This window comes from Catharus ustulatus, chromosome 5 (genome assembly GCF_009819885.2).
Source record: "Catharus ustulatus isolate bCatUst1 chromosome 5, bCatUst1.pri.v2, whole genome shotgun sequence".
Taxonomy (NCBI): Eukaryota; Metazoa; Chordata; class Aves; order Passeriformes; family Turdidae; genus Catharus; species Catharus ustulatus.
The window spans coordinates 477,554-758,664 of NC_046225.1; the positions used below are offsets into that span (position 1 = coordinate 477,554).

A 281,111-nucleotide genomic window follows, 5' to 3' on the forward strand; every position below is an offset into this window, starting at 1 on the left:
CTCCTGCCTCATCCTCTGCCTTCCCTCATCAAGGGAGAATCACATCATGCAAATGACAATAGAGAAGTTGGTAACACCAGCCCAGGTGCCCCAGGATGGCTGGCACCAGGGTTCATTCCCTCCTCTGGCAGATGGAACATAAACCCAGGTGTTGTGGGATTTAAATGGCAAAGCCCAGCTTTGCCACTTGCTGTTCCACTCCCTCCCATGTTTGCAGAGCAGGAATATTGCTGGGTTCTGCATTACATCCCAAAGCAGCCCTGGGAGTACTGCTGGAAGCCAGAACACCCTCCCCTTCTCAGACACCACCTGACTAGCCAGCCTCGCACTCCTCCAAGGCAGGTTAAATCAGAATGAGGTGACTTGGTGCCAGCATTAGAGATGGGACAGCAGGAGACTCACCAGGCAATATTCCCTGCAGACACTCCATTCCCAGCATTCCAGACGCAGTATTCTCATTTCTCATGGACTCTCAGCTCTGTTTCCAGGACTCCCATCAGGAAAATAATGTCTGTTTCCAGATGCAAATCCCCAGTGTATCATTGATCACAACCACTACTCCTTTGCCCACCTCTGCTCCATCCTTTACCCCTTTTACAGCCACGGCCCCACTCAGCACACAAAAGGAGGCTCCCAGGTGCCTCCTGAGACCCAAATCATTCCAGCTGGGTCAGGAAATAAATATAAATGAACTCGTCCCTTTTGGGGTAACAACCTGTCTTTGTCCCCATTCCCTCTTCTGTCTCCTGTTCCTGTTTCCTAAGGTAAAACACACAGGTGGGCTCAGGGAAAAAATGTTAAAAAAACCAAAAGCAAAACCAAAAAAATTCTGGGAAAGTCCAAAATCAAACAAAATATGGTTTTCCATCATACTCCATCGCGACTGTTCAGTTTCCCCACTGAGCCTCGGCCGCAGCCACAGCAGCAGCTTCTCTCTGCGACCCACAGGGGTGGCACAGGGACACCCGTCCCGCTGCTTCCCGGAAAACGGGGCTCGGCTCATCCCACAAACGTTCTCATGGCAGCTGGGAACGCGCCATGAGCTTTGTTCCGTGAAACGCGGTCCCAGAGAGCCTCTAGTCCGGGGCCAAGCCCGTCCCCCGCAGCAGCTGGGCCCCAGAACCAGCGCTCCAAGCGCGCACATCCCTGTGGATCCCGGCCCAGCTGGGCCCCAGAACCAGCGCTCCAAGCGCGCACATCCCTGCGGATCCCGGCCCAGCCGGGCCCCAGAACCAGCGCTCCAAGCGCGCACATCCCTGCGGATCCCGCTCGGCCCAGCCGGGCCCTGCGCAGCCCGCTCTGCCCTCCGGCCACTCACCTGCAGCCGCCGCTCGCTGGTTCCGGGCGTCGCCGCCCGAGCCAAGGGGATTTCGCCCATGCCATGCTCAGGACAGCTGCTCCTGGCGGCGGCAGAACAGTGAGCGCCGCGTTCTGCGCTGCGGGGCGCGCTCGGGCGGACACGGGCGAGGGCAGAGCCGGAACCGCAAGGCCGGAACAGCGGGGCCGGAACCGCAGCCGGGCCGGACCCCGCCCCTGCGGCACCGCGCGCGCTCCCGCCGTGCCCGCACTTCCGGGAGAGCCGCCGGGCTCGGCTGTCCCCGCTGATTCCAGGGAGGAAAATCCACCTTGGGAATTCCCTTCTGAGAACTGGAGTCCCTTTTCTGATGGGAGTCCTCGGAATAGAACTCAGTGTCTGTGACAAATGAGGATGCTACACATGGAAGGATAGCGGAGGACATCTCGTTCCTGCCAGTTACCCATGAGAAGAAAGCAATTCCCAGCTGTCTTGTGCTTGAAAAACAGGGAAAGGGAATTCTGTGTCCTCTCCTGCTTAGGATGTACATTTTCACTGTCCTAAAAAGGGACCATTAATCTTCCCTTCCAGAAATCCCCTTCAAATCTGTAAAAAAACCATAAGACAGAAACAGATGGGAAACAGCTCTAAACTAATCAGAATTCTCTATTCCAACACTCACAACCCGTATAAACACCTCAGAATAAAACAAAACAACTTGTTATTTGTTAAAATGGATTCCTGTCCACATTTTGTCTGCTGATAACAATTGACACGTTGGGATTTTAACCCTGATTCCCAAGAGTCTCTCTGCAGCTCTGCCCTGTTTATTTCTTCAAGGAGTTCCTGGGTTTAGAAAGGTTTTACATCCTGCAATATGTCTCTGTAACTCAATAAAAAAGAATCAAACTGTATCAGTGGGGTGTTAATTACTTTGAGTTGTTTAATTAAAGCAAATCATTGATGAGTGGTTTGAGCATCCCTTGTTTGCATCTGGCAGCTCTTAGCTAATTTCTCTTCATTCCTTTGATTTCTTTCTTAAGCAATTACTGCACTTTGGATATACAATAAGGACAGCAGCATTTCTGCCCTACTGGGCTGGGAAATCCAAGCCCAATTCCTTAGAGATCGAGGGGATGGGGAGCTGAGCCTCAGCATGGGTTTTGGCAGTGGATTTGGCAAGGAAGAAAGAGGAGAGATCCTCCAAGAAGTTGTTAAGGCCAGTTCTGCTGGCTTCGGGTGCTCCTAGCCAGGAAATTATCCCGGTTAAAGGGGACTGGAAGGAGCAGTGGGATGTGCCAGGGGCTCTGTGCTGGGACCCCCAAGCCCTGGTCAGGGATGCTGGGAAGTGTCAGCTCCAGAGGAACAAACAGAGGGGCTGTGCTGGGACCCCTGGAATTCCCTCCAGAGATGCTGGGCACTGCTGGGCCTGTGGGACACTACTGAGAGGCTCCCCTGCCTGAGCCAGAATTTTCCCATTATTTTCTGCCGCACTTAGCACCCGGCAGGTGCTTCCAGCCCCACAGCCCCTCGGAGCAGTTGGGATCACAGGCGGCTGAGGTAAGTCACAGATTCCAGGTAAAAACCACCAACTACTGCAGGAGCACAATGAACTGCGCACAGATTTATTGTATTTACACGTCTATAACCTAACACGGAACACAACTCGGCCAGAAAGGACCTGGCACTTGGCTGCTGTGCCCTGGTGGGGCTGGGCTGGACCCAAACTGCATCCCTGGGGAGGCCATGAGCCTGACCCTGCAGCCTCTCACCGAGCACTTCTCAGTTCCCTGTCAAACAGAAAACACGGGAAAACGCACAATCATTTCTTCCAACTACAAAAACCACTGCGATGCCTTTCAGGAGCCAGAATGTTTGGTCGGTTCTTATTTACAGTTCTCGAGGTATTTCACTGATAAATTCCCTGACATTGCTAAGAGCTGAGCAGCTCCTAAGTGGGAGGGTTTCCAGTTATATTTTCCTAACAGTAGCTCAGAGCTTAAGCAGTTTCAGCATCCACCAGCCTGCAGCCAGTGGATTTCAGGCATCTTGCATGGATACTTTATAACTTAAGTGAAAATTCCACCTGCAATCTTAAATACATAAATATCTTCTGCCACTTGGCTCTACTGAAAAGCTTTCTGCTTTACAATACAACATTTTTCTAACAGAGCATAACTCCTAATTTGCACATTATCTATCAGCACATAGGATATTGCAGTGTTTTTCTGCGCCAGCCTCTCGGTACCAGGTCGTACATCAGCAGGATTTCAAGCCTCGGGCTTTTCAGGGGATTTTTTTGCCCAAGTTCCAAGTCAGATGCGGCATGCGCTGTTCTGGTGAGGCAGTGCATCTCCTCAGGGGATTGCAGCCCGTGCCCCAGCGCTGCAGGAGCGGGGGCGGTTGAAGCTGCTCCTTCCCCACCGTGCCCTCTGCGAGGCTGAAGCACTGCTCAGTCCTGGCCCCCGGGAAGCACAGCAAGGATGCCCTTCGGCAGCCCGGGCCTTCCCGAGGGGCCGTTCCCGGGGGGATCCAAGGGGCCATCCCATCAGACCGTAGTCTCTGTTTTTTTAGCACTTCGACTGCGAAGCTGTTGCCGTATCAGGTTCTTCTCTCTTAGGTACCTGAGAGGGAGAATGCATTGAAATTACCTCTGCAAACTTTCAACCCACATTGCAACCAGCTGGGCAAATGGCAATGAAAACTTTCCCAAGGCAGGCAAGTTTAATATCTTCTAAACATTTCCTGGACACTTTGATTCAACGTGATTATCAGCCCATCATCCAGTAACAAATCGATGGCTGCTGCAGCCTCTTAGTGCTCTTGGACTCAGAGGCTCACAAATATGGGAGCCCCTCTGGCTTGTACCTGTGGGGCATTCTGAGCTACTGCCAGGGGATCTATCCTGTCATTGACCTCAAGTTCAACGGGGACATCTGGCACTGATGTGGCTTAAATGCTACAGAACAGAAATAGTACCATGTGTGCACTGCATTTATCCTTTCCAAGGGAAAACACAGCAGCAAGTACAAACTGAGGCAGTTGAAGGCTCAGAAAGCAAACAGGAAGCAAAATAAAGAGAAGTTACTTCAGAAGTTTTCTGAAGACCCCACTCTGTGTGTAATCAGTATTAACTCTGGAAGCTTTAAGAGCTGGAGCTTTAAGACAGGGAAAGGATTGTAAACCCTCCCAATCCCTTCAGCCTTCCATCACGGTGCTCTACCCGCACTCTGCACATCTGTATGTTCTCCTCATGAGCCTGGCTGCAGTTGTGCAGATTGCCCTGGACTCTGGGACACCTCATTTTGTGTCTGTTTACCTTGACTTTGTCTGTTGAATCTCCTGCTTCTCCTCTTCATTTATTCTGTGCAGAATCGACTCCAAAAAGGGAAGATGAAATGAAATGTACTGAGCAACCTAACAAGGAGGAGACAAGAAAGGCACTACCACCTCTGGGCATTGAGAAAAGTTCCATGAACTCTAAGAAGTGAGGATATACGTACATCACTGCTGATCTCCTCCACGACCCCATCCATGAGAAAGAACTTGGCAATCCTCTCAGAGGGCCCCTCCAGCAGCCTGTGCAGCAAGGGAACATCTCCATCCCTCAGCTGCTTCTTTTCTGCAATTTATAAGCAGTGTCACAGGACATGGAACACCCCACAGGGGCTCTGTCTACCTCCTGCAGTCCTGAGCCTTTTCTCCTGACACACATCCCACGCTGACTCAAGTGTGATCACCAGATACCTTACAGGTCCCTAATATTGTGCCATTTCAAGCACCTTCTCCTCAGTTCCCTCCTATTCTCTCAGATGTCCCCATTAAGGGAGACCAAATCTCCCTTTTCCTGAAAAAGGAAGAGTAAACTGCTATGGAAGTAAACTTCTTCCACTGAACAATGAGTACTTGGAACTCAGCATATGCAATCCAAAGCTGTCAGCTGAAAGGCCCACAAAACAATTGTTCAGCTTTTCCTCTCCAGAGGAGACATCTCTGAAGGGTCCCTTACAGGGCCAAATGCCACACCCCACACCCAGTGCACAAACGAGAGAGAGGTCTGGGACGAGTCCTGTTACTCCAAGGGACACATTCCACACCCCCACACACAGAATGATCAGAGATTAAGTGATCAGGCAGCAGTGACTGGCTTACCTCCAGATGCACGGATAACATAAAGTGCAAATTCATGGGGGCTGTTTTCTATCTGTGAGAAAAAAAAGAAAATCCATTTAGACTCACACCACTTCCCTCTCAGCACATTTTCCCCGCGTGTCTCAGCTCAGAGATTTGGATCCAAGTTGGAGACAGGGATCCTGTCTGTAAAAGAGTTAAAAGATACTGGATCTGGATAAGACAGAAAGCTGGGCTGCCCTGTAACACACTGTAACCCCAGATCTTTCCTGCCTGGTTTCCTTGCAGCATTCTTAACTACTTCACAGAGCTCACTTCTCCCATCACACGTAGGTCTGCTATTTGTGTTGCCATCAGGGTAAACCCCTGTGACCCAGCCTTGTGCCTGACAGGCACATTCAGAAAACAGCAGAGCTTTTGAACACTTACTTTGGAATTTATTCCCTACAGCTTTACACCCTGCTCTGAAATTCCCTTCTGTATTACTCCTAGAATCTAAGTTTTCCTTCCAAGACACTCCCAAGTGTTACCAATCACATGAAGTAATTCTGTTATAGTGAAGTCTTTAGACAAGTTAAATAGGAAGTTAAAACCACTGAAATAGAAATTAAACACCAAGCAGCCATACAAAATCAAGGTATTTGAGAAATATGCAGCAATAAGGGCAAAGCTACTTCTGGCCACATATGACATTGGTGGTGGGAGATGGTTCCAAGGAAATTCCAAGAATTAAAAAGAAGTAGTTTCAGGCATTATGGCACTGCATTTGAACAGTACTTTTACCTCTGCCCTTCTGCACCTTTCCAGGTGCCCAGCTCTAAGGGAAAGCCCTCCTGGACACTGCGCTGCTCGGCAGCTGTTGGGCAGCAGTGTGCTGGAGTGCACATTGGAATGAACGTTTCCACACTTCCTGCCAGCAGACTTACCTTAAACTTACGAAGCAACTGCTCTATCACTTGTCTGGTTCTCATCTGGCTGTTGATTCTTATTTTGGTTTCTGATCCAAAAGCCGGAGTGAAAATTGATGTCTGGGAAGAGGAACAGTCACGGCATGAGCTAAGGCAAAACTCACTGGACAGGGTTCCCTGTCTCTCAGGTGACAGAGCCAAGCCTAAAATCTCCTACCTCGTAGTTGTAGAAGTGGCCATTGATTGAGAACCTGTGAGTTTCTACTTCTGCCCTGGATATCGTGGGGAGCTTGACCCTCTTGCGCACGACCGCGGCATCGCTGCTGGTCCGGGGCAGGGTGGCACAGTCGAGCTCCTGCTCCCTCCTGGACTTCAGTGTGTGACTTTCATAGCATGGATAACCTGGACAGAATTAAACCACACACCGTGTGCAGCTGCACTCCACTTCCTGCCAGCACCCCCAGAGGAAGGAGGCTCTCGGTGAAATGATTTATTTACTATTTATTACTTTTTGGGTAGGGGAGCATGGAGCAGGAAAGGAACAAGGCATAGGCGTACGATGAAGAACAGGCTGACTGCAGTGGTTGCAGTTTGCTGTTCTGTTCCCTTGGCAGTGATTTCTTGGATAAAAGCACAGCTCATTCCCACTGGCTGTTCACCAAGCCACCTGCACAGCGCTGTTGGCCCTACCAAGCCTCAGGTCGGTGTTTCCCCAGCCGGTAGTACATGTTACACAGAGCAAAGAGATTTCCCCTGGCTGGCAAGGAAGGCCTGATGTGTGAGATTGCTTTTGCACTGACACAGAACACAGTTTTTTGTTAGCATGAGAGCACCAACACTAACTTTGCTCGAGGTCTGGCTGTTCCTCAGTGGACTTCAGTGTATCCCCGCTAATGTGATGGAGGTCATCAAATTCTCCCCAGCGAGTCATCCCCCTGAAAGACCAAACATGCAGTTATCACTGACTGCTCCTCATTAACTCTGCTACTTCAGTTTATCCTGTGGCCAGGGTTCACGTAGAACACTCCTATCCCTGCTCAGCTTACAGACTTCAGCACAGTAATTTTTGTTTAAGTCATAATAAAATCAGGTATTAAAACCTGGTATGACCAGGAATCCCAAATGTAACACATCCAATTCAGAACCTGTTGAAGATCAACCAGGACATAACAACTTGCAGTAATTCCTGATCTGTTTTACAGCAACAAACCCTGGATGAATCACACTCAGAGTACCAAGCAGGCACACAAAACACATATATTGATGTTTAATAGTTACAGAACACAGGTCTGTTACACAGGTTAAATTACACACAGCCCCTTGTGCTGTCCAAACCAGCTGTGTATGAGAGCAGGAAGCTCCATCCAGCCTTCCAGAAAAACTATATTCATGTCAATATTTCCATAAATCACTGTCTAAACTCTTCAGCATAAAGTCTTCAGCCAGATATTACTCTGATTGAGAATAAACCAATTTGTAGAACAACATTAAAAATTAATTTCGCATGTGTGTATATATATATATATTCTTTTTCCCAACAATATTCAGACACCCCCAATTTACACACCAAACAAGATCTTGGTTGTATTCCACGCATTTACCAAGTTCACTTAAGATCAGACAGCCAAGCTGCTCTGCATACCTTAAAGCATGTTGGGGCAGCCCCACGTTTCTGAGATCACGAGTTAATGTTTACTTTGGGATACAGATTTCCACCAGTCAGAAGTTTTTTAAGAACTGCCTTGCAGGCCACGTGCACCCCACACCAGCAGACCTGGTCAAGGTAAACTGGGAGCCAGATTTGCCTAAAACTCAGGCTCTTTCCTAGTTACTCCTGTCAAAATTCATCCCTGAATTTCAACAGACAGAGATGGGAAGAAGACTTTACTGGAACACCAGAGCTGCCAAGGTGGCAGAATTAAATCCCCAGTTCCAACATGTCCCACACGCAATCCAAGACAATATGCAGCTAGAAAAACAAACTCTGCAATACACACTTTATCAGGGAGTCATTCAGGGTGAACATTGGCTCTGCCTCTGTATTACAAGGTTCAGATTCAGCTCATCAAATTCACCAACCAAGGGTGGGGAAAGTGTTCAAAACAAAGCAAAAGTACACTGGGTACCTGTATCTGCTGAGCACAACACACTGGGATATAAAATGTCATCGGCAGCAGCTGGAACAGCTGGTCTGTGGGCATTTTAAGGGTTTTTTGCACTAAATTTTACACAGACAAAGCCAGTATTCATTCCCTGACTTGAACTTCACCTGAGCAGCAATGGTTCCACACCTGACATACCTGGGAATTTAAGTTGGCACAGACAAACCCTGAGCACTTACCTGCCAGATTTTGGCTTTGTGCTCTAGTGTGTGTACCAACATGAGCCCTTTCAGGGACAGGTGTACATGGAAACACGTGGGGTTTGTTTGAGTCTTTCCCCATATTTTTCTATACATCAATTTCCTAGTCCTTGTATAGGAATAGTCAGTTCCCATGAAAGAGAGAAGCCTCCTCCAGCTCCTCAGCCTGAGGGCCAAACACAGATGCTGCAAACACAAACCTTTCTGCGCAGCAGAGGCTGCTGAAAGGCTCTGCTGTCCAGCAAGCACCACGGCCTTCGGGAAATCTGGGATATCCAGTGCAGCCACAACATGAGCTATCTTGCAATGCTAGCCTCCTTAGGGAAATTCACACGTTACCTTTTACTAGGGAAAAAATCCACATTTTCTGTTGACTTCAGGGTCACAAAAGAGGGTATCTGCTTCTCATCCTGAATTTTCAATCGGATGGGATGTCGCACTCCCCAGAATATTGAGAGGATCCCTTCAATGAATGGTGTGCTTCCTTCTCGCTGGAGAAAAACAGTGAAACAGTTAGTGCTGCATAATAACAGAGTAAAAATAATCAACTAGCAACAATCTATCCTCCCTCAAAGTAACAGGAAGACAATTAAATCGCTGAGGCTGACACAGCCCTGGAATAGATTAATTACTTGGAGAATGTCTAACATCAGTTTTGAGCAATTTCCAAAACAGCCAAAGCTGCAGGATGGCCTGATCCGTTGAGGAGACCAGTTCTGGTTTATTCTGTTAGATGGAACAATGAAAGCACCACAGCAAGTGCTGGCGTCCATTGCTGTGAGGAGGAGAGAGCACTAATTTGTGATGTCCAGATTAGTGGAGTTTCTCACCCCTAAATCCTTACCTGACTATATGTCAGTTGCAGATTCTCTTGATCTGAATAGTAAGAGTTGTAATTCTTCAGAAGAAAACTGAGCTGCTCTCTAGAATAAAGATCACAATGAAAAAATATTTTTAACATCTCTGTAAAATGCCGGCGGTATGTGGCAAGGTAACTGTGTTACCCACTGCATCCTTGTATCAGTTTATTAATGAGCCATACCTCCTTTTCGGAGGGTCAAGCTTTGCCAAGTTACTGGGTTGCTCAGAAATTGCTTCTTTAAAGACGCAGAGGAAATTAATGAGTCAGTCCCACATGACCTCAGTAACACTGCCCCAGAACAGCTCTTGTACTTTGCACCTCTGTAGCAGCCGTGAGGAGGAAGCGAACAGAACGACATCCCCATGCACCCATGTTGCAGGTTACTTGAACTAGGCTACACTTGGTTTTCCCTGCATGATGGCTTCCATTCAGTTTTGATACTGCTTCAGATACTTCTCTCATCTCCAAACACTTACAGGATGTCCAACATTTCTACTTCCCTCTGCTTGAAACCAAGCAGCTTTGCACCATGTCTTTGCTGAGAGGAGAAAGCAAGGAGATGAGGAGAACCTCTGCAAGGAGCCATGGAGACAAAAAGCCAGCTGCAGCTCAGGCCATGGAGGGCTGAACAATGACAGAATTAATTGAAATCTATTTCAAGGCCACCCAGACTGAAACACTCTTCCCCACACTGTTTAAAGATGACTCAGACTGTAATTCAAGCAAGCAATTCTCACCAGCAGAGGTGGTTAACCATGGGGAACAACTGCATGGAAGTGTACAAATTCTTCCTCATGGACTGACGATTACAATGGCTTCATGTCCTGCCTCGCAGTGATGTGTGAAGACACCAAGTTTGTTTCCAAATAGTGCCTCTTATTTCCACATTTGTGTGAGCTGTTGGGACAGCAGATGGAACGCACAGCACCTGCAAACTCTGCCCCACACGTTCCTCAGAGAGCTGCTGAAGCTATCCAGAGCTCAGGTACCATCAGAAACACTATTACAACTCCTCCACCAGTTTTAAATAAAGAAGTGTTCCCAGAGGAACTGACAGCCCAACATGGGGAGAGGACCCAGGAGCGTGGCCTTCCGCTGGGCCCAGCTGCCCACACACCAGAGAGGAACCAGGGACAGCCAGGAGGGCAGGCAACATGTCCAGGCTGGGCTTGGGGCTTGCAAAGCCTGAACACTGAAAGCTTTCCCTGGCATACCTGTGCCTCCCCTCTGCACTTAATAAACAGGACAGTGGCCTCTTGCTTTAAAGAGCTTTTTCCCGTGTTGAGAAGGGAAAAGATCAACTGGGCTTTTACCTAAAGAGTAACATGAGGACAAGGGCTGCACCATTAAACTCAAGGTTCATTGCATTCCCTGCTAATTCTGTGGATGTAAATTATTTACTTTACATTACTGCAATTCCACACACAAAAATATTTTTAACTAGTTTTGTCAACTGGATTCTAAACAAGGATTTTCAAAATTTACTTCAACTGACTTTGGTCTTAATTCCTCAGAATACTAGTGGCAAAACCCCTACTTTGCATTGGGTTGAAATGGCTCATTAGTGTCTTGTGAGCTGTGAGGGACCACATGCAGGTGATGCCACCAAAAGGGAATGCAAATAGAGTTGGGTATGAATCAGATACAAGCCCGGTTCTGATCACGCTGGCTACAGGTAAACAAGATTAAGCATGTCTTAGCCTCGTACACAGGCAAGTTCCAGATGCAATTCAGGATTACCAGGCAAGTAGGAGATAGGCAGTTCTGCCTGACAGATGTTGTGACAGACCTGCCGATCCTTCTCAAGGGGTGCTTCAAACTCAAGTCTCCTTGTACTTCACAGCACTTGGCAATCATTCTATTGACAGCTGTTATTGCATAAGTATTTTCCAAGCAGGGAGTTGGGAAGGTGAAGATGTATCAGAAATACATAAGGACTTGGGTCCCACTCTGAAGCCCACCCATTAGCCTTAGTCCACGTTGACTGCAAAGGCAAATAAAATCACAGACTAACAGCAGTAAGTGGTCTGGTAAGGGCCATCTCTGAAGCACATTCTGTCTCTCAGAGCAAGCTCTCAAGATTTTCTCTCAGTTTCTTGCCTTGTCTAGAAAAACTTGCCATTACCTTACTCAGAAGTTTGCATAAGTAAATCTTTCAGGTTTCAGCCTTGCATTAGTGCAACCAACAGTGACAAACCACACAAGCAATTAGAAAAGCCCTGAGGGAAAGATTAACAGCGGCTCACTCTGACTTGTTTGTCCCTTCGTAGTAGAAACAAAAGAGAAAAAAACAATTTTCCTTCTTTTTGCCCCAGAAGGGACTGTGTGCACCAGCCTAGTTCCAGGAGTAGTCTTACTGTAACACATCTTCCTACTGCCCTAACCTAGAGATGGATGCCATCTCTGCTGAGTTTGGCATCTGGAAAATCAGCAGCTGTTGTGTTGCAAGCAGCCTTGTGACAACAGCCAAACACAGCCATTAACAGAAACCAAAGCCAAGTAACTGGCAGAACAACTCACCCCCAAAACATAACACGCACTGCAGATCCACCACTTTCTTCAGCAGCAAAAGCAGGACACAAAGGAGCTGCAAGATCAGGTGCCCCAGGGGTAAACCACAACAGAGCCCAGGCTGCTCTCTGGAAACACTAACCCAGGACAGCTCACCTGTGCCCTCCCCTGCCCAAGCCCTACACACAGTCTGTGAATATTTATGGAAGTTATGCTGGAGACGCAGCAGTTCCGCCAGCCAAATCATCCCACAAGCTTTGGTCAGCCTTTTGATCCAGCCCTTGTGCAATTCCCAAACAGCAAGCTTGCCCCATCAGCAAGATTTGCAGGATAGAACTGGAAGAGAAGTAGTGTAACAGCAGATTCAAGGTCGAGATGAGGGATGACAGTCTGGAAATTGCATTGGAAGCAAGCCTGAGTGCATATGGAATGTCAGTGGTTCTTGAAACACATTATTTCCCTTTATGCAAGGCAAAGAAAGTTTAAACCATAGAAGTCAAGCAGAAAGATCTCACCTGGGATGCACATTTCATCACATGAACAGGCAAGTACATAGGGGAATAAAGCCCCAGAGACACTGGCTTGCCTGGCACATTTCCAAACATTATGGCCTGCCAAGTTCACACACATTAATTACCCCTGACACAAAAGCACTGCATCCCAAATTAGCAGCAGTATAAAGGGAACAACTCCTGAAGAGGGAGTGATGCATCTGCTGCCTGTGTGCTGTGGGCAAAGTCCTGACACCCTTCCTTGAAAAGGGAGAAAACAGCATTGCTCAGGGCACATAGGAAAGTATCAGGATTCAGGATCAAATAAACTCCATTGCAGACCCCATCCCTGGCTGAGTCTACAGGTAGTTTCTATCCCATGGGAAGATCAAGTGGGATGGAAATGAAGAGAGAAGAGGCCCTTCTTCTAGCTCCTGTGCTCTTGTCAGCAGGTGGAAAACAGTTTGGGGCAGCAGTAGGAAAAACTCCTCCCAGGGAGACTGAACGGTGGATCCAGAAAAGCATCCCACAAATGACAGCTGGACTGCAATTCCAAGCTTTTTTTTACAAGTAGGTGAAAGAGACACTTGCTCTGACGACAGCAGAGAGTTAGCAGCCCAAAAGTCTTTCTGCACAGATACCTTGCCATCCAGGACTGCCAAACTCCAAGCTGCAGACAAGCAGAGCTCAGCTCTGGAACTTATGGTCAATTCCAACAGATTTCCAAGACAGGAAAGTCTTCTTCCCTAACTTGTAATTTTATTTGGAATCCTCCAGAAGGGCTGTTCGCCTCAAGGAACAAAACCCACAGACCCAAAGGTTTAATGCTCTGTTATTTTAATTACACGCAAAGCCCAACTCTGTTCTGTAGACAGGTTAAACTAACTAAGTGGTAGGGACTGCTGTTGCTAAAGGCTCAGCTTTCTACAGGATCCCCTGTGAAGGAATAAATGTGGAATAACTTGAAAGAAAGCAGCAAGGTCATTAAATATTCAGGGTTTTACTAATTTACCTGGTTACACACTTTTCTTCATTGATGAAAACAGAAGGCAGATGCTGTGCCTTCATAGTCACTTTCTTCATTTACTCAGAAGAGAGGAATCTAAGCAAAAGGCCAAAAAAAGTAAATATATTCACTACTGCTACTACAAAAGATGGAATAGTAATCAAGCACAAAGCTTTACTTGGCCAAGTGGAACAGGCTGGGACACTCAGGCTGAGGGCTCACTACACCATATTTTGAGTACTTCAGGCTTTGCCTTAATACCCAAGTATTTCCCATTCCTAATAAAGAAAGCCATCAGCCATTCCCATCAAGTATATAATAGTATCTCCAATCCCAATACTACATCTACCAGGACTTTCTCAAGCAGTGTTAGGACTACTTCAACTCCAGGATTATGCTAGAGCTGTTCAGTGTGAGTCAGCAGCCCATCCACTGGTCAGGATCCATGTGTCCACTACGGATAGAGCATCAACCAAACCACACTTGCAATCCACCCTCATCCAGATTAATAAATCAGCAAATCACCCTCATCCAGATTCCTAACACCAGCAAGGGAAGGAGTGTTGGTGATTAACAGTGTCCTGCAGCACACCAAGAAATCAAGTGGAATAGCAAAGAGAGAACAAGACAGTAATTTCAGGGAGGTAGCAACACAATTTACAGATTTCCACATGGGGATTTGAGCATCTTAAGCAGGCAACGAGCCAGACCCATGACACTTAAACAATGCATTCCTCAATAAGCTTAATTATGGAGTCTAGGCTCTTTCCTTCACCCTCAGGTACTAAAAGAGAAGGCAGACTGAGGAGTCAACTGAACAAGTGGCAGCACACACGAAGGTGAAAAAACCCCAAAGAATCCCATGGAAAGCAGTAACATCTCCAAAGACTGCACTGGAAGCTGATCATTCCACTTCCATTTCTCTTTTTTGGGCATGATGACAAAGGAGCTTGGCTCACAGCACTCCATGTCCATTGTGCCTTATGCCAGGGGATTGAACTGAATCTGATTTCAGGCTGCATTGGACAGGGCCTGGTCAAAGATATCTGCAAAGCAGTTGATTGTCTATAGTCCCATTGACAAGCAGCCTTCCAAAAACTGATTTAGTAAACATTCAACTTTGAACAGATCATAACTGGGCAAAGTATAAACACCTCACCTCTGTGTACTGAACTACTGAGCTGCTTCTTTAGAGGTCACCAATATTCCATAATCATAGATAAATAGCTTCTAAAAAACCCATATGTAGACAAATGAAAAGCAGCTGATGTTTCCAGCAGTGCTCTGTCAGGAGCTCACTGAAAGAAGTAGCACTTCTTTTGTCCTTTGGGTGACATCCATCAAGACAAAAACATACCTGAGAGCCAAACAAGCCCAGGGACTTCTGTACAGACATGAGTTTGTGTGTGAGGAATACACTGCTGTATACCACTGCCTGGGTTTTCCCTCTGAAATGACTTCAGTAACCACTGGCCACACCTTGAAACCTGACTTTATGAGATTTACTTAAGACCTCTAAGTGAAGCAGCTGCCTGTGTCAGTGTAATTTCAAGCCACTTTTACAAGATGCAGAGGGGTTTATGTACTTTGGCACCTGAATAACTGAACATACACTTCAGCTTCCTCCCACCTGTCAGGAAACAACATGTTAAGAGCCGAGTCACCTCTATTAACTGTAGAGCAGCAACACTGGCAAGCTCCAGCACCGCTTCACTGCTTGTGGTTGCACTCTTTTCTACAGTATTTGGCCTTAAAATGATTCATCTGAAAGAAAAAGCTGATCTCTGCACATGGAGAGAAGTGACCTCTGCACACACAAAAAAAGAGATGAACGCTGTGTTTTACTACAAGTGGATGGCTCCTAGTAAATTATTTCCTTAAATACCTTGAACAGATTTTAACCAGCCAGGTCCTGTTAAAATGCTGAAAAACCTAACTGGAAGATTGGGTGGTGATGGGGATAATTCTTCATCAATGCCTCTCTCTTTGTCTCCCTCACAGCCCTAATATCCAGGACAAAGCCTTCTGTCCATGGCTGGCAGAGAAGCACAACTCTCAGTGTTTTCCTCAGTTATGTGACCTGCTGGGCTTATCAGCCTTGTACCAAACACTTCCACACCACCAGCTCACTCCAGAGATGAACCTCTTCTCCTTGGACCCTTTCCATGGGCACACTCTGGCCACACACCTCTCACAGCATTTATTTTTAGCCAAGCCCTAAACCTGTGGGCTGCCACCAGGCAGTGACTTCCCCAATGCCAGTACCTGACACAACAGATGTCAGGATATTTGCACTGGCGCTCCCTAAATCCACAAAGCTGTTACATTTTCCATCACCTCCTGCTATCTTGCTGCTTTCCATGTCACTTCCCTGTCGCCCTTTTGAGGAAGCAAACAGAAGTGCCTTTTCCATTGCTCCCTTGGATTTGAACTAGCCAAACCATGTTAATTTTCTGGCCGCTCCAACCGTATCTGCCTGTGTCATTTATTCAAAGGCAACCCCTGACTTACCTGGTATCACACAGGTGTCTTTACCATTGTGTTAAACTGGACTAGAAGGGCAGAATTTCCTCAGATAGGTTATACCTGGAAAGTGGGATCTTTGGCTAGACTGAGCTGCTGGCCTGAGACTCAACCAAGTAGAATCTGGTGCTTGAAGGAAGCCTGACTGAAGCCTGAAATATGTAGTGAAGGAAAGAAAGGAAAGCAAAGGGAAAGTCAGGAGGAAATGAAAACTGGGGCAGATGCAAACTGAGCATCTCTAGAGGAGGACTGCAACTATTGGAGGAGTCCAGGAAAAGCAAAGGGAAAACAGACCAGAGCACATTTCAAAGCTGCAAGAGCATCAACACATCAGGGCACAAGACAAATCTCACAACGGTAGTGAGCTGTACTTGTCTGTAAGACTCATATCTTACCAGAAATGTGGGGCTTTTTTCCCAAAGAAAAAGTCCAAGTGTCAGTGCAGAGGCAGAGAAGAGGACTTGCTCCCTTTGATTCAGTACAGTGATATTTAAGTCATTTACTTAAGGGGACAGACCAGGGACAGTAGAGTGCAGGAATGACAAAGCAAAAGTTAAGAGCAAATGGCTACACGGATTTCTAGACAAGGATAAAAAAAAGGCAGCTGCAAAGGAGGACTGGAAGGAGAGGGACACCCAGGATCCAGAACTGCCAAGGAGGAGCAGCAAGGCAGCACCTCAATTTGCGTAACAGCCTGGATGTTTTCTGGTGCATCCAGATATCAAGGCAGGGCTCACAGAGTGCTACACAGAGCCTCTGTCCATGCTAGAAAACCTAAAACCCCAAACCTCAGCAAAGACCTAGGTATTTTGACCCAGTGGTTCACAAAGCTCTTCCAAACCCTCAGGAAGTCAGGATAGGGTGATCCTCTCCCATTTCTTTTATAGTAACCACAGGGCTCAGCTGTTCATCACCTCAGCTATCAACTACACACACAGGGAATAGCTTGTACGGCCCAAAGCTTCGCACCATAGGCACAACACCATATCCAGCTGCATCCTCTAAACTCACAAGTGTCTGGTGTTTAGCAAATTTTTCAATCATAATTGGTTTCTAAAAAGATGAATTTAAGATTTGTTCAGATAGATAAACTCAGTATCAGCAGAATAATAGCTCTAGATAATAGAGAACAATAATAATAGATAATAACCCTATTTAATAATAGAGTACAAATAAGTACAATATTTATAATACTGTATATTACAAATATTTCAATAAGTAATTGTGTATATCAAATATAACTATAAGTAATAGGAAACAAACTCTAGTTATGGAACTTCATGTTCCCTTTTTTTTTCTTTTTGTTTACATTGGATGTCCCTACCACCAAAGAAAAAGGTGGTAATTAAAACAAAGTACTTACTCTGAACAACTGTGTTTTCCCCACTTTAAAGAGGGCTTTGTTTTTTTCCTTGGGCTTTCAGAGTCCTTCACACCTTATTTTAGTAACTAGTTGTTCAGTACAGAGCATTAGGAGCACAAATCGCAGCAGAAGCCCCGAGCCCAGGCAGGCTCGGAGCGGGGCTTGACAAACACAGCAGCAGCGGGTTATGCCAACGCGGCCCCGTAACTTGGCCAGGCACAGCGCAGCAGACGCACACGCTCCCTCCCCGCAGGCACTGCCCCACAGGGGCTCGCACACATCGCTCCCAAGCGCCGTGCCGCCCCGCTCCAGGCGGAGTCCCTTTGCCCGTCTCCAGCGGCCGAAGGGAGCGCATAAGGTCACCGGTGTCCCGGCGCACGGCACGGGCCAAGGGCGCTGCGGCGGTGGCCGCGGCGCTCCCTGCTCAGCCCAGCTCAGCCCAGCGGGCTCGCACAGCGCCCAGAACCCGGCTCAGGCATTCCCGAGCGGGCACTCCTCCTCCCTCCCAAATGAGCCCCGAGGATGCGGCTGGAGTTGGAGAGGTGCGGAGGAGCTGGCTCCCCGACAGCGCAGAGCGAGCAGAGCAGCTCCAGCCCCGCTCCGCACCTGCGATCCCAGCAGGAGCACAGCAGGAGCCCCACGTACCTTTCCCTGAGCCCTGAGAGAGGCATGGCTCTGGCGGACAGCTACCCCTGCTGCTGCATGGGACCCTCCGACCCTTCGAGCTGCGAGTTTCTGTTTTGCTTAACAAACTGGGAATGCTGGAAGTGCAGGACACTCCCCGCACCTCGGTGCACGTCGGGAATATTTACCTACCACTTTCTCCAAGTGCTGACAGGAGCCCGCCCTTAGCCACGGTTCCACCTCCAGGAGGCTCCGGTTAACGCTTTAATCACTAACTTTACAAGGAGAGACAACCTGCCGACTCCCTGGAATCATCTGGTGAAACATCTGTGCCCAAAGCACTTGCTAGGCTTTAACCTCTTCTGTTTCCTAATCCACTGGAAAAACCACGGTTTCCCTCACATATCCATCTTCAGCGTTTGGGGGAATAACTGGTACAGTCCATCACATCATGCCCCAGTGTAGATCTATAGATTTAAAACATGTTAACAAATTGTGACAGCACAGCTTGATGCCTTAGCTCCACACTGTTATTTTTGCTGAACTGTATAATACCCTTTGGAATATTACTGGGCAAGAGTGGTATTTGTAAGAAGGAAAGCAGTGCCTCTTGCTTTAATTGCTCAGCAGTAAATTGCATAAGCAGATGCTTAAGCTAGAAAAATGTATTGAATCAAGACACACCTTCCCAGTTCCTACTGCTTGCCCATCTGTTTCCAGCAAATAATTCCTTCACCAGATCAACTCTAAAACAAAAATTATTTGGCCACAGAGAAGAGCATGAAAAAACCAAACCTGAATTTGCCTTCACACTCATCTTATTGCACTTGTTTATATGAAGTTACTTTTGCTTTATATAATTTGATGTTAGGGAGAGGCAGAACAGACTCAAATACTCAAATATTTGATTCCTGATCACATCCTGCCTTGTGGTATGCCTCTCTCCAGAGACGGACACACCGCCAAACACACGCCACAAAAAGCCTGGCACTTGGGATTAAAGTTTGTGTTGCAGTTTCTGGCTTTGCACCTTGAAAATATTGACACAAGGGTTTAATTGGCATTTACAACATTGACAATCACTCAAAACATGAGGGAAGCAACATGCAAGCTTTTTTTACTCAGTTCACAACAGCATAAAAACTCTGTGCTGGGGCTTGGAGCTTCATGCCAAGCTCAGTCTCTGGAGCTGCTCCATCTAAACTGGGACAGTTTAGCACAAATCCACACAGCTTCCCAATTCCTGTAAATCCAGAGGTTTGATTTTTCCTGTCCCAGCTTCAGATACTTGAGCACGCTGCCTGATGCTCTGGGATCAGAGAACTGGAGCAGAGAGCAATACCAGCCTTACCCCTTCACGTCTCTAACCAAAGATGACGTCAAATAACTGTTTTTGGCATGTCTTCCACTCTGCTGGACACTCACACCGTGAAGCTGGTGGGCACCAGGAGGTACTGAGTGTTTTTGTGACTGAAGACCACGCTGTTGGCTTACAACAGCAAAATGTCTTGATCCTTACCTTGGCCTGGGCAACGTGGCTCTGGTTTGTTTCTAGTTTTCTCTCTCACCCTTGAACTCTTCCTACCAACAGACAAATTTTGACCTCAGCTGAGTCACACAAAATTACCTGGTGAGTACTTGGGCAGGACTGGTCAGTGCAGGCTGGGAGCAGGTATGGGGAGGGGAAACAGGTCTTCAGGGCCACACAGCAGGAGCTGCTTCGCTGTCAACCCCAAGGAACAGAAGGCTTTGATTTCTTTCATAGAAATTATCACCTAGAATTATCACCAATGCACAGAGACAATAATTTTTTCATCTTTCATAATCAGCATAGTTTGCATGCCCTGGAAATCTATGAACAAGTCACAACTTGGTAATACTATTTCACCTCTTGAGTGAAAGGGTAATGATAGTTTCTTTAGAACAGGCAGGGAATGTGATGATCCTGGAGTCTTTACACACTGTATTACACTTCTGCTTCTTGAATGATTAATAACTGAGTAATTTTAGGTTAATAAGTAATTGGAAGTCAGAGCTACTTCATAACTTGGTCTCAAATCATTAACAAACACACTGCTAAAGATAGGAGAGAACCTCTAACGGGAAAAACAGAAATTCCTGTTCTATTTTTGTTGTAGGCAACCACAATAAGCAGGCTGCCATGGCAGCATCACACACACGCGCTACACTTCAGTGGCAGGACTTTGATAAACACAAGATATTCCTTTGTTTTATAGCAAGAAGGAAAATCCCTAATCCTGTTTGCAAACACCTCTTTCTAGACGACTCATTAACTTCAAACACAGAGAATTCTTTCAGGATTTTCTGAGCTAGCTACTCTAATGCAAAAGGAGAGCCTCATCTGAAACGACCTGAATTTAAGTTAAAAAACAAGTGATCAATTCTTTCATTCTCATTACAAATGCTGCCAGAGGGGTGGCATGATCATAGGAACGAATGAAGAAATTAAAACCTGAATTTAGGCTGCAGAGGGCCTCCCAGTCCTTAGCAGGATTATTTTCTGTCATCACACCAAAGCGCCAACAGCAATACTTGTGCTGGGACATGTTCTGGGGGCACAAGTGATAAGCTCAGAAACCAGAAACCGGGTAACAGATACCAGCCCAGATAATGAAATACACAGTGCACACAAAGGCTTATGCCCTGTCATAGCCCATAATCCCTCACACACACCATTTGGTGGATTTGAGGGCCACGAGTTTTTAAGGAATAGAAAAGAAGCAGAGCTGAAGTTGGCAGCAGCTCACGTAGTAAAGGCTATGGTTTTAATTAGCACACCAAGAATTGGAATTTACCAAACTGACCTTTGCCTACATGGGAAGCAGCTTGCAAGTCTCACTGTTATTATCCTCATGAGCCACTGCAGGATGGGCAGGTCTGACCCAAGCATCTGAAACACCTTTAGTCATGCCTCGTGGCTGTCATTGCTTATCCACACCCATCAAGTCATCCATTTAACACTAAGAACTTCATAGAGTCACACAGGGATTTTTACTGCCTGGAGCTACAGAATATCATAGAGAGCAGAACCAGAGGGGACTGCCCTGTCCCGAAGAGCTACAGTAGTACAGCTTGTCACTCCCATTAGAGCTCAGCCAGGAGTAAAATCACCACCTCATCACACCCAGACACCTTGTACAGCACTTGGAAACTGTGACTTGGCCACACTCAAGGTTTTCAGAGGTACAGTTTTCTTAAGTCCATAAAACATAATTTCTCCTTTTTTTTTTTTTTTTTTTTTTTCTCTAAGTCATGCTATATATCTGGATTATTCTGTTTCAAGATACAGAACCCTTGGTCTCCCTTCCTTTTGACAGCCACTATCAAGACCCTCCCAATCCCCACAGAACAAACATGCAGCAGTGCCTTACAGGATCCTTTTGTGCTCAGTCACTCCTCTGAAATGACTAGTTGAGGCCACCTGACTCTAGCCCCTGATTCCCTTTTCCCATTTACAATTACTTGTCTTCAATCTTCCTTAAGGCAGGTGTGTCATCATGTGGATTGTCTCCTATCTACTATTTCTTTAAAAAATGTCTGTCCACAACTCCCCTCAATTGAACAGTCAGTTCCTAGAGTTCTGGGGAAGATTCAGGTCTTAATCCTGAACTGAAATTGTTACCATTATTCCTGGAAAGGCAGACTCATCTGCTACAGCTGGGATACCCTTACAAAATAACCTGTATTTTTTTCTGATACTTCCATTTAGAGTAGATATAAATACATATTTTCCATTTGAAAAGTGTTACACATCAAAGCTTCTCTGTACAGACAGGAGGACAGTTTGTCCCTGCAAGAAAACACACCGAAATAAGTGTCAGTGACCCACACATTTGTAACAATTAGTGCAATAAGCAGGGATAAACAGCTGTCTCTTGTTTTAGCTGACTGTGCAGCAGGGGATCAGAGGCTGGTGGGCACTGAGGAATGCTGGCAGTGGCAGAGTGCCTGAGCAGCCCACACTCCTGTGCTCGCAGCCCCTGTGCACTGCAGGCATTCCTCACATCGTGTGCCCGGCTCTGCAGGGCACACAGCTCTGCATTGGGTGCTGCTGAGCACAAATTCCTCCACTGATACCTCAGACTGCCACAAAGCAGTGAAACCAGCCACAGCTGAGACCCAAAAAATGCTCCTGATGTGAATACTGGCAAGCAACAGTCCTGGAGCACCAGAAAAATTGTTCAAGGAGAAAACTACGTAATGTCAGTGCTTTAGAGATCTATACAGACAGTGGAGCAGATGATCTGGAAGCATCCATGGCACTTATCAATTTGGTCTTGAAAACATGAGCCCAGAGGGCACTGGGAAGGAGAAAGCAGAACAGATCAGGCTGACTCACTGAGGTTCTGCCCTGAACTGGGTGTGTTGAGGAGACCATTGTGACTCCTCTCTAAAAAAGTTCATGCTCTGACACAGACACTCCTCACCTCAGCTGAGCCTTCCCCCTGGAAATCACCCTGCAGGCACTGCAGTTGCCTGCTCTGTGTTGCTCCTGGCATTCCATAATTCTGCTTTTCCCTTTTTCCAGTATCAAATAACCCCTTGGAGCATTGTACTGTTGAGCACATTTTACCAAGAATAAATAATTTTATATACTTACTGCATCACAGTCATGTCCTTCTCCCAAGTATCTGACTGTATGGATCACATTTTTCCTCTCATTCAGATATTCAAGGCCCAAATTCTCAGGGTCCTAGAGCTTATGGTAGAATTTATACATCCCCGCCAGGGCAGAGGCGGTGGCATTTCAGTAGCATTGGAGGAAACAATAGAGTCTCTAATTTGAAGGGTCAAACCCTCTTTTGTGCTTGGCTCACACATTTACCAAACTATGCCAGGCTTTATGGGAATTAAGGGGGCTACACTTTGGTTTGGCTGCTGAGGACATCTGAATGTGTTTCTGGTGTAGAAGTGCTTTGAAAAAAACAATCCAGATGAGAGGCCCATGGAACATGGTGGAATATCAAACCACTATCTGATTTGAGCTCTGACTGTGCCCGTGTAAGGCAATATAAACAAGACAACAACTGTTTAGGAGGTGCTGAAATTCTGGAAGGATTCTTTCCTGTGCAGTTGTTTGGAGGGTGTGTCTTCTAATTTGGAATTTGATCCATCTGAAACTGTCATTCTCAACCCCATGGGCAAAACCTTGATTCTAGCCAGTACACATGTCCTTACAAGTGAAGAATCTGAATGCACTGGGAATGCAGATTCAGCCCCTGAGATGATGCTGTCCTAGCTTTTAAAAAGCATGCAGGAAACCACAGGATGCTGGGTGACAGAACCCATCTCCAACAAGAGGATGACCAATCAGTTAAAAAGCTGCAGAGTGTCTTTAGGACTGTAACCTGGAAGTTGTGGTCACCCTGGTCTGTGCAGAGAGCACAGGTTCCAACAGCTGCAGGAATGGATGTAGTTTCAGGTGTGAAATGTTATGTCTAAATTATTGCAGAAACATGAGCATTGAGCAGTAAACGTCAGAGGTAGCTCCCAGGTGAGAGCAAAACCTTCTCCTACCTAAGTACATGCACAGCTCGGGTGGGGTGAACTCGGTGTGCATGCCCAGGGCCAGCCGGACAGGCAGATTTTGGATCTGCTGTCGGACCGCGTGTGCACGGCGGGGCTGCGGTGCCAGACAGGGACACGAGGGGGTGCTGCTCACCCGCCTAACGCCCTGCCTCCCCGGGAGAACCTCGGCATTCCCGGGAGAAGCGTGTTCCGAGCATGGATAGATCGGACACGAGGGGGTGCTGCTCACCCACCTAACGCGCTGCTGCTCCGGGAGAACCTCGGCACTGCCGGGAAAAGCGTGTTCTGGACATGGATAGATCGAACACGACGGGGTGCTGCTCACTCGCCTAACGCGCCGCTGCCCCGGGATAGCCTCGGCATTCCCGGGAGAAGCGTGTTCCGAGCATGGATAGATCGGACACGAGGGGGTACTGCTCACCCGCCTAATGCCCTGCTGCTCCGGGAGAACCTCGGCATTCCCGGGAGAAGCGTGTTCCGCGCATGGATAGATCGGACACGAGGGGGTGCTGCTCACCCGCCTAATGCCCTGCTGCTCCGGGATAGCCTCGGCATTCCCGGGAGAACCGTGTTCCGAGCATGGATAGATCGGACACGAGGGGGTGCTGCTCACCCGCCTAATGCCCTGCTGCTCCGGGAGAACCTCGGCATTGCCGGGAGAAGCGTGTTCCGAGCCTGGGAAGCGCTGTCTGTCGCCCAGCTCCTCGCTCAAGCACACTCGGGGGAGAACTTGAATTCCCGGAGAGCCTGCCCTAAGAAGCGCTGTTGTTCCATCTCACCGTGCTGCGCTTCGTGCAGTGACCGCGGCAGGACAGAGGGACGCAGGTACAGCTCCCTCCACACGCTGCATGGCACACGGGGAACACCCACACCAATCTTTCCCTGCCAGAGGGCTGCCCTGGTAGGGTCTGAGGCTGTAGGAGTGGATGTGAAACTTAGAAAAGGAGTCCATCCTCAGCGATATTGGTACACTTTCCTGCACAAGTAAGTGCAGGAAAAGGGCATGAAAGATTCAGTTCTGGTTACAAACTACAATGGCTCACTGTCAGGGAAGATAACTGGTCCTGGACAATACGATACTGCAGGCTGCTGCTTGGTTGAAGCTGTTAAAGAAGCACTTGCAAAGAGAAATCCCAGAATTACTAGAACGGCCAAATACCATTAAAGGAAAAAAAATGTGCACCAAAAATGCTGAGTCCCGGACAAAACAAGAAATGGACATGGCCAGTGTAGCCTGTTCTGTCCTAAGGGCAAGAGGCTGCTTCTGCCCTTGCTGTGAACAGGAAAATATCCTTTCTTTTAGCTTGCAGTTTGTGAGCTCCCAGACGGGAAACAGTGCTCTGTCCCATCAAACACTGCAATCACACAAACAGGGATCCTCTCAACTGGATCTCAAATGTTTGAGATACTGGTACTGGGAGGCATAACAGCACTGGGTCACCTGCAGGAAGCGCAGACACTGTATTTTACCCAGCTGCTGCTCTCCCTGTCTGTTGGACACTGCTTGCATTGGCTGCTGAATGGTACTCATTACAAATTGCAAGCTTCTGACCCATCAGGATAACCTGACTGTTTCTGGGTTCAGGCTCATGTGCCTGAAACTGACACAGCAAAATGTTACAACCATGAACCTCAAAACAGACAACAGTGAAATGCAGCATGTGTCTTCAAGAGAACAGGCCCAGTTGGGCAGTCAGCAGCTTGCTATTTCCTGGGTGGTTTGTGTGTGCACGCAGGGACTTGCTGCTGCAGGTTATTTGCAGCGCAACTTCAGAAATTAATCTGTTTCTCATAAAAATAAAACATGAGTACCTCTTTGTCATCATTCCTCAAAGCCACATGGGCATCAGTGTGTTCTATTTCTGTAAAAAAGCAGTTTACAAGAACGCAATTCACGTTCACGTTTGGACACTGTTGGGGCAGAACCTAAAAATGAATGGGAAAGCTTTTAAATGTGCAGTACCATTTCATTTTAGGTGTTTTTATATGTGTGTCTCGTGCATTTTGCTGACAACATTCTGGTTGTTGTCAATGCTCCCTGCTTTTGTATTATACCTTATTAAAAAATAAATACCAGCCCAAAATGTGTGGGAAAACATTTAATCTCATTGTGTGTGATGTCAGGAAGAACTACTTCATTCTCCTTTTGCTGTAGCAGTAAAAGCAATTTCCCAGGGGGAAAATGTGCAGTAGCTATTAACAGTAAAGAGCTGCCTCTATGTAACATCTCTCACTTTGAACAAGAATGAATTTTGTCTAGAGCTTATTAGTGACTGTAGTATTAATATTAAAAACCTAAGGAATAGTGAAATCCATGGGCAAGGATTTTTCCAAATTCTAACATGACTGAGTACCCAAGATTCAAATATACCTGGCTTACAAAATAAGGTTCACTCTGAAAATCACACCACATCCAGGCTTTCAGGAAGACCAAAAGCATTTGCAGCCAACAACTGGACCAGGAAGCACAGTAAGAAATTTCTGCCACCACTGCCAAAGGACAGAAGATCAAGCTAGAGCAAGCACATGTGATTTAAAATTGTTCAGTGTCTCACACTGAGCAAGGAACACCACAGAGGAAAGTAGTAAAGGCCTGTTTGCATTAATGCATGTATTGGAGACAATTTAAAAAAAACCCAACACCAGGAATATGTTTCTAAAGTTCAGCTGTCATTTAAAGATGGAAAGACAAGAGATTCAGAAAAGGGTTTTCTGCTGTGCTGTAACTCGAAGGAAAACCTTTGTATTTTACCTTTACTGTTCAGAAATTATTTAGATTTGAGTTCTATTTCTGTTCAGAAGATTTAGGAAAAAATAAGACACACAGAAAGGTCACAGAAGGTATCACAAGCTGAAACTTGTTTGCAGTCTGTAGCTGAAGGAAGCTGAAGGAGGAAAACCTGTTGAGTCCTTTCCTCCTTCAGCATTTCCACCTAAATCCTTTACTGGCCCCTCAAAATCCTCTAGCAACTTATCTTTAGAGTCCTGGGACCTCTCCATGCATCCCTTCTTGCCTGTGGACTCAGAAGCCCATTTAAGCTTGGGCTTTGGCAATTTTCCTGTTTCTGAATTTTGTTGGAGGAGTGCTTGTGTTGGGTTCAGCCTCAGCTTCGGGTTTGCCTGGCCATGGATGGCACTGATCCGGATGCCTGACCTGTCACTTGGTTTTCTGGCTTGGCCTGGGACCTGCCCCATTGCCCTGACCTTTCCTGGTGATGCAGGCTCTTGGTTGCACCCGGCTGTGTTCCCTGGGCCTGCCAGGACCTCCTTGCCCAGGTTCTGTGGGAAGGAGCCTGGGCAGTGAGGTGCTGCCCGGCCTGCTGGGTTCGGGTGCCTGGCTCCCAGTCCCTTAGGGAGCAGCTGGTCCTTCCTGGGCCCCAATATCCACCTGCTGGAACTTGGCCACTTGCTACAAACTGGAGCATTGACTCCTGCTAGTATTTGCTGGGTGCTCTCTCACTGAAGATGTAAAGCAATTGAAAACAAAAATGGAAAAATTTAAATACTGTAATTCATGTAAGAGCAGGGGACACACATAAAGATGCTTTCAAGTGGATGCTGCGAACTCAGCTCTGCCGGGAGTAGCAACCTGCAATTGCATCGCCTTCTTACTGGTGTCTGGTCATCTAATGCTTCATCCTGGACCTTTGGAAGTGAAATATTCCCATGGACTCCCACGAACCCTAAATGATCAGATGTTTAATATATTGACCTCTTTCACACCTGCTGAAATAGAACCATTAAACCTTTGAAGCCCAAAGAATCGTGAAGGATGCCCACGAGAAAGGAATGCATCATGTGCCAACAGGAAGTCTCGACAGTGTTTTTTACTTTGGGGATCTTGTTAATGCATGTGAGATGGGAGGAAAATTATCAGATTACAGAAGAGGAAAGCGGGAGAGGGAAATCACCTCAGTGACTTCAGTGGGGTGAATAAGACCCTTGCAATCCCCAGCCATGTGTTAGGTCAAATAATGCAGAAGAGAAATAAATCATGCAAATCCTTCTTTAAAGGATTGGTACCTGTGTCAGCTTCAAGCAGGAAGTTCAGCTTTCAGGTGGTGTCTGTAACAGGCACTACTACGAAAACAAAATGGGCTGCGTTGAAACCAGTGTGTCACTGGTGGCTGAATTTCCTGGCTCTAAAGTGTGGAGTGAAATGCTAATCCACCTCAAATCCTTTTTTCCTGTGATAGTTTATTTGTTCATGAAATGTGTTGATGATAAAATATATTGCTTGAATCCTTTCCAAAGGATTATAAGGTAGATCTGACCCTATAAGGTAGAAATGAGGAAAGCAAGATGCTATTTTGCCAAGTCACAGATTTACATGATTTCTTTTTAAAGAGTAAAGTGCCTGAAACATTAAAGATAAGATTATGTACCCATAGTTTGTATTGTTTCACACTAAACATACAGAATAAGGTAGATATTTTTTTCAAAGATGTTCTAAATTCATACTTGTACGTGTGCTTGGTAATTCCCAAACCCTACTTTTCAAAGAAAGAAAACCCAGAATCACTTACATTGTCTGAGGCCTGTGTTTGAGAATTGTGCCAATTCCTTATTTAATCCATGTAATCCATGGCAATCCTCTACTTCTATTTTTTAAAATGCATGTATATGTATATAAATATTAAAATATTAATCATTAAGTTCTCAGGGCTGATACCTTTTCTCCATACTGTATATTTTAGTGCTTCTTTTTCTGAACCTCTAGAAATGATTCTGAAAGCCTCAGTAACTCAAGCTCATCTCCTGGGACACGGGCACCTTCAATCTGTGCAGCCATGCAGTTGTGTTGAGGAGAAGTTAGGCACAAAGAAATGCAACTTGGATGTTCAGCAGTAATTAACTTGCTCTGGCAGGACCTTTGAGGGTGACAGCCTCATCTTTGATGAGGACTTGGCAAATCCTAGTTAATCAACTATTCCAGAGTCACAAACCTCTGCTCCAAAGCCAAGAGCTGCACTGAAATCTCCACAGTTCCAGGTTAACACTTCAGGCATGTGGTGTTTTTTATCTGAATCTATCCATCTTCCAAATCACATGCATGCAATAAATATAATTTATCTGCTTAATTTGTTTTGGGTAGTCCTTTTAATTTGCTTTCACAACAGACTTGCCTAAAGCTGAAAATTCCTAATGGGTCCATGTTTTCACAGGCGCACTTGGAAAGTAAAATACTGAACTTCTCTAGATTATTGCTTTTCCAGATACCCAACAACTTCAACTGTAATTAAAAATGTGCAAATCAGGCCACTTATTCAATGGCACAACTTTAAATGTGAAAGGCCAGGCTGTTAACTTGCCTGTGGAAAGTTAGCATCACATTCCACACCAGGTAACACTAGCTAGAAAACAGGCACATCCCAAAGTGTTTCATATCCTTGAGTAGAGCCTTGGAGAAAATTCCTGCCTCTGGGCGGGATGATGCCCTGCTCTCCTCAGAGAAGGACCACCATGGCTTTTTGGAAACCACACTGTCCTTGTGTGTGTGCCGTCAGCGCAGAGGTGTCACCGCAATACCAGGAGATTGCAACATGACGCGGGGAGGATTTGATTGTCTTGCTGGAACTCATTACCAAGTTCCTGCCTCCAAGAACAGGAATGACATGAACATGGCCTTTGGATGTCCCAGCAATGAGTCACTTTGAAATGGCTGATGGCTGGTTCATAGGATTGAGGATGGGGCCCTGAAAACCAGCAAAAGTGCACTGTAATGGCCTTTTGCAATTCCCCTGGGCAGCAACTGCTCCTGTGCCTCCAGCCTGCTTTTCCTCCCTCTGTACCATCACAGTCGCATGCAGCACCATGCTCTAGCTGCAATGCTCCAGCTGGGATAGAAGATGAGCACTGGAAATCATCCCAGTGCATCCTGAGCAGCACTGAGTGCTTCATGCCCTCACTGGCTGCTGCTGAGGCTCATGGCTCCAGCATGTTATCAGAAATACCCAGCGCTTCTTTAATGTGCACCCGCTGCTGTTAGCAGGAGGAGCAAACCTGACTGAACTTGTCAGAAATTGAAGTGACCTACATGTTAGCAAGGCTAGTTCTGTGATAAAAATGGCATTGTGCCTTGGAATTTCACTGTGTTGTATAATTTAAATTCATGGTGCCTTGGTTTCTAAAGGCTGTAGAGCCATTGTCACTAATCCTTCTCACATTTTCTGCCAGCTCATACAGTGTCTCTGATGCTTCATGCAATGGATCACAGCAAATAATTTTCCATGCTGTGCTGTTGCACTAATTGAGACACACAGTTTTGGGGAAGCTGCTCAGATGCTTTCATTTCTTTTCCATCCTGGCCTCTTCTTCCCACCTTTGCTGTGCAGCTTTTGCACCATGTCCTCAGTTATTTCACCACCAGTGTCCTAGAGCCAGATTATAAAATGGATCCCCTCAAAAAAAGAAGAATCACCCTAAAAGCAAAATGACCAGCACTGAAATGAAAGAAACCTGTCTGCAACGACAAGCACCTCAGAAATCTCAGCCCATCCTATTCCCAGGTTTCAAAGTCAGTCCCAAAAGTCCCCCACTGAAAATCCACTTTGACTGCATATTAAGGAGAATCACTATTCTTTTCTGGGTTAATCTGTCGAAAACGTAGTAAAGCAGCACAATAGCTGTAGATTGGGAACTGCCTTTGATTCAGAGAAGAAACAAAGACAGGCAAATAAAGGAGGACTTGGAGGAACTCACAATGGTGTAACATAACTTCTCTTAATGTTCTGCTTAAATAATAAAATGTGATTTTCAGTATCTTCAGAAGGGAGGCAATTAGTTGTCTGAACTTCTGCCACTTGGCTTATGCCTCTTACTGTTAAAAAAAATCACATAAGTACTCAAAAAATGTGTTTAAAAACCAAATTGCTTTGGTCTTATGCCTTCTGCTCCAGACACATGCTTTTCATTTGGAATTTCTTTTGGTAAATGATTACCGTGATGTTTGGCATTTCCTTTTGGAATGGGCTGTGAAAAGGATGGGACATGCAGTGGCTTATACAGAATTACAGGCATTGCTTTCAGAGTGCTCTGGATGAGTTCAGTCCATGACACACAACTTTTTAAACAGGGATCACAAAATACCCAGTCCCAAAAGTACGTGATGAACAAATCTATTGTGATAGAAATCTTTGGACAGGATCTCACTGTCCATCATGGAAAGATTGTTTACACCACAGCAACAAAGAATACAGCAGCTTTTTAATTCTGAGTACATATTTCAGGGCTTTGAAGGTCGTTAAACGGAGCCTATCTTGAAAGTGGACATAAAAGACAAAAAATTTCAACGAGGTTGCACAAACACGCCCCAGAACTCATTTTCTGCTTCCTGTCCAATTCTATACCATAAAACCAAAGCTTTATTATTTATTATTTATTTATTATTATTTATTTATTATTTTTTAAGTTTATAACAAGAAAGGCTGCAAGTTCAAGCATGCTCTGTAGCTATTCCCTTTCCCATATCTCTAAAATGTACTTCAGGAACTTGTGTGAAAGGTGAACAGTGACGTTCAAGTCAAAAAGTGAACATCCTGCTCATCTTGCAACATCAGCTGGAAGGAAATTCTTTTCAAATTTTAGTTTAGTAACTGTTCTTTGATCAAAACCACTGTTACATCGCTCTCACTAAAGTGCAACCCAAATCCTTAGGGACTAATAACTTTGCGCCTCCCCTGCTACAGACCTGGTAATTGTTGTTTAAGATGCTATTGCCTGGAAACTGTTTGTGTCCCAGCTGAAGGAGCTTCCTAGGCCTGCTATGCTCATGCAGACGTTCGTCACTCATCACACTCCGTGGGCCATCAGCACCAAAGGTGCACTCAACACAAGAGTAACAATAAAGCTCCTGTGCAGTAGAGGAAGAGTTGGAGGTGCCGTGTCAATGTGCTGTGGGAGTCTGGGTTCGGTGGAACAGAGCTTGGCCAAATGCCCCAAGTAGAAAACAGTGAAACTAGAATACCTGAGGGAAGTCTTTTCAGGAGAGAACCTTTAAAACCTCATACAAGCCAAAAAGTAGATGAAGCATGAAGTCTAACCAAGAAGAAATGCTCCTAGGTGTCTTGCATTTCATATTTACTCTCTGACAGTCTATGACAAACCCTTCTGGAGGACATCTTAACAGCCAAGGAGTTTCTGTCCTCTAAAGCTGCCGAAATCATGGGGATTTTGCAGGAGAATTATCCTCTGAAGAATATGTGTGATTGATGGGATAGCCCTTATGAAAGGCTGCCAGCTGGTGTGCAGTCACACATGCCACTTCAGAAATGAAAATGATAAAACAGTGGCTGGCATCAAAGCTCATAATGACTCTCAGCAGTTTCCAAGCTCTCTGGTGGTTATTACACTTCAGAGGAATGGGGAAGGGATATGGTTTTCTGTGGGTGATTAAGCATTAGGCTCCATGCCCTGTGCTCACAATGGATAATTTCCTGATTAACTGTACTGGGATTGGATATCTCAGCTGGTTGGACCTAACAAACAGGTATTGTCAGACCTTCGGGAAAAAGGTGCTGGGGAAAATCAAACTCCCTGCTGTAGGTTTATATCCGTGATCTACATGAAATATTCAGGTGTTTGAGTTTGGTATCGACCGCTGATGTTCTGTGTCACACAGCAATGCAGTTGCTTATGCTAAATAAAAATGGGTCATTTCCTGGGTTCTAATTACAGTACTTCTGTAGGAGAAAATTAGCTCTGTACTGAAAGTGGGAGAAACAGTGACATGCAATAGTCACTTCCACATTTCCTTGAATCCAAATGACAAATGCTTTTCCTGAAATTAAGAGACAAATATGCCTTTAATGCAAAGCGAATCCCGGCCCAGAAATAACAAACGCCAAACTCTAACCCTGAAGAGAGGGTAGGGTGGGAATGGCAGAAGGAGAGTAGAACTTCTCGAAGTCCAGAACACAGCTTAGGAATTGCTACAGGTATAAACATACTTGCATTCTAACTGTGACTGCCCAAGCCAGCTGAGATCTCAGTTGCTGGTGGTTTGGTAAATATCAGGCCCAGAGACACAAGTCAGTCATACAGAGATAAGATCTACCTCTGAAGAACAAGATTGATCTGGGTAGGACATGATTACAAATCACTACTTTGAACTGTCCAGTCACTTTCTTTTGAAGGATTTAAGATTAGCTTCGTCCTTTTCCCCAAGTGCACCAGGTTGAATTGCAAATGCACTGGGAACTTAGTGTGCAGAGGAGATATGATTCAGTGTATCAACACCAAGATAGTTAGGCAGAGATTTACACTGCTGAATAATGGCATTTTAACTGTCAAGTTCACAAAATCTAAGATACTTTATACACATACAGTGCTGCTTTCCAAAAGTGCTGTAATTCTAGAGGCAATCTACAGACGCTTAAAACAGTATGAATTCTGTCTTTGTACCACTGGGCCTTAAAAAATCTAGAGAGCTACTTGTGAGTGGTTGGAAAAAATCCAAATTGCAAGTTCCCAAACTCTCCTGTCACACAATTATTCTGCTGTTACCTACCTGTGAGGAATAGAACAAGGCAAACAGGCCATTCCTGAAGCATTTGTTTGATCTGTGATTAACTCATGATCAGTAATACACAATTCATTGGGCTTACGGGAAGTTCTCCATGGCAGGAATTGCCAACAAATCAATAGAATGTAAATTATTCCCTGAGGTTTTCCATTTCATATAGGAATGAAACAACATGAAATGAAGGAAAGGAAAATCCAGTGACGAGAAGAATCAGTTTGATTTCCCCAAAAATCATTCCCTTCCAGCACTAAGGGGGTAATCAGAATTGTTATGCCCATGGAATGTAGCACAGGGTTGTTAATTCTGCTTTGCCTAAATTATTGAAAACACTGTATCTTTGGAAAAGCTGTCATTATTTTTTCCTCCTTCCCCAAGCTGGTAAACCCTAGAACACAGACTTGTAGTTTTGGGACAGCTGAGGGGATATAGGCTGGCAAAGAGGAGGCTGGGGAGTAAGGGAGGGAGCACAAGCCAGTGCTACTCCCAAGTATCTTCTCCAATCCTTCCCCTATTCTCAACTACTCCTTCTGCTCAGTCCTGGAAGTCTTGGCTTTGTCACACTGAATAAAATATTTTTGTGAGTAACTCTTTTATTCCTGCATTGTAATAGGTTTTCAGTTACATATGATGATTAATGAAAAAAGGTACTTATCTAATAGGAAAGACAATACATGGTGATACCAGTTGCAATACTGGAAAGTCCCTGAGTAATCCTACTGCAATTAGCTTTTTTCTTAAAAATGCAACTAATGCAATTAAACTGGTCTGTTTCGTTCTTTGAAAAAGTTACTGCATGCTGAGTAGCCTGAGCACCCTGACAATGTTTCAGGCAGCATCCTGACCATTTCTCCCTTTTAATTTTTTTTTCCCCCCCAATACTACTTCTCTTTCTGGAGATGATTTCATTTCCTATGCAGTTACTACATACATGGGGAAAACCCAGGAATATACAGAGATATTTTCCATCAAACTTGAATGGCTTTTGTTGTATTGTGAGTCTGCCAAAGGGCCCAGAAAGGAAGGACTGTAATTCTGGAGTCCTTCAAACTGCTGAAAAATGTGAAACAAGTTCTGAGTCAACCAGAAATACTCTGCTGGAAGCTCAGGGACTGCTGAAGCAAAGCTCAGCATTGCCATTAGTGAATTCTAGATGTCCAGCTGCAAGCATGGAATATTAAATGCACAGCACTAGGGCCCAAAAGAGCCAGGAGGATGAGCACTGGGAAATCAGGCTGGCTAACAGAAAACTCAGGAGTGAGAGAAGGAAGTGCTAGCAATGGGTTTAGATGTGTGATACAATTGTGTATTCCTGGAGCAGGGACATCCACGGGCCATGTGCTCTGGAGACAGAACTCCAAAGCGCTTCTCCTGCCTCTGAACCAGAGATCTCATCAGCAGGGCAGGTGGAAAAAACCATTCACCAGCAGAGATGTTGCAACCGTGCTTCTCTGCAGCAAGAATCACGGGCTGCACGGAAAATACAGGAATAGGGATCATCATCTCCTGTGCTGTGAGGAAGTAGTGCTGTGGTACAGCAGAGCTCTGCCTCTCATCCTTGTTCTCAGAAGTGCAATTTTATGACTAATTAATGCTCCTTTGTTAACCCAGTTGCACAGTGACCTTTGTAACACCTGCCCAGTGCAGGACTGATTTGGCAAAGACCTTCCACTTCATACCCAGCACTTCTGAAAATGAACAAATGCTATTTCCATTTTTTTAAAAGGAGGGTAAAGGGCAAACACAAGCAGCTTCATGAAGAGGGGAGGGGGCAGCCACACAAATTTCAGTAAGCCTTTTCTGAGATGGAGGGCTCAGCAAAACAAGTTAGGCTTGCAGAACTGCACATTAACGAAATTAAAGAGAATTAATATTTTTGGACAAGATTAATCAGACTTTGCAGAAGTTTTTTAGAAGGCAGATGCTAAAAGTGAATCTCATGGTTACATTTCTAACTACAGCCCTTTATTCTATATTTTTCATGTATAAGTCATTCAATGTGAAAGCTGGAAAACTTAAAATCTTGGAGAGTTTGTTGATATTTAATTATGGAATAGTAGAGGGGAAAGACATAGAGTTATGGTATTTGTAACTATAATTAATTCTCTGGCCCTCTCAAGTCAGCCAACTTGCCTCAGGAAAGATTCACAGTAGAGACCATCTCACCACCAAAACACAGATGATACTAAAGACCCCAACTGCCAGGAAAAAAAAACACAAAAAACTTGAGGTATTTTCCTGTTGCAGATAAAAAATATAAAGAGATTTCTGCATATGGGGGTCACAGAAGTCTAACAAGTTAAGAGGAAGAATTTGCCCAAAGAAAATCTAAAGAGAAAGGATTACTCTTTCCTGTTGAACCTAATACTCTTTCAAAAAAACCCATCAGGTCACATGGACTGACTCAGCTGCTCAGCAATTTTTAAATCATCTTTTACTTGTTTAGATCTAGAATTCCCGGTATGAAGAATGATTACTAAAGAGAGTGGTGAACAATCATGGAGAGCAATGAGGACAAGGCACTGCAAGGAGCCCCCTAGGGGAAAGAAATTCCTCACTGCTCATGTGAGCATAAGGAAATGTAAATTTCCTGGGCACTCAAGTCAGAGAAAGGCAGGAGCATATAGAAAATTATCTGAGAAACTAGTGCTTTCACTTGGGTACATCAGCCTCTCTCCTGCCCTTTGCTTTCTGAGTATAAATGATGTGGAAGCCTTGACTGGTGGAATTACTGAATCTTTTGCCTACTGTAGCACCTCCAGATGGATCTGAACTATTCCTGCACGTTCCAGTTTGCCATGTGACTTGGACATTGACTCTTGGATCACATCAGTGTCAAAAGTTGGATGCAGGACAGTCTGCATTCCTGTGTGTCACACACTGCCTATAAGCATCAATGCTCAGAAATCTTATCGCTCCGTAGCTGTTATGGTGCTATCATGCCAAGAAAACTGAAGCTTCTCAATGACTGTATTCATGACCCTTATGATAAAAAAAGTGTTTATACAGCTGAGGGATACCAGATATCGTTTATGACACTCATAGTTAAGGCTTAGCAATGGCTCTCTTCAGTCAGAGTGTGTGTGAACTAGAATTCCAGCAGCTCTTAATTCACCCACCTCACGTCTCCAAAACAAGGTCCTTTTAAATCAGTTGGAACAGCAGCTGTTCTCTGGCCCAAGTCACACAGTTTGCAATAAAACATGTGACTTTTTCATTCAGAGTTCATCTCTTCTGGCTTCTCTCTCTAATCACAGGAGAGATTTTATCTTTGTCGACTCTGAGTTTTTTTGCAGGCCACTCCTGAGCACTCTGCTCCCTATGAAATGACAAGTCAAAGCACAGCTTCCACAACACTACTCAGTTGATCCCACTGGTCCCTATCAAGATTTATTATGCTGTAACCATTGTGTTGTCTCTGATAAAACACCTAAGCCCTTTCTTTACGTTTGAGTGGAAACACAGAGCCACAAACATCTGACCTGTCTGGACCAAGAAAGCAGAAATTACATTTCCTTAAAACTGAACAGGCAGAAGGTTTTGCACAGAGACAAAGGATAAAAGCTTAATTGCCTATAGAGCACGGAAAGAATAGCTTTTTCTTTGACATACTGGAAATCATTAATGAAATTAAAGAGGAATAACAGTTTCTTGGAATTATTTGGAAAAAAATTCCACATTCCTTAGGCAATGCAATTCATCCTTCAATTTTCTCCTTGTATGCAGGCCAGAAGATTTTCTAGATTTCGATCTTCTAGCTTGCATTTCTGTAAACAGCTTGCTGTGTGTGGAAATAGTACGTGAGGGGAAAGTAAAAAGTCCAGAGTAAGGAACAAACAACCCATTCTGTGCTGCTGTCAGGCAACAGGACAGCACTTCATAAAAAGAGATTGACCTGGAGACCTGATAAAGGCCTACAGAATTATGAAGCCAGTGGTAATCAGGGAGAAGGCTCAATATCTGCTGTAGAAGAATCAGGAGGCAGCAAATGAAACCAGATTCAGACTACTAGGGATAAGTCTCAAAGACACTTAATGTTTTCTTACCCATTCCTAGTCACCTGCTGATTGCCATGGTTGAGGACAATCCCTAGGCAGACCTCAGCTCTGACAAGCAAGGGCTGTGACTAGGGGTCTATCTGTTTATCTGTGAGCTAATCCAGCTGTATTTGCTGCAAGCTGTAAAGTGGCAGGAAAACCACGTGCTTGATGCCATAGCTTCTGGAATAGCTATTGTTCAGATCTTATACTCTAAGGCATTTATAGACAGCAATAGATACGGTAATAGCAAGTGGAAAATCGTAAACCTCTGAGACCTTCATGGCCAGTCAGAGAAAAATAACCTACATTCATTCGTATCTGGCCCTATGCTTTGTTCCTTTGACTTCCCCATTACCTGGCAGAGGAACAGTAGTGGGAGTCCTTCATGTTTAAACTAAATAAGGCCAACTTGTATTATAGTATTCATGTCTACTGTTAAAAGAAATGATTAAACACCTCTGACTTTGTTTGAATAAGCCTTCTTCATGATTCCATCTTCAGTTTGCTTCATTTTCATCATAATCAGACTAAATCTTCTCTTTACAAGGTCAAATTAGAATTTTCAAAAGTGTCTTATTTTATTTCAGAAACAGAATCCGGCAGCAGCTTTTAGAATTTTCCTTTTCCCAAAATCAAAGCAGCAAATAACTAAGAAGTTTCTGCTTCAGCAGAAGCAGTCATCCTCAAAAAACAAAACCCACCTTAGGTTAGGTAAAGCAACTCATATCATATTTACGTATTCTGTGTGTTCTCAATAGTACTACAGAGTGTCAGTGGTACTATTGCTTGTTTCAATGAAGCTAGATTTGAATTCATCAAAAGAATAGTCTAAGTATTTCTGCTAAAGTTATTTCAGCATAAAAGTTTTTTTCAATGTATATAAATATAAGCACAAGGAGAGCTAGTACCTGTAATTTCTGGAATTATTGACTCTTACTTCTATCATGTCTTAAAATGGAAAAAAAAAAAAAATTAAGTGCAAAGACAAAGAGGTGGAAAATCACAGAACAAATGCCTTCAGCCTGTGGTGGAAAGTTGCAAGGAGGACACAAGTACAGATTAAAATGATCCCAAGAAACTGTGAACTCTCTGCAGACTCCACACAGCTCAGTACAGGGCAACTCTACATGTCTTTACTTCATAAAGTGCTTTCTACTACTGAGAAGCAGCTTTGTGGTCATGGAGGGAAAGGGGCTTACCCACTCACCTGTGACTCAGTGCGCAGCAGCATCTCGCACGTTCGGAGTTTCCAGGCTGTGACCCACCCGTGATGCCGGAGTGCCCCGGGTGGCCCAGGCAGGATATAAATACAGCCGGTTCCAGGGCATAGGCACTTGCCATCCCGGGATCTGCCAGAGCTCCCTCCACCACAGAACCAGGCCCAGGCCACACGAGGAAGGCACGCTCTTGCATCATGACTGGCAAGACTGTGGCTGCTGTCCTGATCCTGCTCCTGGTCTCAGCACTTGGAACACAAGGTAAAGAAACCCTTCCTAAAGCTCTCCTGACTAATGGTCAGCAAATGCTGATGGGGAGACACTGTGCTGTCTTACCAGTGCAGCAAAGGACTCTCCTCATGCTGTCAGCAGAAAACCCCATGTTGTGCTTCCTGTGAAAATAGTGAAACATTCCACCTTTTTTTGTTTTCCAGGTGAGGTAGTGCCACGCTCAGCCATTGAGCTCCGGTGCGAGTGCATAGACACCCATTCCGAGTTCATCCTTCCCAGGTTCATCCAAAATGTGACCCTCACCCCCAGCGGACCTCACTGCAAGAATGTTGAAGTCATGTAAGTGTTTTGCAAAACTTCCCTGATTACTTAACAAGAAGGAAGCAGATTTTTTTCTCGAGAGGGTGTCTGTGTTCTGTGAGCGGTGTGAGCAGCCGGCAGAAGCAGCTGCTCAGAAAGCAGAACAGCAACGTTCCCTGCTCCTGCAGACAATGTGCCGCATGTTGTGAACTGTGTGTTGTTCTGCCAATCTCTACTTTGTAAACGCATGCAATATTTTGACCTAAATTCTCAATCATCAGGCAGCAAAACTTTCTAAAGCTCTGAATTCCAGTGGCTTGTGAAAATGCATGGAGCCATGCTGAGCAAAAGATCAAAACATAATTTTTAAGGGCTAGGTAGGTCCAAAAAATGATCACACTTCTACTCAAGTAAATGAAAAAAACTACCATTAGCATACAAATCATTCCAGAACTTTTACTGTAACTAACCGGATTCCTATGGACTGGGCAGCACAATTTCTGAATCAAGATGGAAATATTTACCTCTTCAGTGAAAGACCGACACAAATACAAAGCCAATTAGGGGAAAAAAGCAGTTTGGAAAAGATTGAGAGTCCTGCAGATGGTTTAATCCATCAAACAAACAGATATGAAAAGATACTAAACCAGTGAAAACGATCCTTTTATGTTAGGCTACAGCCTGAGTTTATACAGCTTGAAGTGGAACATGTCAGTGTATCCCTAGAATGATGTTATGAGAGAAAGGTGACTTGCTTTGGATTTCACTAAATAGTCCCTTTCCTTCCTTTCTTCCCTTTGCAGAGCTACCCTGAAGAATGGCAGAGAAGTGTGCCTGGAGCCCACTGCTCCCTGGGTGAAGCGGATCATCGAGGCAATTCTGGACAAGTGAGTCATTTCTCCTCAATAAGCACAGCTTACTGGGAACCGGTATTTTAATTGAGCTACCTAACACAGACGGTGTGAAGTGCTCCAGAATTCTGTGTCCTCAGGCAGTTATTACCTTTTGTGTTCCCTAATTGTGACAAACATTGTGATTGCTTTGAGCCTTAATTACAGCATTAGCTATTGAAGCCTTACTGTGCCACACATCTCTAGGAAGGTTACTTTCCTCTGCCCTAGGGCACAAGCATTTTGAAAACCTGCAGCACAGCTGCTCAAAAAATCCGAGCATTACCTGATTGGTTTTCTCATGCTTGCAGTGGTAGAAAGCAGCAATCAGTTTTTCAAATTAATGGCATAGAGATAAGTGTGGGGGAATCAGGCTCCGGATGTCAAGTGAAGCATCAAACCCTGGAAATTCACTGCTATTGAATCCTTTTGGAAATGTTATGATTTACCAGTGCCCCTTGGATTCTGTCACAGCTTTTCAGGATCTGGGCACAGAAGCACAAACTGGTGGATTTCAGCTGGATTTTCAGCAAGTCTTACCTGTTGTATGGCTGATTTATAACAGCTTCCTTTTCCGTCTTCTTTCTTTCTAGGGCCAACACCAAACCTGAGACAGTGTCCTAAAACAAAGAAGAAAAATGCCCTAACTCCTCCAGGGAGGCAAAAATGGGGAAAACACTCACCAGCTTCTGACAGCTCACCACCTCCAGCCTCCGACATTCACAATGTCACAGCATTCAGAAAATGTATTCCCTGGTTTGCAGATAGTTTACAACAATACTTCTACTCTTTTAAACAAGTGTCATTATGTAGGAAAGAAACCACTTGCTTCTCAACAAGAAGGCAGAGAAGATGGCTTGTGAAGGAATATGGAGATGATTCTGGAATAATTTTTGCTAAACACGGCTGGAACAGTGCTAACAGTTTAGGAAAAGACGCGCAACAACTTCTCCCCAGCAAAGCATGGGCAGGTAACTTCAACTGCACCTGGTTCCTGCCACTCACAGTGGGCTACTGGCTGAAGAGGGGGGCTTCCAGAATCAACATATCAAAATTCTGGCACATCAGGTTTTGTGTCATCGTTTTCAAGATATTATTTATTGTGAATGAGTGTTGTGATGATATAAAAATACATTTTAATGCCATCTTTTGACTAGGAAAAAGCACTTTATTTATTTATAGAATAATTTTTATTCATTTATTAATTTATTTATTGAAGATGTTTGTATTTATGTTATTATCTAATAAATTTATATTACCTATTTATATTACCTAATAAATGCTTATTTAAATGTTTCTACTTCAATATTGTTTGTTATTAATTTTCTTGTGGGAACAGATAACTGAAAAAAAGAGGAAGCGTTTTCTTTCAGTTTGTTTCACCTAATGGGTTCCCAGAAGGGCAAGGGGGGTTCTGAGCTGTGGGGGGCAGCAAATAAAACAGCACATTGTTGCCTCTGTGAAGTGTCCATGATTCATAATCAGAGGAATTATGAAGTTTATCTACTTTCTTCTCTTTTTCTTGTCAGACTCATTGTTTTCAGAAGTCCGGATGCTAAAATTTTCAGATAATAATGAACTAATACTGGTTAGTCACAGAAATTGCAAGGCCATAGCAGTGTGGTGCTCTGACAGCACGGCAGCTGAGAACATGGCAATAAACAAGGGTTTTCATTAACTCAAATAAACAGGGAAACCTGATAAACATGAGGGAAGTCCTCCCTAATTCCAGTCAGGAAGGAGGACTACACGAGGGGAAATCCTAAGAAACAGATCTCCAATTATATGGCCTCACACCTACCTGTAGCACAGCAATTTACAGAGGAATGTTGAAACTCGAGCAGTGAACACTTGAGAAATGAGAAAGTTGAGCAAATATTTTGATATTTGTTTAGGTTTGGTCTTTTCCAACAAGGAGCCACTCCACATTCTGCACAATCAGCTCATGTTTGCTCATGGTGCAAGACATAAAGGGAGTTTTTGGCAGTGTTTGAGCAATTTCTTGTGCAAGAGGACAGCTATTCTGACCACGCTTTCCTCCCTGTCCCCGTATTTGCCCCATCCCACTGCACTGCATTGCACAGCCTCAGAATGGGAAGGAGTCAAAGTTTCTCAAGGAGACAGGTTTTGTTCAGACTTGTCTTACAAGTCTAAGCCTTCCTGTCAATAATCCCGAGGGATTTTTATAAACTACCTTCTTTCAGAGATAAGGATGTCGCAAGTATCAGCCAAGAATGGGGAGAGGTTGGGAAGGACCACTCGATCTGCACAGCCATAAAAGCGTGAGTGTATCCTAAAGGACTGGCATCAGTTTTAGTGTAATACAGAAACACCTACCCTTTGCCACCAGTAAAATCCCAGCCAAGTTACTGGGAGCTGAACCACAGCCTGGAAAGCACTTTTCTCATCACTTCTGTCCAAAATGTCAGCAATGGCTGCACTTGTAGGACTCCGGGCAGGGCATCTGCACCTTCCTCCGTAGGCTCATCAGTGATTCCAAGGGTAGAAATGACAACATATCACATCTCTGTGTGCAGTCACACATCCTTAGAAGCACAATAATCACCCTCATGCTTACAAAACTGCATGTCAGTGCTCTTGGGGACTGCTAAGAAGCACTGTGGCTCTTCTGACTTGGTGTCCATCTTCACTGGGCTGCTCTTCCTTGTCTTATGACGTGTTTATCTGCTGTCTTAGACACCTGTGATTATTCAAAATGCATGAGGTTAGAAAGAAAAACAAGCAACTTCCTAAGTGCTTATTTTAACCAGGTATCATTACAGCCCTAACGGCCAGATACTTTCTCCTTTCATATTCTGAGGAGATGAAAGTTTGAGAAGAGCTTAAGTGACTTTGGTGACAATGATTCAGTCATTTTAAGCTCATTTCCTGCTTAATGACTAGAGAGACTTTTCAGTACAGAATAAAGCATCTAAATCCCTTTAGCTAAACTGAAAGAGACTAAATCCTTTCAGAGAACAAGAGAAACTAGTTGTGTCTTGTCCTCATGAAACACTGACTAAATAACTTAATCGGATTCATATCAAAATATATATTCTGTAAGATTGGGATGAAAAGTTCTTGTAATTATGCTGGGTAAATGTTTTTGCACAAGGCACTTAAGCATGATGCATGCAGAGAGCTGACCAGAAATTCTATATTTACAGAGGAGGGGAAAAGTCCCCTTATTTTGGCTCAGAGGGATGTCTGGCAATGTATTGATTTCCAAGTGCAAGCTTAGGATTGTTGGATAAAGCCAATATCCCATGAAGAAGTGCTAACAGAAAATTAAGGATAACAATAACAATAACAATTTAAAGAATAATTGAAAATATACAGCAGCAGAATCTAGGGAATTTTGAAGTGCCACTGAATGGACTGCACAGAGGTTTGGATTTCTTATGCAACACTCTCATGTGTTAGGAAACCTGCGTGTGCAGAACCCACCTCTCAGTGCTCAGGCTGCTGGGAGCGCACCTTTCAGGTATAAAACCTGATGGGAAACAGCTCCAGAGTGGGACCTCTGTCAAGAAGAAAAAGTGCACAGCAATGGATGGCAAATCTGTTGCTGTTGCTTTGGTTCTCTTCTTGGTCTCAATGGCAGGGTCAGAAGGTAAGAAAATGATTTCTTAAAACTCATGTAAGCAATTAATGAGTATACACATGCAAATGCAAGTGGGCTTACACTAGGGCCATGATGACTTTTTGCAAGAGAAGTGCATCCTCAGTAAACTGTCATTCAGAAGGAAAAAGGATCATTTGTACCTGTGAGGATGCTGTGGATGTTTCCAGGAGTAAAACGTGCTTCTGTCTGCTAATGAATTTATTCCTATGCCACAATATATGTTTGTGTCTAGGTTTTAATAAGTGTTTGAATTAAAACAAGATCTTTCCTTCTAAATATGTCCATATAGCTCTTCTTCTACAAATTACAATTTCATCCTTTTTGCAATTTTATTCTGTGTAGGCAGATTGATGATAGAGCAAGAATTATCCTGTTTGCAAGAAAGAATAAGAAATATGAGCAGATGATCATGGCAGAAACTTAGCAATCCAAGTTTTAATTCAAATGCACCTGCACACCAACAGCTCTGAAAATGCAGCTGCTGTGTTGTGCAGATGCTGTTAATTTTATCTCAGCATCCAGCTGTTAATTTTGTCTCAGCATCCAGCAAAACAGAGTGTCTGAGGGACAAGAATGAGACTGCAGGTTGCTTCAGGGGAACAAATAGACTGCTCATGTACCTAGACACAACAGAGTTTTGTTCCACAGGCAAGGCCCTGGAGAAGACAGATGAAAGAGGCTCCCAATGCCAGTGCATAAGCACTCATTCCAAGTTCATCCCCCCCAAGACCATTCAGGATGTGAGATTAAGCAGAAGAGGACCTCACTGCAAAAATGTGGAAATCATGTGAGCACCCTTCCTAAATAGCATCTTGCTTCCTACAGGAGGGGACTGACTCGGCATTTCTCATCCTATTTACTTATGTGCTTTGAGTGGCAGGATGTGTCCCTAGCAAAGGCTCAGAGACACCAGGTATCAAGAACAAGGCCTCATATCCCAAGGAATAAACTAATTCCCAGACAGTGTTAGAAGCAGCTTCCAGACGGTATTTTAAATTTCTTTCTGCTGTTATTTTACATATGAACAACATCAGAGGGGAGAATCAGAGTCCCAAAACACAGGGCACGACTTAGACATTGAAGAATCAATCAAAGCTACAAACTTGATCCTCTTGGCATGAATTAAAACAATGCCCTCTGACTTAGCCTGCATGTGGCAAAGTCTGAAAGGCCCAAGTTATTTCCTGTGTCAGAATTGCACATGGAGTATTTCCCTGTTTGAGGAGTGGAGAATTTGGATTATACTCAATCTGGGTACAAAATAAAAGGTACAGTAAGTTGGATTTAAAACCACTCCTGGAACTAATCACAGGAACCAGACCAGTGCAGTCAGTAAACGGAAGGGCTCTGTCAGGCTTTTGCTATGGTTTCTTAAGCAAATAATGGTTGTACAATCATACCCTCTGTGCAGCACTGCATGGCATCCTGTTCCACCTCACTGGGAATTGGTAATTTAAGACAGGTTTGGTTAAAAACAAAAACAAAAAAACAACACTTCTCCAGATAATTAATTTCCTGAAAGGTCTGCTTAAGTATGGCCAGATAGAGAACTGAAACCAAATAGAAAGTTCATCAGGATCGTGATAAGATTACAGCATAAGCATGTGTACTGTGTAATTCATAAAAACCCCCAAACACATAAGACTAAACAGGTCCTTCATACTGGCTAAGAGAAATTTCCAGTCATTAGGAGAAGTGTGAGGGACACACCTGGCCTTAACTTGTGTGCTGCTTTCTGAGCAGAGCTACGCTGAACGATGGCAGGGAAGTGTGCGTGGAACCCACGGCGCCCTGGGTCCGGCTCACTGTAAAGGCTCTGCTGGCCAGGTAAGCTCTTTCATTTCCTAGAACACCTGCACTTAAAAGCTCTTTTAGAACCTCTTTTACTTAAATTCCTGGCATGCAAATGTTCACTCTCTTCAGGCATTAGTAGTACTTTCCACCAGTTCTCTCTAAAGCAATATTTCTACATGCCTGAGCAGTGAAATAGTTTCCTTTGATACCTTCCTGGTGTGTTAAACCACCCAAAAGGCCATGGCTATGATACCCCTAAACCTCTGCTGAGACACAGCACGCTTTGTGTGTTTGACACTTCCAGAAGGTAAGGTCTTAAAGACTCACTTCCTCTTTCTGGGTATAATTCAGACATGCAGCTGGCGTTTCCACGAGCTTTCAATGCTGTAGACAGAGATAGTCAAATCCCTCCTTTGCACACAGGCAGATGGAAGTTCTTCCTGTTGGAGCAGTTCATGCAGTTCTTTCTGTTTTGGTTTGTTTGTTAAGGATTTTTTCTTTGCACAAATGTCAATTGGTTGGTACAGTAAAAATAAGTAATTAATGAGCACTTATTGCTCTCCTTTAGCTTGTATTAATAACAATTGTTTCTTTAAATAATTCCTGAATTCTCTTTATATTTAATCTAATTGCAGGGCCAGGGACAATGTTGAGTCACCAGTCAAAGAAAAGTCAAGGAAGAATAAACCTTGGATTTTTGCAACTGTATGAAATGAGAGAAAACACTGATGCTGAGAATGCCCCTCTGCTACATTACTGCAGTCAATTATTTTTCTTTTCCTGAGATGGTTGCTGATTCTTCTCATTTTCTATGCTGTTGCTCTCTCTAAACTTCTGTCTGTGATAGATCAAGGAGTTCAAGGTTAATGAAAGTGTTTGAGTGTTGTAAGGATGAGAATAAACAAGATGAAATTAGTTACCCTAAATGGCCATACTTAAAGCAGAAACAGAATGGATACAATTAGCAAATACATGAATAAACACATAACGAGGAAGCATCTGTGCAGCTCTGAAGGAATTAATCTCTCAGGCACTTGTTGCAGTTGTTTGCAGGTGAAAACAAGTCTGTGGATGTGGCAGGTCTCACAGGTAGAGTCACAGTGCCTTTCTGAAGCCCCTTCACAGCCCTCACTAAACACTGGAAATAACGAGGCTAAGAACATGTCTTGGAAATGGATAAGTAACAGGTGAATACATAGAGATGAAGGGCACAATGAGAAGATCAGCTTTCATTGATAAAGGAACATCACCCATGGATTCTTCCACCACCTTGTGTGAAGTCCTGTTTGGTTTGGCCGTCCCACACGGGATCTGGGAAGGTCATTTGCCAGGAGCTGAAGTACTCTGGTGATGGTAAATGATGATGTGAAAACAAGGCTCATCCATAAAGAACTGCAGAAGGACCTTAGGGATTCACTCATTAGGCAACAAACTACCAGATGAAATTCCCTGCAGGAAGTAGCCAAAGTGATTGACATAGGAAAAAATCACAAAGCTCCTGTAGAAGTAAAACATTCCAGGCTGACCATCAGCACATAGGAGAGAGATCTTGGGATGACGCTAGGTGTATGATAGGAACATCAGATCAGGGAATGAAGAGGGTTTGGAAGTGATTTTAGCTAAAGGGATTTGACTGGGTGTAAGGAAGGTGCAAGCAAGCACGGGCTGATACCTGAACTACCTCCTGTGTCATCAACATTTCAGGTCACTGTGAGCCTCGGGGTAAAGACTGGGAGTTCACGGCTTTCAGAAGGGAGCAGCTAAAAATAGAGAGACTGCATCACCTGAGTGACTTCTGTTTGTTGTGCTGCAGTTTCCACTCACAGACAGGAAGATGCAGGCAGAGACACATACATAAATATATACATATACATCAAGAGGAGTTTAGAAGTCATATTTCAAAAGAAAAGAACACATTTTTTATTTCAATATATCAGAAAATATTTGGTCAATTTTTTTCTCTCATGTCAGTTCACAGATTAGTCTGAGTTGGAAGGGTGCCATAAGGATCATCAAGTCCAACTCTTATGTGAAAGGCCAATATGGGGATTGAAGCTGTGACCTTGGAATTACGAGCACCATGTTCTATCCAACACCCTAATAGACCAAATTTTTTTGGTTTACAAAAGGATTTTGCATGCTTATTTATTCTGTGAGGTTTTTCCAGGGTCCAGAGAAATGCTTATATGGCTAAACATTAATGTTAATGTGTCAATTCCCATTGATTTATTTATCATTAATTTCTTTCTACAGTCAAAAAGATATTTAGTCTTAGTGATTTGCTTCACATTGTTTATGGCTGGCCATATAAATCTAATGTGCAGATTCTAGCAACACTCATCAGACTAGACACACATGGGTGAGAGAGATGGAGGACTCAAAAATGCCATAAGTCCTGTGGGGCTCAGTCCTGTGAGTGTTTGTAGTTGTGTTTGTTGTTTGACCCCCAGCAGCCCCCTCACCAAAGCAGCTCTGGACTCAGATCTGGATCCATGAGCTGGCTGAACACATCCACTGTTCCTTCCTGCTGCTGTACCACCACGTTTTGGTGAGCAGCAAGATTCAACCTGTCCATCAGCTTGAGATCCACTGGATCATCAAACTTACATGTTACAGCTTTTATGTCAAACAGATCTCACTTGTATTTATGAGTCAGAGATGAAGGTGTGATGTGTGTTAAGGCCACTGACCGCTTCTAATTTAACCAAAAGTTCCTGGCATGAACTAGTTAAAACTTACCATGTGTTTCCTCCTGCCACTTCAGGTCTTACTTGCATAGTCAGAAAATGATCCCAGCCGAGCTGATGGGAGGCAAATGCAAATAAGCAATAAATGCAGCCTTATAGGACAGGTATAGCCAAGGTGCTGGTGCCTAACAATTATCTAGGTGTCCTTACTATCTCTTCTCTTCATACCAGGTAGATAAATTTTATTTGTGGTATGTATATTTGTTAATATTTTCTAGTATTTTATGTTAACACTACAGGTAACATCAATGCATCCTGTTCTAATATTACTTGATACCTTATACTAATATTTTCAATACATTTTCATATTGAGTTGGAGCAAATTAAACATTTCATTTAAGCGACAACAATTTTTAAGTGGAAGCTTCAATACAGAATCGACTCTTTTCAAGCAGAGCTAAAATATATATAAAAAATTAATATGCAGCAACATGCAACCGTTTTTATAAATACATATATTAAAAGGCAAATCAACTTAAAAGCTGTGCTGCTACTTTGTGATTCCAGAGGGATTCAGGAAATTCCAGCGCTTGCTGATCTGACTAAGGCTACATAACCATCTATATTTAAACACTGAAGTCTGAAAAACCCCACAAGCTGACCTAAGCCTTTCTCCTTTCCTTGCTAGCACTTCCTCCTATAGCAATTCTGATGTCTAGCAGATATTTTGCATTTTACGTATCTGTTCCCCAAGCTTTGCCTCATTGCAGACTTCCACACATGTTTGCACAACACTGGGCACAGCTTCTGAGCAGCGGAAGCGATTACTTCCCAGCTCCTGTATTTGTCCCGTCAGCTCAAGTAGAATGGCAGCGGAATGCCAAGGCCTTTGTGGGGAAAAGGAGGTGGTTTCAGAAGAGAGTGAGGTTTTCCCTGGGAGCAAGAGTAGCTGGAACAGGGAACATACAGGAGACAGGAATTGACAGACAGACTGAACTCTCCCTCATTCCAGCAAAAGCTTTGCTTCCTTGGCCTCTGGGTCTTGTGTGCACAACTTCTCAAGGAAGAGGACGGAATTTGTCTAAAACAAGAAAGATTCTTAATTTTTTTAGAGTAACCTTATCAGCCCAGGAGCTGGAGCATTCCTCTGGACTGGAGTGACTCAAAGCAGTAATGGACTGAAGCTCAGCCTCTGTACACCTGAATCCCCCTGAGCATGTCCCTCGTGCAGGGGCATCCTTTGCTACGGACAAAGATTAACGGGTCCCGGCCGAGATCATAAAAGATGCCCTTTTGACTTCTGTGCTCATTACACAGGGTGATGAGTCATGACAAACCACTAGTTTCCATCCTGCAACTTGGAGAACACAAGCTATATCCTGCCTTAGAACACAGACACGGGAGGTATTTGCTTCCTTTTCAGCACTTTCAGTAATCAGACTGTTGAGTAAGTGCTGTTTTGTTCACTGCCAGTGCGGCTGTTACAGGGTTTAGCATGGAAGGTCTCTGCTCGCGGCAGTATCAGCTCACTCAGTGACGCTATCCCTCAAAAGGAGCAGCAATTCCATTTGCACAAGTCATGTCTGATGGCTGGCAGTAAAACAAGCTGCCAGAATCTCATCATGGACTTGCAGTTCCCATGACAAAAGCCTGGATATCCTGGGCACTGTGTTGAAGGAATGTAGGGAGAACTTGGGCAAAACATGGCACTCCCAGAAACACAGCTTAGGAGTGCCTGGCCTTTGGGCTTGATCTCATGCCTCCAACGTTTTCACCCCTCAATTGTCTCTCTTACTCCCCCTTCACACAGTCCCAATGAAACTTTAACATTGGTGAAAAAGTGTAATGGACTATAAATATATACCATTGCATTCCAAACATCCTGTTCTTTTAGATAGATACTCACTCTTTTTTTCAGGGGCAGGGCTTATCATAGGTGGAGCAGGCTCTTGGCTTCACTTCTGCCCTGGGAATTTCTGCAGATTCACTACTGCCGCATGCAGGAAATAGCTGAGCCTGGTGGTCAGGAGCACAAGCACTCACTGATTTCACTTGGGGACTTGAAGGGGAATTCTCTTTTATTTCCTCAGGTATTAATAACATTTCAGCACACACCAAAATTACATAATAAGGCTGCAAATAGTAACTAAGAAAAGTGGAGTCTCTAATCAAATGTTAATTTAACCTCTGTGTGTGTGCATACATATGTGGAGACAGAGAGAAATCAAAAGAAAAAAAATTGACAAAACCTTCCAAACTCCGATATCTACAATCTGGCACGAGTGAAACCACACATTAATATAACAACATACACATCATAAGAGAATATAAGCAATAAAACATAACCTTAAGTTCCTAGTAAAACCCTCTCCTGGTTCACACATGGTTCAGTATCTTTTATCAACTTAATACTCAGTAAGAGATAGCAGAGACAAAGCTGCTAGATCTTTTCCTGGAACAGCCCACACAGTGACGGGAAACAAATGAATTTTTATCACTAAATTCCTTATACCAATTTAAGGATAAACGGCACACAGGAAACAATAATAAATCATGGGCAAACTCTTCCATTGTTACCATAAAAAAGTAGCAATGCTTTACTTGCTAAAGATGAGTTTTTATGAAATCCCCAGATTTGCGGAAAAGTACCTCATTCAATCCACAGATCCCAAAACCACAAAGCTTTGAGTCTGAAGACAACGAGCAGCAGAAGTCATCATGTCAAAAGGATGATGTTTTTACTGCACTGAAACAGAAGGCTTTCTCCTAATCACTCATAGTCCATCTGAGTTTGAAAATACAGACTTTAATTTAAGCAAAATTTCAGCATTTGAGCCCATCTTCCCTTGGAATTGTCTCCCTTGCCAGCTATTATCCCCAGCCACAGCAAATAAATGTTCAGCATTCATGCAACAAGGTTCTCTAACAGAAAAGTCTGTACAGTGCCATAACTCTCACTCTTGTGTAGTCCCTCTGCTAGGACCTAGGGTGGTTGCCAGAAAAAGATTTCAGAAAAGCCTTATTAAAAATATCTGGACGTATGGAGGAAACAAAATCGGTGGTGTTCAGCAGGCCATGCTGTTTAGTTTACATATAAAGCTTCCTCTGTTTATCATTCATTAACATGTGTAACATGAAAACTACAGGCACGATTTTCAAACACATTTGGAATTCAAGATGTGCTTCCCACAGAAAGCTTTGAATACTGCAGCCTTGATTCCTTACTAGACAAAAGAGTGATGAACTTACTTTGTATCATGACCCTTGAACAGAGGAAAAAAATAACTAAAATGAAAATATTTTACATCAAAATAATGCTGAGGTAAAATCTTGATGCTGTAAAGATCTTCTCAGTAATTTTAGCACTACCTGAATTCCAATCTGGTGGCTTGTATCAGGTAAGCAGAAGCTTTCAGTGTAAGTGGGAATAAGAAATTCAGTATCTCAAGTATAGATACACCTACACCTGATACACCTACAAAGAACAGTCATAACCCTGCAGAAAATATTAATAAGAGATGACATTAATGTAACTGAAACCATTCTGAAGTTATATTATTAAACAAGGATATGCTTTAGAAAAATTTACAAGTCTACCAAAATAATTGGAATGTGTGACTACCATAGACATATTTTAATAAATTAATGCATTGTATCATTATGTGCAGAATAATTCCTCGTCATCTAGGAAGAAGTTTCACAACTTGAGTCATGTGACTCATCTTTACTACATCTGGGAAATTCCTCTAACGCAATCTCCTTGCCAGCAGAGTACAGAGGCTGGGCACAAAACTGTATATAAGCAGGAATCAACAATACCCGCACACAGCAGGAATCAACAATCCTTTGGGACTCAAGCTCACAGAACTAAACAACCCAACGAAAAACTCCTGTCCAACCATGAACGGCAAACTCGTAGCTGTCCTGGCTCTTTTCCTGCTCTCAGCAGCTGTGTCTCAGGGTAAGTAAAGATTCCCAAATTCCCCTTGACTGCAGTTTTGCAGAGGCAACAACTGAGATGCTTGTGCTTGCAGAGTAGCTTTCTATTTGTCTCACTAAATTAGTCTCTTTTGAGAGATTTTCAGCACCTCTCTTCAGTCAGAAATCTACCATGTAGTCCTTGGACTGATAAGCTACTGACATCTTGTGGGAAATATTTTAAGGATGCAACTTGCATTTGCTTTGTTTCTGTTTTAGTTGACGCGTATGCGGCTAGAGACAGGTTCTTCTGTAGCTAGAGCCAGATTTTTGTTCTGAAGTGTTTCAATGTTTCTCTCCCTTCCCATACAAATAACAGTTTAGCATCTCGTATTTGTTGCTTAGTGACCATGCCGCCTCAAGCAAGTAATACAGTTGGAAAGGGAGAGCAAACAATATGAACACAGGAACATGGGCAACCTCCAATTAACCAACAAATCTAGGGCTCTGTCTTCTGCAGAGTGGCCGAGTTTTTTGATCCAGATTTTTAAACAATGCAGTGAACCACATTGTGTAGCCAGTATGGTTAGCAACCACAAAGCATGTGGGTTCATTTTTGAAAGATTTGGTAATTTAGCTTCCAATGTACTCCGGCACCAGCTCCCCTGAAACCTAAGTAAGCCTCCCTACAACATGAGGATTTAGGCAGCTTGCACAAATGTGATGTTTTAATTGAGGATGTTGTTACAATGGAGCAGCTGTGCTTTATGCCTGATACATTGACCAAAAGACCACCTGTCAAACCCCGATGTGCCTTTTCTGCTCACAGGTAGGACCCTGGCACGGATGGGAACCGAGCTGCGGTGCCAGTGCATAGCCACTCATTCCAAGTTCATTCCCCCCAAATCCATCCAAGATGTGAAGCTGACACAGAGCGGCCCCCACTGCAAGAACGTTGAAGTGATGTAAGTAGCTCTGCAAGAGGTTCCTTCCTCTTCCCCTGCACTGCTGCCACTGCTGCTGGGCTTTTAGGCTTCACAAGTGCCACAGTCAGCACGCTGACCTCATCAGACAGACTTTGTTTTATTTTGAGAGGGATGATTTTAAGTGAAACATCATGTTTTTCACCATCTTTATGACCTTACATATTCCAGAACTGACCATCTGTCAGGGGACATATTAAATATTTCTAGTAGCAGAATGTGGATTTAATGGACTTGTCAGCTTTTAGTACCCAAGCTAATTGATGTAGTTTGAATCCTGCATTTATTAGGCAGGCAGCCTCAAGGAGAAGCACTAAGTTCCAACAAGCAGATTTAGGGAAACGATGGACCAACCTAACCTGGTCTGAACAGCACAAAGACATTAAGATGTTACAATCCTTATTCTGCTCAAGCATCTTTTCACCACTGGAGGTTTCAATCGCTGTGTGAGAAAGCTTTACTAATATAAACAAATCCAAAATAAATGTTCATATATAGAGGGAAAGATTTTTGGGAATGCTTTGAGAACAGACACAGAGACCCACACAATTCTGGGTGGTTCTGGTCCCCTCAGTTGCATAACACATAAAGCAAAACAGCCAAGTGTAACCTAGAGTAGCTGGGATGAATTTATACTGTCTGATCTAAAAATTAAGATTACATTCTGTGAGTAAAACAAATCCATGCAATAGTTTGCTGACTTTCTTTTATTCTCTGTTTTGCAGAGCTACTCTGAAGGATGGCAGAGAGGTGTGCTTGGAGCCCACTGCTCCCTGGGTGCAGCGGATCATTAAAGCAATTTTGGCCAAGTAAGTCCCATTCCCTCTCTATGTGGGCAGTTGAGTGGCAAACCTCCCAGAAAAAGCCAGTTTGAAGGACTCCATAGCGATACTTCCCATTCTTTCTTAACCAGATTTAAAGATCAGGGAAGCTTCCTGCTTAATTATACATTCAGTCTTAGTTTTTCTGACTGTGCTTCAGGGTCCTTGCTCAGGCTCATACGTCAATACTAAACCTCTGAGTACCAGCAGCTCTGTCTGCAGGGAAGCACAGAAGTGTCCCCTTGAAAAATAAGGCTTAAAAAAAGTCATCTTCCCCTTACTCAGGTGCTATTTTTCAGCTAATGAGGTTCTTGCTGTGAGCAACTGCAGGAGCTCATGCTGCAGAGGTTTCCCAGCTGGACACTAGATAAGCACACACTGGGATTTCAATACCTGCTTTCAAAACATTAATTTTATTCTCCCTGTGCTTCAAGACAGCACAAAGAATTGGAAAGAGACCCCGCACCCTAAATTGTTGGTGCAAGGTTAAGTACTGGTAACTTGAACCTTCATTTAAATTATTTTTTTCCTCACCTCTTAACAGGGCTCAAGAAAATTCTGACTCTCCTCTGTAAGCAACACCAGGAATATCTGGGAACTGCTTCTGCTCGTCTGTCAAGGGAAATGTTTGGGGAAAGCATCACTCAAGCAGTGTACCACCTTCCACATCCTGCATCAGTGTTATGATGTTAATTATGGATGGTTTTATTTATTTATCTATTTATTTAACTGTATGTATTTAAGGAAGACTTTCACAATGGCAGTGCCGTCCATGGGACATGCTGCCTGTGACACTGAAGGAAAAGTGGTTTGCTGAGGGAGATTGAGAACCCTCGGCAGCCACTTGAGCCAAACAGATGCAGTGAGGTGCAATGCACCTGCAGCACAGCTTATTTACACTAAGCCTGATATTTTGCTATTTCACCAGCAAGCTGATGAATCCTCCTGCTCCCCTGGAGTGCACCAGTATGTTGTGTCAACAACAGTTTCCTGAACCACAGTCAGCCTGTGGCCAGACTGTGAACTGTAATGTCTAACTTGAAAAACCTAACCCACAGAATGTGTAGGACTGTATTTGGTATTTATGTATTGTGATTTCCATGGTATTTATAAATGTGTTTATTGAGCAGTTTCTATGTAATAAGGAAAACAATTTTAATTTATTTAATTTCTACTGGATTTTTCATTCCTGCTATTAATGAAGAAATATCCACAATCTCATTATTCTGTACTTGACTGTATGTCTAATAAGCTAGTCCACCAGCTAATGGAAAAACCTGCAATTTACATACATAGAGTTTGATTGAGAGAATGTAATTAATCCTATAAATGTACTATTAAAAGTTTTATATTAAAAAACCTCATTTGTTATCTGTTTGATATTTTAAATTTTAATTTACTTTATTTGAAAATTCTGGGGTTTTTTTGCCAGCCTGATTTCTGGAACTGAAATGAAAATTTTTAAGTCCATGGTACCATAACTCCCCCTGTTATGGTAACCTGGCACTCCTGACTACACTAGGAGACTCTTAGGGTGGGGTGAATGGCTCACTCTCCTCCCCACAGCTGTAAATCTTTACAACAAAAGGCCACTATCTGACCACCAAAATGGGAATTTGTGACCTTTACTTTGGGTACCCAAAGCACTTGTCCTGATGTAACAACTGCCTCCTCTTCTGATCCCTGAAATTCAGTGTGCTGAACACATGATGCTTGCCTCTCTTAAAAATCTTCCAGAAGGAAACAGGGAATAAGAGAGAAAGGGTATAAGTTCAAAGACTACTGTTTTTAACTAGAGTATAACTTTATATACTATATATAGTATAAGTTTATTTGAGGGATGCACATTTTTATTTATTCTATTTATTTATCTACAATCTAGATAGTAATGAAACAGCAGAAGGATTTTTGCTTTGTGTTGCTCCTTCTTGAGGACCCTTCTCAGTAAGACTGATGCCAGTCCTCTCCTTCACCACAGTTATTTTGGCATCAGCTAGTAGAGTTCTGACACTTTAGACAATGTGCCCTGTGGCCCTGCAGCTGTGAGGCCAGGCAGAAGCCATGCATTCACCACCTTCCTTTGATTTCAGTGCCCTCCACATCATGAAATGCAGCAGAGGTGTTTGCATATCCTTTCTGTCCTCTGCTTTTCTCTTGGCCCCTTACTTCAACTTCCTTTCAAACCATTTTTATTTCCTTTTTTTTCACAACAGGTTCATTTGGGGGCAAGAGAAGTGGCAATGACCAAAGACCTCCTGCCATTTCTCTATCCTCAAATGTCCCTTCCCACGCTTGGTTGCTGGAGTTCTGCTCCTGTGTGGAGAACTGCACTTTGTCCCCTGGAGGTTCTATGGTTGCTGTTCTTGTAATAATGAAAGTATATTCCTCTCCAGGGTATAAACACTGCAAACTATAGAGGAAGTCATGGGAAGAAATACTGGAAAGTCCCTGAAAAATACTTCTAACTCTTCTAACTCTTAGAAGAACAGAGGATGCAAACATGAGTTTCTTGGCCACAGTTTCTGTCTGTGCTGATTATTGGCTAACATAAACATAACGCTGGCTAACATAAACGTCCTGGCTTTGTGTTCGGTGACAAATGCATGATCTACACTTTACTTGTTTTTAAAAGCATTCTAAAAGCATTTCCATTCTACAATGATTGCTTTTCTTATGTTCATGTCACATAACAAGGGAAAATCCCATTTTCCCCAGGAAAATTATGCACAGGATGGGCTTTATATTGCAGATTTGTTTCTAGCATTTATTCTTGTTTACAACAAGATATCATGAGCAACTCTGCAGGAAATGGATCCTTTGGAAATTACACAAACTGCCATGGAAACTTTGGGATGAGCAAACAGGCATTTTGTTTCTGCATGCACAAGTGAAACAAGAATTTTGCCACCTATAAAAATAAGCCTGAGATCTCTGTTGTTGAAAACTGTCATGAAAATTGACTTTAATATTACCTGCAGCTAAATTACTTCTAGTAACAACCATTGGTGTTAGTCAGTGCAAAGACTGCTTCACAATTCCTGTGGAATTCTGGAGAGGAAGGTTCTGTGGAAGAATCTGGAAGGTTATAGGTATAACCAGGCTCACTGATACTGTTCCCTCTGTCCTTTTATGAAACAGGCAGCAGTGTGACATCTCTACAACCTTCTTCAGGTAGATTTCAACATGGCTATGCCGAATAACTTTTCATCATTTAACAAATACCATTTATTTTAACAAGCATCAACCTCTGATAGGTCCAATTACCTTATTCAATGGAAGTTCAAATTCAAGAGGAATGTGATCAATATTTTTTGGTAAGAAAAGGGTTGCACTAGGTTTCCCAGATCCCATCTCCAGTGGCTCAGCCAAGGACATTAGCAGAAGTGTGAACTAAGACTGCACCACCCAAAGTGCACATTGACAACTCCAGGATCAGTCTGTCGACTTCTATTCCTTACTGGAGGACAGCTGAAATGAGGAAAACCTAATCTTTTGATCTTTTGCAGAAAACTTTTTCATACATAGACACCCTATAAAAGCCTGTGGAAATAAGAAGTCATTAGGGAAGTGGCTTGAGAGCACATTTGGAACCAGTTAACCAACTTACCTCCAAAGGAGCCTTCAGTTTTTGAGAAGGAGAGTTAAGCAGCTTTTCTCTCCCAGCTAAACACAAAGTGCCAGAATTTAAATTTAAAAAATTAAGCATTGAAGTAGCATTCACACTGCACTCCTAAGAATCATGACTTCTTGCTTTTTCCTTGAAATAATTTTCCAGAATGATGAAAGCTTCATAGCTCATACGAGAAGCAAATGAATAAGTCCATCCTCAGCCTGATTCTTTTATTAAAGGCATATATTATGTTAGCACAGAAATAAGGAGACTTTGAAAACACTGACAATTCTTCTTTTCCTCTTCTGCTTTGAAGGTCACACTTTTTACAAGTTAGCAAGCAGACAGGAGAATCAGAATTCAACTGTTGTGCTAAAGCCAAAATGCCAATAAAATTGCAAAAGCTTGGAATACCATTTCTGTGTGAAGTGTGTCTAAAGCACCAGTGGTAGATTTCACAACAGTGAGACAGGACATGTGAATGAGAGCATGGACCACATGGGCTTCTTCTTAGTGCATGCAGAACTTCTTGAAGGAGTAAGAAAGTGTGAGAATGAGCCACTGTGGCGCAGGCACAGATGAAACAATTACAATGCAGCTAGAAGGCAAGGTTTCCAACTGAAAGCCAGTAGCTAAGCACAGGTACTCAGAAAGGCACAGCCACCTGACATAGCAGCAGATAATCATAGGCAACAGAGGAGTGACTCCCTGTCCTCCCTTTGGGCAGGCTTTTGCAAAAGTAAAAAATAAAGGCAAAGCAAGATATACTAAGCCCAGAAAAGGACCAAAGGGCAGAACTTTGTTCTGGAAGGCACCCCCTGCCATCTATTGCTCTCACTGAAAAGTAAGAGTTTGTCCATGCAGGTGTCAGACCTCTGTGTGAAAGGCACTTAGCCGCTCAATGCAGTGAAGAGCAAGTGACTTGTTAAAAAACCTGACTCTTTGGAAGATTTGTGTTTGACTTACCAAATAAAGGAATGCACAGCCACCCAGCTGGTTCATTGCTGAGCCGGACATGGCCAGCAGCAGCCCAACAATCAAACTAATAAATGCACGTTTGCTGACTTACTGCATCCCTGCAGTCAAAATCCTACCAGCTCCTCATTTCCTGTTTTCTTCTGTGTTTGGCACTTCACCTCTGACAGCAAAAGCCATGATTCTGCAAAGGAGAAGGATTTACGCAAACACTGCTCACCATGAGCACAATCTCAATGATAAGAGCCAAAGAAAACAGAATTGTTGTAGTTGGTTCATGTTGAGCACTGCAGCTTCACCCACTTCTTGTTACCACCAAGGAAAACCCAGGAGTGTTTTTGCATACATAAATCTCTCACCAAAGTCAGCAGGAGACTCAGCTGAGGGATAAACACAGGAAAGAGCTGCCAATCTACCTGCACACACCTGACCTGTTGGCAGGCCAAATGCTGGAGTCATTTCCATGTCGGGAAGTTCTCACAAAACTACTCCTGCATGGTGGAAAGGATGAGGGTATGCAATGTCTTCTGAAACTAAAATGACTATTTAAAAAAAATAAGAAGAACAAAATGCACGAAAAGTACCTGTACAGTTTGTTGCAAATGGTGTTTACCAGGAATACAAGCCAGGGCCATCCAGATGGAAAGTCTGCTGGTGGAACAGTGCTCCCCTAAAAAAATGATTTGAACAAACCAAAAAACTTCATTAGAAAGTGAGGATTTTGTCAAATTCAAGTTTGTGTTCAAGAGCTAAGGGCAAAGTTCATCTAAATTAAACTAATCACAGCAAAATATTATTTGGAGCTGAGTGAAATTATTTTTTTCAGACAATGCCCCCATCAATTTCATTTTGCAGGCACTTTCACTGTTTAGAAGAAGACCAAAGGTAAAAATGCTGAATTTCAATTAAATCAAATGTTGGTTTTTTTCAGCCTGTTTTCCATAGAATGATCCTAGCTTGCTTACTCTCCTGCCACTTCAGTTTACTCCTGACAGCAGCACTCATTAGCAATTTTAATTTCTTAGTTCCTAAGAAAGAAAAAATGCTTTACTCACGTTTGTTGCCATAACTTTTAGCACAATGTGTTGGCATAGTCCTGTACCCTGCATGCATTGAAGCACTTTGGAGTCACATGGTCTGGAAATTTTAAAAAAGTAAGAAAAAAAAGAAATAAATACAAAATAGTGGGGAAGGTATCCACGGACAGTAAACTCACATTTACCAAAAATGTTATCAGTGTGTTTCCTCCAAACATCTTCTCTCAACACCTCCCTATAACAAGCTGTGGGGTATATGTCCCTCTTGCTGCTCTGTAGGCTGCTTTTGATAATCCAGTAACAATTAAGCAAATGCACTAGTATTATTTTTCCCTCCTTTCAACAAATAGCAGCCATTTTTTGTTGCCAGCAGCAACCCAATTCATTTTTACTACAGAGTCCAAACACACTGGAGACTGAAAGGGCTGTGAGAAAGCATTCCCTGGGGTGGCAGCTTTGGTGTCTCCCAGGGTGTAAGTCTTCATTTTTCCATCATTGCTACACAACCAGTAAAAGTAACAGGATTAAAATCTGAGTGTTATGAAAGAAAACTTCAAAGATTCCGTAATGATTCCAAAGAATGGTCCCGTTTTCTTGTGGTCAGATGCCTCGTGTCACTGTTTTCCCAGGTGATGCTATCACTTCAACCAAAAGACCACAACTATCCAAAGCATACTCCCAAAAATTAGTCAGCTCCACTGAGTATGAAAACCAAAATTGCCTCAAGCCACGTTGGGGGTAATGCTGATTTTGGACTAGTATTTTTGGGGGGTGAATAGTTCATTTTTTAAGAGATTCATATTTAGTTTACTTCCAACTATCTGCAGATGGAACAGATTTTAATGTATTTATTTCCAAACAGCTCATTTCCAAGTTGACTGAAATCTTTGTTATCAGGCTAAAAGCATAAGGATGGGAGGAATTTGTTCACACAGCTTCTTTGAGGTGCCCCCATAGGAAGTAAAGGCTTCACCATAGCTAACAATGTCCTGATAGGGGACCTGTATTTTACTGCACATGAAGTTCACACCGATCCCAGGGCAAGAGCCTGCAGACTATTCACAGCATGAGGGGCATTTTCTGCTGCTGGTAAGGACAAGAGGAGCTCTTTCAGCCTTCCAGAAGCTGTGATGACCTCAAAGGCTTATTAACTGAACAACTGTGTGGGGGTGGAAGGAGTCACACAGTTGAAATCTTTGTCCAGGATCATGCCTGTCAGGAGCCAGGAGATTCTTCCCCCTTAGCAAAGGCAAAAACAAATTGTTTAAACGATTGGGTCCCAAACTCAAAGCCCCTCCTGTCCTTATATGTCAAGTGTAAACCAGTGAGTCCACCACCAGCCACTCACTTTTTGGGAATTGTTGCATGTCCAGGAGTCCCACTAAGTAAGGTGACAGCGAATCTACACTCCCTGCAGTCCCATGAATGATCTCAGAAAAGGGAAGTTGGCACCTGAAACTGAAAAACAGAGAAATGATGTCCAAACAGAAGGATTTCAGAGCCAACCCATTCTATTTGCTAAGGTAATGCCTGAGTAATACAAACACATTCCTTTTAGTGACCCACAGTGTGTGCGTGTGTTCACGCTCTGATTCCCAGAAGGGCACACAGGTGAAGAACATCTCACTCTGTGGAAGGGAAACAAAAAGGGTTCCTGAATGTTAAGGTAAGGTGAAGATGCGGGAAGGCATCTTTCTTCACAGCATCATTGGCTACAATCATTATTTTAAATGTGAATTTTCACATCTCAAAAGGTATTACAGAAACGAGCACACAGCAACGTGTGACGTGTGTCATGATGCAGCTGGCAAAATGGAATTGGAATTTTCCATGACAGAAGGTCATGAACAACAGGACACTTCTATCTCTGACATCCTGTGATGTTTTCAAGGGTGTACGGAATGGAAATATTTATTGAGAAACACACAGGGAAGTTGAAGGAAATGAAACATCTGATAGATATAAAACATACTTTGCACGAAACTGTAGCTTGAAATTTGGTTACCGCCTCCAGCAAACATGTTTGTACTTCATGACAGAGTTGGATCCACAGGAGGAATCATTGGTGTTGGGGAACAGCGCCTACTCATGGCCAGGGAATACTAAGAAACATACTGGTGTAGGTAAAAAAGGTATCGTAACGAAGATGAGAGGATATCAGCAGTATACACCCCTCAACTTAGACAGTACCAGGTAGCAGTGACTCGACATCTTACAGATCAGAACATAAATATCTTTCCTAATCAAAACCCTGGAGGAAATAAGACTGATTCTTCAGAGATTTGCCATGTTACATGGTTTCTAGGCCATGATAAAAGTTCACTTGGATCTAGGACACATCCTCCACAGTAATTCTCGTGCACTTAGGAGAAGTCCTCACTTGTTGAACTGAGACATCTCTTGTTTAATTGTCTTGTAGCTCTCCTGGGCCTGCTGCCAGTGAATGGCTCCCGCTACAGGTGCCAAGGGAAACAAATACCTGCTATGGAAAGGCACTCAGCCAAAGTCTGCAACAAAGCAGCCAGATCACTTCCTGCACATAATGAATTTAGGACGGGATAATGCGAAGGCGATTGAGACAAGTGGTTTATTCTCTTTGTGTTTATTCTCTTCACATCCCTACTCAGGGCCTGCCTGAGCTGGGACTGCTTTCTGTGCCCCAGTAACCCCAAGACCCACATGTGGGACACTGAGAGATTTCTCAGAACTACAGAATCCTGGCATATCTTCACTCAGCAGCTTCTGCTAAAGAGGTGGGTCACTTGAATGGGAACTTCTGTAGGGCAAATACAAACATTGGGGTGAGTCCTCTCCCAGCTAGACTGGCACCACCACTCACAATAACTAATCTGAACTTGAAAAGGTGGTGACGGGAGACAGGGCAAAGGGCACAATTCAAGAGAGTTCCTCCAAGGCTGAGCCTTCCTGCTGCTGTCATCTGGACTGAGGAGACCTTACTTACATTCCCACAGAAGGGAGCTAGAAGCAATCTGAAGTCTGCAGGTACACAGCCTTGCTCAGGCAGATGGTCTTTCATGTTGAAACAGTCCCAGAGACACCCATTTCCCTCGTTCCAGGCCTGCTTGTGCAAGTCCTGACTCAGAGGACCAGGCTCTGTACCATCTGTTGTCTGTGACCCGATGCTGCTCCTCTTGGCACATGGTTCCGAGGGAGAGCTGGCTGCAGAGCTTCACACATTGCTGCTCCATGTCTAAAAACAGCCTCACACTCCAGGCCCCAGGGGACTTGTGGAATTTCCTCAGCAGTAACCACTGTGGAATGAGTCTGATTGGGTCAGCTCTTGCCAGTAGTCATGCAAGCACAGAGCCAAGTGCTGTCACGTAAACTGTCCTTACTCATGTGTAGTGTCCAAGAACAGTGTGTAATCTGACTGTGCATGAGTGACAAGGCGTGAGTGATCTGCCCCCCACGTCCATTCGGAGCTGCATCTGCCAACGACAGCTGCAATGACCTGAAGCAGATTATCTGTGCATCATCCTACCTGCTCATTGCCTCAGTTTGCTGCAGCTGGGCAAATCCCTCTTCCTGCAAAGAGCACGGCACTTCCTTGGGACAGCCATATGGGGAATCACAGTCCAAGGCTCGTGTGGCTACAACCTGGAGGGAATGGGAATTCCACCTCCATGATCTCAAAGGATCCCAAGGGATCCCAGTGAAGATTTCTAATTAGTAGTTGCTGTGACCATATAACTTCCTTTTAAGGGCAAGCTAAAAGCCAGCTGCTTCCAAGGATGCTGTTATCAATCTGTGTCTGGAAAGGGGTCCAAATGAATCATCAGATATTTCCTGATAACGCAGGGCATTCACCATTTGCTTGGGACAGACAATCTTCCTGCAGGGCTGATCTCCTGAGGGACTGAGCCAGAGCTGTAAGAAGCAGCTGAGCTGTAGCTGACGGATACCAGGAATGAGCCCATCATCCACTTAATCCCCTGCTAGGACTGCTTTACTTGCTGTATTTTATCAGTTTCGGGTCCTGACTTGGTTTTTTTCCCAGACACTACATCTAATCTAAGCCATTCAGGCAGATGGGGCAAGACACGCGGCAGCCTGACCCGGGAACAAACTGGTTTGCTGAGCCCCACTCATGTTCACAAATGTCTCTGGAAAAAAACGGATTGGCTGCTAAAAAAAAAACAAACCCCCAAAACAAGACCAATAAAGTACAATATTATATTTCTTACTAAAGCTTATTACAAAAGAAAGCGTGCTGACCATAACTGATCTAAACCTATGTGTAAATAAAATTTAGAAAACATGCACCTCATTTTCATTAAAAGCTCATAGAAAACTGCTGTTTTCCTTCTGTATAACTGAGTTTAGCAAAATGCCTTGACAGGAATGAAGATCAAGAGAGTGACCTATGTGTGCTGAGAAGGCTTTCAGTAGTGGAGTGTAGGTATGGAAACCTGAGGGTCTCCTAGTTGCAGGAAAAGAAGATTTTGGGTTTTCAAAAGCTAGGTGAAGAAAGGGGTGCTCAGGGGAGCAATGCCCACTGAATCAGAGTGCGTGGCTGCACACGGTTAGACAGCAAGGCAAGCTCCAGAAGCCAAACTCCCCTTGGGCACAGCACCCCGAAAACTAACGGAGAATCCCCACAAAAAAGCCTCAGCTCCTTACAGAGAATGGGGCCCCAGCCGACCCTGGGTGATTCTCGGGACCGTGCAGCGCCACCCTTCCCTCGCTCCCAGACCTGAAGGAGCCGCTGCGCCGGGAGTGGCCGCTCTTCCCTCTCCGCCCTGCTCCTTCGTCGCCACACACCCACCGCTAGGAAGGGACCAGCGGGGCTCTGCCCCCCGGCTCCACTCCGGGAAATCCCCCGGCAGCTCCCGGCAGGGGATAAAAGCCCGAGAGAAAAAGGGGGATCGCCCTGCCGACTCCTGCACCCTCTCCGCCCCCAGCACAGCCATGAACCCGCACCTCCACCTTCTCCTCCTCCTGGTCGCCGCCGCTCTATGCCAGGGTAAGCAGCCGAGCCGGGGCTACCCCTCCGTCCTCGGACGAGCCTCGGCAGGGGTGCGCGGGGGGCCGAGGCGTTCCGGGGGGTTCCGGGGTTTCCCGGAGCCGAGGCTCAGAAGGCTCCTCCCGCCCGCCAGGTGCGCCGCTGGCCGGCGAGCTGCGCTGCCGCTGCGTGCGGACCGTGTCCGAGGTGATCCCGCCGCGGCGCCTGGCCCGCCTGGAGTTCACCGCCGAGGGCCCGCACTGCGCCGTGCCCGAGGTCATGTAAGTGCCCGGCCTTGGCCCCGGCCCCGGCCCCGGCCCCGGCCCCGGCCCCGGCCTCACCCCGTGCCTGTGTCCCCGCAGAGCCACGACGAAGCAGGGACAGATGATCTGCCTGGACCCCGCCGCACCCTGGGTCAAGCGCCTGGTCACCAGGATCCTCGGCAGGTACCTGCCGGGCCGGCTGCCGCCAGCGCCTGGGCCAAAGTTAGATTTTGGAGGGGCTCAAACGCAGGAATAACGAGCCACGTTCTGCTGTGGATTCCTGTAGGGAACGCTGGTTAGCTATACCAAAAATGTGTCCAGAAAGTGGATTCTTTGTCAGGGAAGAGACAACCCAGCAGGTTGTCAGGGAAACTATCCTCAACAAATGCCTGATTGATTGGAAATCTAGCCACAGTATGCTCCATCATCACCATCAGGCATCTTTTCCACACCTCCTATGGGATTTATTATCTGGTGCATGCAAAAAATCTTAAGGGAAAAATTTCCTGTCTGACTTTACAATTTGAATTCCGCCTATTGCAGTTCACCCAACAAGCTCTGAGGGAAGGATCATCTTGGAAGGAAGTTACCTGTCTGCCACAAGATACCAGGAAACAGATGCTATGAGAACACAACAGCTCAGCTCTAGTGAAATCCCAATTTTTGCCCCAAAGCCTTTTGCCCCTATTCAATGCTTAGAAGAGTTTAATAATTTCTATGAAATTGTGGGGGTTTGTGCCACGACTGGTTTGGTTTTCAACCAGATAATGTTGAGGTTGGTTAGTTGGTTTGTTTTTAAAAGAGTTTACATTGAAGTATTTGGTATTTATGCACAAGATCTAAAGGAACAGTAAGTGTTCTGGAGAGACTTAGACATTTTATGTCTACTTGTATGACATACTGTCATAGCTCGTAAAGAATAACTAATTTTCATTATTCTGCTTTGGAAAATTCTATGTAAAGAGGTGGATTTCTCATGCTAACGTAATAAAATACACGATGCAATAAAAATGGTTACCTGTTGAAAAGTATCCTGTGTTTTTGTGAATTCCATGTTAAACAGGCCTGTGTCAGCTGGGCTGGTGGGATGCAAGGAAGCAGCAACCTCTGTGTACCCAGGGATTCCTGGAGACACCTGCAGATCAGCTCTCTGAAGCGTCAGGGCACTTTGTACCAAGAAAACCTATTTCTGTATTCAGAGGCACATCACCTAAAGCCTCTGATGTGAAGCTGATCTGAGCTGCTGATATGAAGGGAGATTAACCCCAGGATGGGTGTATTGAACTCAGGCACACCCCTGCATTCTGCAGGAATTTCAATTTAAAATTAAACAGGTTTCTCTAGGTGGGAAGCAGTAACAGTGTTTGCTATGGTAAAAAACAGTAAAAGCTTGCAAGGGTAAGTTTGTTTCCAGAAAAAAAATTGTTCAGGTCCCAGCTAACAAGGATCTCTGGCCCTTCCAAAAGCCAAGAATCCCCTTGTCTGTATTCCTCTGCACATCTCTAGGGTGAGCAATCTCTTCCATCACCAGGCACACAGTACTTGTTTACTGACAGACAAATCAATGCCTGCTTGCTCGTGAAACCCAACAAAACCTTGTCCGAAGGCACAGCCACATCCTGGCCTTGGGTGAGTGATCAGTGCTCTCCCGTGACACCTGAGGAGAGCTGGCCCATCCCCAGAACACGGGACAGACAAACAGAGGCACATGGAAATCTGTCTCCATGGGGAGAGAGCATGAAATGCTCTTCCGTTTCCCTGTCACCATTTTTTTCCCCTGCCATTTAAAGGTGACTTGGAACTGCTGCTCCCTCTTCAGAGCCTTGAGGGAGTCCTGCGGGCACTGGCCAGCTCCCAACACCCCCCAGTGTGTCTGCACACATCACGGCTTTCCCCCGGGAACGGTGTCTGTCTGAAGTGACCGCACTGCCTGTTACACCATGTCTGTCCCAGGAACAGCGGGGATTCCAGAGGCAGCTACACCCAGCTTCACTTCACCAGAGCAGCAGACAGCTGCAAAATCCCGAGGCAGATTATTCACTTTCTCTGCCTAGTACACACCAAAGACAGTGACTAAAACACTGACAATAACCAGCTTCTTTCAAAAAGCTGAAAAATGTAATTCATCTGCAGGAATAGATGCCTATTTTATATGCTATGTTTGAAAATCATGCCTCAATATAAACATCTACAGTTCTTCCCTTATGCTCTATGTCATATGTTTTTCTTCAGATGCAAGTTAATCTACTAAAACAGCAGTGGAAATATCTTGTGCAACTCTGGATTTTTGCCTCCCACCCAGTTTTCAGCAGGAAAGTAATTTGTCCAAGGAAAAATGCTAATAAAACAGCACTCATCAAAACCCTCTCTGGTTTTTAAAGTCCTCATGGGACCCAGGAATTGTTATAATCCTTAATTTGAAATTCTCAAGATATTAAGCACGAATAAAGTTAATCATCACTGCACCCTAAGAGATTCACTTATGTGCCTGTAGATAAATCAAATGCACAAAGTCACAGTAAGTCTATCATTGCAGCTAAAAACTACATTTAACACTTGAAATTGTTTTGGTTTTTTTTTTTTTCCCCGTGGAACTGGAAAGAAAGCTTGGTTTCCATGTTACGTTCCAGCTTTGAGTGAATAGCTATTTTGTGCTATATTGTAATGAACTTGAGGAACTGAAAACATTTATAAGATATTTAGAGGACTGACTAGGAAATTGCTTAGTTATCCGTAGCTGCAGTCCATGGAAGTAAAATGCTTTCATGGAGAAAATAAGCATGCTTACTCTGCAAGGGTACTCAAAAAGTATGATGGTCACCCTCTGAATAACATGCCAGTAGTTTGTAAAGACCTCTCTAGGAAGGCAGGAACACTCCCCGAAAAATGTATTCAATTTAACATTAAAAATAGAGGAACACCTGCTTCTGCAAAATCCCAGCCAAACACCTTTCTCCGTGGATCTGAGCTGGTTATCCTGTTCCACACAGAAAGAGTACACTCACCCGCCAAGACAGCAAGAATTATTACAGAATTTGGGGGTTTTCGCCACTACTATTTGATTAAAGTCGTCGAAGACATTGCAAGTGAAGGCGCTACGCTTAAAGGGGTTTCCACACTCAGGATAAATAAAAAGCAGGTTCTCACGCCCTCTGCAGAAATGGCTTGGCACAACAAAGAAATAGCATACAGATTGTCTTTATCAAAGCTCCCTGCCGAGTGCGGAGATTTATCTTTTGAGGGTGAGCTTCTCCCGCCCTCAGCACCGCCCGCCCCGCCTTGACCTGGATCTGGATGCTTGTCCCGGCTCTTCCCCTCATCCCTTGGTGGCGGCTCCGCTCCCACCTGTGGGGTCCGGCCGCCATGGCTGCGGCCACCACAGGGCTCTCCTCCTCCTTCTGCTCCCGACGGCGAACCTTCGCCTTCCTCCCGGCGCCCCGGGCCGGCTGCAGCGCCAGCAGAGCCCCTCGCAGCGCCGCCAGGTACGCGGCGGCCACCGGAGAGTTTTCCCCATCGCTCCTTCCTCCTCACCCTCCTCACCCTCCTCGTCCCCTCAGGCTGCGGCGGGAAGCGCGCGGGGGCAAAAAGGGCGGGAAGCGCCTGAGGGGACGGCGGGCTCCATGGGCCGGGGGGGGCCCGGCCCGGCACCGCGCTCCCCTCAGCCGCCCCCTCAGCCGCTCCCTCAGCCGCCAATGACGAAATGCCGGCATTCCACTCTTCTCTCCTAAACCGAATACCTCTCCCGGAATGAACACACGGGAAGCAGCCGTCCGTCCTTGCCTGGCAGAAAAAACCGCACAAGATCAGTAAGGCAAAGGTGAGTTTCAAATCTCTGCTGGACACAAACTTGCAGCTGTTTAAAAACTCAAACTAAACAACAAAAAAGCCAACCAAAAAAACCCCCAAAAACCCAACAGAGCAACAGATGTGGAGAGTAGGGAACTCTGCAGCTGTGGGACAACACTTGTGCAGTGTGTCTAATTCCCCACAAAGAATATGGTGACATTGTGAAGGTGTAGAAGGGAATACCAAATGTATTAGGTGCATAACTCACTCGGAGTCCACACAATTTGCAAGATGCTTTGGAAAAATTCACACACTTTTAATAAAGAAAATGCCACGATCTTAGAGAGGCTTGTATAGATAACATCAGCAATACAAATTCTTTGCTGAACCTTTAAGATGGAAAGTACATTGAAAATTGTGACCTGACACGTAATTTCTGGGGTTTTGTTGTTGTTGGGTTTTTTTGTTTGGTTGGTTTTGTTTTTTTAAGTTATGAGACTGACCCAGAGTGAAGTTACTTTCTAGGATTGTTATCCTAGATGATTGTTATCCCAAACCTTTAAGTCACCTGGTGAGTAGATCTATAAAAACCAAAGTTAGCTGAAGAACGGATTGGGAAGTGACAAAAGGAACTTCAGTGGATTTCATTTGTTTTAAATTAATAAAGACATCTTTTGTCGACCTCAGTAGCAGTGCTAATGTTATCTGCGTATCGAAGTAAAAGGAACATAAAATGCTAGGTTTGTTTTGATAGTTTGTTATCAGGAAAAAAGAATTTTAATTTGTGGGGATTTTTTCCTTTGTAATAGAAAAAGCTTTAATGTAAGATCCACAGGAGATCCGCTTATCACACAGATTTTGTAATGTGTCTTTAGAATGACTACACACTAGAATTCTTGGCAACATCTGTAATTCTTAATCATTCTTTTAGAATAACCCAAAAAACAGCCTTCTAGTATGAATCGTTATTGTCTATCACTTATTTTGTAGTACGGGAACCGCTATTTCAGATAAACCAGACCTAAATGATTTACTTGTTTCTCCATGAAAACATGCATTTAAACGATCCGGTAATATTTGTGAACGGCGTTATAAAAGTTTATCACTGTTTGTACTGTTACTTACTTTAATTCCTTTCTAAAAGTAATTCCAGAACCTTTGTTTCTCGTTCGGTCCCGCACCAAACACCGACCGAACGCCGTCCCCTCAGGCGCTTCCCGCCCTTTTTGCTCCCGCGCGCTTCCCGCCGCAGCGTGAGGGGACGGGGAGGATGAGGGGGCTGAGGAGGCTGAGGAGGAAGGGGCGATGGGGAAAACTCCCCGATGGCCGCCGCGTACCTGGCGGCGCTGCGAGGGGCTCTGCTGGCGCTGCAGCCGGCCCGGGGCGCCGGGAGGAAGGCGAAGGAGAAGGTTCGCCGTCGGGAGCAGCAGCGCGGAGCAGAAGGAGGAGGAGGAGAAGAGCCCTGTGGTGGCCGCAGCCATGGCGGCCGGACCCCACAGGTGGGAGCGGAGCCGCCACCAAGGGATGAGGGGAAGAGCCGGGACAAGCATCCAGAACCAAGTGAGTGGCGGACGGGGGATGCTGAAGGGAGGGCGGACAATGGGTGTTTTTATCTAGGATATAATTTGATAAGAATAGTATTTTAGAAAGGACAAGCCATCAAAACCCAGCAGGCACACTGTCTGTGGATCTTGGTTTGTTTTCTTGTTCCGCTCTGCACAGACGGCTTTTTTACTATAAAATCCGCCATTGGCCGTGACAGAAGGCACCAATATGCAAATCGCAAGCCATTCCATGAGGCTTCCCCCCTCAGAAAACACGAGGGTGCAGGGAATTGTCCGTGGAGCTCTGTGTCTGCCCAGTCTAAATCGTGACGGGAGCAGTGCTCAGGGAACCAAAGGCTGCAGCCAAAGCCCGTGTCAGGTGCATCGTTTGCGCCGCTCCAGCTGTTCCCTGAGGCTCCACGTCCCTGTCACTCCCTCAGCTCCGCCCGTCCCTGATCTCCGGCCGCGATCCCGGTGCCGGCCCCTCTCCCGCCTCCTCCCCTCGTCGCTTGGTTGCGGCGTCGCTTCCGTGCGCGGGGTCGGGCGGACATGGCGGCGGCCACCGCAGCCTTCTGCTTCTCCCTGTCCGCCTCCTCCTGCTCCGCCGCGCTGCTGCGCCCGGGCCGGGCGCCCCTGAGGCGGTGGCGAGCCCTCGCTCGCAGCACCAGCAGCTCCCCTCGCAGCGCTGCCAGGTACCTTGTCAATCGAATCTTTTCCCTCTTCATTCCGCTCCTTCCTCCTCCTCATCCTCGCCCCCCTCACGGCGCGGCGGGTCCGAAGGGCGCGAAAGGCCTGAGGGATCAGCGGGCTCGGCGCCCCCGCGGTCGCCATTGTGGGGGGGATGCTCTTCGGATTCCCGCTGTGTCCCGCTGAGTTCTTCCCGGTGAAACGGGTCAGAACCGGCGGGAGGGCGAGCCGTGGCCCTGGCCTTGGTGATCCAGCGGGGGCTTAAACGGTGCCCTTGAATTTGAAGTAGCCTTTGTAATGTGACCTTCCAGCCCCCTCCCAGAGGGGATCTGTGCGTACACGTTTGCTTGCTCCTGGTACCTTAAAGAGCCTGTCAGTGGATTTATTTAGAATTACTGTATATATTCATCATTTGGTGACAAACAGGGCATGCTTTGGTGCAGTGGGGATCAGTGTCCTGACAATACTCACTCCCTGCATTTAATTTATTGCGCTGTCTGCAAAGGGATTCTGGTGTTGGTTTTGCAGCGCTGCAGCTCTGAGCTCTTGCCTGGATGTGCGTCTCTCTGAGCTGCTTGTCAGCCTTTTCATTTATATATAATTGTCTTAAGATCTGGCTGAAAGTTGACTAAAATGATTCAGCAGTTGCCAATGCTGAAAGCAGCATCTTGTGATTTCAAGAATGAAAAGATGAGTGAGCTGATTTAATTAAGCATCTCACCCCTTGGATGTGTATTGAGAATTGATTCTGCCAGTTTTGGGAGAAACACCTGTATTTCTGGACCAGTGCATATCCTACTTCTTTTCTGCACTGCTAGTAACTGTTTTTTCCAGCTCTGCAAAACATAGATGGTCCTGCACTAATAAATTTCCAGAGGTTTTTATGGGGTGTGGGACATTTCTTGTTGTGATGCTCAGTATGGTCTCAGGCTTTCAGAGTACAAACTGATCTAAAATAGTGGCGCAGATCTTTGTTTCTGTCATGTCCTGCAAGTTGCCAGATTCATAAATAATAAAAATTTTCTGTTGTAAATTCATGCTGGGTTCAGAGTAGGAGCATCCGTGGGTGGGTGGAATAACAGAGGGACAGGATGGTGTAGTAACACATATTAAGATGTCATTTAACTTGGTCATGAAATCTGTCGCAAATCTATCATTAAACCTGTCATTGACCACCACCTGGTCAATGTTTTAATTATAAAATTTAAAATAATAGTAATTAATGTTTTAGTTTTAATGTCTTGAATAGCCTGCTGCAGTGTAAGCTTTCTGTACAGGTGATGCTTTATTTGTTCATGTAGTTCTTGGATGATATTTCCATCAAAGGACCTAAACTATTTAGATTATAAACCTAAGAAGCATCAACATATTTGCTATTTTTATATTTTACAGATGTGAGAAATGCTATTTACTGATTCTCTTCCCAGCAGCTATGAAATATGAGAAATATATCATTGAGGCCTGGACAAGAAATAGTGTAAATAATCCTATGTCAAATCCATTTTTGAGGAAATTTGAGGTGGGAAGTGGGTTACTCTCCTTAAACCAGTAAAACCTAAGAGCATAAGAACGTTCTTATATTTTATTCCAAATTGCAGGAGTTCACGTGAGTTTATGTGGCCGGCTGTGTGTGTTGGGGAGGTGAGTTGTGGCTGGTGAGCTCCTCTTCCATGTGCACTGATGGCACATCCATGTTCTTCAGATGAGAGGGAGCACTTCTTTTCCCATGCGGATTTGGAGTGTCTTAATGTTTTTCAGATAATATTTGAGATGCAAGTGCACAAATCAGAACACTTGGCAGTGTTTGAACTGGTGGATCACACATTTGAAGGTGTTCTCTTCCTGGTGAAATTTTGGAACTAAATATTTTGTGTCTCTTTATCTTCATAGTGACGAAGCAACTGTTATCTCAGGGACAAAGCTTGCTCACCAGGTCTTGAAAGAGGTTCGAAGGGACGTGGAATCGTGGGTATCCACTGGGAACCAGAGGCCTCACCTCACTGTCATATTGGTGGGGGACAACCCAGCCAGTCACACCTATGTCAGGAACAAGATAAAAGCAGCTGCAGCTGTGGGTATGTCAGAAGTGTTCCTTTGGTAAGCGCAGGATACTCTTACTTAAAACGAAAACAATAAAGCAGGAGCAATCCCCTCGGTGTCTTAATTACATTTTGCACTAATTTCTTCCATGTTTTCTCTGATGGGTCTAAGGAATTGCATGGATGTTGAAGGAAGTAGTTTTAATGTGATTTGAACAGGATCCATAAGTTTCATTTTGCATCTTAAGATGGTGTTTGGAAACAGTTGTTAAGAATCCATCAGGCAGATTTTTGGGCTAAATGTCTAAGCTGCACATCACTCAGTTTCCTTATTCTGACATGTCTTCTGTTTTTTGTTTTTATCAGGCATTTCTAGTGAGATCATACTGAGGCCTAAAGACATTTCACAGGAAGAGCTCCTGGACATGACAGTAAAACTCAACAGGGATTCAAGAGTTAGTGGTTTATTAGTTCAGCTACCTCTTCCAGGTATGTGACATCTTTGTCCCACTCCTCACATACCGTCCATGTCAGAGCAAAGAGTTTAGTAGTTCTGGGCTGCAAGTGTACTTTAGGGACATTATGTTTTCTTTGTTGGCCCTGATGTTCCAGGTGGACTTTGTGCCAAGGTCCTTAAAGTGTTGACTAAATTTTTGGGCTTTTTATTTACCTTCTCCTAATTCATAATAAAATCTCACTGAAATATCACCGGGGAGTAGCTGGCAATGTGGTATTTTTGCAGTGATAAAACTTGCAAAGAAAAAAAAAACTAGACTAAAACTCTTTTTATCTATAAAACAGCAAAAGTGGGATGGGTGCTGAGATGCTTTGGTTGCATTTGTAATAAACAGTAGTGTTCATGATGGGGAGGGTTTGTGCTCGGTGTCACATGAAAGCTGCCTGGAATGCGTTGTGCACTGAAATAAATTTGCCACAAGGTGGAAGTGTAACACAAGTCAGGAGCCGCATCCTTACAGATCCGAACACCTCTCCCACTAACAGATTATAACAAAGTTTCAGTGCAGCAATGAGAATTGCAAAGATGGAGCACTGGCAGCCTGGGAAGGAGATCGTCCTGTCTGAAGCCTGTAGCAAAGGAAGCGGGCTTGTGTTCCCCAAAAATGGGAAGTGTCATTTGCTGGTGAGGGTACTCAGGGAAAGGGTCAGGTACCACTTGTAGAAATGCATTTATGAGGAGGGTATCAGGTCACTGCAGTCTGCTCTCGAGCTGTCTGCTCTCATCAGTGCACAGTTCAGAATTTCTTTTAGTCTTGAAATGTAGTGAATTTAAACCTGGTCAACGTGAGAAAAGGAAAAAAGCCTGAAGATAATTCTTAGCTGTGTCAGTTGAAATGTTTGATGCTTTTACAATGAAATGCTGAAGTCCTTCGATAAAGGTTAGTCCCAAAATTGGTTGAAGGTTCCTGAAGAACTGACACATCTGTCAGAATAACTACGTGAAGACTGATTAGCCTCCATCCAACCCATCAGACAGGCATGGCTGTGGCTGTTGCTTGTGTTAGGAAAAGCCTTGAAACACTTTAATCAATAGCAGAACTTTGTCAATGTTGCAGTATCTGTATAGTAAAGTTAAATGTGCAATTTGTCATGAACTGGAAACGTTCAGTAAGTTCTTTCCATAACAGGTGTCAAATATAACTCAGATAACTGATTTTTTTTCCCTCAAAGGAATTTAATAGACTAAAGGGCCAAAAGCCAGGTTAGCTCATTTTTCATTTTTTTTTTAATTTGCATTGTAATGGAAGGAGATAAAGCCTGGAAGTTGTGAAAACTTTATCAGTGGAAGCTGCTTATATCAGAATTGAGGTTGTTCTCTGGAGTTTGGGGGCTTTTTTGCAGTAAACCACACAAGGTACTGCTTTGGATCAACATTGGGTTAAAAATGGAATCAGAAATAGCTTTGTTCTGTTGCGCTATTGGGAGCAACTTAACTTTGAGTGTTGTCATATTTGCCTGAGGAGAACTTGTGTCCTGTTCACCTTCTGAGTGCATTGTGATAGTTTTCTGGAGCCTTTCTTGTATCTTAGTTTGAATTGGCTGGGAGATGGCCACTGTGGGAGGAGTGCTGAAGGCAGTCTCCCCCAATGAATTACAACTGTACTCATCACCCAGGAGTGGAAACAGCCTTGCCTGCCCAACGAGGGTGGGTCTTATAAAAGAGTGGGTTAGCTGCTTGTCAGTCACTTGAGTTCTGCTGGCTCTGCTGCCAGGTGGAAGGGCTGTGCAGGGGATAGAGCAGGGGGCTCTGTCAGGGACTGGATGGAGTTTGCTGGTTGTGCAGGAGGAAGAAAGGAGCTTGTGGAGTGAAGGAGTCAGTGTTGTGTGGAGCTGCCTGTGGGAAACGCACAGAGACAAGGCATGAGGAGTTTTTAAGATAATAAGGGATTGACACTGGTGTCAGCTGCCCCTCCTCTGTCAGGCCATGAAATGTTCATCTATTTGAGATGGAAGGTGAAAATCCATACAGAATTTTTTTCAAATGCCCTTTTGTGCTATGTTGTTGTTCTCATTAGGCTTCTCTTTTGAAAACAAGTCTTTATTTTTCATGTGCCAGAACCAGAGGCAATTGTGTAAATATTTTGTCTGTGTGCAAATGCTGGGTAAGTGATGCTCAGTGTAGTCCTGCAAGTTTAGCTAACAAGGGGGAGGAGGTGTGCAGAGAGGAGCTTGGCCTGGAGAGTGGCTTGGGATAACAGCAAGGAAATCTGTACAGGTATCAGCTGATGTTTTATGAGTGACAGTAAGATAACTAAGAAATTATATTGTTCTAATAGAAATAAAGAAGGTGTGTGGGAGCAAACCAGGAAAATGCATTTCTTGGGGCAAACAGAATCTGCTCATTAAATAACTGTCTGCAGTTAGAATTGGGTTGAGTGGTCTGTTGGTCTGGGGATGGCCTGCCCTGGACAGCATTTTGAAAGCATCCCTGACGCAAAAGCAAAGTGTCCACATCCTCTTCTCAGGCCCACAGCAGCTGTGCAGCTGCTTTTCTTCCCACTGCTGTAAACCTTGTTCTGAAATTCTGCAAATCAGTTCCGAGTATGGAAAATATCCATGTAAAGCAGGATTTTATTTTTTTTCCTTTTGCATGATTGTATCTATTATCTGTCTGTTTCTGGGAAGCTAAACACAGACAGTGTGGAGGTGTTTTTCAGAGCAGTATTCTGCTCATCCCAGGCACAAGGAAAAGCGTGGCTGCCAAGTTCGTGTTGGATGAACAACTGACTTGCCTAAGGGTAACAAGCTCTCTATTGCAAAAGCTGTTTGATACATTACTCCAAATTTTTTTGTTTTAGTTTTTTAATCCCCAAGTTGATATAAAAACAAGGTTATGGTTGCTTTTGGTCTCTGTGAGGCAAGTTTCAGTTCTGAGAGACTGTTTCATCGATGTACATAATATCTTAATTTCTGCAGTCTTTCTTTATTAGCATTCAGAAGGGAACTTCCTCTCGTAAAAAAAAGACAATTAAATTGTAAATCATAGCAACCTGGTTTAACTTTAGAGTTTTTTTATTTGGAGGTCTTTTAACAGGAGATTACCATGGTTTAAATTCTATAACATGCTTATCTTTTAATTATCTAGATCCTTTTAATGCAAGACCACAAAAACCTACAAAATTAAAACATCCTGTTTATGTCTCTAAAATGTTTTTACTGGCAACATCTGAATTTCCTTGTTGACACTTATTTTCCTTTGGGTTTTTTTTAAACCTCCTGTAGTGCTCTCTGATTTGAACACTGGGGTGTCTTGGCACACAGTTGCAGAATTGTTCAAGTTGTGGCTAGAGTGGATGATGTAAGAGATGCAAAAAGCACTTTTGCTCTGAGTTGAAAATTGTAAAGCCCCAGCCCGCTTGCCAGGTGTAGGGGAAGGTACTGTGATTCACCCTCATTGGTTCTTGGGAGAAACAACCCACTTCTCAGGAGGTACAGTAGCAAATGGTCATTAACCCACAGAGGGTCAGTGGCTTTTTCCCCCTGCTCTGGAGTCAACTTGACTTTCTCCTGGAGGAAACCTTCCAGCAGGTCTGGGTTACTGCAGGCCGTGGGTCAGTCACTGCTGGTTTGGATAAGGCCGTGGGTCAGCCGCCGCCATTTTGTGGCTCTGGGTAGGCCGTGGGTCAGCCGCCGCCATTTTGGGGCAGGCCGCGGGTCAGTCATTAAACACAGTTTGCTCTTTGGGTCAGTATGGAATGTTTTGTGGAGCTGTTCCTCTGGGCTGTTACATGTTCCCGGTTTGTGCTTGGGTTTAACTCTGCAGAGAGGGTTCTGGCAGACATTTTTTCATAATCAATTCTAGCGTTTAAGTAGTGTAAGCTTTAAGCAGTTGCTGAGCTGTCCTGTATCATTAGTGCATATGAAAAATATTCACTATGAATACGATGTTATGTGCAGGCAATGTCTTTTAAGCCATGCTCAGTGTTTTGACATCACCAATATCAAACAGTTTTGTGTATTCTCAGTTTTCTGATGAAAAAGCATATGTTTTGGTCCTACTGATTAATAGTTGACTGTTGTATTAACGCTGTGACAAATGCCTTACCCTAATTTTGAAAAGGTGGAATTGCCTTTATGGGGAGTGTATTTTGCTCAGTTGAGCAGTTGTTAATTAGCCTGGCTAGGTCTGGGCTGTGTGTCTGTGCAGTGACTGTGGTGGTGTTGATGGCACTGGAGGAGCTGTGGGTGAGAGCTGTGTGTCTCCTAGATCACATCGATGAGCGGGCGGTCTGTAACGCCATCGCCCCCGAGAAGGATGTGGATGGATTCCATATCATGAACATTGGGCGGCTGTGTCTGGATCAGCCTTCCATCATCCCTGCCACCGCTGCTGCCGTCTGGGAAATCATTAAACGGACTGGTAAGAGACTCACCTGTCCTGGAAATCTCTGTATCCCAACAAAGGCTTAACTCGGGTGTGAGCTAGAAGGTCTAGGTTATCTAAAAGTATTGGGCTGATTGAAGAACCAATGTTCAGAGCATTAATCAGAATAATAATGAGTTGCCAAGTAGATGGACTTTTGTGCCATTAGCACAACTATTAATGTAGTGTAGGTAGTAGTGTTTGTGGAACACTTCAGGAGTTTTCTGAATTTTATAGTTCTGCAGGAGAATTTCTGTGCTGTTGTTCTATTGTAGATAGATTTGAATGCATAAGTTCTTGTGGAGAAGGGGGAAAAACAACAACAAAAGAGAGCACTTAATTCAGTACCGCAAGGGGAAAAATGCCTATGTGTTCAACAGTTGTAATTTTTTTAGAATGTGCATGTTCTTACTGGTCGACTTAAGTGCTTCCCTTTGTGGCTGGAGCAGGGAAATTAAGTCCTTGCTAGGGGTGATTCAGATAACCTGAAGGAGTTGGTAGTTTTCTTTCTCCAAGGTAGAAGCTGAAAGTTGTTTTGTGGACTCATCCCTCAAATTCAGCCTTGTGCATTTTTGAGTCGCATTGATGTCAGGAGTTACAACAACAAATAATTCTGTCATGGGGATTGAGAACAAGAGTTTAGATGTCATGGAACATAATTTTAAATTTTTTTTTCTGCAAGGAATACAAACATTTGGAAGAAATGTTCTTGTAGCTGGAAGATCTAAAAATGTTGGAATGCCTATTGCAATGCTTTTACATACTGATGGAGAACACGAAAGGCCTGGAGGTGAGTCCAGGAATGTCCCAATGTTTCCATTCGTCAAGTCTTGAAAATAAAGCTGAGTAGAGGACTCAGATTAAAGAGAAAGCTTTCCACTCTTGGCAATACTTGCCAGCTGACCGAGAAAGTAAATTTGTGAGCACATTTCCTGGCTTATTCTCAGGAGACCAGTTTCTGCACTTGACTTTTTCTGGTATTTCTGGAAGTCATCACTTCCTCCTCCATTTGAAACAGCTACTATTCCAACTAATCCTTGAGGCTACTGCTGGCAGTGAGGCCTTGAAGAGCTGCAGAGGCTCCTGTGATGTTTAATGTAGCTGTTTATCCTCAGGCTTGTTCAATATGCACATAAGCACACACATACACATAAGTGTACATATACATTTATTTATGAATAAAATGAAGGTGTGGCATGACCCTTGTGTCGTGCTGGGTCAGTGAGCTGTTGCTTATGAAAATACCCAGATGACCAACCAAGGAACTTTGCAGCGTGACCTCTATGATTGCTTGTTGGCCTGGGGGGTATTTCTGCAGTGCAGTTTATATCCCCCTGGAAATTGGGTGTTGTGGTGGAAATATTTTCGTAATTCTAATTACAGAAGCCTACATGTGCTGCTATAATTGTGCTGTAGAAATTAAAACAAATATAATTTAGATAGAATGCTGCCCTTTTGCAACTTCATTTTGATGTTAGAAACTGCCATGGTGGTGTGCACAAGTGAGGTAAACACGGACATTTAATCCCAGGCCTGTTTAACTGGAGCAGAGTGAAATCTGTTATTAATGTAATAAAACACTAAAAGCTTTATACTAATCATAGAGTTGGTTTTTCCATTCAGCCTCTGTGGGAAAGTTATTTGTAACTTCTCTCGGTGTTTGATTTGTAATTACCATTAGTGCATAGGTCTGCTCTCATCCTCATTCCCATGAAAATTAGTGGCATTTTTTCCATTTGCTGCAAATATTGGTGACATTTTGTTACTGGCTGCGCAGCTGGTGTTTTAAGTAGGCTTAATACAACACAAAGTCATGTCACAAGCTACTTACATATTTCCCACCTGGAGATGAGGAGACCTATTGACCCGTGATGCTTTCAGCAGCTTATTGCAAAACCCTCAGCAGCTGCCTGGGCAGTCTGTAGCTGTAACTAAATATGTTTGCAGCTTCCAGCTTTTGAGTGGATTGGATCCATGGCTTGGTTTTGTTGTCTTGTGTGCTGGGTGTCTAGTTCCTGTTTGACTGTCTGGTAGTGCAGCTTGTTTTGGGGGGCCAGTCTGTGGGTTTTTTGTGGTGCTTCATGGTCTTCTGCCAGTGTTCTGGTTCCTGACGTGTCGGGTGACTTCCCTGCTTGCTGGCATTGCCAGTGGCTCAAAGTACGTCACCTGCTTGGTGTAGGGACAGAAGAATGCTGAGATAGTCCCTTAGTGGTGCTGGAGCCTAGATGCAGAAAGGGTTAACCTGTCAAAGTTATCTTTGCCTAATCTGAGGAAATGGATTTATTTCTCAGGTAGTTTCCTAGTTTTCCTAGTGTTGGCACAGAATATAAAGCAGCTAGCAATGAGAAAGCAAAGGAACATCAACTTCTCTGGCAATGATACACTCATGTCCTGCAGGTGGCAATATCTGATCAGGTGGAAAAGCTCTGTGAACGCCCTCCAAAATAAATAATATTCTCTGTAGGCAGGTCAAGAGATTATCTCTGTTTTGTAAGCTAGGGAATTGACTTGGGAGTATGATGTGCAATCTTAATTGTTAAATATATTCCTCTTCTTTCAGCAGAAGTAGCAGTGTAAAAATAGTTGTTTATTTTCTGTTTGGGCATGATCACAAATAAATGGAAAACCTCCCCTTTCTGAGGTGTCTGTAAGCTTCTGGACTGCTATTTTCAAGGTAGGGGCTTTTTTTTTTTTATTTTTCCCCTCTCCCCTCCTTTTGTTCTTCTTTCCTTTTTGGTAGTGAAAGCAATTACTTGGTTTCAGGAGCTGACTACAGACACATTCCTCACTAAAATCTTAGAGGTAAATTAGCACCAATTTTATTCCTCAGAGAATCCATTGGTTTTTTTCAACCTTCCTGCAGAGTAATGATTGTGATTTTGGGCAAGATGTACTTCTTTTGCTTAAAGCAGGTATCAGAAGACTCCTCTATTTTTTTTCAAGCCTGTAGTTTTGTATTTTCATTGTCTGCAAATGTCCTGATCCTCTTGTCTTTGGGGAGATGATGTGCACTGTAGAGCCTGAAGAAGAGGGGTAAAAGGTGAGGGGAAAAAGCAGAGAAGCCAGAGTGCAGCAAGGTTGAAGATGAGATGTCTGGGAGAGTTAATAAGGTGAGAGGCACAGATTAGATCAGTCAGACGCATTCCAAAGGAAGCAGATGTGATGGTCATGTCTGAGAAGGCAAAAGGTTTTGGTTTAATTGCAAGTAACATGGCCTAGGTGTCTGTGCTGAGGGTATGCAACACCTGAGCACTGTGCAGTACAAATAATTGCAGAGAGGGCTGGGAGGAATCCTCTTTGAGCTGTGTTCTCTTTGCTGCTTGCTTGGGCAGTCCTTAAGGGAGTACCACAGCTGCTCTTGGATGCAGTAGGACACTTCAGACCCTCTCCCTGTGACTGTTCATGTTGTGGTCTCTCCTCAGTGTCTCCATCAAACAGCACGAGAGGCCTTCCTGTCTTACTGGGAGGGTTTGTTCCAAGCTCTTGCCCAGAAATGTGGGTGTCTACAGGAGCAGAAGGATGTGTGCTTCTTGAGCTTCTGTCGTGGTCTTGTATTGAAGCTTCTGTGTGTGGCAAGCAACTGAGTCTTGTGGCACCCTGTACCAACTGGGCTTGATAAAGCAGATTCTGTATTCTCTGCTGGGTTTGCTTTGTGGAGTTCCACTGAATGCAACAAAGCCATGAAAGGGAATTCGGTCCACAATATATAAATGAATTTATCCTGGGAGAATTTTTAAGTGCAGATGTTTTTTCATACGGGTGAGCAGTGAGTGTTGTGAGTGTTCTACCTATGCTGATTTGAAAGTCACATCCCAAGGCAAGTCTAATAATCTGTACTGTTGTTAATGTACCAAAGTAAGTAGTTTGGTGTACTTTTTATAGCGTTTTATATCTGAATTAATTGCTTTTCTCTTCTGTTTCAGGTGATGCTACAGTGACCATTACTCACAGATACACCCCAAAAGAGCAGCTCAAGATCCATACACAGCTTGCTGACATAGTAATAGTTGCTGCAGGTAATAGTGGTTCTTGTTCATACCCCAACTGCAGCATTTCAGACCTAAAAGGAGGACTTTGCAGTCTGAATCAGTGCTCGTGCTCGCTGAGGGTGTTGCAGTGGGGAGGAATTCTCACTGTAGGAAGGGAAGTGATTGGGCTCTTTGTTCTTGCCCTTCACATTTGCAGACTCATAAACTGTTTCTCGTCACATGTGACACCTTTCCCTTAGGGAGACTTCAGAGTGAACTCAAGATTGGGAACCAGTCCGTGCATAGTTTATACAGGTGTAATTATGTAAATTAAAGCATTCTCTGTGCCATGGAAAAATCATGAGTCATTTAAATTTTGACAGGAGGGTTTCTTTAAGTCAGCTGAGGCTGCGTTCGTAAAACCACGGTATCATTCCCCCGCTGTTAGAATTAAGGCCAACCTTGCCAAATTAACTGAAGGTTTGGCTAACCTACGTTATTAATGGCTGGATTTTTTTTTTTCTCTTTTACAATTTCCATGTCAAGAGAAAGAATGGCCATTTCCTAGAGAAAAGGGACTGAAAGATCACTGTCTATACTCTTTTCAATAGAAATATAAATTAATTTTGAAAACAAACATCCCAGTTTACTATTACCTTGATAAAATTCTGGGTCCCTTTTGCAGCTCAGGGATATCATCCTTCTCTTGTACTGTTTTGTAGAACTACAAGAGGGTCTTTTCTCCTCCCTTTTCCCCTCTTTCTCATGCTCAAGACCCAAGACTTCCTGACGAGTTTTCTAGACGAAGACAGTTATCTGTCTAAAGCTTCTCACTTCCTGTTGAAATGAGGTGCCCTTTCCTTCAGGGTTTAACTTCACTGCCTCTTTCCCAAGGCAGACCAGGAGCAAAACACAACTTATTTGTCCCACATCTTGTTGTTCAGCTGTGGGTCTGACCAGATTTCACCTTTCATCCAAATTCATTGCTTCCATTTTCATCATCTCTTCTGATTTTTGTGCTGAATGTGGTTTGTCATTGTTTATGCTTGGGGTTAAATGTTCCAGTAGCAGTTCAGCCATGTTTACCTTTCACATTATTTTCCTTGTGTCATTTCTAACAGGAGCATGATACAGCACTCATTACACAACTTGAGATAGACTTGGAATGATGAAAAAACCTAGGGCTAGGTTGTGCAAACAGCACACAGCCCTACCCCAGTGGGTGCCCTGGGGAAAGCTGTGCTTTACAAAGGTGGAATCACTCCAACCTTCCTTTTGTTACATGAGAACTGTGCGTGTTGTACCTTTGGGATCACACACTCCCCGGAAATGGGTGACCTGTTCAGTGAGTGTTGCAAAAAAGCTCACTTGTACCCTGCCAGGTTGGAACAGCTGCTTTTACAGGTCACTGCAGAAGATGTGCAAAGGGAAAAGAGCCTTTTTGTGTGTGCCTGCCTGGAAGACCAGGATTCTTTTTCCTGTGTAGTACTTTTCTGTAAGAGCCATCTGCATCCTGGCTCCTGGTGGGTGACTTGGTGCAGTGAGTCTGTTCTGACCTGGTGCTCCACCTCAGTACTTTTCTGTTCAATTACATTCATGGTTTTGGTAATAGTTCAAATCAGGTGCTTCTTTTCTCTGTTACTCCTGAGTGTGAGAAGATCCCATCTTTGTGTGCTGTCTCATTTATTTGCCCAGTCTCGGGGCACCAGTTTTCCTGCTTACTTGGATTGTAGCTATCCATTGCAGTTTATTCCTTCCTTCTTGTTCCTACCCAACTCCTTGCATCTTAAGTTCCAACAATGCTGCTCTTTTCCAGCCTACCCCTCCCTAAAATCTCTTTCAGTACCACACAGCTTTTGGTTTTCTATCCCAAGCATGGTGTTTCGTGTTAAGCACACCTGACACTTTGAATCCCACCACAGCATTTCCTATCTGGGCATGCTATCCCTGCCTGCAGAGACATCCCATGGAGTCTGGTTTTTTTGCCGTGGGCCCAGCCCCATGGCAGGACTGTGAGTGCAGCTTTACCCAGCAGTGCTCTTAAAGCCTCTGCAGGACTCTTCAACCAGCCATTGCTGCTCCTGCTCCCTGGGCTTCCCAGTCTTCTGAGACAAACAGGGCTCATCTGCCTGCTGGTTCTGGAGGGGGGTAAAGAGAAAAAGTAATGACTGTGCCAAATGCCAGATCAACCTCTGCTTGGACTACTTGTGTTGTCCCCTGGGACATGATCTGTAGTCCTCTTGTGTAGGAAGTGCTGGTTAATCAGACCTTCTATTCTGGGTAGCTTTCTTAGAAATCAGCTGTTTCACATTCCTTGCATCTAACTCAGATTAGGCCTTGTTTTCCTTTGTTTGAAATGTGATTGATCATTTTCTACTAAAATTAGCAGTGAGAGGTTTTCCCATATTCTTCAGTCAGTGTATTTTAGGAAAAGCTGCTCTAATGTTTATCCCTGCCTACTTGGTATGTAAAGTAGGTTTAAGTAAATAGATATGCTCATTTGGTTTGGGGGTTAGTTCATTTGTAGCTATTAAATATTTGGCGTGTTATCAAACCGTTCTGCAGAGGGTGTAACTGTGCAGCTTCTGTTAATGTGCTTCCAGCCCTATCACACATGGATCATTTACCCCCATAAGGCTGAGGCCTTATCCAATTACCAGCCAGGTTGCCATGGATTACATCAGAGGGGGATCAAGGAGATGCAGTCAGATGTTATCAAATGGGCTAGGAAAGAGTTGGAGATCTTGGCTTGCTCAACATGAGAAGCAGTGTTTCAAGCGGGTGTCTTATGGGGGAGTGAGAAATGGAGAGCAAAGAGTGTTCTGGAATTGCCTGTATCCAAATGACTGAAGTGGCTGTGCTCCAGCACTGCACATGGAGCCAGAGCCCTGTACTGCAGCGCTTCCCTCCAATAAAACTGCAGTTTAAACCCTATGGATTTGGTTTCTTTTCCTTTTTGCCTTCTCCCCACCTGAGAGAAAGCTGCTTTGAGGGGGAGAGGGGAGTTCAGACTCAGTTTTTATAGATAGTGCAACATTTCTCTCAGAACAAAAAACTGATGGAATTGCTCAAGAAGCAAGGTGAATTGTAATTTTTAACTTGGAAATTCCCATTACTGGAAGTTTGAGGTTGCATGGTAGCGAGGAAATTCCTGACAGGAGTCGTGTAGCCATGGATGCATGTCATTATCTGGACTTTGAAGTGACCATTTAGGTTCTCTAGGTCCTGATTAAAGCACAGATTCATGACGAATATCAAGGCTTTTCACATATAGATGTGTGGAAGAAGGACAGTGCATATGAAAAAGCCGAGTTGGCTCCTTGTGGCTGTTTTGGCTGGAATTTCTTAATAGCCAAGAACTCCTACCCCAGGACACCACAGAGATGCAGCCCACAAGGTGTGCAGTGCCTGGCTGGGCCTCTCAGGTCAGGTGCAGAGGTCTCCCAAATTGGTGTTCATAGCAAGTGTTTTGTGCTCTGTGGGAGTCAGTGTTGTGTTCTGGGATTGCTGTAACTATTGAAGTCCCATACTGGTTGAGTGTGTTTCTTGAACCAAAACCAATCCCATGGCACAACTTTTGGTGGGATGTTTTTTTGGATTTTTTTCATTTTTTCTGTAGTAGTAATTACAAACTGTGTGCAGTTGAGGAACAGTTGTTTTCAATGTGGGGTGTATCAAGAGCTATTCAACTGAAAGAATTCTATTTTGTTCATGCATAGCTGTGCATGCACACTGCTTGATATCATTCAAAACTGATAACCTCAGACTACCTGGCCAGGTAATTAAGTGTGTGTTGGTGATTCCAGGTATCCCAAAGTTGATTACAACTGATATGGTCAAAGAAGGTGCAGCTGTGATTGACGTAGGCATCAACCATATCCATGATCCTGTTACAGGAAAAACCAAATTAGTTGGGGATGTGGACTTTGAAGGTCAGTGAAACACTCTTTATACAAATCTGTTGGATAAATATATTGCAGTTTGTAGGATTCACTTATGGTAAATTTTTGGAGTAGGCAGTGTCTCAAACATTGTTTTCAGGATTTTAAAAATAATTTATTTACTTAAATAAGAACACAGATCTATCTGCTCTTGAGAAATGGTGTGTTATTTAGGAGATGAAGTGTTAGTTGTAATTACAGGTACCAGTAGCCTGTAAGAGATGCAGGTGAGCTCTTCTGGCAGTGGTGCAGAAGGTGCTTGTGTCCAGTTTCTTTTGTACTTTGCGTTTGTGAAATGTTTGGAAAGCTGTCAATGAAAACAGTTTCTGCTCTTGCTCAAGCACAGGGTCTCCTGCTATTCATAGTAATGATTATTAAACCACAGCTTCTCAAAGCCTCCTTTTGCACTCTTCCTCTGTACTTGTCTGTGAAAATGTTAACTTGGCTTTACCAATACCCTTTGTGCTGAAGTTTAATGTGGGTTCATCTAAAAGTGCTTAACATCTTGGTCCAAGCCTAACAGATAAAAATTGTTGTTACCTATTGATCTTTTTATGTTTAACTTGTTGCAGAGCAAGTTCACAATGTATTTCGATTCAATATCTCTGCTCTGGAGGAGCTCCAGACTGGAATAGCAGGATTGTTGCACTTATAGGCAGGGTTGAGTGTGGGAAGCTTAGACAGCATTTACCCACATTATTAATGGTTCTCAACAGTTCCTTATTTTGATAAGTATGAAAATCACCCACAGGTTTTTTTTCACAGTTATTAACATCTTGGCTGGCATAATGTCTCAAAACTTAATTATATTCAGAATGGCTTTAGCCAGCTGTATGTGTAATTACATCACTCCCTCAGTTCCCTGCTGCTTTTACTCATCATGCATGTTACCTGTCTGTTAAAGTCTGTGAAATTGCCTGCATGAGTGTAGCTGAGCGACTGTCTTGGAATGCGCTTGGAAATGCGCAACTGCCTGTGTGCAACAGAGCTCCAGGGAAATAAGCTTTTGGAGGACAGCTTGAAAAGTTTTATCTTTTCTTACCCTGTCTGGGGTATCACAAATAAAGGGTTCTATTTTCTGTTTTCAGAGCTGAACTAAAGCACAGAGAGTTTTCAGGTGTTTGGTTTGCTTTAGCAGGTATGGCAGTACGAAAGCTGTAACTTTGAGAAACACGGACCTGCATCCTCCTTGTTTGTTTTCTCTCCAAACATGGGACCTTGTGCCTGCAATAAAGGTGTAGATTCAGTGGCAAGGCTGTGATTCAGAGTTTCAGCAATGCGCTGTATCTGTCTCGTCATGTCTGCTGTGGGTTGTTCTTGAGATTTTACCTGGGGGGAGGGAAGATCCAAAAAAGAGTCAGGAATTTCAGCTTGGATTATGCCACTGCAGTTACAAGTAGCATTTCACTGTGCATTGCCAAAGGGAAGTTGTTGTTGGTTCATTGGTATCGGTGAAAGTTTCACTAAATCTTTAACAACAACAGAAAGCATCCCAGTGTATACAGTCCTGAATGCTAGCAAGGAAACCACCCTTGGCAAGTACTTGATCTGGCAGTTAGGAAATTGAACAAGCCAGCATGTTTGTATAGCAAATAATTTTATCCTTTTCCCTGCTTGATCACTTGGCTGAATCTCTGTTTAAGCCAAGAGAAAATGGTTCATGCAGATTAAGGCCAAGCACATAAACGGCTGGCACGATGTGTGGCACCCGTGTAACATCACGTAGCCCACCAGTATTTATTGTCCCTTCATCCACTTCTTTAGAAGAAAAATGTGGCTCTGGGGAGAGCAGAGGTTTAAGTGGGCAATCAGAGTTCAAATTTCAGTTACAAAAATAGATGAAAATGGCTTCTTTCACCAGGTTATCTGGCTGAAAAGTTCCTGTAGTGGAAGTTAATTTAATGAGATGGGTGGAAGGTGTTTTGATTCAGTTGCTTATCTTGGCTATACTTGGATCCCATCTTCTGATCTCTGCAGGGTAGGTGAGAGAATGACTGTTATTTTTATCTCTTTAACAACAGAAGGATGCATTTAAATTGTTCTTGTCTTTTGTTGTAAAATTCAGTGTACACCTTTGTGAAAACAATGGAATTCCTTTAAATAGTATTTGTGATTTCCCGCATCCCCACATGTCCTCTTTATTTTGATGCTCCAAACAACATCCACATCAAAGAACATTAGTTGCTTGGTCCAGGGTAGTTTGCTGTGCAGTTCCAAGTGTCTAAAAGAACAAGACAGGAGAACACTGTTCACGTGGAGGTCAGCTGCAAAGCACTGAGGTACCCAGCCTGATACTGCAGGGATGTATTAAACTGCATGTGCAGCTCTCCATGTAAAACCATCACAGCACATGGACAGTGCCTCCTTATCTTTGGAATTTGCACAAATCTGTGGTCAGGGGAGTGGCTGTCCTGGCTTCTGGGAGCCTTAGGAGGAAGAGTGAAAGTGGCAGGGAGGAGGAGAAGCAGTGGCATCCCTGTGTGATCCCCAGCGCCATTTTAGCTGCTGTTGGGCAGCGAGTTTCAGTGGCAGAAAGGGAGATCTGTTTCTGTGAAGAGTGTAGGGCCTGTGTGGGTGTACTTGGCCCTGTTTTATAGGCTTTTGTTGCCACAGCTATAATGCCAAGGGAGGAGGAGGGCTACAAGGACCAGGAACATGAAATAAAGCAACAACTTACCCAGAACATTTAGCTGAAACAGCTCTTTTGGGTGGAGCATCATTTCCAGGAGTAACTGGTAGGGCAGGGTAGTAACACACCACTGTAGCAGCTCACCTTTGCAAGTGGAGCTGGAAATACCAATGAAACCAAAGTTGCTTGTATTTCTTTAAAATTCCTTCCTTATTTTTTACAAACAGCAGTGCTTATTGTTGGGCCTTCATTAGATGCCTATGTAGGAAAGAAATCCTTTGTGCAAGATCTTTGTTGGGTGATGTTCTTGTTATACCAGTGGAGGGCTTTGCACATGAGAACTGTTCTTTCTGACTTGCCAGTGTGAAAGAGATTCTGGAAAATTGGTGCCACCATGAGCAGAAGAAGAGCAGAAGAGAATCGCGACAAGAACTTGGTGTGGTCCGAGTTGGTGGGCCTATATTATGCATTTTCTCTGAATGAGATGGACCACCACAGTGTTCAAATCCAATTAATTGGTGGAAGTGGTGGTCCTGCAGCTGCACCTGGGCAGCAGAGTGCAGGGAGCCTGGGCTCTGTGACAGCAGCTGTGTCTGACGGTGTTTGCTGCCTCTCTGCGTTCACTGCGATACCTGCCCGGCTATGGGCTGCTCCTCGCTTATTGAATCCTTTCCAAATGAGCTCCCTGTGGAGCTTTCCCAAACAGTGGTCACAAAAACAGGATGTGGATGTTCCAGGTGCTTTTGCTGTAACTTTTTGGTTAGTTTCTCAGTTGATTTTAAAGATGTGGCATTCATTTTGCCGTGAAAGTGGAGTCTAGTTTGTGTAACCAGGTCACCATATTGCTGCCCTGCAGACATGAGGGGCACCATTGGCTGTTGTGCTCCATGAGTGCAAGGAATGAATCAGAGGGTTGCTGTCAGGCTGTGACAGAAACCAGAAGGCCGTGCTGGGGTCAGTGAGCTGCAGCAGGACCAGTCAAGGTTCTGCACAGAAGGTGTTGTTCAGGGGCCTTACTGATATGTACCCACTGTTTGAGTTACAGCACTGGGCCATGATTCCTTGGCTTTCCTTTATATTGCAGTTAGAATAGCTGCAGTTAGAGAAACAAGGATAAGGAAAAGAAGGAGCTCTGAGAAATGGGATAGATGCTTGCTGGTTGGTATCCCACAGTGTGTAGTTACAGGAATCTCAGAACGTGGAGCAGAACATGGGCTATCTAGTGTGACTGCTGAGCGCATGGTTTCACACTTGGGCAGCGCTGCAGGGATGCAGGGATCTGCTGTAGCTTTACAGGGACTCGTAAAGCTGTGTGGAAACAGTGCTTAGGCAGGAATTGCTCTGCATCACTTAATGCAGATGCACAAGACCCAGAACTGCCTTCAGGTTGAGACTTGCCATTGGTTTGTGTGATTAACCCTATTAGGTGTCTGATGTCCTCAGCTTTAAAGGAACCTAGGAATGAAGGGCTGTTTCCAAAGCAGTGGATCCTGTTTTTCAAGGAAACAATCTACATTTCATTCCTTCTGAAGAATCAAAGGAAGATTTCAAGGTTCTACAGAAGCTGCAAAATAGCAGCTCCTCCCCCATAGGCGTCTAACTTGCGTTTTCCAGATTGTCAGGGGAAGGCCTGGGAGACCAGCACACATCTGGAGAAAGCAGGGGTAAAGCTGTGGACTAAGTTTATTCCTGACAAGCAGCAGCAGGACCTGATGGAACTGCCAGAACAGCACCTCACCTGCCCACATGAGATCAGTGACACACTTGTGTGCTGTGTGAGAACTGTGCTTTGGCCTGTTTCACCTGAGCAGGAAAGGAAAGTACTGACGTTTTTGAGGCCAGGCTATCTTCCCCCTTTGGTCACTGGCATTCATCTTGGAAAACTGCACTCTCCATATCTGTATTTACTCTTACCAATGGAAACTTATCAGATGGTAGTTTCCCCTGCACAGACACCTGTTGTATGTTCAAAAATGTGGATCAGCTTTGTGCATAAGCAATCTGGGTGGTTTTATGCTAAGTGACACAGAATTTGGCTTCTGCCACACCTACCCACAGGGATTTCCATAATGGTGAAATATGGGCTGAGGAATTCCCCAACAACTTGGGAAAACAGTGCACTGTGTGTTTCCTGCTGGGTAGGGTTGCACCACAGGCAATGCATGTTGCACCTGACAGTCACTGGAAAGCTTTCTTGAGGAAATGCCTGGTCTGCTTGTGGGTTGTGCTCTGTGTAGGTAAGGTAGGAGCAGTCTGAATAACACCACAAAAAGAGGTAGGTAACATTGCCATGGAAACAAACATGTTTCAGTGTGAAGTGCCCTACAGTGTTTTTTGTGTTAAGGGCTGTGTTTTCTTCAGATGTGGATGCATTTCAATAATTGACATTAATCTGAGAATTCAAAGTAACTGTTTTAACTGTAAGCACCCATTTAAAATGGTAGGTGCTTCAAATAGTATGACTACTAAGAAAGTTAATTATCTGTGTTTGAGAGGATTAAGAGTAACTGTCATGACATTTTAATTAATTTGTTGTATTTTACAGCTGAAAAAAACCGCATTGTAGCTTGATTTCCTTTCTGTGTATTTTAACAGTATATCTGGTGGTGCCAGTCAGCAGAGTAATTAAAACCCTCCTGGTTATATGTACCATCTCTCCTCAGTGAGGGTTGATCCTCTGTTCTTCACTTCAGTGAGATATTAGCTGTTAACTTTGTGAATGCTCTTGTGAGGTCCCTGCATGGGGGGTTCAAACAGCTTTTTATTAATTTCATTTACCCCTGCTCTTCAAATCTAATAAACATCATTTCCCAAAACCCCCAATATGCACTTTTTCAAATTATTTTATTATAATTCTGTTTGAGACCTCCTTATTCCCTTCTTATTCCTGGCACTTAAGCATCACATAGTTTAAAGAGATTCAAGATAAACCCACTTAAAGCAGTAGCAAGTGATCATGTTTGTTCTAAAGCCAAGTGCCTAGTTTTCCATTTCTTTACCTCTCCTTATAGCCAGGCAGAGTCTGCTCTGTAGTGACTTCAGTGGAATTGAATGTGTCTGTCAGTTATGCTTGCTCAGTTGTCTCCTGTGTGTGTGCCTTTTTCAAAAGCAATGCTTCTGCAAGCGGGGTATGATTTACCAACAACTTACTACTAAGCAAGCCAAAAAAATCCCCAAACTAACAAATATTGCTACGTTATGTGAGTTCCTCATACAGACAGGCTAACTTAAATGCACTCAAGGTGTACACTGAATTTGAATAGTCTAACGTGGCTCATGGTTGGAGATCATTAATCAGTAAGATTTTCTTTTGTGATACTTCAGAAAGATCTGCCCCTTTGCATCCTGGTTTAATCTAGGCACCCTAGTGACACTGATTAAAAAAAGAAGTATTCTCTGGAGGAAGCGAGTGTTGGTGGCGGAAATTGCCATGGGAATTTTGCCACTACAATTGTATTTCTCCTTGAAGACAACTCTCATCTTTGTTGTCTATATTGTGAAGCAGAAAACCAAATCAAATCAAAGATTGTATTCTCTCCCTGTACAGTTTTAAGTTTCCTTCTGTGATCGTGGGGTGTCTTTTTAGGATGTGGGGGACAGAGGCTGACTAGATGACATTGCTGCTGCTCTGCTGTCATGGCAGCAGTTCCAGCAGCCTCCTGCTCTGCAGGCTGCTCCTCAGGAGCACAGAGTTGTCCTTACCTACAGAGTGGGATCCTCAGCCTCTATAGCACTCCTGGATATTGCTAGTGCAGTGTCCCAACTGGTAGATGGGGGTGATGCCCATCCATGCTGCTCCCCTGGGCTCATCCTACCTGGTGTCACCCAGATGTTCCTGGAACAGCTGGTCAGGCAGGTCCTGTGGGCAAAAATTGTAATTTGGGATTAACCTTGCATCTGTCGGAGCACAGGCTGTGTGAGTACCTGTGCTGCTGTGGGGAAAGGGCAGCGTGCTGCAGGCAGATCAGCTGGAGCAGGTTGTGAAAGGCTGGCCCAGAGCTAGCCCTGGGTGATGGATTTGGTGAGGAGAGCCTTGCAGCCCGGGTCCTGGCCGTGTTCCATCCCTGCCGTGGCTACAGAATGCTGCTGCCTTGGCTTGTCCCTTCCCTGCAGTACCTGCCAGTCACAGCCCTCCGTGCGTACCTGGGCTGCAGAAGGGAAGAAGGGTTGGGAACACTCTTAGTCAATGATTTTTCTCTTTTCTCTTAGAAGTGAAGAAGAAGGCTGCCTTTATCACGCCGGTGCCGGGAGGAGTAGGACCTATGACTGTTGCAATGCTTCTGAAGAACACACTCCTGGTTGCTAAAAAACTCATTTACTAGAGCAAACGGGTTACTTTGGAAGAAGAATCTGAGTTGTTGTATTTATTGATGCACAAAATGTTTATTTTTTGCTACAGATATATTTATTTCTACATTGCATTTATTTTTTCATGTCAAATATGTTAAATCTGATGGTTTATAAAATGTTCAAATACTTTGTTACCTCCTACTGACTTATTGGGAGCAAAGATGATCTGGAGAATGCAGCCTACACAGGTATGTTGGTGGTGGGGGTCAATTACATGTTTGAGAATCAAGAATGAAGCATAAATTACAACTGAACCTATGTATTGGGGAAGTTACCAAGATCTTGTAAACACTTGGGACCTGTTCAAACAATATAAAAACGAAGGCATGCTAGATATCTTTTAAGTACATGGTTTGGGTTCTGAGGTCACTAAGCACTCTAGGTGCAGTTCAGAGTCCTTAAATAATTTTTTGAACACTTAGAGCCAGCAGTACTGTTGGCATGAAGGCAAATGTTGGATAAATGTTTTTAAATAATCAAATAAGCTTGAATGCTGGTGAAATTCCGACTGTAAGCATCTGCAAGAGGTAAGCATGAATAAATAACTAGAGTTGAGGCTGGAATTCTTTTTTTTTTTCGTGTCTGGACAAATGGTTTTGGTGCATAATATCCCTATGTCACAAAAACTCCTCAAACTTGAGCAGTTGAGTAAAATTGAATGGAATTGAGTGGAATGTAGTTATGTACAACATATGTAGTGTGGCAGGAGATGCAAAGGAGGAGAAAACCAAAACTTTATCCCTGATTAAATATTTTTGTTGGAACTTTAAGCCACTTAATTATTCTACTATTTTGTGAAAATGCATGAAGAGGGCTGTTTTTAGTCCCTGTTGTGAGCCTTGGCTTCAATGGCCACAATATTTGGCTGGTTAGAGAAGAGCATAGGGGATAAGATCAGTATGTTTCTATTCCCAGAAGTTGGTCCCTGATGGATCCAGAGCAGTCCTCTGCAGTGTAGAACTTGTAGTGGAGTTGCTGCTGAGATGCCAGTGCAGCTGTGTGTGCTCTGGTGACATTCCCACTGGAGGCAGTGGTAGATCTTGGGGATCTCCATGTTTTTCTCCCGGCTGGGATTACTGGTTTATTTTCTTTGGGAGCCTTAGGTGTTTGCTTGTGAGCTATAGGGAACTTGGGGAAGGAAAAGGACTATGGCTCAGTTCTGTTGCCATTGAAGGGAAAAAGGCACTCACTGTGATAAAGAAGTCAAGCTGGAGCATAATTTCCATGCTTTGTGGTGGACTTTGAGAGTTTGCTTTGGCAGGATGGTTAGTAAATATATAATGCCAGTGGTGCAGACATTTGCTTGTCTTTGTAAATGTAAGTGGTAATACAAATTTATGTGGTAACATAAGTGGTAGGAGGATCAAGGCACCTTTGGAGACTGTACTTGGACTGATCAGCCCGTGACTGAGAGATGGAATAAAACTTGTTCACTGTTACCTTGGTCTTGCTGGAGGGTGTTGATGTGGTTTGGGGCATGGTTGTGTGCTTCCTTTGTTTACTGTCAGCGCATGGGGAGACCCTGCACGTTCAGTCCTTGCTGTGCCCATTTGCACTGCAGTTGTTGTCTTTGATCTAACTCAGATCATCTCTGTGTTTTTTGATGGAATCACCCTTTATGGCACTGTGCTTGTGTCCCTTGAGCGAGCCTGCCTGTGTCATGTCCTACAAGCAGGTCACTGTGCATCGCAGCATTGTGCATCTGCTGTCTGCAGGGCTGCTGGAGGCATCTGTGAGAGTGCTCTGCTGGGAGAGCATCCAGAAGGAGCCTCCAGAGGGAAGGGCCCATTAGACAGCCCAAAACGCACGCTAGTGTGCCCGACCTGGTCAAGGTTTGTGCAAGGACAAACGCCCTGCGGCAGACAGAGCACGGCCTTGCCCACTGCAGCCTTGTCCCAGGCCTACCACACCCATTGTGTTGCCTCATGACAAAGCCTCCTCAGGGATTCGGGGCAGATTAAACTGCCATTGTGCAGCTGAGTGTTGAAAGCAAGGCTCATGAACCTCATCCCTGCTTGGGATTGATAGCAGAGGTTATCCAGGCAGGCATAAACACTCCTGTCCATCCAGGGAGCGTGCAAGTTGCACTCAATCAGTGTGCAGGCATGCAGTAATTCAGGATAGCAAAGGAAGGGAAAAGCCTCCTGGAATGCAGTCCATGAGCAGGAAAAGGCATAATTAAAATATGCATAACTAGGTTGTGTTTTTCCCTTAAGAAGTGAAGTGGTTAGATGTAACCCTACAGATCACTGAGGAGAGTGCAGTGGAGAGGGAGAACTTGAGCTAACCAGGGTTATGAGGGCAGTTATTAGAAGACTTTTGGTTTGAAATTATAAAAATTGTGAAATGTTTTTGTTGCTTGGAGCTCACGGTTGAGGAAGTGAGAGTTGCTGCTGAGGTGAAGCATGTAGCTCTCCTTTGGTCAGTCACGTTGTTGATGCCTGTGTTACTGAGCTGGGCTTTTCCAATTACCTGCTCTAGTCTGGGCACATCAGTACCCTTCGGAGAGACCAGTCTTACTTGTTCTGAGCTGCCTGTGACCAAGGAAGCTGGACAGTGTTTGGAACTGTGGAGAGTGGTTTAGTACTAGAAGCGTGTTTGGCAGGTCTGTTCTAGAGACCCTGCAAACACTCTGAAAAGTATGGTTGTTCTCATTAAGCATAGTCACTTCTTGGAGAGGCAGAGATGGCCGTTTCTGGCAGAAATGAAGGAATCTATTGCTATGGGAGGCAGCAGCTGACCTGCTCTTTCAGTCTGTGTTTGCTCAATGCCTGTGTCCGGCCAGCTCTGGCCTTGTGTCCTGCAGCTCCAGCCAGCAATCCCAGGCCTCGCACTGACCAGTGGGCTGCCTTGCTTCCAGGGCTGTGCACAGCCAGGCTGACCGGAGAGTGATGAGCACAGCCCTCAGGCTGTGGGCCTGGGATCAAAGGCCTCCCGCTGGCAGTCACTGATGAACAACATCATCCATTATCTTTGTGTCTGGTCGCTGCCTCATCTCGGCACTAGCAGTTCCTCTTCTGGATGGCAGGGACTGAGGGACAGGGAGGACCAGAGGAGGAACATGAGCAGAGCAAGGACTGCTCTCTGCACTCTGAACTCTCGTGCAGCATCCTGAGGGTGAATATCCTCCTGGAAGTCGTGTAAGACCTACATTGTGAAGGGAACACTACATCTTCTCATCGTGTTTTGCTCACCTTTGTTTTGCTGTTTTTTTGTTCTTCTCCTCTGTCAGATTCCTGGTCTCACTCTAAAACTGTACCTTTGCCTGCACAATTATGCCCACAGGTAATAGGAAACCAGGGTTTCAAAAGAAAACCTGATGCCATTGCTAGATAATAGCAGTTTCCTAAATAAATGTGTGGTTGCCCCGGGGGTTAGGTTGTTACCAGATGCACCTTTTCTTGATTGGTGAGAACAGGAGATGACGCTTCCTGGCATATAAGTGCAAGAGAAAACACGGGAGCACAGATAAGCAGAGCAAGCAAGCCACCTGGAAAGAAGACCTGAGAAGGCATTAAAGCAGCTGCCTGCCATGGCATTTGGAATGCTAATCTATATTTTGCTGAAAGGTAGGTTTGGAAGAGGCTTTTCTGTGCTGTGAGATCCAAGGCTTTGTTAAACAGCCTTTCTCTCCTTCTGAGATAGATGCTGGGTTGGGGGTGTGCAGAGACATTGGGAAGCAGAGCTAACTCAGCATTTGAAACCTGGATGAAATTTTAACTGATAGGGTATAATTTACACTCGTTGGAAATAAACTGGTAAATAGGTGTAAGGTTGTAGTATGTTATGTCTATCTGTGGTGTAAATTTGGCAAGATAGTATAATGGAAAACAAGATGGATTTGGAAAATTTGCAAACCATCATTTGTTGTTCCACAGTCATAATTACGCTGTGTCAAAAGCGAGTTTGAGGCAAGAATGCTTTAAATGAATTGTTATTGTACTGCTACCTTCTCTGGGGTTTGTTTGAAGTGCATCTTGTATGAAGTGCTTTCTGGGTGAAATGAACCTTGAATAGATATACTGAGCTTTTCTGTTCCAGTAAGCATCTATTTGCATTACACAGCAATGGGGGCACTAAGTGAAGATTCAGCTATTACTGCTTCATCCCTCAGCACTGACTTACGGAATAATTGGACAAAAAACAACGCTGAAGGTATTGCTTTTTTTGTTCTGTTTGTCTCTGTTAATCTGTCAATTAGGAAAAAAACCCAGCCAACCAACCAAAATCTGGTGTTAGCTGCTGTGATGCTCCGTCCCTTGGACACTGAGGGACTTGTGAGTTTTATTTGTGGGATGAGCCGGTTTCTTCATGGAGCCTTTGAAGCCTCTGTGGAATAAGAGCTAACACCCAGCTGGGGTAGACTCAGCAATGAGCAGCTGCAGGATCATTTAACTCAAGTTGAGTCATAATTTGAAGAAGACATTTTAAGGCTGACCTGGGTTTCTGATGGTAATTTCTGTTACTTTTACCTGGTGCTTGGTTTCTGTCGGTCCTCAGCACACACCTTAATGTGCAGAAGTGAGAATGAGCAGGCACAACTTCGAGCAATGCCACGAGTCGTTGCTCAGTAGTTTCTGTCTTTGAGGAAGGCTGTGAAATCCCAGACAGGCAAAACTGCAACAGAGTGCTGGCTGTCTCCCTTCTTCCTTTCTTTTTTCTCAATGAAATGTGTACTCAAGCTCTTCTACCTGCCAACATCTGAGAGTAGAGCTGTGTTTATCCTGCCAGCTGCATTCTTGATGTTACCTGAGATGCTGGTGATGTCACTGCTTTGGGAGAGCTCTGCGATCTGGGAATGAGGTTTTGGCAGGTCAGTAAAGGAGGAGAGGAATCTAACTGCAATACTTTTTAATGTCTCTGTACTTTACAAGGCATATAAACTGGCATACAGATCATCTTGTGTTCGTTCTGAGTCATCACAGGATGCCTTCCAAGGTTTTTTTAGTACATCTATAAGCTTTTTATTTTTTTCTCACAGCAAGTCCAGCTGTTTTATTTTTATTCCTGGTCTCTCATAATGGTACAGTGTTTTATATGCATTAATCCATGCACATACTATATGTGTGGCTTCCTTATATGCATATATACATAAAATATGTATACACACTCATGAAGTCGGGAAGGTGTTGATTTTTGACCGCAGTACTTTGGTTTATCAGAGCAGCACTGTGGTCTGGGTTAGTCTGTCTGTGACACGACTCTTGCAGAGCTGCAAACAGGAGGATAATGAAGTGGAAATATACTGTGGCTCATCAAGTGCTCTGTTTGTGTTGTTTCTAGAAAGCAGGAGCGATGGGTCATGTTTCAACAAGGAGGAGGCTGATTTACAGGGTCACAGCCGTGTCTGCAGTAGTCTGTCATCCTTTGTGGCAGCTGGACACCAGCATTTTCCTTTGAGAGAATTCCACTCAAAGGCAGAAGCAAATTCACAAGCTTTCAAGCACACATTTACACAGGGAGTTAAAGGATATTTAGGTGGACCTATTACAAAGCCAGTAAAAAGTTAATGAACAGCCTTTACAGAAAGAAGGTTGAAAAGAAATGTTTAAAAAGACACCAGAAAAACTCACTGAATCTCTCCAGTTTCCTTCACTATAAGTTCATAGTAAGATTTACTGCCAGGGTTCAATAATACTGGATTCCAAGAACATGAATTCCTGCTTCAGTATCACTGGACAAACTGGCAAATTCTTGTGGGATTCAAATAATTTGGGGACTGAGATGCTGTTTGTGGAAAACAATCAATTTCTGCTCATTCTCTGCCTGCTATTCACAAGATCTGGCCCTATTTCCTTTATTTTGCATAGGCTTTACTTGTCACCTGTGCTGGGGCCAGGGAATCTTAGGTTCAGTGATTAGCAGGGAGGGAGAAAGAGGAGCTGGGAGCTGACACAGCATGGACAAAGACCTTTTGATGGTGCTTGGGCTGACGGAGAGCCTTCATAGCAGAATGGGCAGCTAGCAGTAGGGAAGGTCTTGGCTGTGCTGGGAGAAAAAAATGGAATCTCTTGATTGCCATCAGCTGTTCCATGCAGCCTGTAATGGAGGCTGGACCTGGGTCTGAGCCCTTCCCTGCCTCCCCTTTCCCACTGCCTTTCCTCCCTGATGCACCATGACATGCACTTGAGGACTGAGCTGTCATGGTCCTGCTGGCTGACTCCTTTTGTTGCCAGTCTGTTAGTTTTGGCAAGCCCAGGCTTCCAAGTACCTGTAGCCTTGATTTCATGTCAGATCTTGCCAAGTGTATCTGTTTGAATGACTCAGTTGCAGGCAGCTGTCAAGTGCTTACATGGCATGTTTCCCTCTCCTCACGTGACATGAAAGGGCACATGGACCTGTTTATTCAACAGCTTGTTTAGTATCTGGGCGGACAGTATGATAGGAATTAACATAATGCTCTGAGGCAGACTAGGAAACCATCCTTTTTGTTTTCCAGACTCATTCTTTCAGAGGTAATTTGTACTTTTGCAATGTCAGAATAATTAGCACATGGAATTTTTGTGTGTAGACTTAATAGGTGATGTTAGCCACAATGGACCAAGCTGTTCCTCCGGATGGCGACCAAGGGATGTCTGAAATGCTTTCTAGGCAGGCTGCTCCAGGCTGACCTGGGTTTCTAATGACAGCAGCATTCAGGGAAGAGGTTCCTGAACCTGCACAAAGCCGGGTTTTCTGCAGATGTGGGTAGGTGCAAGTCTGCCACCTCCCGGCAGCACTGGTGCAAGCAAGGAGGGATTTTGGGATGTGGAAACCCATCTCATGGAAGCTGGGGTAGAGGTGGCTGGGGATTTTGTGCCTCTGAGGAGTGAATTTGTACTTTGTTTATTTTCTTTCTTCCCGTCGTGGAAGAGATGGAAATGAAAAACTAAACCTGTGCAATAGACACCTTCCCAGGGCCTAGCAGAAGAGTGGTACTTTGGGCAATGGCTAGAGGCTCCCATTGAAGGGTTATCTTTTAGTGATTTTGATTTTTCTAGCTCACTTTGTGATAAAATGGTGACTCCAAACAGTTTGTTTGAGGAGGCTCCTGGGAAAAGTGCGAATGTGCCATTGTCTATTTTTGAAACTTCCCTGCAGAGTTTAGGTAGCTGTTCTGCAGGTGCTTTAGACCTAACCAGAATGGGATTCTGCAAGTCCCTGGCATCCTGGATCTCCTTGGCATGCTGAGCCCTGCAGCTCTGCTGACCACATGCTTTCCACTGTGCTTTCCTCATCAGAGAACAGTGTACAGTGCTCCTCAGCAGCCAGCAGGGTCATCCATCTCCTCTCCCAAAAATCTGTCTTTTCTTCATGAAAATTGTGCTTTCCTAACTTTGTCCTGAAGTCTGTCCCTCTAAGGCCTGGTCCTTTGCTGACTGTGCACTTAGCCAACAAGCCTGTCTCCAGAGGTCGTCAGCAGCATTCCTAGAGCCAGCCAGAAAAGAGCCAGAGCTGGATACTAGAGCTGTTTAGCTAGCACCAACTTCTTCCCTTGCATTGTGTTTCTAAGCCCCACAGTGTGAAGACAAACTTGTGGGTAACCATTTCTCTGTGGAAGGATGGACAAGATGCCCTTTCCTCAGCCATTAGCAGTTTATTCTAAAACAAGACCTGCTTCTCCCACCGTTGTAGCTTTTCCTGAGGAAGTGCAGTAAGCCAGCATGTCATTTTTCAAGCAGACCTGAATTGTCACTTGTTCTCCCTAAGTCTCCTGCTAAGCTGGAAGTCTGATGATTCTGTCAGGGTTGAGAGTGTTCTCAAAGGAATTGTGTTTGATCTGAGTGTCAGTGATAGCATCATGCCTGCTGGGTGTCCAAACCACATCATTCACAGCTGAAGTTGAGAGTTGCTCTAGCAAGAGCAGCTGTTTGCCATTGCTTGTCATCTCTGATAAAGCTGCAGAGAGGAGGAAGAAAAAAACAACCCAAAAGGGCTTGGAAGAGCACACAGAAGGGGTTCCTGCCATTAAATGGCTCAGACTGGAATTTTATTGGGAATTTAGGGGGTTGATGCTGTTAATCCTGAAAAGTGTGTGGTGGGATCACAAGCTGCCCTCAGGGGGGCTTGAGGCTTCTGTCCATGGCAATGATTCCAGGAGTGTGCTATCTCCAGACCTTGATTCAGCACTTAGTCAGAAAGGAAGGGTTCTGCTTACCGTACCTTTGAGTCACCTTTGAGCAGACCTTGTCACCTTGCTGCAAGATGTTATTTTTCTTGTGGTCATAACTGAAAGCTGGTGTTGGCATGCACTCGGTTAGGAAATCACCTTCACCTGTCACTGAGGCAGTCCCCTGAAATATGAAGTCATTGCTTGGACACCCCACCCCACCTGTGATTCCTGTAACTGGGTAGAGAGACCAGTTAGAACAGATGCTTGCAGTGTTGGTGAGGCTTTGGAGCTTTCTCCTCACCTGCTGCACACCTGTTCCCATGACTTCTTTATTCCCATTGGAGCCACTGTGAATAAGGGAATAAGGTAGCATTTTTTGTGCCCTAAACCCCTGCTATTCCTGGTATCGTTTTTCTGTTTGCATTGCAGGTTGGGTAGCACTGATGTTACCCTGTGTGAATCTCCTGTAGTTCATTCCTGTCCACGTTCCTCAAGATCAAATCTATTATTCACAGTGTGTGCTTTCTCAAAGCTGTGCTGGACTGTGTAAGAAGCTTGTCCTGTTCAGTGCTGACTGAATCAGCTCCTGAGGCACCACACAGTAAATTGACATACTGAGTATTTGCTGCACACCGTGCCTGTTCTGCTCCAGGTGTGAAAATGTGTTCAAACGATGTTTTGTCCTAAGCATAATGTGACTTTATTCTATTTCACAGTAGATTATACAGAGCAGCCAAAGCTCTTGAAGCTGATGCAGACCTGCCTTGAGGAACACCACAGCTATTGCATCAATGGGCTCTGTGCCTTCCACAGCGAGCTGAGGAAACCCATATGCAAGTAAGGAATGCTGCCTATTATATCCTCCTTCACAACGGACACTGCATGTGCAGCTTCACAGTGTCAGCCAGGTGTTTGCAGGATTGAAGGACTCAGCGTACAGACCTGAGTGCTTGGTGCCTCAGGACTGCAAAGAAAGCTGTATGCTGTGCTAGTGGGAAACTGAGGAAGGGAGAGGGGGAGTTCATGGCTTTGTAGGTCACTGCCATGGGGGCATCTCAAATCACTGTTGGTGCTGGAGTAAGTAGTAGAGGGATCAATAGATGTTCACAGTGATTACTAAGAAGGGAACAGCATCTTCCAACACATCATCTACACCTCCGTTATTCTACAACCACACAGCAATCAGGACCATGGTGTCCTTACAGTGTTCTAGGATGCACAGTGGGCAGCCTTGGCCTCTGGAGACATTACAGCAGCTAAGGATCAGCAGAGCACAGTGCTCTTGGTCCACACCCTGCACAACGAGGGGATGTTGAGACTACGTTGCTGCTGTGACTGCAGTACTCAAGCTAGCTTTAAACTAGATAAACTGGGACAACTGGTAGTCTTGGTGGAGGGAAGAGGTTCTGAGTGAGCATCAGGTTCAGCCCTTCCTTGTTTAGACTTGTGATTTGTTTAAAACTTCTGGAAATGAGTGTGTGTTTGAAATAGAAAGCAAAACAAGTTCTGAATAATTTTTGCATGATGCGTGTTTATTTTGTAGGTGCCTTGCAGGTTATAATGGAGAGAGGTGTGAACATTTAACACTAAATTCATACGCACATAATTCTTACGAGCGCTACATTGCTGTGGGAATTGGTGTAGGAATACTGACCAGTGGAATACTCGCCATCATCTACTGCTATGTAAGAAAGAGGTATGGGAAATCTGAACCTTCTGATTACATTGGTCTGAAGTTCAGTAGTGGGCAGACTTTTGAGGGCACTGGGTCTGCTACTAATCTGTGATGTGATCTTAAATGAATTACCACCCTATGCCTCTGATCTACCAGTGAGGCCGGTGGTGCAGTTGTCTGAAACGTGGGGTTCCTCTGGGCTGCCTGAGTGAGTTAGGGGAGTAGGTTTTGGTTCTGTGCAGGCTGCTGCAGTTTCAGGTTTGGCTGATGGAAATCACGTGATGGTGTCCATTTTAGATGCAGGAAGCTGAAATCCCCCTACAAGGTGTGCGTGGGTGAGACGGCGCTGTGAACCCCTGGTGCTGGACGCTCACCAGTTTGCCTGCTGAGGAGGAAGGGCCTGCGCCATCGCACCGGTGCCCCGGCCTCGCCGAGGACATGGACTCGAGGGAACGGCAGAGGAGCGTGCCAAGGGAGCTCCTGCAGGACTGACAGGCCCTGTGTTGTTGAAGAGACTTCCTCTCTTGGGTGAGGGTGGCTCATGCTCGGTCCCAGCAGCTGAGGACACTGGCAGCCTCTCGGCACTGTGCTGTGCCTGCTGTTTGCCATGGGGAGGACTGGTTGGTTTTAGCTGTTTTCAGTCATTTCAAGCACTCATGCAGTGTTCTTTGGTCTTTTGTGTGTTTGGTTTGGTTTCGTTTTCTTTTTTCTCCTGTGGAGGATAAGCACCCCCTCCCTCACAGTGGAGCTGTGTTCTGGACATCTTGCACTGACCACAAACTGTTTGGGTTCTGATTTTGGTGTCTGCTGGCTGTGTGTATGGATAAGCAGCCCTTTCCTGACCCAACAGTTAGCTTTGGTGTGCTGGGCCAAGTGTGGGCTTCTGGTGCCATAAAGGACAAAAAAAGCTGTGAACTGAAGAAAATGTCTGGTTCTCAAAACCATCCTGAAATTAGAATCTAGAGAGTAGGCAATTCCTGGAAAATTAGACCATGACACCTTCAGGCATGGCGTGTTCTCATTGTTTTCATAAGCAAAGCAACCAGATACCTTTCTCAAAATGGATTATGGAGTGTGCTTGTGACAAAGAACTCTCCTCAAACATCCTATAACAGTTCCTCAGTTCCATGGAATTTCAGGCAGAGCATTGCCTTGCTGCATCCTGATTTCTGCACAAGACTTGAATTGCTAGAGAAGCTGGAATTTTGTTATGAAACTTCACTACAGCTTTTCCCAGGGAACAGACTTTCTCTATTCCATTTGCACATTATGGGCACAATGTGACCACTCAAATAAAGTAAGTATTTTAGGGATTCAGTTCCACCCTGGACTAACAGGTTCCATATCGGATACTTGGCTCTATTCATCTTATCTACAAAGAATTGGGAAGGTATGAAGATTTGGTTCAAGGAAAAAGGAAGAAAATTGCGTCTGAAGATGGTGGCACTAACTGGGACTTCTCATTGACAACTGGAGTGTTTGCCAGTGCTGATGTGACTAGAGATGGCTCTCAGATTTTCATTTCAGCTGTTGCACGTTGTAACTCATCTGCTGTGCTCAGCCATCTACCAGAGAAAGACAGTTGGTGCTTTGAGATCTTGTGGGATAATATTGGCTCCTAAATTCAGGTGCCCTGCTGAAAGATCAGTTTTTTGTTGTTATGTGAGTTAATTTTCACAACAAGGATGCCTGTTGTTTGTTGAAAAACCTGTGTATTTGTGAGACTATGGTGACAATGCCAAAATGTGTATGAAAGGTGGGGTTTGAAAGGGTAAAGGTGCATGTGGCACTTGAATGGCCTGAAGATCAGGGGCTTCTCCTGTGGGGATCCTGATCAGTAGCTGAGCCATCTTGGCTCTGTGATACCAGTAAATAAAACAGCACCTCACACACACTGCTTGGAATCCCTTGTAACAGAGGGAGCAAGCAGCATTTGCACACATAAAAAGGACTGCTGGTCAGGAGTGGATGGACACCAGTCCTCTCCTCTGCACATTGACACCAACACTTTCCAACTCTCAGCCTTTTTGTCTTCATCTCCAGTCAAATCTTCAAGTCTTTGCACTGTATACTTTTTTCCATTCTTCTGACCTTGTTGTAGGTTCTACTGGCAGATGATTTTTGCTCTTTCAGTCTTCAAGTCAGCTTTCAGTAGTGGCCCTAACATTTTCTGTGTGGTGAGAGGGCAGTTAGGTGTAAATTGCAGTCTGCACACAAACAAAAAACAACCTTCACCCATCTCACATGGAAATTGAAAATGTGCATGCTATTAGGAAAATACAGGGGAGTGATGTTTCTCAGTGGTCTCTGGAGAAAATTGTAGAGCTGAATATCCAAAGGATGAAAACCTTGGAGTTTTTGTTGTGTGAGTGAATCTCCCTTTCCCCAGTGAGTTCTCTTCCTGCCCTCACACTCCCAGTGCTGAATTCACTTCCCAAGGACCAGCCCTTCTCCAGCTGCAGGATGTGCAAGTGCCTCTTCAGTGGTATTTACTCACTGCAGTGAGCCATTTTCTACCTATAATGACATGCACCGACTTAGGTGTAACCAAACATGGAAAAAATTAGGTGAAAAGGAAGGACTATTCAAGAGCCACAATTTAGCAGGAGACTACATATTGAAATATGTTTTTCTAGTTGCCTTTCAAGTCCAAGGTAGCTTTGGAAGTGAGAGTTTGCTGATATTTTTCTGCTAGTGGAAGAAAAACAGGGGAGTGTAACACCAGATACGCCTGTGCCATGCAAAATGAAATGTTGTGTCAGGGCAGAATGACAATAAAATGGAAAGATGAAGATGAGAAGGAAGGAAGGCAAAGAACATTCATGCTTTATTTGAGTTTTCACAGGTGGTGTCACAGCTTCCAGCACTGGGTTCCTCCCCACCTGGGTGCTGTGTGCCCGTCCTGCAGCAGCACGGGCACAGAGCAGGCCCCAGCTGTGTGAGAATTGCTGTGTGGCTGACTCATGGTGTACTTTGGTTCAGGGAATCTGCATGGCCTCAGATCGCTTCCTACAGCCAGCCCTGCCGGGCCCTGCCTTGATAAGTGACAGCTGCTGCCAGCCTGGAATGGTGTGTTGCTGCTTACAGTGCTGAATTTCCTGCAGAACTGGCCTGTCAGAGGATCAGGATCATCTTTCCTAGCTCATTTATCAGGCTCAGCCTCTTTGTGTAGTGGCATAATTAAGAGAGTTGTAAGCTTCTCCTTCCCATTCCAGCTGCACGTGCCAAAAACTCTCGTTTCAAGAGGAGCCCCTGTGTTTGTGTGACTTTTAGGCAGGGCTGCCTCAGCTGTGGGGGGCAGCAGCTCAGCAGGGCCAGGCCAGAGACATTGAAGACTGGGATCTTCCTTTCTGAAGGGCAGAGCACTTGCCCGGTGAACGATCAGGCTGTGGAACCACACTGGCTTTTCCTGCAGCACATCTCTCAAGCGAAGTTGCCCTTAAGCCACCCAGCCCTGAACCTGCTTTGCTGGCATCTGCAGCCACTGTGCAGGTGTGCTGGGCTGCCCCTGGAACATCTTCCCTGAATTCAACTCCCATTTTCTGCTCAGGTGTGTGGGTGGCCTGCAGTTTCCCTGATCCCAGCAAGGTCTGTTTCAAACTGAGATGCAAGCTTGGGAAAAAGATGGCTCTAAAGACCCTATTTTTGGTTTTGGAAGGAAGTGTAAGGAGCTGGATTGGTGCTTCGAGTGTGCAGGGTCCCAGTGCTGCCTACCTGATTTGTGCTCCTGCAGCAGTGCCTTGTGTTTGTGCACGAAGAACTAGCTGTGAAACTGGTTACTTCGTAGTTCATGCAAAAAATGGAAATTGAAACACCACCCCCCCCCTCCAAAATCACCCCAAAACCAAAAATCAAACCCAAAAAATCATGTTCCTCTCAGCAAAATTTTAGAGCTTGGTAATTCTTTATATGTTTTGTTTCATTTCTGATGCATGAAATGCATTGCCAAGCATCCCACAAGGAGAAGGCTGATTTGGCAATGTAATTGATTTCATAATTATCTCACCCCTGAAGGCTGCAGCTCCTAAGGCATTGCCTCTAGACCATCCCTAGGAAGCAAGGCTTTAAGAATGATGTTCTGTGGAGAACAAGGAGGGATTAAAGCCACATGTGAGAGAGACATGGAACTTCATCCTTTTTAATAAGTAGATCATTCTTCAGTGAGTTCCATTAAGAAATGCTGCTTGGAAGTCTTGAGAGAGAGGAAAGACAGGTCAGATTTGGTAAAGTGCAAGCTCGATGATGAACAGAAAGAGTTTCTTTTTGAATATTTGAATATTCATTTCAATTTTTTCTCTATCTTGTGTGTGATATGAGTGCAGATTTTCTGTTTGTGTTTTAACTTTTAGAGCTACTCTGAAAAATACCATGGCAAAATGTGTTTGAATCCAGACAATTTGCATGATGCAGATAAATAATCTGAAGGCTGGATTCAGTCAGCTGCAGCTGGTCATAGGCAGGCTCTTCACAGCCCTGCTGCTTTCGGTGAATGCTGGCACAGAACCCAGTGCTGGCTGCTCTGAGGTCTGTGTCACCGAGCTCTGGTGTAGCTGCCCTTACCTGTCCTGACCCTTGCTCGGAACAGGAAAACGCCTGTAGAGGTCCCTATTGTACTGCAAATCCAGGAAACCGCCTGGGACTCCTCCTTTATGACCCAGTTAAGAGACAAAAGTGCAGGCAGTCATTAAAATCTCAGTGGAAGTAGTCATTAATTATCATGACAGCAATAAAATCTTGGACTATGACTAGACTCGGGGCTGCTCCTACTCTCGCTGAACCGAGTGGCAGCGAGAGCAGGTTCTGTGAGCAGCAGGAGGTGTGCACCAGAGGGAACTGTTCCCTGGGCTGCTTTGGGAGAGCTGCTACCGCGGGCCCTTTTGGCTCCTGGCTGCACAGGTGGGAAGGGCTCACTCCGTGTGGCTGCCGGGGTTGGGAGCTGGGGCCCAGGCTGGCTTTGGTTGAGAGCAGGGTTGGACTTGGTGTGAAGCCCATGGCCTGTGGGCAAGCAAACCTCTAAACAGGAGGTTGCTCAAGTCAAATTAAAATGCTAACTCCATTTTCCATAAGTACAAACATAGAAATAGCTTATGAGACACAGCTTCACTGACAAATTAGGGTTAAAACTGCTTTAAATGCTTATTCTCAGGAGCAGTTTGGGATGAGCTGAACTTGGTAGTCGAGGCATGTCTTGCATAGCTGTTCTGGGGGAGCTTTCCATTTGGTGGTTTGGGGGTTTTGCCCTGTTGTGGAATTAGGGCCATCTGTGAATGGTCACCTGCTTTAGATCTGGGCTACTTTCTAATATGTAAATAGGTCGAAGGTATCCAAAGGTGAAGTTTTGATTCCGTGTCTGAGTCACTTAAATGCTAATCTATAATCAAAACTTCTTGTTGAATTTATCTAGTGAATATTGGCAAGGAAGTTTCCTTGTATAGATTCCTTAGTGACATTTGTTTATGAAGATATTGTGTCATTTAATAAGCAAAAATATAGTTTATTGCCTTTTGAATACGTGATATTCAAATTCCAGGTGTGTTTCCTGGCCAGGTCTGACCAAAATGCAGCATGGCAGCATCGCCCTTGGCAATCTAAATCTGTTATGGTCTTAGACTTACTTTCTTTTAAATTGTTATTCAGGTGTTTTTGTTTGGGGGGCACAGGGAATGCAAGAGCCCTTCCTTTCTCCTCCTTGCCTAAGGCTGCTGTGCAGAGAGGCCTCTCCACAGCTCCCTCTGGCCAACAGCACAGCCAGGCTTGAGACACAAGAGGACAGGGCTGAGCTTTGCAGGAATGTCTGAGTAACTCGGGCAGAGCTAATTTGTTTGACATCATTTCAGTACGTAAGGCTCAGCCTGTTTGTGTGCCATTGTTGGGCAAATCCCACGATGGATGAGCGGCATTTTATTGACTTGTGCCGTTTGACAGAGCGCGGCAGCGGATTTGGCCGTGAGCGCTGTTCCAGGAAGCTGCCTTACGAGATGCCAACGCCGAGTGCAAAGGTTCTGGGGCAACAACCCGGCCTGGCAGGGAGCTGTGGCAGCTTCACCACGGCTGGGCCTGGCAGGGAGCTGTGGCAGCTTCACCACAGGGAGGACCCGAGCACTTCCCTTGAGTGCATCCCTGACCTGCCAGCCAGGCAGCCCAGCAAGCACCTCCGGGCGGGGGAAGCAGGGCGGGGTGAGTCAGCGACACCGGGTGGGAGGGGGACCTTGCCGTGCTAGAACATGCAAGACTTGGCTCAGAATTTAGTGGTTTAGCCCTTCTTTTCGAGGCTGTGGCATTGCATGTTCATGGGCGTCTCTTGGAGGGATGCTCTTCAAGAAGGAAAACTCAAGGAGGGCCTCCAAGTCGCCTTGTCTGTGGTGGTGATTTTTGGAAACTCAGCATCTCAGGTGCTGAGTTTTTGGGTCTGTCTTTGTAGTTCTGACACGGTAGCTTAATCTGCCTTGTGTCTTACGATGGATGACTCCTGCAGTGCTGGCTGCGGCTGTCAGAGCAGTGCCCTTTCAAGCTGTCCAGGTTTGCTGCAGCAAATCAATGTTCTGAAACAGAGGCAGGACTCCCAAGGAGCTGAAAGAGAGGAAATTCTCTTGCCCTTTCCCCTTGCCTTGTTAATGCTTCTCATGACTTCTTTGGTGGCATGTTCACGATGTCTCTTGTGCAAATAGATATGAAAGTTCTCCCTCGGGCACTTCTCAGTCGTCTCCTGAATTCCTTTCTCCATCACTAACGACGTTTTCCATCAAGATTACAGCGGGAAAAAAATGTTCTCTATGGGCTAGGTGCTCCCTGTGCGTGAAAAGTGTGTGCAGGAGCCAAGAAACACCAGGAGTTTCTTCCTGATTGTTCCCAAGAAGAATGGAGAGTGACGCAGGGCAAGGGCACGACCTTACACCAAGACACACACACACTCCAAGGCCTGCACAGAAGTGTCCGTGACCTCAGCACGACAGTGAGGAAATTGGGGTGGTCTGACCCACCTGGGTGTCCCCTTGCATTCCACCCTGACCTTTTCCTTCTGGCCCACAGAGATGCTTTGAGCCTCATCCTTCCTGGGCTACCCAAAAGGGGTGTCTCCCTGCCAGGCACAGGTGCCCTCATGTAATTCCAGCTGCAGCCTGAAAGAACTTCAAAAGATGATTCCAAGTAAGGGTTAGTTTGACTGCTTTTTAAACCATTAAGGATTTGTGAAATGTGCTGTGGAATGCCTCCACTGAAGGCTTTTGAAGACAATTAATCATAAAGTAGGGCTATGTGTTTTTCCAAGTCAGCTCTGGCCTAACTCCAAGACCTGCTGCAGGCTGTGATAGAACATTTGCTGTCCTCAGTGCATGCAGACTTAGGCTACTTGCACTGCCTTCAGTCCATGGGTATTTAGGCGTTTATGGCTTTTGAGTGCTGTGGAATTCTTAAAAATTCCTATTTGTTTGTGGTGGCTTCTTGAGTGAGAAGTACCATGATACATAAGAAGAGCAAAATGAGAGATAGAAGCCAATGTGTACAACACTCAGTGACAGCAAATCAGAGATGTAAGTGTGCTTTGAATGCTACTTGAAGGTTAAAAACCCTAGGTGGAGGACGAAGCTCAAGGGCACTTGGCCCTACGTGTGTGTGTATAGGCACAATCTGGGTAAAGCCTGTTGAAGTCCTGGGCTGCCACAGAGTTCCTGTGGACTGTGCATTGTCCATAATTTCAGTGAATTGAAATATAAATTGAATACAAATAGTTCTGTGTGTGCACATTGAAAGGAAACACAACACAGATGGGAGACAAATTCCCTTTGTCTTCCAAACATTGGAATACATTTAAGACTGTGCTCTGCTTCATTATTTGCACATCCTTCCTTCAGCATTTAAACTGTGTGCTGAATTCCTGTTATGTCAAATGGTATTTTCTGTGATCAGTGTCCAGGTGACATGCAAAAACATGGTCAAATATTGACAGAGGAGCCCTGTATGTGTCTGATAAAAAATCTCAGACTTTAATGTGCATTCCATACCTTGTGCTGATGAAGAGCTGAGGCTCTGCCCTAGATATCAGGTGCATTGGTAATGTTGAACAGCAAGTTTGTTTCTCATAAAAATAATATTTGTTGACCCAGAGCTTGGGTTCGTGCAGATCAGTACATGTGCAGAAAGCCCTGCAGAAAACGTTCCATTATCCTTCAGAGAACTCAGGGAAGTGCCCCTGCCGTGTCCCTCCTGCAGCCTGGAGAGGGTTTGGAATGGGGGGCTCTGCCCTGGCGCAGGAGCAGGTCTGTATGCAAAAGGTGCAGATCAGGGCCTGCACGATCTTAATCTGCACCAGAGCTTCAGTCCAGTCCTTTCCACATGCTAATTCCCCCAGGGTCTATGGTCCTGTGCAGAATGTGAAAATGATAATTGATAGAAATTATGATTAACATAAATCAGACATAATTGCAGTTCCGTATGATTTAATGAGAGTCACTGCCAAAGAAGCCCAAGCAGAGGTTTCCACATATCACAAAGAGTGGGATGGTACTAAAGCAGCTTGATCTGCTTCAAGTGGCCTGTTAGTTCAGAGGCTTAAGCTTGACCATGGCTTCTGTCTCTTTTGTAAAGTAATAAGCTACCTGGGTGCCAGGCAGGATTTAAAGGTTTATTTAGCCCGTGCTAAGGGTGAGCAAGGAGCCAAGGGAATAGCACGGATTGTTGGGCTGAGCCCACCATGCACAGAGTCTGACGTGTCCCAGGGGAAGCAGACCCCAGAGTGACCATGGCATGGGAATATGCCCTGATGGTTTTCCACTCTTAAATCTCTCTCTGTGGTCACATTTCAATTTCCCTTCTCCCGCAGTGTGGATCAGGACTGCAGCATCAGGAGCAGGAGCCTGGGAGGCAGCAGTGCTGCTCTGGCTCAGCATCCACAGAGGAAGTGATCCATGAGAAGGGCAGGAGTGGAGCACAGGGACGAAGGTAGCAGTCCCTGCCTCTGCATGTGTTTGGTAAGTTGCAGACTTTGTGTTTGCCTCCCTGCTGCCATCAGACCAAATCCAAATGGCTGCCGGGGTGCCAGGGGGATGAAAGTGTTACAGGCTTTGAACGTTCTTCAGAGCTGCTGGGGTATGGTAAACCAGCACTTAGTCCATGTGTAACACCTTGCATCTGTGGATGGAAAACCACTCTTGCTCCCAGTGTGAACTCTGGGGGAAGTGGGCAGCATTTCAGCAGCCAGCTGAAAATTATCCAGCTGAAATTATCCAAAGACTCCCTTGGCCTCTCACGCTGCAGAGAAAGTGGAGCCTTCTCTGCCTCTGCTTTTGCTCCTTGCCTCCTTCAGCCCTGCCATCCAAAAACAACTGGGGGGAGTTTCGGGTGTTACTAATTTTAATAAAGTGGTTTTAGCAATGTTTTGCCTCTCCAGAGCTTTCATAACATATAGTAATAGAGGCTTTTGGCAGGAGCAGTAAAGCAAATTGCTCCCACCCTCCCTTAGCATGCGGTAAGCTGTGTGTGTCCCAGCGGCCACGTGACTGAGAGTCGGAACACGGCGCAGCACCTGGGAAGCTGGGAATGCCTGTGTGAAACACACAGGCTCTGTGTCCTGCACAGAAACACCAGCCTCTGCTCTCCCACGCTCACTGGACCCATGATCTCTGCCAGCTCGTGCAGTTCTCTGGAACTGCTCCGCTTGGAGATGATGAGCACTGTTCTGTCACTGGGGATGCACGTCCTTGCACCACGGTTTACTCTAAGCCTTAATTTTCTTTGCTTTTTGGGGCTTGCATCACACCGTCAGGCACTATTGAGCAGAGACATTTGTGTTTATCTGCCTACCTGGTAAGGGAAAGGTAAGCAATTTTTATGCTTCAAATGCCTCTCGTATCTCCCCAAGGGCATTTAGTTATCTCGTTCTTTGGCTGTAGGTACAGTTGTGGTGGGTGTAAGTTACAGCTTCCTCCTGCTCTATCTGCAAAGCAATCTGCATCCCAGCTGATGCAGTATGCACTTAGAACAAGTAGGGTGAGGACCTCACAGTGCTGCCTTTCCCCCCTTGTTTCAGATTAAACAAGTTCTGATGATTTCCTTTACAGCGAGCATCTATTTCAGGTGTGGTTGTCACTGTTGCAGTGATGCTAGTCATGGGTTAGAGGGGTGTAACACAGGTCTGATATTTCCAGGTGACAGTAGGGATGATACCAGAGCAGTCTGTGCCACTCATAGGAGCAGAGGAGAAGAAAATGGTGTCCTGTCTAGGAAGGTTTTGGGAACACCATTGAGAATCAGTGGAATCAGGCTGGGACTCAGCCTGAAATGAGACACTTATTCTAGTGTTTTCCTTGCTTGTGAAAAGCATGAGTCTTGTCCTTTTGGCCAAAGTCTGGGGGAAGTAGCTGAATGCTTTGCTGGCATCTGACCTGATGCTACCATGACTGTAGCCTGGAGTTACAGTTCTTCAAGGCATCTGTTTTTGGAGCTAAGGATGCCCTGTCAGACTACTTGGCATCAGCACGCTCCCAGCAGTGGGTTGTTCACATGTGGATGAGCAGTGACTCATCTCAGTGCTTCTACACCAAGAGTTCTTAGTGTTGCTCTTCTGTTTGCTTCCAAGCTGGAGCTTTCCTCTGCATGAAAGCAATTCCTCCATCCCTTAGAGCTGCCTACCCAGTTAGTCAAATATGAACCAACCAGGATAGGTGTGCCTTGCTTTTAATAAAGTATTTAGCTGACAGGGAGCTTCGAGTATCTCTCTAGCTCTGCGAGGAGGTTCTGTCCTGAGATGTACTGCCAAAACTTAAGAGTTTGGTGTTGTGACTTCTTTTTGAAAGGTTTCTTTAGATTTACTGCAGAAAATTTGCAAATTACAGACAGTTATCTCATTGACCATCTAAAAATCCCTGTTTTGTAACACTGAAGAAACTTACAAGAAAATTTCCATTTTTCTCGTGTGTCCCTGTCTTTATACACTGGAATGGGTTGTTTATATGAAAGAGAAAAAAATCCCTACCTCTAGGGATTACCTCTCTAGTAAGATATTGCAACAAGCATTCGTATCAGTGTAACTCCCTTGCCTTCTTTACCTGAGTGAGAACTACACAGCATAAACCTCTGGGAAATAATGCCAACGTAGTGTATCATTCCCTTGATGTAAAATTCCCCAGCAAATGCTCCCCGAATGCACCAACTCTACAAACAATGAGAGGAGCCATGAAGTGGAAGTCTTGGTATGTACCATGAGAGGCAATGCGCGGTCAGTAGGGCTTGTGCAACAATACCAGTGAAGCCGCAGGGGAGACAGACAGACAGACAGACTTGCTGCAGGCGGGCATGTATCAAACTGGTCAAGTGCAGCTGAGGGGTTTCTGACAGGATATTTACAAATTGGTGATATCCTGTTTATGGGAGCCATGTAAACAATCGAAGGCCGTTGCCCAAAGGCTGGGCTGTTGCTCAGATGTGCGTAAAAGGCGGCTGTGACACGAGCAGTGCAGTCGGCAGCTCTGATGATGTGACACGGCAGTCAGAGCTGCTCTGCTGTAATTGGACACACGCAGCGATGCGCAGCACATTGCATAAGGTGCAGCGTGAGACACTGGGAAAGGGCTTGCAGAGACCTCTGGCTTGGTTTAGTTTAGTTTAGTTTAGTTAACCTGTCTGTGCCCTTTAGAGTGGCTGGTTTGGAAAGATGGGTGATGAGCTTTGTGTACTGTAGCTCTTCCTGGAAATATCTCTCCTGGTTCACAAAGGGGAATGTTATGGGAACAAAACCGGGGGAAAGGTTGAGGAGGCAGGATGGAGACAGAAGAGCAGAGCTGTGTTCTGCACAGGCTCTCAGGTCTGGCATGTTTCATCTGAGACAGCTTGTCTCCTGTGCTGGCTTAATGGGCCTGATGTCAGGCTGCTTGTGTGCTGGGTTTGGGCAGGGCAGCTTAATCCAGGAGTGGAGCTGGAAAGCAAGTGTGTGATGCTTGAGGGGGTGACCTCGGCTGCAGGCACACTGCAAGTCACAGGGGCCAAAAGTGTCTCATCCTGAGCATCTGATGTGCAGCCTCACAAAAAAGGGGTTCTCGGGGATATCTGTTGAAAATCCTGTTGAGGAACTGTTGTTGTTCAGAAGTTTACCGAGGTTCAGAGACCAAATTTGTGGTTGGCTGCCTTAGCTAATTCATCCTCGTTCCTTGTTCCTTCATTTCCTGTATGAAGGACAAAGACCCTGGCTGCAGGAGGATTGATCAAGAACAGTCAGCCATAGCTTATAGCATGCTGTTGTTAATTTAATAGCATCGCTGATCTAATTGAACCCAGCCCTGGCCTTTGTCCTGTCCCACTTGATTTACACACATGTGCTCCCAGTGTCATAAAGGAAATCTCCTGCCTCTCTTAAATAACACTGAGCTGCAGGAACGAGGACAAGGGGGTGGATGTGTAGATACCACACAGAGGAGTTATGTGGGAAGTGGCACAGTCAGCCCAACTGGCTGCTGCCACCTCCCCCCCAGGACATCCAGTTGCAGATTCCTGTGTCCCATCTCCTACTTGCACCTCAAACAACCAGCACCCTCTGTACTCATGGTTGGAGAGATGGGACAAGTTCCCTGGGGCCTAGGCCTTCACCTCCCTTTAGCCCTTGGACAAACTCACAGCTCCTTGCTGAGGGAGCAGAGAAACATGCAAGCACTGAACACCTTTTATTTTGCTTTTTAGAATCCGGGCTGCACTCTTGAGATAGGTTGGGAAACAGCCAGCTCTGGCCAGAGAACTGGGGTCTGTCTCCTTTCCTGGTAGCTGACAGCAGCCTGACCTGGACCAACGGCAGGGAAAATCAGCGTTGCAGGCAGATGGTTTCTACCTGTGCAGGAGCTCTCCCTGCCCTTCTCAGCCCCACAGGAGCCTACAGTCCTTCCCTGTGGCTTCCAGTCAGTGGCTAAATTGGCTAATCCGTTTCTTCCATGTGTGACCTTGGAACGGTGTCCAGGGAGACTTGGATACCTGAGATGATGTTCAGATCATTGATGGGAGGAGAAGGTGACTAGGAGATGATTTCACATAGTCGGTCATTCCCAAACCGAACTCCAGAGGTTTCCACATACCATGTGACTCATGGGCTCAAGAGCTGGTGGTACTGAATTCACTGGAGATCAAAGAATATGGAGTTTCATAGCAGGTTGGGCCCAGTCAGGGAAAACACCTAATAGAAATGTGTTGTGTGTTGCAATGCCAAAGTATTCCCGATCAGCTTCTTTGCCTTCTACCTGCAGGCAGAGAGCATGATATCCAGCCTGGCTCCCAGCTGATGTGAGCTGGAGGGAGTGCCATGGATTATTTTTGCTGGAGCTGTAGGAGAGCTTCACTGGGGACCACAGTGTCCTAGTTTGAAATATGACTGCAGCGATGAATTGGGCACCTGTGTTTATAGGCTCCCTGGGGCAGACTGTCTCATCACCTCTGCATGACAACAGCCAGCACAATAAAGGCCTGATCCTCCTCACTGTCTTTTTTTTTTTTTTTTTTGTCACTTCAGTAATAGTAATGATTAACAGTAATTATCAGAACAGTAGTGGGAGTGTCCCATAATGTTAGTGGATGGGGGAATTCCACTAAGTGCATCTGCTACAATGCTTAGTGCTGGTTACCAGGCCAAACAAATACACTGCGAGATCTATGGTTCTTTCCTAGATTTGGTTTCTGGAACATGTGCTGGCTAAGCTGGTTTCATGTGGATTGCTGTTTACTCCATCATCCCTAATGACACATTCCTCCTGTCCAGGGTGCCCCAGCTCCCCGTGTGCCTGGCTGGCGTGCAGGTGACAGTCACTGCTGTGTTGCAGCCAAAACGTGGAGTCTGTGGACAGCTGAAGTCCCAGTGGTGGAGCAGGGCCTGGAGCACAGGGTGAGTCACAGCTCACGGCTGCTTTGGATTCAGCAGACCAAGCACAGGCAGGGAAACAGCCTGCTAGTCACCCTTCCTCTCTTCATATATGCTTGAGATGTAAGAGCAAAATAAACTTGCCAAAGGGATTGAAGCCAATGCAGCTGAAGCCTGTGATGGCCAAGATTCCCAGATGGAGCAGTGAAGAGTCAGGGGCTCTGCTGATGGTGTGTGCAGTACATATTGCTCAGGCTTTAGTGCAGGCCTTAGGGGCTAGCACCAGCTGTCCCAATGGGAGTTACAGGAGAGGCATGGCAGGTCGAGATGGAGAGCCCAGAGCCCAGAGGGACTGCTGTGCAGAAAACCTGAGAGCAGCTGGTGAGTCACACCAGTCCCCATCACAGTGGCTTTGCTGTCATTTCACTGTCCTGAGCTGGATGTTATTCTCTGGGCAGAGCTATGGAGTGGGTGGGCCATACAGTCACCCACCAGGAACATGCTGCCATGTAGAAATTTCAGTTCTGGCCACCAATCAGGGGCATAAATGATGCACCTGTGTGTGCACATGGTGACTTGTCAGAGAAGGCAATCTTCATCTCTGCATGTGTTCTGTCTCTCTGCGGTTAATCCTTGTCTCTGGAGATGAGAAATTCTGTGGAAGAGATGACTTTATAAACTCAAAAGCGGTGCTGATAGACAGAACAGCTCACAGGACTGATGGGTAAGGGGCTGGTGTTCTCCCAGTTTGCTTGCAACCACTAGTGTTGTGGGGTAAGCCCCTTTTCTTCAAGCTTTGTCCTTCTATTATTCTACTGTAATTGTTCTAAACAGTTGACCCCAAGCAAGGAGAAACAATTAATAGCTGTAGGGACAGTGATATGGGGGGCACGTGGCTTGCTAGCACTCTCAGCAAGGGCATGGGTTTGTTTAGCAAAGGCAGAAGCCATGGAAAGACTGCACAAATGAGAAAGGCTTCAACCCCTTGGAGGCTAAGAAATCACTCAGCGTGAGCACTGGGCTGTAATTAGGAAAGGGAAATCACCAGCTGAGCATTAAGAAGTTCTTGCTGCCCATGAGATGTGTTGAGCCATTCAGGATTTGCCCAGGGACAGCAATGGCAAAGTCATACAAGGCAGGAGAATGAAGTTTCTAAAACTGTCCTTTAGGGAGGAATGCAGCATGAACTGGGAGATCTGTCTCCCTTTTCAATGCCATCTTTCTAAGATGGATGAGAATTAACTGCTTGGGTTTTTTTCCCTTTCTTTTGTAAATTGCTGGTTAATGCTGACCCAAGAAGTTGGCAGAGAAATCAGTGAATTTGGGGAATTGTTCTGTATTTTTAATAGCAAAACATCCATGTTGTCCAATAACTTTGACCTCATGCTGTGTTTACGGGAAGAGGCATCGGCCACTTTCAGCCCTGGGTGCAGAATTTGAACTCTCATAGTTTATAGGAGAGTGGTTGTTTAATTCATCCCTCACATTCATGGCAAATTTGTAACTGACCTTTAAACAGAGTAATTTGGCTCAAGGTTCTTCTTTACTCCATTTCCTCCAGACGGTTGCATCTACATGTTCCAGTTAAAAATACATTCCCTTCTTAGGACATTTGTGTTCCCAAGATTTTTACCATTTATGATTTTCACAAAAATCATGGAATCAGTTAGGTTGGAAAGGCCCTCTAAGATCACGGAGTCCAGCCGTTCCCCCCAGCACTGCAAAGCCCACCGCTGAGCTCTGACTCCAATACCACATCAACACACTTTTTATATCCCTTTGGGAACTTAATATTAATCTTGTGTAGTTCAAATGGAAATGCTCTCAAGGGGGAGGTACATTCCAATTGATGTCTGACCTTCTGAGGGTATTTCTTGAGCATCTCTCATTTTGTGCAGTGAAAGCTTACTGTATGTAAGTCTGCTTACAGACATACTGATGTGTGCACTCATGCTGTTTGAAAAATTCTGGATGATTTTCCCAGGAATTTATGAAATTTCCGCTTTTTGTTACTTTACAAGTGTGCGCAACAGTGGTGACTGCAAGACTAGGGACGATTTTCTTTCCATTTCAAAAATACTTTCTAGCAAGAAAAATGTTGGTTTTTCAAATTTGTCTTGTTTTCAGGAGATGAAACCAATGCAGATCCATGCCCACAGCAGCAATGCATAAGGGACCAGGTGCAGGTCCTGCAGAAGGCAGCTAAAATGAGTGGTACAGACACTTGCCGGGTATTGTTTTAGTTATATGAAAACACACAGATCAAGTGGCAGTTCCTTACTGTGAACACTTGTATTCTTCTACAGCAAGTCCCACAGAAAAATACACATTTTAGCTGTGTTTTTTGCTCTTTAAATCAAAAAGGGCATGTCGTTTTATAGAAAGTGCTGTGTGCCATCAGTGATGGATACACTGACAGACAAGGCTCGGTCCTTACCCTTGCAACAACCACTGCTGTGAATCTACTGCTCTGTCCCAAAAGGGGAGATGAATGCTCAAAACATTGCAGCAGGCTGGAGCAAGGGCTTCAGCTAAGCCTCAGTACTTTATGAAGAGAGGTTTTCTTTAAAGGTGGTTATTAAGGCGGTGCAAGGCAATAAAAGCAAGCAAGCCTTTCACACAAGTTAAGGTATTTCCTCATATTCTCGTTGCACTTTTAAAAGCAAAGAATCCTGAAATGTCACAGCATCCAGGGGGCTACTCACTGGTCGGGTGCCAAGGGGCACAAATCCCTGGGCGCCTTGCCCTGGGCGTGCCGGTTCACCCCGGCTGAAATCGAGGGCAGCAGCGGAGATGCACCCGTGATGCTCTGTTGCCCAACCAGTGCTGCCTCCCAGCATTGCACAGACTTGTCCCTCCTACCGGCACCTGTGGGCTGCAACGAGCCTGCCTTACAATGACCCCATTGATGCTGCAAGGCCTCTTGGAAAACTGGCTCTTAAGGTGTGTGCCAGCCTTATCCCAAGAGGCGTCCTTCACGTGGAGGAGGGGATGGTGAAAGCCGCACGCAGGGATGCCGGATGCGAAATCAGGTACTGTGAAACAATGCGCGTTACAGAAAGATGAAGCAAAGATGTGTCCGTGATGCTTGTTTTCCATATATTCAGATCTGAAAGAGGAAATTCCAATGAATTGCTCCAATTGTGTCAGCGTTACTTGGTATCTGGGTACCGGTACAAAACTATAATTAAATGTTGCCTTTCAGAGGATAAATCATGCAGGAATTTAAGGGTAAAATTAATTATAAAGTGGAACTTCTTCAGTGATGCTGCTTTTCAAGGCATCCGTAAGCCCACACGCAGAAACACGTTGCTAATAATTGCGATTCCTTCCTTTACTCATGATGATCCCTGAAAGAGCAGACAATAAAATCCTTAATAAGGGGGATCAGCACAAATTAAGCAACAAAAACAGTCATGTGGCATCAAAAAAGACACCATCTGCATGGCATGACTAATTAGAGGTGAAAAAAGGGGACTTGGAAAAAGATTCCAGCTATGTTATGCCCCACTGTTTGTGGAGGGCATCCTTCTAAATGCTACTTTCACACTGAGCTTTATTACATTTATCGTGTCAACTCTCATACCATGTAAGTAATTAATATGTGGTGCTGACACAACTCTGTAGCAACATGCTGCCTTTTTTTATTTCAGCATCTCCATGCCACTGTAGAGCTAAGAATATGCTCTGGAAATAAGAGCATGATTTTTAAGTACCAGATCTGTTGCAGCCCCCTGAATTAATGTCTTTATTACTTAGAACTGCATTCTGCACATGGAGTTGTGGTAGATGTGGTATATGGTATTCTGCAGTGTCGTCTGCAGTTCCCTCTCTTGTATCAATAACTGCTCATAGAACAGAGAAACTGGGGATATTTGAGTCATCAGTTCTCACAGTGCAACAGTGTCACTGACAATGTGACATTGGCCCAATGTCAGGGCCAATTCTGTTTGCTTTCACTGTGAGAGAAGCTTTTATCAGTGCCACGATAAACTGGGTATCTATGTGCCTTTATGGCACCATAAAGAGATGAAGCAGGGGAAGATGATTTTTCCTTTAAAAGGAAAAGAAGTAAACCATCATTGCTGAGCCGCTTGTTGAGGTGAAACACGCTTCATATTTCAGGCAAATGTGTGCAGTAGGGATTTGGTGGGTGGCATCCCACAGTCATCCGATGGTGGGATGTAACTGCTGAACGAGGTCTTGCCTCATACAGCGACAGAGTGCGTGGGCTTCAACAGGATGCTTGAAAGGAATCTTCTAAAAAATAGCTGTAACTGGTTGCTGCTCTTTCAAGGATCTTACAACTGAAAGAGGTGTTGCTTCCAGGAGCTGCCTGTGCTGCTGGGCCGTGATGGGGCCAAGGGCTGGGAGGGGGAACAACCCCCTGAGCTCAGGATCATTGTGGTCAGCCCAAGTGCCAGGTGAGATGCTGGCATTCCTGGTGCCCGTGCTATAACTTGATAAACCATTTCTGCCCCTAGCTCCGGGGCTCCCTGACAGCTGCACCTGTGTGCTGAGGTCACCTCAGAAATGCCAGGAGATGGAAGATTAGGCCAGCCAGTTTCCAGCTGCCCACGCTGAGGTGTTTCCCAAACCTTGGTTTAGGCACAGATGGTGTTCATGGCAGTGCAATGGCCCGACGGTCCCTTGTGTGCCAGCAGGGTCTACCCTGGGTCCGCAGGACCTCGTGCCATTGCACATCGCATGGATGCTTTGAGGAAAGGCTGAGACAGCGGTCCCGAGGTTGTGCCGTAGGCATCCACAGTCCCGGCCATCAGTGCCTGGGCTGGACTGCTCAGAGGGCTCGGGTAATTTTACGGCCCCAGGTACTATTTGCAGTGCTGCCTGCTGGAACGAGGGACACCGAATGCCCCCGGGCACCAGCCGATGGCCGGAGGGAGCAGAGCAGAGGCGGCCGGGCCGGTGCGAACACCGGGGGCGGCTCGCAGGAAGCGGAGGCTGAGCTGGGACCGCTGCCGAAGCCGGGGGGCAGTGTCACCGCCACGGCCCCGCCTCTTCGAGGGCACATAAAAGTGCGGGCGGGTGGCTGACCGGTTCCACACTGCTGCGCCGCTCCTGCCTTCGTGTCCTCCTCCTGCAGCCTCCTCTGCTCCTGGGCACCGAGGGCCATGGACGCCGGCTGCCTGTGCGCCCGCAGCTTGCTGTTCTTCCTCGGTAAGCGGCGAGGTCCCCGTTCCCGCGGGCAAGGGCTGGGAGGGCGTCGGGTGCTGCGTCCCGGGGCAGGGGCATTCTTTAGCTGCTGCGAAATCTGAGTCAAAGCATGAAGTTCAGGTTGCCTTCAGATGAAGCTGGTGTGTTTCTCTCTGAGATGAAGTCCCAGGCACTGACAGGTGTACTCGGGTGGATTGTATTGAGCTGAGGAGTGGAGCACACGCGGCACTCTGTGGTGTGTTATTACAGGATGTTTTGTTACTTGTGTGATGCCCAGGTGTGTCCTGTGACCGAGTGAAGGTGAACATTCTTTCCCTTCTCCCCAGCTCTGCTCCCAGTGCAGTCTGTTCTCTTTCACCTTGACTTGTCCTGTCTGTAGCCCAGTCCTGCTGCCTTTGCCCAGGCGAAGCTCTGGGTGAGCTCACTGGGTGAATCCTCACAGCAGGGACTTACTTACGATAAGAAAACAGGTTGTGGCCTCCTTCAGCTTGACACTTCTCCACCTCCTCGCTGGGAGTGTGTTACTCTAAGGTATGACATAAGCTACCTGAAAGTCTCAAGTGAACACGTGTATCCTTAGAGCATCAGGAGTTCTGGGGCCTGGGTGTGCTGTGATGCAAGAGCTGATCCTTGTCACACACCTCCATGGGGCGCTGGCAGTGACAGGTGGCGACTGCTGAGAGCTGGCCCTGTTGGGCAGCTTGAGCTGTGTGGGCAGCACAGTCCTGAGACCTGGCACACTCACACCTTGCTTTAATGACAAAGCATATTCTCACACTCCTGATGCTGAGCTCGAGGTCGTAGTTGGTGGACAAACTCCGTTCCCCAGACTTCTCTTTTGGGACAGATGTTTTCCTCGCCTTCTAAGCCCACTGCAGTATGAGTTTGTCTTTTGTCTTAGCTGGGTATTTCCATAGCAGTTGATGGATCAGCTGCTGCACAGTATCTCACTTGCCACGACAGCAGGCTAAACATCTTGTAGTGTGTGAGTCAGCCATGCTTTGCACAAAACTGACACTGGTAGGAACTGGTATGTCTTCATGGATCTCTACATGAATTTCTTTGTTTCCGGGGCAGGCACAACATCTATTAGTAAGGGATGGATTAGTCATAGCTAGGTAGCTTCATAACAACTGCTATGAACACTTTACTGCCTTCCCCTCCCAGGGCAGGAGTGTAAGCAGAGCTTGCTGCTTCTGGGAAGACTGTTTGTCACTGGTGTTATGCCAGACTGGAAGAGGTTCCCTGCTGAATGGCTGAAACCTTGCTGAAGTGACAGTCCTTGCCAGGTTTGTTTCCTGGCTGTTGAGGGCTTGGAGACGGCGCAGCAGAAAGGCAGTGCTGGGAGAGAGATGTCACTCTCTCCTGAGGGGACGTGGTGCTGTGTCAGCCCCATAGGGATGTGGTGGTGATGGGGACAAGCCTGGGCCCTGCCTTTTCTGGGAGTTGCTGCAGGAGCCTTGGCACTGATCTCCTTGTGCTCACTGTAGTGCCCACTCAGTGGGGAAGGCAGGCGTTGGACCTCCAGACTCACCGGACGGCTCCAGGAGCTGCTGACCCTCTGTTTTCCTGTGTCACATTCTCCTGGCTGTCAGCAAATTGGCTCAACATAAAGATGGCTGCATCTGACGATGGGGAAAGTGTTAGTGGCTGATGTGTCTGGCTGGAAGTACTAATGGATTTCTGCTCTTGTGGCATAGGGACCTCAGCCCCCATGCAGGGGGAGGAAAGCAGTGTGGCCGGGGTGCAGGGGCAGCACGTGAGTGAGATCTGTGGCGCGTAGGTCTCTGGTGGGTGGAGGCAGTACTGGGATGGCTGGGTGCACGTAACTGCATTGTCTCTGCTTAAGGGTAAGTCCTGGTGCAATGCTGAAGATGATAGTGTGGGCCTGTAGTGATTTGGGAGCACCAGTCTTCCCATGACAGACTGATGTTTCCAGGGCTGCCTTAGAGCTGCTGTGACTTGACACTGGACATCCACAACTGTGATTCTGCAGTTCTGGAATTGAACAGAGGTAGCAGGGATGCTCACAAAGCCAGTGGGACTGACTGGCTAACTTCCATGTTCCCTACTTGGTTTACACAAAGAAGGCCTTAAACAGTTAATACCTGCCCTGTGTGTCCAAGATCAGGTGATAGGGATGCACCTTGGTCCGTCTTTGCAGTTAACATGGGATGAGATCCTTCAATGTGTGCCCCCTGGCCACCTCTGCTTTGGAAGTGCAGCCCATGCGGAGCGTGTAGGTGCTGCTGTGGCAGAGACACCACAGAGATGCCAAATGGGATGTAGCATCATTCGGGTGAATTAGTACAAGACTGGCAGTCTCGGTGACAGGCAGAGCCAACTGAAATAATGATTGACCTCTCAGAAACCTGACAGTTCCCCTAGTGTAAATCCTCCACAGAGTGGTCATCATTTTAGTGCATCTTGCATGTGCATCCTTCATCCTCAGCAGTCATCCTGCCACTGGGAACTGCAGCTGGCTTGCAGTGGTCAAGAAGACCTTGTGGGTCTTCTCTGATGGAGGCTGCAGGAAATGAAGGCAGTTGGTCACCAGCCCTCATTTTCCTTTCATCCCTAATGGCAGGACAAGTAAGCAGCACAGCAGCATTATTCCTGTTCCAGTGAGTGCTGTCAGTGTTAACCTTGCAGGGATACCTGTGAAGCCGGGTGAGATTGTGTTCATGCAGTGATGTGGGAATACGACATGTAACACTCACATTCCTGTAAGACACACATGAAAATCCACCACCTCATTAATCTTATCTTGTACCCTGTGTTTGCTTAATGAACGGTGAAGGAACAAAAATATAACCTCTCCCAGGTGCTATGTTTAGTATGTATCATCTGATAAATGTCCTGGGAAAGGCTCTCCTTTGCCATTGCTGTGTTCAGATCCATTATCCTCCCAGTGATGTCAGAGGGAAAATATGTGCATGGGGAAAAGGGCGAAATACAGCAGTGCAGAGCAGGAAGAACTTTGCCCAAAACCAGCGAATACTGCTGGGTGTCAGCAAATACCCAAGTCTGCAGTCCAGCCTTTCCAGCCCTGAGTGCCTGCAGTCAGGTGGAGGAGGCACCTGCATATGGCTGGGATTGGGAAAGCCCTTGGGCAGTGTTGGAGGAGGAGGTTATTTTTAATTTGTCCCTCAGAGATGTCTGAGTTGTGGCCTTTAACTGGAAAGCCATGCTTCCTTCTGGAGCCAAGAGGAGAGCTGACCTGCCTCTCCCATGGACCTGCATTGGAGTTTTCTCAAATGTGAAAGCCAGGTTCTGCTAAGTCTCAGACTGGGAACTTCAGCTTAAAAAGCAGCTGCTTGGGTTTTGCCCAGGTCAAGGAAGTGTGCAAACTGTGACAGAAATGTGTAGGCTGCATGAGATCCTAGGCTGGCTTAATCCATCTGCTTAACAAATGGGTATCCGGGATACCTCTGGCATGTTTAGCCTTGACTTTTGTTAATTTTTGTCCTTACTTCTTTCTGTGATATGATGTTCCCTGCCAAGGGAGCAGTTTAGTCCATGGAGCACTCCTGAAATGTCCCCCTAGTTCCTGGGAAGAAGAACTCACTCAGTAAATCTTTTTCCAGCATGTTTTGGGACTACAGGTCCCTGAGTGGCCAGTGTCTGACAGCTGATGCCTCTTCTTTTACACATTTGAACTTTCTGTTTTAGCAACTCACACTGGCCTCACAGAAGTGTTAACCTGCTGCTGCTGAGGAAATCTACAGTGAGCACACTGCTGCTTTAAAAAAAAAATCCCACCCTGAAAGTAAACTTGCATGGCCTGCCCCATTGGAGGGAAAGGCAGGTCCTGCTGAGTCATGCCAGCTGGCACAGGAATCTCCAGCTGGTACAGGTGCTGGCATCATGGATCTTTCACTGTTGCTCTGGAGGACCTGGACTTTGTTCTTTCTTCTAGAACTTGGTGGAAATCTGGCTTATTAACTTTGCAAGGAATGCAGTGTAGAGGGAGGTAAGAAGGAGGAATGATGTTTACACAAATGCAAATACAGGAAGAAGCCCTGTCCCTCTTAGATATTCCTGCTGGTTTTGTGTTTAGCTGGAATGATAAAGGAAGCCTGCTAATCACCCAGAAATAGATGAGCTGCCGGAAATCCATAAATTATCACTACTAGATTTAACCCCGAGATGTAATGAAACTTTCTAATAACTGTAGTTGAATTAGAGCGATCAGGAAATTATGGAGGCACACTCCCTCCATTAGACATGCATGACCTGACAAGTTAATAGAGGCAAACAGCCCAAAGACACAAATTACAGACTTCCGTGGAATGGGGCTGATGACTAAGCAGTTCATGAGCAGGTTAATTTGTGACCACAGCAGGAGTGTTAGCCAGGTGGATTTCATGGCCAGCCAGGGCAGACATTCACTATTCACTCACTATTCCTCATGGATTTCCATGAAGCTACAGGTACCTGTGCTGGCTCTCGAGTCCTCTTTGGAAATGTTCATTTAACTAGTGGAATACCTGAAAGCTGTGCCTGTTCTGGTGTTCTGCTAAGTAACAGTGGCCCAGAGTCCATGAAATGGTCAGTAACCTCTCCCAGCCCGTGGCAGGTGAGGAGTGTTTGTTATCTCGTGTTAGCGGCTTTGCAAGCAGGCTTTTACCCAAAGAACTGCCAAAAGAGTGGATGTTAGTGCAGGAACTGTCCAGCCCTTCAGCTGTCTTCAGCAAGGAGAGGGCTGAGGAAGTTCTTTGCTGGTAAAGAGCAGCTTTTGTGTTAAGCAGTTTGTGGTCTCTGAAGCCAGTGGTGGGGTGCTGAGCCTAGCTCAGCACTGACCTGGTATGCTGAGTCACCAGCTGCACTGACTTGCAGATTCCTAAGAAATTCTCTTCCTGTGGACTGCTGTGAGTCAAGGATATCTTGATTTTTATCAGCAAAAGGACTCCTCCTGTGATGAATGCTGGATTGTCATGCCTAATTGTGGAAGCCTGGCTACTTCCCTTGCAAAGGTGCCATGCCAGACCAGTCAGAAACCTAACATAATCATCAAATGGCCTAATTCCTGCCTCTCCCCGTAATCTCTCCAAGCCTGTTCCTGCCCAGTTTCACTCAGAGTGTGGCTGAGAGGTGGTCACAGACACCAGGTTTCTGTTGAATCTTTGTTCTACATTCTAAGTTTGTGGTTCAGAGGTGTTTCTTTGGGCTGCCGCATATAATGTAGGCTGCACATCACTCAGACCTTTATTTTTTCAGCTTTCAACTTTGGGTCTTTCTTACTAGGATGAGAATCTTCTGTTCTTCTTGCATTAATTACTACAACAGCTTAAATACTGAACTCAAAATGCATCTAGTTTTCACTATTGTTTTTATTCTCTCATAGGTTACCTATTGCAAGCAGCCCTGGGCACAACAGTGATCCCATTGTGTGGGCCTGGTGAAATGGAGAACTGCACGACAGCGCTCAGTAAGTACTGCACAGCTCTTAGGAAATAACAGGTCTTTGGTTCCCTTCTTCCTTGGGCTGGCAGCCTCACCGAGCTGCCCTTGGGAATCATTTTTCTCTGAGCAACATTGCCCACATCCCAAGGTGCTAATGAAATATCCTTGCAGTCCAGACAGAGAACAGCCCACGTGTGGCACAAGTTGGGATAACGAGATGCAAGCCTGAAATGAAGGACTACTGCTTCCATGGGCAGTGTGTGTACATCGTGGACTTGGATGAGCACTACTGCAGGTATGGACAGGCCCCACTCATCCCGCAGATCTCCCTGAGGTGGGCTTTGAGGTGAACTTTGATCTGGCTGCCACCACACTTAGTGCAACAGCAATCCAGCCAAGTCTTAAATGCTCACAGGAAAGTGGAGTGCCATATCAGTAATGCTCAGACATGTGATGCATTTAAGGAAGTGTTAAGCACATGTGCTGCCTCCAGTGAGCTCTGTGAGAGTCTCAGACACCTGAGACCAACACAGCTTGGACTTGGGACATTCATTCTGATGTACTTCCCTGTCCATCTGTATCTACTGTAGTATGAGATCCAGAGCTCAGGCCCAGCACTTAGGTCACTCCTTTGATCCAACCTATGGAATAAAGACCCTTTAGGCGCTTTTAAGGGTATTGCTCGTTTACCTGAACAATTTGCAGCCGTCTCTAGGACCATGTGGGCTCAGTTACATCAGTTTAAGTGTCTTGTCCCTGCGGAAAGAGCAGGCCAGCAGTGTGGGATGCTCTGTGAGCTGCTGAGGTGTAACCTCGCTGCCATGTGTCTGACTGTGCCTCTCTCACCTCAGGTGTGACGTGGGCTTCTCCGGAGTGCGGTGCGTGCACTCGGAGCTCGTCCGGCAGCCCCTCAGCAAGGAGTACGTGGCACTGACCGTCATCGTGGTCCTGCTCTTCCTCGCTGCCCTCTCTCTCGCCGGCTACTACATCTGCAGGAGGTGAGACTCGTGGTCCTGGTGGCTCGGGAGGCCGAGCCAGCTGGCGGTGTCGGGCGTCCTCTGAGCACCCTGGGTAGCCTGGAACCCCTCAGTCACCAGACAGACGCGCTCGAAGTGCTCAGGGCAGGCACTGTGCTGGCAGCGTGGCATGGCCCAGACTGCAGGCCCGGCAGCAGCGCTCCCAGCTGCCTGTGCACTGGGACATGGGGCCCTTAGGCTGCTTCACGTCTGCCTTAGAGGGTGTGTTGAGATCAAGGGGAGAGCTGACAGGGAATGGGAGAATTCTAGTTCTTTGGTAATGCCAGGGTCTGAGAGCAGCTGGTTTTCTACTAGCTGATTGGTTGATCTGGTATGTTACTGTGGTGAGTGCAATATCAGTGCCTTATCAGCTTCACCATGGGGCACAGTACTCTTCTCCATGAACAGATCCAAAGCAGCAGGAATCATTCTCCAGCATAAAAACGAATGGTAAGCATTTGTCAGAGAGCTGAGGAGTTGGAACAACTGCAGAGAGAGAGCTCAGCTTCCCACATCTGGTAGGTAGCTAGATGGTAACCAGGAGGATTTCTCAAAGACAAACCTAGTACCAGCAGGAAGACTTTAATGCAGATGTGGAATTTTCAGTGAAGAGTTGAGAAAGGAGACTGCATTTCAAGTGATATCAGACCTGGAAATGAGCACAGACAGAGCCCAGCTGCTAGAGATTTATAACAAATGTGAGGAGCTTCCTTTACCCCCTACTCCCCATCACTGCCCAAAAGTAACTGGCTTTCCAGAACTCACATATCTCTCTTCTACTCCAGGTACCGAAACAAGAGGAGACAAACAAATGCCAGTGAATACAAGGAAGTTGGTGCCCTATAGGAGAAACTGTGGCTTCTGGCAGCATTCTGTTTGTTTTGATGCACTTCATGGCTACCCATCTATTTAAATATTATTTTTATTAATACTGTGTACAATATTTATAACCTTGTAAAAATTTCAATTGTTTGATGATTCAATAAGCATAGGTCAAGCAGTTTATTTTCAGTGTTTTATTTTTTTATTAAATATTTCCCAAAAGGGAATGCCACCTAAGTGGTTCTTTGGGAGAGAGATATATTTTTATAAAAACTCGTCTTCTTGCTCTGGAGAGAAGAATTTTGTATTTATTCTTGTGAATATACTCAAAACACTTGTATTCCTTGAAATAAAAATTCTAGACAAGGTCAAAATGCATGTTAATTTCAGAGTGTGGTGGTGACTGGAGCTACCTCCAGCTGGCAGCCTACCACTGGATGTTCCACAGGACTCTATACTGGGAGCAGTCCTGTTTCGTATCTTTACTGACAAACCCTCATGAAAGGAAAGACTTTGAGAGCCTGGAGCATATGCAGAGAAGGGAGGTGGGGAATGGCCTGGAGCACACATCTGATGCAGAGCAACTGAGGGAGCTGGGGGAGCTCAGTGTGGAGAAAAGGAGGCTCCGGAGGGAACCTTCTGTCTCTCCACAACTCCCTGACAGGAGGGCGTAGCTGGGGAGGCTCAGGGGATCTGCTCACAGGAAACAGGGACAGTACAAAAGAAAACAACCTCAAGCTGTGCAAGGAGAAGTTTAGGTTGGATATTGGAGAAAATTTCTTCACTCCAAGCCGTCAGCCCTGGCAGAGGCTGCCCAGGACAGTGGTGGAGGCCCCATCCCTGGAGAGGTGTAACAGACATGTACATGTGGCATTTGGAGAGATGAGCTATTGATGGGTTTGGCAGCACTGGATTAACGCTTGGACTCGATGATCTTAGAGTGAAACCCAGCATGGCTTGACTGAGCAGTGTCTTTTAAAGCCTCAGCCGTAACTCTTGGAGAGAGAAACCACAGTACTATTAATAGAGTGTATCGATGCACCTTCGTTCCAATGGCTAGTTTTAACTGGTACAACTGGAGGAAGTCTCAGAGGACAGCTCCTAGTGCAACATATCCAACATGTACTGCATGACAGCCGCACGGATCTTGGCTCATCCATACCCTCAGGAAGGTTGTGCTGGCTGTATTTTGGATTTCAGCAGGGAGGCAGCAGCACAAGCTGGTGATGCAGCTCAGGGTGTGAGTAGCTACAGCAGGACAGCTGCTTCAGAACCAGCACGAGTCCTCCCCGTAGAGTTTCTGCCACAGCATCCATTGTACGGCCTAGAGCAGGGTAAGGAAAATTTTTGAGTTTGGCTATATATATCTTGGCCTAAAATAGTGATAAAATAGCCTGCTGAGTTTAGCTGAACCCCAGGTGTTGGCTTCCTGTGAACAGGAAGGGTTCTTGCAGCACCTGAATCATCCCTGCTAATCCCGTCCCTTCTCACGCTTTCAGATGTGAGAAAAAGCCCAACCTTTACATCATTCCTGGTCATTGCCAGACATCCAGGCAGGCAGCGTGGGGCTGCGTTGTTGGGTGTCCGTGGGTGTGAGACCGGTGATCCCATGGCTTGTGCAACTGTGGGTTATCCTGTAGGGATTATGCTCACAGTGCTGGGTCTGTGCAGGTAGCCTGTGGCTACCTTCTGGCACCTTCTGAGGTGACCTAAGTGCTCGTTGTTGGCAGTGCTACAGGCCTGTTGGCCCAGCCCTCAGTCCAGGTCAGTCAGTGCTTGAGATGAGTTTGGTTTGCCCTGCTCTGCCTGGACCCTCTCCCTTCAGCATGGAACTAGAAGAGGATTGTTGGCCATTCCCAGTTAACTGGGTTAACTCTGTGTCACAGGGCCCTTATTGGCTGCTCTTCAGCTTTTCACTTCCTCTCCCCTTCTCCTGTAATCCAGTTGTGACACAGGAACCTGTTCTGCTGGGTAAATGGTGACAGCTAATGGCAGTCCCAGCCACAGCCTCGTTGTTACGCAGCCTTTCCCAGTGGGAAGATGCGGCAAAAATCGATTCTTGGAGCCTCCTTCCATTCTTGCTGTGACCCAGTTAGGATATGTGGTGACACATCTTTTTTCCCTCTCAGGCTTCCCTCCCTGTCTGTGAGCTACTCTGGCCTGTCTCTGTTTATCCTCCAGAAACTTTTCCTGGACTCCAGGAGAGACTCAGCCCAGAGGCCTGGCCCCCAAACACTGACCTTTTTTGCTCCTCTGCTCCACTTGGCAGGAGGATCCCAAAAGGGGGCCTGAGCAGCCCCTGGAAGCTGCAGATGCATCTTTCTGCTGCAGCACTCAAACCCACATGCCCCTTGCTGCTCATGCAGATTACAACTGCAGTAACAGCAGCAGTCTGGGGTTTGTCATGCCTTACACTTTGGGTCAGACACATCTGACAGGAACAATCCACTTTCAGTCCTGTGCAGGATTTGTTTGGAGTTTTTTATCTGTCTTAACTTTTAGCTGACTGTCCTGATCTGGCTTGGGCTTTCTCCACCTATCCTGTTGCTCATCTGACTCCCAGCCCACAGCAGCCCTTCCAGCACCTGTGTTTTTCTCACTCTTGCCCATGATTGAGAAACTGCAGAGCTTAGGGCCACATACCAGCCTGCCACCTCAACAGCTTGTGCTGGCTGGACGTAGATTGCCAGTCCAGCAACCACACAGCCGGGTCCTGGGGACACACCCCAAATAATTTCTCTCTGACAATGAACCTCCCTCATTCTTTCCATGGTTTCTGCTGGCACCACCTCTGTCCCTCTGGTGCAGCTCTTCCTCACCTGCACCACCCACTGTCAGAGTCACCTTTGGCTGCCTCTTTCCTGCGGTGAGAGCACCCGTGGTGTGCCTCCCAGGTGGCCCTGCCAAAGCCTTCCTGACACAATGGCTTTGCCTGCTGCAGAAATGTCACAGGCTCCTGCCAGGGCAGTTCTTCCTTGTCCGTGACAAACTGTTTCACAGCAGAGGAGGTGGTGGGTGGTGGGGGGTCACTACTAGAGGCTGGTGCTGGAGAAACCCTCCTGATGACCTGGTCATCATACAGGTAGGTGGCAGGTGGCCATCAGCCTGTCCTCAGGGCCACCAGCATGTCACTGTGCAGGTTTTCTGCCTGGGACACTGGTGGTGGCAGCTCTCTGGAGGACTGAGCAGCCACAGCTCCCATAGCTGCAGGGGTGCTCTGTTTGACATCTCCCTATCCTTTCCAAACCTGTCTCATCCCAGATTTGCCCTCTTGGTAACCCTGCCCTGGGATTCTTGCCCACAGGTCTGTATATTTTATCCGAAACTCATTCCAGCCACTTGGGATTCAGGCAAAGGCCAGCTGATTCTTGTTTTCAGGCCTGGGGCTGTCTGACCTAGAAAGCAGCAGCAACAACTCCTTCCTGGTGTCCTGTGGAAGGACTGTGCTCGTGTGAAGGGTCACTGTAAGCCCTGAAAAATGCTCTGGCTTTGTGCAGGCATCACTGGTGTTGCTTCCCCTGGTCATTACATGGCTGACTTGTTTTAAGAGGGCATTAGAAGAAAACCTTTCCAAAAGCAGCCACAGAACTGCAAAATTATCTGAGTGTGAGTCCTCACAGCAACTTCAGCCAGCCACCACCTCATCACTTCTTGAGGGACAAACATTTCCAGTGTCTGTGCTGTGCCCAGGTACCAAAGCTGGAGCTGCTATCTGCACAGTGTCTCCAGCTGCCAGAGTGTTTAAAGGCAAACCCCTGTCAGCTCCAGAGCTGACCCTGCTGTCTCCATATGCCTGCTGCCTTGGCCTGCCTCCGTCTTGGGCAACCTCAGCGCCCTGGGAATCACGCGTTCTCCTCAGAGGCTTTCCTTGGAGTGCGTCAGCGCGGAGCTCAGGAAGCCTCGGTGACTGTCCTGGTTACATCACAGAGGCGGAGGACGTTTGGACAGCTGGGCCTTGTCCCTGCTGAGGCAAGCCTCGGATTGCACAGCGCATCTGGCACCTCATGGTGCCCAGGGCTGCTCGTGAGAAGGGCAGGGATGGAGCTCAGGGAGGAGAGAGGAGCTTAAGCAGGCTGGAAAGACTCACGGGTCATGTACTCATCACATATCTGACCTGGGTCAGTAGCAGTCATCCTTTGTGTCTGTGCTGAAGAAAGGATGGGTGGATGGACCAATGAACAGATGGAAGAAAGGATGCACATAAGGAAGGAGAGATGGAAGGTGTTTCATCAGTAAATGTAGAACTTTAGTCTTGCACAAATAGACATCATTATTTCAATAAAGCTGGTGCCAAACCTAAATTATCCCAACACTCCCATGATATAATCCCATCCTGTATGATTAAAAGATTTCCCAGCAAGAAAAACTTCCCAGATTAAGAAAACTGATCAAAAAATATTGAGAAATCTCTGTGCCCTACCCTGATGGATGCCACTCTGCTCCTTCTGACCCAGTCACCAGAGGGTGTCAGCCTCTTGATAGGAAAATGCGCTTGGAATTTAGGAGATGAGATACACTAGTGAATAGGCACCAGCCAAAATTTGGAACCACTGTTTGTCCATGAACATTGTTCCCAATGGTCCTGTGACAGTGGCTCTTTCTGGTTTTTTGGGCTGGTTCTCAATGCCCTTCAGTGTAATGGGAAGCTGAGGAAGTTGGAAAAGCCACGTGAAGAGGAAGAGAAGTCAGTTCATCTGCCTCTCCCACAGCTGCTGTCATTGGTACAGTACAGGCAGGGAAATGGAAGTTAATTTTAGGAGAGAAAACTGGCTGATGGGAGTGGATATCCACCTGGATACAGACAACAACAGGGGAATAAGGCTTCAGGTCACTGCTGAGAGGGGGTGATGGAAACCTGACTGCGGAGTTGTAATAAGGGGACAGAAAATCAGAGAATAGACTTGCAGTGATAGCAGGAAAGGATGGTGAGGGTTTTGACAGCAAAAAGGATACAGAGGCAAAGTCTGGAGGAAACAGGACTCTGCCTCACAAAATCAGAGCACCTTCGACCTCCCAGACACTTGGAGCTCTCTCAGGGTCAGCTCACCCAGCCCCTGTGAACGCTCACCAGAAGAAGAGGAGCATTTAAAGGGGAAGGGCATATGTCAGAAATCAGACTGGTAGTCTGATTGTTTCTTTTCACAGCACATTCACCTATTTATTTCTATTTCCTTTCTGCTGTGATAACTGAGCTGGGGTATTTCATTTCAGCTGCTTCATCACTGGTCAAAGCTTGTTGGTTCTTTTCCAACTTACCCAGGTTGTTTTGTTCAATGAATTCGTATCAAACAGAAGAGAAAGAAAATCTGTCCATCAGCTGGTATTTCTGCCGGGTTCGGCGTCCCTGACATTCCTAGCGCTGCTTTCGTTCCCATCTAGTGGCCACCTGGAAGATTGCACTCGCAGACCCCAGGGCTTGGCGGGAGTGTCATCCCATGCTGGCCAGGGCATCGGGATGGAGGAGGCCGGGAGCACAGCTTCCCTGCCTTGTTTAGGGCAGGCCTTGGGGAGTTAGCTGGGAAATTTCCTGCAGAAAAGCAGTGGCATGCTCATCCTAAAAAAGACAGAGAACATTCTGAGCTTAGGAATACTGATATTGTTGTGTGCATCAAAAAAAAAATGTGGAAATTACAGCTCTCAGCATTTTCTTAATGCAAAATTTGGAGCACCACCACCGCCAACTTCTGCAGCCCCTGACTTCTGCAGGAGCCCTGAGCTCAGCCTGCCTTTGGCAGAGGCTGGAAGCCATGCCAAGCTCCGTGACAGATTTTATTCACCCCACAGCCGCCCTTCCTGCAAATTCATCACCTTGCAAACGAGCTGCTCAGGCTCATGGTCTGAGAATGCAGGAGTCACCGTGCCCTCCCAGGGTTTTGGCAGTGACCTCAGCCCTGACACACTGAGCCCACCGATGGACACGCGGGATCTCTGATTGCACGGCGGTGATCTGGCACTCGTGGGTGGCAAGGAAATGCACTTTGTGTCTCCTGGCATGGGCTTCAGACCCCAATGGTCAGAGAAAGCTGTCCCATGGGTTACAGGGGCAATAGCAACTCCCCCTGGGGCTGTGGGCACAGGCATGGCGGGTCTGTCCCTGGGGCACACACTGGGAGGAGAAGGACCCCGTGTTCAGCAGTGGGGCTGGGACAGAGCCAGCATGAAAACCCCTTTTGTGGAGGCATTGTAAGGTTGAGCACAAGATCACTTGTTGCAGGTCAAGAGGGCCCCGAGCAGCCTCAGCTCTCCTCCTCTCAGTTTCTTCCAAAACAAAGCATTTACTTCCTCTGTGGCTTCATGTGCAGTGCCTAGCACCTGTGAAATGCAGAATCTGGCATTCACAGGGGTCAGGATACTCGAAATGTGATTCCTACATTGTCACTGTAGGACCAGTTCCAAATTTTCGTATGGTATTATGCATTGTTTTCAGCTCAGCTCCTTTGAAGTGTTTTATATTTTATTTGCCACCACTCTGCTAATGGGAGGGAGAAATGGCAGTCTGGCTGCAATTGCTTAGTGGCCTATTTCATGCATGTTAACATAAAATGTCTTTAAATCCTAAAAGAATTTAACTGTAGTCAAACATCATTGAATTTTCTTCCTCTTTTTACACAGAAACACGTTAGTCCCAGGCAACTTGAGGTCTCAACCCTGCCACTGCCAGGTTTCTACCTGTTGAAGCAGACCTCTGCTCTCCTGAAACGTCCTGGTGAAGCCTACCAGAAGAGGAGCCATGCACACACTGGTACAGCAGTGATAATGTGAGACATTTTAGACATTTTAGGAGTGGTGAGGCCTCCTGCCAGCAAAGCACAGCTTTGAGAGGGGGGTGTCTGAGTGCACCTCAAAGCTGAGACTGGGCTTTGCTCCAGAGGGGCAGTGTCGGGCTTGGGCGGACCCAAACATGCCAGGATGGCATCATGGCGTGCCAGTGTAAACTGGGTCCTGTCCAAAGCCTTCAAGAACGGGGTTTTTCCTACATTGGGGCAAGCCTGCCTACAGGAGGAAATGAGCCTGTGCCTAGGAAACCTCCTTGGCAGCATGTGTGTACAATCTTTATGCAAATGAGCCTTTACTCACGCGGTGTCTCAGCAGCCCTGTCCTGGGAACAAGCTGGCCCCACGGTCCCGGGACACATGGGACACACAGGGAAGGGGGACACCAGGTGACACTCGGGGAAGGGGGGACACCAGGTGACACACGGGGAAGGGGGACACCAGCTACTCTACCTGCTCCAGTCCCACTGACAAAACCCTCTGTGACCCCAGCTTCAGCACGCTGAAGTGCTCCAGCTCCAGGACTGACTGATTCCAGCAGCACCTTTCTAAGCCTGCCAAATTCCGTGTCCCTTTGCTGGCACCCCGGTGCAGTTCAGGGCAGCTGGAGTCACAAGGGCACAGCGCTGGCAGTCAAAGGCAGGCACCACCAGCAAACAATGGGATTTCCAAGGGAGCATAACTAACATGCCTGTGAAATGGAGTGTTCTCCTGAGCTTCTTTGCTTGCTCATGGCCTGTGAAAAAATCAAAATCCAGAGTGATCTACGTAATCATTGTTGTGCGTAGGTAGCCTTGCCCGGGCTTTGTGCTGGGGAAAAAACTCAGCTATGGCAAAGGTGAGAGGAAAGGAGTTGCTAATTGCTGTAGGCTTCTCCTGTGATTCATTCTTTCTCCACATACCAAATGACTTCAAGTAGGTAAAGAAAATTCACCACCTGGTGCACCAGTGAGAAGGCACTAGGAAGATCTCAAAGCAAACAAGCTGTACTTCCAGGAGAAAACTCCCAAGCAATCCTCACATGTCCTTTATTTCTCTGCTGCTCTGGACACAACTGGAAATAATCACAGTCTCTGTCACATGCTCCCAGTCCTTATGTGAGGCTGCATTCCCCCAAAACAGGCAGTGCTGTGTAATTTGCTCACAGGATCTGTGCTGCCAGATGAGCTGTGACAGACATCTCCCAGGTGACTTCATACCCCAGCCCCAAGATGAGGAAAGGGCTATAACAAACTCAGTTAGAGTCCCTGCTGCAGATCCATCAGCTCCAACACTCTTTATGTCAGCCACACTTCCATGGCCAGGACCCTTAAAGGCAAGCCCAGACTGTTGCCAATCCATCTACACCACCATACAGTGGCATTTTGGTCTGGGAGGCTTTTCTTAACTGGAAGATTTCTGCTCTGGCTCTTGTTCAGCTCTAAGACACCAGGGCAAAACCACCTCTATTTTCCCAAGAATAGGCATCATTTTTCCAGCAGCTACCCTGCCCACATAACCAGACCCAGTCTCCAGGTCAGTGCATCCTGGGATTGAGCTGGGGCGTCTCCAAACTCAATGAAGTTGTTTGAACAGCTTCTGCTACCTTGGGCACGCTTCACATTCTAACATTTTTTTTCTCTTCTCTTTAGAATGTGGACTTCTTGAGCCCTTGCAGACTGATCCAGTGGCTCCATACACGTTTGGGAGGTGATGAGCTGGGTGCACTCCTCTGCCAGGCACTGTTCTGGGCTGCAATACTGGAGATGCTAGAGAGATGATTGGAGGATTTTGCCCATCTAATAACAGTGTAGTAAGCTGAATATGTAAAATAATGTGCACTGCAGGTGAAGCACTACCATTCTGAAAGTAAAGAGCTACAGGAATGTTGCCAGGTAAATGAGTGTCAGGCACTGGCTACAACAGCTCAGCCTTTGTGTCCTTAGAGGTTCCCATCTAAAGCATCTTCCCCCTTCTGTCCAGTGGCATCAGCAGGGTGGGTTTGCAGTGATGTACTGTTGGGGAGCCTGGCTTGGGGTGCACGTGGGGATAGCCACGAGCCTGCCCTCTTCAGAGAGCCCTGGGACAAGTTCCTGTGAATTGCCTCAGGAAAATAGAAGAAAGGGCAGCAGTTTTCAGTGCAGCATGGCAGGATGTGGTGTTTCAGAGAAGATTGCTAGCTGAGGGACAGCTCCCCATTCTAGTGTAAGTCCAGTATTGCTTCACCCACGTCCTGGCTTCAGGCCCTTAAAATTACTGCTGGGGTCAGGATGTGCCCCCGAGCATTTGCAGGTTGAGCCATTGCACAAAAACGAGTGGGTGAGTGCTGGAGGATGTGTTTGGTCAAAGGAGAGATGTTCAGTGTGTGCTGTGTGAAAAACAGAGCAGCTGAAGCCCAGGACACTGTGCTAACAGCAGGTGACTTCCCAAAAATCTTCCTGGCAGGCAGCAAGATGGCTGTCCTGGGCAGGCTTGCAGCATGCTGCCCCATCCCTGAAGCAAAACCGATGCATGTCCTGCTGAGCTCTGCCACTGAGAGGCAGTGACTGGAGCCACAGCGTGGCACAGGGCGTTTTGCAAATGGTCAGGCTGCCTTCCCCACTGCCTGCCATCCAGGAACACCTGTGGGAAGAAGTGTAAAACCCCACTGCTGTTTGGTTTGGTTTGGTAGCATCACACTCCTTAGCACTGCTGCATGTTTCATCAGATTAAGCACGGATGCTCTGGGTCTCTGGAGTTGATGCTGTCTGAGAAGGTGCCCCTTAGATCTTCAGGAGGGATTGGTTTTTCATTTGTATTGACATAAGTGACAGAAAATTCCACAAAACCTTGTCATCACAGGGCCAGCAGATTCTATTCTTTTTGTTTTTATTCCTTAGAAGACATGCTCAGATGGGGAGTGATGGAGAACACAGAGCACCAGGCAGACTTTCCTGAGGGAACAGTGCATAAATTATTCCCTTTCTGGACGTGCGATCCCTGCTTCATTAAAGTCTCCAGGAAAGGAGCGGAGCACAGGGAGAACGTCACCATCCTATGAAAATGATTCTTTGCTGAGAGCTTTCCAGCAGGGAGGCACAGCCACCTCAACGCCTGCATGTCTCAGAGGCAACAGACTCTGCCAATATCCAGAAAGGCAATATCCAGGCCTTTCCCTTCCTTCCTCCCCAGCACCCTGGCTGTGCACTTTCATGCTCTTCATTACAGCAATCTTGATTTACATCAGCAGGAACCGGAGTCACACATGCCTCACTTCAAAGCTCCCTCCCTGCCTGTGAGGGAGCTGCTGATAGCAGCAGATAGTGGTGTCTGCAGCTCACAAGTGAAGTGAAAGTCTGGTGAGCTGCCCAGACAGACACCACTCCGGTTTGAGTCATTACCCTTTTCCACCTGTTCTCAGCTGGATGGATGAGAAAGGATAGCTCAAACACCAGGTCAGCTGTGCCCGCCCTTGCAAAATAAACATTTGATGTCAGTGAGGAAAATTAATGGGATGGTATTTCAGATACTTCCTTTCCCTTCACGCAGTTCTCGGGGGTTTTATCAAAAGTAAAGAGAGTGAATAAGATCCCAGCAGGCACTCAGACTCTCCTGGAGGAAATGATGTCCAAGTGTGTTCCTCCAAGGCCTGGCAGCTGTCAGCATGGGTGGCACTGCTCCTGCACGAGTCCATGCCTCTGCCCCGGATCATCAGGGCACAGCTGGGAAGTGATGGCTGTGTGCTGGCCACCCCCTACTGCACAAACAAGGACAGGGATCAGAGACACAAGGAGGTAGCAGCAATGTCACCTGGTACTGGGTGCTGCCAGGTGCTGTCTGAGCCCAGGCTGTGCTGAAGGTTTTCAAAATGATGGTTCAGGCCCAGGGAGGACTAGCCAGGCTCCTAAGCCCATCTCGTCTCACTTCACTGCCAGCCTATGGAAAACCAGGTCTGGCCCAGGGCAGGTGCCAAGAGCTGCACCTGTGCATGCACAGGATCCCTGCACAGGATCCCTGCTCATCTGTAAGCTGCAGCCTTTGGGGCAGCTCCCTGCTCCCTGGAAGCAAGCTCCTGGAACAGCCAGAGCAAGGACTGTCTGAGCAGCAGCTCCAGCCTGGGTGTCCTGCCAGAAAACCCCGGGTGCTGCCGGGAGCGAGCGGTGGCTCAGTAGGTGGCACTCTGCATCCACAGGGAACCAGCACCTTCCCAAAGGTGAGCCCTGCCCTTGCAGCCCCAGCAACTCACCCGCAGGCCCTGCTGCAGTGGGGCAGCCCAGGGGGGTGAGCCTTGCACCATACCTGGGGACATCCTCTGGAAGTTCATCCTGGGGACAGCATCCAAGTGTCCTTCCAGTCCTGGACAGCCAAGCTTAGTGCCTTTTCCCTTACAGCACACAGAGGAGCAGGGCTTGTGGCAGATCCCATCCAGAGTGTTCTGAAACATGTGGCCTCTGCAGAGTGTTCTCTCCAAGAAACAGCCAAGCAGGGCTTGGCCAGGAGGCTGCCATTTGGGAAGAGCTCCCCTGATGTCCCACCAGAACCTCTCCCTGTGTAACTGGGTACCCATCACCATCTTGCTGCACTTTCTGGACTCTGAGGAGTTGTGCTGCTTGATGCCAGGCTGCCCCTTCTTCTTCAAGACCACAGGAGTAGCAGGAGGAAGTTGATGAAATGACAGATTCAAAGCATGGCAAGCCAAATTCCTCTGCCTGCTGGCAGTCAGTGAGACGGAGCTATCAGCTGGAGATTGGAGAAGAGCTGGTGAGTCAGCTGCTGGATATGTCGTGTTTGGTCTCTAAACAGTGCAGGTAACACGGGCAATTGCACTTGGGACACTCAACCTTTCCCCGCTAAACCTCTTGCGATTGCTCAGCACTTGGCCAAGTGTAGCAAACGGGACTGGAATGTTCGGTGCTCAGTTTATTTCTCTGACTTAAAAAAAATTAAATGTTCCCAGTGAATCTGATTTTTAAAAAATGGGAGAAATTCAAATGTTTTAACAGCTGAATAAAACAAAATTTGTGGGGAAGCTGTGGTGCCTGGCTGAGGAAGCCAGCCCTGAGCACAGCAGGAGGCAGGATGAGAGGGAGGATTCCTGGCTGACACACCTTGCTTTGGCCATTCTCAAATCACCAACCCCAGGTTTCAGCAGAAGAGACCCCAAACCCCAAACTCTCTGCCTTGGGAGAAACTCCCCTCACACTCAAGTGATCTCTGTGGACTCCGGGCACTGAGAGTTACGGAGGTCCTGCGGGAAGGAGGGGAACTCCCATCCGAGGGGGAAAGGAGTGAAGCCCCTGACTGTCCCCCAAATAGCTCAGGAGCTGCTTGCCGACTGCCTGCAGAGCTCTCTGGCGTGGGGTTGCAGTGATGAGCAGGATTTGCCTTTTCTCTGCTGGACTCTGAAGACAGACACCAAAAACCCCTGAAGTAAAGCCGTCAGCTCATGCCAGCTGTTTCAGACAGTTTCAATTGCACCATGTGCAAAAGGGCTGTCAAAGGTTTGCTGGAGCTGTCTGTGTCAGCTTAACATCTGAGTGACTGATTCAGCATCTTCTTTTCCAGACCTCTTGGGCATGGCCTCTCGGGATTGGCATGACCGGGCAAAGGCACCGGGAGCCACATACCGCGTGTCCCTGTGGAAGAAGGTTCAGTGGCTGAGCCCTCGGTCCAATGACTTGGATCCTTGCCACCAGAGCAAAAGCTTCCTGAGCTGTGAGTAACGTTCTGTCCTCTCTCAGTTAAAAGGTCCAGATCCTCCTTTCCCAGTTCAGCACTGCCACCCGCTGCCCTCCCACCCCACTGTGCCGTGGGACCGGAGCAGGGGGGTACCAGTCCCTTCATCCTTGACCCCTGGGCTTCTCTGGGTTCCCATGCTAGACCAGCACGTTACAACCTGCTGTTTCCTCAAAGAGTTCCCTCTACAACTACCTGAAAGGAGGTTGTAGTGATGTGGAACACCTGGTCGCTTCTGCTGTGCTTGCAGTGAGAGTACTAGAGGAAATGGCCTTGAGAGGAGACAGGGGAGAGTCACATGCGATACTGGAAAAGTGTTTTCACTGTTTAGGTGCTCAGGCACGGGAATAGGCTGTCCAGGGAGGTGGTGGACTCACCATCCCTGGAGGTGTTCAAGAAGCATCTGGATCTGGCGCTGGGCGATGTGGTTTAGGGGTTTAGGGGTTACAGTGGCAGTGCTGGGTTGATGGATGGACTTGGTGATCTTGGTCTCCTCCAGCCTTGGTGATTCTGGGATTCTTCAGCATTCCGATTCCCTCTTCCCCACAGAGCAGCCCGGAGCGGTGGCTGTGGGCAGGTGCCCTCGGGGGAGCTGTGCCCTCGGGGGAGCTGTGCCGCAGTGCCCTGCGGAGAGCCCCGGTCCCTGCCCGGTGGGTGCCACCCCTTACTCAGCCGTTACTCAGCCGCTACTCAGGGCTCACGCCACCACCGAGCCCGCGGGGGCTGGAGGCCGGGCTTACCGCTGGAAAACACCGCTCCGGGAGATGCGGGGAGCATGAAGGGTGCAAAGGAGCACGGAGCCAGCCGACACACAGCTGTGCCCATAGTAAACCCCTGCGGGATCCGGGCTGCCTGGGGGAGCTGGGGTGCGCGCTCCCTGGCAGTGCTCAGGGCCAGGTTGGACGGGGCTGGGAGCAACCGGGGGTAGTAGAAGGTGTCCTTGCGATGGCAGGGAGTGGAACGAGGTGGCATTCAATGCCCCTTGCAACAAAAGACCATGGTGAGACTCTGTTTCTGTACTCCGGGATTCCGTCATTCGGTGACTGCGGGATACCACGCTCCCGCCCCGCTCCGCCCCGTGACGCCGCTGCCCGTCCGCGCCCCCAGCTCCAGCCGCCCATAAAGTGGGCGGCGGCGGCGGGCGGCTCCTCATGGAGCGCTGCGCGCCGCCGGCACCTGTTGCGGTACGGCGACTCCTTCCCCCGTTCGTGCTTTCAGTGTCTCTTGTCCCCACCCGCCCCGGGACGGACGATGCGGGCCGTGGTGCTGATGGCCGCGCTGGCCGTGCTGGCAGGTGCGTGCGGGACGGGACGGGAGACAGCGGGGCTGGCGCCTGAGGGGAGCTGGGGCTCGCGCCTGAGGGTTGGGGGGGAGCTCGCGCCTGAGGGGAGCCCGCGCTCTCGCGTGAGGGGGGCTCGCGCCTGAGGGGAGCCCGCGCTCTCGCGTGAGGGGGGCTCGCGCCTGAGGGGAGCCCGCGCTCTCGCGTGAGGGGGGCTCGCGCCTGAGGGGAGCCCGCGCTCTCGCGTGAGGGGTCTCGCGCCTGAGGGGAGCTCGCGCTCTCTCGTGAGGGGAGCTCGCGCTCTCTCGTGAGGGGAGCTCGCGCTCTCTCGTGAGGGGAGCTCGCGCTCTCTCGTGAGGGGAGCTCGCGCCTGAGGGGAGCTCGCGCCTGAGGGAGGCTCGCGCTCTCGCGTGAGGGGAGCCCGCGCCTGAGGGGCGCTCGCTCGCTTCCCCTGAGGGGAAGGCGCTGAGGCGGATGAGGGAGGGAGCCCCAGGAGAGTGAAGGCGCCCGTGGCGTGTGAGGGGGGCCCGCAGCGCCGCGCTCGCTGGCGACACTTTCCTTCTGTGCCCGGCTCACGGTGCCGTTTCCCCTGCCCTCAAAGCGAACCGTGCGGCCGCCGGGTCCTCGCCCAACGCCACGGAGCTGCAGCGGCACGAGGAGCGGGAGCCCGGGAGCCGCGAGGGCGAGCCCGTGCCGGGCCCTGACTACGAGGAGGATGAGGAGGAGTACGAGGAGGCGCCGCCCGTCCACCAGTACATCGTGGATGACTTGATCCGAGGTGAGTCGGCGGCGCTGGGGCTGGCATCTCGCAACTTGCGAGTCCCGACTTACGCCTTTTCTTTCTTGTAAATGCTGCTATGCTTAGCTCGTGGAGTATGGAGCAAAAACGTGCTTGTGCTTGAAGCTGCTGCTTTGGAAATAGCTGTCAGGGGTGGAAAGCGGGCGTGATTGTGCCCAGGGTGCGTGGAAGCTACAGGCTATCTGGTATGTAGCTTTATCTGCTGATAAACCTTACAGGAGGGCCGTGGTCAGGGAGCGACCACCTGCTCAGTGTAGAAGCATCAATGGAGTTTACAGGTGCTGTTTGGCCCTAGAGGTTTGTTTTACATCCAGTTGTCTGCCTTGCTCCAAGAATTTTCTGATGGTCTTTAGTTTCTGATGGTGGCTTATTTGGCTTGGAGTCAACTGAAATTTTCTTGGGAAAGCAGACACTTAAATCCCTTAAGTGGCCGCAGGAGAGTTTGTTAAGCATCTTTAGGGCAATGCTTCACTGTCAATAGCTGTTGTGTGTATTTATTGTAATTTGCCCGCTTGCTGAGCTAGGAGATCTGAGCAGTCTGCCTTACTGTGGGAATGGGAGTATTTTGTTGGTTCTGGGCTACGTGTAGTTGCAGTGCAAGCCAGGTATCTGCAAGTGATTTCAGCCTCAGTAGGTGTGAGTAGGCTGGCCCTGCTGCCTCCAGGGTGGATCTGACTACTGGTTTTCCTGCAGAGGCACCCTGAGACTTGAATGAGACTGAAGGACCTCTCAAACAAAGTGGGACCACGCTCTGTGTGGTCACTTGAGGGGATCTGCACACTTGTGCTTGAGCTCTCCGTGGAGATGTGTGGGGGCAACGCGCCTGTTGGTGTTGTTGAGCAGTTCAGCCTGTAACACGACTGGCTTGGTGACTGCACAGAAACCAGACTTGTTACCTAAGGTGGTTGGGTTGTAGACCAGCTCTTCTGCTTGGCATGGGGTTTATCTGTGGGTAAACCTTGAAGCTGTTATGATTCAGCTGTGGATGGCTTTCCTGGCCATGCAGCCTGCAGACAGGGACACAGATCAAGCTGACAAGGCGAGCCTGGGAGAGGGAGGAAGGGAAGCGGGCTCAATTATGAAAGCACGAACCTAAAGATCAAGTCAGACGGGACAGAACGGGGGCCTTTGACTGTCAGGAGTGAGCTCGCACTTCCAGGCACAGGAAACCTTGCTGCAGGAACCGTGAACCTCGTTTACATATTAATATAGCTCATACCATTTTAATCAGACTTCTGGTTGCTGAAGGCATTTTTGCTTTTAAGTAACTTCAAGCCAGGCTTGTTGCTCTGGAAGTGAAAATGATCAGCTGTCTAGACAACAGTGAACTACACCTTGTTTCTTTGTACGGGCTCTTGGCACCAGAAATACAGGGTGAGGAAGTAGTTAGATCCAGTTGTGCCCCATTGTGGTGATTGCCTGTATGCATAGAGCTGTGGGTAGAATATTAATCTTCCAAAAATGGTGTTCATTAGGTCTTCAGAGCACAAGAGCAAAATTGGAGCTTGTTGTGCGTAGCTCTGCTGCTTGTCAGGGCCCATTTAAATCCCTGGGGTAACTGTTACTCCGCAGTGTTGCACTGCCAGGGCGGTGTTAGGGCCAGCTGTGTGGGGAGCAGGTTCTTGCGGAGACTTTGTGCCAAATTAATCCAAACTAGCCCTACTGAACTTTGATTGCTGCATGGGGCACTCTGGAGCTTCTGACCCTTAGTGGCTGGTTTGTTCTCCTCAGCGAAAGGAGTGTGATTGCCCTTGCTGAAATCCAAGGGCTACTAAGTCACCAGGATTTTCAACCACACTCTTCTAGAGGTTTGTCTTAATTGAGATAATGAGGGGCAGCAGTAAGCGGCAGAATAAGTGGTGTGACTGTCATGGACTCCTGCCTTCACGCCTTCCCTGCGCTCAGCATCTCTCACAAAGTAGGAGAACTGGAAAGGAACTCTCTCCTTCTGAAGACAGCTCTGCAGGTTGTCTAGGAGAAACAAGTATGCCAACCGGGATAGCGAGCTGCTTTGCCTCGGCAAGTGCCCAGGACTATGTAGCGAGTTAGAGTGCCTTTCATCACTGATGCAAATGGGGAGTTTAGAGACGTGGAGCTGTTAGCCTTGTATCCGAGGCCATATACACTAGAGAATGGCTTGGCTCAGCATGAACTCCCTGTTCTTTACAGGCCTTTGCTTGAAGCTGTGCTGCTGCACTCAAGTGTCTGGTGCTGTGGAATGCTGCAGTCCTGCATCTCTGCTGCTCTTCATCCTTGGTAGCTCTTGGCTCATCTGCTCCTGCTGCCTCTGGTGTGCACGGCACAGGACTTAAGGGTAGCAGGGTTGTGCTTTAACGAGCTGCTGAGCTTGCTGCCTTTGTGCTGGGTGTGAGGTGCCCAGCAGCATTCTCACTTGTGTCCTGTGCTTCCTGGTCACGGATTCTCCTGTGGTGATGGTCCTCCCTGCTCTCATCGAGCTCTTTAATTCAATTTCCTCAGAATTGTGCTTTCTAGCACTTTTATACCAAGTCATCGTGTCCCTTTTTCAGTTGAACCTGTGGTTAAACCCAAGCCAGCAAAGAGGGGGGGAGAGAAGAACGCTGGCAAATCAAGAAGGAAGAAAAACAGAGGGAAAAACAAGAAGAAAGGCACTCCCTGTGAAATGGAATACAAAAACTTTTGCATCCATGGAGAATGCATTTACCGAGAACATCTCCAGATGGTGACCTGCAAGTAAGTTACTTGTACCTTGTGAGTTAGGTGTCATTACCATGAGCCGGTGGCATGTGAGGGCTCAGAGGAAAAATCAGTGTCACCTCGGTATAGATCCATCTCCTGCTGTATTTTGACTGAGAATCTCTGCCATGTAACTTAAGTGATGATGGAATCTGAGATGCATAACAAGCCACTGAACTCATCAGTTGGTCATAAACTCAAACCAAAAGAATGAAAAGGCGTGTCTTTCTGGAACATCACACCCAAACTAATCTCGACTTGTTGAAATGCTGACAAACCTTGTGCTAGAGCAGTGACTGCATTTCACGAACATGCTCTGAAGTGAGCATCTTGAGATTCATGGGAAACTCGGAAGATGTCTAAGTCAGGTCTGAGTATGTGTGGGTGTCCTTGGCTCCAGACAGCACAAGAGCTGATAAGAACTTGTGTTAATATTTACTTGCAGGTGTCATCAGGATTTTTTTGGTGAGCGCTGTGGTGAACAGTTCATGAAGACTCAAAGGAAGAATGATGTGGCAGACTACTCAAAGACTGTGTTGGTAGTGGTAGCTGTCCTGCTCTCCAGCGTCAGCTTCATTACTGTACTTATCATTGTGATAGTGCAGTAAGTATTGCCCTGTTTGGTGTTTGTCTCCCTTAAGGGTGAGCCTGTGCCCCATAACCCCAGAATGTGCATGGCCCATCTGCATTACCTTTGTGAAAAGCATCTGCAAAGGATGAGTTCTTATCCCAGCTGGGATATGCCTGGAGGGTAGACTCAAGGTCTGTGACCCTTATATTGTAAACCAAGAACCTTTCTGCTCTTGCTCCAACCAGGGTAGTCAGGGTGCTGCAGAACATCAGCAGGAGGCAGGAGGAGCGTTAATGCTAAGGCAGCAGTGCCTTCCCTAATCCTTGTGGAGACACCTGCAAGCAGCAGTGGCTTTTGCAGTAGCCTCATGCATGGCTGTTATCCAGCAGCTGCATCCACAGGTGGAGCGTAGGGAATGGTGCTCTCAGGGTCTGCTTGCTAGTGGATGTTGCTGGGCTTAAATGCTTACTTGGAGGAAAGCAAATGGGGAGACAAACGCTGCTGGTCCCAAATACTGCTTGCTGTTAATATGAAGGGAACACTATCTCAGCTGAACCAGGTGCTGCAGTTCAGTGTTGTAGGTTGTCAGAATCAGGAGTCCTGTTGAGAATAAATTCCAAGAGCTTTTCTGGGTATGCATTTCAAACCATGTAACAAATGGAATATTGGAACAGTACTGCAGGTCTGTCACTGCAGCTCCAGCACTGTAGGGCTTAGGATATTATGGAAACTCAAAGGCTCAGTCTAATTTTAGATCTTGATGAAGCACATCATCTGAATTGGGTACATACTGTGCCTTTTCCTGCAATTCAGGAAACAAGGTATGCCTTTGTCATGTCAGTGTTGCTTCATATTTAACTCTGAACTTGAAGAATGCTGGGATGAACACTTGTTCTCTGAACACTGCCTCATTCCTTGATGCTAGGAGAGATAACCAGTTCTGTAGTGCTCTAAGAGCAAATGAATATTGGTACCTTCCGAAGTCCTTTTGCTTCCTGTTCTGAACTCACAAGGTGGGAGCATGCTAGTCTGTACCCTCATCCAGAGAAGCTGCTTGGGATAGTCACTAGAAAACACTAGAGAAATTGAGGGGAAATCAGTAAGGGGCTTCCTTATTATGTACTCAAGGGACAGGGACTAGATTTGAAGCCTGCAGGGCTCTGCTGTGGAGAGGAGGAAGGCAGTATGGTCTCTGCAGCTAGAAGCTAAAGCCCCTAGGAAATCTGTCACGCAGAAAATCTGCTGGTGCTTTGCTCAGTCCCAGCAATAACCTCTCTTCATCTTACTCCCTAATCTGGTTTAAGTCAAGAGGCTCCATCTCTGTGAGGTGCAGGTGTTGAGATATAGTTTGGGGATTCCTCGATTTTATCAGAAGATACTGCTTGATGCTGAATGCTTAAAAACTGTCTTGATTGAAACTGCCTGGAGTTGCTTGAGGATTGAAAGAACATGAATATAAGTGCTGCAGAGGATGGGGAGGCTGATGACAACAGGGTCTGCATCAGGGTGCAGAATTATCTCTCATGTGCTGTAATTCCACAGGGTCAGGAAAAAGTGTCCTCAGTATGAAGAGAAAGAAGAAAGGAAAAAACTCCGACAAGAAAACAGAAATGGCCATGTTGGCGTGTAAATGGGGAGAAAGCAGGTATGAGTGCTGGCTTCAGACACCATTCAGCCCTTCTAGGCTGTGTGGGAATTGCATGCTTCTTTTGCAAAGCTAGTGTTTGCTTTCAATGCTCCTCGTCTCTCCAAACACATAGGTTACATGTGATCAGCTGGCTTGGTTTTCTGGTTTCTCAAACCCCCTTGGCTTGTATAAATTCTTCAACTGCTCTGTTACATTTTTGGCTGTGTTAAGGACCAAGTGAGGATGGGAAGCTGTACTAAGTGTAGCTATGAAGAAAAAGTCCTGAATATCTGGACAGAGGCAGATGTAGTGCAGGAAACAGTGGCAGACTTCAGTCATGGAAGATGGTGCCATAGCATCATCATGTCTTGGAAGAAAAGTGCCAAGCATTTTCATATCTTTGCTGCAAGGAGAGCTTGAGGAAGTTTCTGGTGCTCAGAAGCTGTGGACCAAAAGAAAGCTGTGAATTCAGTGAGCACCACAGATAGCCTCTCAGTCAAGTTTGATACTGCCACAGCAACTGAGGCCCAAAGTTCCCTGGCATAGGTGGATTCTTCTGGGAGTGATCCAGTGGATTTTACTGAGCAGACAAGTTGGTCTCTGCTGAGGCCAAGTGTAACAGCAGACTCAAGGACCATTACTGAAAAGCAGTTACACTACAAGCTGAGGAGGAAGCAGTAGAAGATAGTTGTGACAAATTCTGGCAGAACTGTGAAGTTTTGCTTTGCCACATGTCAGTTATAGGTATTTTCTAGCTTTGTCCAGTGACAAGCAGAGGGTTTTGCTCAAAGCTTACATGAAGCTGAGGAGTATCTGACAGAGTGTCCTCTGGCAGAGGTGTGTGCACATCCTTAACCTGCCTGCCTTGCTCGTTGGTTTGCCACGGTGCTAGCACAGGGTGCTTGTGTCTCAGCTGGTGTTTAACGTGCCTGGTCTGCCCGTTACAGAACAATTCTGAAGTGGCCATTGCCAAGCTGCGGGGTACCTCTGGCTACCTGACACATCCACCTGGACACTGTGGGCTGGAGCTGTTGCCACTAAGCCCTGATTCATCAAGAGAGAGGCTGCTGCAACATGTCAACAGATCAGTTGCTGAGGAAACCAGTTATCACTGCAACTTGGCACAACGATGTGGAAGGAGGTGGCTCGTTGGGGGACAGGACCTGTTGTCAAGACCTGCTAGAGACTACTGCTGCTGAGCCTTCTCTCTGTGTGCTAGAGCTCCAGTCTTGGCTGTTGTGTGGATGGACTTTGTTCTCTTAGCAAGTCTCCTTTGGCAGCTCTAGCTCTAAGGGGGAGAGCCTGTTGCTGCTTTCAGGAATGGATGGAAGGGAGAAAATTCTCTTCCTTCCCTCTACCAAAGTGAAAAAGGGAAGAGGTTGGGGTGGCTTCTCTCCCTAGACTTCAGTGGATGAAAAACCTAATTGTGTTGTCACTGTGCTGCCTGTCCATGTTGGCTTCCAAGGGCTTCATCTGTAGTGGTGACTTGCAGGGTGTTGGTGACAGGTGTTTGTCAGCCACACCTGGGTTCTGTTACTGTGTGTGTGGAAGGGATCCCTCTGAGTTCTGTAGGACTCATGGTATGAGTGGAGCTGTTCATTCGTGTGTGTGCTAGCCTGAGTTCAAATTAGTCTCCTCAGGATGCTGAGACAGTAGGTGCAAGACCTGAAGCTTTGCATCTAAGGGAAAAGATCCATGCTCAAACCACCTGATAAGGCTGGACCTATCTTTTGTAAACACAAAGCTACTTCTGTTAAACAGATACTTGTTGCTGCTTTAAGCAGTGCTTAAATATAAAATGCTTGACATCAGATCCCATCACTTGAACTTGACTAAGAACCTGTTCCTTTGAAGAATTTAATTCAGGCACTGATGCTTTGCAAGCAGTGGACTCTGGTGCTCTACCTTCAGGTGTGAAGAACTCATCTTACCTCAATCTTTTCTGACCCAGGTGTCCTTGGTTTCTTAACTGTCCATGCTGTCTTGAGCACAGAGGATTATTTGAGTTCAGTTTCTTCTTGGAAGAGTGGTTGTGTTCTGTATAAACAGAGCAGAATTCTTCTGGTAGCAGAGAAACACCATTTATTGTAAAGTTGTATCTGTAAATGTGTAAATATTTATTATTGTATTTAATATTTAATGTTTCCATAACAAACATATTTATTTTATAATTAAACTTTTTACATAACCTAATCATGGTAAGATTTTTTTCTTGCTCTCAGGAGTACATGTAAACACTTGAAATTAGAGTTTGGTTTCTCCTCAAAGCAAGAATTTCAACACTTGGGAGCACGAGGTACTGCTGTGAAGAACTGCAGCCATGTGTCAGGCATGGGCTTGGTGCTCTTACAAGAGTGTGAGCTGTTTGTAAACAAAATGTACAAGTGCAAGTACCTGTTTGGGTAAGAGATCTGTTTCATTCAGCTGAAAGGGATCTTCAGTTCCTGAATTAGGGAGAGGCCATCTCATCAGCACTGGAACTTGAGACTGAGGTTTGAGCAGATGTTGTAGCCCTTTGCACTTGAGTCAGGAGTTGGAATATTGAATGGCAAGTGTCTTTGATCTCTGTGCAGTCAGAGAGAATGTGGACAGCAGCTTGAAACCTGGTCTTAAATAAATGAGGAAAAGCAGCATAGCCTCAGGCCTAAGCAGAAAGGGAGTCTTGGCCTCCACTCTCTGCTTGGAATTTCTTTTCTTCCTTGGTTTTTTTTAGTCCAACTATGTGCTGATGTTCCCTCAAATCACTTCAAGCAGTGAACTGGGCTCTAATGTCTGAGTTCTCTGAAAAAGAGTTTGAAGGAGGAGAATTTGGCTTTATATGGTTAAAAAGAAGAGGACGGAGAAGATGGTTTTGAGGCCCTTTTTCCATCAGCATCTTCAAAAGGTATGGGTGGCTGGGGCTCAGCTTGAAGGAGAGCTGAAGAAACAGCCCAGCTATGAGTTTAATTAGGATGCAGGTTGTATACGCAGTGTGGGACTGGAGCTTAGTGCTGCCTGGAGTGGCTGAGATGCCTTGGCCTCCTAAGTTGGCCAGGGAGTTCCCAGGCTCCGAGAGCAGCCTGTATGGTATGTAGCTGAGGTACAGGTAGGGGATTGCAACATCTCTGGGGAAGATTGCAAGACTTCATTCCAGGGAACTTGCTTCATTACCAAGGTAAACAGCATTTCTCCAAGTGGCTTTTCCACAGACATTTGCTATTAGAGCTCTGGCAAGAAAAGCTGTTTCTGTCTGTCATGCCAAGATTTTTTTTTGTTTTGGAGTAAACAAGCTTGATCTCAGTGGTAACCAAGCCATGGCCTAGTGAGACTGGGGATGGATTGTAATTTCTTTCTAAAAGCCATTAGACTCTTTTCCAGAAACGTTTTTCTCTCTTAGTCTGCATTTTGAGGGAGGTAACAAGTTTACTTGTTGGGCTAAATCAACACTGGGAGGGTAAACAGCTGTCCTCCCTCTTCCCTCCTCACCTTCTAAGCCTGGCAGGCTGAAGCTACCATTGCAAGTTGTAGATTGCATCTGTTATGTACTTTTAATATCCTGATTTACTAAGTGAGCTGGGAAGTATTTTCCAAAAATTGCGAGTTAGGAGCTGGAGCAGCAACAGCGGAGAGCAGACTTCATTGAAGACTTGCTCCTCTCTAGGGATTTAGGTTACAGCCAGGTTTTCTGAGAGGTGGTGTGGCCAGCAACTCTATGCAGAGCTCTTTGTTGTGCGTTGCTCCTGGGCAGTCACATCCAGCACTGCTGTAGCTCTTGCTAGCAGAGCTTTGCTGTGCCTAAGAGGTGATGCTGTCTCATGCAGGGCAGGGAGCTGCCAGTGTTCCTTGTGGTGGCTTGTTGAGCACTTGGAACTGTTTTCTGTGTTTGGGAAAGTGAGTGCAGGGAACTGAGGGCAGATCTCACTGTCCATCAGTGGCATAGGTAATGAGAAATCCAGAACTGATGTATGCAAGAAAGTAAAAATTCCCTTCATGATGCTTTAATCAATTACAAGTTCTAGCAAGCAGTAATGTGTTTTTTCTACTACGGCCCTGGCTAATAACAGCCTGCTCCAAGCTTCTGAGCAGAAGTGTGATGCACAAGCACTGTCTAGACCTATCGTGTCCAGTGGGCTGGTTACTTAAAGGAACCCACAATAGATGGGTGGAACTGTGTGTCTGGAAGTCTCTCTTGTTGTCCAAGGATGCTGTGCTTATGTGACAAGAAAATCTGATTTGCTGCAAGGCAAGGGCAAAGGTAATTTTTATTGTTGATCCTGCACAGCCAGGTCTGCTCTTCAGGACGTACCTCATCTGGCTTTTGACTATCTCCCCTCACCAGGGAGTTACCTGGGTTTCACTGAGCACACCTGGATTTCTGGTCACACATTAATAAGTTAACACCTCCAGATTTTTCTTGAGCTTCCATTGACAATGCTGTTTCGAGAGGAGAGCATCTGTGCCTTTCTCACTTGTCACTGCTTCAGCTGAGACTTGAGGGAGGAGCCTCATGTGCTTGCACAATTTTCTGCATACAGGGCTGATTTGGCAAGGTATTTTTGATATCCAGATCAGTATCCGGGGATAATGTGATGGTCATGCCTTCTTACACAATTCCTTCGTCTTTCCTGAACGTTTTGTTCTCTGACTGTTGTAGAAAGAACGATAGCTCATCATGGTGCTATCTATTGGGCCCTTAATGGAGCTTTTGAGTGTTTGCAGTTGTCTGTGACCAGGGAGTTCCTGTCTGCTTCTGGATTCGGCTTCCCTCCTCCTGCCCACCTCCCAGTATGCCCCTTTCCCTCAGAGCAGCAGCAGATGTTACTCTGGATGTAAGACGTTTTCCTGGGTAAATCCAGATGCACATGGACATCGCTAAAGGTGCTGGTACTGTCAGTGATGCCACACAGCTGTGCAGTTTGCTTCACCCCCATTTGAGGTGTTTGATGCCATTTCCAGTAACTGGCATAAAGGTTTGAGTCCTTACAAGACATTGGGTGGTTTTTATACAAGGTGCTTAGCTAGCACTACTGACACTTGAATGAGCTCCCTAAACAGGCATGCCTGAAAGCAAGGCTGTGAACTGGGACAGATGCTTGGCTGGCTTTGGAGGGGGTTTCTAACAGCATGTCCCACTTGGGAGAGCAATCCTGCACTCACCTGGCTCCTGAGGCATTCCCTTGGATAGCAAGGCATGGCTGCGTGTCCTTGGTGAGTGCTGAAGGCAGTGAGAGCGCAAGGAGCAAGGGCTGCTTTTTGCTGTCTCTGTTGGACGCTGTTCACAGGGGACGGATCAGTGGACAGAAGGGTCAGACAGTCCTTAATAAGGAAACCTTGCTTCATTCTCATTTTGTGAATAAAGATGTGCATACCTATCGTTCCTCTGCTGGTTACACCTTTGATGAGCCAGTGATCCTCCTTTGCTGCAGGTCTGGCTTTGTCAGTGACTCGGGAGTCACAGCTGCATCGCTGAGTGTCAGAGGAAACGGCTCTTGTTTGCTTTCTGTACAGGCCCACAGCCAAGGAGGCAGCATTGGTGCCTTTTCAACCAAAGACCTTTGAAGGTAGCACATGCTAAGTCCAAAGTAGAGAAATGCTCTCAAAATGCATTTTCCTAGTAAGAACAGTCAGTGCATCTTTTTTGAGAAAGGACAAGTTTTCATTTATAGGCTTTTTGTGTCATTTAGCCATAACTTTTTGCATATGGTTCAGAAAAATAGCCAATTCTTAGCTCAGCATTTTTTGACCGAAATAATGCAGTCTGTCCTCTTTGCATCTTGGGACAAAAAGCAAAGCTAAATAGTGTGGGAGTCTGATCCAGTCCAGCATTTCCAATATGTCTTAACCTGAATGTCATAACCTCCTTGGTGATATTCTAGCACCTTGCACCCTGAAGTCAGAGAAGGCTGCCATTGCTTTTAACTGCCTTTGGGTTCCTGCCTTTTGATGCTTTGTTCCAGACCTTGGAAAATAGTTTCCTTTTTGGTGTGTTTTTTCCTTACACTGCTGCAGTGAATTGGTATTTGGGCATCAGATGGCAAGTCAGAAGCTGGGTTGGCTTGTGGGTGCTGCTGGAAGCCTGCTACTCAGAGGATACAAAAGTGGTGCTGATGTTGTACCATGAGTTACGTTCTTCTTGCTGAGGAAAGGAAATCTTTTCAGCACTGCAGGTAACCAGTTAAAAATAAAAGTGGAAACAGAAATTACTTTTACAAGTTTAAAGTGAGGAGTTTATTTAAAAAGGCCTCCATTAGAGCACCCACAGCTCCTGTGATTGCAGGGTTATAGCATCTCAGCAACATCTCAGGCCAGTGTATTGTCAGGTGTCCCTTCCTCTCCTTGCATCCCTGCTGGGGTGGTAATGTGAATTGTTGGTGATTGAACAAGGGCTGAGTCTGGTGGCTGTCCCAGGTTTTACCCACAAGACTGCCCTTTCCTTGTGTTGTTTGCCTTCACACTGTTAAGTGGTGTCATTTATGTTCAGAAATTATTGGAGGTGCACATAGCGAATGCAGGTGAAGAGTTTCAGATGAAACTTCCAAGTGTAATTTGGGTAGGTACAGCGTTAGTGTGGCTCCCATTGATAGTTGTCTGCATTGCTTTCAGACCATATCTGGCTCCTTGCAGTTAAAAGGCACTTCCCTGCCTTATGCCTGGGGATGATTACTGTTGGGGATGAAAGGCAGACACCTCCTGGGTGGAGCAGAGCAGAGCAAAACCAAACCAGGGCTTAGGGCAACAAACGTTCTGTCAGGTCTCGGTCCCCCTCATTTATGATGAAAGCTTTTCAAATAGATGCACAGTAGTGATGTGTGTCAATCCTGTGAGGTGTTCTAGGGAAGCACTATAGCATGTTGCCTGGAAAAGACAGCAGCAGCTGGGATTTCACCTGGAAAGAGGAGTGAGGCAGAAGGATAGGGTAGCAGGGTCAAGCAAAATGGACCAGAATAAGGACAGGATTTGGACCGCTTCTCTCATACCACAGGCATGACAGGGAATGTTGAGGAGTGCTGAGGTGTATTTAGCAATGACCCCTGTGCTAAGTGCACATCACAGTGCCAGTGCACACCAGTTCCAGGGCCTTTCACAGGCTCAGGAGGAAGCATCTCTTCTCCTTCTGCACTGGGATCCCCTGAGCATGGCCCCACTCTTATTTTTGTCAGTCACATTTACAGTCTCAGAAGGTTATGAGACATCACATAGAAAAGATATGGTGCTGTTAGCTAAATAGCCATGCCTTTACAAGATAAACATTTCAAAGAAGGCATGGGGTCCACTGTCAAAAATGCTCATTGGTGTTTCAAACCTCTACTTAGGTGCACAGAGAATGCTGTTGTAGGTGCAAACTTGGTGACGGTATCTGCAAAAAGACAGCTGGTGGAATTTTGTATTTGGGAAAGTCTTTCTGCATTTGTGAGGAGATTTCTGCTTATAGTGGAAGATAGGCAATGACTGCTTTTTATGCTTGGTCCTTGGTTTCCTATTAACAAAAAAAAAACCCAAAAAAAAGGCAAAAAAGAACATTAGCACTTCTCCTCTGTTCTATGTCCATCCCAGCAATGCAGACTGGAATTGAACTGGTTTTTCTGTGGGCTGACATGATTTACATAAGAAATCACTTAATGCAATGCTAATGAGCAAGCAGTGCAAGACTCAACAATGTGTGTCTGTTAGCAAAACCATCGCAGGAAAAGTTGATACAGGGGTTGAACAGTGATGGTGGGCTGCTCATCATCAGCCCTATCTCAGCCTGAGTCTTGGCATGGATTTAGTGGGAACCCAAGGAAAATAGTGTGTTCAGAAGATCCCATCTTTTTGCTGGCCTCTGAAAAATTTTGCTTGAAGACACAAAGCATTTAAGAATTCTTTTTGTTGAGATGACCTTGGCTTATGCCGAAAGCACCTTCTATTCAGAAGACATCCATAGGTAACTGAGGCCTCCAGTGCATCAAGAATGTTGTTTTGAGCATGTGGCTTGAATTTGCATCTTTCTTTCTGCTAAAACCTTGTTTCTAGCTCTGAGTGTACTTAAACAATGTTCACTGGTAGGCTGTTTCATCTTCAGGATGTGTTTTGGTCCCTGCTCTGATGCAGAGCATGTGACATAAAGCTGTTACACACTGGATCCTGAGTGGGAGTAGGTTAAGTGTTGCCACTGAAATAACTCTGTGCTTTTCCATCTCACACCAGTGTTGCACAAGAGTCTCCAAATGAATCCCGCTCAGACATCCCAAGTGATTGCACTATGATTCAACATCCAGGGCCTTGCTGGTGCTGGGGAGATGCTCCACAGAATGGTCAACTCACAGCAGAACAAGGCACCTTGTGTTTTCTTGGGAGGAGCCAATTAATATCAACATTATCTTCATCAAGGGTTCCCATCTTTAATGAAGGCCGAAAGCCTTTTGTCCCCTTGCTCAAATTTCATCACAGCCATCCCCTGGGTTCAGTGTGCAAGCCAGTCTGGAGGGAGCTCTTTGGAAAGCAGCCAGCTGGTCTGCCAGGAGATTGGATCCAGTTGCATCAGCATGGGAGCAGGAATGCTCCCAGGGCTGGCAGGACCTGTCCTAACTGGTTTTCCAAAGCTCCTCCCACAAGAGCTCCTGCAAGGACATCCACTTACCTCACCAAACCTGGGTGATCCAACGATCCTGAAAGTGGAACAGCTGTTACCTGGTAAAAGCAGAGCAGGTTAACCTTTCTCTGGGTTCTGAAGCTGGGTCAGTGTGAAATAAGTGAAACAGCACAAAAGTGCTATCAAGCCCTACTGTCCTTAACTGTAGGACTATCACAGACTAGCATCTATCAAAACAAGGATGAGCCAGGCCCTTGTTTAGTAGAAGATTAGATCAATTGGTCTGTGATGATTAACAGGTGATGCTGCAGATAATTTTATGGAAAGCACTCCAGCCTTTCAGAAGGGCCGTCTCGGACCAGCTGCTTTGTGCAGGGTTATCAGTGCTCATGACTTTCCTGTGAACCTTTTCTATCAGCCATGGTGCTTCGGTGAGGAAACAGCTGTTTTGGGCTTTTATACGAACAGTGGTTTGGTGTGAAGCTTTGTGGGAGCTTGAAGTTTTGGGGTTTTTTTACTTGTACTCGTGCACGTCAGGTCTGCGTATGTATGGTTGCCTGGTACTGTGAGGCACTCCCTTCAGGGGCCAGTCCCTGGAGATGCCCAGTTACACAAAGGAATGGCTTCTGGCATGGAGGCATGCCTTGGGAACCCGAAGTTTCACCTACTTCTTTGGAGCAAGGGCATTTATGGCTCCTAGAACCAGTAGGGATGGAGGGGATGGAGTTCACTGTATGACCTAAATATTACTGCAAAGACTTTAGAAAATAGTGAGACTTAACTTCATTTCCTTTCCTAATTTTGAGTCAGTGTCAACATCTGGGAGGTCTGTCTGCCAGTTGTAGTGTGGCTTAAGCTGGGACCCAGAGAACATGGTTGAGAAGTCATCATTGGTAGCAGATAAGTTTCCATCTCTGATTCAGGCAGCACGGGAGCAGGATATGGGCTGACATTCCAGCCCAGCTGATCTCGTGTGCTCTGAAGGAAGTAGGACAGGCAGCAGACAAACCCTCAGGCCTGTTTATGAAATATTCCTGTACGGTAGCTCCTGCAGTAAAGTGTAGGGAGACTCACAGTTACCGGGGAGAGGGGAGCAGGAAGCAGGGCTTGAGGGGAGGCTGTTAACTAAAGCCACGACCTATGCAAAAAGCAGCCTGACAATTCCTTCTTCACCCCCCTGCCTCGCTAATGACTGCTGGAAAAGCTTTCTCCAATGCAAAGCATCTGGGATGACTTTGTAGCACAGAGAGCAGTGATTAAACAGATGGTATCACCCACGAGCGTGGCTGAGCGCGGCTTGTACATGTCTTGGGGAGAAACAGGATATGCCACACAAGAGAGTGCTTTGCATTGGGTTGCTGTGCCCACACACCTTCTGTGTGACCTGGCGTGGTGTGTCTGCCTGGCCTGGCCTCCCAGAGTGCACAGACAGAGCACTGTGCTCATGGCTCATGGCACAGACACCTGCCTGATGCCATGGGGGCACCAGTGCTGGGGTACTGGGCACCAGAGAGCCACTGCAGGTGGTTTTGTCTGTGCTGCTCTGCTGGGGAGGTTTCATCCTGCTCACAGTGTAGCCCCCTGGTACCTCCTGTTCTTCCTTGCTGTGTCTCTCTCTGGGAACTGTGTGTGTGAATAGCTGTTCACCCCAACACATGTGCCCTTCTAAGCTGTGTTTCCTCAGGAACCCTGACCTTCTGCTTTCCCTTCCCTAAGAACCTGAGATTGGTGATACTGCACACTTTTAACCATCCTTTTCTCAGCACTGCTGTCAGATATATGAAATGTGTTGTGCCCTCTCAGAGAATCAGCACAGCTAAGTGGGGAATTCATCCCTGGCACAAAGACCTGACAGTTGCAGGATATCCTATGAGCCTCAGGTCTGTTTGCACATTTTTAAGTGCCTTGATTAATTTGTGGCCATTGAGAGTCCTGTTAGTGTAACAGCACTGCTCTGATGTCCTGGTCCAACTGCAGTGGGATGATGACGCCTCTCCAGGACCTCTTTCCCTTCAGTACAGTGCTCTCCAAGCTCTTCCTGCCTTTTTATCCAAAGCTGTGTGCTCTTGGCTGTTGTGGTGAGGGACGTTTGGCTGGAGGTTCCAGCGAGGTGTAGTCAGGTCTTGCAGTGTCTGAGGCAGTGTACTTCTCCCTGCGGAGCCTTTACTCAAAGGTTGAGCAACCAAGACCTCGCCACACTGCAACAGGAGCTCTTTGTGACCTCCTTTCAAAGCTGTAGGAAACCAGGAGCAGGGCAATGACCGTTGCTTCGTGCTTCTGTCAGCCTGCACGGCTCCTCTGGTGCTCGTGGAATATATCAGTTGCAGTGCATAAACCAGCGCTAGTCTGTCCTCTCTAAGCAATATTAGGCTGATCCACTGTTGCGCCTTAAAGGTTTTTCCAACAGAATTAGACAATACTAGGAGCACAGGAGTTAGTATGGAGATTTCACCCTGCTCTGCACAGCCTCCCAGGAAGGTTTCTGTCCTCCTTTGGCCAGGTGAGAGCCAAATTCTCCATTAGAGACGTGCCTTCAGTACAGAGCTATTTCTTCTCCACCTCCCAGCAGATGAGGTGTGAGCTGCAGTGTACAAAGGAGGCACTGAGCCAGGTTTGGAAAGTCGACCTCCCTGTTCACATTGTCTTCCTGATGCAATCCCACACCTTCTTCCCAGTGCTGCTGCAACCAGAGTGTGGCTGCCTGCTAGTCTGAGCTGTATTTGATGGAAATAGCCTTCAGAAGAGAGAGCCCAGGTGAAGGTCTCTGTCAGCTCTGGCCTTTCTCAGGGGTGTCTCCTGCAGCCCTGTAGGAATTGTGTGAGTTGCTGGAAAATGGGAGGTCAAGAGAATTTGCTCTGAGAAATGCCATGCAGTCATCTATTCCCAGCCTACTGCTGTGGGTTTGTTTCTGTGCTACCAGGACAATGTGTGGAGGCTTTGCAACTGGTTCTCACCCATCCACTATTTCAGGATCTAGGTGTATCTACTTAGTAGCAAAAACTTATATAGGTTAATTCCCACACTCCCAATGAATGAATCATTAAGGGAACAAAGAAAGGTGCCTCCTTTAAAGTATCACTGCCACCTGCATTATGAACATACGCCCAGGTTTACCTGTTCGTATTTAACCCCTTATCAGAGCAAGCAAGTGACAGTCAGCTCTGGCACTGGCTACAGCTCTGTCATGGATGGCCAGGAGCAAACATGTACTTGGAAGGGATATGCAAAATGCAAAAGAAAGCTGAAAAAACCCTCACACCCCCATGTAGAGAGGTTGAGTACAAAATACACCTGGCCAGAGATATGTCCCACCTCCCGAACCCTTTCCGGACATACTGAGGAGGAGTGATACCCTGCATCTGGTGAAACTGAGCTGGAAGAATGTCCCTGCCACTAGGAAAGCCTGAAAGCCTCCTTGCTAGTAACTGGTGAGCACTTGGAGGGGAGTAGCTGATGGTCCAAGCCAAAGGATGCAGTAGCTTCCCAGCAGAGCAAATTGTTTCCTCCTGATGCAAGTAAGAACAGCATCCCTTTCAGCTGAGAGCTGCATTTTGGCTCGAGCTGCAAGGGGGAGGAAGGGATGGCTCTATCTCATGTGTGTTTTTCCCACTTGGTCGGGTTGTCAGTGTACAGTCTGAGAGAGGTGTGCCCCAAGGATGCGAAAGGAGATAAGCCACTGAACTGCATTAGCACATGAAAGAGAAAACGGTGGGAGCTTCCCAAGGATGGCAAAGGTTCAAAACTTGCTCACAGAAGCACATAGTTGTGGATGATTACTGCCGCACACTCCTCCAGCCGGAGGCGTGGCAAGGGAGCATGAGATGAGAAGGGAGCACAAAGTGATTAATGCCAGTGCCATTCTTAGTAAGAAATCCTATTTTTAGTATGGCTTGGCTTGGAATATGCATGGCTTTAAAATGCAAGCGCCACTGGAAGGAGAACTCCAGAAAAAGGCACTGACTGCAAGATCAAAGTCCAGCTTCCTTCTAAGATGACCGTGAGACATACGATGGCAGGGGCTGGATGGTGTGGGCCCTTCGGACCAGTGCTCTGTACCACTGCTGTCCTGCTTCCCTTCCCTTCAGGATTCTGGGCTTCTCTTTTGGCCTCTGCACTCTGCAATCCAGTAAGGTACTGTGCTTCCAAGGGACTCCAGCACTCAAATGAAAGCCATGTAAATAAAGCAGATACTGTTTCTCACAGTGGCTCAGAAACTGATAGTTTGGCTGATGGTTCGTATGTGTGTTGCAGACATGGCTGTGATTTCTGAAGAACTGATGCCCTGGCTGACCTGTAGGACATCTAGAAATCCTGGGCAAGTATCCAGAGGCCTCAAATTCTGAGTTTTCCAGCAGAAGAGGAGGAACAAACTGTGGAAACCTACTGTGCACTAGCTGCTCTGACTTTCACTTTGCTTCAGTTAACCTAGAAGTGACTTTTCCTCTCCTGGTTTTTCATTGTACTGTAGTGTACATAACAAAAACTGAAAATATCTTTCCATTGTTGTATTGGAGCGTGTCTGAGATCCAAGGCCCCTTTCAGAATGGCCTTTGTTGCAAGAGCAGCTGTTTGGATGTTGAGGATTGAGTGATCTCAGAGGTGGTTGAGAATCACTCTAAAGTCTGTGCTGGAGAGTAAAGGGTTTGGGCTCTTCTTGTTTGTTTTTTTCCTTTGCTGTTCAATATTAGAGGTGCCATTTGGGTTTTCTTTTCTAGTTTTGGGACATGGCACAAGATGAGGAAGTGTCACCAGATGTGGCAGCCACGAGCCCTGTAGGGAGCAGAGCCAGTGTTCTGTGCTGCTCGGGGCGAGCAGCAAGGACCCCAAGTGACCTCCCTGCTGTCAGCACACACAGCTGTGGAGACAGCGAAGTTCACGTGAGGAGGTTCAGGTATGTGAAACAATGGGTGTGGCCTGAAGGCTTCTGTGTTTGTTCTAGAGGTAAAGAAAAACAGCCTAATGCTGCTGCTGTTTTTCTTTGATTAACATGTAATCTCACATGGGGAGACGGCAGGGGAAATCCTGCCCTGGGATTATCAGTGAGGGTTATTGGTGAAGTACCTGGCTTTAGTCGAGTGCCAGTGGCTGTTGGTCTGACTGTGATCACAGGTGAGAGGGTTTTTGGGGAGCGTGCTACTTTTCTTTCATCTGATCACAATGGCTGTCTAGCAGATATGTCAGGTTAGTCTGGGAAAAAGAAATGCTGCAGTAAGGTCTAATTTCAGTCTTTTCAATACAAAAATCTTGTAATTATTTTTAAAACTATCAGTTTTAAAATTTTGTTATTTTTGTTTCTTGTCAAATGAAAAAAAGTCACTCACACAAAGAGTTATTTGTTCTGAATAAAAGATGACATTTTGTTTGACCTGGAGTTTTGTGTTTGGGAGTGTTGTCACTTGGCTGAGGTTACAGGAGAATAACTGCTGTGAGGTGAGAGAGGCTGCTCGGTGGGGACAGGGCACCACGTGTGCATGCACAGGTACCTGCCTGCTCCTTCTCTCTGCTCTGTGCATTATTGAAGATAGCTTTGTTTACAGTGAGGTGACTTGGGTGCACGGCTTTGTCCTTGCTGCTTACCCACCCAAACACACCTCAAAGTACAAGGCAGTGGCTATAAATAGTTTGGGATCCTTTAAGGCAAAATGCAGATGCAGCGTAACCACATCGTTTGGTCCAAGTTTCACAGATGACAGCAGAAGTCCTGCTGAAATCTACAGCTGGTTTTCCAAAGCCAGGAGCACACCCTGAAGTCACTAATTGTGGTGTTTCCCCATTGATCTCCACAGGGCAGAGTTGGGCCCATGCTGAAGACTTGTGAAAATGCTGCTCTGCAGCTGTGGGTCTGGTCCCATCACCTCCTGTGAACTTGCTGATGTCTCACCATGGTAAGAGACAGCAAGATCTGGCATCTCTGCTCACCTCCAGTGTAAGTGCTTAACAGATACCCATCGGGTAACAAGTATACAGCATAGCTGCAGAAGAGGCTGGTCTCTCACTAACAAATAGTGTCAACATCTGTCAAGTTGTTCTTCCCTGTTGGGGAGGCAGGAAGTACAGGTAGATAACTGCACTCATGTTTGGGTTTACCTGGGCACTTTGCAACCTCCTGTGTCCTGATGCTTGATTGTTCTTTGTTTCCCCTGTGATTGTGTCTGTGTGCAAATCCCTGGGGTTTTTAAGGTGTACTCCAGGAATGTGGTGAGTGAGAGGACCAAGCCCGGCTGGGAGGACAGAAGAACTTTTTAATGGGCTTTTGGTTTCAGCAGCGGACAATGGGGACCTGCCATGAATCTGGGTGTGGAGGAAATATGTCAAGATTCTGAGCCAAGGCTGGGTGCCACTGAAAAGCAGGGAAAGCAAAAATAGAGTTGGTATGGTCTTGGTGAAGCCACCTGACAAGTACATCTGAGGTGGAGGAATGCCAAGCACTGTAAGGCCAGCCCACAGAAGAGGAGCAAGGTAGTGGAGAGGTAGAGACTGCAGAGGTGGGCTGAGTTAGGAATGTTGTGTCAGTGTTGCTCAGGTGCTGCCTGACTGTCCTCTGCTCTAAGGGCTGAACTGTGCAGCCAGACTGTTTTTTTACAGTGCTGCAACCAGACTGCTGTAAGTGGTCTGAATGTCCTGCAGGAAGGAGATCCAAGGCCCTGTGTCAGCCCACCTACAGGTGGAAATAAGGCCTTGGTCCTGGTCAAACAAAACCATTAGATTGGGCTCAAACTAACCTGAAACAAACATTCTGGGGACACTAGCATATTGTGTGGCAGTGAAGGAGTTGTTTGACTTCGTTCTCTTCTCTCCCTCCCTTGTCTATTTGCAAGAAAAGGTCTTACTCAGAAGAAAGGAATGAGGAAAGTGCAAGACATGATCTCCTGATATTAATGACAGGGCCCATCCTCTAGAAAGACTTATGCTTTTCCATTGGAGGGGTTGTGTGGGTCTTGGAAGAATAAGACGATCTAATAATTGTGGCTGGGGCTAAGCAAACAATGAGCTGTGAAACCGCCAGCCTGCCCCTTTCCACGTGAATGGGAAGACCCCAGAACTTTTCCCAAGTTACTGAAAAGTGTTGTGCAGTGAGAGGCCATTTAGAATGTGAGTGATGGAGCAGGCAGCCGTGCAATCCTGTTTTAATACAAGTCTGTGTACAGGAATTTGGCCTCCCTGGGGCCTACCTGAGCCGTGCAGGTACACTTTGCTGAAGTTCCTCACAAGTAACATGCAGCTTTTGTTGCTGGTTTACTTTCCCAAGCCCAGTAGACTCTGCATTGGCCAAGAACTCTGCAGTTGTGCAGGTTTTGGGTTATTTTCTCTTTCTGAATCTGAAATCTGTCTGCAAGGGAAGTAGCTCAGTAGCACCTCTGTATCTCAGGGTGCCCCACATGTCTGCAGACACGACAGTCTGTGGCACAGGCTGAACCCAGGCATGGAAGGGCCCTGTGTGCCCTGTCACAATGTGCCCTGTCATGGCAGATGCTGGGCCTTGCTTACAGAGAATGAGCAGGGAGGTGTGTGGGGACTGGCTGGCCTCACCTGTCCAGAACAGCCCCCAGGAGCTGCACAGAGCTGCTGCTAGCTCCAGTGAACAAAGTCAGGAACAGGTCCCTTGGTTCCTTTATCCTGCCTTTACTGAGATATTTCAGGCATGCATGATATAATGACAGTGTGCTGCAGCCCAAAGGTGTGGTGGAAAATCTGGTTAAGCACGCTGGCTGAGCTGCTCTGTGGATCCTCGGCTGGGACATGCTGTAAGGCACAGCTCAGCACTGTTAGCACAGGAAAGACAAGAGCTGCTCCTCTCTCGCTTCAGCCTGAAGAAACCACATTTTTCCATTTTGATTTTTCCATCAGCTCTTGCATCACTACCTAAGTGCTTGTCTGTGTGTTTGTATTTCTAGCTGTTAGGTGCTATCTCATATTTTTACTATGATTGTCTCTTGAAGGCCCATTTATACAGGTCCACTTGTTTCCTTCAGATGCCGCTTTTGGAGGTAAGTCATTCTCTCTCAGCTGCACTGCCTCTCTAGACTCGGACTGCCGTGTCCCACTGAACCCAACCTGACACACTTCAGTACAAGTCAAGTGAGTATTAACCCAGGTTTTCCCATAGCAGTGCATTGCTATCCTTGCTATCCTCTCTGACCCAAGGCACCTGACCACAGCACTCATAAGGTCCCCAAAATCACATGTTCCCATGCTGTACCTTGCACAGGGATTGGCAGGGCACAGTCAGAAATGTTGCCCTCCGAGGTGTATTAGGGATGATGGAGTTCAAAGAGGGAAATGAGGACTTGCTGTGTTATTCATTAAAGCAAAGTCCAGCGGGGAAATTCAGCAGCTAAGTTTGCTCTGTTGGGTAAAAGTTCAGAAAGGAAAAAAAACCTCTTTTGTTTCCCCAAACTCACTGGTTTGTGATTTTGTTGGAAGAATGACTTGTGAACCTGCAGAAACTGCATTTACAATGACAGCTGTTAAAATTAAAGGATTTTACATTTATAACCACTAAGAATTTTTGAACAAAGGAGGGTAAGTGAAGCCAAACACTACAGCCTTCTCGCCTTGCAGTCTGGCCTGGTGGTTCTGATGTTTCCTTTCATAATGGCTGCAAGTCCAACGTGGTTTGGTGTTTGATTTGGGCCAGGGAGCGAGGCCAGCTGTGCCAGACACACTTGCCCCCTCTGCTGCTGCCTGCCCTCTGCTGTCTGGCAGCTGGGGGCTCATTCCAGAGGACACGGCGGAGGCGCAGGGCATCCCCGCAGACAGGGCTGTGTGGGGAGATCAGAGCGACTCAGATAAAGATCACAGATATAGCTGACTCCATTAACTTCCTCGGGCTTCTTCTAAAGACTGGGGTCTCTGTGGCTATGTTTTTGGGCTGCTTCACCATCTGGGAGTGAGAAATCCAAGCATCCCTCTCCTTGGACTTGGGAGGAGTGCTTCTTGTTCTTGGCTTGTGATTTTCCATGCACAAAAACCTTCTGGGGCAGTGGAAGCACAATGCCAGGCCCACTGGCTGGCCTGGGTTTTATTGCTCCTTTCGGCTTCCTCGTTGCCTCAGTTTCTGTGCAGAGAGATGCTGGTGCTGGAGTAACGCACCTGGTGTGCAACAAGAATGCAGTGACTGACAGAGGCTGTGCTGAGAAACAGGAGTGTACTCCCTGTGCTGCCAGGTGCCAGTTTCCTGTCCAGATCCTAAGAACTGCCCTTTTTGCACTCTTGCCCTAGGAAGACTGTCTCCCCCTCTGTAAACACACCTAAGTGCTTGCACGGGGGAGAATGGCCCACATCAGCATTCCTCACTCTGTGACCTTCCTTTTGATCAGCCTCCATCTTTCTTTACCTTCCTCTTGAGCACTTGGGGAGCTCTCCCCCCGGGGCACTGTGGGCTGTTCATGCAGTTCGTGCCCTTTACTCTGGCTGGTCTTTACTTAAGCACCAGAGTGAACACTTGCATGGGTGACAGGAGAAAAGGGAAATTCAATACCTAAGCCAGCAAAGGAGGCTCGGAGGAGGACAGATAGCCCCCACTTGCTGTGATTCTGAATGCACACAGGCGTGATCTGTGTTAGGGCAGCATTACCTGGTACTGGGAATCAAATTTTGTTTGCATTCTCCTTGGCAGGTGGAGCACACCAAAGGCAAGCCTTGGGAAGCCTCAGGAAACCCTGTTTTAATCAAAGAGCTTTGGCTCAGGCCTGCCTGCAGCATGTGACAGGGACTTAGAGCAGGAAAGGCCAAGTCCAGCTGCGCTGTGCGCAGCCCAAGATTTGCCCGTACTTGTACCTGGGCAAAAGTTTCTGCTAACGTGAGCAGCAGAGAGGTGATTAGTGATACCAGCCTTTGGCTAGAATCAAGTAGAACAAAACCCCAGGGTCTTCATATGGATTATATGCAAATGGGGACATTTTCCTTAGCTCAGGAGTTTGGAGCTAGGAATGTGCTTTTAATACACAGACAATTTTAACACATGGACAATTCAGCAACTTCAGGTACAAAAACTTGACTGAGAGCTCTGAAACTGTGGTATAATGCTTAGAAATTTCCTTGTGTGATGATTCCAGGAGTGGCCAGACTGATGGACATCTGCTGCTATGTGTTCCCTTCTGGAAGTCACAGTTCTCCTGTCATGACAACCATCTCCATAGCTCTGCATAAATGAGAGTTTCTAGATGCACGTTAAAAGGGAAGGGTATGAACAGGAAGGCTTTTTACAACAAATCCCATGAAACAAGCTCTCCGAGCAGCCACTGGTAGAGCAGACACACAGAAGGGTGGTTTCACTTCCAGGAGCTGGAATAGTAGCGTAGGAGCAGATCAGTTCTGATATGCTGAGATACATTTTCAGATATATTGAGACCTTTTGTGGGTCTGCCAAGTCAGATCATTAAAGCTACTCTCTAACCAATTACTCAGATCCTAGTGCTGGTGATCTGGGTGTTTCAGGCACAGGAGTTGCTCAGAAAAAGATCACATTTTGGGTGGGTTTCTTTTAGTTGGAATTTCATTGAGGGAACAATTTATGGGTGGCTCCATCTCACTTAACTCATCACACAATGCCCAGGAAAAAGGGCAAGACATATGCTGCTTGTGACAAAAGTTTCATTGTGTTATTTGCACATGGCCAGACAGAGGAACTCTTCTGTTGTTTAATCCTAAACTTTGGGTCACTGCTTCTTCTTTGGGATCTTTACTAGGCTTATCAATCATCATTAAATCACAGAATGGTTTTGGTTGGAAGGGACCTTGAAGGCCATCCAGTTCCAACTCCCTGCCATGGACAGCAACACTGCTGTTGCCCTTCCACTCCATACTCTTATGCCAAGTCTGTTTCTCCTCTCTTGGAGCCCTTTTAGGTACTAGAAGGTGCTGGAAGGTCTCCCTGCAGACTTAAATCTTGTATCACTAGGAGGAATAGTTATTAAAATCAACCATTGAATTATTATAGCCTCAACAACATGAATTATACTTGTGCGTGGAACACCAGTGTCATATTTACATACAAATGAATTTATGTTGTTTATATTGTGTTGTTATTTACTGTGAGCAGTGGTAATTGCTAGGCAGGGCTGGAGGTGTGTGGGTCATTTTGAGCCTGGATTCTGGAGGAGGTGAGTGCACGAGTGTGTTATCTGTCTCATCATTTATCAATCTCCTCTTAATAACTTTTGAAGGCATTGACTAATTTCATCTACGTTTGACACAGGGGCAGAGGTTTTTGTGGTGGGGAGATTAAGGGACAAAGGACAGAGGTACTTGGTGAGCTAGAACTCATTAATTCCTCTGCTCAAATAACAGTTTGTTTGGAATTAACCTCAGGAAATGTTCTTTCACTGGGCATAAACTTTCCTGCAATTATATGGTGATTATTACAATTTTTTACTGAAATCCTGGGACTCTTTCAGTGTGCTGGACAGGAATGTTTGTGTTTATCTTCCAAAGCACGTTTTCACTTTCATGTTTGTCAAATTTTGAGAAACCAAATTAGATCAAAATTTATGAGCTGCTTCAGAGAGGAGAGATTGAAGAGTTGTGCTCTGAGGTGTCAGGGGAGGAAGATCAGGAAGGACTTCTAGTCTGGTCTTCAGGATAGTGCAGCCACACAAACTCAGTTTTTTCTTTAGAAACTGCTGATCCTGAGTTCTGTTTGTAGACAGACAGAACTTGTGTAGGCCCCATCCCTCCAGACCGAATCCAGCACTGCTCCTGCTCAGCTGGGGAGGAGCAGGTATTGGCTGTCGTGGCTGGGGCCGGAGTGGCTGAGCTGTGGGGTGGTGCCATCCAGCCCTGCCTTCCCAGGCTGCGTGTACCCAGCCCTGCCCAAGGCTGGGACCTGGGCAGGGACAGGCCGGCTGAAGGGAGGTGCCTGTGAGGGTGAGTACAGCAGCTGGAATACAGCACTTCAGTACAATAAAAGACTTGTTTCTATGGCTCAAGGCTTCCAATAGTCTGCAGCTCCAAGGAGGAGGTTCGGATCATATTGCAGGGCAGTTTCTCATCTCAGGACCATGCAGTTGTCCATGGCTGTTACCATGACAGCAGGCAATCAGGTCTCTAGACCTTTTCCCTTTCTGTAGTACTGTGCATTCCCAAATAAATGTGCCAACACTGTGACAGTCATGAAGGGAAACTGAGCAGGAGCAATGTGAAGTACTTGCTTTTGAATGCCAGCATCACACATTTGGAGTAATTTCATTAAGTTTTTATCCGAAGTCCAGTTGGTGTTTGTCACTGCACAAATATCAAGTGTGCATCTGCAGGGGATAAGGCAGGGATTTAACTCCACGTGGCAGGAGCAGTCTGTGTAGCTTCTTTTCCTCCCAGAGATGTGTAAACTAATTCTTCTGTAAATTCTTTATCTCTGTGTCTGTAGATGTGTCAGATAAATAAGATCGTTTGGACCAGCATAACTATAGTGAATAAGATAACACCTCTAACAAAAACATTTTTTTCAAGAAAACTTGTGCATACACACCTGACACAGGGCCAAATTGCTTTGTTAGAAGACTCGTGACAGTTCCACTGAACAGTTCAAGTTGATTTTGTTCTTTCAAATTCAAAACATAAGCTCACTTCACACTTGTTCTTTATTGCTGAGTGTCTTTGTCTCAATTTCCAGTATAACCAGAAGTCTTCTTAGATGGAAATAGCAGAAGACCAGAAAAGATTAAAAACAAGGCCAAATTACATAAGGGAAGGAAAGCAAAAGAGGGGAAAACAATAATTAGAAAAAAAAGTTTAATTTCTTTCCATAAGAATATTTCAATCAAGTGCTTTTCCTCAACACTAATGTGTTCCCCATGATGTGAGGCAGAAGGAGAGAAGAAGTGTTTTATAGGTAAAAATTATGTAAAATCATTTTTATAAGTAAAAGTTATGTAAAATAGTTATTATTTATTATCTTGCTGCTGCTATTTTTGTGGGCTTCTCAAAGATGAGATTTGAATGGGGACCTGTAACTAAATGAAATGCTCCCAGAAGGGAGCCTTTGCCTTGTACTTCTCATCAGCCTAATTCCAAGGAGTGTGAAGTCTGTTATTTGACATTGCCTTGAAGGCAAATTTTTATGCCAAATTTGAAATAAAAGACTGCGATTTATATTTCCTCCTTTTCATTAGGAACAGGCAATGTGCAAATCAAACAGAACTTCCTGTTTCCAGTCTTCCAGCAAGCGCATGTTTCAGTTTGTCTTCCTCTTCCATTGCAAAAGGGGAAAAGAAATGATGCACTTGAAAAAGGATGGGTCCTTGCCTTCGTATTATGTCTGCAAGAATAAGAATGAAACGTGTCTGGACGTGACAGGATCTTAGTAAGGGCTTCAATTCCCAAGTGGGAACACTTGTGTGTCGGGACAGCCGTTGTTATTCCTGCCCCAGCCCTCCGAGGACCCCACCTCTGCTGCAGGGGTGGGTCACAGAGCAGCTGAACTGCCACAGTTTATAACCAAACAAGTTCAGGTGGCACCCTGCTGGTTTCACCCACCTTACAGTGTCACCAGAGGCACAGCACCTTCTTTCGTGTCAGATCTGCAGCTCATGAATATCCCCCTTCCAGTACACACAGCTATTCCAGTTACACCAGGTGAGTATCTGATGCTGGGTGGCCCACCTGTGAGAAGCAGCATGAGGAACTTTGCAGAAATTAGTTGGTCTAACTCATAATGTGAGATGAGATTGTTGAGAGTCAGTGTTCTCAGCTTTCTGCTTCTTCTCCACTGTTGAAGGGACACCATTGTGCTAAACCTTTATTTTGGACTTGGGTTACCAGTTGTAGTTCTCCTGGGTGAGGGCAAAGTGCTTAGACACTCAAGGTCTAAGCAGAGCTGCCTGGTTTCTGGAGTGCACAGAGACAGGAATACAAAACATAATGGAGGGGGCAAGTCTTGCAAGAGAAAAGCGGCACCAAATGTGATCGGGCGTTGTGATGGTCACAGGCACAGGAATGGTGGGGCTCTGTTCTGTGGGGTCCCTGCCAGGCACTGGCCTGGGTGGCACATCGAGCATCACCTTGCAGTGGGTCCCAGTGCTCCTGTCCTCCACAGCTCCCTGGAGGCCCAGGATGCCTGCTGCTGCTTCGTGCCCTTCCTGAACTCCAGTGGGATGTCTGAGCTGCCCAGCCAGCTCCCTGTCAGGCCATGCAGTTCAGTGCAGCCATCAGCAGTAGCATGGCTAATAGGCTGCTGTTTAAATGGCTGTAATTAGGCTTCAAAGTAACCATTATGATGAAAGGGGGAAATCTCACATTCCTCTCCACTCTATCATTTCAGGGTGTCTGGCAGCACCCCAGAAAGACAAAAGTGCATCACTTGATACCACCAGAGCTACCCGTTCACAAGGAACATCTCACCTTTGCTTTATCAGGACCCTTTTTTACAGAAAAAAAAAGTGCATTCACTTGTGAATTAAGTACTCTATTCTCTCCATTCCTGTGGGTTTTTATCTACCACATAAGTAAGCACTTTGCAAATATTTGACTGGAAATTACCAGAGATAAGACAGGTCTGCCCTTGCTGCAGCAGGCAAGCGCCTGCCAAGCAGCATAGGAACTGCAGGGATATATTTCAGCGTATCATGTCCTAGAATGAGTATGGTGTTTACTGAGACTGCGTCTTCCATTTGCTTATTTGTCCCCTACAAGTTGTATTCGAATATCTGAAATGCTGGCATTTGTTTATTGCGTTAATCCTCTCTGTCCCACATTGCATGTTTCAGACAAACTGGGTTGTGCAGGAGGAATGAGGAATGATAAAGGTGATGCTGCTGATGTCAGATGGCAGCATGGGCTCAGCACTGGCTTATTCTGGACAAGGGCCTTTCTGCTCTGGGAGGAGAGCAGGTTGAAGAGTCCCAAGTGTAGTCTTCAGCACTGTGCTCTCTGTTCCAACTCCATTTTGGAGCATATTAGCAGTTTCCATCCTCCTCCTAATTCCACTGCCATAAAACATCCTTCTTACTCATGAAGCAGAATACCTAGATCCACCTTCTTGCCTCCTGGCTAATTACTGTCATTATCTGGCTAGACAAACTTGTCATGAGATTAGAATCTCCTCACAAAACAGGGTCATCTCAGGAAGTTCTTGCTATCCGGTTTTGTGTAAATCAGTCACCTCTGCAGCTAAACAGCAGCTGGGATTGTTGAGAATTCACACGCTCCCAGGAGAGGAGCAGAGGAGCATTTCCACACACACAGGGGATGCTTCAGAAGAATCTGGCCATTCCTACTGACATCAGTGGGGCAAAGCCTACACCCACTCTCGTGCACCTGCTCAAGGAGTTATCCTTTAGAGGTACTGAAAAGAACTAACCACTTGCAGTAATTTCATTGCCTGGATGGATCATTGCTGTAAATAAAGTCATTATATTCTGCGTCCTGTACCCTTCACCCCTCTGCTTTGGCAGTTCACCATAACTCCACAGCAAGCCTCAACGTGGACAGAATCAAGGAAGAAGCCACAAACCAGGCTGGTCATCTTTTTGTGTTTTTTAAGGCTTCTGGTAATTCCAGCTGAACATCCCAAACTAAAATAAATTCAACTCCCCATTTAAAACAGAAACTCATCTTAGTGCTGTAGGCACTGGGTGGTTTGCCCTCTGCGCTGCGGGGCTTTACTCAGAGGCTCTTTTGGGGCTGGCAGTGTCCATGTGTGGGGAATGTGGGTCTCCTTGTGCTTAGGCAACTGGAGAGCCAAGCACCTCTTACCCAATGCCCTTCCTAAGTAGGTGAGCACAGCAGGAATTCTCACTCCCATAAACCTCTGGTGACTTCACTTCGCACACTAGCCCACACAGGGCCTGCCATGCCAGAGAGCACTATGTCACCGATGCACTAAATAACTGTACTGCATTTTAACAGGCCTGTGGCATCAAGGAAACTCGCATTACCCCACCAGTGCTCCAAAACGGAAAGGTGTGCAGTTATAGGTGACTGTAACCCTGGCTACAGTTAAACAAAACACTCCCTTCCTCAGCTATTGTAGCAACCTAAACTGCAGGTGGATCTGGCTGTCTGTAGCCTGCGATGCTCCAGTGATTCTCATTCTCTGGTGAGAAATACACAGCTGTACTGGAAGAAGGCTGCTCTGAGTCAGTTCTCTCATTTTCCATGTGAGTGTATCCTGAGGCCTTGCTGCAATCCACTCCTCAAATGATACCCTGCAGACTAAAACAGTGAGATGGTTCTTGAGCATTTCTGAGCCCTCCACCCGTGGTACCTGTGTATTTGGCAAGTCTTGTTGAAAAACTCAGCTGGTCCATGTAGTGCAGAATAAACCGAGGCTGGTAACACACTAAGTTTAAAAACAAACCCATTGCTTACTTTTGGTGTCTGAGTTTCCTGTGTTTCTGCAGGACCAGTGCAAGGCTGTGCAGAGGAACGTTCAGGAAAAGGCTGTGTGCACACATTCTTAGTGAGAAGCCCTGAAAAATTCTGGTTCATTCCTTTGTACAGTAGGGCAGGAGAGCAGCCAGATCCTCAGGGCAGCAATTGGCTGCCCTAATCCTTCCTCTTCCTACAGTTTCCTGCTTCACTTACACACTGTTGTCCAATTTCAACGGATGTTGAAGCTGGGATGCTACAGACAATAGTGTTCTCTGATTCATCCTTGGAGCAGGCCCTGTCCTGTGTAGGAAAGGAGGCAGAAATACAGTATTATCTGTGTGTGTAATGAGTCTGTTTCATAATACATTCACACAAGACGGCCAGATGAGGGCTGTACAGACATGATATTTCCAAAGGTACTCAAATAAATGAAACTTACTACTTGCTTTTTAAGGGCCCTACTTGGACAGATTTGTGAGCCAGCCAGCTCTGGGGTGAGCCTAGGGTATGTTTGGCAGTCTGTATAGCTTGGGAGTGAGCACTGTGGGTGAGGGTGCTTGTGTCAGACTGCTGAGCCATTCCTCGAGCAGTCACAGCAGTGACTGTGTACAGCAGCGCTGTGAATTGAAAAAGCCTGGACAGGAGTCAAAGGATGTGTCAGGATCAACTTGGTCAGCCCTAGAAAAGGCTTCTTCCAAACCACTGGTTCTTAAATCTAGTCTGTGTGCCTGGATCATAGCAACTATAGCAGATCTTCCTCTGGGTTAATCTCAAACAATGTTATTTTTTTGTACTGTAGTAACTGGTCTCCAATGCACTACCAAGTGTGCTCGTACAGCCAAGAGGGAACAACGTGTTCTAGGGAACAGGTGGTGGCTGTAAGGATTGCCAGTCAGCCCTCAAGAAAATGTCCTTGGTGAGGTTCAGACTGGGGCTTGAACTGCCTCTTATTCCCACTGAGAACAGGTTTATCTGTAGGCTGTTAAAGCCAGCGGGAGCCAGTTCTACATCTCCTCTCCTGTTGAAGTGCTTCTGCTTTGGTGTCATCTGCTTTGTGAGATTTGAGAGAGGCTCAGGCTGACTCCCCAGGGTAACTTGTAAGAACAGCAGTGCCATGTTCCCTCAAACCAGGGCCACGTGCATCTGCAGTCTAACCCTCAGCTCAGCTCGGTGTTAGTGCAGAGGGACAGTTAGATGGGAAGATGCTCCCCTGAGAATGCCACGTTTGTGAAAGGAGCAGGTTGGTTGTACCTTGTAGTGAGCAGGGACTGTGCTGGCTGTCCTGCTTCTGGCAGCTCTGTTAGACTGTAAAATAGGGAGGTAAAATAGACCACTAAGCAGTTAATGGGGAAGGGCAGCTCCAGCAGCAGAGTCTGAGGGGAGAGAAAAAGACCCAATTTACAGCCCATTGATCTGGGCACCTGCCTTAGATAAAGCACTGCTTCAGAGTCTTGTTCTGCTGGTATTGGGTCTCAAGTGTTTGATTTCTCCCAGAGCCACCTCTCAGTGTCATGGAGCTGCTGACCTCCCAGGTCGTGGTGCCCTTCCTCTGCATGACCTGCAGCTCTTGTGTTGGTGCAGTGATACCATCAGGGGGCCGAGATTTCAGTGCTGCCTTCTGAAGTGTGTTGCAACTCTCAGCTCCTGTGGGCTGTCAGGGCAGCAAGAGCAGGTATTTCATCCTAACAGGGAGAGAGAGAGGCCCTTCAGCAGTGTACCCAGGGAATGTTTAATAAAGATTTGGGATCTTAGCTTAGGCAAGAGGGGAGACAAAACCTTCAACTTTAGTCTCCCATCTTCCCTTAGGCTTCTGCTAGCAATATCTCTTATTCCCTCTGACGTAGCTTAGGATGGTGGAGGAGGTAAAGTAAGAGTCTGGTGCTCCAAGATGTTTCAAAGTGACCTTTGTCAGAAACCTCCGACCTGTCCATATTCTCTATATTGTATCTCATCATCCACACGGCTCTGTGACCATTTGGGAAGTCTGGCAGAGCATAAACAAAATATATTGATATGCATAGCAACCAAAACCTGTCAGATCAACATGTAGGTTTTGCACTGAATATGTAGAATAAATTAGACATCAAAATTCTACTGTTGGATGCACAGTACCCAGGTTATCAATGAAGCTTCCTAGACAGTCATAATAATCTTGGCTATGACATAGCAAGTAAGAGAAGAAGAGATCGAGCATTACTTCATCTGTGCTTGTTTGTGCAGAAGTCTCTACTGGCCTTCCAGTGAAAACAAAGCAGTTTCTTGGGTTTGCACACCTCACATTTTGTGGAGAAATGAATCCTTTTAGGGTTTGCTCGTTTTGTTCAACAAATGCAAAGTAGAAGCACTCTGTAACTCCCTCCTCCCTTTTTGGCTAAGCAGGCTCACGCTCACCTGAGAGCCACGAGACCCTGACAGGAAGGTTGCACCCTTCAGCTGCCTTTCCTCCTTCTCCCTTGACTCTTGCCGAGGGATCACTGCCTTCTGCCAGCACCTTTCAGATTTGTGCTGGGAAGCAGCGCCCCGGCACAGCCAGCCTGGTACTGCATCCCCTGCTCTTCTTGCTTGTCTTGTGCACTGCAGTACCTGCTTCCCCGGAGAAAAGCCTCTGTCCGTGCCTTCCCTCCTGACCGTGGGACCTGAGGTGGCTGAGCCCCGCTGAGCGCTGCAGGGCTGCAGCAGCCACAGCACAGACCTGCTGCCAGTGTGCCGATTGTGGGCTTGTCCTTCAGCAGCTGAGGGCTTCCCGGGCTTCCCTGCCACATCGAGCTGTTCGAGCAGGACAGGCATTGCAGCTGCTCCTTCACAAAGCACCTGTGTCTCATTTGTGGCACAAGGTTCTTCCCTCAGCCTTATTTCTCTTTCTGCTGTGCTAAAGAACAGCTTTGCTTTCCAGCACTGCCTCAGACAAAACACTTGAGGGTCTTACAAGGGTTTGTTGGTTTTGGCATGCTCCTGCCTTCTCCTGTCTAGAGGATTTAAGGTTTTGCCCTGGGGCAAGCAATCTCCCTGTGCCCTCTCCCCCCTCTCTTATCACTTCATAAAACCAGGCCCATCTCTGCAAACATGGGACAGTGATGGGGGGAACCGGGGATGGAAAAGAGTTCATGCCACTGACGTAAAACCAAAATGCCTTTCAGTGTTTATTTAGTATTTCACAAACTATAAACCACTCTGTAGGGGTGCTGGAAACAGAGATAAATTAGTAACTTGACGAAGGTCCTTGTTGGTTTTGGTGGGTCTGTGAGAACCCTCTTGTGCACAGGAAGTCGTGTTGCCACACAGCAGATAGCAGCTCTCCCCTGGGCTGCACAGTTCTGGAAAGGTCTTTGGGGTTTACTGCCACAGCCTGATGAAACTGTAAAGGAAGAACAGGCAAAGCTTTGGCAGCTTGGAGAACAGCAGTGTCTAAGGGCAGAGAGAATTCTGTTCTAGGAAGACATTTGGATGAGATTCACAAATGGAAGGAGTTAAAAAGTGAAGGAAGCCTCTTTGGCTTGGGCTAAGAGCTTGAATGGGAATCAAAAGCTCAAGTGTACCTCAGGCTTCTCCAGAGGCCTTGAGTAAAAGCTGCCATCCCAAATTGTCTGTCTAGACTATTGCTGTCAGAGCACAGCTTGGGCCAAAGAGTAAGGAGTCAGCAGTCTCAAATCACAAGTTCCATTTGCATTTCTTTGCTTGTAAATGAAGTGTATTTGATAGGAAATTTCTAGGACAACAAGCACGGCTGTCTTACAGCACAGTGTAACTAAACCCTCACGCTCAGAAATCCCAAGTAGAGCCCTCAAAAAACTCTTAGGCTTGGTATAAACTTGATATAGCATGGTATCTTAGACTAAATATTTTGCACTGCATTTATTTGCTAATCATTCTTCAGAATTCAGGGGTCAAGCAGTTCAATATCTTTCTGAAACCCTGTGGGCTACCAAGGTATTTCCTTTTTCTTTCTTCCTTTACAATGAGCAGTGATAATGTCGCATAATTGCTGGAGTTTAAGCTGTGAACGGGAAGGACTGCTCTAAGAGCTCTGCCACCATAGCTTGTGACAGCACAGACTGTTTTCTGGGAAGTGCTGGACTAGGCCTCCCCTCAGCCTTCTGGGAAACACAACTTGTTGATTCCTTTTTCCAGTTTTGTTTCATGATACTTCTCTAGTGTGTCTGAAGCCTGTGTTTTCCACCCACCCCTGAAACTGGTGACAATGTCAGCTGAGATGTGGGGAGCAGCAATAGGTAAGCAGACACCCAGTCTATGTTCACCAGCTTGGTCTTCTCTGGCACAACAGTGGATTTTTTCCTGAGGGCTGCAGCATCCCTTTGAGCTGGATCGTACATTGATGTCCTTTAAACAATATAATTCCTGTCATTATGATATGGCCCTTCAGCCCCATACCCAGGGCAGCCATGTGTCTGCCTAGGGCTCCTTCTCTGGAGCCAGTGAAGCTGTGGCTCCATCTCCATCCCAGGCGGATGTCACCCTCTGGGAAGGACAGCTGAAGCTTCCCTGGTCATTGAGACAGCTGTCCTCCTGCTCTTACCCCTCCCCAGCCACACAGCATGAGGAGCTGTAGCAGAGAGATTTTGAACAAAACCAAGGGCCTGAAGCTGGTTTCTCTGCAGAGGGACAGACCTGCAGTCTTGCAGAAGAAAACTCTTCTCCCTGTCCTCTCAGTCAAAGCTGAGCTTCCTCACTCAGCTCCAACTTTCCTTTGTACAGTCAGAGTGACCTCTCACCCGGGGCTTGCCTGTCCAATTTGTAAGCCCTTTAATAATGGTAATCCTTTATCCTGCTTTGCACATCAAAACACATTCAGGCTCCTCCCAAACAAGAGAACTTGGCAGACGAGCCGTGGGTAAAAAGCACAGTAATTTATACAAATGATGCTGTTCAAAGGTGTCATTTCTCTTTCTCCCTAGCAGAAGGAAAAGTTCCTCCATGCCAATGTTACAGAAGCAGTGTTTATAATTAATCACTGCAGTATTAGGTTTATCTAGGCACAAGACCACTCTGCTGTGGATGTACCCTGTACTAAGGCTGCAGCTGGCAAAGCCTCAGTGTGTCCCATTGCCTCTCCAAGACCACGGCCTGGGAGGGGGTCTGGGTCAACATTTCCCTTGCTGCAGCATTGCCTGTGGTTGTCTGCACTGCATCATAGCCCTCTCTAAGTGCTGCATTTTGTTCCTCTCTGCGTTTTGTTCTGTGCTTCCTGTGATTATGGAGCATCTCATGCAAGAAGTCTCTAATTTGAGCTGAGGATTATCTAAGTGTCTGTGGCAAATTCTTCATGGAGAAAATGAAATCATTGTAATGTGTTCCAGCTTCTCCTAGAGGTGATGGCTTCTGGTGTTGTGGAGGGAGGCAGTGAGTCTGTACACTTTGCAGTCCCTCATGAGGCACAAATAATGTTTATGAGAGCTCCTTCACTTCTGGGAGTGCAGGAGATGCAGCAGAGCATGCAGTGGATGTGCTGTACCCTGCCCAGGACTGTCACTGGGTGGGATTGTCACTGCAGACACATGGGCCCAGCTGCACCGTCCCTCTTCAGGGCAGCAGGTCCCACTTGCATTGACACAGCTCCTCATTGCCACAGAGAACCTGCTGGCATCTTTTAGACCTATGTAAATTCTGGTGTTAATGAATTCGGCAGCTTCCTTTTGAAAACCTTTATTGGGTGACTTTCACACTGCCCCCACAGAGCCCTGTTCCTTGAAGTCAATGGGAGATCTGGGTGTGGTGAGAAGTCAAGATCAGACCTGTAAATCAGATGATAAAGAGAAGTGAATCAGTAGGAAATGCTTTTGGGGAGCAGTATATTTCTCTCCCGTCAATTAAAAGCGCAGAAAATGGCCCAGAAGGAGCTTCCCTCTGACACATAAGGGACTGTATTTCAACAGCATAATGATCTAATAGGACTTTCTGGTAGGCCGAGGACATAAAAGCACACTTGTGCCCAATACATTGTTCAGGCCACCTAATAAAATCCATTTCTGAGGAAGGATATGTAAATCTGTGTGGTTCTTCCAAGGATTCTTCGAGACCACTTGTGCAGTATTCACATATCCTGTGGCAGAGCCCAGTCCCCAGCAAATTGGTGTGCTGTGTGCTGTGGCCCAGCAATGCTTGATGTGGCTATTGAGGCTCAGCTCTAGAGAACATACTCTGCTGTGTCCAGATCTCTTAGGTACTCTGAAAGCCTCCCTTATTCACTGGCTCCTCCTGAAACATCTGTGGCAGCTCACTGTGAAATTATGTTCCACTTGTGTCCTTTGGGTTGCTGAGTTTAATTAATGTTATTCCAACTTTCTTCCTCACTTTCTTCTTCCTTCATTGTTTCATAAGCCAGTGGTACCTAGCATTCTGTGGGTCATAAGTCATCAAAAGGTTGCTTCTGACATCATTGCAAATAAAATAAAAATGCATTAAAACAAGCCTGTGCTTGTGGAGAGCTCGAGTGGAGAGAGAGCAAGGGCAAACAAACGTGCCAGCTTTCAGTGCCGGCAGCTGCAGCGCTCCTGGTGCCACGCTCAGGCTCAGGTGAGCTGGGCTGGCACAGGGTGGATCTCGGCCTTTGTCCCCAGAGGATGAGGAGGGCTTCCCTAAAAACATCGATTGGGAAATGCAGCTGCCAGCGCCGGATGTCACCACTCCCATTGTCTGTGCTCATAGTGTTTGCTGTGGTTCTCCCTTGCCCCTGCACCGTGGCTCTGCTTCTGCCACCACCCCATCCTGGCACATCCTGGCTTCTGGGGCAGTGTTTGGGAGCTGAGTGCCCTTCGTCAGCTCTTCCATCTTGTTGCTTCAATCACGAACAACAGCGGAGCTAATAAAAGAACTTTTGAGTGCTCTGCAGATGGAGCATGTCATACTGGGAAAATCAATCCACAGATCTGCTCTTTGATGGAATCTAGCTGCAGGCAGATGCTTTCATGTGAAGCAGCATCTTCCCAGACAGATTATTTCCTTGCTCACATTGTGTACAGACGTGCAACTCCTGGCATAAGCAGCTTTGCGCTGCAGCACTTTTCTAAATGCAGCTAGAGTTCCTTTCTCATGCAGGCCCCTTCCCTTTAGGGGTGTTTTGGAATGGGCAAAACAGAAAACACACTGGCAGTGCATCTGACTGGGTAAATGTAATCCCAGGGTAACGAGTGACAATGCACCAGGGGATCACAGGAGAGCTACAGTCACCTCTCCAGCCAGCCTCAGCACAGGGCACAGTAAGGTAATGGAGAAGAGAGAACAAATATCTGGCACGTCCAGAAGAAAAGGCTGGAAGTTGGTCTGACTGCATTTCCATCTCATTGCCTCAACATTTTTAAAGTGGGAAAAAAAAAAGTACAGCCACCTCCATTGCAAGGAGCAAAATTATAAGGATCAGCTGGGAGCTCTGTTCAGACAGCTGTGCAGAAATGGTCTGGAGTTCTCAGCAGACAAGAAGACACATGGGAGCATGATGTCATACTTTGTTCTACTACTCAATATCGCATTGGTACCTAGAAACAGCAGGAAACTCCCAACAGGCCAAGTGTCCCGCATGGCAAACTCCAAAGAACCTCCATAAATGGAGAAAAGGCTCCTTTTATCCATCACTTCTCATATTGCACACTGAACCCCAATAAACCCAACCTGTGAACTTGTTACATTTTTATGAGCCTACATGTAGGGCAGGAGTTTCTTTTTAGTGAGATTGTGTTTGGTATCCAACAACTAAAACTAAAAATAGTAAATTGCACCTAATCTAACCTTGCGTGACTCGGCTACTTTCTCCCAGGTCTATTTGGATTTTATCTCAATGTCAATTATTGACTATTAACAACTCTCCACAGGACAACTTCTGGCCTGGTACAGGGTAAGCACAGGAAAATGCAGTGGAGTGTCAGGGCTTGAGAACTTTGAGACCTGAGCTGACATGACCTCTTGGAGCATGTCCCCACCCTCTGCGTTTGTAACCCCCTCCCTTCCACCCATAGTTGTCCTAAACACACCTTGTGGCAATATGAGAAGCCATTTATTTACATGGAAAAGCACCCCTGGAACAGTGCCAGCATGTTCTGCCTTTGGTAGGAAAAGCAAGTGAGTTTTGTCCTTTTAAAAAAAATAACTTTTTTTTTTTCTGTCTTGTTTTACACCTCATCACGTTTTACTCCCTCCCTTGCAACCCACAGCTCTAGAAGCTGGTTTCCATCAGGAGGGGCCACTGTGCCTTTCCTGATGTCTCTGCTACACATGAGGAATGCACAAGAGGAATGGCTAAAGAAGGACAGGCATAGTGAAATTTCACTCAAAGCAGTTCCATTCAGCCATACCCAGATTTCCCTGTAAGTCTTGGTGAAATTTACGATTTGGCAACTCTGGCTGTGGGGCACTATCTATCTATCTATCTGTCTGTCTATCTATCTATCTATCTATCTATCTATCTATCTATCTATCTATCTATCCATTTTTCTACACAGCACTTTAGTGTCTTCCTCATAACAAGTCGGTCTCTTAATTGTTCTGCTGTTCATTCTTCCAAATGCAGAAAGGTTATTCTGCTTCAGTTCTCAGAGTTAGTGGCAGACAAAAGGAAGTGGGTGTGAAGTAGCTTATATGTGCACTGTGAAAGGCTGCTGCCCTTTCTATTTATAGCCCTGCTTGAACTTTCATTCATTAAGTTGCTATTTTGGTATGAGAAACATTCCATCTCCTGGGGAAAGTACGTTAGCAGTGCACGTGAGCAGCAGGGAGGGAAAACACACTGGTCATGCAGGCAAATATTGAATGCCCTAGAAGCCAATGCCATTCCCAGAAAGCATATAGAACCAAAGTGATACTGAAGGGAAGCTCACTCATCCAACTGACAGGCACAGCAGTGCTTTGAGGTAAACCCAAACCTTTTATTGACTTCATATCTTTTATTCCATTTGAAATCAAAGGAGTTGTTAATGTATCTGTTCTCAGTGGCATAGGTTTGATATAATGAACACCCTTGGTCACTTATCCCATGCTCTGCTGTCTGGGTAGAGAGCTGTCTGACGAGCACTAAAATACCTCAGGAGGGGTTTCTAGTGCTGGCCAAGGGGGTTTCCTTGGCTGGTCAGCGTCTCACACCTGTCTGTTACAGAAATTGTTTGTTCTCACCTCCTTTTCTCTTTTTTATCTGAGTTGTACCCACCAATAGAGACTTTGTGCACAAAGTCAAAAATGAACCCCTTTTGTGGATCTCACTGAACACCTGCTGAACAGTCTGGCCATTGGCTTCAGTTAAAGCAAACTGATGGAGGAAAATTCTGGGCATGGCCAGGTGTAGCCCATACTGGGAGGTCTTCCATGAGGCACGTGTGCAAGGGGGCAGAAGGGAGGGTTCATTATGGATTGGGAGTGCTTGTGTGACAACTTCAGTCTGGTGGAAGGCTGTTAATAGTCAATAATTGACACTGAGATAAAAACAAGAAAATATGTGTATTGATATTTTCTTCTAGTTAGGGAGGCAAATTGAGAATTCTTGGCCTAGTCCTAATGGATACTGAGGACACAAATGGAAATTTATTTATTTATTTACTTCAAACTGTTAGGTGTTTAATACAAAAGAAGACAGAATGGATGTGCTCAGACCACTGGAAAGAGTGAAGTCTCATTTTAAAGAAAACGGAGAACCCGTTACTTTCACCTCCCTGTAATTGCACCTGAGTTTATCTGGAGAGGTGGAAGGTCTTCCACAAGATGGAATAGTAGAAGAGAATTTCCTTAATCCTTCTCTGCATTTGGTTTGCAGAAGCAAAGAACTTTGCAAGCTGGTTGTTCAACAGGCACGTTGCTTTCCCTCTGTTCGGGGTTAAGATCTGAGGGCAGCAGCCAGCACTGAGGACAGTCCTGTGACTGTGAAGGAAGATGTGTGTATTGATACTGACATCTCCTCTGGCTTGAGTAATCCTGGACGTGGGGCGAGGTCATTCACCCTTTCATGTGCTGGATTCTCACACCCTTATCTATTATACTGGCTAAGGCGTCGCTCTGTTTTCTCTTCTATCTGCATAACCAGGTGTTGAGCAACTGGAATGTCATTCCAGAAATTCTGACTGGCTTGGGTGTGTGCTCCTCACAGGAATAACTTCTGGGAATCACTTTGGAGGGCACAACAATACAGTTTTCAAAAATTATGTTACTGTACAATGTGGATTTAAATGAACAATATAACTTAGCCAAGCACAGTCCCTCTATTGCAGAGTTGCAGACTCCTCTGCCTGCTGTTTCAGAGGGTGATCCAGCTCCTAGGATCTGTGTGCTATTCACATAGTTATAATGTTTATTCATACTGCCCATATGTGCCAGCAGGGGGTTGAGATTTATTTCGTATTTTCTGTTGTTTCAAATTTGTAGAACCATTCTTCATCCTGCCACAGCCTCACATCTTCGTAATTCAACCTCATCATTCATTTCACTCAGCTCCAGTCAGGACACATTCCCAAATGGAAATGACACTGTAGCAGGCATAGAAATTGTGAGGGAACAGCCTTCAACACAACTAAACTCTATTTCCTATGGCTCTGGGCAAAACCCCAGTCTCCAGAGCAAAAGGGTGATCTGAGTAAGAACAGGGAGGCTTGGTGAGCCAGGGAGCTGCCTCTGGTCTCAGGGGGACAGGTGGGGGAGTCCCCTGCCAAGGGCCACAGTCACAGGATACACCCCACACCCCTCTGGGCACCACAGTGGATCAGAGCCCCGAGACAGGGGCAAGGCAGGGAGCATCCTCGAGCAGCCCGGTCTGTGATGTGTGCTGGTGCTGCGTCGTGCCGAGTTGGCACGGTCAGCTCAAGGGGCAGGACACAGAGAAGTGTCTCCTGAGGCAACTACCCACCACAGTTCTGCTGCAGGGAGCAGGTGGTAGAAGCTGTTTGCCATAGAAACTAAGGGCTAAGTTCTGCTTGTACATAGGGAGCTCTGCTTGCTGTTAGCTGATGGCCCTAGGATACAGGATTTTAAATATGGGCCAAAGCTTGTTTATCTAAGGACAGTCAAGGACATTCAAGTGAGGCTATGGCAGAAGAAGAGAAACAGGCCCTTAAGAAGGCACAGTTAATATTCTCACAGCAAGCCAGCTACAGATGGGACAGCTGCTCTGAGTCACGGGAACTGACCAAAGCTGCAGAATAGGAAAGAAATTAATTCTGCACCTGTGTGCAGCACACCAGGCTATGGCAGTTTTTGTAAAGGGTGAGATTTCCATTGTCTCTCGGTGCTTCAGGGCTCCCTGGGGGTTCAAAGACATTGTGCCATCTTTGATGCTTGAGGTCCCTTTCTGTTAGATGCAGTGACTGACCAAGGCCCTCCCCCTGAGGTTCTGCTGCTGAGGTTTTGTGCAGAGAGCAGTGACAGGGTGAGCTCACACCTCCTCCCAGACCACTGGCACTCATGCAGCATTTAAGGAGAGAATTAGGCTAGAACTGACAGCACAGCTTTCTGATATCTGGAAATTTGGCCTCTCCAGAGCATTTATAATCAAAGATAAATTCAGCTGTGATGGTAAGGAAAGCTGCCCATTGGAAACTTGGCCTGGCAATTGTGCCTTGTGTACCTGGGACTTGTTCTTAGCTCACTGTACAACCACATTTCAGCTGTGCGTTATGCAACTGCTATTAGCATTAATGAGTTACAAGGCTCATATACTGATACTGTTCCTAGAAACAGGTTGCCCAGGGATGCATTCCTTTGGGGAGTTAGATGGAGCAGAGGGGCCCTGTGTACTCGGGTCCTCTCTTGGATACCTGGATCCAAACCCAGATGAGGGTCTGGTCTTCAGCTCTGGCTTTTAAAAGTTAAAAAAAAAAAAAAAAAAGAGTTGCCTCTGGGGTCAGATTTGGATTCTGGTTAGGAATAATGTCTCCTAAATGCTTGTGAGTTTGATATCCAGCTTGATACAAGGATTAAGGTGGCAAAAGTAACTATTTAAGACCTACTAGCTAAAAAGCAAAATAAAATGCATTCCTAGACCATGAAAATAACCTACCATGGAAGCCTCATTAAATTATTATTTTGAATAAAATGAAAATAACTGCCAAATGCTTACATTTCTGTTACTGGTATATAGAAAATACACTTAGAAGCCGGCAGAAAGATCTGCAGGGGCTGTGACTGCAACTTTGCCCATCTCTAATTGATCACTGAAGAAATTAGCATTGGTTTCTAGTGACTGAATTTCTTCCTTGTTTTTGTGCTAGTGAAGTAAACCTCACTTTTCTGGGGCTTGACAGGCATGAAGTTTGGGTGTCAGGTTAGGGTTGTCTCCCCAGAGGCTGTGCTTGCTCTCACCCAGGAATATCTGCATGTCCAGACTAGGCAGCGATGCAGCCCTGGACTGAGCACACAAACTGGAACTGACTTTGCTGGTGCAAAACACAAACCCCTCGACTACCTGTCGAAAATCCTGTCCAAGGCTTGAGATTTGTGGTCTGCTTGGATGTGGCACTTCCTGTCATGTTCCCTGGCAGCTGTGCAGGGTTCCCTGTGAGCCTGGAGGAAGGCAGGGAGAAGATGGTGGGTGCAGTTGAAAGGCAGCCGGATCAGAGGCAGGTGATTGGCATCAGGACAGGGTGTCTGAGCCCAGCCTTCCCCTGGGTGGCACCCAGAGCTGGGTCACTCCTTTGTTTGCAGCAACCCCCTGGGTGAGGGGCACACATTAAACAGGCACAGGCAGGAGCCCAGGCCAGCCACGTGGCGGGGACCAGCAAGGTGCCATGGAGATTTCTGGGATGCTCTTGGCCAAACACTAGACCTGAACAACGGGCAGGAGGTGGGCAGGGAACTGGGAAATAAAAGCCGGGGTTCCCAAGCACCTAAACAGCAGAAACCACAGAACAGCCACACTTGCTGTGGAAAATGGCACTGCACTTTTGGGGCCAACAGCTGGCCAGATGCTCAAGCTTGAAAGGCAGTGACTCAAAGCCAGTACCAGCCTTGGATTCGCTGTCTTGCATTGAAGAGCCACCGCATCCTCAAAGCTGCCAGAGAGAGGTGTTGAGGAGAAAATTGCCCTGTTGTCTGCATGCCAGGCTGCAGTGCTGAGCCTAATGCTGATCTGTGGATATGGATCAGGAAGAGCTTGGGTAGAGTAAACTATTATTCCAGAGTTAACTGGGAACCAGGAAGAAGTCCGCAGACTTCATTCACGCGTTCTCACGGTATTTTGCAAGGCTGAGCATTCCTGTTCCGTAGCCAGACAGCAGAAGCACATTTAGTGTGTACACATAACTTGGTCTGTGCCACCCAGGGACCCTGGGCTGTTTTGGGATGTTTATAGAGATCCCAGGCAAGTCCTACCGCCCCTGGTAACTTCAGGCACCTCTTCACAGACATCTCTTCCCTAAACCTTGCCCATTGCTTGAATTTGTAGTCTAGTAGTGTCACCACTTTGGGGCCTGAGCAAAAGCCCTTGCTTAAATAGCAAATGCCTTGTGACTAAGCAGTCAGCTGCAATTTTGGAGTGAAGGTGTTTTAAAGATTAGGACATGTTTAACTACACAAAGACAAGTGTCTCCTCACTCATGGACTTAGCACTCACAGAGCTGCATGTGGCAAATTCTTTTGCTTTGTGTTTCTTGTTTTCTCTGTCATGGTAATAACTGGGCATGAACTTGTGGGTTTCCTTGTTTGTTTTTAAAGGCAGTGGATGGAGTTGGCAAAGGTTTTCAGTTTAGGAGGCCTGAGCCTATTGGCTTAGCTCTGAATAAGGGGATTATAGAGTCAGAAACAGGGGAAGCCCTGTTCTGGTAGATCTTGTACACATTCCTTCAGACTTATTTTGGCATCTCCTCAAAACCAATGGTAATACAAATTATGTAAGGTGCTGTGAGAGAATGGCAGAAGTGTGAGTGTACATCTGCCTTTGGGTGAGGGGGAAAATATGTTTGCTATTTTGTTCAAGCTCACTCGAGAGAAAAAAGCAGGCGGATGTAACGCAGAGTACTAAGGCAGGTGTTGTCAGTGTCCACCGAGGATGTTCTCTCTTACTGGCACTGGCTCCTCATCTCATTGTCAGCTTGACAGTGCCTGAGACTGTGAGAGCTTTGGGAGAGCAGTCCAGTGTCAATAGCTCAAAACTACAGCGCTTAGGAACACCTTGGGTTTGCAGGGATGCAAAGACTGAGGCCAGGATCAGCTAGGCCATTCCAGCTGTACCATATGAAGAGGTTTCTGCCCCTATCACTCAGCCCTGTCCTGCTCAGGTGGAGGATGCTGGTCCTCACCAAACTGTTCCCTTGGGGCTGGCCCCTGTTTTTAGCTCTAGGAGGAGGCAGCTGAAATCAGCAACTTCCTTCATGGTCAGGAGTGCCTCACCTCTTCTGTGGCCAGATCGCACTCCCCTAGTTTCTCCTTCCCCCTTCCTCAAAGACTCAATGTTGACTTACATGGTGAAGGTATTCCCCTCTTTGTGGGTTTGTGAGTTATATCCCACATAAAACTCTGCTGGGTTCTCTTCTCTGCCCAAACTGTCTCTGTCCCAAAACACAACTCTGGAACCAATGGATTCCATTTTAATCCCTGTGCCAAATTTGCCCCCTAAAAAATAGGGCAAGACTAAAGACTACACTGCTCCCTCTTCTTGTTTACACGATGAAGGAGTAGTGGTTCTGCTGATCCAAACCCCTTCCAAATCGCCAAATCCATTCATTTTGTCTTTTTAATTGCATTGGTTATGCATAAAGATCCTTTGGAGCACACTGGAGTCACAGAGGCAGCACCTCCTGGGCTGTCAGTGCAACCAGCCCCCCTGGCTGTCACCCAGGAGGTCTGTGTCCTCCGTGCCCTGCGATCCCCCAGCACCTTTGTCAGGGTGACACATCTCTGCAAAGCCAAGGTGAAGACTGCCACCTACTGAGTCCCCAGAGCTGGCTCTGGGGACACCTGACTGTGCCTTTGAGGCTTCCCAGCTGGCACACTGCTGGAGGGGAGGATCTCAGTCAGGGTCCCTTGGATCTGAAGTTTTCACAAGTGGCATCAATCTCTTGCATTGTATTTATATTTAGACATACTGCATTTGGATAACAGGACTTGGGGATGAGTTTGCTTCATGCAGTGTTTTCTGGTAAGGAAGAATCACCTTCAGAAGCAACCCAAGGATGTTCCTCTATATTACCCATTCATAGCATGGAGCTCCCCCATGAGCTGTTGAAAAATGCTGCTGCTAGGAACAGCTAAATTGGGTTTGGTGCTTGTCCATTCGGAGGGTCAGTATGGGGTGGGTGAACATGATGTTAATTTCTACAGATAACTCAATACTTCAGAGCCCAGTCAAATAAAAAAGACTTAAAGGGATGGACTGAGTGTATTTAGCAGCAGAGATTTAGCAACAGAAGTCCCTAAGAGGAGTGATACTAGAGGCCAGATTTACTAGAATCGCGTTCTTAAAGCAATTAAGATCCGATTGTATAATGAATGAATTGGAGGTCACCACAAAGCTGCGAGTTTCCCACCCTTGATTCAAGTTGCAAAGACCTGGGATCATCTCATTTAGGCATCTGTTGCAAGTACAATTTATCGTGCTGTTGCTGGGAGGATTATGATAAGGGAACAAAGCTGCAGAGTTAATTAATTGATGGAAGTCGGCAGTGGGTGGGGAGGTTCGGAGGCCACAGGGTTCTCTGTCTACCTTTCACAGGGCTCTTGTTGCTCTGGAATGTGCTCATGGCTGCTGCTGTGAGGTGGGATCAGCTTTGATGTGCAGTCACAGGCCTGCTCACAGCCAGTGGGTGTGTTAGTGCTCCCCTGTCAGGCTTGATGGCAGGAGCAATTAAACCCCATCTCTGTAGGAGAGAGCCTCGAAACGAGAGAAGCCAACACCCCAAAATCCGCATGACATGGCCCGCGCTGGGCTCGAGGGGTGGCTGCAAGGGTCTTGGTCTGCAGCTCCCATCCACTGGGGGAAAGCAGTCCACTGCTCTTTGTGTTAAGGTAATGTGCTCAGGAAAAAGTTGTTCTCCTTGTTTTATCCAATGCCTGTTTTTAATCCATGACTGAGTACACCCAGATGAGGTTTAGATTTAGATGAATGCGAAGTTTCGTCTGACTACCTGCTGACACAGGCAAGGCTGCAGAGCTCTGAGTGACAGCACTGAAAGGGAATGATAGTGAGGTACTGCCTTCAAAAACTTCAAACATGCCCCTTTATCACAGTGTGATTCAAGGCATCACTCAGCAAGTTGCTCCAGGTGTAAGTTACCATTTGAATACCAAGCACATTCCAATAACTGCCTCTGAAACCAGGAGAATACATTTCTCAATATTGGTCAATATTACATCCTTCCCCTTGTGAGCAGATGGGAGAACTGTTTTCTTAGCAGAGATGATAGTCCTGGGATCCTCTGCAAGTTCAGGGGATCTAGCAGCAGTGTCTAGCAAGAGTTCAGCATTTAAATATGTGCCTAGTTGGAAAAGAAAAATGGAATATTTGCAAAAGTTCCAGCAGTCCAGTAAGGAGTCTGGAGTTCCAGAGACAGAGGGGAGTCGTGGGACCTGCCTCCTCACAAGTGCATGTGTACTGGTTTACTCCCTGCTCCCTTCCAGAACAGTCTCCTTGGGTTCAAAGCTGAACTGACCAGAGAGGGAGCTATATTGGATGGAACTGCAAGAGCACTGCAAGCTTCCCTCAGAGAGCCTTCAGGCTCCAGCTCTAGACACCAACCCAGAGGAAACCTGGGATCATGAGTTCCTGGGGAGCAAGTCCTTTAAACAGGCATGGAGGGGACAGACAGACAGACAGAGCGGAGCAGATAAGAAAGCTGTAGGATAAAGCCTTTCTAAAGCTCAGCCCATGCTTCCTTCATTCTTGCTCTGATCCCAGTGTTTATGCAAACAGTGTGATAAGCCTCAAGAAGCTGAACCGATTGGCTGCTGCCATAAGCTGCTGTCGGTGCCTGGCTGAGGGGTCAGTGTGAAACCAAGGGCTGCTGCCACACGCCCGGCCTGTGTGGGCAGCAGGAACCAGAGCTGAGGCCAGGGGAGCTTTTCTGGTCACCTGTGTTATTTACAGGGGTCAGGCAGCTCATTTCAGCTGCAGAGCACCACTGAAAGAGGTCAAGAGAGCTTTTAGCTACAGTGTTGTGTTATGGACCACTCCAGGCATGTGAAAAATAAATGACTCAAAATATCGCCGAACTAGCAACACCTGGAAGTTCTTCATTTAATACATTGGAAAAGTTTGCATGGATTGTGCATCCATATAGTTAATGTTATGCCAAATATTTTATCTCCTGCCCCACTTAAAATTTAGTGATTCCTGGATAAAGCTGCCTGCTCATCTCAGCAAAGCTGCTTCAAACATGGCCAGCGAGTCCTGGGCACCCAAGGCCTGCGAAGCCCTGGCCAACATCCTCTGGCTCTAGAAGCAGACTGGTGTGAGACACTTCACCATCCAGCTTAGTTCTCCAGTGCTTGTCTGGAGAAGGTACTGGCGCCTTGCTTGTTCCTGGTAACATAGATGGGAAACCTTGAATTCCTTGAGCTTGCCACTAGAGCCAAATTTTCTGGATCAAGGTTCTTTTCTGTTCTTCTCCTTCTAATTTATGAATAGCAGAAATCAGCAGCATTCAAACTATGCGTGTGGTGGGCGTAAAAGAATGACTCATTAGCTTAATGAAGAGTTATCTGGGCAATAAATGCATGAATAACGATTGTGACAATGAGTCACTGATTGTATGCCTCGGTGGAACAGATGCAGGTACCATTTTGCTAGGGATTGGTGTAGGGCAGAGTTCAGGATGGGTTCTGGGGAGGCAGGATCCTTTTCTCAGAGCTTAACTAAAGACCTTTAGCTGTAAGGAAGTTGTCAAGCTTCACTGGATTCACGCTTCCTGGACAGGGTCAGTCTCACTGGATGGAAAGGTCTTGGAGCTGTTTAGCTGGGTGTGCCCTGCAGGGACTGTCTGCAGGACCTCACAAAGAAAGGCCAGTCTTGTCCAAAGCATGTCCAAAACAGAACTGGCTTCCACCAGACCCTCGGTGTTCAACCCTGCCCTGTGTCTGTGTCCCCCTCACATATTGCCAGCTGGTTGTGTGAGCTTTGGAGCCTGGCAGGAAGCTGGGAGTGGTTGTGTTTTAAGCCTGTCAGCACTGCCAGGACTTGTAGCCTCTGCCACAGCCCTCGAGCGTTCCTAAGCTGTGCCCCTCGTGCCTGTGGTGCTGCTGCACCTAAAGCTTGGATGCGATCCCATAGCCAAGGGAAGGGTGCATGTGCTCCCCGATGGGATCCTGGCAGGGATCTTCATCTGGGGGCTAGAGCTGGCATTTTGGTTCAGGAGGACTTTTGTGACTCATCTTGAACAACTGTTAACTCCACATCACAGCCTGGGTAGGGCTTTTGGGGCGACCCACAGTTTTGATGTTTTTTCTGAGGAAGATGTTTGGAGGACTCTGCATGCCTGCTGAGGTGCCTCAGTTCAAATGTTTAGCAGTCATAAGATCCTAAGTCTTAGTAACTCTTTAAAGGTCTGGCCTGGAATTTCTGATGGATGGTAGATGCCGGAAAGTGAAATTGCTCTTTTGATCAAATGAATCCTCCCAGTGTGTGAGGGAGTTACAAAACTTCATTGGCACCATTACAGAACAAACAATTGCAGCTGGTTTGGGGAGAAGAGTCTCCACCCTGAAGTATGGTCTGTACCACTGCTCCGCTCACGTTTTTCTAGGGACTGAACTGGATCTGCAGGTGCTTCTCTAGGTGAAGCTGTACAGTAGAAGGGGCTGCAGCTGACCTGTCTGAGCTTGTGAGCCTTCTGAAAAAAGGGCAACCAAACCTGGTGATGCAGATGGGGATGTAGCGCTTCACTCCTGTAAGGTTATGTGGTATTTCTTCCCTCAAGCGCAGAGCTTGTTTTCTATGTGTCTGCTAGGACCCCACGTGTGGCCAGTACCAGGGGCCTAGGGTGTCTCCTGCCCTGGTGGTGTCACCCAGAATCACTGTGCTCCCCACCTTAACCCCATATCATTCATGGAGATCCTTCCCATCACCCTCATTGGTGCAGCGACATCATCTTGGAGGATGATCTTCCCCCAAAGCTCCAACCTGCTTGAATGCCAGCAGGGAATAAACAGGCAGCACAATCCCCGTGAGCCTGCGAGCGCAGGTGTTTGATGTGGCTCCTCTCCCCAGGGCCAGCCAAATTCCCAGCCACCACAGCATCGGAGCAACAGGACAAACAAGCAGTACCAACATGGCAGCCCTGCCAGGTGTTTTGACACCAGGGAGCTGGGGGAGTTCATAGTGGAAAAACAAACAGCACCACTTGGAAAAAATACTTTTCCCCTCTGTGTAACAGCTCTGGAAAAGGCAGAGCTCTGTCGGTCCAAAGGGCCACGAGAGCATTAGGCCTTGGTAGCTGCATGAAATGATATGGCCTCCTGATGACAGGACACAACAGTCTAGGGGCACATTGCTCAACCCTCCCGGCATCTCTGGATCTGGAGTGGCTCCTTTTCTAGGGCAGACCTGCCAAAGGTATCTAGCAAGGAAATGGCCAAGCTAATACGGCTTGTTGGAGTGAGTGCCTTCAACTCAACCTCAGAATGCAGGTCAGCATCTACATACAGCAGTCCTGGAAATTGTAATGTTGGTGTAAATATCTGATGAGTGAACTTTGCACACAGACAGTCTGATTTTTCCCCTCTGTGCCACATCCATGCAACATCCAGGGAGATCAAGGAGAGCTTTTATACAGGATTGGAAAGTAATTCAGTGCAGTCCAGGCACTGATATGGCAAACTAACACTTTATATAATCCAGTTAATTGTATTATCACACTCCAGTTTAAACCCACTTAGTTTTCCTGCCTCAGGTTCCCTGGCTGAAGGATCACATCAGGATGTCAGTGTGCATCCCTGCTGAGTGCCTGCACGCCTCTTACTGTCTGTTGGACTGGCTTTGGACACAAGTTTGGTCCTTAACACATTCCACATCACCTTGCCGGTTTATTGTGGATTCAGAACCTCAGAAGATTTGAGCTTAAGAGTTTGGAAATCCCTTCTTAAAGAAAACCAAACAAATGAAGCAAAACTATACAGGCCACAACAGCCTGTAAAATTTGACACTCATGTTTATCAGAGATTCCATTCCAGTTCTTCATTCTGGTTTTGTATTAGCCTTGTATGTCAACAATTAAAAGAGACTCATAGCAAAAAATGAAAATCCTTAATTTCTACCAAGCCAATAGTTGGTGATGGTGAAACAGTTCCTGGCTGTTGTGGTGCTTTGCATGAGGCAGTGCCATAAACAGCATTTAGTCTCTGGGTGACAGCAGCCACCAACAAGAACCTGCCAAGTAACATACCAATTAATGTAAAACAAGCTTTTCCTTGTCCCCTGGGATTGTGAGCCTGAAAGCTCAGTATATGTGGTTCTTATTTAGAGTTTTGAGTATAAGAGTAATGATTCTCTGTAACAGTCCTTTTCCCTCTCCAGATCTGATTTTCTAGCTGCTTTATGTCTGTCTTTCTTGATGGTCCCTTGTCCCCTTTGTTTGGCAGATCATGGGCTAACTGTCTGTAAGGTGCTTGGTTCTGAAAAACACAAAGGACATGAAATGCTCTTTTTTTGGCAATTATTTGGGAAGGTTTCTTTTTTGTTGTTTTTTTCTGGTGGTGGTTTTCTACCTGTCTTTATGGTACCACAAGAGACGTTGTGGTTTGTTATTGTGGGATCTTGTTGTTTCTGACTCCTCAAAGAAACAGTGATAACATCGGCAGACTGCTAGGGAACAAGAGCATTTGATGTCTGCCACAGGGCTGGTGGTGTCAGGGTACAGCTCTCCTGGAAGTCCGTACAGAGGTCCCCACTCCTGTCCATGAGGATCGGACCAGGTGCTTTGTTCTTTTCTCAAAGAGCGGGACTGAGGAGTGTGTAGTGTGCAGAACAAGCCATGGACAAGCCATTTGTTTGTGCACACAGCTGCAGAGCAGACACGTGATGGCAGAGGTAATTACAGGTTCAGACCCAGCAGCTATTCAAGTGGGCATTTTCCACTCAGGTTAAGACTTCCTTGTGTGATCCAGCGTGAGTCCAGCAGACATTCCCATCCACAAGCCCGTTTCATTCACCCCTCTGCCCTTTCTCCTGGGCCATGGGGAGGCCAAGAGAAGGAGAGGGAGAGCCACTGCTTGTGCTGAGAGCATGTCCCAAAATCTGTGGTAAACCCCAATGACTTCAGGCTTCTCTTGGTGTGAGTCAGGCCCCTCTCCCACTGAGGTTGGTGGGCAGATGTAAAATAAAAGTCAGGGCCCAAGTCTGAGGATCAGCACCCTTCCCAGAAGGAGAGGAAAAAAAAAAAAAAAAGAGCTCTCCCAGTGCTACGCCCTTCCTTTCCAACCTCTCCCCTAAAACCAGGTTACCCAATTCCAATATGATTTACCTCACAGCTGCCACTTTGAAATGCTTTCTTCCTGTCATCCTTGTCTACCCTTCACTATTAACCACCCTGTCACATGCCTTGCATCGCATGACTTAATCATTTGAGACTTTGGACTCGATTTACATATATAAACAAATAAAAAACTCACGCCTGCATTCGCTGTGGCCAGCTGGCAGCTGCCTGAGCAGTAGCTGCATTCCTAGATCATGACATTAAACAGGGACACAGATGGGACTTGCATGAAGAGCTCCTCGCTGAGAGCCATTGGCTGCAACCAGTGCCTTTGTTCCCTGTGGGCCTGCTCCCCGAAGGTCCAAATCCAGGCAGGTCTGTCCCTTCTTGTGCAAGAATCTTGCATCTGCTCCAGCACATGGCCCAGGAAATCCAGCCAGCAGCTGGGAGAGGTTGGGAATCTCCACGCAGGAACTGAGATGCAGCTGGATCCTGGTCATACACACAGGTAGCACACCAGGCCTGGTCCTGACACCTCTCTGACTCTGTCTGATAGCTTGCAGTGGGAAAGGAGAACTGCAAGGGCAGGATGAGGGAACAGACTGATGTCTAACCCTGTCTTCCTTTAAATAATCAGCAAGCCTTTGCCTTCTGCCTGTTGCCAAAAGCCTCAGCTCTGTTGTCTTTACAGCGTGAGCCAGGTGCAGTTGTGGTGCAGTTGTGGCCCAGGGGACACACTCTGTGCCCAGCATGTAACCTCAGCTGCAAGGCCCCACACAGCTTGTTACTGCTATGGGCACTGTCACACATCCTGACAGTTCAGTTTCATGTGGAAGTGTCCAGGCTTAGCTCCTGTCTTGAAAATTTTGGCAAAAATAGTTCCTGATATTACAGACCCCAGCTGAAGGTGGCTCAGAGAAACCCAGAAGTCTCTGGATACCTATTGCCCTTACAGAATCCAGACATTTCTTCCTTTAAGTACTAAGGGAAAGAAAAATGCAGTCAAAGCCTTGCTTTGACTAAGGGTACATTAAATGCTCATGTGAGGAACTAAGGTTAATAAATGATCAAATATGATTTTAACAGTTAACATTTCTCGGCGTTGGGTGAAAACCATTGGTAGCTCCTGTGGCAGGAATGAGAATGCCTGCATGTTGTAAGTCAGGCATGTGTTTAACACTTGAGTCAATTAAAACTCCAGGGCAGCACAAGTTTCATTAATAATAACCCAATGTTTCACCACAGGATACTCTAATTGTTCCTCATCAGGATCCCAGGGACAGATTAACCTTTTAAGAAGCTCAAATGATAACATTCAAAGCACTGCTCGAAGTGATAATGAATTGCCTGTTCATCCTGTAGACTTTGATGACAGCAACCAAAACAATGCACATCGGGTAGCTGGTTTGGGGGGGCAGACATCATTACAACAAATTTTTGGGTAACAATTTATCACGGTTTGGGACATCATGATACCTCACTTTTCCAATTCAATATTCATAAGACCCTTGGGAACTTTGCAACCCAGTAATTAAGCCTCTCTGCTCTATTGGGAAATAAGCAGGTAGGAGCAGCACAGCATCTCAGCATAAGCCAGGAAAAACCCAAATGATTGATGTGATTTGGGAAATCCCATGTTTAGATGGCCTTGGTGCCTAGTCCCAGGAGGGGAAACTTTATCCACCTTTATCCAATGTGGGCCTCCTTGACACGTGATAACTGTGCAGGAGGCACTGCCTGTGGAATTAAAACAGCAAATTAAAGCAACAGAGATCACCCAGAGAGATCAAGACTGTCTCAGAGACACCTGAGGAACACTTTGTAAGTCCGGATTTGTTCTCTTCACCTAACCCATAGCCACCCTGGCCTTCTCTCCACACTCTGCCACTTGTGACTCAAACACCTTTGGCCAGGAACTATGCAGGAAAGATGTCTGGAGCCAGTGGGCAACCACACGAGAGACCAGTGTGTGGAATAATGGAGCACTCGCCAATCCGTGGCAACAACTGGAGCTTAGCATCTTAGCAAAGTAATTAACTCGTTCCAAAATTCAGGATAAACACACGATAGAAGCTGATAGGAGCATATGTGACAGAAAGCAGATGACGAGAAGATGCAGCCTAGGTGAAGGGTGATTGTGGGATGTACTCGGAAGGGTTGGCAAGTGGTACCCTTTCCATGTGCTGTGTCACCCTGAATAAAGAGGCCTTCCTGTCCAGCCCTCCCTGGGATTTCTCTTTATGGGTGGGCAAGGCCAGGAGCACTTGAATCAGAAGCCGTCTCTGGAGCACGTGGGCTGCATCTAGCGGAGGAGCAGCTGGGGTGCTCCCAATGGGAGGGGCAGCCCCTGGAAGCAGCAGCACCTCGGCGTGTCAGCACAAAGCACCCAGCACCTGGCTCTGGTGACTCACTGTGACAGCCAGCGTTCCTTGTGCACTGAGAACTGCCGTGGGCATCATCCCCAGAGCCCAGCGGCCGCTGTCCCCAGGGCCACCTTGCCCGCTCCCGTCCCTGGTCCCTGCCAGGCAGGAGGCAGGAGCCTGCCTGGAGCCGGGCGCTGCACGGGGCTCTGCCTGGGAGCAGAGATGTTATCCCAGGGCAGGTTAAAGCCGGACAGAAAGTCAGCATTAAAGACAGATCCAAAGATAAAAAAGCTCATATTTCCATCGATTCACTTCACCACATCATTCGCAAAAGCGCTTTGATCTTGAGTCATCTGTTGCTATAATTACTGAGCGACGGTTGATGCAAACACACTTCCCACTGTGGCTGGGTCACTGCACCGAGGACTCTCTTGCTCGAGCACTGACCCAATCTTGTGTTCCCATTCCCTTCTTTGCTCCAAGGTCTTCACACTCAGGGTTTTCTTTTCTTTGGAGATCAGAACTTGTTGGCTGGCATGTGCGTGGAGCAGTCACCACAGAAAGAGGCTCTGGTACAAGGGCAGGCTGTGGAGAGAGCTCGTCGCAGGCACATGAGATGCCGAGCCGTGCCTGTGGATAGCTCAGGATCAGACAGTTGGGGTGCTTATCTGTGGAAGATTGCTTCACCTTTTGATGTTCCCTGGCTGCTGTTTGGACAAGCCTATTCGGGAGCTGTTCCAGGAAAGCCACTCCACTGTACGGTTTTAGCAGAGTAAGGCAGGATCTGATCCTTGATGTAAACACACCTTCAATAAAACAGGTGCATTTTATCTTCTGCAGTTCCCTACCTCCAGCAGCCAGGTCAGTCCTGTGAGCTTCCCTCTGCTCCCTCTGCCTGTGTATGGCATTCCTAGGGACAGGCCACAGCTTGCCATGGGTTCCTTTGATGCTGCCTGTGCAGGCTGCAGAGGATGAGTCCATGCTGGGGACAAAATGATGCTTCATGGAAAAAGGAGAAGGGAAATCACTGGGATGACAACAGAAAAGCCCCTAACCTCCTATAGACAAGAGAGAAAGGAGGGACTTTAAAGGTGGTGTCTCCCCTGAACTTGCTTGCAGACATGCAGGGGCAACTGGGATGTCACTGCCTTCCTCCAGCCTGGTGGGTGACATCCCGTGCATTTTAAGTGAGAATCTTCCTTGGTCCTGTGTGGACTTCCTACCCTTTCTTTCTTTTCATGCCAGTAGCAGGAATGACCTCAGAGGCCCTGAGTCATGGACAGCCACATAAGCCCAAACCTGTGCCCTCTGGTCTTTAAAAAACTCTTCCTAGGGCAGGTCTCTCATCCATATTTAAAGGCCAATTGAACCAAGTAAGCCATTGCCAGTTGGAAAGGACTTTTTATTGGTTTACCAGTTTGCACTTTGCCATATCAGTGATTTCCATTTTCCCTTACTTGTCCTTCTCATCCATGGAGTTTCGCTTGCTCCTGGGGCAGTTACAGTCAGCTTCCATATCTTAGCAATTGCCACATGGGGATTGGACTTAAACAATTAACGTAACAAGTAGCACACAGGAAATGAGAGGAGAAAATATTTATGGGAAATGGAATTTTTGAGGAACAGGCCACTTAGTGAAGTTTGTCTCAGATGCTCTGCTTGGAGGTTCTTTTGCTTATATGTCACAGAATTTCTAAGGCAGGAGATGGAGCAATTTCCCTGTAGAACTGTAAGTTCTTTATAATAGAACCACAGAAGGGGGTCAAATGGGAATGCTGACTTTGAAAGGCTGGGATTTCAGGAACTGAAGATCAGGATGGAAAATTCCAAGTTAAGCTTTGCTGTTGCGGTGGTGATACAAATTTGAAGAAGAGGAGGCTTTTCCAGGTTTCTTTTGCACCACTGGTGCCCAAGCAGGGTGCATCTGCTCATCAGCCAGCCTTTTGGCTTCCCAGCCATACCCTGGTTTGGGCCATTCTCCCTCTTTCTTCCCTTCAAGTTTCCTTTACAGAGGGACTGCTCCCCTGCCCTTCTCCTAACTCCAAAGCATGCCTGTAATTTTCATTAATTTCTTTATGTTGAAGTTTGCTTTCACAGTTACGTTTGTTACCATCTCGTATCTTATATGCAATACATCATTACTGCCTTTGACAATAAAAGTATTGTCACCATTGTCAAATTGAAACACACTAATGTTATGGCAACAAAGCAATTGCTTTGCCCAGACAGCAGGTTCATGTTCTTTAGGATTCCTGTTCCGTGGGAGATTGACACCTCTGGAGTTTTGCTCCTACCCAGCCATGGACAAAGCTTCAAAGTACTGCTGATTGAAAGGAGGCTTAAGTGACTATTAATACAAATCATTCCCTAGATAATGGGAGGTGCTTTTTGGAAGGAAGAAACACCTGAGAATAACTCAGTGTTAGCATCACTGAACTACTGAGGGATTCCAAGCTGCATGTGACCTCTGTCCCATCAGCCTGGTTACCAGCTCCTGGGTGGGAAAGCAAGTGGAAAAGTACTGCTGAGGTGGACTTCCCTCACCTCCTCCTCAAGAGCCAATGGCACGGCGTAGCATGCCTGGTATCCTGCATTTCCCAAGCATCCCCTGTGCTAGGGAGGGCCCTCTGCGATGGCTGCAATAGATGGAGCTGATAAGGTGTGCCCACAGCACCTACCAGGAGTGGATCACATGAGGCATGGCTCAAGATGGCAGCACCAGGAACTCTGTCACGTCTGGTTGATCCGCCTTGATTGCAGAAAGGATCAAAGCATCTATAAATAATTTAAGTAACTTGTCCCCTTGTGAAGCAAGGAAAGAATACTGGGGTTTAGGTCACAAAACAAGCAATTATGTGCCAAGAGGAAATTGCCCAAATATTCGCAATGCATTGTTGCTTTTCTTAAGTTCACCTTCATGGTGCGTCGGTCTCAAAGGGTCAGTCATATTTCCAAACAACACACGTTTCTGAATTACACTGTGTGTCCAGTGAAACCAGGATGTGCCCTGCAATCTGAGCCTGACCTGGGGAATGTGGTGGGCATGGGGACAGCAGGCCAGGAGCCCCTGGGCATCCTCCTCTAATGCCCAACTTTCCTTGCAGTGATACTGACTGCGACAGAGGTGATAAGCAGCCCACTCTGAGCCCCCTCCCTGGAGCCTTTTTGTGCTTCATGAGGCTTTTCTGGTAGGAAACAAAGGAAAGAGAAGCCCACTGGCAGGAAGGAAGTGATTAGACGATGACATTCAGAGCTCCCACTCATAGCCAGTCCTTCCCTACAAAAAGGAAGTACTCCTGCTTTGAAGTTTATTTGGAAAGCTTTAAAAATACTTACTAATTGAGGAACACTTTGCAATGTAAATATGCTCCCTTGGTACACTAAGAATTAGATAACAAGCTCATACCTCTTCTAGGAGCACAGCTTGTCACTGCTAGAGCGTCCCTCAGAGGCCTTGGGTTATCCTTTTCCCTTTATTCACAGTGAGTAGTTTCTGTGATGAAAAAATGCCACGTGGAAGTGTCTATGCTGGGTGTCTCTGACCAGTTTAATGTCCCATCTGTAGCACTAGCCAAAGAACTCCAAAATTCACCCAGCACAGTCCACCTTTGCCAGCAGACAGTTCAAATGAGTTCCCATTTCCCAGCAAAAGCATGAATCCAAAGGAGTTACTGGCCAGTGGGGAGGCACAGTCCTTCCCCGCTGTGTTGGAGGGCCTAGCTGAGGGTGCTGGTGCTGATCTGGGGCTGGGAGCCATGGCAATGTCTCCACGAGGACACGGAGGTCACGTAACACGACAAACCATAGTGCAGCCACGTGCCGGATGGGAGAAGGTCAATAAACCACAAAATGTGATGGATTGTTTCTGTGAGATAAATACATGTAGAGTTGGCTGGAGCCAGGGTGAGCTAACGGGGGCATGCTGGGGCAGGGGGAGGGCCAGGAACAGGGAAATGAAAAATTGACTACTCAAAGGGATGAGTGGGGGTTCAGAGGAGGCGTGCTGCTCAAGCAGAGATTCAGGCCTGGTGAAAAGGCATGCCAGGGAGAAAAGTATGGGTCTCTTGTCCCAGCCAGCTTCCTCCTTGTGAGTATTGTCCGTATTTGCCTCATCTGTAAAATACCCACCTCTAGGTGTTGCCCTGTAATCTTTCCAGCTTTTGGATCACTGTGGAGGAATAGTAAAGGTGGGAGCAAACATGGTTTATGTAAGCAGCAATCCTTGAGGCATCCCACTCTGGTTCTGCCAATGAATTTAGCCTTCCTGGCAGCTCATGGACTTAATGGCCTTTGAACATCCCTCAGCCAGCCCTGGCTGCCCTGTGTCAGACTGTGACCCAGCTGTGCAGAGAAGCTGGCTGGCAGGAGTGCTCCTTTGACACTTGCGTCACGATGAAGTGACTCAAGGAGGTCAGGAGCAGGTCTTCAGTGCCAAGAGAACCCAGTGCTCGGAGGAAACCAGTCACAGGAGATATCAGGGGCTGGCTTTTCACTCCTTTGATAGTGCCAGTGTAGAGCTAAGAATGAACGTCATTCACAATCAGTCATTTGCAAATAATCAATCTAAAGTAAATCATCCAGTTACTTTTCCTTCAGGTGTAGACAGCTTCCAGCCCTGGCTGGGTGGGGGATTTCCTGTCTGCGTTTGGTTTGTACCTTTTCCAAGGCCTGCGGTTTGCCAGCTGGTTCATGCCTCCCATTAACACCTGCTGCATGCTTAACTCACTTCTAATTTTATGGCTGGGGGAGTGAGGCCTGCCTTCTGCAACTGGCAGAATCTATCCTTCTCCTGCCTGCTGTAAAGCCGCAGAGTTTGCTCCGTTTTGTTTTGCCAAAAATTACCTTGAGAGTATAGAAAGGGAAACCGAATGGAAAGAAAGGGAGCAACACGGAAGCACAGCTTCCAGGTTACGTCTGTTCTTCTGCCAGCAGGCTGCACAGAGCTGTGCATTCCTCTTTCCTTTGCCCCTTGTTCTCTTGGCCTGACACCTTTTTGAGAGAGAAGCCATCTGAAATGGGGATTTCCATCCTTTCTTTCTTTCCTGAGGAGTCTAGGACTTGGGGGGGTTCTTTGGGAGCCTAGACAGGTTAAACCGCGTGTAACTGAGAAAAGAATATTTTGGCTAATATCCCGTTGTATTCCCAAGCAACAGGGAAGAAGGAATATGAGTCACATCATCTGCTGAATCAGAAGTCTGCTCCTCTGATGAGGAGCTGGGAGCACCACCAGGAACATTTAAACTGGACTTGAATGTTGAAGAAAATTTCCACACAGACACCCCATTGTAAAAGCTGCGCTGAAGGGTAAAAGCAGAAGTGGAGGGGGGGATTTCTCATTTGTTCTTTTCTGCTCTCTGTTGAGGTCAAAGCAGGAGATTTCTAGAGCAAAGGGCAGAGTGACTCAAGTGTAGATGTAACTTTGCTGGGAAATTGTCTCAAGTGCCACAGTACTGACATCAGAGCCCTTCACCCCGAGCACAGGGCCCAGCTCAGGCCCTCACACGCTCTGTGTGCAGGGCAGGGGCACTCGACGTTCGGTGGCCAGGTCAGAGATTGTAGGGATGATGCAACCAGGGTGGCTCAGAGTGCACAGCCAGCACTCAGCTTCGGGTGAAGGGCTCCTGATGGAGCTGCACTAGGAGCAGACACTGCTGTGGACATGCACACGGTGACTGAGGGCAGGGGACAGCCCCCGTGGCTGCTTGTTTCCCTCCCACAGGAAGGGAACATCACGCTGGGATCTGCCAGCAAGGGCAGGGGTAATGGGGTCCCTGCAGCTGAGGGTGCTCCCAGCAGAAGCTTGTATCAGCTGCCCAGCAGTTGCCCCTGTGGTTCCCAGTGAAGCACATAGCGTGTGAGATAACATCAGCTGCAGACAGCTGATGACAAGGTGAGTGTAGGTGTCTAAGAGGTTTTAAAAAAAACAACAGAGAAAGTTTGTTCATATCCGAGCGGATTTCCTGCAGCGATGAGTGAGCCTGGCATGTTTCCACTCTACCTTTGGCATGTGCCTGTACGTTTGGCAGTGTGACACAACCCCATTCATTTCTAGTGAGAAAGGAGCAGTTGCCCTTAAAATTACTGTGTTAGAGCCTGCTCTGTACCTGTCTCTGCTGCACCAGCTCCTGCCCTTGTGGCCCCTCCGGGGCAGCTTGGTAGGAGGGAGCCAGGGGAGAACTAACCTCCAAGGAGAGCATCTTGCTGCTGCCACCTTGGCCTGCCATGCCTGCTGTCTTCGCTTGCTGCTTTGGCCAGAACTGCCTCCTACCACAAGGAGATCCACAAGTCAGACCCTTGGTAGCCCTTCCATTCCTGTACTTGTCTGTGGCTGTGACAGGCCACACAGGCCCTTTGCCGCTTTGCTCATCACCAGGCATCCTAATAGGTCTTTGTTTTAGCCACTTTGGAAAATGTTTATCTCTTGTTTTAGATAAAATTATGTCCTGACACTGAGCCAGCTGCTAGAACTATTTTGGGATGAGGATTACCAAGATTATATAGCAGGAGAGTATATTGTATTATAGCGCTGTTTAAAACCAAAGGCAGCAATCTAGTTAGCTTGGAAACCATTCCTCTCCTGTCACCTCCGCATCCTCAAGGTTTCCATTGCAGCCCGCGGGGCTGGTCCATCCGTGAGTAAACCCTGACATCTGCTGGCCACGCCCGAGCTTGGCAAGCGCTGGGATCCCTGGGAGCAGAGCGTTCCCAGGATCACCGGGGCAGGCAGGGATGGATACAGAGCGTGCCAAGGGATAAGTAATCAATGTAGCAGATTTCTCCCTCCCAGCTGCACACATGTTCCCGAGCCACTGGGAGAAGAATGCAGCCTGGGGCAAACCTGCAGGTCTGGTCTCAGTGTAGCCTGAATGTCACTGTGAGTGTTGAGTGTGAGAACCTGTCCCCACTTGAGGGCCAAGACGGCCTGTATCAATAAGCGTGAATCTGTGCATGTCAGGACTCCACTGATTACTGTGAAAGCCCCATTTCTCCTTTGCCTTTGAACAATGTCTGTCTAGGGATAAGGGCTTTAGCCAATGCCATGTCCAGGTGTTTAGGATTTCCTGCCTTGCCTACAGCCCTGCTGCACCTGACTGCTCAGGAGCTGCCAGGGAAGCTCTGGGAATCCCTCTTTGCTGGTGACACTCAGATGCGAGCCTTCTCACTCTGTGTAGTTGTCTTGTGTTGTTCTAGATGCCCTCATGCATCCCTTAGATGCAGGGAGCACAGAGCCAGGCACACATCCATGCTGCTCTGCTCATTTTCGTGGTGACATTTCATGAGACACAGCCAGGGGCATGCACAAAAGCTAGGCTGTTCTGCCCTTGTCTGACTGGAGGCACAGCAAGAGAGGAGTCAGAAGTGGCTCATTCCTGTAGCACGGGCTGGACACTGTGGGCTGTGTGCTCAGTGCCTGCCCTGGGAGCTGGGAGGCACAGGGAAGCACAGGGAACACATCTCTGCCCTGTCACGTAGCCTGGCCACCCCATCTCGGCACAGAGATAGGATCAGGCTGCAGGGGCTGCACCTGCTGACACGCTGGGGTCCCAGCTGTGCTGTGCCTCAGTTCTCACCAGAGATCAGGGCTCATTCATTTTTCTTGGTCACTTGCTGTCCCAGGGCCTGTCTGAGGCCACTCTGTAACACTGACCCTGGAGCACGTTTTTTCTCAAGGATCTTCCCGTGTGTAGAGGCACCAGCCTGCAGAGCCACATCCCTCCTTGAGTGGCACTGGTATTTCCCTGCAGTCAGGCGGGCTGTCTGCCCTGGGGTCTGTTCGGCTGCTTCTGGTACAGCACGTGCTGCCTGCCAGCAGCGTTAATGACCCCTGACTGTCCCCTCCTTGCCCGGCAGTGACACTTCCAGCCTCAAGGCACAACACTGCACCAATGGTATTTTCAGCCTTGGCCTGACCTTCACAGCAGCCTCAGCTGATGCCATTGCAAAGCCATTGCATCACCATTTGCTCCCAGTAGGATGCCCTTTATCAAGAAGGGTGTCATAAGGTTATTGGTTTCTTGTAGAAGCGATAGGACTTGTGATCAAGCTTGTTCAGACCCAGTTCTTGATTCTGAAACACAGGCCAGGGGCTGATTGCTTGGCAACCCGTGTTCCCCTCCATTACTCTCCCCATTCAAACTTGTCCCCATCCCTGTGGCTTAAAGAAAGGGAGACAGTCTTTCTAGTAAAATATACACCAAAAATAAGTATCTCTTAAGCATGTATGCATTGCTGAACCCTTTGTTGAAAATAAATTCTAGGAAAAACTTGACACAAATGAAGAAGGTTTGGCAGTTGTTGAGCTTGCAGGAGACCAGCAGCTGGCAGAGGCTGGTAACAGGTCAGGTAACACAGGTAAGGCTGCTTTTGCTTCCTTGAAATCCGTATTTTGCAAACAACTGGTACAGAAAATAGCGTAGCACCTGTGCTAAAGAAATGGCAAAGCCTTCCCATGTTCAGAGCATGCAGCATGTGACTGTTCCTGGAACCCCATCCTGGGACAGGTGTACACGAAGGGACCTGCAGTGCCTGGTCTGGACACGGTGTGTAAGGCCCCAGCTCTGCTCTCAGCACATCCTCATCAGAGTCACTTGCTTCTGCTCTTCTCTGCTGGTGCTCTCTGCAGCTCAGCACCTCTGTCTGTTTGTCTGTATCAATGTAAGCACATGCAACAAGCAAAGGAGGAGACTGGGATGGATTTCCCTTCTTGCTGGCAGCAGCTGTTTGCTTTGACAGAAACCCTGTGCAAGGGATCCAAATGCTGTGCCGAGCACAGCCCTGTGTTCATGATATCCCAGTCACCACAGGACAAGTAAAGATTCCAAAGAACTAAGAACAAATCTGATTTTCATAACACAGCCAAGAATGCAGACAAGTGAATACCTCCCTTTGACAGTAACAGAGTTATCACCAGACACATCTGCCACCAGCAGGAAGACAGACCACTAGGATGGTGCAATAAAATAATCCACAAAACAGGTTTTCTAATTGGGAAAGGCACTTTGAACAAGCTTTTTTACAACCTGTTTGGAACCAGTTTGTCAGTCTCCTGAACTCCCTACCCCCCAACTCGTTACCTGCTTCCTGAGCTGGCTGCCAGGGATGGGGAATGGACTCCAGCAGACCTGAGTGCCTGTGGCTGCCTTGTGCAGGCTGGGAGGGGTAAAGGGGCACTGCTGCCACCAAGGAACAGCCAGCCCAGCACTCAGCAGAGCCCTGAAGCCTGTAATCCACAGCCTGTAACTACTCACATGCCTGTGAGTCCTGGTCTTCAAACTAGCTGCTGATTACAGAATGATTACATTTAACTTCCTTGGACCACTCTTTAAAATGAACAATCACTGAAGACTGTAGTGTTCCAAAAAACAAGAACTGAACCCCATCCCTCTCTGCTGGTGGTGAGAGTCTCACTCTGTGGTGTGTTACTACCTTAACCCACCACAATAGCCTGATTGTAGATGCTCTTACGCATATTAAAATCTATGTTTTTAAATTAGGACAAGAGAATTAAATGAGGACAAAGTAGACATATTCTCTTTATTACCAAAAAAAAAGATTTTGATGCATTTACCATTCTCTATTTTCTTTTAAAATTTCATCTTTTATTTACTCATAAAGAGCCAATAAGTTATATAAATCAGAGTAGTGTTCATTTCCTTACTGAAGTAGTCAATAAGATTTTAACTTATATTTATGCTGACTCAGTAGCACCTCATATGTTAAGAGTGCACTGGTCTTTTGTTTTCCACAGCAATTCTTCACCCCAAGGCTTTGTTTCTTGCACAGCTTCCAATGCAAACTCTTCCATGGTATTAGCAGAGCACTGTGGTTCCCTGGCAGGTTCCAAGTGAAGCCAGGGCAGTGTCCAGGCACACTCCTGTGTGCAGGGCCCCTGGCACCCCCAGAACCACAGCCCAGGCTGGCAGAGGCCACCCCAACCCTTCTGCCTCCCGCTGCTCCTGAGAGGAAGCCACAAACTACACGGAAGCTCCATGCTGAAGGCAGGGGGAATGACTCCATGTGACAGATGTTAAACCAAATACTTTTGTATTTAATTATGTTAAGAGCTCAAGGAAGTTAAAACCATAGACAAATGCACAGAACTGCAAATGACAATGAACCAAGGCAGCAACATTGTCATTTCCTGCTTTAAACAGTGTCTGAAGCAACTTCTAAACAAGTACAACCTGGGATATTCATGTAGAACTGAAACTGTGGTTTTTGTTTGCTTAACCTAGTACAAAGGATTTTCCAACACTTGAGTAACTTAGAACTAGGCCCATGGTTGTCATTTCCCCATCTGCTTCCCATAAGCAGACGTTTTCCTTTGTACACCAGTAATAGCTTTTCCCCCCAAAACAACGCAATCTAGTTTTCATGGTAACACACAGCAGCATTCTCATCTTGTTCCTCTTCATCTCCATCCTCATCTTCATCCCCTTGATCTCCAGATTCAGTATCATCTTCATCTTCAACCTGAAATACAAGATCTGTTGTGAGCAGTAACATCCCTTATTTTGTTCCAGCCTTTTGAAGGCAAGACAAATGCTGAGAGCAAATATCCTTAAAGATCACCTAAAACAACTGTGCCACATCAATTAATGCTCATTAAATGCAGCTGTTATCTCCTCATGTCCACAGTTCATTACTTCTCTGCTGAAGATCCCTGACTACTAGGGACAGCAGGCAGTGGTCAGCTCTCATTGATGGCTGCCAGAAGTTGGAAAAGTAACTGATAGATTTAACTCCCCTCTAGTTAGAGAAAAGGGCCTCACCAGACTTTGTGGATGAGTATTACCATGCCCAGACTGGTCTCAGACCCGGGAACTCACTGGATCCCATTCCTTTGCTTACCGGTACACCAAGGTCCTTCAATTTGATCTTCAGTGCAGATATTTTCTGATCCTGGTCAGCCAAAAGCACCAGGAGATCATCCTGCTCCTTCTTGGATTCTGCAACTTCTCGCTGCAGTTTACTTTTCTCATCTTGCAATATAGCAACCGTGCTACTAGATGAGTCCAGCTGCTGCTTTAGGGATTCCTTCTCCTCAGAAAGGGCTTTGACTTCACTCTGGCAACAGGCAAAATCCCACAGCAAATTACAGTACAAGCATAGGTAAAAAGCTGAAGCCCTGTATCCTTCCAACACATTCTATACACAGCCTTTAGCAGCTCCAGCCCACCACTGGTTCCTGTACTTACACATCCCTACACAAACTATTACACCTTGGATAAAGTAGGAACAGGATTATCAGTGGTTACCTTCCTCCCAGTCAGAATGGACTGTCTGTGTCAGAGTAAAGCACCACTCTAGACTGTCCTTAGCAACTCAAAGTTCTTATTTCCCAAGTGAAAAATGAAGGAGACATCCAGCTTCCCTTCCAGAGCCTGAGACACTGGATGCTGAGGAAACAAACCACTTCCACCAGTCGTGGCTACTACAGAAGGTCCTAATTGAAGGCTGACTATCCAGTGGCTTGGTTTGGTGCTCACTCACTACTCACCTTCAGTTCTTTTATTTCTTGCTCCAGTCGTCCCTCCAATTCTGAGCTCGTTGCTGCTGCTGCACCGCTGTCTCTTAACACGGGATCTGCAGTTGCATTCTGTGGACAAGGAATTCCCTCTCAGTGCTGCACACACTGACACAGCAAGCTGAGGTGTTACACAGTCATTTTTTAAAAAGCATGTCCTCTTTTTACAGCATAGCCAATGTATGGTGATTACACACACCCCATGCTGCAAAGGATCAGCAAACAGATCTGTGATTCCTCGCGTCTCAGACTCGTACACACAGTGAAACCTTTATTTCACAGCAGCTGCACTTGAAAGACTTGCAGGTTTTTTTCTAGGCAGACCCTATTTCAGGCATCCACCTCCGCTCTGATACTTCTGAAGTGCCACAGAAGTCTTTTTATTAGGCTAGATATGCAATTCTTTGCATAAGACTACTAAAAATAGCAATAGTTTCTCAGTCAGCCCTACACAAAGTTATTTCCAAGATGTGGCAGCTGCCTGTCAGCTACAGCTGCCACTTGGCACACGTTTGAGAGCAATGCCTCTCCAGCTGGAGCACACTGAAGCCAGTCCTCCAAGCACAGGAGGCAGCAGGATGGCAGTGAGGTGGCCTGACAGCTGGAGGGACACTGGGACACACCTCTGCCTCCAAAGGCATCCTCACACACACAGGTGGCCAGCAGCTGTGCAATGGCATCTTCCCTCCCAGCAGCTGAGTCTGCCTCTCTGAGCCTGTGTACATTGAACACTTGATTGTCAGCTGGCTGTGGGGCCCTGCTCCTGCAGCACCATTTATTAGCTCTGCTGGGGACCTGTCTGCAACATTTTTAGCAACTTGTTCACGGTCTGTGGCCCAACATTCCCTTCCTACAGCTGTTCATTAGTTTTGAAGACAGTCATATTTATTTAGCCAGAAGGCTTTACTGCCTCATTGGTTCAGTACACAGCCAAAAAAAACCTCTGCAGCATTTGGAGCCTGCACAGACAGACACCCCATCATTTGCCCTTCAACTACACATCACCTTTTAAATTAGTATCCTCAACTGCTTGTGAGAGTAATGATCTCATGTGTATGATATCACAGCTGTATCTCAAAAAGGTTATTTACTTTAATCAGAGCTTAAGCTTGGAACAGGCAATAGTTTATGATTGTTTAAAAATAGCAAGGACCAGTGCCATCAGAGAGAGCTAACTTGACTAGAAGTCCCCTCTATGCTCATGAAGGATTTGCCTGGCTAACTCGTTACTTCATTTGAAACCTTGCTGGAATCACTTGCTGATGTATGCACTTAAAACGGGCTTGGTTTAGGAAAGCAGCTACAGTAGCAGGAAGGCAAGTCTTGGAGATGCAGTTCCCATAGATAAAAGAACAAGTCACTGGTACCATTACTTGGAGCTTTTGATTCTCCATCTGAAGCTTAGAGATTTCCGCAGACTGGAGTTGTATCTGACTCCTGAGCATTTCCAGTTCCTTTGGGAAACAGAGACAAAGCTTTTCAGTCCATCTGATAAAATATTCACATGAAATTTTCCTGAGGTTACATGCTCTCAGACTCACTGCTTCATACTAGCAAATGTAACAGGAAAGCTGCCTCTCAATCAGACAACAGCTCTTTCCTTTAATGACAAGGCCAGACAGCAACACGCACCATTGTCCACCCTGCTCTTACAAACCCTCTCTGTGGAACACCCAACCAAGGCCCCTGTCTGAGCCTCAGGGACTTCTCTAAAAGTATCTCATACCACTTGCACTCCCATTGGTGTCCCTGTGCACTGCCCCTCTTGGTGCACAAACCCCTGATGACTTATTCATCCAGCACCATTAGCTCTCCAGAGGAACTCTGCCAGGTATTTTTTGAGCAACAGCTACCTTAAAGAACTGAGTCTCCAGTTATTTATTCTGTGCTGTACATCTAATCTGGAAACTTTCATATCAGCATTTAAACATAAGTTTTGCCCTGGATTAACACATTTAGCATGTCAGTAAGAGTGTCTTCTGCTGGCTCAAACCTGCTTAGTGAAAACAACAGATTCATTTTTAGACTCATAACCTCGATGCTCCAAGATTAGGACCATCATCACAAGGACACCTGATGATAAATAGCAACACGTTCAGGAATCAACACTCCTCCCTGAAGAGTAAAGCTTCCTTCCCATCCCAAGCTACCCCTGTTCTCCCCAGCTGCACTGAAATACCACAAGTTCACCTTCTGTAGCTCATTACTGTGCTCCAAGCCACCAAATTTGCTGATCTGTGAAGCCTGCTCTGTAGCTCCCATTTCCAACTGGGAAGAACTCTGTAAGAAAAAGAGGGGGGAGGAAAAAATCAGCTCAGAACTCTAAATGTAGTCACGTTGTCAGAAAAACCCCCTAGCTGTTTTTGCATTCTCCAGTTCCCAGCAGAGAAGCTGCAAGCAGGCTGAGCAATGCACACCAGAGCTCTCTGAGAGCAGCTGCTTGTGTCCTCTGAGGTGGGTGCAGAAGGACCTTGCACCAGGGAAATGCATCAGACAAACACTGCACTGTGGCAAGGCACTGGGCTCTTAGCAGATCTCTACCATGGCTTCCTCACACTTTGAAAACAGGCTAAAAATGATTCTACAGCTGCACTGATTGTGCTTGGCAATAGTGCGAGGCAGACAAGGCTCTGCTCAAGCCATCTCCCACCAGATTCCCTATTTCGGGCATGCACTCAGGATGGCTTGGCTGTCACCACAATGAGGACATGCACAGCTTAAGGCAAGTTACACTTGAAACCAGGAATTGGCAGCTGGATCAAGTTCTGCTGAGACAGCACTTACCAATTTTTCTATTACAGAATCCTTTTCCCTTAACTGCCCTTGCAGCAGCTCATGCTTGTTTTTCCACTCTTCCAATTCCTCTTTCAATTTGCTCACTTCTTCTGTCTGAATGCCATTCATCTGCAATGTGTCACCATGGGAATTATGATGCTGGTTGTCCTTTCCTAAACAGCAAGAGTTTACAATCCAGGTCAAACAAACACTTCTACAACTTGGTTTCCAGCCTACCAATCAAAGCCCTTGTAACACATCCTGCTCCTGCCCCACAAGGCAATGCAAGCCCTTCTCATTCTAACTAAAGGAGCAAAGCACAGTACTTAAGAATTCTCTGCCTATAAAACAGAATAAACAATGAAGAGCTCTCATGTGCCATTCCTTCCACTATGTATGCTGCCTAAATAATGGCACAGACAAATACTGAAGGTAACTGATTCCTTAGATGATTTTAATGCTAACTAATCATGAATGCAGTTTGGGTCATTTTAATCATGTCATGTACACCTTACCAGGCATTTTGACATTGGGATAAGGAGAACATACTGCCCTGATTTACACTCTAAATTAGCAATTTCTCTAGTGACAGTAACAGGCTTCATCTTGCACATCTGCCACACAATCTTCTCCAGCTCACACTTTCATTCCAGCTCACTCCAGGGCCCCTCTGGTCATGTTCTGAACCTGGACAGGCAGCAACTGGTTTGGATTAACTTGACCCAGGGCAGAGGCAGCCTCCCTCAGCAGCTCCCACACAAGTGTAAGCTATTACACCCACAAGGCTGTCTCTACTGGAGCTCTGCCGCAGCTTGCCAGAAATCACAACATCTTTGCACAAGCAAGATGATTTTATATTGCCATGAAGCCTACCTAGCTGTACTTTCAGGAGATTATATTGGTCCTTATGCTGCTGGATCTGAGACACTTGCTGTGTGACTGTAGCCTGGAGCTGTTCATTTTGGGATGTTAAAGTGTTGATTCGTTGTTTTAGTTCTTCAAGCTCCTGGTCCTGTGAAAGAAAAAGAGGCACCATACTACACACATATAGTAGTCCTGAGCACAATTCTGTCAGGAAGGCGAAGGAAAGCAGCAAAACCTGAGCTCCACCACTTGGTGCTACCTGAGACAGATGAGCAGGAACGCCCCCTGCAAACCTAGCTAGCTATGCCTAGGAAAAACACCTGGGAAAGACAGCAGCAGCCTGTCACAGAAACAACAGGAGGAGAAGGGGAAAGGCGGGAAATCTGCTGATTGTAATTTTTATCTAGCATACTACAGCCTGCATTTGTTTAGTCTACTGCTTCAGGAGCCTTTAAAGAAATGATGCTAACTACAGATATCACATGTTCAGAAAAGCCTCTGGTAGTTCCAAAGCATCCCTAATGCCTCGTGTACCCCATGCTTTGATCTCAGAACACAAAACACCTGCTTCAGTTTCCCTTTAGCAGTTTAGGTTAACTGAACTTTGGTTTAATTTGTTCCTTCATCTAAGCTGCAGCAACCACACAAGTTAACAGTCCCAGAAAAAGGTTCTGAGAGTCCAATCCCAGCAGGTATAGCCAAACATCACCAACAAATCATTTCTTCATTCTGCCCCATTTCATCTGTCACCAAAGTGAGAGCACAGAACTAAGAATTGCATCTCTGAGGGGCTGCGAGTTCTCTGCTTCATTTGAAACTAAACAGGTAAGAGCATGTAGCCCAAGCAAAAAAATAAAAAAAACCCCACCTTAACTAGTGTTCCAAAACTCTGACATTTCAGTTGAACCTTGACATGAGTGCTGTTAGAAACATTTCTGCATTGCTAGATTCCTTGTTACTTGTTTTGGAACCAGGGGGATTGAAGTGCACTGCAATGCCTCCAAAAGACAAAACTGACAGCTTTTAGAGGCACATGTATGGTCCAGCTCCCTCTTACCTGCTCTCTAATGACTTTTTTGTAGTGAGTCACAATGTTGTCATGCTGTTCCAATGTCTTCTTGACCTCCTCTTCCTTTTTATCTTCTTCACTGGACTTGTAAATTGCTTTACTTATGACACCTGTAAAAAACAGTTTCTGTCAGCTCGAGCACAGTTCACATCTCTGTCCTCAGAACAGTCTCACAACCTCACAGTTTGAGTTCATGGCATTACAAACTCAGCCTGCACGTTAAAAAAGGGATTGTCACAAAGGTTTAACAGAAATGGTGCCTTGATTGCAGTTTGCACATTTACTGATTTTCCGTTTCAGACAAGTAAATGTCTGAACTGGGTGTTTTGAGTACTTCCTCTTGAAAAAGCTGCATTCTACTTGCACTATGGCACCACTACAGCTGCAGCCCAAAACATTCTGCAAATAAATCAAAGACTCAGGACTGCAAAGCAACATGCAGATGAAACTGCTTGGGCAAATCCATCTTTACCATTGCTGCTTTAAGGTTTTTTGTCTTTCTTTCTCTAGATTGATTTACGTTTAAAGCAATATTAATAAACAGGACACCAGTCAGATGTTAGATTGATGACAATCCCTGAAGCACAGACTAAACCACGGGTGCACTTCCTAACAAGCCAAGAAATTCAGCATTCACCTTTTTTAATTTATCAATTATAAATGGCAAAAATCTGGATTATGTACTTCATAAAATGTAGCTTCTGTCACCTGTATGTCACACTGTATGTGCTCAATACTTGAGCACAGGTAAACACCTCTTGGCCAGTGTGACAACTCCCAGAATCTATTGATCATCATCTCCTAAGAATATCAGGTAATCCAGTCAGAGTATTTTTACTTAACACTTAAACCACAACTTGGGTATGTGAATTACTGACAGCTATTACCATAACCTTTAGTATCATCATACTACTTCCAAGAGTAACACAACATGTTTGTGATAGTAGCTCATCCACCAGTTTATGACAGAAACTAGAGAAATGAGTGTAACATCTCACCTTCCAATTCCTTTACCAGCTTTGTAAACTCATGGTCAAACATCATGTGGTCTGGGCTAGAGAAACTAGGCTGTGGTTTCTGAGCAGCTCTGGAATAAAGTTCATGTTTGCTAATGAAGCCAAGCTTCTCAATGAAATTCTCCCTGCCAATCCTCTTCTCAATCAGCTGCTTCAGTTTCTCTCTACAAAGGAAGAGAAATGAGTAACATTGCAACAACTGGACAAGAAGTGAACCCATCATTTCATTGAGGTGAATTCTGTATTATGTCTCAAGTCTTAATCCCACTGCTGTCCCACTTAAAAGCCTCTTGAAACCACCATCTGCCTTTCACAGAACCTTTCTCTACAGTCCTGTCATTTCTCTATCATACTTACTTCCTGTAATTCTCAAGGGAATTGTCATTGTAGTAGATGGAAATGCCAAGCAGAAGTGCACACAGGCCTTGGACAAGCTGCTCCTCTTCTCCAAGGTTTTCAGCTATCTGCCCTGTGAGCTAGAACTCTCGATAAGGATGTTGGAGATATTTGATAACCACAACATATATAACACTTCTCCCTGTATACATTCCCTTTCATTTACCCACAAACCCAGGCCTTGTTAGAAGACAAAAGAGCTGACAAACCCCTTGCAAAGTTAACTCCTATTTTGAAGGACTTGGGTGATCAGTGGTTTCCCATACATTTCCCAGTAGCTGTCTGTTTAACCTGAGAGATTTACTTGTTCCAAAGCACACCTGCAGTGTAGATAAAGGTGCCAGTTTAGCTTTGTGTGCTCATGTACTTGGCTAGGTTTTTCCTGAAAAGCAAGTACAGAAATGAATAGAAGCACAAAGCATTCTTCTTGCCTTGTGAGAGTAAGTTTAATTCACACTTAAAATACCAACAGGCTTGTTGCACTAAGAGCTCACTTGGCTGGCAGACTTGAGACAGTTTTCCACACTACTCTGGTACGTGCCTCTTACACACAAGTCAGTGCACACACAGCACTGGCAACTAAAGGCCCATTTGGTCTCTTGGCCCCGTGCATTTTCTGTTTTGCAGACGCCCTGTAAGTGATCTACACAAACATTTAACTTGAACACAAATAACCCAAGTCATGTCTAAGCAAGGGGCTCCACTCCACAAGCAGGTCAAGGATACAAAAGGCACATTGGCTGGATTGTGAAGGAAGTGGGTGACAGCAATGGAGCAGTTGCTCAGCCAAGTACAAAGCAGCATCAGCAGTCCAACCCTGGTCTGGACTTTGCTGCCCTGTGAAGAACAAACACAGCCATCATTACCTTCCCACAGAGAGGGCTAAAATACAAACTCCAGTTGTATTGTATCAGGACTCACCTACTTCCACTTCATCATTTTATCAACTTCCAAACACCCATTTGTTAGTTTACTGAACAGCTTTAATGCTTGGATAAAACCAGTATCAAACCATTCATGTCAAACTGTTTTCAGAGCAAACCAGCAAGCAACACAGATGTGAAATATTACTCAATGCAAATCAGCACCAATATAAAACCATGTGTTAGTTCTGCATTTTTAATACAAGGGTGACATGAAGGAACATACACAAAACCCCTTGAAAAGAAGGAACAAGGTGTACATTTAGTCACATAAGGATTCCCTGGAAAAGATGCACCACCAAGACCTACCCTGCTGATGTAAAAGTGTCAGGTGTTCCTAGTATTATTTTCTGAGTAAAAGAACAATAATCCTGTAGTGGCCTGTGCTTCACAGAATAAGCACATTAAGCCAGCAAAGCAAATGCTAACTGCAAAATTTATTTTTGTTAGACAAAATTCATTTTCATCTCCCAACTGACTCTTACCAATTGTGTGTCTGCTGCAGGTAGTTGGGCCCAGCTGAGCTAAGACAAGCATCCATCTCTTCAACAGTCAACATTCAGATGGTAGCCAAGGTAAGTGTTCCCCATTTACTGGCTCTAATTGTCCCAGCGGGATTTGCCAGTGCACGCACACTGGGAATAACCCCTGTAGCTGGCAGTGGCCCTACAGCACATGGCCCTACCTGAGCCTTCTCCAGCCTTGGTACCATGGCCCTTCCCTCCTGAGAAACATGGAGTTACTTCTGCTCATACAGCCCAACACTTCAGCACACCCATATGCTGGAAGCAGCTGCAAACCACATTTATTCTCAGGCACTGCTTGCTGTTCAGAGGTAAAACTGATGTGTTTTGCCTAAGGATTTTCCCACAGCCCAAAACATCCTCTCTAAAAATGGCTATTTTCTAGGCATACCATGATAATAACACCTATTCTGACAGATGACAGCTCCCCAGGACTGTTGTTCCACAGTTCAGAGCTGGTAACAACCCTTAGCTGTGATCAGCAGGGTCAAACACAACACAATTCCACAGCAGAAATACTTTTTTTTTGTCCCACCAATACCCAACCCAGCTGTGTTTTAATTATCAGCCTGGAAATCAAACAACTCTTCAGGGGTCACCTGCTCATAATGAGATCCCAAATGTTCACAATTAAGCAGGCAAAACAGTTTTTCCTCTAGCATATCCCCACTTGTAATGGTACCAGCTGCTTGCTCCAGGCCCTTCAGAAAACACTATTTCTAACAGTTTGAGTTGTCCTGACAAGAGATCCCCCTATCATGTGAACAGATGGTCCATTAGTCTGCCCCCAGGAAAGCAAGCACCCGTGCTGCCCAAGACACGTATCCCATAGTTTTGGGGAGCATCCCCAGAGATTCCCCTGGACCACCAAGAGTTTGTTATGCCAGGGAAAACCCAAACCACTGCAACACGAAGCTGTAAGTGGAAACACATCAAAAAGCAGTTAAAGAAATCCTCCCCAGCAGTCCCCAGACAAGAGGGAAAGGCCTGCTTTTGGCAGGAAAATGCACAAGCTGTGCCAAAAAATACATACCCGTCTGTCGATCTTATCACCCTGCAAGTTACACACATATTACTTGAGAACCTTCCAGTGGAACATGTCAGAAACATCCCCCCATACCTGAGTCCCTTTTATCATGTAGTGCTGAAGAATCATGAGCATTTTTACTGACTCCAATTTACCTTACACAGAAATGCCAGGAATAGGATAAAAATGAATACTGGCTGTTTTTATCTTTGCATAGCAAAGCCAACCATTGGTTCATGACAGCCTGGTTTTTTTGTGATGTTTCCAGACACCTGAGCTGTGTCCCCCCAATGGCCCTGCCCAGGAGGGACATTGCCCTGGACACCTGGGCTGTGTCCTTGTGGTGGCCCTGCCCAGGAGGGACATGCCCAGGACACCTGAGCTGTGTCCCTGTGGTGGCCCTGCCCAGGAGGGACATGCCCAGGACACCCTGGTGCAGCGGGCAGCCGTGGTGCCGTACCTGCGAGAGGATGTTGGTGCACTGCTGCAGCAGCGACACGGGCGGGTTGCCGATGCTGGTGGCCAGCTGGACGCGCAGCAGCTGCTCCTTGAGCGTGGCGTTCTCCTGCAGGGCGTGGGCCAGGGCCACGGCAGCACACCAGTTGGACAGGGAGTCGGTGGAGAAGAGGCCCCCGCAGAGCAGCTGACCCGCTGACACAGAGTTACCTGTAGCTACCACAGCGGCCAAAAGGTACGAGTGAGATCAAAACAAGCCACAGAACCAGCAAAATATTTAAGACAATGCAGCTAAAACACACAAAAACAAACTGATGAGTTTTTAGACAAATCTAAGCCAAATCACCCTGCCTTGTTCCAGTCACTGAACAGCAGGTAAGTAATTTTTCACGAGACACCAGGTGGTGCACAGAACAGGTGCTAGTTCAGAGCTCACTGCCGAGGTGGTGCCCTGGCCTACCGTCAATGGTGGATGGCAGGAGCGTTGAGACAATTTCTCCTTGTCCTTTCTGGTTTTTGTACAGAAAGCACTGGAAGCAGTAGAGAACAGCACAGCGTAGCACGAAGGGCTGCCTCTCGTTCACCATGGACATGAGCAGCACTACGATTGCAGGCCTGTTGGGAAAGCAGGCAAAAACAGAACTGAGAGCAAGGAAAAGCTGAGAACTGAACTATGAATGAACTGCAGGAATGCAATATGGATGTATTCCACAGGTAAGGAAAGGTACTGTGGCCTATCACTGCATCTAGCGCTATTTCAAATAAGGGTAATAAAACCCAAGGTGTTACAAGTTTCTCAGTGATTGATAAACGGAACAAGAGATTGATTATCAGTCTCCCTTGCCTCCAAATCTTCTTTGGACTGCAACAGCAGCTCAGCCCGATGGAGCAATTTCCAGGCACTGCCCTTTTGCTGTTCAGGTGCCACATAATACCAGTTCTAGCATTATGTAATATAATATAATATATAATATATATAATACATATTATTATATATCAGATGCCCCATATATAAAAAGTGATCTATCACATATCATGTAAGTGATATATCACATGACCCAGATATAAGTGATAAAAATATTACATATCACATATGCGATAAATGAAATATTACATAAGTGATAAAATACTATATATGTGATAAATATTATATATGCAATATATTGAACCTACAATCCATCATCTAACACCAGTTCTAGGCCTCATCTCTGCAAACACACCTGACACCTTAATGCTGGACCCAATACACCCACATGAACTTGAAGCTGTTACTTCAGATCGTAATTCCAAATGTGGAATTCAGAAAATTCTTTGGATTGCCCATACCAATCCCTCATCACCTAATAGAGTTCAAACACTTTTCTTCCTCTACCTTGGTGGATTAGAAGGTGCATTTACAGAGGCAAAGTAGTCTTGATTTGTCTGGCATCCTCGGATGACCTCCGATACAGTATTAATGGTCTAGGGAAAGGGCAGGAAAGAAAGTCAAATCCATGTTTCAGTCTGAGCCACGATCTACCACCTAGGTCTTTCCAAGTTACTCCAGCTCACCCTGACAGTTTAGTATTGAAAAGCAAAAAGTCTCAGCTCAGAGACTTCAGTAAAACCAGTGTGCATTAAATGAAGGCAAACAGCTGTGAAAGATGCTGAGCAAAGGTTAAGGGACACATAGCTCAGTCCCTTCCAGCTTCATCTTGTATGCCAGATCAGTTTTTCTGTGACAGCAAATAAACAGCTAAACTGGACATTTTTAACAAGTGGAAAGGTGAAACCTTTTAAGAAGAACTGGAATAGAGGAGTCCACACTCAATACAAGCACTTGGTTTTATCAAGGGAAAAACCCCTCATCCTACATTGCTGGCAGGGCTTTCTAGAAGCTAAAATCCCTCATCACTGGAAGCCTATCAAATTAGAGTATCTGTAGACTCTCTCAAAAAATAAAAATAGCAATAAACCCACCCCCAAAACAAAGAAGGTCATTCATAATTCAGCTTCTCTGGGATATTCTGAAATCCAAAGGAAAAAACAGGCAAATGCAAATCCTCTGTGGTTGCAGAACACCAGAAATGCACCAGTGTAAATGACTTTTCCATTTCTGCTGCCCACAGGAAGCTGACATCCCTGGCATCTGAAGTAGCTGCTCAGCAAATCCTCAGTAAGTCCCTGCAGCAGCTGGCTGTCCCTGCAGACTGCTCTGATCACCCAAGGGCTCACTGCCACCCCTCCCTCCCCCACTGCCCTCTTACTTCCGTCAGGATATCAGCAGGAACGCCGGTTGCCATGAGGATGGTGCAGAGCTGCTGCAGCAGCCCACAGTGGAACATGGCCTTCTGACAGCTGCTGGTGGCACCAGGAGGGTTTGTGGGGGACACCAGCACCCGCACAAGCTACAGAGAAGGAAACATTGAACAGAGCCTGGGACCTTCTGAAACCAAACCAAACTAATTTGTGGCTTCACCATAAAACCGAAGTGATTCTTAAAATGGAGACAATGAACAGAATCTCATTTATCTCATTGCTACATATGGCTGCTTGATTTCCAGTTTTATACCGGGGGATTCTTTACATAGAACACCCCTGACTGTGCTTTTAGTTTAAATCTCTGTTACATGTCAGGTAACATCAAGTCATGTAATCACCAGCCATGACAGATTCACCTCTGACAGGGTTTGTGCTGAAAGCAGCACAGCTCACGAGCACAGGTAGCTAAATCTGAGCTGAAGAACTGGATTGTGACATGGCACTTCTCACTGCAGGAGAGCTGACAAAGGGCTGCCATCGGTCATTAGGAGTTGTAATGGCCTCTTACCTGCAGCATCAGGTGAAGATTAGTTACTTTCTGTGCAGACCACCCACAGTTGTCATCTCCAACCTCAAACCAAGGCTTCATACGCTGAATGTATGAACCTTCCTTGAAGAAATTCTGATTGGAATTATTATTCTTCAACAAGTTTTGCAACAGGAGGAGACAGTCTTCCACCACTATGCCTGGTGAGAAAGTATCACACAGTCAATCTAATTATGCCACATGGAAACCAGTGAGGTTGTCCATACACTGAGGATGTTCTAGATGGAACACAGCACGCATTTCTGAGCTCTTCATTCTTAACACACATGAGGCTTGGATCAATAACTAGGAACCTTGTGAAACCACAGCTGCTTTTCTTCCACGAGCCCCAAGCAAATTTCCAAAGCAAGTACAGCTCATATCAGTCAAGTGGGTCAATGGGAAAAACTGCCAACAAAACCTCACCAACACTTTGTGTCCCAAAGTTCACCTGCTTCACCATCAGGCTACACTGTCCCTATCAGATGCACTCTAATGAAGTTCCTCCTGACCTGCATCATGATTTGAGGCAGCAGCTCTTCCTGGCTCACATATTTATTCTCTACAATTACTGGCTACCATCTTCAGCTTATTTCAAAGCCACTTTTTAGGTTTCAAATTACACTCAGCTAAAGGCTGCTCCTATCAGAGGAACAAATAAGTAACAGGAGGGAAAGCAGAGAAGTCTTAGCACATAGGAACTTACATAACAAGTCTCCTAAGAATATTAACTGCCTAAAAATAGCAGCTTGAAATCAAAGGTTTGCTGAATATTTCCATGCCAACAATACCTGGAATAATATAGCTGGGAGAGAAGCAGTAACTGCTCCTGCAGCCCACAGAAAGGTCATGGAAGAGCCACCTGCCACACTACTGAAATAGACTGTAGTAAACCCATCACATATTGCTAGTAAAAAACTCAAGTGCTGCATTGTTTTTTGCTCCTTTTAAAAATGCTTTTTGCCTCCCAACAGGTGACTGACTTGTCAAGAAGCTGACCAGAAAACTGAAGTTGTTGGTGCAGCTGAAGGAACTCAGCAAGCTGTTACTTCCAGCCACTCCAAGCATCCCAGGATCTTGTGGGAAGAATGCAGATGCTTAACTGAGTAAGTGACAAATGCAGCACACACATCTGACACTGCCATTCCAGGCAGATACATGCACAGGCCTAGGTCAAGCAACAACACACTAACTCATGCACACATGCTCAGAGAAGTGCCCTGATGTTTTCACTAAATACACCAATTCATCAAAAGACACTGAAACACAGCTACCTGGTCCAGCTGGTTTTGCTTATTTTGTTACAACCAATCTATAAATTGTGATCCTTTTACCCACTGACAGAGCTTGAACCACTCACTAAGGTAAGCTGGGAACATCAGCTCATAGCTGCAGAAGCACAGAGTTAAGTCTCAGACTGCACTGTACCTCCATCGCTGTTTCCTTCCTCTGTTATGATATCCAGAAGTCTCTCAAAGGCATTTTCAAAGGCAACAATCTTCTGTATGGCTGCGTTACTTTTGGTCAATTGCTGCAACAACAGGACTCCCTGGACAGACGGGGGAGAAAAGAAATCAAACCTGGGTTTTAATAGAACTCCACTGTTTTCTCACAAGTCACAGCCCCTGGGAGGATGCTGCATCAGCAGCACAATGCTCAGCCAGGATCCCAGGCACACCCCCATGCCCTCAGCACATCCACACCCCCGGGGACAGCACTGGCTCCTCAGGCCTGGCACTGACACAGAGGATGCCATTGGCCCTGCAGACCCTCTGCACTCACGTCATTGCGGATCACCTCCCTGGAGTCTGCTAGCAAATCCATGAGGCGGGAAACACCTGCAAGAAACAGGGTTTAAAAAATAACCATGAAAAGGTGCAGCATTTTCATGCTGAAGCTCTTCACACCATCCTGCTCGAGGCTCCTCTAGGCCTCTGCCACGTCTGCTGAGCATCAGGCTCCAAGTGGATCAGCAGTGGATTCGAGCACTTACCCATGGGGCTGACCAGAATGATCTGCTGCACTTGAGGCCCCTGCTGCTTTAACAGAGATGTCAGGAGCTTCACTCCAGGCCAACGAACATGGAAATCAAACTCCTGAAAGGATGGACAGGAGCACGTTAAGTAGCCAACTCCTCACTATTTAACTCACACACTGAGAGTTCCTTAACACTGCTCAAAGCGTGACACAGGTTCCATATGAGAAAAGTAGAACACATGATTTTAACTGAAGTTGGACTACAAAGGAAATGAAAAAAAGAAGAGAGTACTGTATTGTTATCTCTCTCAAGCACAGTCATTCTTAGTTTGGGAACAAAAATTTTAACAGCTGAAAGTAAAAAGGCAGCCCATGAGGACAAAGCCATTGGAAAATGAGTTGTATATCATGCTGCTGGAAAGCAGTCATCATTTCCACTTAAACTGCATCTCAGACATAGCTGTCTCCTGATGATTTCATGATCATCTGGAAAATAAACCTTGCACAAGGGACAACCATGGCTGTTCGGGGAGCAATAATTTTATTGTTTCTAATTAAGTCACTAACCCATTTCTTGAGCAACAGGATCAGAGAAAACAGCCACAAGGTGAACCAGGGGAAGTTCAGATGAGCTATTCAGGGAAATCTCATCACTGAACAGGTGGTAGGGCATTCAGCAGTCTGCCCAGGGCAGCAGTGGAGTCATCCATGGAAGTGTTCAGGAAAGGTGGATGTGGCACTTCGGGACTTTTTAGCAGGGAACATGGTGGTGCTGGGTTAACAGTTGCACTCTGTGATCCTGGAGGCATTTTCCAACCTAAATGGTTCTGTGATTCTCTTCCATGTTGTTCTGCTTTAAAATCTGCACCAGTGGTGCTCAGCCAGGTCAGTCCTGACTCACCCCCAGCCTCACCTTCACTGGATCCTGGCACACCTCACCCCTGACACCAGCTTCACTGAACAAAACCACCACCATTTTCCCCATTAGGGAAAGCACCACCCATCTCTCAGCAGCCTGAACATGACACTCACCTCCACCAGAGTCAACAGCAGAGTGACATTTTCTTGCTGTTTAATGAAAATCTCTGTGAACTGACTCCCCAGATCATCAACTTGTTTTGCTGAGTTTTCTTCTGTAACAGCAAAAAACAACTCATTACAACACAACTGGACCAACTTCAGCAGCTGTGATTTTTATTCTTATAAAATAAGGCCATGGGTGACCATAAGATTGAGTCACTGTTATAAATGTTAATTGAATTATTTTCAAAACAAACACCAAAATGAGCTTTTCACAAAACAAAACTCCTACATTCTTCCAAATGTAACTTTTGAATCTCAGCAGTTACATCCCCACACAGCTGCACTAATCCAAGAGAGCAGCCCCTCACGAGTACCCTGCACTGATGGGCAAAAGCAAAGCGCATTTCACACCAAGAGCCTTGAAGCATAAGGAATATAAATCATATAAAGCTAATTGGTCCAAATCTTAATTATTCTATTGGGTTTAGCAATGGAAAGATACCTAAACATTAGGAGGGGAAGAGTCACAGAGATAAGCATCAAAACCTCCCAGTTTTGGAATCTGAATTGATTTGAAATGTGCCAGAATTGAATGCCATTCCATTCCTCACTCTACAGCTACACAGAACTAGGCTAGCACATTAATTGTCTCACCTAATTATTTCATACATCACTGTTGCATGAACTAAAAACAAATGCAAAAGTACCCCACAAAATGACCAAACCCCATGCAAGCAACATCTCTGCACCACTTCTGTTTTTCTAGGCTGAGTGACAATTTACATAACTGTTCCACAAAGCAGTGGCATGTAGGTACTACTGGTTGACATAATTAAGGAATGTCAGCCGAAAACCTGAGCAAGAGCAATTCTAATTCAAAGGGAAAGGGTTTGTTTTAATAGAAATAAGCAGAAAATAAACAGTAAAGCAAGTGAATTTCCCAACAAATCCAGAAGTCTTTGAATTGTCTCCTCCAAAAAACTCTCTGCTCTAAATTTCTAGCTGCAGAAATTACAATTTATTACAAAAAATTTTAAAAGGGAAGACAGACTGTGGAAAAATAACTCTAGTCCAGGCATGTAGCACCTAGCAGGACAGAAGACCTATTGTGACTTCTCTGAAGCTGAGGGTCTTATCAAGTCTAGGCCATTCCTGAACTGACAGATTGTCATTTGCAGAAAGGAAGATTTACAACTCCACACCAGTTCAGCTTCTGCACTTGCTGCTGTAGAACAAGGAGCAACTCAGCTGGGAATCAATCACACACGGATTGCACATCCTGTAGCTGGCTGCAGGCCAAGGAGAGAGCCCAGAAAACCTAAACATTTTACTTTCAAAATTAAGTCTAAATACTTCACCTGGACTTTTGCATGAGCTGTGACTCAACATCTTGTCCTTGTCCCACCCTCAGCTGCAAACTAGAACTCTTGATGCCAACTGTTGCCCTCACACAAGCTGCAGGTGCTAAGGCAAAACCTGAGCAGCACACACAACTGGCACAGCCTCTCCCAGGCTGTAGTTGATCTTTCTTACTCTAACTCAGTGGTCTCCTACCAAAGAGACAATTTTTTTCTTTTCAAACATTTCTTCTACTAGGTTTAATAAAAAAACAAACAGGCAAAGGGAAACTATTTTCCACTGACACCAGAGATCTTCCAACCAGCCGTCTATCCACAATTGTTCCTTAAATCTACACATTCCCAGAGCTATCTCCAATCAAGGCAACAGCTTCCATCTAGTAAGGTCAGCTCCTATCAATTCACTACCAAGCAGCACTGCAAACTAGAATTTAGTTTTGAAAAATAAAATGAGTTTTAAAAGGAGAACATGCAAAGCATTAGTGGTAACCTAGGGTAGAAGTGAATACTGCATTTGAACGTGCATTGCTTAAAAGAGACACTGTGAAGGAAGCTCTGGTGCAGCTCATGCACTGGTGTCCAGCTTCAGGGCTTCCTGCAAACAGAAACTCTGTTCACAAACTTCGGTCCCTCACAACCCTACCAGTTTGGGGCTGCATACCTTTGACACCCTTAACAAGAATTCACCATCACTGCAGCCTCTGGGGATCTGCTGGCATTCAACATGCCAAGTCACAGGAGAAATCAAATTGGAAACACACTTGAGCTCCAATGAGCAAGGATAGAGCAGAAGGCAAAACACCTTCCCTGAGTTCCAGTGCAAGGTTCTACAGTGTCCTTTTTAAACAGCAGCCAGGTGTTACCAGCAAGAGTAAACTAGGGCTAAAACAAAGTGCCATATTTATATAAGTAAAGGTTCTTTTACCTTCAGAGTCATCTGTCAGTGCAGGTAAAATAAAAAGAAACAAGAGACAGGTTTACCAGTTGAACAGTTTCCAGACAGCACAACCAATTACAGCATAAGCTCAGGTTCCCACAGCAGCCATCCCAGCCTCCTACAGCAGCTGGACTCCTTGGGAAGTTCTGGAAGGGCTCAAACTGAAGCACCCCATAACCCTTACAGTCCTGGTCATCTCACACACAACTCCAGCTGGACAATTCTCTGCTCTTTGGAAAAACTTGACAACACTTCTGTCCAGTCCATAGTCAAGGCCTCTACCACAAACATGAATTCACCAGCACTGTCAAACTCTGATCTTGTCCTAAACCTTTTTAATCAAGATGGGGAACTGGAGGAACATGGAAAAGAAAGTAAGCCAAGCACAATTTGAAATATGGTTTAGAATAACATTCATTGGCCTTGGAGACCAGTTTAATGGCCTTCAAAAATCAAACAGGTAGGAGTGGTATGGATTTTTACAACTCAGCTGTACAAAGATAAACAGAATCTTCCTAAATCTCTTTCTCCACTGCCACAGTGTTGAAAAAGGTTTCACACTTACATGTGGCACCTTATCACAGGTACCTGAGATTTTACATCTCAACATCCTCGTTAAATCATGAGATGGTCATGTCTCATTTGACAGTAAGAGCCAGAGCTACCCTGTCCCAACAGCAAAGAAGGACTTGATTCGTGACTTACAAACTAGAAAAAGTTACCACATTCCAACCTGGCTCCTGTTCAGAGAACAAAGTTTTTTTAATTAATAAGCAAGAGATCCAGTGTTACTTTAATGCGAGCTGCATAGAGGATCTTTAGCATTATCCTAAAAGCTGTACACAGTAACAAAGCAGGTCTAGGTAAGGGTTAGTAAATCACAGTATTACAGCTGAGAACTCAAAGCACCAAGGAAAGCAATTGCACAGTTAATACAACTATTACTACCAAGTGCTTACCTTGCTCCTCCTCTTCTAGGTCATTCGATATAACATTGTAGAGTGTGTCCAAAGCATAGCCAATTATTTCAGAATCTGAACTGCAAATGAAAGAACCACTTGTCTTTAATGACTTACTTCCAACTACTCTTACAACATTGCTCTTGTGCCCAGGCAGTTCCCTTTGCAGCACTAGGCCAAGTAAAAAGCACAGATTTACTGCAGCACCACATAACCATGAGCTATCTGCTCCTTGAACAGAGTCAAGCTTCTTTTCCCTGTTCCATTCCCTCAGGTGAGCCTCAGGAAGTCTTGTGAAACCAGATGACCACAGGACTCTTCACTGTAGGTGTGTCTTTCATTTTGTGAGTCAGTCCCTCCAACCTGCTCCAATATCAGCAGAAATCCCTAGGAATGCTTCACACTTGCCAGAAGATGACCCAAAGAAGCTGCAGACAAGCTCCAGGTGGGACCCTCTGTGCTACACTGTCAGACAGGACCAGAGGCAAACCTCAGAGCTCCAGGGGAACGCAGCAGCAGCTGTGGATTCTCACAAACAGGCAGCCTCTGTGTCACCAAACCCACTAAACCTAATAATTACAGGGTTTTGAACCCCAGCATCCCCAGGCAGCTGCAGGGAACCCCAAAGCATTAGCTCACCTACTCACACCCAGACTCCTCTCAGGAAATACCTGTTCCTTCTGCATTACCAAGGCTGAACCATCTGTAAACCCTGTGCTACAACTAAGACACAGCACAAGAGTTTATGGGGCAGAACACAACCGTTTCTACTTCTTGCTGTGTTGCTTTTAAGAGAATGAAAGCAGTTGGTTAAAAAAAAAGAAAACCTAAAACCACAGCGAAAGGTATAGCTGAGTGCAGAAGGACATCCCTCACAGAATTTTTGTGACTATTAAGCATCTGAAAAAAAATTCAATTCACACTCCAGCTTCTAAATATTTACTCTCACTGATCTCCAAGGCATTCCAAGTAAGGCCTCCACACCAAAGATAAATGTGCCTTTCATGAGGCTGCTAGACTGGTTCAGAGCAGAGGCCTGAACTAACCCTTTAGTCCATGGAAAGTCTCATCTGGCAGGTATGATCACAGCTCCAGCCTGCTTATGCTTTCCCTTTACTCTCATTTTAGTTCTTCAGCACACTGCCACAAAGCCTGCACTTCCCTTTTCACAGAAATGAAACAGACCCACATCTAAAAACACACAAATTCTTTCTTGGAAACTTGAAAAGCAAGGCTGCAGCTTGGTGGGTTTCCTGACATCCCTTGTTAGGAAAATGACAGCAGCCCTGAAAGAATAAGGACATTTAATGTATACATGATGAAAAGCAGGCCTTGTTTCTCTGGCTGAAAGATAAGACATCCCAAAATGAGGACAGCAGCATCCCACCTCTGCTGCTCACTGCCTTGCCACCATCTGCTGTTCAGCACATCCCACATCTCATTGATTATTCTGTTCATGCTGAAGCTGTCCAGCTTTAACTCTACAGCAAAAACCAGTCAAGAAACAAGACTTCTCAGGCATCCATAAGAGATCTTTGTGCAAGGCATCAAACCAGCACAGTTCACCTCAGCCAACCTGCCTCTGCTAGTGGTGATTTTCCACAGCATGCAAACAAGCTGTCAGGGCCCCCCAGACCACAAACAACAGCAGAGCAGAACCATGTGGAAGTGAGGGCACCTGTGCATTGACTGTCCTGCCCATGGGTAACCGAGGTTTGTGCCTTAGGGAAAAAAAGGACATCTCTTAGGTCTACATATTAAACTCCAAATTCTTTCAGCTCTTTCAATTGTCACACTGACATTCAAAAACATTTTAATTTATGTAGAAACGAAGCAGTTAAGGATCAAGTTGACTTCTCACTCCAGTGCCTTCTCTCACACCAACAGCTGAGTGGTATTGCCCTGTTCCACAGTCAAATGCCAATTTTTTTTCAAAATAATCCCTGGTGGGATGTGGCAACATCTCAACAAGTCAGTAGAAGTCCTCTACCAGATCACTACTTCATATTACAAAATAAACACATGGCCTAAGAATTCTAGTGTGTCTAAGTCTGGAACATGTACAAGCTGACTCAGGCTCTGGGATGCCCAATTCACAGAATGGGAAAACTTAAATCAGTTTTCTATAGAACAAGTTTTAAGCACTTGAGCAGGAGACAGAGTTTCAGGCAACCTGCAAGTAAACTGCTTACCAAGTACAATCATGTCTTCCACTTAAGAAGTGATATGTTGCTGTTTCAGGGTAAAAGCTGTAACTAATTCAAAGGAAAACCCCAGGATCTAAGGAACTGAAAACTGGACACAGGCAGCACTTAGATTTTTCTTATCAAATTAAACTCTGCTGTCATCTTAAACTTCACAGCAACACAGCCAATGGGCCACAAGCCAGCACATGTGCATGATTTACATGAGTACAGTGACATGTGAGAAGACAACTTCAGTCAGTCAGTGACCTCTTGCTAAAGCAGCTGCCGTGCAAAAAAACAACAAAAAAACCCCAAACAGATGGTTCCACTTCTGCAGAAAGCTGCAGGCACCTCAGGTGGACACTGGAAAGGTCCTAAGATCAGACCTGTGGGCACACACCAGAAGAACAGCCCCTGTCACACCAGCAACATCCCAGTTCAATAGACCCATCACACTAGGACTTGGGGACAGCTGAGCCTGTGACTCCTTTATCAGCCACTTAATCAATTCAACTGGTTTTGATTTCCATTGAGAGTGTCCAGGAAACCTCACCTCTACCATTACTGACACCAAATAGTAACACCAGCTCCAGCAGGTAACACCTGCACTGATCACTCAGAGACCACAACTCTCTCTCCAAGAAGCCACAGCACCCAGCACCTGGCCCAGCTGACATGTAACAGCAAATAACTCTAGCAACACCTCCCAGAAGCCAGCATTTCTTCAGCTGAAAACCCAAAAGCCCCCATGTATTTATTATTTTTTTCAACTGCAGCCTGAGTCACACAAGATATGTGCGCAGAACCCCAGAACACAAATTCCAAAGGATCAACTGAAGCCCAAGAAGCACTGAAAAGCCTCAAGTCCCTGCCCTAAAGGGTTCAGGTTGCTGTCAAGTGGATCAGTAGAGCCCCGCCTCCATTCTCAAAGTTCAGAGCAGATAAGTGGATGAAAGTAGGCTTTAACCCAGTTTTTTAAAGGGCTTCCCCTTCACAGCCATGACAGTTACTCCCATCCCCTTCCCTTTCACTGTTTGCACCAGGTCAGACGTGCCACTTTGACTGCCCAGCCCACAGAATAGGAATAACATGGACTTGCCTAGACAGCAGCCTCACACCTTGTTCCCAGCTGGCATAACTGGCCAGGCAAGAAGGGCCTCAGTCAGCAGCCTCTGCTTGATCACTGAATGGTTCCTTGTCCTATATCCATAACTGGAGCAGGAGGCTCCTTGCAGACACTGAACTGCAGCTTTCCTAATTCTCCTTGGTACTGGCATGGAAGGACACGCTCCTCCTTCCAGGGTATGCACATCCAGGTATTCACAGCCTTGTGGCTCTCTCATATAAATTCACCAGCTTGATGTTCCAGTCCAGACTGAATGACTCTCCCCATACATCTGCCTACCTAAATGCCACTATTTGAAGCTTAAATCCAAGGACTGAAAACAGGTTCCACATTACAACATGGAGGCACTATCAGGTGCAGCAGTGATTGCAGGAATGGATAATAAAGATAATCCAAACACTGGATTGCATAAGTACTACACTCTAGTCCACACAACACTCAGACTCGTGCCATCTGTCTTAGCAGCAGCCTCTGAGTCCTGCTCCCCTGTTCACCTGAACCCAAGTGGTTTTTTAATACACATGAGCAAAAACACACCAGCTGACTTCATTCTTTCCCTCTTAGTTCTGTCTAGCTCACCTCTTGCCCAATAACAGCTTGATCTGGGTTGTTCCAAACAGTGGATTTAGTTAACACGATGCCTTTGGACTCACTAAGACATACTTTGGTAGCACCTTCACTCTAGAGCTTGTCTTTCTGTCCCTCATCCTGGAATTGTGTTCTTTTTACCTCCACGTAGGCTCAGAGGAGCTGCCCGAAACCCAGCTGCCCTCCCAGCTTTGTCAGTGCAGGGCGCCAGGCGTGCATCCGCGGTGTGACAGCCCGGAGCGGCTGCAGGCTGCTTACCGGTCTGTCTGCAGAACGTGGATGAGGTGTTCCATGGCTTGGATGCCGACCTCCAGCCGGTATTTCTGTTCGGAGAAGAGACAAATGGTCCATGGTTGAGCACGAGCACCAAACAAAGCCCTTCTAACAGTACCTGACAATGCCACCAGAAATTCACACCACTGTTCGGGAAGTTGGCTGCTTACCTTGGATAATGACTTGAGAGCACGGACAGCATCCCTCCGGTCATCCAGCAACGTGGACGAAGCTACCCGGTCACACAGCTTCTGGATCTGGAAGGCAAGCACAACAAACACGGGGTCAGCCGGCGCTGCAGGCGACACTGCCGGCACCCAGCCGAAGGTCAGGAGCCGCCCGGCAGAGCTGCTCCTTCCCCGCGCCAGCCAGCGGCTCTCGGCCCCGGGCACCGCCCGGGCCTGGCAGCGGCAGCGGCCCCAGCGCGGCCCCGCCCGGCCCGGCCCGGCCCCCCGCGCCTGCCGCGGCCCCGCTCACCGTGTCGGCCCCCGAGGGCTGCGGGCCGGCGCTGGGGCCGCCCATGACGCCCCGCAAGAAGTTCATGGCGGCTCGGCCGGGCCCGGCGCTCCCGCTGCCCCGCGGAAGCGCCCGCCGCGCCTGCGCTGCTACGTGGCACGGCCGCGGCGGGGCGGGGCGGGGCGGGGCGGGCACCGGGAGCCGCGCGGCGCGACCCGGGCCGGCCCCGCCAGCCTGTGTGCCTGCCTGCCTGCCTGGCAGCGCTCCTCCCCGCGCACCCAGGGGCTGGGGCACGAAAACAGCAAGGTGATAGCTACTCTTGACTACAAGTAGGAAGTGTCCCAGCGCTTTTGAAACTCAGTCAAGTCATCTCAGCGAGAATACCCAGATAAGACTGATGGTTCAAAGCCAGCAGAAGAGCACCACGAAGTACTTAAATTACTTGGAGATGCTGGATACTCCTTTGGATGCTACTGCAACGTACTCTGGTTTCCTGCTGAGGAGCAACAGCCAGACCCAGAACTGCAAACCCTACAGGGACTGCACCCACACAGCAGCTCCTAGCCTGATGGTCACTGGTAGGATTTGGCAGTGTTGGGCTTATTCTACATACTCAATCAAAGGTATTGCAATTCCAACCACAGCACGTGGGCACAGGAAGCACCAAGATGATCAGTTCCAAAAACGAGTCCATTTCATTCCAGGGAAACAACCCCTCTAACATCACAATTTAAATCAAGAGCCTTGGCGATTTCATTTTCCTTACCAACTAGAGAACAAAATCGAGGATTTCCACCTTGTTGGGCAATAAAGAACCCTTCAGTCAGGTTTGGTCACCAAATAATGGGGTGGTTATAGCAACCACAGCCATGTCAGCAGTTTCCTGATCCACAGGAGGGCACCTCCAGCCTGCCTCAGTGGTGACTGAGCTCCAGTCACCACAAACCCTCAGTTCTGCTGAGCAGTCATGCACACCCAGGCTGTGCATCCCTGACTCTGCCGGTCCCCTCAGCCTGCTAGTGCTGCAAAACCGAGCTGCAGCTCACTCACAGCAGCCCTAGTTTGTAAATGCACAGATCCTCTTTAGCCTCATTGCCACTAGCAGCTAAACAAGCCTGAGAGAAGAAAAGCCCCTTCTCCTAAGCCAAAGGTGTTTAGTTACTCAAAGAATGGGACATGTTCCCCCTTCCCAACAGTGATGATTCAAGGCCCATCCTGGGCCAGCGCAGACCAGAACTCACCTGACGTGTTCAAGTTGGCATAAAGGGATTCTGGTCCTTAGCAAGAAGACAGGAAGCAACTAATACCTGATTCTTCCACAAACCAAACTTTATTTCAGTATTTCCATCCTCACACAACTCCAAGGAGAGCAAGCTGCTTCCAAAAGAGATGCCTGACACACCCCAGCTGTCCTCTTGGAGACACAACATACTCCAAGGGGCGAATTCTGCCACGCTGTAAAGGAGCTATCTGGTGCTTGACCTGCAATCATGGAGAGCTTTTTATTTCAGCGTAACTCAAAAATGTTTCTATTTCATTGAGAAGCTGCAAACTTCTAACTGAGCCAAGGATGGGCGCACAGCTCTCTGCAGACCCCTGTCGTATCCCAACACTGACCGCACCATGGCTCTACAGGCTAGAGACCTCCGTCCAAGGGACCAAACTCGCCCAGCCACTCTACGACGGTGCCTCAATTACCAGGGTAAGGGGCGGGCACAGCCAGGGAAGAAGGGGAGCAGTGAAGGCAGGAGCAAAGAACAAATCCCACCCAGGCTGCGCTCCCGCCTGACGTCACCGCTCGCGCCTGACGTCACCGCGCCAGCCCGCTGCTGATTGGCGGAGAGCGCCGGGGACCGCCCCGCCCTTCCCCTGGCTGCCCCGCCCGTCCTCGCGCTCTGCGCAGGCGCGCGCACGCACGCACGCACGGGAGCCGCGGCCGCCCGCCCTCCCCCGCCCGCCCGGCTGTGACACCGCCGCCGCCGCGCCCCGCTCGCCCTGTGCTGCCCGCGCCGCGGGACGCGCCGCCCGAGGGACACGCTCGCTGCGCCCGGCTCCGTGCAGCTCCCGGCGGCGTGGGCGAAAACGCGCCCCGGCCCCGCGCACCAAGACTTTTGTCCCCTAGGTGAGCGGCGTGGGGGGCGGGGGGCAGGGTAGGCCCCGGCGCGGGCTCTGTTTGTGTGTGTGGGGGGGCGGCTCAACGGTCGCTGAGGGCAGCGGCGGGAAGGGCGCGCGCGGCGCTGAGGGCAGCGGCGGGAGCGGCGCTGAGGCGCCGAGCGGGGCAGCGCCCTGGGTCCCGGCTTTGCCCTTCGCCGCCCGCCCCGGCCGCACGCTCCCGGCTCGGCTCGGTTCGGAGCGGGGGGGGATGGGGGGGGGCGGCTTTTGTTCTTCGTCACCTTGGCGGCTCTTCCGCCTCGCCCCGGGCGGCGCGGGGAGGCCGGGGAAAAGCGCCCCCAAGCCCGCGTTGCTCGGTGCTGGCTGTGCTGTTGGGCCCTGCGGTCTCCGCTTCCCGTCTCACCTCATGGATCGATCCCTGTGCAGGGGCCTCTGGAGGTACGTGGGCTTCGGCCTGGGCTGGGTGCTGCTGAAGCTCCCTTAGCTCCCCATCCTCGGCTCAGCGGGCCCCTCTGCTCTCCCACGAGTCCGTACGGCCGTGGCAGCCTGGCTGTAAGGGCTCTGCAGACCTCACCTTTCTGCGCTTCCCCTTTCCTCAGCCATAACCTGGACCGCTCTGTGTGCGCACGGAGCGATATCGCAGAACCTGTGTGAGCAGCCTGGTTCTGCAGAGCTGGATGCCTCGAGTAAATCTTTTCTGAGCTGTTCTCGTTTGTCATCTGAGTTGAGCTCGTTGGGTTCTCGGGCTTCTGCTTCCCCTCACCTCGGAAGTCGCTGCAGTTCCAATGTGGGTGCCCAGAACCATCTCCACAACAAGTCTTTTAAATTCTTTGGGTAGATGGGTGAGCCTGGGTCTTGAGCTTGGTGCAGGGTACCGCTGCATAAAAGGACTATCACGGGAGAGAACGAGACAATATGAGATTATTGTTTAATTTCAACCAGAAAGTTTTAGTCAATCATGTAGATACTGCGGCCTGTGCTAGTTTGGCAACTCCCGAGCCCTCTGTGTGTTCTTCAGCTCAGTGTGCGAATGATCTGCTTTCATTCAAAAAGAAGTGTAAAGATACCCAAGGTGAATGTAATGTGGCTCTGTTACTGTAGCACTGCAAGAGTACAGGATTTGTCAGCTTGGGTTCTGAGCTGAGAAGTGATTGCTGACAAACTGGTGTTGCTTTACTTCTGGGGTTGATTTATTGGTCAGGGGGCATTCTGTGTCCGTTGTGATTCTGAGTCCTCTAGGAAAGCTTGTCAATCTTAAGGGTTCCTTCTTGTGGGCCCTAATTGCTTGGATGTCAGAATCGTAATCTTTGTTTGCCATTGGAAGTGTTCTTAGAATAGTCTGCTCAGCAGATGCGGGCTTGCTGTGGGACATTCTGACCTGTATCTGATGATTTCTTTATTAGGAGTGTACTATCTTTTGTGTGAAAACTAGCTTAAACTGAGGAGAAAACCAAAGTCCATCATCCACGTAGCTGCTGGTGTCAATCTAAACATTTTTCTTTATGGAACTGAGGAGTCAAATTAGGCATCTATTCTTACCTTCATGATAATTTCAGAGCACTGAAAATACAGTGAGGAACCACTGTAGCTTAAGGCACAGGGTTGTATTTGAGTCTTCTGCTGTAGTAGTTGTGGTGTTGGATGTCACTGCTTTTGAGAGCATTTAACAAATAAAGAACTGTGTTGCAGCTCAAAGAACATGAAAAGATGAACGTGTGACAGTAGCAGATGTATCTGATGAGACACTGGGAGAAGGGCACTGAACCTGGTGATGGATGATGGCACACAGGTGGAGTGGCTCCCCCAGAGCAGGTCACTGGTGTTACTGCAGCTTGGGTGGGTGTTGGCCCTTTGGGACTGCATCAATGGAAGTTCAATTACCCAGAGGATGGTCCTTCCTTGTGGCAGCTGTGTGCACAAAAAGCCCCAACCACAAACCAAAACTAAACCAGCCTCTCAGGAGAGCTTGATTTGAAACAAGTGTGTGCTGTGCCTTCGAGCTGAGCCGGTTGAGAATGTAGCACACAGATGAAGGATATCATAAAATTAAGGGATTCTGGTAGATGGCACACTGTTCCTGGTCCTTACTGCAGATGGAGGGTGCTCTGAGGGCTGACCTTGCAGAGCATGACAGAGAGATGGTGCTGTCACTACTGGAGTCTTGTCTGGGATTTTTTTCCTAGCAGTTTGTGCTACTTTGACTTACACGGGGTACCCCCAGCCTCTGCAGGGCTCTCAGCTGGGATTTTTAGCTTTATTCCAGGTGTGGCTGCTCACACCATGTGTGGCAGTGATGGCATCTCAGCCGTGCTTATGGACTGCAGGGGCAAGCGTGCCCTGTAAGCATTATTTTTAGCTTGTCTACAGTAAGAGACACAGTTTAAATGTGATAGATAATTTGGGTTCAGGAGAAACGTGTCCAAGATTGTGAAGACTGCTCTTCCCTTCTGTTTTCCCTCAGCTCCAGAGATGTGCAGAGTGGCACTGTGTCCCTTGTGGCTTTGCTTAGTGTGCCTGCTGTGTGGGGAACATTCCCAATTTGCAAGAGCATTTTTCTCAAATTTTTCGTTTTAAGTGGCATATTCAAATCTGATTATTAACTTGGACAAGAGTTGCAAACTTGGGGATGTACAAACAAACCATGCTGTTGCAGATTTGTATAAAATGATAACCTGATGTCTGTGTGCCTATAGTTATGGACAAATTGTTCTATGGATGACTTGTTCAGAGGATGACATTTGCTTATCAAAAAAACCTTTATTTGCTTATAGTTTTTTATTAAAACAACTGGTGAGGCCCACAGTTCCCTTGCAAAGCTTAGAAGTTTCTCTGCATGGAGGTCATGCTCAAGTACAGGTTATGATTTCTTCACCTACTGTCACAAATCAGTTCAGCTTTTTTTTCTGGTTTGTTTGTTTATTGATTGTTTGTTTTTTTCCCAAGTAGAATTGATGAAACATCCAGGCAACTTCACTGTTTTTGGTCTGTCTTGAAACAGGATAAAAGTGGCTTTGGAATACCTCTTTGGGTACAACCAAAGACTTTGTGCCAGAGTTTATTGTGTGGATTTGAGGATGTAGGCCATCCTTCTGTAGCTCAGCCTCGGGTGACAGTGCTTTGCCACAGACCAGGAGTCACATTTCTGCTTTCTACAGGGCAAGCAAAGTAATAGTAATAATAATAGTAATAGTAATGAGAATGTCTACATGTATTATAGGGGGGAATAAGCTTTGCTAATGTCAGAGCTGCCTATTGAGCAAAATGCCAGGGAGCATTTCACTACTCATCATGTAGCAGTCTTCACTGCTTGTTCAGAAATAAATTGCTGCTGCCCTGTTGTGCAAACTGATGGATGATGATTTGGGGTTTGCTTTCTCTTTTTTTTCATTCACTTAAAGAAGGGACAAGCAGAGCTTAATAAAGTTTTGTGTACGAAGATGATTGCAGCTGGAATGATTTTACATGCCCACACTTGGCTGTGGCCATGAGAAGTGATGGTAGTTGATTCCCCAGTAGCTGAGCACAGCTGTCTCCGTGTGGGCTGTGCCTCATCCCGTTAGCCCTCAGCACCTTCAGCTTGTGGCAAAGGCTGATTCCTTGCTTTGTTTGACATGGCCATCAGGTGTTTGGTGACTTTCAGTACTATGCCATCGCTCTTTGGAGGAAATTATCTTTTCTGCTTTTGTTTGTTTGCTAATTTTGTTCCTGCAAATAACAAATAATTCCTTTCTGTGCCAATTCTCTCATTGTTTTTGTTGTCTTGGAAAAAATCCTGCCTGTAGGCTGAAGTTACTGTTACAAACTTGACTCACACCCATTGAAGTTGCAAGGAGTATTTCACTGGCACCTGTGTGTGTTCTTTACTTTTGGAATTGGGTTCCTCACCTCTGAGTCTTGTCATGGATAGAAAGAGATTCCATGTTGCATTGTGCCTTTCAGGTTACAAGTGTACTGCAAAATATTTTGTGTGGCTCCTGAGGAAAGCACTGTCAGTCCAGTGTGCCTTCCCAGTAACAGAGGAAGTGGAAGTAGTGGATAAGGTGGACATTAAATCTTGTGGATGAGTTGTTATGTCAGCTGGATGTAGGGAGGAGTGCCTGTGGATGAGCTGCAGCTGCATGGGTGTTCCTGCTACCCTGCCCATGTGGCTTATGGTTTTTGGCCATTGTGCATGGCAGAGGGATTTTTTTAACAGTGCAGTTGCACCTTAAAGAAGGCAGCAGATGAGTGTGTTTGATTTCTGGTGATTGCCCCCTCAGTGCTGAGATCTCAGGCTAACAGCAATATTTTGTTTCTGGCTAGTGTGTAGTGTGTGTAGTGTGTGCCTTGAGCCGTAAGTTCTCATTTCTCAGTGGCTGCCCGGGCTGATCTAAGAATGTGGCTCATTACATTCTGCTCAGAAGGGCACTCGGAGTCTTCTTAGTCTGGTACTCACTGACTCTTGGGTGTGGAAACTCACTGATGGAAGCTGGAAACAGAGTTTTATTGGGGATTGATATCGATGGAGCTTCCCTTGGTGCCTGGCAAACCAGGGAGATAGCAGGAGTTCTTTGTAAATTTGGCCTGTTAAATTGATGATGCTTGTGCCCTGACTTGTGGCTTAAATTTCACTGGTGTCTTTGTCTCCAAACCCCTTGGGCCTGCTGAGGCTTGAGTGCTTGACTTTAGGGAGGTGCTCTTCTAATTGGAGCACGTGGAGATTTTAATATTTTGAAAATATGGTTTCATGGCACCCATGTTGCCAGTGAGGAGTACCTCTGATTTTATTTCACTGTCTTTTCATGACCTGGGAGACCTGAAAAGTTCGTTAAGGCTCTGCTATTCCTATTGAGATCTTTGAAGAAATAATGGAAGGAAGCAGTACTGAGCCAGGTGAAGAATTGTACTGAGATGTCCTCTAAAGTTATGTGATGGGGTCATGTCAGTCAGTGGTGCTGTCGCTTGAAATATGGAAGGAGTGCACAGTGAGGAAATAGGACAGCTTGCAGTGAAGAAAAGATGTGTGGTACAGATCTCCTGCAGTGTAGGAAGAGATTATTATGTCACAGATTATTATGTTTTGTACCCAGAGATGTTTTCAGTGTTCATTGAGGTGTACCAGCAGTTTGTTAACAAGTGTAGTTGGCTTATTGCTGTATTCATAAGAGTGTGTGGTGGCTATCATCTGCTTTTTAACAGTTTTCTTAAAAAATCCTGGTGAGGTTCCATCTTTGTGTGTTCTCCCAGGTGCTCATGGTGAAGATCCTGTCACCAATTTTGTGTTCATCTTCTTGTGAGGCAGGGGAACAAAAAAAAAAAGCATAGTCTCACCTGTAAAAACAGATGTCCTTCTTTTAAGGCTGGTTTCTAAGTAAAATTTCCTAGTGCATGCCATTGCTATAGTGTGAGTTGTGTTGGGAAGATCCTCAAATTGCTCATATTTTGTTTTCTTTCCTTTGCTCCTGCTTTGAGCATGCACAGGGCTCAAATCTTTGATGTCCCTTAGGTTTTTGACATTTGCTGTTTTGTCTCATTAGTAAAATTACTTCCTCTGGAGCTTCCTGTGAGGCCAAACTAATACTGTGTTCCAGAGTTTGGTTGAGTTGTACCAAAGGGTTTGTTTAAAAACCCTCTGTAGGGTTTTGGATAACCCTGTCATAAGTTTGCAGATTTCTTATCTCCAGGTTCAAGGCTTGTGTTCCAGGCTTTGCCTTCTGCCTTACCTGCACGTTTTTGAGACCGTTGTTTCAGGTGTGATTCCTGACTAACTGCGTTTGGGAGCATTTCTTGGTGTTGTCTTGTGGCTTGGATGGCTGGCTTGAGATAATTTTGGTTTTCCCTGAAGTGTAAGCTATTTGAGCTAAGTCTGTGGGCTTTTTCCTTCAGAGTTGCATTATGATGCAGGATCTGACATGTTTGTGGCATTGTTCCTGTGTGTCTTCTGCCTTTATTAGAGGCCCTTCTTAAGCTGAGGTTAATCTGGTTTCACTTTATATGTTTTATGTGCTGTCTGGCTGTAATTGCAAACAGACTTTTGTTTGGCCATTGGTTTAGATTGATGGGTCAAGGTTATTTTGGAAAAAAAAAATTAAAATCTTGTTCTAGGATTATCTCCCGAGTTGGAAACTTGGATTTTTAACTTGGTCTTCTTGGCCTGTTGCCTTGCACACACATTAATTTTTGGAGAGAGAAAGTAGATGAAGCATGTGTGTGAGAACTGGAGGGAATTTCGTGATCGCAGACAGTGGTAGTCTAAAGTGAGCTGGCAAAAGCAACATGCTGGGTGCTGGCAAGCCACTGAGAAGTGTTTTAGGGTACTGAGGATTATTTTGTGACATGGATGATCTGCAGGACAGTATGGAGAGCTAGCCGTGTAGCAGGTTGAAGCAGGTGACCCCAACTTGGATGATTCTGACAAAAGTGAAATGCAGTTAGGTTGGACAGGTAGTACCTGAGACTCAGGTCACCTCTGAGGTTTTCCTTCCCTGTCTTCATGGAATGTGAATCCAGCCCACACGGTTACTTCATATTGGTGCTCCTGTCTTCATCCTACAGGTGTGTCAGTAACCTTTTGATGCAGAGGTACCAGCTGCCTTAAGAAAGTGTATTCCTGTTTGCTTTGCAGGGCTGTTGAACTGGGTTTTGTAAATGTTCATCAGCCAAAGGGATAAATAAATGGTGCATGAGATTTTTAACAGAGTTTTTGTTTGTTTGTTTGTTTCAGGGTGTTTTTTTATTCTTTTCAAAGTACCTGTATCCACTGTTCCCTTTTCATCAAAGTCATGAATAAGTGAAATTTTCTTATTTACTCTAAAGAGATGGGAGTGGCTGTCCTGAACTGATTATTTTTTAGTGAATTAAGGCCCTGTATGCCTAATTGCTTCAATTCTAGTATCACAATGTTTATCCTTTTATGGGGAAGTTGTGACACACAGGGGTGCCTTCAAACTAACATGAATATTTTCAATTGCAGCGTGTGACACTGAGTACCAAAGAAATGGTGATGGAGAAGCCAAGTCCCCTGCTCGTAGGGCGGGAGTTCGTGAGACAGTACTACACTCTGCTAAACAAAGCTCCTGACTTCTTGCACAGGTAACACTTGCACTCACCAGCTGATGATGGTTTTGAACAAAAGTGTGTCCTGTTTGTTGTAAATCAGATGTTCATTTCTGAGTATGGGGGAAATGGACCAGGCTGACTTCTGGGCTGTTGGAAATTTGTTTCATGTTACTGCAAGCTGCCTAGGCTCTAGAACCAAGTCAGATCATGGGGAGGTATGGCAGGTTATCAGGATGTTTCTTCTGTGGAAAAGTGTTCTGCTTCCCAGGGATAAAATGGTAATGTGGACTGATTGCAGAAATATCTGCTGAGGCTGGATGGGTAATCATGAGCAAGATCCCCTAGTGCAGGTGTTACTCTGTGCTGTCCGCTAGAAAGGTGGCACAAGTGTCACTGACAACAGCATCTGTGGAATTTCTCTTAGCTGCCTCTGCAAAGAGGAGTCCAAGAGGTTTTGATCGGGTTTTGTTTAATCCTACTCAGTTCTTGTATGAAATGTTTTGTAGCCACTTGCACTGTCTGCCACCACTGCCCCGTTCTTCTGGTCAGGCTCAGACAGGGAGGACGTTTGTGTTCTCTGGCTGCAGCTTTCTTCTGAGTGATGTTCTCCAGGGAGGGCATCTTATCCTTCCTCTTTATCTTGCTGTTAGTTCCTGCATTCTTGGGGCCTCTTGATTCTGGGAAAATTTGCAAATCATTGAGCTTTAAAACTTTTGGCTAAAATACTTTTTGGATTTGGTTCTATTTTTTCACTTCTGTGACTTCTACATCTCTTGCTTGCAGGTTTTATGGCAGGAATTCTTCTTACGTTCATGGAGGACTGGATGCCAGTGGGAAACCGCAGGAAGCAGTGTACGGCCAAGCTGTGAGTATCAAAATTTGTCCTGTAATCCTCATTAACCTTCAGAATAAATCAAGGCTTTTCCTTTGATTTTCTTACCTGGTGAGTAATGAATTGTGATACTGCTTCCTGTTCAGAGACAGATAGGAATTTGTTAGCTTGAGGGTTTTATTCGCTTATTTCTGCTTTCATTGGCAGTTGTGTTTGATTCTTCAGCTTTGCATCTGGGCTGCAGAAAATACCTTTGGGATGGGAAACAAAATTGAGAGGACCTGATAGATTTGGGCTATAAAGGTATCTTGTTTCAGTTAGAAGTAGTTCCTTGGGAAAGGACTGATCTTTGTGAGTTTCATGAAATTCTTGTGTGAGTGGGTTTTTGTTCAAGTGGAGCATAACAATCTGAAAAAAATGAATGAAGTGAATTGAGGATTGCTTTAGTTGTACGGTGTTACCAGAATGTTCTGTCACCTAGGACATCTGTTCGTGTGGCAGTTACATCTCTGAGTGGTGTGGTTTTTTGTCCAGGGCAGGCTTGGTTTCTTCTCCCTTCACAGGCAGAATGTCATTTGCAACATAAAAATGTTGGCAGTGCAGATATTCCCTGCTCCAGTGATGTTTGGTACTTCAGTGATGTGTAAAGGGTTGGTTTGGGGGTTTTTTGTTTTGGGTCAGATGGTTTTTGTTGTTGGGTAAATTTAGAGGTTTCCTTTATTTTTATAACACAAGCTAAATCCTGTCCCTTTCACAGGCCCTTAAAAAAATTAAAGCCTTAAAATAGGTCATGGATTTTAAAACAGCTGGATAACTTGGATAGTAAGTCGTATGTTGTTTGAGTACTCTGAGAAATGCTTTAATCGCAGTGAAAAACTTCAGAGGAAAAGTGAGCTCAGAAAGACTGTTCTCAGTGAAAGACACTTCTTGGTTCCTGTATTTATCTTGTGGGCCTCAGGGGAGGGCTCTCTTGCGCTTAGTTGAGACTCAGGTCAGTGAAAGCTGTTAAGTGCAGTAGAGAAGTCAGTGCAGCTAAAATGTCTCTGTCTCTGTAGGAGATCCACAAGAAGGTGATGTCGCTGCAGTTCAGTGAGTGCCATACCAAGATCCGTCACGTGGATGCTCACGCCACGCTGAGCGATGGGGTGGTCGTGCAGGTCATGGGAGAGCTCTCAAACAACGGGCAGCCCATGAGGAAGTTCATGCAGACTTTTGTGCTTGCTCCAGAAGTAAGTATGTGCAAGGTTGTGTCAAACTTGAAATAAAGATGGAAAAAAACTGACCTCACCTGTAGCTACAATTTGTCATATTGGGACAAAAAGCAAGATCTGTCTTTAAAACTTGGTCTGGAGGGCATCATTAAATGTGTCACAGTGTGTGAGTGCAGAGAAACTAGTGTATTGGACCCATCCTGAGCTGTTTTGTTTCCTTGGACTTGAAGTGTTGAAGCAGTAATACAAAGAAAATTGAAGCTTGCATTTGGGAGCTGCCAGTGGCACAAATAGCTTTTTTAAATAATAAGGTTCAGATCTGTAGATCAAATCTCTGCTGTAGTTGTGTAGTTTCAAGTCTAATGGCAAACGTGAGTATGGGTTGCACAAGCTTGAGTTTAGCTCTTGGTGAGAGCAAAGCTCTGCACAGATAAAAGGTGTCATGTGTTCTTTCTACTTCTTTCCCCCCACTGTATCATGAACTATTGTGTGGTTGGAGATTAATGTTTTAGGTTCATGTTGAATTTCTTCATTATTTCCCTGCACAGTGCTGTAAGCATGCAGCCACCCTGTGAAAGTTCAGGGGTTTTATTGTAAAGTTTTTGTAATAGGGAAAAATGAAATTCCTCAGTGAAAGTGAGGGGCTGTATGCTTATGTAAATCCTATGAGTGCTGTGACTCAGCAAAACTAGCAGATTTTATTCTGCCTGGAACTTCCATTTTCAGTTGGGCAGAAGCTACTGTTCAGTTGTTTGCTCAGAGAAGAAAATAACTCAGCAGGTAACTTTAGTGACATAGTCCTATTACAAAATATCAGTGTGTACCCCAAAACTCAGGTCTGTAGTCCATCCTTTCATTGCTTGCTGATACTCGATGTGTGCTAAACACTGCATGTTCCTCTTTTACAGGGATCTGTTCCAAACAAGTTCTATGTCCATAATGATATCTTCAGATACGAAGATGAAGTATTTGGGGATTCAGAGGGAGAACTTGATGAAGGTGAGAAGGACTGCATGCCTAGGGTTTGTGTCATCCTTGTTCCTCTCTCCTGTGTGCAGAGCTGCCAGAAATGTCTTGTGGAGATGTTGGGGTGCAAACTGTGTTGCCTTCTCGTGGGGCACCGAGCTGTTGTTACTGAAGCTCTGCTGGTTCAAAACGTTCTGGAGAATGAAGGTCCTGTAGTAGTAGTATTGTGCTCCCAGAAGGGCTGAACCAGCTCACAGAGGGTGAGGCTTGACAGAGAATGGAAGCAGTGAACAACAGGACTTCTGCTGCCAGAGCTGCAGCAGGCACACTTGTGTTCTGTGAGCACTCAGATTTGTGGCAATTTGAAGAAAAAGTCTCACTGGTTTTCAAATACGACACATAGTTCACTTTCACATCATCATCACACTCAGTGATTCATTGCTGCTCAAGGACTGAATTGGACACGAGTTGGGCTTTTTCCCCTCTGTTCAATGAGGCAGGGCAAATCAGAGTGTAGCCAGAACCGATGTGCATGTGTTCACTGGGTGGTTTCTGGAATTTGTTCATCTCAGTTATGTGGAACAGAGCATTTTAGGCAGTCATTCTTGTATTTGAGGTTCATCTTAGTCTGAGGCACTGAGATTTATGAGGTAATAGTGCAATCTTTCTCTTTCACTGCCACCATATAAAAAAAACTGCTGCTTTAAAAGATCCTCAAAACCTCCTCCCAGAACTTCCTAGCAGTAATATGTCTCTGGCTTCCTCTTTCTGTGAAAATCATAAACAACCAAACCTCTTCCCTGAGAAGCAGACTCTTCCAGCTTTTTTTGCAGCTAATTTTACCATGCTTTGTTGGTGAAACTTTATTGTGATTGATACTAATTTAATATGCTTTCATTTTAACTGTGACTTGTGCACACTTGTGGAGGTCTATAATAGATGACAAGCTTTTTTTTGTGTGTGTGTCAGAGTCTGAGGAAGAGGTGGAAGAAGAGCAGGAGGAAAGACAACCATCACCTGAACCCGTGCAAGAGAATGCAAGCAGTACTTACTATGAGAACCATCCTGTAACGTAAGAAGTCCTTTTTATTATATGAAGTTGCTTTTTTAATAAAAACAACAGACAGCATTGCTTTGGCCTTAGGTTCTGGCTGTGATTTAACAGGTAGTTTAGGAAAATGCTCGTAGTTCAATAGGGATCTGTGTGAAGCTAACATTACATTATTTTGAGACATTGCTTTTCTATTGAAGAGAGGAAATGGGATATTTTTTAATAGTGTCTCTCTTCACTTCTGGTCTCAAAAGTGAGATGAAAAGGGAGCAATGTACACGTGCACACTTAACGGAGTGTTTGTAATTGAGGCTTTGAGCACTATGTCTGATATGGTGTGACATGTCCCAGGTGCATTAACAGAAGGGTGGTTGAGCACAGAATAGTTCGTGTTGGAAGGGACCTCGTGAAAGTCATCTGGTCCCACCCCTGGCACTGAGCAGGGACATCTTGATATGCTGCTCACATTTACATCACTTGGAACTGAGAGAAGGTGTACTTTTTGAGAGACTGCTCTACAGCTGCATTGGAACAGTAGGTCTCTGTCCTGAGTGTCTGCAAATCTCAGCAAGGTTAAAGGAAAAAGATACTTGTGATTTTGTAAGAAAAATACAAGAAACAACCAAATAACACCCACAAACACAAACAGCACCAAACCTTGTGCTTTTTTTGAAACCTAACAATAGCATAATGAGGGCCAGAACTGACTTTCTGGTTCTCCTGTGAAAAGAACCATGTATGACATCACTAGACAATACCTGCTGAGTGCATCAGGGCTAATTCTAAACACAAGTCACTAAATGATTCTCATAAGGAATCTGATGGAAAAGTAGGATCTGCTGGAATTCTGGCAGTGGCCTGCTCAAGATAATGCAGAAAGTTTTGGATGCCTGGAAGCATGAAGTCAGGTCTTGCTTTAGGGTTACTGTGTCATTTGCAAAGAGGCTGTAAAGGCATTGTTCATCACAGAATCCCTTGGGCAGGTGGCAGCCTGTGGCAGGAGCTGTACAGACTGGAGGTAAGGTAGGATTTGGGGGTGGCTGAAGGGAGAAGATACTCAGATCCCTTACCTTTCAGCACACAGAGCAGAGAAGTTGCATGTGATTCTCTGTAAGTGGGACTCAGAGCTGCTTTGTTAAGGAAGCTGTGTAGCATTTTGGTAAAGAAACAGTAAGTTTCATTCCAGAATTGGCTTTGTGTATGTGTGTAGCTTAATTGTCTGTTGGTCCTCACTGTGTTTGTATTCTTTTAGAAGCAGCAGTTGTTGAGTTGAGCACCTCTTCTCCAGGGTTAAAAGGCTGTGTGATTGTCTGCAGAGAGCTGTAGAACATGTCTTTGCTTCAGCAGAAGTAAAATCTGGTTTTGTAGCCAGCACAGGAGTGCAGCTTCACTTCTCTCTGTATTGTATAGGTACAAACCACACTGTAGCAAATGGAGACACAGCAATCTTTTTCATAGCAGAGCTGTTGCCATAGCACAGCTTACAAAATGTGATAAAGTGCAAAGCAATTGGTAAGCTCATAAAATGCATTTGACTATTGTAGCAATGGGATAGAGGAGGCACTGGAAGAATCTTCTCATGAACCTGAGCCAGAATTGGAATCTGAAACAAAAGCTGAGGAGCTGAAAGCTGAAGTAGAAGAAAAGACCCTTGAGGAGTTAGAAGAGAAATCTCCATCCCCACCTCCTGTAGAACCTGTTTCTCTACCGCAAGAACCACCAAAGGTTAGTTGCCAGTCATATCTGTGCTACTAAGTGCAGATGGAAACCAGATTGGCCTTTATACTTTGCCTTTTTGGGTGGCTAAACTGGTACCTTCTGTAGTGTCAATGCTGTATGAACAACTAGGCTTGACCTTTGAACTTGTAAAAATGCAAAGTTTCACTAGCAAAGGAAAAAATGTTATTTTTAAATACTGCTCATCACCTATTGTAAATTTTAAGCTCTTCTTGTAAAGTGTGTGTGTAGGTATATGCATGTGTAGACATTTTTAATGTGCAGTTAACAAAACACCTGTAGCTACCACTACCAAAAATCTCATACAGTGGGAACCGCTGCTCTTTCCTTGAAAAGAAATGGAACACACTGATGCTTGCAGAATTGCTGCAGCATAGGCTCAAAATCAGTGTGGGGGCACTGACTGTCTCCTTAGAGGCAGGATGCCTAATCTATAAACCAGAGTGCACACTGTGCATCCTCTGGTGTGGTTACACCTGCGGGCTCGCCGAGTGCTGGGAGCAGCCAGGGAGAGCTGGAGCGAGGTCATTTTCCAGCTCCAGTGCATCTCCCGTATTTTTTTCCCAATCCTTTTTCTCTTCTCCATTTTTGATCATAACTTCAGGCATCTGCTTCCTTTCTTGGTGCAAAAGACACTTGGCACTACAGGGTTTTCAGTCCTAGGTTTGGTTACATCATGGAGAGCAGTGATCTGGGAATGCTGGGGGCACTGGGCTCGCTGGAGTAGCGGCAGTGGGCACGCTCGTTCCATGCCGCTGGAATCCATGGACAGCTGGAACTGCAAACCTGGTGTACCTCCACTGTAATGCTTGCACAGCCAGTATTTAATAGTCAGATATGAAGCAAAAGTGTGTTTTTAGGAGACGAGTTTCCCTGTAGGAATGTCAGTGGTTTGCCATGATTAGTAGCCTAGGTTTGTTGCATTTCCTGCAGGCTTTCTCTTGGGCTTCAGTGACCAGTAAAAACCTGCCTCCTAGTGGTACTGTTTCTTCCTCTGGAATTCCACCCCATGTTAAAGCACCAGTCTCACAGGTAACCCATCTGTGAACACCTTGGATTGTCTCATTACTTCTGCAAACTGCTTCAGTTTTATAAATTAACAGATCAACTTGTTGGACTTAAATTGCACCAATTAATTGTGTCTTGAATGTTAACGCACTCACCTCCCTGTTGCAAGTAAAGGCACGAACGTGTAACTGGTGTGACTTTGGGTGATGGTAATGTTAAAATCTGTTCTTGTGGAAACAGGAAATCACTCTTGGTTTTTTTACCTAACTTAATGGCATATGGTTTGGTTTAAAGGGGAAACACCAATTCCCCAGAAGATGTCACTTTTCTGAAGTGTGCTTGAAAGCAGCATTGGTGGAAGTGGCCCAGCAGTAAAAAGAGTGCACCATTTCTGAGGTGCAAGATTTCCTTGTAAGGCTAACATCCACAGGACTATTCTGGATTTCATTATCCATGGATAATTAGCTTGTCACAGAACCCTGTACCAACTTATGACTGTGTGAGGAATGGAAGGATTCACATTTCCTTACCAGGACAATGCTATCTTCCCATTCCTAGGTTGATTGGGTGAGGAGGGAAAAGAGGAGAGCAAGTTTGACCTGGTGACAGCTCATGTCCTGCTCATGCCAAGGTGGTGTGAGACATTCTGAGGCTCTCAATTCAGCTTCCTCCACCTGTATAAAAGTGCTCAAACCAGAAAATAAGTCCTTTACCCCCATGCATTGACAGGCTGTGCAGAGCGCTCTATCTTGAGCTGCTCCTACTTCAGAAAGGCTGCAGTTTTCAGTAGAACGGCTGGGTTGGTGCAGCTCTTGTTGTTGTCCTGGTTTCTTCTCAATTCTGTGGTAACAGAGAGATCCCTGTGTAGGACTAGCCTTCAGCCAAATGCATGTTAAAAAAGAAACAGGGAAGAAAAAGAGAAAAGTTGCAAGTAAACTAACCAAACAAACCCCAACACCTTACATGGTGTTGCTTCTGGTCTGCTGGGACTATCATGGGCATCAAATAAAGGCTGTGTTGGGAACGCTGTCTTGATCAGCTTAAACCGGGCTTTTAACACTTAGGTGGTATTTAACCTGTAAAAACTGGATTTTCTTGTGCAGTATGGATTTTCATTACACAAAACCAAAATTGGTTTTTATTTATTTGCCACAGAGAGGGTCGATGGTTGTGGTGTGGCTGCAAAAATAATTTTAAATTATTTGCCCAAGAGAGCAGGTGGTAGCTTGGAGATGTCCCCTTAAACTCTTCTGTGTTGCCTCTGTTGCTTGTTGTGCTTTGTGCCTTTTGATTTCTCTTGCTCTGACTTTGTTTTAAGTCATGGTGTGTGGAAGTTTCTGAACAATACTGACAGGGCAGGAATTTCAACTCTCATCTCTTCTGTAGCCAGAATTAGTCAGTTCTGAGCTCCTTTTCTTGAACATATTTTAGGTAAGGTGCGAAGAAATCTGGTAGAAAAGGCACCTGACCAAGGAGCTGCAAATCAGTAGCAGGTTTTTCCTGTTCTCGTGCATCCATTGGTGCCAGACACTGTACATGCAAACGAGGACAGAGATGCCCTGGTGGATGGGTGGCTCCTTTGAGATGCTGTTCTAGCTGGTGTCAGTGATGTTATAAAGAAATAACTGCCCTGCTCATTCTTTTCTCTGCATCACTCCAATTCCCCCTGACTTCTATCAGGGTAAAAATACAGCCCCAGTAGTGTTAGCTCCTCTGAGGTCTGCACACCTACTGTTCTGGATGTAAAAGGGTTCAGGGCTGTTTCCTTACAGCTGTGCAGTGAAACAGGTCAGCATTTCTTGCTCTTTTTCTAACTGTAGATAATTAGAAATCAACCTCCTACATCAATAAACTGTGACTTTTCCTTATAGCATTTGCAGTTTTTGTCTGTTACTGCACTGTTTGTCATAGGGCTGCAGAGGGGCAGGGGTAGGCAGGGCACGATTCTTGTCTGTCAGGGTGAGTCCCTTTCCCTCCCCACGTGAGCTCCTGAAGAGAAGAGACAATGCCACCTTTTCCTCAACGCTTGTTAAAGCTCTGCCAGGCTGAGGTTTGTGGCATCCTTCGTTCCTGTGGTAATTTGGGTCTCTTGAACTCCTTAGTCAGTGTCCTCCCAATCGTCTCTATGTCTGCTGGGACGTGCTGGAAGGTGGGAGTTGCAGTGAGCTGCTGCTAGGGTTGTAAATGGCAGCCCTGATCCGGAGTCTTGTGGTGCTGCCTATCATGGCAGCGTTTAAGGGAGCACAGGTCTGTACAAGGGCTTTCCTCTTGAGGCAGACTTTTCCTGTGAAAAAGATGGTACCCCTTAGAAAACAACCAGGAATACCAGCTGTTTGTGTGCTGGGTGAGAAGTTCAGCAAAGCACAGAGCGGGCAGGTACAGGGTCACTGGGTTACTTGGGATATAACAGCAGCACATCAGTGACTTAGCAGGCTGGGGCTGACAGAGGAGGGAGTTTAGGCCTTATAGCCATGAGTATCTAAGAAATGGGGGTCTGAAGGTATCAAGTTTTGCTTTTGAGGTGTAGTTTCTGATGTGCTCAAGATGGGTGAGTGAAAGATGGCAGAGGAGCTCCAGTGACTCAGGAAATACAACAGAACAGGATTTAACAGGGAGGCTGATTTTTCAAGCTTGTTCTCAGGACTGAAAAAGTGACCCTGGAAGTGTTGTAGGGACAGACTAATGCCTAGCTGCACAGAGCACGAGTGATAGGAGGGCTCACATGTTCGTTGGGTGTGTAACACTTGCATGTTGCGTGTAACATCCAGTCTTTTTTCCCTGGACAGTACTCTGTCTGGGATTGCCAGATCTCCTGAGCTCTTAAAGGAAAACAAGAGAGATGTTTCATATAAACTGCTTCTCCCCAGCAGTCTGGGCCTACAGCTGTTCACCTTGTGTTTTATCTTACTTGCAGCCTCCTTGTGTATTTTTGTGCTCCTAAGGATAATTTTGTTTTTCTAAGACAAGAACCCAGCACACCAGCAGCTGCTTAAATGTTGTACAGAAATGGCATTTAAAAAATCATTGGGAATCACTTCAGTGACCAGCAGTCTGCAGAGAAACATTTTTATTGTTCTATCTCTCATAGAGCAAATTTTCTGCCTGCAGTAAATTGGAATGAGTGTTCTAGTACCTGAATATGAAGCTTTGAGCATCATGGTCTTGACAGGAGGAAAGTTGAAGTGTGTGCTAAGAGGTAGTCTGTAGAAACTCAATTCCGGAAATACTACACTTCCAAGGGCTTTCAGTCTCCTCTTTCTTTTTGTTAGCTTTCATGTAGTTGTTTGGCACTGGAGGAAAGTAATTCCTCAGGGACTTGTGATTTACCCATCTCTTTGTGTTCTTCTGGGACTGCCTCCTAACCCATAAAGTTTGAGCTTGGCCTGAGGAAGCTTTATGCGCTCTAGGATTTAAGTCAGGCTGAGGGATTTGTGAATAATTGAATGCCTGGTCAAACATGGAAAATTTGCCTTAGCTGTGTTTTAGGGAGATGCTCCGATTGAGAGATGTTTGCTTTGCACCTTTTAACAGTGATAAATGAACACTGCAGTCCTGGATTGGTACAGAGGAATTTAGACAGGTGAAAAAACCACTCCCAAACACATTGACATCAACATCTATCTTCCAGAGTTTGTTTTGTGCATGCTACTTACCCGTGTCTTGTGCTGTGGGGGTTTTTGTTGTGGTGAGTTTGGGGGTTTGGGTTGCTTTTACCAGACCAGTGTTCAATAACTCCTGCTCTCCTCTTTTAGCCAAGAGTGGAAACTAAACCTGAAGCTCAGTCTCAGCCTCCTCGCGTTCGTGAGCAGCGTCCCAGGGAAAGACCGGGATTTCCGCCACGAGGACCTCGGCCAGGTAATGTGGATGAGCTTGTGTCTGCTTGGAGGGGTTAATGAGAGGAGTCTGCTGAGTCTGGTCTGTACCTGTGTCGTGTTTGGCTGGTCCTGAACTGCCTCTGCCACTGCCTTCAACTGCAAATGAGGGAATCTGATTTGGAGTGAATATACTTGTTGCTCCCCCTAGATGTGTTCATCCAGATTTGCACAGGTTTTTTAACCTCAGTGCTTCAGCCTTCCTCTCTGTGTTGACAGTAGGAAGGGGAGACATGGAGCAGAATGAGTCGGATAATCGCCGCATCATTCGCTATCCAGACAGCCACCAGCTCTTTGTTGGGAACTTGCCACACGACATTGATGAGAGTGAACTGAAAGAGTTCTTCATGAGTAAGTAGAGATTGCAGCTGCAGGGACTGAGATGGGAAACCGTGTTAGAAAGTCACATAACACTGATTTGGACTGCATGGGTAAGCTTTTACACAGTACCACACTACAGGTGTCTGGAATGAGCGGAGGGTGGAACTGGCACTGCAGGTTTCCACAGAGTGTCTCTTCCTTGTGTTTCTCCAGGCTTTGGAAACGTGGTAGAACTTCGCATCAATACTAAGGGAGTGGGAGGAAAGCTGCCTAATTTTGGTTTTGTGGTATTTGACGATTCTGAGCCGGTCCAGCGAATTCTAGTTGCAAAAGTAAGTATTGGCATGGGGTACTGAGTGTCCCTTTCCAGGGATGGACCAAAAATCCTGAACCACAAGTATTGAGGGCCATCCTGGTTTGCATTGCCATGGGCTCTGGCATTCAAAAAACAGCTGAAAGAAAAACAGTTCTGGCATACCTGTTCTGTCAGGAGTGCTGTGTAGCTTCAGAAGCTGTGCCAGCATTCTTCAAACTGCATCATGTGGAATTTGTGGTTTTTACCTCTACACAAACATTCCACTCAGAACTTACTTTTTGAGATCCTTTAGCTGAATGTGGAACAGGTAACTTTTCAAGGGGCATCACATGCATCTCTGAGTTCTGTACCCTGTGGTTGAGAGGGGGGAGCAGGGTTATTTGCAGTTTTGCTTTGAGGAACCGGAGGGGAGTAAGCAGCAGTTTTCATTTCTGCGATGTGGGAGTGTAGAGCAATTCTTCAGGAACTTCAGCCCTGAAGTGAAAAGACCAAAGCTGGCAGTGAAGAGGTTAAAGACAATGCTGCTTTTGCTTGGGATAAACACTTTAATTCCTCGCCTGCCCAAGTGAATGTAAAAATGGTGTTCTGTAGGGCTGCAGGGAGCCCTTGGCAGGTCACGTTTGTCTTGGGCACGCTGGTGGAGGAAGGCTGGGGCGCACAGCCAGCAGAGTTCTCGTGTGCCGCGTGTGGGCCGCCCTGTGTGCCGCGGTGACTAACGCGTGCCCTGACTCCTTTTCCCCATAAGCCCATAATGTTCCGCGGGGAGGTGCGCCTGAACGTGGAGGAGAAAAAAACACGGGCCGCCCGTGAGCGGGAGACGCGCGGCGGCGGCGACGAGCGCAGGGATATTCGCCGCAACGAGAGAGGCCCGGGCGGGCCCCGCGGCATCGTGGGCGGTGGCATGATGCGCGAGCGGGACGGGAGAGGACCTCCCCCTCGGGGCGGCATGGCACAGAAACTGGGCTCTGGACGAGGCACCGGGCAGATGGAAGGCCGCTTCACTGGACAGCGTCGCTGAAACCTCCACTGTGGGCAGACAGTCTTGGCAGTGGTACATAATCCATCGTGTTTGCATTCTTGTTAATTTTTTTTTTAGCTTTGGAATGTGACACAGCCCTTCTGATCGTTTCTTTGATGTGAAAACATCCTTTGGTTTCCAGTTTAAATTGAGGTGGACATTTTTTCCCCAGTTTCACAACAGGAGTCACACTCTTAATTTATAAATGTATACTTGGAGAATTAAGGACTAAAAATAAAGAAAAAAAGAAAAAGAAACAAAACAAAAGACCAGTTAACTATCTGCAACAGAAGCTGAACTAAAGGACATGCCCAGTAGAATTCAGGTCCTTTCAGTCAAAAACCCTCTGCTGCACATTTGGTGTAAGTGTTACCGTTTCTGCCTACTACTGTTGGAAACACAAATAGTGCAATTTGTGCAATTGGAGAAGCTTGCCTTTTTTTTTTTCCTTCTTAGAACACTTGGCTCCAAACAAACTCGTGTTTACGCACTCATCTGAATGCACTAATGGGTCCTCTGAACTCATTTATACTGACAGCTGCAGGAGGCATCGGAGGGAAAACCTTCATCCTCTTACTCAGACAGAATAGCTTGGGGAACGATGCGGGCATCTGCTCTGCTTGCTGTGACCAACCTCTGTTCACACACAGACCTTAATAAGACTACACCTTTGTTCCAGAAGGAATCCAGTTAGCTGTAACCAGAACCCAGAGTTTCCAAGTCGTAGCCCTGAGTACGCAACAGGTTTGATAGCTCACGTCAGATTTTTTCTATCTGCCCCTCTTCAGTGCAGGGATGGCTGCTCAACACACTCCTCCTTCCCCTTCCCCCTTCGAGAAGCGTTGTACAGTGAAACTTGTCTTGACTGTATTTGAGTTCTCTGGTAATGTAATAAGCATGATGGTGCCTTCTATGAATACATCATTCCAGTCTTGCTGGTGATTTTGTACAGTATAGTGTATGAAGTACTGTGCTGCAAAGCCAAGCGGCTGCAAAGCATTTAAAGGAAATAATTGGAAAATTGTATTAAAAAAATTGCAGTATCTTTCAATGAGTAAACGTTGCTAAAATGATCATCCACCTTGCTCTTCAATTAACAAGTTCGCCTGGTTTTTTTGCAGTGGGGGGGAAGGGAGGATGAAGGCATCCAAGTAGTCTCCAGGTTGTCTCTTTTCTTTAATCAGTGTCAGAGTTAAAGAAAGTGGAGTTCTGATCTCCCTTGGACCTGAATTTCAGAAGTCAGTCCAGAATGGTGGGCGCTTCTGGCCAGCTCATAATGGGTAGACCTAAGCATCCTTTGTGAAGGTGAGCTCATCAAACGGGGATACTGCAATTTTCAGAGAACTAAACAGCAGCTCTTAAGTTCTTGCATTTTCCAGTTGCACTTTTTGAAAAACTTGTACTCATTTTGCACATAACTCTCAGCTGAAGTTGGCGCTGGTGTGGCCCTGGCCCGGCGGATGGAAAGGAGACATCCTCTTGTGCAGTTGGACTGGTGGGCTCTCCTGGAGAGGTGTGCCCTGGATGATGTCCCGGAGCACGTTCCCATGAAGCGCCGCCGCAGCAGGCGGGCCCGGGCCTGGCTCCGGGCTCGGGAGCACAGGGGTGTTTGCGCGGGCGTCCGTGCACAAGTGCCACTGCCTGCAGCTGCTTCTGAGCATGGAAGACTTCAAAGTAAAGAAGGGCAATTTCAGGCAAAAGCAGGGAGGGCATCCTGGCAGTCTGTCTCTGGATTATGCAATCATTTGCTGGTTTTGAGTAACGTGGAAGACTTTGCACACCTTTCTGATACTTGCTAGGCAAGGGGAAGTGGCATCTGTCTGTTCTCTCCCAGACTTGAGGTCTTCTGTATTCCATGGTAAGTCTTGCACTATTTTCATACGCTTTTTTTTCTGGGACACATTTCTACCAATTGGCATTTTCATATTTCAGTTTTTTTGTTGAAGGTCTTGCAATTTCAGCTGTTACCTGGAAATCTGTAGTACTTGAACTGCTTGCCACACAACTCCGCTCCTTAGGTTTGAAGCCCTCGGACAAATTGCTGTCACCAGTTAGCAGTTTGCCACCAGTGTGGTTTGTGTAGCCTGGAGGTTTTTTTTTTTTTTTCCTTCTGTAGTGCTGTGGTGTTTTGCTGCCACCTAATTCGTTTGTATGGCAAATGGCACTGGAAATAATCAACAACAAAAACGGAGTAGTAAAAATAGCTCCTGAGCCATTCTGCTTTTTGGCTTGCTTCTTGTTTAAGTGACACAAACCCTTGGAACATCATCCAGAGAAGTTTACATGGTGATAGCTCACCTGCTGTACTGTGGACTCTTACGTGTTCTTGACCCTCTGAATAGTAAATGTACCTCTTAGAGCAAAGGAAGGGATTCACTGACCATTACTGTTAGTCGCTGATTTGTGAACAGTGGGAGTATTTTGTCATTACGGTTCTACTTCAACAAACTTGGCTGACCATCTTGACTTTAGTAGGTATTCGAGACAGTGGATTACCATCTTTATTGCTGTAACTTGTCAAGCATTATATGCTAGTAGATTCTAGTTTAATTGTTGCAGGTGGAAAGTATTTTTACTTTTAAGTTTCCATTCTGAATGTGTTTTGACTAAACATACCAATAAACTACTGATGTCTGCAGCATTTATCCATGTCCCTAATTCTCTTGCATGCAGGTGGCTGTAGAGCCCTGGCACCCTGGCTCACAGAAAGATTGTAAGAACATCCTTGCTGACCTGGCCGGTGACAGTGGCAAGCTGCAGCAGCACAGCATTCTGTGCTTTCAAGGGTTTGTCTCTCTCACCTTGGGGTGAGGGTGGCCCAGGGAGGACGTCAGCTCCTCTCAGACGGGTCCCAGCTGGGATTCCTCCTCACCCTGCCAGGCTGCAGCACCTGGCTGCAAATGGTTAGTGCAGTGGTGCTGGGAGGAATGAGAGCTGAGCTGTCTTAGAAAAAAAAACAGATTGGAGTTGCTTACTCTTCATGTTCGTGTCATTGATTATTGATGGTGCAGAAGTGATTGCCCCTGACTTTGTGTTTTTTTTACTTCTTGTGTTTGTTGGCCGTCACCCAAAAAGGTTGGTAAGAGGGTCATGCTTGCACTGCTCATAGATAAGGTGTGGCCAAATCATGAAATCTCTGAAGGTCCTGTTGGTTGCTGTTGGCTGTGTCTTGTTGAGGGCATGTCTTGGCTGTAATAGTTCCTGATTTTTATCAGGCAGTTAGGAAGTGACTGAAAAGTAATACAGTTGTGAGAGTTGGAATACTGGAATGAAAAAACTGGATCCTGTACAAGTCCCAAAGCCAGAGTCTCCAAAAACTCCTCAGGGGAGCACCCTCCACAGCTACAAGATCTGCTGATCTCGAAGGATCTCCAAAGAAACACGATTCCCTCTGCCACCGCTGGGGGCCTGCGGCGTTCAGCCCTTGTGCCTTGAGCTGTGAGGTAAATTGTGCTGGTTCCTGTTACCTGGGGCTGAGGGGAAGGGCAGGACATAATGGCACCTGAAACTCCGCAGGGTCAGCCAGGACCTGGCTTTACTTGTGCCATGAAGGCTTGTGTCTCTCCCATTGCTCAGGAGCACCTTCTGTGAGCACTGGAGCTGGCAGGAGGGCTGCTAGGGGAGGTGAAAGGGGGAATGCCAGAGCAGCTGGGGGTGTCACAGAACAGCGACCTGCTCCCTGCTGCCCGTTCCCCTGGCACTGCCCACGCTCTGGGACCTTTACAGAGCCCAGTGGTTTTACAGGAGCCTTTGCAGTGCAGCCATGGCTGGGGTTTTCCATGTCATGTGGAGAAGTAAAGCTTGGAATGGTGAGTTACTGGGCATGGTAGAAGAGAGCAGGCTGCTGATAATCCTTGGGAAAGGCACTGATGTCTGCTTAAAGCTTGGCTTCCTGCAAAGGCAAGAAAAGCAGCCTAGGAAGCCACTGTCCCTTTGGCTTGTGCTCTGCCTGGTGTTCCCTGGGCCTGACGGAAAGGAGACACCCTGGTGATGGTGCTGCAGCACTTGCTGCTCCCTCGGAAAGGTGGAGCAGTGGGAAGTGCCGTGTCCGTGTAGGAATCAAAGCTGAGAGCAGCTTTTGCAGATGCTGACCTGCTGTTCTTGGCTGCCTTGCAGTGCAGGCTTCATTGCCTGCCTGTCCCTAACTTTGGGGTCCCTGAGTGTCCCAAGGGTGACATTCAGGAGTTAACAGGAGTGGTACAACAGGGCACCAAGGACCTGGAATTGCCTGCCCACAGAAGCCCGTGGGGCCCTGCAGCCCTCACAGCCAGCGAGTCCCCAAGTGCAGCTACACAAGCGCTGCTCTGGCAACTCGTGGGCACCGCGTTTGTCCCAAGGGACTGAGGACACAAACTTGGCTGCTGTGTGCCCTCCTGGCCTCTGTGCCCTGCCAGAAGCCGGGGAGGAGTGGGTGTGCTGTGCCTGGAGCACACGAGGGGTTGTCTGTCTGGGACAGAGAGGGTCACTGTTGGCATGATCAGGGCCGAGTCCCCTCACTGGCTCAGGTCCCCTCCTCAGCAGAGAGCAGAAACACGAGCCTGTCAGCGCAGGTGCAGAGCACGGCAGCTCTGCCAAAGCCTCTCCCGGAGCGTGGCAGGGGCGGGGAGAGCTGCTGATGTTTTCCCGAGAAGGAGCACTGGGATTTTCGCTGGCATGTCGGCGCCGGCTGCTCTGCTCCTGCTGTCTGCACACAGGCATTGCTGTGCGGGGGGCAGAGGAGGGGTGGTCTGTGCAAAGCTGGCTCAGCCCCTCCGTGCGGCAGCAGGCCTCCGACCCCACCGACCTGCTTATGGGAAAAAATAAAGGAAAAAGGCTCTGGGTGTAAAAGAGTGTCAGCCAAGGTTCATGTTCCTCTGTAACGAAACAGGCTCCAGAAAGGAACCTCTTCCTCCTGGGGGCCGGGCCGAGGCGCCGCGCGGGACAAGGCGGAGCCGCCTCGCGTTAAACGCGCACAGCTCGGTGTGTTCCTGCCGCCGAGTCCCGCGGGCGGCCCGGCCATCGCACGGGCAGGGGCTCGCTGGGCAGGGCCTGCACCCGCGCTAATTAACGGGTACGAGAGCACCGCTGGGCTCGGCCGGGCTGGGCTCGGTTCGGTTCGGCCGGCTCGTAAGGCTCTCCCCTGTTCGGCTGAACTCGGCCGCGTTCGGCTGAGCAGGGCCCGATTCGGCTCAGCTTCGGAGCACGAGCTGGTCTCGTTCAGGGCGCCTGGAGCGCGTCCTGCGCCTGTCCCGGGGCCGCACCGGGCTCGAGGTCCCGTACAGAGCCCCGCGCAGGTGATCCGGGCCGGGCTGGGCGGGGCCGGCAGAGGGGCGGGGTCGGGGCTACAACATCAGCGACGGCAGAACAGGCAGCCCTCATTCGGTTCTGCGCTCTGTGGGAGGGCGGCGGCAGCGGAGACCCGGAGCAGGTGAGCGGGGACGGGACTGGGAGCTTGGCTGGGAGCCTGGGCGGGGTCCGGGGCTGGGGGAAATCACGGCCCGAGCCTCCTCAGGCCGGGGAAATGAAATATGTCCTAGCAAATCTCAAGGTTTTGTTGGCATACGTCCAGGAAACGTCTTTCGAGGGAGTTTCCTGCAGTGAGGATCGTGATTTAGGTGGTGAGGTTTTCGGGAGAAAATGTAAAAGACATTTTTAAAAATTAGTTTGACAAGGAAAGGGTCTTAAAGCAGGGCTGTTTGCAGCCCTTGCAGATGAAGAGATGCTTGATTTGTGGCTGGTGTAAAAATTTTTTTTTTTTTTTTTTCAGAAGAGCTCCTTGCGTATAATCTTGTTTATCGAGCAGTACCTTTGAAATTTCTCTTAATATGTAATTATAATGGCTGAAGTAAAACCTAAAATCAACATGCAATTGAATCAGGGTATTAAAGTCTAGCTAAATGGCTTACAACTTTCATATTCTTTCATAAAAACTCTCAAAGAGCAGTAAACAGAATAAAACCTGAAATGTAGACTCTCCCCGCGTGTTCTGCTTAGAACAGCGGTTGGTGCCGGCAGCACTGCAGAGCTTTGCCTCGTGGTGGTCACCAGCAGACAAACACAGGTGCGGTTTTTTAAAGCCTTTATTTCTTACTTTTTTTTTTTTTTTTTTAAGTAAAGGAATTGAAAAGCACATAGTGTGATAAAACACAGAGGATTCATGAAACATTCCTTCAGTACCAAAGGAAAAAGGGTGAGGGGTGGAGAAGTTACACAGAAAGTTTGTTCTCCGCTGGCAACCTAGGAGGGAGAGACAAAAGAGAGTATTTGTAAAACGGCAGCACACTGGTAGCACTCGAATTTTTTGAGCCCTGTGCAGTGGCAGTTGGTAAAACAACTGGGGGAAGCAGAGGTGGTGGTTAAAGGGAAGCAGGATGGTTTTTGAGGATAAAGAAGTGAAGTGGGTGGGAGGGTGGGCAGGAAGGGGCAGACAGACTGACAGACAAAGGTGTTTGTGCATTACTGCTCTTACCTGCCTTGGGTTAAACACCAATTCCCAGTGTGGCTCTGCTCTGGAGTATTAGGGTAGCACCCTAGGAAAAGGAACACAAACAACTGTGAGAGAGAAACCAAGGAGAAAAGTAGGTTGTGCTTGAGAAGGAACCGTTAGAAACTTAAACTTGTGCCTGAGTTCTGGTTCAAAGGATAATTCTGATGGTACTTCCTGACCCTGGAACCCATGTGCCTCTGGATGTCGTGTATCCTCCAAATTTGCCAAAGCACACAATAAACTTTTGGAACTGATTAAAGACAAAATATTTCTTTCCTAAGTCTTCCCAATATATTTAACTATGTAACACTTTGGATATAAATAAAAAGTAATTCAATTAATAAACAGTTTAAGATATTAGTAATAGCTCTACATTGCAATGGGGTTGCTGCTGCCAAGTGTCACTTTTACTTTCTGGCAATGCAGTGTTTCTCCAGAGAACCTTTTTCCATGGCATGAACTCCCAATATATCTGTATTTGCTTGGCAGTTGTGAGAATTGATCCAGATGCACTTTTCACTGGTAATCCCAGAGTTCTGTTAGGATCTGTAGAACAAGAGGAAGTGTCTGTATGCTAGAGATAAATTCTATACATGGATATTTTTCACCTGTGGCTTGCAGATATTTGGCTCTTCTGACAAGGAGAGAGCTTTGTCTAATCTAGGATTTAGATGTGCTTTGAGCAGGTGCTTTGACTAAATTACCTCCAGGCAACCTTTCCATGTGAAGCTGGTCTGTAAGTGACTGATCTGTGCTGCCAAGATACACACGGAGCTCTGGCCACTTATTGTAACGGCACGTGGCCAAGTGACCACAGTTGTTCAGTTTGCTGAACAACTCTCTAGTGCAGATTCCAGGTTCCTGTACGTGTGGTTTGGGCGTTTTTGTAGGGGTTTTTTTGGTGGTTTTTTTGTGTGTGCATGTGGGTTTTGGTTTTGTTTTAAAAAAGGAGCTAGAAAGTACCTCTTCTCCAAGGCATGCGAGAATATCTGCCTGCTTGCAGCACTTCTCAGTCATGGCAGTGAAACCCCCAGCAATTGTCTTTAGTTGTTCTTCTGTTATCTGGGGCCTGCGCTTGATGAGGTTGACGAGCAATCTGGGAACCAAGCCACAAGACACAGTTAATCCTGCCTGCTCCAGTCAGATTCTCCATTCCCCCAGGCACAGCTCATTTAGGAGGGGTTTTTGTCATGCCTCCATGAGCCTGTGCCTGTTGGTGACTCCAGGCTCCCAGTCTAACATAACCATCTGTTTGTGTTAACTCAGTTACAGGTGGGGAAAAACTTAGGGAAATGCACTGCATGTTGTCTTAATTAAGTATATCTCAAGATTGGCACTGGCAGTGGGCCTACACGAAACTGGTCAGTTAAGAGAGTGATTTTAAGTGAAGAAAAAATTGTATTTCGTCTCTTCCAAACCTCCATGTTATGTGCTGACCAGGTCAGTGCCATCACATGGTTCCATCGGGTTTTCCCTGTCACTAGTGAAGCCCCAGCCAGATGGCAAAGCAGGCTGTAGCTTTGCCACTGCACTCCCCAAAGTGCTGCGCTTCAAAAGCTTCCCTCCAGGGTATTTCTTGGAGCTTACTTCAGCTGCCCTGCTTCGCGCTCAGCCGCAGAAGCGGTGCACAAGGTTTCATCAAAACTGAACAGCGTGGGGTCAAAGGGTGGAGGCACATATTTGGTGTCGACGCCTATGGCAGTGAAACACGGCCTCCTGTTGGAGTAGAGGTCGTTGCAGCACTGGGAAACCTGGTCGTTGATAGGGGTGGTCTGCTGCCTCTTGCACATGTCTTCAATGATGATGCTCAGCTGAAAAGAAAAGGGCAAAGGTGATTTGCCTCTTCCCAAAAACACAGCAGCTAGTAGGTGATGTTTGTATCACAGTAGCATAACTGGAAGTGGAAGCTATTGAATGTAACACCTGCTGGAAATGGCATGTGCTTAAAATTTAAAATATATAAGTATTCCTGGACTAAGGCATTTCTTCACTGGCAGACAGTCTGGGCATTGGGCTACAGTCAGTAGGTTTGAGGGTTTTAGGACACTATTTAGCTTTTCCAAATGCAACCTGCCACAGTCTCAGTCATGGAGCTCTGGGCAGCCTGGTACAGTGGAAGGTGTCCCTGCTCATGGCAGGGCTTTGGAACTGGATGATCTTTAAGGTTCCTGCCAACCCAGGTTACTCTATGCTTCTATGGTTCCTGATTCTATGACCTTACTTTTGCTTTCTGAGGGAAAGCCAAGTTTAACTAAAATTCTCACAAGCTACCATCAGATAGCTATTTAGGCTGTCACATCCATTAAAAAATGAACAGGCTTGGAATTCTGCTAGGTGAATGCTTAGCATGGTGTTCATGAAAAATCACTGTTTGCTATCTCGCCAGAATATTCAGTATTTTTGCGAACAGGAAAGGTCTCCAGGAGAAGGGAACAGAACAAATCCATGTACTCACATAGTGCTCAGAACATGACAAGCGTTTCTCCTCAGGAAGGTTGCAGCACTTGCTGCCAACTGCCGTCATTTTCTTCCCGATTTCCAGCAAGGTGTCAGTTGTTACCTGGGGCATTTTCTTGGTGTAGCGGACCAGGATTCTGACAAAGTCAGATCAAAATGACTGTTATTAGAGCATTCCTCAAGTGTGAGGACATCTAGCCCACTGAAGGGAAGATAGAAGTGAAGACCAAATCAATCTGCCCAAAGCAGCCAGTGTGATTCATTACACCCCAGAGCAGTTACCAGGAATGGCTCACCCTTTAAGGAACTCTTCCTCTCCATGGGTTTTGAACAGCTCGCAGTTTGTTTTCACAACATCCTGGCTTTCCTTGACCAGCTTGTTCAGTTCCTCTTGCTGCAAACGAGTACAAGTTTATTCATAATGTTAGAGCAGGACTTGGGGGTAACAGTCACACAAATGTAACTCCTGACCTCTTCTAAACCTTAACTACAAAATACTCATTTTGCAAGGTTGATCACTTCCCTATAGCCAGGATTGTGTAGCCAGGATTTGATTCCCTACTGGGTCTTAAGTTCTAAGAGAAATTTCCTTGAAAAAGGCAGCCACGTTTTTAAAACTTAATTTAATTACCTGTTGGACTTATTTTCTAAACACTGAGGGTTTATGTTTCATTTGTTTAAATCAAGTAAATATTTCAAATTATTATCAGCTATGAGGGGAACGTCTCTTGGCCAAAGCTTTCAGGAACTCAACTTAGGCTGGGTCTTGTGTGTGACTGAGTTGCAGATCAGACCTAACTTGAGGTGTCTCTATGTGCTGGTCATGCGCATTCCCATCACAGTCCATGAGCAGCCGTACCCAGTGTTGGCTGTGGAGCTCAGAGAGTAACTGAGCTGCTAACTGTCAGCCTCAGGACAAGCAGAATCACATGGGAGATACAGAGGCATCAGACAGCTGAGTGAGACTAGTCTGAAGTATTGTAATGTGACAAATGGAATTACTCTGATCTGAGATAACTCTGTATCCTTGCCATGGGCTATGGACTGCTTCATCTCCTGCCCTTAACTTCCCCTGGAATTTTTCTCTGCAAAAGCTTTCTGTCTGCTCTTCTGTAGGAGCTTCTCAACACAATTCCTGCATGACAGGGACCAAGCAAGCATTCTAGGCATCTGCAAGCGAAGCTTTGCACCTACAGCGTTTCCGTAGCACTCAGCAGGGTTGTCTGTCTTGCAGCACTTGTCCAAGAGCGTTTCATATCCCTTAGCAATCCTCAGGATCAGCTGTGTGGAGAACTCAGGGTGTCTTCGTGAATATTCATAGACAAACCTGAAGGGCACAGGGGCAGACAGAGCTCCTGAGCAACGTGCTGCTTTCATCAAGCACTGTGCAGTAACAGCAAGGACATTTCCTCAGGTGGATAATGGCCTTGGCTGGAATGCTGTTGGCACTACTTACTCTGACAGGAATGCATCATGGTTTGCCTCATAGGTTTTACACACTTCTTTATCTTCAATGTATTTTTCAACTAGTGAAGGAAGATTGTCTGGCTTGTCATCAAAATCTGCCTCGATGATGCACTTGGTCCGTTCCAGAGGTGGCAGGTCACAGCAGGGCTTGATTTTGCTTGAGAAAACGTCTTGTTTGGAGCACAAAGAGGCTATGAGCTCTGACTGTAAAATTAATACATAGTATCAGATGGACTGTGAAATACTAACTTAAAGACAGATGCGTTAACCTGCTCTCTCTGCTTCAGACTCTTCCCTTTTCACTCAGGTCAGCTATTTACTTAGCACTTTCCTAAAAAATTGCTGTCTGCACACAAAGAGAAATAACCAGGGCATGAGCACATCGTGGAGTGCTCTGTCACAGGGATGCCTGATGGATCCTGTCAGTCCTGACAAGATGCCCAGCTCTGACAGAGGACAAAATGTGACATAACCACAGAGCACTGGAACCAGCAGGTTCCAAGGTGTGTCCAGGTTTCAGTCAGCCAGGCAATATTGAAATCATCTCACTATTGTAGAGGTTTGTTCATCTGTTTTCTAGCAATCATTGGCATTACAAGAAAGCTGGATTAATGGCTCGACAGGACACGAGAAAAAATGGCAGCATTTTTGCCTCTGCTTTCTTTTCCTTTATTTATGATTGAGTTGTATGCAATGCAAACATTGTTTTGAAATAGTGAGCTCACCCAGTCATCCACGCATTCTACCATGTCCCCTTCACAGCACTCATGGTAGGCATCCTTCAGATCGTGCACCAGCTTAACAAGTTCTGGGAATGGAGCCCTGGGGTATTTCTGGCTCAGGCGAGCAAGTTTACTGGGTAGAAAAGGAAAAAAAGACACTTGTTTTAAAGCACTGTTGGGAGCACAAACCTTGTGAGTCACTAACACGTGGTAGGGTAGATCAGGATTGTTTCAAGAAAATATTCTTCTTGTCTAATTTCTGATGGCTGAAAACAAAAGGGTGTCAACATCTGCACCAGAAAAGCCAGAAAGGAACAAGCCTGTGGTTGTTCTGTTCTGCCTGAGCTGTGAGAATCCCACCCTAGTGTTCCCCATCACTGTTGAGAGACTGGCAGGTACTCCAAATTACTTGGCACAGGTAGGTACAGTCCTGGTTATACCTTTGAATGAAAGCTGACTGTGCCTGTAAGATAATCCTGGTCCATGTTAGTGCATCAGACTGGCCACAGAACGAAAGCACCTCTCTGTGCCCAGACAGGTGATCCACTTACTAATTGTGAAAGCTTTCTTTGTCTTACAAACCAATGTTCTAACAACTGTGATTGTGCCCAGTGTGACTCGCTGGTTGGCTTAGGGTTCACACTAGCACCTTACTTCACTGATTAGTGATGTGTCCATCACTGGAAGCTGTAGGCACTGCAATGTGGTACAGCTTTGGCAAAAGTGTGGATTAAACACACTATAATCTCTGCTTCTGAGTGACACTCCAACAGTTCATTCTCCATCTTCTGGTTCCAGGGATGATTTAATTCCTCTCCAGCTCTCACAGCTGAGCTTTCACTAGGTCTCATTCACAGGCTGATAAGCCTACATAGTGTCAAAAAAGTGATTGCAACTTACCTTGCTTGGAAAGTCCTCTCACCATACTTATCCAGGACTCCACAGTCGTGCTTCTGCTTCACACCAATTTTCTTGGCTCTCTCCTTGATGACAGCTGCCTGTGGTAACAGACACACATTGTCACATGAAACTGATTACATCCAGTGGATATGATTAACCCTGGCCTGTCTCTCCAAGTTCTTCATGCAAAGATTTGCATGAACAGGAGAATTCTGCCTGTCTCTTCATTCAGTTGCTTGGTGTTTATCCACAGAGACAGATTTGCTGTACCTTTGCATCCAAGCAAGCACCAACATCACTCTCTGGACAACAGCTTTTAAGTGCATTTTCATACTCAGCAGCCAGACCCAGGATGGCTGGGGCGTGCAGGAAGGGATTTCTTCTTGCAACAGTATAGACGAAACTGCAAGGAAAAGCAAAGCTTAAGTTCCATGTCCAGTGGCAGCAGCAAATGGCCTTAAACCTTTTGCAGCTTCTCTAACTTTTGTTTCTACTTTATAAATATACTTCAGAAATCCAGTTTAGTAATCTACTTTTGAAATAGAATGCCTGCTGATGGGAGTGTTCCGCTAAATGTGACTCTTCCCAAGGCAGGACTCGGTAACTGGGAGTGAAGGGTGAACTCCAGATGTCGTCAGCCATCTGGTTTGACATATATTTGCTTTTTAAAAATGTGTTGTCAGATAGCTGGAAATTCTGTTTTTCAGTGTGAAAAATTCATCTGTGGCCCTTTCACCGTGATTTTATTGCCAAGTTTTATTCTTTTCACTGTTACCTTCCTTCACTCTTGCCAGTTCCACCAACAGCAGTGGGAAGCTGGAGCAAGTTATTAAATCTGTATTGGAAAGAGTGGGAGTTTCCAGCAGGTTTGGGGAAGAAAGGTCATCCAGGATTTATAAAATGTGATCCTTAACCCCATGGTCTCGTGTGAAATGAGACAATGTGATCAGGATAAGAAAGCAGGAGTGGCCAGTTCCCTTACTTTCCCAGGAGCTGCACGCGGTGGTCCTTGTACTCGTTGCAGATGACATCAGCAGCTGGTCTCTGGTATGGGGCGATGAAGTCTGGCTGGTGAACTTTGTAGGACAGGAAGCACTGGTTCCTCTCGGGGTCAGCTTTCCCACAGCAGTCAGCCATGTCACCGTACGAGTCACGGAGCTTGTCCACTTGGCAGATCTCATCCAGGAAAATAGAGGGCTGGAAAGGGTCACAATCACTGTTTATATACACACCGTGCAAAGCGTTGTCTGCTTATCTGCAGAGAAAAGCCAGGCTGAATAGTAAATACATTTTTACTGAATAAGATTTAGACCATAAATCAAAGTCTCCTGTTTTTTACATAATTTTAAGAAGTTTTATTTTATATTGTCTGATAGCAAAACTTCCCAATGCTTTACTGAAAAAAAGTTAATTATAATTTAAAATACTCTGTGCCAGACAGTGATCTCCTTTTACTTATAGTCTGACTAAACTGAATTTTCAGATTAATTGAAGCAGGGTTTGATGGAAACCTTTAGAGAGAAGTAATGTCTAGCTGAAATTGTTAGATGTCCAGGGATCTTAAATACCTGCAAACTTCTTTTGTTACCTGATTTTAGTAGAATTTTTTTAACCCTCATAAACTAAGTGCCTAAATTAGCACACACACCAGTCCAAGTCATCCCAGTGTGAAAATCCACCCACTTGGGTCACTTGAATACCCAGAATTAGGCCTGTGCTTCACAGCTGGGGTTTTGTACAAAATGCAAATGTTTCTTTTCAGGCAGTGCTAAGCTGAATGTGCCAGAGGCTGGTATTTTGTCTCCAGCATATGGCTCCATGGATCATTTAGGCACTCCGTAAAGGCAGTTTTAGAACCTGACAAAACAGAGTTCTTTAGTATAAGTACTAAAATCTGAGCATTGGCCTGTGTATAAATCCTCTAGGAGGGTGATCCTGGCAGCTGCACAGAGCAAGGAGAAACAGAGTATTGAAGGATTCACTGCCTACCAGTGGTTTTGAGCACTCGGGAGCGTCCTCGTTGGCCACACACTTGTGTGCCAAGTCAACAACATCCTTCACCAGCTTAGACAGCCCATCGTAGGAACACTTCTGCAGGTACTGGGCAAATGTGATCAGGGTACTGAAACACAAAGCACCGTTTGGAATATGAAAATGAGGAACAGCAGTCAGTACTCTCAAAGGTGTCTCTGAATTAAACTTGTTTGTTCAAATGACATGCACAAAGGTTAACCAGAGAGCTGTGCAGAGCATAGTGCCAGATCCCACATCTGTCTTGTGGGATCCACCTCCTTTCTGAACGTGTGTTTGACCTTCCCAATAACCGTTTTACCTTCCCAATAAAAGAAGTTTTGAATAATAAATTATAAACAAACCAGAAAAGACTGTGATGGGAGTTTTCTGTCACTTTTACCAGCCAGCTCATAAATGCCATGACCTAAGCTGGATTTGGCCACTGTTACAAATTGCGATCTTCAGGCTGCCTTCTCTCAGTATTTAGATGTCTGTCAGGGCCCTCTGTCTTTCCCAAAACCAGTTTGAAATGAAAATCACTGAATTGTCTCAGAAAACCTGTCATGGGTTTGTTTTTTGAGGTTGGTGTTTTGTTTGTGTTCTTTTCTGGCCATGTCTCAATGCAGCATAATTTCTGTTAATTCTAAGGCTATCAAACCTGTATTCCTCATGCCTGTTTTATTTTCAGAGGAGGAGCAGAGGCTTTTTCACAAGGTTTGAAATGAGTTCTTTTCCCAGAGAGTGAGAAAATCATCTTGACATTTGCAGGTCTTAAAATATTTCTAGGTTTTGCAGTAAGGGGCTAAGTCAGTGTTTCAGTGAGACACGCACACTCCTTGTGAGCTCATGCAGTGTGTCTTACTTTCCCTTTTTGGTACAATATGAAGAGAGACAGAAAAACCCATCAGAAGATGGAAGCTGAACATTCACTTACACTGCCTTGAATGTCTCTTCCTTCAGGTCGTTGAAGCGGTGGGCAATCGGGCTCTTGTGCTCTGGGAAGGAAAACACAGGGAGCAGTGATGCTCACTGTCACTGTCACCCTGCCTGTGCTGCACCCTGAAAAATGCATGCTGGGCACCACGGGCCAGGTTTGCACAAGCAAAATGTTTTGTTCAGCATTCACCTGACTTGGATACTTAAGAGCATAAGAACTTGAACTCTTTCTTGTTCATTTGTCTACAGATACCTAACTCTTAGGCTTGCTTGTCTTTCTGAGGGAACCCCAGCACGTGGTTTTTGTGATTCTATTAGACTGTTTACCTCTGTGAGCAGCTACTTAATTCACATATTCAAAATGACTGTTGGGACTCAGTATTTAGAGTTAGCAGACGTGTCCTTTGCAGATAAAGCAATGCAGCTGCAGTTAGATTAGAGCAAACCTTCTTCTGAACACTAAGTTATTATCTTGTCAAAAGACAGAACTCCCAAAAACAGAATGCCCCTGCTTTTTCCATGCTGGAAGGGAACAGATCCTTAGTCACTGACATCTGCTCATGCACCACACTTACTGGCCCAGGTAAGTTGTCCTGAGTGTCCCACCCATCTCTCCAGTCAATCCTGTTTTCCTGTTCAGTAAGGATCAGGCTCTCACAGATTGTTTGTGAAACTGTATTAAAGACATTAAATTGACAGAACAGAGACTTCCAAGAGAACTAATTAGTCCTTTCTTACCTGCATCTCGTGCAGTTCTTTGCAGAATCCTGGACCTGGCAGAACTCAGGAGAAAAATAAATGAAATTAATGTTAACCACTTCATGGTTTCAGGTTATGATGTGAGCAAAATTGCTCAAAAATGCTAGGAAGATGGAAGGAAAAGAATTTGCTTATATACTCTTTACTACCCTTGTAAAATATTAACCCTCAAGCTGGCATTTCTAAATTTCTATTTGGCCTGAAGAAGATTACAAAACTTCAGCTGCCCTTGTAAAAAATTAATTTGATATTAGTTATTTATTCTGTCTTGTTACTGTGGGCCTTTTCGTCCTGAAGAGGTTGAACCTCCCAGCACTCAAAAAAGATAAAGTTTTGCGTAAATTTCCTTATCAAATGACAAACAAGGAGTTCAAGGCATCAGTCAAAAAAGTTATCAGGGCTAATCCTATAGGCTTTTTTTTTGCTAGTATTTGTTCAAAAGCAAAACATGTTGGTATTGTATAGCAACAGCTCATCCAGAGAGGGCTCAGTCCACTTGAAATTATAGAATTTTAATTCTAAGTCACTTTATTAAGATGAGATGGCTCATCTAAACACCCGTGGCTGATTAGAGCATCTGAATTTGTTAGGACCTGCTCTGGTTTTCTGTGGGTATGGGTAAACATTTGCAAGAGCTGTCATTTTTGCAATTTTTGCAATTTATCATTTGTACTGACATCCTCCCAAGAGTAATCTCTTAATTAAACATTGCTCTCCTCTCTGAAACATTTCCCATTGATTAGTCAGTACCTTAGGAGATCAGTCAGGAAGAAATGTGCACTTTGCACAGAGGACCAGCACATGGAATAAAATCAAAATTAGTTTTATAGGACACCCAGTGAGATGCTTCAAAAATTCCCAAACAAGTACAAGGTTGGATCCTTGCTGAGTGCAAAGTATTGTAGCTTCCCAGTGGGAGATACTACGATTTATTTTAATGAATTTATGTCCCCAGTGTGTGTATATCAACCCACAGACCTGGAGGCTTTGTGCTGCCTTGCAGCTCTTTGCTTTGTGAGCACCCACGTGCTAGAGCCGAGCAGGTGGTCTCCAAACACTCCCTTAGTCTTTAAGGTTCCCTTTTCTACTCTGTTTTTCTTCCTCAGGTGGGCAGTTTGGCATAACTCTGTGTTATTCCTAATGGGAAGTGTAAGAACAATTCAATGATCAGTTTTCTGGAAATTTGACTAAGTACATGCAAAATACTTGCTTTTGTTTGAGTGTGAACTTTAAAAGACATTTGAAATAAAGCAGATGACATGTGTAAGCTCAAAATATTTGCAGGCAGTTTTCATTAAGGAAAATGCCAAGGCAATGCATCCTGCATTCCAGAAAGGCCATTCTTTTCTCCTGGAATAACCACATAAAACTCACATGAGTTCACAGAATAGTTTCACACAATTACATTTCTACATGCTGCTGCTGTTGAAAAAAAATCTGCATTTTTCCCAAGTGTGCTCCTGATATTTTTGTAGGTAAACGACAGCATTCTGTTGGTGATTTAAATGAACAAGGCTCTCTTTTGGGAATTTATGGGTTATTTGGGTAACTCTTACATGAAGGATGGTGCAGGACAGCCAGGTGGGCAGAAAAGCAATGTTAGAAATGTCATAATGTTAGACATGGGGATTGTTTGTAGCAAAATCTCACATTTCTGGAGAATGATGGGACTTGATGAACAATCTGTACTGTTCAGACCTGTGCTGCTTTAGCCTAACAAAATCTGAGGAAAGAGCTTGTTAATCCAGTCTGTAATTATTTTACTGACCATATCCCTCTGTCAGAGAAGACCCATCTCCTTTCAAATCCTAAGAGAGCATTCAGTGGCACAGAGACACACGTTTAGGTATTTTGTGGATGACTACAAGGTGGTAAAGAACTGTGGTATTGCTGAATGATGTCGTAAAACAAGTCTTGAGATGCTCTCAGGCTGTACCAAAGAAGTCTCCAGAAAACTACAGCTAAGGGCTGGGAGGGCAGAGCTGAAATTCAGTGCAGTGAGTGCAATGGGGCATCTTGAAAGCTCTCTGGAATTTTCCCTTGCAGCATTGTGCAGTGTTAGCAAGAACACTCCTGGAGTTAATATGTAAGTTTGGAATACAGGGTCCATGTTTATTTCTAGATATCTTCTGTTGTCTGTCCTGTACTTCATGCCAATGGTTCATATAACTGCTGAGAGCTGAACTTCAATGCTCATGTTTGTTTAACAATATTAAATGTTATACTGAGTTTTCTCCTACTCAGTGCTTTCATACTGCTCTGTGTTCACACCAGCTAAGTTGTCCTGGTATTAGAAAGAGGAATTTATTATGGCATTTTAGGATGATCCATTTTCACACTCATTTATGTTTAAAGTTACAGGTGATAACTAGTTTTACTCCACGTGCAGGGATGCAAAGGACAGTAATTCCAGGAGTACCTGACCTGGAAATAAAAGGATGCACAATTTTTAAATATTTCACCATACCAGCCTGTGCAAAGTGGAAGAGTAGAAACAAAGTGGACCGAGATCTACTGATATGGCATGAGGCTCCTGAGAAACAAATGTGATATAAGAAAACTCTCAGAGCCCTTTTGGGAAGTAAGTACTTGGCAAAATAATCTTTCAAAACACAAAGGACATCAAGAAACCCTTTACTTTTGTGCACTCAGTTTTATTTACTGCTGTTTCTTCCTTTTTTCAGGACCTATCGTTCTGTTGGTTGGACTGGACCGTGATACACACACCAAACCTAGACACAGACATTCCTGTGCCAGCAGCCACAGTGAGTAGCTATTTTTTAATAACTGCAATGATCAGTATATTTCTAAATAAATGTCTGCAGCTCTGGACACATGGACAGATATCAGATATTACTTTTTTTTCCTGCCCTGGTGTCTGATGTTTGCCATTCTTATCACTGATGTTTGGCTCCTGTGCAGAATGAGCCAGACATCGCACATACATGGCTTTTGTTTGAACAGAGATGGACTCATTGATAGAAAACAAGCAAACATGAAGGCAGGAGGGGTTTGGTCACTGTGGCAGAACAGGCAGAGACCAGCTCAGGTGGAGCCTACAGCATTCCATGGCAGCTGTATCTCCTCATCAGTGAGTTTTGGTACTCAGCTGTTCATCTTCTGGCACCAGCCACTCACCTGCAGTGTTAGTGAGCTCTTGAGCATTCAAATAAGGGTTTTTGAATCCACAAGGATTCAATCCACACTATTCTTGCTGATCCTGTACATTTGATCCCTAGGGCATTACACCATTCCTGCCCCTTTGTCTCACACGTCTACAATGTAGTGATGTAGCCGTTTTCCTTATTAATTACCATTTGCCAACATCATTCTTTGGCAGCAGGTCCAAGGACAGCTTTGCTTTCCCTGTTAAGCATTCAGTTGCTTGAGTAGATCCAAACTTACAGCCTTCAGTGCTTTTTGAGGGTATCAACTCTGAGTCTTCTCAGAACTTGTCTCTATTTTCCATGTCCCTATGACTTTTTTTCCTGCCAGTTCATGTAGGTAATCCACAAAATAGCTGAGTCTTGGTTTAATCTATTACCCATTTCTAAGGTCCCTCAAAAAAAACAGTGTTATACCTTGGTATGGGTGTATCTAAATTTTGTATCTAAAAGCAAAATAGATGCAGGAAAGAAATATCCAAGGTGCAGCATTACTCTGTTCAAGAAATACAAAATTTCCTTCTCAGGAAGATTTTTTTCTTCAGTGTTTCTTGCAATGCCTTTGATAATTGTCTCTGGAACAGAAATCGTTGTGGATGTGTGATGGATGTTTGGCTCATGATAGGACTGTCAGTGGGGATCTTTCTTCTTCCTCTTACAAAACTCCCGGAGGCCTTTGGAATCCAGTGCATTCACTTGTGCCCTAGAAACGTTTTGGCACTCAGTTTCCAATTTCTGTCTGCTCTGCAATGGTACCTGATGGCCTTTGGCAGGAGAGAAGAGCCATTTACTGTGGTACACTCAAGAGCCAAAGCGGAAAGCTTTTGTTTGGCAAGAGATAGTTAATATTTCCTCCATAAGTTTGATGTGCTTCAGCTTTAGCAATAAAAGAAATACTGAAAACTTTTGAGGAGCAGCAGGAAGTGTTTGGAGCATCTTTTTGTTTTGAGTTTCTTTAGGCCATTGATCTGTAACCTCCAGTTTTTACAAAAATTATGGCTACAAACTTTTTTCTAAGTGTGAGCAGGTGTATTTGCTAGAATCAGGAACAAGGCATGTGCAAAATGAACTAAATGATTTTGGGAGCCACTGGGTTCGCTCTCTACTCAAAACACTTTAAGATTTGAAAAAAAGTCCTGTATGTCTAGAGGGGCTGTAGGACTTATGGAAAATTTCTGCCATTCTGCAGCTGCCCCCCCCCAATGTCACTGCATCACCTGGCAGTGCTGACACTCTTACTTGCCTTGTTTTTCTTTTAGTTTCATTGTAAACTTTTCCCATTCTGGCCCAAAAACTGCCAAGCTGATAAATATTTTCTCTTTCATGTCCATCTCCATAGAAACAGAGTCTGTGTTACTGCTATAATTGTTCTCTTGTGCTGCTTTTTCTGTTAGGGCCTTGGGGTTTTTTTGTTGGGTTCTTTCTTGGGAAGATCCTAGTTCATCTGTTTAAGACAATTTGAAAATGCTCAAGCGATAAGGACATAAATTATTTTCTCAGCCTTTCCTCTATTCCTGAACAAACAATTTCTTAAGATAAGCCCTCACAGCTTTGAAAAATTAAAATATAGTCATTTGAAATGACAGTTTTCTTTAGAGTAGTGCTTATAAACTCTGATTTTGGAAGGAGTGAAGAGTTGGGGTTTGAAATTCAATCTCTCTGAATTTGAGGGCCTTCAGGAAGACCTTATTTCAGAAGAAAGGTTCCTCAGTACCTGATTCCCAGAACCAGAAAAATTCCACCAGAGAATGAAACTGCGATTAGCTTAGCAAAGATCTGTAGGGTTCTTGTGGTTCTCTTAAATAAGTTATCACAAGATTGGTCCATACATCACAGGATCTAAAGAGATCTATCAGGCAGACCTGTGGCTGTGCCAAGCCTAAATAACTGTCACATTTGGTTTGGTTATTTTAAAATTTGAACACTAAACTGAGAATCCTTCTTAAGCCATGCAAAGAAATATTAACAGACTCTTTGCACATGAAGCTTTTGGTGTTGTCTTTTGGATCAATTGGGCAGAGGCTACACTCGCAAGGGCATTCCTCTGTGGTGCCCTCCAGCCCCATGCTGACAGTCCTTGACATTTGCTTTCTGCCCAGAGGCCCTTTCTGCTCATACCAACAGCGCTTCAGTATTGCCACTCAGGCATATCCACAGCCTGTCTGCAGGGCTCAAAATTAACTCAGCAAATTCAATTATAACAGCTCATGTAGTAGTGCCCTTACCTGGCAGCTTCGGTTTAGGGTGAACTCAGGTTTCTGACTCTCCTCCTTGATTCTGAGTGCTGGAAACAGAGTGGGTGTCTAGGAGCTAATCCCAGTGCAAAGAGGCTTAAGGCTTCCCTTAAAATCAGTGCAGGTCTCGGCAGATTCCTGGCTCCCTGGACTGTGAGATTGGAAGCTGGGCAAATTATGTGTTGAACCCAATTTGTCCCAGTTCCTACTGGCAGAGAGGACAGCCTGGAGCTAAGTCAAGACTGAGGAGGCTGTTCCTGGTGAGCCCAGGAAGCCTGAAAATGCTGAGGGTCTGATATGAACACAAGTCTCATGCTGCACTGTTGGGCACTGCAGCCTCTTTGCTGTCAGCAAGGAGGAGTTTTGGGATGGATCCTTTGAAATCCCAGAACACAAATGTTCTTGCATTACTTGACAGAAATCTCTCAAGTACAGAGCCTGCCCTCCTTGCAGCTTTGTCAGAGCCAATATGGGAATGTAACTGTGGATTTTATGCAAGTTTAGCAGTACTCTGATGTTTGCAGTGAAACGTTTTGGATTCAGTTAATTTACATGCTTTATTGGTGCACGTGCCTGTGCTGGGTTATTGGTTGGATTTGCTGATCATAAGGGGACCAGTTTGGTCAGGCATAATTTGCCCTCAGTGAAGCTGTGATGGCTGTCCTGGATCACTTCTCTGTCTGGCACATGCCTCAACACTAAGATCTGCTCCAAGGTCTTCCCTGGCACAGAGGTAAGGCTCACTGGTTTGTAGTTCCATGGGTCTTGCTTTCTGCTCCTCTTTTAAAAGGTTTCCCTTTTCCCAGTCACTGGGGACTTCACCTGATGGCTGGGACTGTTCCAAGATGATGGAGAGTGGCTTGAGACCACATCAGCCAGTTCTCCCAGCACCTTGGGATGTGTGCCATCAGAGACTCGTGGCTGTAGTGTTCCATGCCATTCCCACTATCCCAATATCACAAAACAGCAACTCCACTGACATGGGCTTAGGTTATTCTACCTGTCCACCCACAAGAAAAAAACTTCACACTCAAGCTGGTCATAAAATTAAATCCAGAACAACATAACATTGGAATTAAAACTTACTGTGTGGAGAAGTTGGAATTGAGACTAGGCTTGCCAAGGAACTTAAGTGTATTAGTTAGTTTTCAAAGAAAAGCAAGATTATTTGATTCTTTATCAGCTAGGCAACCTATCTGCTGCCACTTCTGAGAGGAAAACGCAATTTTCCCTTCCTGCTTTTAGCAACTGCACTTTAGGCTGTGAAAGGACTGATTTAAAGCAGGACAAAGCAGAGACTCCTGTCTCTTGGGCACCGATATTGCTTAAGGAGCTCTTTGGCAAACTCACAAAGGTTACCTGGTCCTCCGTGCAGGATTTGGAAATACATTCAGCATTGACCTAATTCTGGTCACATCAAAATCAGTGCCAGAACTTGCTCGACTTCACTGGAAAGGGAGTTCGATAAAAGGGAGATGGTATCTTGGATCTTTCCATGCAGATTTTAAACCCTCCCTACAAGATATTAAGGAAATACCAAATCTCAGAAATGTTTTTAGATTGGTTCGTGGAAGAGTAGGAAATGTACCTGGAAAAAGCAGGTCTAGCTCAGGTAATAGTGAGATTACTCTAAAACTGATGTTCTAGCCTCATCTTTTCCTCAAAGAGAGCTCTGACCAGGGAAGCTGCGGCGTGTCCTGAATTAACAGCTGTCAGCATTCCATAAGAACGAGCCCGATGAAGCATTGTCCAAGCTCTCAGGTGGGAGAAATCTGCCACCTACTGTTAACAGAACAATTTGCACAAAGAGGCCGTGGACCTCAAAAGTGAGAAAAATGTAATGTTGCTGTGGGCAAAGAAAGTGACAATCATAGAGAATTGCCACAATGATGTGTCTAAGGAAGAGATCAGCCCTCACTGGGGTTGGATAAATGATGGAGAGGAAACTCGACCTGTTGATGAGAGTAATGATGTGTAATTTATTTGGTGCTCCTATTTGTGTAAGGCTTATGGAGGCATTTTTCTTGAAGAATGTTTGTCCTTATGTGACTCTTTTTAAATTAAGAGATGCATCAGAAATAGAGAATGTGAGAAGCTCCTTAAGATATGAGGTAATGCTCATAAAGCATTCCAGTTCTGGAATATAGTCTTAAGTACTGGAAATTAATATATTGTCTATAATTGAAAATTACACACTTGAGAGAGCTGAGCTGAGGCTGTGCAGAAAAATTCATGCATGAGAATAAAAGATCTAAATTTACCTTTCAAGACACTGATAGGCTCACTCACTGGACAGTTACAAATTTGACATTTGAGACATTTTCTCATTTTAAAAAGATAAATTAACTCAGTCATAAAGAAGAAAATAAGAGAATGACAAGTGACCAAAAGAAAATTCACCCCACCAGCACTTTTTCTCCTTATTGAAAAGGTCACTGATTCAGGAACACAAAGCTATTCAAGGCAGCTCCTAACTTTGTAACTAGCTAGCAATAAATTCAATGGCATTGTAAATGCCACACACAGGCAGAAATGCTTGTTTAGCCTGCTGGAAATAAATTACACACCAAAAATCACTTCATATTTATTACTTCATGGTCATATGCATATTTAAGAAATAAATGTTTTTGTAGAAATGAATTTCCAAAGCATTGGAAAGAGTTGAGATCAGACTAGTTTTAGCTGCAGGTGTGTTGCCAGCTTTGAGCTCCACCTGCTGAGTCCAACTGAAATAACAAACACGGAGCTCTGTGTTTCTAAAAATCCCTGTCCCAAGGGCCCTTAAAACAGAGCAGGAGCCCACCCTAAGTGAAACAGCACGCAGTGAACAAGTGAGGGCAGGTTCTGTTGGAAACAGAGGCCCCAGGGGACCTTGGGGGTTAGGGAACTTTAGACCATCAAAAACTTGTAGACAATTTGCCTAGTTCTAATTTGAACTGTGTAAAAATGTTCTTGTTCGACTTTAAGTGCCTTTCTGAGATATCAAATGCATTTCTTACTCTGCCTTCACTGAATCCAAGGTCTTACTGAGTTTTACATGGAGATACCCACTCCCTTCCTTATCCAGAGATAAAACTGCCCTGGGAGAATAAATATTTTCAAGGCACACTCTATATGTGGATAGAAAAAACAGCCTGAGCCTTGTTGTTCTGCATGCCAGCAGAAGGCTGCTTGCAGTGAGATCTTCCAAGCTGCTTCAGAAGCCGTTTCAAGGACTAATTTCAGAACTAATCAATTGTTTACTTAAAAAGTGGTTACTATAGAAATTATCATTATGGATTGGCTGAACCCAGGCAAAACACAAAGTGTAAGAAATGTTTAACCTTCTGGCTGACTCCTGTGCAGCCCACAGCTGATGCTGCCTTAAATGTCAGCAATAAAAATTTAAATAAAAACGAACAAAAACCCAAAACAAAAAAACCCCACCATTAATTTGACATGTAAACTTTGATGTTCAAATACAGGTGATGTGGCTTTGGGTTGAGAGGTCTCATTTATGGATTTGAATTACAGATCCATTATATGTGAAGTACACAAAAAAATTACCTTTATCTGATGATTTGTCTTTATTTTACCTTCAGCCACACTTGAAGAGAATGAGGAAGAATCCAGAATTTTGTCCAGGTGCCCTTTGCCTCTATTTGCCATAGTGTTTTTCAGTGTTATATTCACAAAGGATAATAATTTTGAAAGCTTATCAAGCAAGTTATGAGCCTGAAACATGCCTTCAGAATAATTTGTTTGTTAAAATGTAAGGCTCACAGAGTACTAATGCATTTTAGGATTTCAAGTGCTTAAGCCATTTCTTAATTAAGACTCCCAAAGTACTAAACATAGTACAGAACAAATGTTTTGTTTTTTAACAGAGCACATGCAGATTTCTTCATTTGAATCAATTGTCAAAAGGTTTTGCTTTCTGGACTTGTTTTTCCTTTCACAGTTGTCCCTGTGAGGAAGTGGCAAAGCTGGCACGATGTTGTAAGAGCAACTAGTAGAACATGCAACATCAGTATCTGAGATGATTTGCACAAATGATTTGCAAGACACTTGAGCAGGATATAAATGTGTTTTTCCAGTGACACTGATCAAGGACAGCCAAGGGCAAGATCACCAGACTTAGTGCACCAAACAGGCAGAAGTTGATCCCAAAGGGGCTTTCAGACTGGAAGGGTGTGAGTGTTAACAGTAATGTAAATTTACCTTCTGCTGTAACTCTGTGCACTTCTCCGGGCTAGAGCTGCTCCTCTGTAATTCTCCATCTGTCTGGATTGGCTTCATTTTCTTTATTATGTATTGCTGTCTGACTTGCTGTAATGAAGAAACTGAGATAGTTAAAAAATATAATTTAAAGCAAATGCTATGGCTACATAAAATTTGTTTTAAGCCATTCTTTTCCATGTGGAATTTTCTGGGATTAAAACGGAATGGTTTAGAGAATACTAAAAATGTCTATCAGAAAACTGCCCTTTTCTAAATGTGCAAACATTTGTGTTCCTTTCCTTCTCCCTTTGCCTTGGACAGCACTCATTGCATACTTGCTGAACAGCTTAAATTCTATTATTTCTGTTTAAAACAAGTTATGGTGGTCTAACTTTAGTTTATCTTGCCTCCCATTCCAGGTGGATCTTCCGTGCTGTGGGCCAAGGCGGTGCTGTGAGCCAGTCCCTTTGCTGTGTGCGTTGAGACAACACAATCTGGGGTCCACAGTTCCCTGAAAGAAAGAAATAAAAACATTCCAGCACTTCTGGAAGCTGCAGCAGTGGCAAAACTGCACATACCAAAGCCAGCCAAAGCATTCGCCAGTGAGAATGGCAGGATTGGGGGTTTGGGTTAATTTTAAAGTTAATTTGGATAATCAGCTTTTTAGCCTTGTGGAGGTTGTAGCAGCCCTGAGTTCAGCTTAAAAATTCAAGAAGATATGAACTTTTTTCAGTCCCTGTGTTAATTGCAAACAAAGCCCATGCTCCCTGCTTCCTGACCTTGACAATGACACTGCTTCCAGCAGCTATAAATGAAACTGAAAGCGGATCCATGAGGATAATTATACCACAGCAGAGGTGTCAACACATTGTTTGTCCTGTAGAACTTTTTAAGGAATCTGGCGCACACGAGACAGTTCCTGAAAGTATTCACTGAATCCAGACCCCGAGCTTTCCCACTGCTCCTGTGGAGTGCTCAGTGGAATGATCACTAACCTGGAGGAAATTGAGCAAATACAGAAGCAGAAGTCACAGATGGAAGAGATAACAAAGGATTCTGATTTTTCTCCAGGTTTAGGAGGGTGGTGAGGCCCTGGCACAGCTTGTCCAGGGAAGCTGCCTCATGCCTGGAAGTGTCCAAGGCCGGACTGGAGAGGGCTTGGAGCAACCTGGGCTAGTGCAAAGTGTTCTTGCCCACAGCAGGAAGCTGGAGCTGGCTGATCTTTAACATCCCTTCCAACCCAAACCAGTTTGTGATTCTATGATTCCCCGATTTCCTGCAGCTTTATACTACCAATAAACCCGAGTGTCCAAAGTTAACTGACTTCACAGACTCACCGGGGGAAGGAAATGTGTTTTTGAGGTATTACTTCCCTAACAGGAGCCTACACTGACTTCTCAGTGATATGCAATCCATTCCCTAAGAGCCCTATGAACAGGAAACACAGCTGTGAGTCATACAACCTTGTGGAAACTGGGACACAAAAAAAAAATAAAAAATTGTAAAAATACTCGGTTATTTGCTCTTTTTTTATGTCTTGATGATTACCATAGTATTTACAAGAATGTTTTAGTTTGGGTTCCTAAAATATGAAGTGCTGGAGAAGAGTCACCCCTTCCCAAGGATTCATACCATCCCAGATTAGGAGCAGACTTGTGTAGCAGCTTTTGCCCACGAGAAATCTTATAAGCCCCATGGTTCTACAATGGAGTTTCTCTAAAGAACTCAAGTGCTTTGATGTTGCACTCACAGAATCTCAGTCATTTAGGTTGGAAAAGACCTCCAGGACCAACCTGTGCCCAATCCCCAGCTTGTCAAACAGACCGGAGCACCAAGTGCATTGTCCATCTGTCCCTTCAGCACCTCCAGGGATGGTAACTCCACCACTTATCTGAGCAGTCCCAATGCTTTACAACCCTTTCTGGGAAGAAATTCTGGGAAGAATTTCCTACCTGAACCTGCCCTGGCACAACTTGAGGCTTGTTTCTTGTTCTATTGCTCATTAACTGGGGGCAGAGCCTGGCCTCTACCTGGCTGCACACTCCTCTCTGGAGGGAGTTCCAGAGAGCAGGAATGTTCCCTGAGCCTTCTATTCTCCAGGCTGACTCCCATCTGTTCCTCATGATTGCTCTACACCCTTCCCGGCTGCAGTGCCCTTCTTTGGAAGGGCTCCAGCACAGAGGGCTGAGGCCGGGGTGCCAGGGAGAGGGGGACAATCTGGGTGCTGTGAAATGGAGGAAAAGGAGCCGCTCTGCAGTGCGAATGAGGAGGCACCACTCTTTGCTCAGAACAGAGGTCACGCCATAAAAGAAACGGAACAAACAGCCCGCGGCAGGCCATGCCTGTGCCAACACGAGTGCTGCTGCACTGCTGCCTGCTCCATCTGATCCTGGGCTTGGGAGCACACTCCGGCAGATAAAATACTAGGGTGCCCTCCTTGGCAAGGAACTGGCGCCTTTCCAAGCCTAACAACGTGAATGGATACTGGGAATGAGGTGCAAACGCGCCCAGTATCAAAGGCAGGGCTGTGATACACTATAGCCGGGAGTAACCGCAGCCCCAGCTCTGCGGCAGAACGCTCCTTTCCAACAAAAATGGTTTATACAAAAAAAAAAAAAAAAAAAAAGGGACAAATTGTTATTGTCACTTTGTCATTGATCTGCCATCACACATCCCGTGCTGGTGTGGTTTGAGATTTCTCTGCAGTCACACCGGGAAGTAGGAAGTAGGTGGCTAAGAGTGTTCAGTTTATTCCTCCTGGATCACCTCAAACTATCGCCCGCAGAGCTATTTATAAAGGTATTGTTCAGTTTAGACCTTGGACCTGAAGATCAGAGGTTAATCTTCTGAACTGGGAGGCTAAGAGTCTGTGTCAGTGTTTTCCAGCTGAAATAATGTAATTTAACAGTGGGGCTCTTACAACCACGGCAGTCCTTTTATTAAGAACATCCAGAGGCACGTATCCAGAGGATATTCTGGTGGGATTTCAGCAACATGAGGACTTGGGGGAGCTGTGCAGACTCCATGATGGGCGCCAGTTGAGGATTTATTTAAAAAGTAATGTGTGATTTCAGACCTGACCAGTGCTCTCCAACGTCAGCCAAATAAAAGAGACAACACCTAAGCAGTCAAATAACAACAATCTCTTTTCATTTCTGTAAAATAAAACGGGAACAGGCACTGTTGGTTTGAAACACCAATTCCAAAACATCCACAGGATGTGCATAGAGCCATTACTGATCTTTACAATAATGTGTTTCAGTGGTTAAAATAATTTTTATTTCCAACAGGAAATGATTATTTCCAAAATGGAAAAAGGCCATTTCTCCAATGAGGAAGCCACAATTTAAATACTTAACATATTTAACTTATATTTAACGTACGTTTAACTTCGGTTACTGCATGGTCTGCCCGAATGGAGGCAGCAATATTAATATCCAATATTAATATCCCAAGTGCACTTTGGGGATGAAAATCTGCGGTAGGGGGCCTGAGGGCTGAATCAGGGCATGATGACATTTTCCAAGGGTTTCATTAAAGAAATACGGTCCAATTGACATGGGCATCTCCATGTTTGTCATTTTTTAGTGAAATTGCAGGAAAGTTGTTGTAAAGCAGGGATTTGGAGGTGACTCTGGAATGCAGAGCGCCTGGTGGGAGCTGGGTGGGAGAACCCAGA

The 281,111-nt window shown here is 46.1% G+C and overlaps 10 protein-coding genes, 2 long non-coding RNA genes and 1 pseudogene across 27 annotated transcripts; 9 read left to right on the plus strand and 4 right to left on the minus strand.

The window, feature by feature from the left end:
- Positions 1-2,899: 2,899 nt before the first annotated feature.
- RASSF6 (Ras association domain family member 6) lies at positions 2,900-51,127 on the minus strand. Of its 3 annotated transcripts, XM_033061000.2 has the most exons (14): positions 49,836-51,127; positions 47,982-48,043; positions 42,402-42,524; positions 42,161-42,306; positions 40,364-40,443; positions 9,540-9,618; positions 9,035-9,186; positions 7,177-7,268; positions 6,551-6,735; positions 6,352-6,453; positions 5,447-5,498; positions 4,798-4,916; positions 4,614-4,711; positions 2,900-3,918 (listed from the first exon to the last, which is right to left on the minus strand). In XM_033061000.2, the coding sequence occupies exons 3-14, from the start codon at positions 42,466-42,468 to the stop codon at positions 3,843-3,845; spliced, it is 1,248 nt and encodes a 415-aa protein (XP_032916891.1). In that variant the 5' UTR covers positions 42,469-42,524; positions 47,982-48,043; positions 49,836-51,127; the 3' UTR covers positions 2,900-3,842. The 3 variants fall into 3 exon arrangements, with proteins under 3 accessions (XP_032916891.1, XP_032916890.1, XP_032916892.1); XM_033060999.2 differs by lacking the exons at positions 47,982-48,043; positions 49,836-51,127 and adding an exon at positions 43,589-44,005; XM_033061001.2 differs by lacking the exons at positions 40,364-40,443; positions 42,161-42,306; positions 42,402-42,524; positions 47,982-48,043; positions 49,836-51,127 and adding an exon at positions 18,097-18,243.
- Positions 38,600-39,958, plus strand: LOC116996923 (interleukin-8-like). Its single transcript, XM_033061002.1, has 3 exons — positions 38,600-38,663; positions 38,837-38,972; positions 39,737-39,958. Exons 1-3 carry the CDS (start codon positions 38,600-38,602, stop codon positions 39,822-39,824), a joined length of 288 nt encoding a protein of 95 aa, XP_032916893.1. The 3' UTR covers positions 39,825-39,958.
- LOC116996376 lies at positions 43,373-45,971 on the plus strand (annotated as a pseudogene).
- A 426-nt stretch (positions 51,128-51,553) lies between the features above and the next one.
- LOC116996643 (interleukin-8) lies at positions 51,554-54,238 on the plus strand. Its single transcript, XM_033060517.1, has 3 exons — positions 51,554-52,812; positions 53,556-53,639; positions 54,196-54,238. Exons 1-3 carry the CDS (start codon positions 52,694-52,696, stop codon positions 54,224-54,226), a joined length of 234 nt encoding a protein of 77 aa, XP_032916408.1. The 5' UTR covers positions 51,554-52,693; the 3' UTR covers positions 54,227-54,238.
- Positions 54,239-58,026: 3,788 nt separating this feature from the next.
- Positions 58,027-60,812, minus strand: LOC116996892. The gene is made up of 4 exons (XR_004418037.1): positions 60,622-60,812; positions 59,292-59,373; positions 58,821-58,906; positions 58,027-58,420 (listed from the first exon to the last, which is right to left on the minus strand). It is a non-coding gene; the product is annotated as an uncharacterized LOC116996892 (long non-coding RNA).
- Positions 60,813-64,010: 3,198 nt separating this feature from the next.
- LOC116996913 (interleukin-8-like) lies at positions 64,011-65,132 on the plus strand. The gene is made up of 4 exons (XM_033060982.1): positions 64,011-64,257; positions 64,391-64,517; positions 64,599-64,682; positions 65,043-65,132. The coding sequence occupies exons 1-4, from the start codon at positions 64,203-64,205 to the stop codon at positions 65,059-65,061; spliced, it is 285 nt and encodes a 94-aa protein (XP_032916873.1). The 5' UTR covers positions 64,011-64,202; the 3' UTR covers positions 65,062-65,132.
- A 5,221-nt stretch (positions 65,133-70,353) lies between these two features.
- Positions 70,354-103,984, plus strand: LOC116996623 (probable bifunctional methylenetetrahydrofolate dehydrogenase/cyclohydrolase 2). Of its 4 annotated transcripts, XM_033060480.2 has the most exons (11): positions 70,355-70,521; positions 72,407-72,591; positions 72,922-73,044; positions 77,282-77,434; positions 78,120-78,227; positions 81,361-81,453; positions 85,212-85,337; positions 96,391-96,480; positions 101,134-101,254; positions 101,961-102,113; positions 102,390-103,984. In XM_033060480.2, the coding sequence occupies exons 1-11, from the start codon at positions 70,379-70,381 to the stop codon at positions 102,442-102,444; spliced, it is 1,350 nt and encodes a 449-aa protein (XP_032916371.1). In that variant the 5' UTR covers positions 70,355-70,378; the 3' UTR covers positions 102,445-103,984. The 4 variants fall into 4 exon arrangements, 3 of the variants coding, with proteins under 3 accessions (XP_032916370.1, XP_032916371.1, XP_032916369.1); XR_004417974.1 differs by lacking the exons at positions 96,391-96,480; positions 101,134-101,254; positions 101,961-102,113; positions 102,390-103,984 and adding exons at positions 87,208-87,324; positions 92,185-92,271 and having other exon boundaries at positions 70,354-70,521; XM_033060478.1 differs by lacking the exons at positions 96,391-96,480; positions 101,134-101,254; positions 101,961-102,113; positions 102,390-103,984 and adding an exon at positions 92,185-92,452.
- A 4,308-nt stretch (positions 103,985-108,292) lies between these two features.
- EREG (epiregulin) lies at positions 108,293-128,717 on the plus strand. Of its 4 annotated transcripts, none has more exons than XM_033060481.2 (7): positions 108,293-111,058; positions 115,822-115,944; positions 116,201-116,301; positions 126,443-126,526; positions 126,673-126,796; positions 127,353-127,499; positions 128,303-128,717. In XM_033060481.2, the coding sequence occupies exons 3-7, from the start codon at positions 116,235-116,237 to the stop codon at positions 128,361-128,363; spliced, it is 483 nt and encodes a 160-aa protein (XP_032916372.1). In that variant the 5' UTR covers positions 108,293-111,058; positions 115,822-115,944; positions 116,201-116,234; the 3' UTR covers positions 128,364-128,717. The 4 variants fall into 4 exon arrangements, with proteins under 4 accessions (XP_032916372.1, XP_032916374.1, XP_032916376.1 ...); XM_033060483.2 differs by lacking the exon at positions 108,293-111,058 and adding an exon at positions 111,548-111,904 and having other exon boundaries at positions 116,207-116,301; XM_033060485.2 differs by lacking the exons at positions 108,293-111,058; positions 115,822-115,944; positions 116,201-116,301 and adding an exon at positions 116,329-116,644.
- A 10,893-nt stretch (positions 128,718-139,610) lies between these two features.
- On the plus strand, positions 139,611-149,893 carry AREG (amphiregulin). Of its 2 annotated transcripts, XM_033060618.1 has the most exons (7): positions 139,611-139,831; positions 140,636-140,785; positions 142,687-142,863; positions 145,413-145,596; positions 146,045-146,203; positions 147,713-147,815; positions 148,745-149,893. In XM_033060618.1, exons 2-6 carry the CDS (start codon positions 140,647-140,649, stop codon positions 147,798-147,800), a joined length of 747 nt encoding a protein of 248 aa, XP_032916509.1. In that variant the 5' UTR covers positions 139,611-139,831; positions 140,636-140,646; the 3' UTR covers positions 147,801-147,815; positions 148,745-149,893. The 2 variants fall into 2 exon arrangements, with proteins under 2 accessions (XP_032916509.1, XP_032916510.1); XM_033060619.1 differs by lacking the exons at positions 139,611-139,831; positions 140,636-140,785 and adding an exon at positions 141,977-142,100.
- Positions 149,894-206,372: 56,479 nt separating this feature from the next.
- On the minus strand, positions 206,373-230,760 carry USO1 (USO1 vesicle transport factor). Of its 4 annotated transcripts, none has more exons than XM_033060203.1 (25): positions 230,654-230,760; positions 230,347-230,433; positions 230,162-230,226; positions 226,004-226,083; positions 225,033-225,044; positions 222,759-222,859; positions 221,743-221,845; positions 221,532-221,587; positions 221,178-221,298; positions 219,732-219,910; positions 219,169-219,309; positions 218,295-218,383; positions 217,383-217,537; positions 216,927-217,132; positions 214,719-214,829; positions 213,954-214,072; positions 213,579-213,760; positions 212,569-212,690; positions 211,521-211,659; positions 210,657-210,820; positions 210,063-210,152; positions 209,240-209,326; positions 207,846-207,944; positions 207,197-207,412; positions 206,373-206,818 (listed from the first exon to the last, which is right to left on the minus strand). In XM_033060203.1, exons 1-25 carry the CDS (start codon positions 230,717-230,719, stop codon positions 206,711-206,713), a joined length of 2,898 nt encoding a protein of 965 aa, XP_032916094.1. In that variant the 5' UTR covers positions 230,720-230,760; the 3' UTR covers positions 206,373-206,710. The 4 variants fall into 4 exon arrangements, with proteins under 4 accessions (XP_032916094.1, XP_032916093.1, XP_032916096.1 ...); XM_033060202.1 differs by having other exon boundaries at positions 216,927-217,138; XM_033060205.1 differs by lacking the exon at positions 225,033-225,044.
- A 1,885-nt stretch (positions 230,761-232,645) lies between these two features.
- On the plus strand, positions 232,646-254,752 carry G3BP2 (G3BP stress granule assembly factor 2). 2 transcript variants are annotated; one of them, XM_033060423.2, is made up of 12 exons: positions 232,646-232,754; positions 239,697-239,815; positions 240,566-240,647; positions 241,670-241,843; positions 242,734-242,824; positions 243,761-243,863; positions 245,387-245,567; positions 246,513-246,611; positions 250,340-250,442; positions 250,679-250,810; positions 250,994-251,112; positions 251,842-254,752. In XM_033060423.2, exons 2-12 carry the CDS (start codon positions 239,721-239,723, stop codon positions 252,112-252,114), a joined length of 1,452 nt encoding a protein of 483 aa, XP_032916314.1. In that variant the 5' UTR covers positions 232,646-232,754; positions 239,697-239,720; the 3' UTR covers positions 252,115-254,752. The 2 variants fall into 2 exon arrangements, with proteins under 2 accessions (XP_032916314.1, XP_032916315.1); XM_033060424.2 differs by having other exon boundaries at positions 232,647-232,754; positions 250,682-250,810.
- A 2,683-nt stretch (positions 254,753-257,435) lies between these two features.
- On the plus strand, positions 257,436-278,933 carry LOC116996760. The gene is made up of 4 exons (XR_004418017.1): positions 257,436-257,521; positions 270,190-270,415; positions 270,519-270,599; positions 277,852-278,933. It is a non-coding gene; the product is annotated as an uncharacterized LOC116996760 (long non-coding RNA).
- ALB (albumin) lies at positions 258,320-277,845 on the minus strand. 3 transcript variants are annotated; one of them, XM_033060719.1, is made up of 16 exons: positions 277,433-277,845; positions 267,814-267,848; positions 267,074-267,134; positions 266,116-266,248; positions 265,109-265,323; positions 264,397-264,529; positions 264,127-264,224; positions 263,230-263,359; positions 262,494-262,708; positions 262,232-262,364; positions 261,334-261,431; positions 261,036-261,174; positions 260,168-260,391; positions 259,544-259,676; positions 258,563-258,623; positions 258,320-258,330 (listed from the first exon to the last, which is right to left on the minus strand). In XM_033060719.1, exons 1-15 carry the CDS (start codon positions 277,489-277,491, stop codon positions 258,573-258,575), a joined length of 1,857 nt encoding a protein of 618 aa, XP_032916610.1. In that variant the 5' UTR covers positions 277,492-277,845; the 3' UTR covers positions 258,320-258,330; positions 258,563-258,572. The 3 variants fall into 3 exon arrangements, with proteins under 3 accessions (XP_032916610.1, XP_032916609.1, XP_032916612.1); XM_033060718.1 differs by having other exon boundaries at positions 267,814-267,857; XM_033060721.1 differs by lacking the exon at positions 277,433-277,845 and having other exon boundaries at positions 267,814-270,166.
- Positions 278,934-281,111: the final 2,178 nt, after the last annotated feature.

What these genes read in the sequence shown, in the direction of transcription:
- LOC116996923 (XM_033061002.1), top strand. Translation starts at nt 38,600, where the DNA reads ATGACTGGCAAGACTGTGGCTGCTGTCCTGATCCTGCTCCTGGTCTCA. An exon ending in CTCAGCACTTGGAACACAAG is followed by an intron (nt 38,664 to 38,836) that starts GTAAAGAAACCC and finishes TTTGTTTTCCAG; the next exon opens with GTGAGGTAGTGCCACGCTCA. An exon ending in TGCAAGAATGTTGAAGTCAT is followed by an intron (nt 38,973 to 39,736) that starts GTAAGTGTTTTG and finishes TTCCCTTTGCAG; the next exon opens with AGCTACCCTGAAGAATGGCA.
- RASSF6 (XM_033061000.2), bottom strand. Translation starts at nt 42,468, where the DNA reads ATGGACACCAAGTCAGAAGAGCCACAGTGCTTCTTAGCAGTCCCCAAG. An exon ending in ATAAATCAGCCATACAACAG is followed by an intron (nt 9,619 to 40,363) that starts GTAAGACTTGCT and finishes TCTTTATTCTAG; the next exon opens with AGAGCAGCTCAGTTTTCTTC. An exon ending in TGCAACTGACATATAGTCAG is followed by an intron (nt 9,187 to 9,539) that starts GTAAGGATTTAG and finishes GTTTTTCTCCAG; the next exon opens with CGAGAAGGAAGCACACCATT.
- LOC116996643 (XM_033060517.1), top strand. Translation starts at nt 52,694, where the DNA reads ATGGGAACCGAGCTGCGGTGCCAGTGCATAGCCACTCATTCCAAGTTC. An exon ending in TGCAAGAACGTTGAAGTGAT is followed by an intron (nt 52,813 to 53,555) that starts GTAAGTAGCTCT and finishes TCTGTTTTGCAG; the next exon opens with AGCTACTCTGAAGGATGGCA. An exon ending in ATTAAAGCAATTTTGGCCAA is followed by an intron (nt 53,640 to 54,195) that starts GTAAGTCCCATT and finishes ACCTCTTAACAG; the next exon opens with GGCTCAAGAAAATTCTGACT.
- LOC116996913 (XM_033060982.1), top strand. Translation starts at nt 64,203, where the DNA reads ATGAACCCGCACCTCCACCTTCTCCTCCTCCTGGTCGCCGCCGCTCTA. An exon ending in CGCCGCCGCTCTATGCCAGG is followed by an intron (nt 64,258 to 64,390) that starts GTAAGCAGCCGA and finishes CCCGCCCGCCAG; the next exon opens with GTGCGCCGCTGGCCGGCGAG. An exon ending in TGCGCCGTGCCCGAGGTCAT is followed by an intron (nt 64,518 to 64,598) that starts GTAAGTGCCCGG and finishes GTGTCCCCGCAG; the next exon opens with AGCCACGACGAAGCAGGGAC.
- LOC116996623 (XM_033060480.2), top strand. Translation starts at nt 70,379, where the DNA reads ATGGCGGCGGCCACCGCAGCCTTCTGCTTCTCCCTGTCCGCCTCCTCC. An exon ending in AGAACACGAAAGGCCTGGAG is followed by an intron (nt 78,228 to 81,360) that starts GTGAGTCCAGGA and finishes CTTCTGTTTCAG; the next exon opens with GTGATGCTACAGTGACCATT. An exon ending in TACTGCTATGTAAGAAAGAG is followed by an intron (nt 102,114 to 102,389) that starts GTATGGGAAATC and finishes TGTCCATTTTAG; the next exon opens with ATGCAGGAAGCTGAAATCCC.
- EREG (XM_033060481.2), top strand. Translation starts at nt 116,235, where the DNA reads ATGGCAGGTCGAGATGGAGAGCCCAGAGCCCAGAGGGACTGCTGTGCA. An exon ending in GAACTGCACGACAGCGCTCA is followed by an intron (nt 126,527 to 126,672) that starts GTAAGTACTGCA and finishes ATATCCTTGCAG; the next exon opens with TCCAGACAGAGAACAGCCCA. An exon ending in TTGGATGAGCACTACTGCAG is followed by an intron (nt 126,797 to 127,352) that starts GTATGGACAGGC and finishes CTCTCACCTCAG; the next exon opens with GTGTGACGTGGGCTTCTCCG.
- AREG (XM_033060618.1), top strand. Translation starts at nt 140,647, where the DNA reads ATGGCCTCTCGGGATTGGCATGACCGGGCAAAGGCACCGGGAGCCACA. An exon ending in CGTGGATGACTTGATCCGAG is followed by an intron (nt 142,864 to 145,412) that starts GTGAGTCGGCGG and finishes TCCCTTTTTCAG; the next exon opens with TTGAACCTGTGGTTAAACCC. An exon ending in CTTATCATTGTGATAGTGCA is followed by an intron (nt 146,204 to 147,712) that starts GTAAGTATTGCC and finishes GTAATTCCACAG; the next exon opens with GGTCAGGAAAAAGTGTCCTC.
- USO1 (XM_033060202.1), bottom strand. Translation starts at nt 230,719, where the DNA reads ATGAACTTCTTGCGGGGCGTCATGGGCGGCCCCAGCGCCGGCCCGCAG. An exon ending in CCTGCCATCCACCATTGACG is followed by an intron (nt 217,139 to 217,382) that starts GTAGGCCAGGGC and finishes CCGCTGTGGTAG; the next exon opens with CTACAGGTAACTCTGTGTCA. An exon ending in ACAGTAATGAGCTACAGAAG is followed by an intron (nt 209,327 to 210,062) that starts GTGAACTTGTGG and finishes TGTTTCCCAAAG; the next exon opens with GAACTGGAAATGCTCAGGAG.
- G3BP2 (XM_033060423.2), top strand. Translation starts at nt 239,721, where the DNA reads ATGGTGATGGAGAAGCCAAGTCCCCTGCTCGTAGGGCGGGAGTTCGTG. An exon ending in GCTCCTGACTTCTTGCACAG is followed by an intron (nt 239,816 to 240,565) that starts GTAACACTTGCA and finishes TCTTGCTTGCAG; the next exon opens with GTTTTATGGCAGGAATTCTT. An exon ending in TTAAAGCACCAGTCTCACAG is followed by an intron (nt 246,612 to 250,339) that starts GTAACCCATCTG and finishes CTCCTCTTTTAG; the next exon opens with CCAAGAGTGGAAACTAAACC.
- ALB (XM_033060718.1), bottom strand. Translation starts at nt 277,491, where the DNA reads ATGGAGAATTACAGAGGAGCAGCTCTAGCCCGGAGAAGTGCACAGAGT. An exon ending in AAGAACTGCACGAGATGCAG is followed by an intron (nt 267,135 to 267,813) that starts GTAAGAAAGGAC and finishes TTTCCTTCCCAG; the next exon opens with AGCACAAGAGCCCGATTGCC. An exon ending in CCGAGTGCTCAAAACCACTG is followed by an intron (nt 265,324 to 266,115) that starts GTAGGCAGTGAA and finishes GACCCTTTCCAG; the next exon opens with CCCTCTATTTTCCTGGATGA.